Source organism: Somniosus microcephalus, chromosome 13, assembly GCF_052327205.1.
Source record: "Somniosus microcephalus isolate GS21.2 chromosome 13, FLI_Smic_1.0, whole genome shotgun sequence".
Lineage (NCBI taxonomy): Eukaryota > Metazoa > Chordata > Chondrichthyes > Squaliformes > Somniosidae > Somniosus > Somniosus microcephalus.
The window spans coordinates 5,443,880-5,686,420 of NC_140999.1; the positions used below are offsets into that span (position 1 = coordinate 5,443,880).

The window sequence follows — 242,541 nt, forward strand, 5'->3', positions numbered from 1 at the left end:
GGGTCCTCTTTTTATTTGAACCCAAAAAAAAACCAATTCAACTGTAAATAAACAAAAGTTCAACTAAATCTTAATAAATCAAATTAAAATTTGGTGTTCCGAATTGATGATGCACTCCAGTCCCCGCGGCGCCCAACGGTCGCGGAAATACTCAAGCGCCCAATGGCAGAGGGGTAAGTGGCTGATCCCATTGTTTCTTTCAGGCTGTTGTCAAAATGTCCTCAAAAAACGCCCCAAATGTGGCTGGTTTACATCATTTAAGGGTGGACAGCTTTAAGTTCCTCGGAGTCCACATCACGGAAGACCTCTCCTGGTCCCTCAATACCTCCTCTCTGGTGAAGAAGGCCCAGCAGCACCTATATTTCCTAAGGAGACTAAAGGGATGTAACCTGTCACCCCTGATCCTCTCTAACTTTTACCGCTGCACAATAGAGAGCATCCTGACAAACTGTATCACGGTATGGTATGGCAGCTGTAGCTACTATGACCGGAAAGCCCTGCAGCGGGTAGTCAAAACTGCCCAACGCATTACCGGCACCCGGCTACCGACCATAGAGAACATATACCAGAAACGCTGTTTACGGAGGTCACGGACCATCATCAAAGACCCTACCCACCCCAGCCACAGTTTGTTCGCCCCCCTACCATCTGGAAGACGCTACAGATGCATTCACACCCGAACGACCAGATTTAGGAACACCTTCTTTCCCAGGGCTGTCATCCTACTAAACTCTACAAATAAACTCTAAAGCCTGCACATCTGCCAATGCACTTTATTATGGTTATGTTTATGTAATGTATTACAAGCCAAATGAATGTTGAATGTTAAATGTCTTAATCAAAATGTACACTCTCGGGAGCCGCAAGCCTACATTTCGTTGTACTGCACTTGTGCACTAACAATGACAATAAAGTTGATTATTATATTAATATTATTATTTTAAAAAAATTTTAATCTTATTTTGTTTTTGCCATTGTAATTTCTCATTCTTCTTCTGTGTCAGCCCTGGCTGATTGAGTCAAAAGATTGTGGGATCCAGTCCCACTCCAGAGACTTGAGCACATAATCCAGGCCCTCCCTCCCAGTGCCACCCTCAAAGCCGCCTTGAAAAAGTGTAACATCCCCACCGACACCTGGGAATCCCTGGCCCAAGACCACACAAAGTGGAGGAGAAGCATCTGGGAAGGCGCCGAACACCTTGAGCCTCTTCGCCGGGAGCAAGCGGAAGCCAAGCGCAAACAGCGGAAGGAGCGCATGTCAACCCAAACACCCCACCCACCCGCCCCTTCAACCACCGTCTGCCCCACCTGTGACAGAGACTGTAGGTCCTGCATTGGACTCATCAGTCACCTGAGAACTCATTTTTAATGTGGAAGCAAGTCATCCTCGGTTCTGAAGGACTGCCTAAGAAGAAGACTGAGGGAGTGCTGCACTGTCAGAGGTGCCGTCTTTCGGAGAAGATGTTAAAACGAGGCCTGTCTGCCCCTCTCAGGTGGATGTAAAAGATCCCATGGTCACTATTTCAAAGAAGAGCAGGGGAGTTCTCCCCAGTATCCTGGGCCAATTTTTATCCCTCAATCAACATCACTAAAACAGATTATCTGGTCATTATCACATTGCTGTTTGTGGGAGCTTTTTTAAAATTCATTTATGGGATCTGGGTGTCGCTGGCAAGGCCAGCATTTATTGCCCATCCCTAGTTGCCCTTGAGAAGGTGATGGTGGTGAGCCGCCTTCTTGAACCGCTGCAGTCCGTGTGGTGAAGGTTCTCCCACAGTGCTGTTGGGGAGGGAGTTCCAGGATTTTCAACCAGCAACGATAAAGGATCGGCGATATATTTCTAAGTCAGGATGGTGTGTGGCTTGGAGGTGGTGGGGTTCCCATGCGCCTGCTGCCCTTGTCCTTCTAGGTGGAAGAGGTCGTGGGTTTGGGAGGTGCTGCCGAAGAAGTCTTGGCGAGTTGCTGCAGTGCATCTTGTAGATGGTCCACACTGCAGCCACGGTGCGCCGGTGGTGGAGGGAGTGAATGTTTAAGGTGGTGGATGGGGTGCCAAACAAGCGGGCTGCTTTGTCCTGGATGGTGTCGAGCTTCTTGAGTGTTGTTGGAGCTGCACTCATCCAGGCAAGTGGAGAGTATTCTATCACACTCCTTACTTGTGCCTTGTAGATGGTGGAAAGGCTTTGGTGAGCCAGGAGGTGAGACACTCGCCACAGAATACCCAGCCTCTGACCTGCTCTTGATGCCATTCTTGGGCACACGAATCTCCATCAAAGACGGACACCTCAGCACTTCACTCTACCGCAAGCCCACGGACAACCTCACGATGCTCCACTTCTCCAGCTTCTACCCTAACCATGTTAAAGAAGCTGTGGTGTATGTAACCTGTTCCACCTTAAGAGAACTTAAGCCTGTTCCACCTTAAGAGATGTACTACTTTCTCTGGCTGCTGTATACGTAATACCGGTGGTGACCACCGGTATATAAGTACAGTGTAGTGATATTGTATTTAGTATAGTCCTGACCTCCAACTAGTAAAGACCTGTTGAACTTTATTCTTGTAGTCTGTGTCAGTAATTAATCTTAATACAACTGGAACACACAGACTTAACAGAAGCCATCCCCTATGGACAAGCCCTGCGAATACACAGGTTCTGCTCAGATGAGGAGGAACGCGATGGACACCTACAGACGCTGAAAGACGCCCTCGTAAGAACGGGATATGACGCTCGACTCGTCGATCGACAGTTCCGACGGGCCACAGCGAAAAATCGCATAGACCTCCTCAGAAGACAAACACGGGACACAACCAACAGAGTACCCTTCATCGTCCAGTACTTACCCGGAGCGGAGAAACTACGCCATGTTCTTCGCAGCCTTCAACATGTCATCGATGACGACGAACACCTCGCTAAGGCCATCCCCACGCCACCACTACTTGCCTTCAAACAGCCGCCTAACCTCAAACAGACCATCGTTCGCAGCAAATTACCCAGCTTTCAGGAAAACAGCGACCACGACACCACACAACCCTGCCACGGCAACCTCTGCAAGACATGCCAGATCATCAACACAGATACCATCATCACACGTGAGGACACCACCCACCAGGCACATGGTACATACTCATGTGACTCGGCCAACGTTGTCTACCTCATACGTTGCAGGAAAGGATGCCCCGGAGCATGGTACATCGGCGAGACCATGCAGACACTGCGACAACGGATGAACGGACACCGCGCAACAATCGCCAGGCAGGAGTGTTCCCTCCCAGTCGGGGAACACTTCAGCAGTCAAGGACATTCAGCCTCCGATCTTTGGGTAAGCATTCTCCAAGATGGCCTTCGAGACACACGACAACGCAAAATCGTCGAGCAGAAACTGATAGCTAAGTTCCGCACTCATGAGGATGGCCTCAACCGGGATCTTGGGTTCATGTCACGCTACATGTAACCCCACCTGACGTAGAGTCATCCATACTCGAGTCGTCGTTGGCTTGTTCTCTCTGCACAGATGCAGCCGGACCTGCTGTGATTTCCAGCAAAAAAATCCTTTTTTTTTATTGTTCTTTGTTTGTTTTTTGTTTTTCATACAGATCCCAGCATCTGCAACATTTGACCCCTGGTGACCCCACCTCATTGTTCTTTGATGTAATGTTTTCCTGACTGATCTGTTTGGACACCATCCACACCTTTGATTGCTGTGATTATCTCTCTGCCGAGGTGGGATATAGGGCAGTTAGAAAGATTACCTGTAATCATCTGGCAGTGTTCTCTGACTATATATGCTGTGCCTATATGCATCTCTTCACTTCACCTGTGATGCGCTATCAATTACTCATAAAAGACTGAGAGTTAAGAGAGTAACTAAAGGCTTTTATTAACAAAAGAATGAAGGTCTGCCTCGAGTGGTCGACCGGTCCAGAATACAAAGGGGGCTGGGGAGCAGTCACCTTTATACTAGGACTTGTGGGAGGAGTCAGCCGAGGCATGTCCAGGCATGTACACACTGGAATACAAACAGTGGTTTACCACATTCACCCCTTGTTTAAAATTGAGTCCGGCGGGGTGAAGTGTATTAAAAGTTAGTGTATTGGAGTCTCTCCGGAGGTCTTGTCTGCCGCTGTGATCGGCGTGGCGACGGCAGGGGTAGTGGAGCTTCCGGCGTCGAGTCCCGCGTAGGCTGTGGCACAGGCGTGTCGTCCTCGTAGGTGTCGAGCGGGTCGCTGGGCCCAGGCCTGCCGTCTGCTGGGGCTGGATATCGGATCGTTGGGGGGGAGTGGTAGTGAGTAGTGGGTTACTGCGGCCCCCGAGGGTGCAAGGTCTCTTATGGAGACTGTGTCCTCCCGCCCGTCCGGGTATGCAATGTAAGCATACTGGGGGTTGGCGTGGAGGAGGTCGACCCTCTCGACCAGGGGGTCCGTTTTATGGGTCCTCACATGCCTTCTCAGTAGGACCGGCCCTGGGGACGTCAGCCATGGCGGTAGCGATGTCCCCGATGTGGACTTCCTTGGGAAGACAAACATTTTCTCATGAGGGGTGGCGTTAGTGGCAGTGCAGAGCAGTGACCGAATAGAGTGGAGTGCATCGGGGAGCACATCCTGCCAGCGGGAGGTTGGAAGGCCCCTAGACTTTAAGGCTAGCAGGGCGGCCTTCCAAACTGTCGCATTTTCTCTTTCCACCTGTCCGTTCCCCCGGGGGTTGTAACTGGTGGTCCTGCTTGTGGCAATACCCCTAGTTAGCAGGTACTGACGGAGTTCGTCGCTCATAAACGATGAGCCCCGGTCGCTATGGATATAGCTGGGGAAACCGAACAGGGTGAAGAGGTCGTTCAGACATTTAATGACCGTGGCACTGGTCATGTCCGGGCAGGGGATGGCGAACGGGAAACGGGAGTACTCATCAATAATATTGAGGAAGTACACATTGCGGTCGGAGGAGGAGAGAGGCCCTTTAAAATCAACGCTCAGGCGCTCGAAGGGGCGAGTGGCTTTTATCAGGTGGGCCCTGTCTGGTCTATAAAAGTGCGGTTTGCACTCAGCGCAGACTTGGCAGTTCCTGGTCACGGTCCTGACCTCCTCAATAGAGTAAGGCAGGTTGCGGGCCTTGATGAAGTGGAAGAACCTGGTGACCCCCGGGTGGCAGAGGTCATTGTGGAGGGCCCGCAGTCTATCGATCTGCGCGCTGGCGCAGGTGCCACGCGATAGCGCATCCGGGGGTTCATTGAGCTTCCCGGGCCGGTACAAGATCTCGTAATTGTAGATGGAAAGTTCGATTCTCCACCTCAAGATCTTGTCATTTTTGATTTTGCCCCTCTGCTTGTTGTTAAACATGAAAGCAACTGAATGTTGGTCAGTGAGCAGGGTAAATCGTTTTCCGGCCAGGCAGTGCCTCCAATGACGCACAGCCTCCACAATCGCCTGGGCCTCCTTCTCAACAGCGGAGTGTCTGGTCTCCGGGCCTTGGAGGGTTCGTGAAAAGAAGGCCACGGGTCTCCCCGCCTGATTGAGGGTAGCGGCCAGGGCAAAGTCGGACGCGTCGCTTTCCACCTGGAAGGGGATGGATTCGTCCACTGCGTGCATGGTGGCTTTGGCAATGTCTTCCTTGATACGGTGGAAGGCTAAGCGGGCCTCTGCCGTCAAGGGAAAAGAGGTGGACTTGATCAGCGGATGGGCCTTGTCCGCATAGTAGGGGACCCACTGGGCATAATAGGAGAAAAACCCTAGGCACCTCTTCAGGGTCTTGAGGCAGTGGGGCAGTGGGAGTTCCATAAGGTGACGCATCCGGTCGGGGTCGGGGCCGATGACTCCGTGTTCCACAACACAGCCAAGGATGGCGAGGCAGTTTGTGCGGAATATGCACTTCTCCTTGTTATATGTCAGGTTCAGGAGTTGGGCGGTGCGGAGGAATTTTTCGAGGTTTGCGTCATGGTCCTGCAAGTCACGGCCGCAGATGGTCACATTGTCCAGATATGGGAAAGTGGCCTGCAACGCATTTTGATCTACCATCCGGTCCATCTCCCTTTGGAAGACGGAGACCCCGTTGGTGACGCCAAAGGGAACCCTAAGGAAGTGATAGAGGCGGCCGTTTGCCTCAAAGGCAGTATACTGGCGGTCCTCAGGGCGGATGGGGAGCTGGTGGTACGCTGATTTCAGGTCAATGGTCGAGAAGACGCGGTACTGCGCGATCTGGTTGACCATATCAGCTATGCGGGGGAGTGGGTAGGCGTCCAGCAGGGTGTAGCGATTTATTGTCTGGCTGTAGTCGATGACCAGGCGCTGCTTCTCGCCGGTCTTAACGACCACAACCTGGGCTCGCCAGGGGCTGGTGCTGCCCTCAATAATCCCTTCCTTCAGGAGCCGCTCCACTTCGGTTTTAATGAAAACCCTGTCCCCGGCACTGTATCGCCTGCTCTTTGTGGCGATGGGCTTACAGTCGGGGGTGAGGTTAGCAAACAGTGGCGGGGGGGTGACTCTGAGTGTGGAGAGGTTGCACCTGGTGCGCGGCGGGCAATTTGGGAGCTGCTGGCTGCGGACTGTGAGTGGGGGTAGGGGTCCACCGTACGCCATCGTAACACTTTTAAGGTGGCACTGAAAATCTAACCCCAGCAGGACGGCAGCGCAGAGGTCGGGCAGGACCAGAAGTTTAAAATGATCGTACACGGTCCCGTCTACTACGAGTGTCACTACGCAGTAGCCGCCGATGTCCGCCGACTGGGACTCGGAGGCCATAGAAATCCGCTGGTGCGCAGGCAGGACTGGGAGAGAGCAACGCCGCACCGCGTCGGGGTGGATGAAGCTCTCCGTGCTCCCAGAGTCAAAAAGGCAGATTGTATCGTGGCCATTTACCTTAATGTCCATTGTGGAGCTGGCCAGCTGGTGCGGTCTCGCTTGGTCCAGTGTAACGGATGCCAGCGTAGGGGTCGGTGTGTCGCTGCGGGTATCAGATGAGGCGGTGTTGGGGGCCTGCTGCGTTCCGGCTGTCGTCCAAGATGGCGGCGTCCATGATCCCCATGTGGCTGGAGGCGTCCAAAATGGTTGCTGTACCGGTGGTTCGCACATGGCCGGGGAGGCCCAAGATGGTGGCCCGCATGGCCCACACGCGGCGCTGCTGGGGTTCGGGGTGGCTTTGGCCCTGCAGACGTTAGCGTAGTGTCCCTTCTTCCCGCAGCCCGAGCAGATCGCGTTTTTCGCCGGGCAGCGCGCTCTGGGGTGTTTTGCCTGGCCACAGAAGTAGCATTTCTGGCCTTGGGGCACTGCTGTCTGGCCTTGGGACACTGCTGCGGTAGTTGGGCCGTTGCTGGGGTGTGGCTGGGGTGGCACGACGCTATGAGGCGGTCCTACCGTGTCCCAGGCTGTCATTCCCCGCGGCATCCACGGTGCAGAGGAGTAGGCATCCATGCCCCGGTAGGCTGCATCCAGTGATAGTGCGAGTTCAGAGGCCTTGTTGAGGTCGAGGTCACTCTGCTCCAACAGTCGCTGTCGGGTGTAATTGGATCTGTGGCCCACTACAAAAGCGTCCCGGATAAGTTCCTCTGTGTACACGGCGGCCTTTACATCCTTACAACCACAGGCCCGGCCAAGTACAGACAGTGCCTGAAGGTATTCCACGGTCGATTCCCCAGGTTGTTGTTTACGACTCCCCAGAAGGTGCCTGGCGTACACTTCGTTCACTGGGCGCGTGTACTGGTCCTTGAGGAGCTTGATAGCGTCCGCGTACGAGGTCGCGTCTTGGATGACCGAGTACACTCGGTGGTTCACTTTGGAGGTCAGGACATCCAGTTTGTCCTCGTCCGATTTGATTGCTGCGGAGGCGGTCAGGAATTTTTCGAAACACTTAAGCCAGTGAGTAAACTTGGTGGATGAGTCCGCCTCCCGATGATCTAAGTCCAGGCATGCTGGTGTGAGGATCTTCTCCATTATAAAAATTTGTTAATAAAATTGATGCGCTATCAATTACTCATAAAAGACTGAGAGTTAAGAGAGTAACTAAAGGCTTTTATTAACAAAAGAATGAAGGTCTGCCTCGAGTGGTCGACCGGTCCAGAATACAAAGGGGGCTGGGGAGCAGTCACCTTTATACTAGGACTTGTGGGAGGAGTCAGCCGAGGCATGTCCAGGCATGTACACAGTGGAATACAAACAGTGGTTTACCACAACCTGACGAAGGAGCAGCGCTCCGAAAGCTTGTGATTTCAAATAAAGCTGTTGGACTATAACCTGGTGTTGTGTGACTTCTCACATTTGTCCACCCCAGTCCAACTCCGGCATCTCCGCACTGAAGGGATTCGCAAAATTTCATATGTTCCCCCCCCCGAAGATTAATTGGAGTTATTAAAGAAACCTTGGAGTGACTGTGTTTTAAAAATCCAGGGCCTCTCAAAATGGCAGCGGTCAGACACATAGCCAAAGGGCCTGAGGCATCCATATGGATTTTCTGATAGCTTCACAGACTGCATGTTTAATTTGAACAATGCAGTGAGGCAAGCTCAGTTGTATTCACGCCCTGAGGCAGGTTAGCAATTGTTTGCCGACACAATCTAAGTTCGGGCGGAGATAGTCCCAGTTGCTTGAGGAACATTCAGAACAATTGAGGAACATTCAGAACAATTAAGGACATTCAGAAAACAATGGAAAGGCAGTTGTGGTACTGATCGGTGCCATCAACGTAAATGGGCCAAAATCAAGTTCCTCTTGTCTTACGTTTTTGAGCCCAAATCGGACAATGGAACGGACTGATGAGGCGCGATAATGACCCATTGCCGAGAGGATATAACTGGGGCGGCCCAGCACCTCGCTCTCTCTCTCTTCGCCTCGGCCCAGTGTCCTGTTTGTCTGCTAGCAACCAAGAAGGAAAACCATCTAGAAAGCATCGCAAGCACATTTCGACGGCAGCAGCGGGGCACAAGGGCCAGGCCTTTTCATCTGTTTCACCGGTGAGCATTATCTTTCTGGCCGTCACAAGGCAACCTAGCTAGGTGTAAGGGTGGGAGTTAAAGGGGTATTACAAAATTGTGATTTTAGAATTTTTCCCTCGTTGTGTCCGTTTCTTCTCCCGTTAAGTGTAAAACTGTATTGCATCCATAGCGATTTCTTTTATCTTCTGTATAATACTGTTTTTCTTGTAGTGTTAGCTTTTCTAATTAATAAACATTGGTTTTCCTTGCACCAATCCACTGGTCTGTTCGTTTGTCCTTGTTACCACTTGATAAGTCCTGAGCTCAGAATCAGGAAGGGGAAAGCGATTCGCAACCGCACAGCGGGCAGGGCAGCTCAGAAAAACATAACTGGCTGACCTACAATAAGCCCCTGGAACAAAACCCCCTACAGCACCTTGTTGCCAAAGTATTTATGTGGCTGGTCCAGTTAAATTACTGGTCAATGCTGACCCCTAGGATGTTGATGGTGGGGGATTCGGCGATGGTAATGCCGTTGAATGTCAAAGGGAGGTGGTTAGACTCTCGCTTGTTGGAGATAGTCATTGTCTGGCACGTCTGTGGCGCGAATGTTACCTGCCACCTATCAGCCCAAGCCTGAACGTCGTCCAGGTCCTGTTGCATGTGGGCATGGACTGCTTCATTATCTGAACACTGTGCAGTCATCAGCGAACTTCCCCATTTCTGACCTTATCCATTTGGTGGCAAAAACAGGAAGGCAGATTATTATCTGAACGGCAATAGATTGGGAGAAGTGGAAGTGCAACGGGACCTGGGTGTCCTTGTGCACTAGTTGCTGAAGGTAAGCATGCAGGTGCAGCAGGCGGTTAAGAAGGCAAATGGTATGTTGGCTGATGTAATAAAAAGACTCACACATCAAGGAACTTTAAAGTAAGCTTTAAGCAACTTATAATTAAACTATATACAAGAGCGGTCTTCACCATGCCTCTAGGTGAAGCCCTTTTACAATACTGAGCAGTTCAGTATTTATACTAGTCCAAACACAGGAAGTGACGTATGCACAGGAAGTGATGTATGCACAGAGTTCACAGTTCACAGTTCACAGGAAGTGATGTGCACATAACTTCCCGGAAGTTATTATTATCACATTCTTCCCTCCTGCGAGATTAGAAGGCTGTGGTCTGCCTTTTGTTCCGCAGCCGCCGAACGAGGAAGAGTCGCACCCGTTTGGGTTCCCGTCGTAGAGGGTCGCTGGTCCGCTTACATGCTGTTGGCCATTGGTCAGAGTCTGTGTGGCCTGGATTACCCTGTGAAGGGTCGGGGAGATCATGGCTTCATGTACGAGTCCCAATAGGTGCAGAGTCGGTCTGTCTCTGTTCAGAGGGAGGTGCAGAGCTGGTCTGTGGCGGATCAGTACTTTGGTGCGCGGTACTGGGAGGGTCGCAACTTTGAGTACGGGGTACTACCGGTACCAAGCTAGTTGGTGTCAGATCAGGATCCTGGAGAGGGGTACCTGGTAGGTTCCAAGAGGCTCCTGGTAAAATACCATCACTCGATGCCCCACGAGGTCCTGGTGGGCAGGGAGCCAGATCCCGTAATGATACGGTAGATTCTCGGCCGTCGGGATATCGTATGTATGCATAGGTGGGGTTGGCATTGGTTAGTTCGACCTCGTCTACGAGAGGGTCATTTTTAGACGTCCGAACGTATCTTCGGAGTAGTACAGGTCCAGGAGTAGTTAGCCATGACAGGAGGGATGTCCCATAAGATGAGCGACGCTGGAACCCAAAGAACCGCTCATGAGGTGTAGTATTTGTGGCTGTAGAAAGAAGGGACCGTATAGAGTGCAATGCATCCGGAAGCACTGTTTCCCATTGCTGGTTTGGTAGGCCCCGAGATCTTACAGCAAGATGTACGGAATTCCAGATGATACCGTTATACCTCTCTACCTGCCCATTTCCGATGGGATGATATGGCGTCGTTTTGCTTGTAGCAATTCCCCGTTCTGAGAGGTAGTCCTTGAGTTCCCTTGACATAAAGGATGGACCCCGATCCGAGTGAATGTAAGCCGGCATGCCACAGAGAGAAAATACCTGCTCAAGGCAGCAGATTACTGTGGACGCCAGCATATTGGAGCAGGGGAAGGCAAACGGAAAATGTGAATATTCATCAATCATGGTGAGCAAATATGTGTTCCGAGTTGAAGAGGGCACTGGGCCCTTAAAATCGATGCTAAGTCGTTGCATCGGTTGGGTTGCGTGTATGAGCATACCATCTGAGGGGCGGAAGAACTGAGGTTTTAATTCTGCACAAAGCCGGCATTCTGAGCACATTTTCTTTACATCTCCAGTAGAAAAAGGGAGATTCCATGATCGTACAAAATGTAGCATGCGTGTAACACCAGGATGACACAATCCATTATGGACATCTATGAGAGTAGAGGACGACATAGTGGAGCAGATTGCTCGTGTGAGGGTATCCGGGGCCACATTCTCCTTGCCAGGTCGATAGTGAATGGTGTAACCAAAAGAGGCCAGTTCCATCCTCCAAAGCTGTATTTTATTATTCTTAATTTTGGTTCGTTTTTGATTATCGAGCATGAAGGCGACTGATCGCTGGTCCGTGATTAATGTAAAGTGCTGGCGAGCTAGGAAATGGTTCCACTTCTGTACCGCCTCTATGATGGCTGTGGCTTCCTTCTCAACCGGAGGATAATGTAGCTCGGCACCTTGTAAGGTCCTGGACATAAATGCTACAGGACGACCTTCCTGATTTAGAGTAGCCGAGATAGCCACCTCCGAGGCATCACATTCGACTATGAAAGGGAGAGTCTCATCGATGGAGTGAAGAGCCGCTTTCTCCAACTGTTTTTTGAGAAGGTTAAAGGCTGCAACAGCCGCTGTTTCCAATGAAAATGATCTAGCATGCAGCAAGGGTTGGATTTTGTCTGAAAAATGAGGAATCCATTTAGCGTAGTATGCAAACAGACCGAGAGCCCGACGTAAAGAAGCCGGATTCTTAGGTGACGGGAGCTCTTGGAGCGGGCGAAGTCTTTCTGGGTCTGGCTTAATGATACCATTGCCTACGCAGTAGCCAAGGATGTTGATGGTCGGTTGCGACTCAACAGATTTAGATTCATTCAAAGTTAAGTTACGGTGATGGAGAGCATCCTGAAATTTTTGGAGGTTGGCGTCGTGTTCCTGTTGATTGTGACCTGCAATAGTAATGTTATCAAGATAGGGAAAAGTGTCCCTTAAGTTTTCCTGCTTAACCAGGCCATCCATTGCCCGTTGGAAGACAGCCACTCCATTAGTAACCCCGAATGGAAGGCGACGAAATTGGTACAGCCGTCCATTAGCCTCAAAGGCCGTGTACTGCTTATCTGAGACCTTCAAGGGTACCTGATGATAGGCACTTTTCAAATCGTAAGTTGAGAACACTTTGTATTCGGCCAGTTTATTAACCATATCATCAATGCGTGGCAATGGGTAGGCGTCCAAGTCAGTATATTGATTGATGGTTTGTGAATAATCAATGCATAGTCGTTGTTTGTGAGGTTTTAGAGGGTTCTTGACGATGACGATTTGAGCCCGCCAGGGCGACGAATGTGGTTCGATGATATCCTCTGCTAAAAGTCGAGAGATTTCAGCCTCAATAAAAGATTGGTCTTCCTGACTAAAGCGCCGTGATTTCGTTATTATTGGTTTGCATCGAGGAGGAATACTGGCAAATAATGAGGGTTCATCAAGTGAAGCTGCTGATAATGCACAAAACGGTAATTTAGACAGTATATTAGAAATAGTAAGTCCAGGTTTGGATCCGCCGAACTCAATGGTGAGTTTCTTATGCTGCTTTTGAAAATCCAGCCCTAAGATGAGATCACTACATAAGTCCTTGAGCACCGAAAGTCGGGTGGAGGGATACATACGACCATTAAGTGTCATATCAATAATACAAAAGCCGGAGATTCTGGTATTAAGTGATGACTGAGCCATCGCAATTGCCTGGTCCGATGGGATGATATGTAGTTTCAATTTCGCAACAATCTGTTCTCTAATGAAACTATCAGTACTTCCTGAGTCAATTAAGGCATCTAAGGTATGCCCATTAATTGAAACTTTTGTAGCTGCATGAAACAGGTTCTGTGGGCAAGCAGCTGTAATTGATGTGGTTGCACAGAGAGTGGCTGAAACTCTAGGTGTGCTTCTTCGGGAGAGAGCTCGAGAGGAAGCTTGATAGGTCCTAGCTGGAGCATCTTGATAGGCCCTAATTGGGGCAGTTCGGTAGGCCTTAGCTGGATAGGCCCTCGTAGAGGCTCTTGATTGGCAAACTTTTGCAAAGTGTCCCTTTTTATCGCAATGACTGCAGATCGCATTGCGAGCAGGGCAGAATTTCCTAGGGTGAAAAGAATCTCCACAAAAGAAGCATTCCTTCCTAGATTGCCAAGAGGCTGCTAAAGTGGGGTCATCCTCCTCTTCTTCATCAGAATTATCATCAGGATTAGATTCCTCCATGATAGAGTTCACCTGAGGCCACTTGAATCGTCTGGTTGCAGTTACAGCAGCAGATCGAGATCTGGGCAGCTGATAGAGGTCTGCATTTTTCTTTGCCAAATCCAGAGAACAAGCCAGGTCAAAAGCCTTTTGTAGCTCAAGTGTTTTACTTTCTAGCAGACGCTGGCGTATAAATGGAGAGGCAATCCCGCAGATGAAAGCATCACGAATCATTTCTTCGCGGTACAGCTCAGCCGAGGCTGCCTGAAAGTTACAATCTACGCTGAGCCTGCGAAGTTCCTGGAGGAATTCGTTAATCGATTCCCCTGGCCCTTGTCGGGCTGTGGCCAGTAGATGTCTAGCATAGACCTCATTTGCGGTCTTGGCATATAGTTTTTTAAGTGCCCGGATCACCTCATCGTAATTATCCCATTCATCAACATATTCAAACACTGTTGGGGTCACATAGTTGATAAGTATCCTCAGTTTAGTAGAAGCATCCGCTTTACATTCATCAAGAAAATTCTCAAAAGTACGGTACCAATGCTTCCATACCCTGCCAGCTGCTGGTGCGTTTCGGTCCAAGTCCAGACGAGTAGGTTTAAGGATGTTTTCCATGATGGGTGGTTCCCTGGATCCTTAACTCCGAGTTTGTCCGAAGGTCTAGTATTTGTGAGTGTAAATCGTAAGTTGCTTAAATTGATGTAATAAAAAGACTCACACATCAAGGAACTTTAAAGTAAGCTTTAAGCAACTTATAATTAAACTATATACAAGAGCGGTCTTCACCATGCCTCTAGGTGAAGCCCTTTTACAATACTGAGCAGTTCAGTATTTATACTAGTCCAAACACAGGAAGTGACGTATGCACAGGAAGTGATGTATGCACAGAGTTCACAGTTCACAGGAAGTGATGTGCACATAACTTCACGGAAGTTATTATTATTATCACATTGGCCTTCGTAGCGAGAGGGTTTGAGTACAGGAACAAGGATGTCTTGCTGCAGTTGTACAGGGCCTTGGTGAGACCACACCTTGAGTGTTGTGTGCAGTTTTGGTCGCCTTATCTGAGGAAGGATGTTCTTGCCATGGAGGGAGTGCAGTGAAGATTCACCAGACTGATACCTGGGATGGCAGGAATGACGTATGAGGAGAGATTGGGTCGATTGGGCTTATACTCGCTGGAGTTTAGAAGAATGAGAGGGGATCTCATTGAAACTTATAAAATTCTAACAGGACTAGACAGACTAGATGCAGGAAGGATGTTCCCGATGGCAGGGGAGTCCAGAACCAGGGGTCACAGTCTAAAGATAAGGGGTAAGCCAATTAGGACGGAGATGAGGAGGAATTTCTTCACCCAGAGAGTGGTGAACCTGTGGAATTCTGTACCACAGAAGGCAGTTGAAGCCAATTCATTAAATATATTCAAGAAGGAGTTAGATATATTTCTTAAGGCTAAAGGGATCAAGGGATATGGGGAGAAGGCAGGGACAGGGTACTGAGTTTGGATGATCAGCCATGATCTCATTGAATGGTGGAGCAGGCTCGAGGGGCCGAATGGCCTACTTCTGCTCCTATCTTCTATGTTTCTATGTCTATGTTGGAGGGATGGTCATTGATGAAGCAGCTGAAGATGGTTGGGCCTAGGACACTGCCCTGAGGAACTCCTGCAGTGATGTCCTGTGGCTGTGATGATTGACCTTCAATTTAAGGTAGTCATGGAAAAGGACAAGGATGGACCGGAAATAAAGGTTCTAAATTGGGGGAAGGCCGATTTTAATATGATAAGGCAGGATCTGGCCAATGTGGACTGGGATCAGCTACTTGAAGGAAAATCCACATCGGAGCAATGGGAGTCTTTCAGAAAGGAAATTGAGAGAGTACAATGGCAACATGTTCCCGTAAAGGTCAAGGGTGGGACCAACAAGCCCAGGGAACCTTGGATGTCAAGGGATATACGAGAATGGATTAGGAAAAAAGGGGGGGCTTTTGGCAGATACAAAGGACTAAAGACAGAGGAAGCCCTAGAGGAGTATAAAAAGTGCAGGGGGATACTTAAAAAAGAAATTAGGAGAGCGAGGAGGGGCCATGAAATAACACTGGCGAGCAAAATAAAGGAAAATCCTAAGGTGTTTTATAAGTATATTAAGGGCAAGAGGATAACTAGGGAAAGAGTAGGGCCCATTAGGGACCAAAGTGGCAAACTGTGTGTAGAGCCAGAGGATGTAGGTGGGGTTTTAAATGAATTTTTTGCATCTGTGTTCACTATGGAGAAGGACGATGTGGACATAGAAATCGGGCAGGGGGACTGTGATATACCTGAACATATTAGCATCGAGAGGGAGGAGGTACTAGCGGTTTTAGCAGGCTTAAAAGCGGATAAATCCCCAGGCCTGGACGAGATGTATCCCAGGCTACTATGTGAGGCAAAGGAGGAAATTGCAGGGGCTCTGACACAAATTTTCAGAACCTCTCTGGCCACAGGGGATGTGCCAGAGGACTGGAGAACAGCTAACGTAGTACCATTATTCAAGAAGGGTAGTAGGGATAAACCAGGGAATTACAGGCCAGTGAGCCTAACATCAGTGGTAGGGAAATTATTGGAAAAAATTCTGAGGGACAGAATTGGTCTCCACTTGGAGAGGCAGGGATTAATTAGGGATAGCCAGCATGGCTTTGTCAAGGGAAGATCATGTGTGACCAATTTGATTGAATTTTTCGAGGAGGTGACTAGGTGTGTGGCTGAGGGTAGTGCAGTGGATGTGGTTTACATGGATTTCAGTAAGGCTTTTGGTAAAGTCCCGCATAGGAGACTGGTCAGGAAGGTAAGAGCCCATGGGATCCAGGGTGCCTTGGCACATTGGATCCAAAACTGGCTTAGTGGCAGAAGGCAGAGGGTGATGGTGGAAGGTTGTTTTTGTGACTGGAAGCCTGTGTCCAGTGGGGTACCACAGGGATCGGTGCTGGGTCCATTGCTGTTTGTGGTCTACATTAATGATTTGGATGTGAATGTAAAAGGTATGATCAGTAAGTTCGCAGATGACATGAAAATTGGTGGGGTGGTAAATAGCGAGGCGGGAAGCCTCAGGCTACAGGACGATATAGATGGGTTGGTCAGATGGGCGGAACAGTGGCAAATGGAATTTAACCCTGAAAACTGTGAGGTGATGCACTTTGGATGGACTAACAAGGCAAGGGAATACACAATGAATGGTAAGACCCTAGGAAAGACAGAGGATCAGAGGGACCTTGGTGTGCATGTACATAGATCCCTGAAGGCAGCAGAACAGGTGGATAAGGTGGTTAAAAAGGCATATGGGATACTTGCCTTCATTAGCCGAGGCATAGAATATAAGAGCAGGGAGGTTATGATGGAGCTGTACAAAACGCTGGTAAGGCCACAGCTGGAGTACTGTGTGCAGTTCTGGTCGCCACACTATAGGAAGGATGTGATTGCTTTGGAGAGGGTGCAGAGGAGATTTACCAGGATGTTACCTGGGCTGGAGCGCTTCAGCTATGAAGAGAGACTGGACAGGCTGGGGTTGTTTTCCTTGGAGCAGAGAAGGCTGAGGGGGGACCTGATTGAGGTATACAAAATTATGAGGGGCATAGAGAGGGTGGATAGAATGGAACTTTTCCCCTTAGTAGAGGGGTCAGTAGCAAGGGGGCATAGATTCAAGGTAAGGGGCTTTGAGGAAAAACTTTTTCACCCAGAGGGTGGTTGGAATCTGGAACTCACTGCCTGAAAGGGTGGTAGAGGCAGGAACCCTCACAACATTCAAGAAGCATTTGGATGAGCACTTGAAATGCCATAGCATACAAGGCTACGGACCAAATGCTGGAAAATGGGATTAGATTAGACAGGGCTTGATGGCCGGAGCGGACACGATGGGCTGAAGGGCCTCTTTCTGTGCTGTAGGCCTAGAAATTGGGTATAGCCCCGCTTGAGGCGTTAGAACTGGCGATGTGCAATGTTTATAGCCAGACGAAACTTATCGCCGCCTGGCGCGATATTGGGTTGCATCGCCCCCAAAGGGGATTGAGGCGCTAAATCAGCCGTTGCACGGTGCTCTTAAGGCGCAAAAGGTCAGGCGCTACTCAATATCAACGCGGACGGGCGCAGCGCAGGTGAACTCAATTACGGGAAAGCACGAGACCTACAGGCGCCGGCCGGCTCTTAAAGGGGTGGGTCAGTCAGACTGAGCTTAAACACCCAACGCCCTGTAGGCCTCAGATTCGGCGCTCGCCCTTGTCTGGCGTTAGAAACTTGTGCATTATGGAGAAGGTTAGGCAGAGAGCAGAGCGCTTCAGCACTGAGGCTCTGGACCACTTGGTGGCTGCAGTTGAACACTTTCGAGAGGTCCTGTATCCGGATAATGGCAAGAGGCCAAATCAGAAGGCTTATCGACGATCTTGGAGGGAGGTTGCTGTGAGGGTGAATTCCAGCAGCATGGCGACCAGGACCCCTGTTCAGCGCAGGAAGAAATTCAACGACCTCACACGGATCGTTAGGGTGAGTGATGGTTTACCAAACTTGTGCTTCCCTCCATCTGCAGCTGACTTCGGGCACCCTTCTGCAATGATGCGCCAATGGCCATCTGTCAGTATGCACCCATGGCCCTTTCTGGGCATACACATGGACAGATGTCTCAAGGCCTCATGTAAGGGCTCTTGCACCATGGGGGGCATGCGATGAGGTCTCAAGGCCTCATGCAAGGGCTCTTGCACCATGGGGGGCATGCGATGAGGTCTCAAGGCCTCATGTAATAGAACCTCCCCTTCTTTCCCCTGCAGTCCAAGATGGCACAGATTAGAAAGGAGCAGCGTCGAACCGGTGGCGGACCTGCACAAGTGGTCACTCTCACGGACCTGGAGGAGAGAGTGCACCAGATACTTGGAGGACGTCTGCCTGGTCCAGTGACCACTGCATCTGCCGACCCCATTACCGACAGCGAGGGTAAGACTCTCACCTTTTCCACCTGTTGCCTTCCACTTGGTCCCCCCGCCAGCATGCATCCTCAGTGTGCAGCCATGTCAGAGCCTTGCCGCAATCTGGCACGCCTTTCAGCAAACCTGTCCTTTTGCTAAAGCCGCTCTTCCACCTCCCACTTTCAGATAAAGCAGCACCAACTCGGGCTCAACGCGCTGAAGCTGCCAGTGCCAGTGCCACCGGAGGCGAGAACCAGGAGGAATCCGGACCAGCCGTTGCAGAATCCGGGGAGCGGAGACATCTGCAGACTGGGGATAGTAGTCCCCTGGAGGGGAGGGGGGTGGCTCTGAGGATGAACCAGTTGCCGGACCAAGCGCCATGGAGCAACGCAGGGGGGATAGGCAAGTTCGGCCACCGTCTCCCCGCAGGGCAAGGCAAGTCGTCATGACCGCTGCACAGAGTGCAGATGAGGTCCGTCGCCCTCCAAACAAGCTCCCATTCCAATGCCAGTTGATCAAAAGGCTTTTAGGTGTAGTGGTGCATGTGCTTCGGACAGGGTTGAAGGTACCAAGTACTGTAAAGCTCAAATCCCAGAACTCCGCTCCACATTAGCTCGCCAACTCTCTCTAGCAGTGAGCGCAATGAGCAGGCCAAGTGGCAGAAGATTCTGCAGTAGAGCTGTCCCCTTTAAATAGCGCCCCCCTACTCCGAGAAGGGCCTGTTAGCCCTCCCTCGAACTGTCATTAATAGCGCTGGACGCTAAGGCTCCGGGCGCCACCCAATATGCGCTCAGGCGCTCCTAAAAGGCGTTGCACACTGAAATGACGTCATGAGCTGCTTGCGCTCGCGGACGCGCGCAAACACTTAGCGCAGGCGCTAAATGTATAGTCAATATCTGAGTTGGCACTATCTTCATAGCGTCCGCCCCAACATAGTGCTTCGCCCCAATTCTAGGTCTTAGGTGCTCAGCGCCGGCGCTACCAACCCAATTTCTAGGCCTATGACTCTATGGGCTAAAAATTGGGTGGCTAGCGCCACCTTTTAGCACCTTCCGCCATATTAAGTGGGGGCGCTAATGGTGGCCTTAGCCTGTTGCGCTACGCCTCCACCGATGACATCATCGGTGTGCGCAGCGCCCCATTAGCGCCCCGACCGCAAAATTTGTTTGCGAACGCTGCTGTAGCGCCATTCGCAAACAGCGCCAGGTTCCCGGGGCCTTGCTGCGCCGGCAGAGGCGCAAGTTAAGGTGGAGGTGCGGGGCGGCTGCTTTTTTCGGCGGCCGCCTGCCAGCACCTCCGTCCCCGGCCTCCTGGTCCCCCCCCCCGCGGCAATGCCGGCTGTTTCCCGAGAGCCCGGCACTTCTCCTTGGTGCTGGGCTCTTTTGCCGGCACTCGCGATCGGGGCTCGCGCTGTTGCAGGCCCCTCCCCCTTATCAGTGGGAGGAAGGCCTGCAGTACTGCAGCGTGCCGTGCTGCAGCGTCTGGCGCTGCGGCACGTTGCGCTGCGAAATTCACTTTCAGCGCCCTAAGAGGGACGCGGAGCACCTCGAGCCACGCCCCGTGTCCCTCTTGGGGCGCTGAGGCTGAATTTGAGGCGATCGCTAATGTGGCGATCGCAGCGCAAATTCCAGCGCCCAGGCGAACTTTGCGCCGCTTGGACGCCTCAGGCCAATTTCTAGGCCTATGACCCTATGACCACAACCATCTTCCTTTGTGCTAGGTATGACTCCAGCCAATGGAGAGTTTTCCCCCCGATTCCCATTGACTTCAGTTTTACTAGGGCTCCTTGATGCCACACTCGGTCAAATGTTGCCTGGATGTCAAGGGCAGCCACTCTCACCTCACCTCTGGAATTCAGCTCCTTTGTCCATGTTTGGACCAAGGCTGTAATGAAATCGGGAGCTGAGTGGTCTTGGCGGGACCCAAACTGGGCATCGGTGAGCAGGTTATTGGTGAGTAAGTGCCGCTTGACAGCACTGTCGATGACACCTTCCATCACTTTGCTGATGATTGAGAGTAGACTGATGGGGTGGTAATTGGCCGGATTGGATTTGTCCTGCTTTTTGTGGACAGGACATTCCTGGGCAGTTTTCCACATTGTCGGATAGTTGCCAGTGTTGTAGCTGTACTGGAACAGCTTGGCTAGAGGCGCGGCTAGTTTTGGAGCACAAGTCTTCAGCACGATAGCCGGGATGTTGTCGGGGCCCATAGCCTTTGCTGTGTGCAAATTGGCTGCCGTGTTTCCTACATTACAACAGTGACTACACTTCAAAAAGTACTTCATTGGCTGTAAAATGCTTTGGGACATCCTGAGATCGTGAAAGGCGCTATAGAAATGCAAGATCTTTCTTTCTAACAGGAACTGCCTATGTAAATTAATCATACCTGTTGAGCCATTACAGTGCCACCAATGGCAGGAGGACGTAATTACAGCATGACATGTTTACATAGGGCAGTTTCTCTTCTAAACATGGTCCTATGAATTTACAATGAAAATACAAAAATAATGACAGAATGGATGACTTTTAAATGGGAACTGAGGTATGTCTGTGTAGCATGGTCGTCGACCTGAAATGTTTCTCTCTCTTTCTCTCTCCACAGGTGCTGGCTAACCGGCTGAGTGTTTCCAGCCTTTTCTGTTTTTATTTCAGATTTCAAACATCCGCAATATTTTGCTATTGAATCTGTCCTTAGCGATTTTTGATTGATGGGGTGAATGTTGGCTAGCACTCACCTGCTCTTCCTCGAAATAGTGCCGTGGGATCTTTTATGTCCACCTTAGAGGACTGATTGGAGAGCTCTTTCAAAGAGCTGGCACAGGCCTGATGGGCCGAATGGCTTCTTTCTGTGCTGTGTGATTCTATGATGACCTCGCCACTTTTGCCACTGATCAAGCGCATCGTGAGAAGACAGTACAATTCTACCGCTCTGGGTGCGGCACAACCTGGAGGTCATTGATTGCACGAATTTGCACTCGGACTCCTGCGCCTTTAGCGGAGCCTTGTATGAACCAAGAGAACCATAGAAACATAGAAAAATAGGAGCAGGAGTCGGCCATTCGGCCCTTCGAGCCTGCTCCGCCATTCAATATGATCATGGCTGATCCTCTATCTCAATATTTCCGCTCTCTCCCCATACCCCTTGATGCCTTTTGTGTCTAGAAATCTATCTATCTCCTTCTTAAATATATTCAGTGACTTGGCCTCCACAGCCTTATGTAGTAGAGAATTCCACAGGTTCACTACCCTCTGAGTGAAGAAATTTCTCCTCATCTCAGTCCTAAATGTCCTACCCCGTATCCTGAGACTGTGACCCTTCATTCTAGACCCCCCCCCCCAGCCAGGGGAAACATCCTCCCTGCATCCAGTCTGTCTAGCCCTGTCAGAATTTTATACGTTTCAATGAGATCCCCTCTCATTCCTCTAAACTCTAGTGAATACAGGCCTAGTCGACCCAATCTCTCCTCATACGACAGTCCTGCCATCCCAGGAATCAGTCTGGTGAACCTTCACTGCACTCCCTCTATGGCAAGTATATCCTTTCTTAGATAAGGAGACCAAAACTGCACACAGTACTCCAGGTGTGGTCTCACCAAGGCCCTGTACAACTGTAGTAAGACATCCTTGCTCCTGTACTCAAATCCTCTTGCAATGAAGGCCAACATACCATTTGCCTTCCTAACTGCTTGCTGCACCTGCATGTTTGCCTTCAGTGACTGGTGTACAAGGACACCCAGGTCCCTTTGTACATCAGCATTTCCCAATCTATCACCATTTAAATAATACTCTGCCTTTCTGTTTTTCCTACTGAAGTGGATAACTTCACATTTATCCACGTTAAACTGCATCTGCCATGTATTTGCCCACTCACTCAACTTGTGAGAGATTTTATTCTCTCCGTCTTCAACCGGTATCCGATCACCGGCACCGGCTCACAGAGGTGAATGTCTGCTCCCCCAGGAGCTTTCACAACGCCTCCATTTAAGGCAACTCTCTAAGCCAGTCTTATTTGAAGGGGACTGAAGAATGGAAGACCAAAGCTACCCTCTGCTGGATGCCATGTGACGCCCGTGCACCAGCCACGGCCAGAATCGAAGGGCAGCTACAAGAAGTCTCGTGCTACCACCAGGAATGATTATTGAGCACGCCATTAAAGAGATAGAAGCAGACTGTTTTCTAGTAGTGGAGGGGTCAAGAACAAGGGGGTCTTGATACAAGGTTAAATGTTAGAGATTTAGGACAAAGGGCAGGAGAAACCTCTTCACAGAGAGAGAGAGAGAGAGCGAGAGAGAGAGTGGTGAGGCTGTCCAGGATTCAATTCCAGGTTTAGTAGTTGAAGCAGAAACGACGTCAAGATTAGATTGGAAAGGCGGATGAAGGTAAAAGGGGGTTGAAGGGACATGGGAACGGGGTGGGTAAATGTTAGATATTGCGCATGCGCGGAACTGTGAATGGGCCACGCAACCATTTAAAGGGGAATATTGCCCAAAGGGCTGTGGATGCTCAGTCGCTGAGTATATCCAAGGCTGAGATCGATAGATTTTTGGACACTAAAAGATACAGGGATTGGGTGGGAAAGTGGAGTTGAGGTCGATAGACCAGCCGTGATCTTATTGAATGGCGGAGCAAGCTCGAGGGGCCCGAATGGCCGACTCCCGCTCCTATTCCTTAACTTCTTATGACCAAAACTGCAGCAACGTTTCCGGATGAAAGCAGGGTGATTTCCCCAGTAGCAGGCAGTGAGTGGAGGATAGCTACATAATGCAAATTCTGTGCGCTAAAGTCAATCCCAGTCACTCACCGCGGTGGGGTCTCCAGGCATGATTGACGGGGGAATTGCCCCAATCATCTCCATTCTGGCCGGGAATAGCGATACTCAGCACTGTGATGAAGCCCAGTGCTGTTTATTAACCTGTTGTGGAGTATTTTACACCAACACTCGACACAAGGTTTTAGATCGATAGTCAAGTTGTCTTTATTACACCGGTGGGGAGACAGTCTGCTCTGTCTTTAGCCAGACTTCTCCAAATTGTTACAGCAAACACTACATTTTTATACATTCAAATAAGCACGGTGGCCTCATGCACAATTCATTCCTGCAACCAGATTGGACCTTGGCCCGCATGCACCTTCACAGATTGGTTACAAATCTCAATATAAACATGTGTAAGCTGCCTCCTCAATCAATCACTCAAACTGCTGAATGCTAATTAAAGATACCTTGGAATGTGACCTCGGTAATAAAGTTCTTACGGGCAGTTGAAATGCTGGACATCCTGGGCTGGATTTTCATTGAGGAGGCGGGACTACAACTTTCGGGGTTGTAGCCCCGCCTCCATCGAGTTCTAGCCAACCCACGCGATTTTCACTTGATTGACCTTGTTGAGCCCGCCCAGCAGGCTCAGCAGGCCAATTAAGGGCCACCTGGCAACAGGTGACGTCACAGACTGACATTTCATCTGTCAAGACCTTTTGACAGATGAAATATCAGCGTTTCACAGCGGTTTGAAGCTGTCAAACACTGACAATCTGTACTCTAAGTTAATTCCTTCCTCTCAGGCTGATTTAGAGATCTCCCCGGAACAGAAAGCTGAATGCTGCAATTTTTAACAGCTCGCGGCCATTCTGCTTTCTGTGCCGGTGAGATGAGGGACTCCCGACACCTGAAGGAAGGAAGGCTGTAAAGGTAAGTAAAGGTTAGTAGAACTTCTTTAAACACTTTACACACACCAAACACACTTACCTCTGCACTCATGCACCCATCACTCACCTGAACACCGGACATCTCGACCCCTCCAAGCCCTTCATCCCGACGGTCCGCCTCCTCTAACTTGCCGTGGTTTGGAGCCGTCGGGAATCCCACACATCCACCTTCAAAATAGGGATTAGGCTAAAAACTGCCTGTTAACTAGCTGTCAACAGGCAGTTAATTGGCACTAGTACGATGCAAGCGCAGGAGATGTAACACCTGCCCCTATACCTCCCCCCTTCCCACTGTCCAGGGCCCCAAACACCCCTTCCAGGTGAAACAGCGATTCACTTGTACTTCTTGCAATCTAGTATACTGTATTCACTGCTCACGATGCGGTCTCCTCTACATTGGGGAGACCAAACGCAGATTGGGTGACCGCTTTGCGGAACACCTCCATTCAGTCCGTAAGGGTGACCTCGAGCTTCCGGTCGCCTGTCATTTTAATTCTCCGCTCCATTCCCACTCGGACCTCACCGTCCTCGGCCTCTTGCATTGTTCCACGAAAGCTCAACGTAAACTCGAGGAACAGCACCTCATCTTCCGATTAGGCACTCTGCAGCCTTCCGGACTCAATATCGAGTTCAATAATTTCAGATCATAACCTCGGCCTCTATCACTTTTTTCCTTTTAATTTTTTCCATCCCTTTGTTTTGGGTCCTCCTTTCCCACCACCACCCCCCCCCACCCCCTCCTTTCCTTTTGTTTCTCTCTCTCACCTGGCAGCTGTCCTTATCCTGCCAGTACACTTCACACCTAATCTCAGCTGCCTTTTGTCTCCACGGGTCCATTACCATCTCATCTGGCTTCTAATAAAGAAGGGTTCGACCCGAAACGTCAACTCAAATTTCTCTCCACGGATGTTGCCTGACCTGCTGAGTTTTTCCAGCATTTTCTGTTGTTATTTCGGATTTCCAACATCCGCAGTATTTTGCTATCGTACCTTTTATTGTCTCCTTTTCTTCTTTTGTTCGATCGCAGCTTTGCCTTCGATCTTTTTATTTTCTTTCCAGTTTTGAAGAAGGGTTTCAACCCGAAACATCAACTCAAATTTCTCTCCACGGATGTTGCCTGACCTGCTGAGTTTTTCCAGCATTCTCTGTTGTTATTTTAGTTAATTGGCACTAATCCCCTTCCCGCCTCGGGGAGGCGCATCCCTGTGCAGGGCGGGTACCTGCCCCCTTTGAAACTGGCATGGAGGCGGGTTGGGTGCGGGATGGGTTCGTGCCCCCCGATTTCGGGCTTTTAACCCCCCACACGCCTCCAATCCCGCCTCCACGGCCCAATGAAAATCCTGCCCTGTGTCTCCATTTAATTGTTTTATTTCTTCTTCAAAGGTCAGCTATCTTTGACCGCATCTTTATAGACGTGGCCCTTCATGTTAGCCCCTGTCTTTCTTACACTATTCAGTGAAACTGCCAGCGATGTCATTTTAACTCTTTCCCCACTACAAACCCATTGTGTAATGTGGAATGTTGGCAGCTTGAGTTGGCCCCGAGCTGCCACTTTGTGCTTGTTTCTTTGTTTCAGGCGTGAGACACCTCGCCGATTATTCTTTCCAAATGGATTCCCGTGTGGGAAGAGGAAGTGAGCGGGCTGGCGGCCAGCATTCATGGATAGCCTGCTGGGACTCTGCTATCCTGAGGCCTTCGCCTGGTAGGCGTTGTGAGGCCTCAGTATATGAGCCAGCCATAAGAACAAAAGAACATAAGAAATAGGAGCAGGAGTCAGCCATTCGGCCCTTCGAGCCTGCTCCACCATTCAATGAGATCATGGCTGATCTTCTGCCTCAACTCCACTCACCGGCTCTATCGCCATATCCCTTGATGCCTTTACTAGTCAGAAATCTATCGACTTCTGTTTTGAATATACCCAATGACTGAGCTTCCACAGCCCTCTGGGGTAGAGAATTCCAAAGATTCACCACCCTCTGTGTGAAGAAATTTCTTCTCATCTCAGTCCTGAATGGCCGACCCTTTATCCTGAGTCTGTGGCCCCTGGTTCTAGACTCCCCAGCTAAGGGAAACATTCTCCCAGCATCCATCCTATCAAGCCCTGTCATAATTTTGTATGTTTCGATGAGATCCCCTCTCATTCTTCTGAATTCAAGAAAATACAGGCTACAATTGCCATGGTCGGTGGGAGCTCCGAGCTGCTTCCTGTCAGCTCTAGTGTCACTTAGAATTACACCGAGTCTACAGCACAGGAACAGGCCATTCGGCCCGACTGCTCCGTGTCGGTGTTTCTGCTCCACTCGAGCCTCCTCCCACCCCTCTTCATCTCACCCCATCAGCATAGCCTTCTATTCCTTTCCCCCTCATGTGTGTATCTAGTTTCCCCTTAAATGCATCTACACTATTCGTCTCAACCACTCCCTGTGGTAGCGAGTTCCACATTCTCACCACTCTCTGCGTACAGAGATTTCTCCTTATTTGATTCATTAGGTGGCACAGTATGTAGTGTGGACGGGAACAGAAAGTTGCAAAGGGACATTGATCGATTCAGTGAGTGGGCGAAACTGTGGCAGATGGAGTTCAATGTGGGGAAGAGTGAGGTCACCCACTGTGGACCCAAGAAAGATCGATCAGAGTATTTTCTAAACGGTGAGAAGCTGGGAACTGGAGCAGCCGAGAGAGTTAGGGGTCCATGTACAGAAATCACTAAAAGCTGGTGGACAGGTGCAAAAAAATAATTAAAAAGGCTAGTGGAATGTTGGCCATTACCTCGAGGGGTCTGCAATACGAAGGGGAGGAAATTTCGCTGCAGTTCTTTAAAGCTCTGGTCAGGCCCCATCGAGAACTCTGGGTTCAGTTCTGAGCACCGCACCTCGGGAGGATATATTGGCCTCGGAGGGGGGGCAGCGCAGATTCACCAGAATGATACCGGGGCTAAAAGGGTTAAATTCCGAGGCCAGGTTGCACAGACTGGGCTTGTATTCCCTGGAGTTTAGAAGATTAAGGGGTGATCTGATCGAGGTGTTTAAGATGATTAAAGGAGTTGATCGGGTGGATAGAGAGAAACTATTTCCTCTGGTGGGGGGAGTCCAGAACAAGGGGGCAGAACCTTAAAATTAGAGCCAGGCCGTTCAGGGGTGATGTCAGGAAGCACTTCTTCACACAAAGGGGGGTGGAAATCTGGAACTACCCCCCCCCGCCAAAAAGCTGTTGAGGCTGGGGGTCAATTGAAAATTTCAAAACTGAGATTGCTAGATTTTTGTTGGGCGAGGGTATTAAGGGTTGCGGAACCAAGGCGGGTGGATGGAGTTAAGATACAGATCACATTGAATGGTGGAACAGGCTCGAGGGGCTGAATGACCTCCTCCTGGTCTTATGTTCCTAATGCTGCACCCCTGGTTTTCCCTCTCGCTACCCCAGATGTTGCGCCATCCCGCTGGAAGCGTGGGACTATGGAGTCACGCCTGAAAGGTTCCTTCAGACCCATGTTGCTGCCCTTCCAGCAGATTTGCTGTGCTTGTCCCTTGTGCAGCTACTGTACTGGCCACACAAGACCGTCAGAGAACCCTGGACGGTTTCCACCTCAACACAAATTGGCCAAAGTCTAATCGAACGATGTTGGTGCCAACTCAGGTCAAATTCGCGGAATTTTACATTACAAAAGGAGCCATTCAGCTCATCCTGCCTCTGCCAGCTCCCTGAAAGAGTTATTCACTTACTCCTAATCCCCACCACCAGCCCCCATACCCATTCGGCCCATCTGGTCTGTGCAGGATCACTGACTAAGCTATTCCTTTAGTCCCATTCCCCTGCCCTTTCCCCATTTCCTTTTAGATGTTTCTTTTTCATGTAAATATCCATTTCCCTTTTTAAAGTGATTATTCAGATGACGCTACAGTTTCTGTAAAGGATTTTCTCAAACCAGGCCCAATTCATCGCTTGCAGGGTCAGACAGTGAAGCTCCTAAGTACACCACCTGGTGTCTCACTGAACTGCACAGACACAGACCTTCAATCTGCAGTCTCTGCTGATCTCCACCAGATTCGAGCTCTTTAGATCTACAAGCATTCCCGCGACAGAGAAAGGGAAATCAGCCAGACTGCACATTCCTGATAATTTCCATAAACTCCCGCTAGCAAGTGTGTGGCGGGAACGTCCGATGAGGACAGGATCAAGCTCGCCGCGGTGCCCTCCATAACAGCCTGTGCATCCTCACAAGGCACACACACAAAGAATGGGCACTTGGAACCCGTACCCCAGTGAGAGTCAGTGTGTGTGGAACCCGTACCCCAGTGAGAGTCAGTGTCTGTGGAACCCGTACCCCAGTGAGAGTCAGTGTGTGTGGAACCTGTACCCCACTGAGAGTCAGTGTCTGTGGAGCCCGTACCCCAGTGAGAGTCAGTGTCTGTGGAACCCGTACCCCAGTGAGAGTCAGTGTGTGTGGAACCTGTACCCCAGTGAGAGTCAGTGTGTGTGGAACCTGTACCCCAGTGAGAGTCAGTGTCTATGGAGCCCGTACCCCAGTGAGAGTCAGTGTCTGTGGGACACGTACCCAAGTGAGAGTCAGTGTCTGTGGAACCCGTACCCCAGTGAGAGTCAGTGTCTGTGGAACCCGTACCCCAGTGAGAGTCAGTGTGTGTGGAACCCGTACCCCAGTGAGAGTCAGTGTGTGTGGAACCCGTACCCCAGTGAGAGTCAGTGTGTGTGGAACCCGTACCCCAGTGAGAGTCAGTGTCTGTGGAACCTGTACCCAAGTGAGAGTCAGTGTCTGTGGAACACGTACCACAGTGAGAGTCAGTGTGTGTGGAACCCATACCCCAGTGAGAGTCAGTGTGTGTGGAACCCGTACCCCAGTGAGAGTCAGTGTGTGTGGAACCCGTACCCCAGTGAGAGTCAGTGCCTGTGGAACCCGTACCCCAGTGAGAGTCAGTGTCTGTGGAACCCGTACCCCAGTGAGAGTCAGTGTGTGTGGAACCCGTACCCCAGTGAGAGTCAGTGCCTGTGGAACCCGTACCCCACTGAGAGTCAGTGCCTGTGGAACCCGTAACCCAGTGAGAGTCAGTGTCTGTGGAACCTGTACCCCAGTGAGAGTCAGTGTCTGTGGAACCCGTACCCCAGTGAGAGTCAGTGTCTCTGGAAACCGTACCCCAGTGAGAGTCAGTGTGTGTGGAACCCGTACCCCAGTGAGAGTCAGTGTGTGTGGAACCCGTACCCCAGTGAGAGTCAGTGTGTGTGAAACCCGTACCCCAGTGAGAGTCAGTGTGTGTGGAACCCGTACCCCAGTGAGAGTCAGTGTGTGTGGAACCCGTACCCCAGTGAGAGTCAGTGTGTGTGGAACCCGTACCCCAGTGAGAGTCAGTGTGTGTGGAACCCGTACCCCAATGAGAGTCAGTGTCTGTGGAACCCGTACCCCAGTGAGAGTCAGTGCCTGTGGAACCCGTACCCCACTGAGAGTCAGTGCCTGTGGAACCCGTAACCCAGTGAGAGTCAGTGTCTGTGGAACCTGTACCCCAGTGAGAGTCAGTGTCTGTGGAACCCGTACCCCAGTGAGAGTCAGTGTCTCTGGAAACCGTACCCCAGTGAGAGTCAGTGTGTGTGGAACCCGTACCCCAGTGAGAGTCAGTGTGTGTGGAACCCGTACCCCAGTGAGAGTCAGTGTGTGTGAAACCCGTACCCCAGTGAGAGTCAGTGTGTGTGGAACCCGTACCCCAGTGAGAGTCAGTGTGTGTGGAACCCGTACCCCAGTGAGAGTCAGTGTGTGTGGAACCCGTACCCCAATGAGAGTCAGTGTCTGTGGAACCCGTACCCCAGTGAGAGTCAGTGTCTGTGGAACCCGTACCCCAGTGAGAGTCAGTGTGTGTGGAACCCGTACCCCAGTGAGAGTCAGTGTCTGTGGAATCCGTACCCCAGTGAGAGTCAGTGTGTGTGGAACCCGTACCCCAGTGAGAGTCAGTGTCTGTGGAACCCGTACCCCAGTGAGAGTCAGTGTCTGTGGAACCCGTACCCCAGTGAGAGTCAGTGTGTGTGGAACCTGTACCCCACTGAGAGTCAGTGTCTGTGGAGCCCGTACCCCAGTGAGAGTCAGTGTCTGTGGAACCCGTACCCCAGTGAGAGTCAGTGTGTGTGGAACCCGTACCCCAGTGAGAGTCAGTGTGTGTGGAACCTGTACCCCAGTGAGAGTCAGTGTCTGTGGAGCCCGTACCCCAGTGAGAGTCAGTGTCTGTGGGACACGTACCCAAGTGAGAGTCAGTGTGTGTGGAACCCGTACCCCAGTGAGAGTCAGTGTCTGTGGAACCCGTACCCCAGTGAGAGTCAGTGTCTGTGGAACCCGTACCCCAGTGAGAGTCAGTGTGTGTGGAACCCGTACCCCAGTGAGAGTCAGTGTGTGTGGAACCCGTACCCCACTGAGAGTCAGTGTCTGTGGAACCCGTACCCCAGTGAGAGTCAGTGTCTGTGGAACCCGTACCCCAGTGAGAGACAATGTCTGTGGAACCTGTACCCCATGAGAGTCAGTGTGTGTGGAACCCGTACCCCAGTGAGAGTCAGTGTCTGTGGAACCCGTACCCCAGTGAGTGTCAGTGTCTGTGGAACCCGTACCCCAGTGAGAGTCAGTGCCTGTGGAACCTGTACCCCAGTGAGAGTCAGTGTCCGTGGAACCCGTACTGTTAGGTCTGTGTGTTCTAGTTGTAATTACTAACACAGACTACAAGATTAAAGTTCAACAGGTCTTTACTGGTTGGAGGTCAGGACTATATTAAATACAATATTACTACACAGTGCTTATATACCGGTGGTCACCACCGGTATTACGTATACAGCAGCCAGAGAAAGTAGTACATCTCTTAAGGTGGAACAGGCTTAAGTTCTCTTAAGGTGGAACAGGTTACATACACCACACGTACCCCAGTGAGAGTCAGTGTCTGTGGAACCTGTACCCCAGTGAGAGTCAGTGTCTGTGGAACCTGTACCCCAGTGAGAGTCAGTGTCTGTGGAACCTGTACCCCAGTGAGAGTCAGTGTGTGTGGAACCTGTACCGCAGTGAGAGTCAGTATCTGTGGAACCCGTACCCGAGTGAGAGTCAGTGTCTGTGGAACCCGTACCCCAGTGAGAGTCAGTGTCTGTGGAACCCGTACCCGAGTGAGAGTCAGTGCCTGTGGAACCCGTACCCCATGAGAGTCAGTGTCTGTGGAACCCGTACCCCAGTGAGAATCAGTGTGTGTGTAACCTGTACCCCAGTGAGAGTCAGTATCTGTGGAACCCGTACCTCAGTGAGAGTCAGTGTGTGTGGAACCCGTACCCCAGTGAGAGTCAGTGTCTGTGGAACACGTACCCCAGTGAGAGTCAGTGTGTGGAACCCGTACCCCAGTGAGAGTCAGTGTCTGTGGAACACGTACCCCAGTGAGAGTCAGTGTGTGTGGAACACGTATCCCAGTGAGAGTCAGTGTGTGTGGAACCCGTACCCCAGTGAGAGTCAGTGTGTGTGGAACCCGTACCCCACTGAGAGTCAGTGTCTGTGGAACCCGTACCCCAGTGAGAGTCAGTGTCAGTGGAACCCGTACCCAAGTGAGAGACAGTGTCTGTGGAACCTGTACCCCATGAGAGTCAGTGTCTGTGGAACCCGTACCCCAGTGAGAGTCAGTGTCTGTGGAACCCATACCCCAGTGAGTGTCAGTGTCTGTGGAACCCGTACCCCAGTGAGAGTCAGTGCCTGTGGAACCTGTACCCCAGTGAGAGTCAATGTCCGTGGAACCCGTACCCCAGTGAGAGTCAGTGTCTGTGGAACCTGTACCCCAGTGAGAGTCAGTGTCTGTGGAACCTGTACCCAAGTGAGAGTCTGTGTCTGTGGAACCTGTACCCCAGTGAGAGTCAGTGTCCGTGGAACACGTATCCCAGTGAGAGTCAGTGTGTGTGGAACTCGTACCCCAGTGAGAGTCAGTGTGTGTGGAACCCGTACCCCACTGAGAGTCAGTGTCTGTGGAACCCGTACCCCAGTGAGAGTCAGTGTGTGTGGAACCCGTACCCCAGTGAATGTCAGTGTCTGTGTGTGGTAAACCACTTTTATCGTTACACTATAGTTATCACTGTTGTATTGTTATCACCGTTATCACTGTTGTATCACGATACGAGGTCGCCTCTTGTCGCGCTGTTATACCTGGGCTGACCACCTCCGACTCCGCCCATGGCTCCACCTACCTGCCCAGGTATAAAGGTAGTCGACTGGCTGGTATTCCTCCTTGTTGGACCCGATCACCCACGAGGGTGGGCTCTGTTATTTAGTCAATAAAAACCTTTAGTTACGTTCCTAACTCGTCGCTTTTTATTGGACGAATTGATAGGTATATCAATTTTATTGACTAAATTTTAAAGATGTCTACTACTGGCCAGCCAGAAGCCCTCCCAGAAGCACAGCCACACCAGCCGGCTTGGCTGCAAGCCCTCAAACCACCGTACCTGGATCTAAACCCACAGGCAGCAAACGCAGCCCTCAACTTCAAACACTGGCTGGACTGCTTCGAATCCTACCTGGAAGAATCCGGCGCCCCGCAGAGATCCAAACTAAGACTTCTGAACGCCCAAGCGAGCCCGAGAGTATACGCACTCATACAGGACACGACTACGTACGAGGCCGCTATCAACCTACTGAAACAGCAGTACCGCAGCCCGGTAAATTACATGTACACCAGGCACCTCCTAAGATCCCGCCCGCAACAGCCAGGAGAGTCTGTAGCTGAATTTTTACGGGCGCTAAGAGCACTCGGCAGGAACTGTGACTTTAAAGCGGTGACGGCTGTTGAAAATACGGAAGATAATATCCGCGATGCCTTTGTGAAAGGCCTACGGTCCGACTACTCACGGCAAAGACTGCTTGAAGCTAAAGACCTCGACCTGGACAAAGCTGAAGCCCTCGCTCTCTCCCTGGAGGTGGCCCATCAGGACCAGGAGGCGTTTTCCAGGTACTGCTCGCGACCCTGGGACTCGGGCCCGACCCCTACCGCAATACCCTTCGCAGCGCCGCCCCCGGGACCTACCTCAGCGTCGGCGTCCCGGACCCGACCGGGCCCGCCACCCCCGGTACCGGCTCCGACATCGGGCACCCGCGATCGGGCCGCCGGCTGCTTCTTTTGCGGCCAGGAGAAGCACCCGAGGTCGCGCTGCCCAGCCAGGAACTCTACCTGCACAACCTGCAGGAAGAAAGGCCATTTCTCTAAGGCCTGCAGGAGCGGATCTTCAGAGGCCAGCAGTGCCTCATGCGAACTGTGGGGGCGGCCATCTTCTTTCACGGCAACTGAGGCCAGTATCCCCACACGTGAGTCATGGGGGCGGCCATCTTTGATCAAGGCAACCGACCCCAATAGTGCCTCATGTGAGTTATGGGGGCAGCCATCTTCTCCGCCATTTTGTCCTACCTCGTGGGAGACGCCATTTTACCCACCACGCCCGACTGCCACCGGGCCCCCGGACCCGACGACCGCCTCGCCCGCAGACGACAACGACTCGCTTACCTACACGCTAGCCTCCGTCACTCTGGATCAAGCCCGCCCACACCACCTGTCCAAGTCGATGATGGACATCAAAGTAAACGGCCACGCCACGACCTGCCTGTTCGACAGCGGAAGCACGGAGAGCTTCATCCACCCAGACACGGTGAGCCACTACTCCCTCCCTGTCCTGCCAACGCGCAACCGAATCTCGATGGCATCGAGGTCCCACGCCACGGACATTAGCGGCTACTGTGCTGTGACCTTGTCGGTTAAGGGTACAGAGTATAAAAACTTTAAACTCCTCGTCCTCCCCCAGCTCTGCGCTGCCGTCCTACTAGGGCTGGACTTCCAATCCCACCTCCAAAGTGTAACCCTAGCATACGGTGGACCCCTCCCCCCACTCACAGTCGACAACCAGCGAAGGTTAAACCGCCCACCGCGTAACACCTGCAGCCTATCCACCCTCAAGGTGCCGCCACCTTCCCTGTTCGCTAACCTCACCCCCGACTGCAAACCCGTCGCTACCAAGAGCAGGCGGTACAGCGCTGGGGACAGAGCTTTCATTAGCTCTGAGGTGCAGCGTCTCCTGAAGGAGGGCATCATCGAGGGGAGCAACAGCCCCTGGCGTGCCCAGGTCGTGGTCGTTAAGACCGGCGATAAAAATCGCCTGGTCATCGACTACAGCCAGACCATAAACAGATACACCCAGCTGGACGCATACCCCCTTCCCCGCATATCTGACATGGTCAATCAGATTGCACAATACCGCGTATTCTCGACCATCGACCTTAAGTCGGCCTACCACCAACTCCCTATCCACCCCGAGGACCGCCAGTACACCGCCTTCGAGGCGAATGGGCGCCTATACCACTTCCTTAGGGTCCCCTTCGGTGTCACCAACGAGGTCTCGGTCTTCCAAAGGGAGATGGACCGGATGGTTGACCAGAACGGACTGCAGGCCACATTCCCCTACCTAGATAACGTCACCATCTGCGGCCGCGACCGGCAGGACCACGACGTGAATCTGGAGAAATTCCTCCGTACAGCCCAACGGCTGAACCTCACCTACAATAAGGAGAAATGTGTGTTTAACACCTCGCGCCTTGCCATCCTTGGCTGTGTAGTAGAGAACGGACTCATCGGCCCCGACCCCGAAAGAATGCGCCCCCTCATGGAGCTACCCCTCCCCCACTGCCCTAAGGCACTTAAGAGAACCCTGGGGCTCTTCGCCTACTATGCCCAATGGGTGCCCAATTATGCGGACAAAGCCAGACCCCTCATGAAGTCCACATCCTTCCCCCTTACGGAGGAAGCGTGCGCAGCCTTCTCCCTCATTAAGGGAGACATTGCCAAGGCCACTATGCACGCAGTGGATGAGTCCATCCCCTTCCAAGTCGAGAGCGATGCATCCGACTTCGCCCTAGCCGCCACCCTTAACCAGGAGGGGAGACCGGTGGCCTTCTTCTCAAGGACCCTACAGGGCCCTGAGATCCGACACTCGTCGGTCGAGAAGGAGGCCCAGGCGATTGTGGAGGCGGTACGACGCTGGAGGCACTACCTGGCAGGCAAACGATTTACCCTCCTTACCGACCAACGTTCGGTCGCTTTTATGTTTAATAACAAGCTGAGGGGCAAAATCAAGAATGACAAGATCTTGAGGTGGAGAATCGAGCTCTCCACCTACGATTATGATATCTTGTACCGGCCAGGTAAGCTGAACGAACCCCCCGATGCTCTGTCACGAATTACATGCGCCAGCGCGCAAAGTGATAGACTTCAGACCCTCCACAACGACCTCTGCCACCCCGGGGTCACCAGACTTTACCACTTCATTAAGGCCCGCAACCTGCCCTACTCCATCGAGGAGGTCAGGACCATAACCAGGAACTGCCAGACCTGCGCCGAGTGCAAACCGCACTTCTTTAGGCCGGACAGAGCAAGCCTGATCAAGGCCACCCGCCCCTTCGAGCGCCTGAGCATCGACTTTAAGGGGCCCCTCCCGTCCTCTGACCGTAATGTGTACTTCCTCAACATTGTTGATGAGTACTCCCGTTTCCCCTTTGCCTTCCCCTGCCCAGACATGACCAGTACCACGGTCATTAAATGCCTGAACGACCTCTTCGCCTTGTTCGGGTTCCCAAACTATATACATAGTGACCGGGGCTCCTCTTTCATGAGCGAGGAACTCCGTCAGTTCCTACTAGCGAGAGGTATTGCAGCAAGTAGGACCACCAGCTACAACCCCCAAGGGAACGGCCAGGTGGAAAGAGAGAACGCGACGGTATGGAAGGCCGTCCTCTTAGCCTTAAAGTCTAAGGGCCTCCCAACCTCCCGCTGGCAGGAAGTCCTCCCGACAGCGCTGCACTCCATCCGGTCACTACTTTGCACTGCCGTTAACGCCACCCCCCATGAACGAATGTTTGTTTTCCCCAGGAAGTCGACTACGGGAACCACTCTACCAACCTGGCTGACCTCTCCGGGGCCCGTCTTGCTGCGAAAGCACGTGAGGGCCCATAAAACAGACCCCCTGGTCGAAAGGGTGAACCTCCTGCACGCCAACCCCCAGTACGCCTACGTGGCTTACCCAGACGGGCGGGAGGACACTGTCTCCTTACGAGACCTCGCACCCTCGGGCACTCCGGAGACACCACCTTTACCCCCCCCCCACCACCCCCCCAATTCCAGCCCAGGTAGACGGCATGCCGGAACCCCACGAGCCTTCGCCGACCACGCAGACACCAGCACTAACACCGGATAATGCAGCACCGCCGCTGCGACGATCGGAGAGGCTTACGAGGCCTCCGGACAGACTGACATACCAGAACTGGTAGTACACTTCACCCCGCCGGACTCAAATCTAAACAAGGGGTGAATGTGGTAAACCACTTTTATCGTTACACTATAGTTATCACTGTTGTATTGTTATCACCGTTATCACTGTTGTATCACGATACGAGGTCGCCTCTTGTCGCGCTGTTATACCTGGGCTGACCACCTCCGACTCCGCCCATGGCTCCACCTACCTGCCCAGGTATAAAGGTAGTCGACTGGCTGGTATTCCTCCTTGTTGGACCCGATCACCCACGAGGGTGGGCTCTGTTATTTAGTCAATAAAAACCTTTAGTTACGTTCCTAACTCGTCGCTTTTTATTGGACGAATTGATAGGTATATCACTGTGGAACCCGTACCCCAGTGAGAGTCAGTATCTGTGGAACCCGTACCCTAGTGAGAGTCAGTGTCTGTGGAACCCGTACCCCAGTGAGAGTCAGTGTCTGTGGAACCCGTACCCGAGTGAGAGTCAGTGCCTGTGGAACCCGTACCCCATGAGAGTCAGTGTCTGTGGAACCCGTACCCCAGTGAGAATCAGTGTGTGTGCAACCTGTACCCCAGTGAGAGTCAGTATCTGTGGAACCCGTACCTCAGTGAGAATCTCTATCTGTCGAACCCGTACCCCAGTGAGAGTCAGTTTCTGTGGAACTGTGCCCCAGTGAGAGTCAGTGTCTGTGGAACCCGTACCCCAGTGACAGTCAGTGTGTGGAACCCGTACCCCAGTGAGAGTCAGTGTGTGTGGAACCTGTACCCCAGTGAGAGTCAGTGTGTGTGGAACCCGTACCCCAGTGAGAGTCAGTGTCTGTGGAACTGTGCCCCAGTGAGAGTCAGTGTCCGTGGAACCCGTACCCCAGTGACAGTCAGTGTGTGGAACCCGTACCCCAGTGAGAGTCAGTGTCTGTGGAACACTACCCCAGTGAGAGTCAGTGTATGGAACCCGTACCCCAGTGAGAGTCAGTGTCTGTGGAACACGTACCCCAGTGAGAGTCAGTGTGTGTGGAACACGTATCCCAGTGAGAGTCAGTGTGTGTGGAACCCGTACCCCAGTGAGAGTCAGTGTGTGTGGAACCCGTACCACAGTGAGAGTCAGTGTGTGTGGAACCTGTACCCCAGTGAGAGTCAGTGTGTGTGGAACCCGTACCCCACTGAGAGTCAGTGTCTGTGGAACCCGTACCCCAGTGAGAGTCAGTGTGTGTGGAACCTGTACCCCAGTGAGAGTCAGTGTCTGTGGAAGCCGTACCCCAGTGAGAGTCAGTGTCTGTGGAACCCGTACCCGAGTGAGAGTCAGTGCCTGTGGAACCCGTACCCCATGAGAGTCACTGTCTGTAGAACCCGTACCCCAGTGAGAATCAGTGTGTGTGGAACCTGTACCCCAGTGAGAGTCAGTATCTGTGGAACCCGCACCTCAGTGAGAGTCAGTATCTGTGGAACCCGTACCCCAGTGAGAGTCAGTGTCTGTGGAACTGTGCCCCAGTGAGAGTCAGTGTCTGTGGAACCCGTACCCCAGTGAGAGTCAGTGTGTGGAACCCGTACCCCAGTGAGAGTCAGTGTCTGTGGAACACGTACCCCAGTGAGAGTCAGTGTCTGTGGAACACGTATCCCAGTGAGAGTCAGTGTGTGTGGAACCCGTACCCCAGTGAGAGTCAGTGTGTGTGGAACCCATACCCCAGTGAGAGTCAGTGTGTGTGGAGCCAGTATCCCAGTGAGAGTCAGTGTGTGTGGAACCCGTACCCCAGTGAGAGTCAGTGTCTGTGGAACCCGTACCCCAGTGAGAGTCGGTGTCTGTGGAACCTGTACCCCAGTGAGAGTCAGTATCTGTGGAACCCGCACCTCAGTGAGAGTCAGTATCTGTGGAACCCGTACCCCAGTGAGAGTCAGTGTCTGTGGAACTGTGCCCCAGTGAGAGTCAGTGTCTGTGGAACCCGTACCCCAGTGAGAGTCAGTGTGTGGAACCCGTACCCCAGTGAGAGTCAGTGTCTGTGGAACACGTACCCCAGTGAGAGTCAGTGTCTGTGGAACCCATACCCCAGTGAGAGTCAGTGTGTGTGGAGCCAGTATCCCAGTGAGAGTCAGTGTCTGTGGAACCCGTACCCCAGTGAGAGTCATTGTGTGTGGAACCCGTACCCCAGTGAGAGTCAGTGTGTGTGGAACCCATACCCCAGTGAGAGTCAGTGTGTGTGGAGCCAGTATCCCAGTGAGAGTCAGTGTGTGTGGAACCCATATACCAGGAGTGGGGGGTGCAGGGGTGGGAACTGGAGGAGAAAGTTCTTTAAAAAGATGAAAAGTTAATTTGACATTTCATTAGCACCCTGGTAATTAATTTGCTCTGTAAATCCACTGGTTGATTAACAGCTCTAATCACCCCCTGCCAACCAAGACATGGCTGCCAATGACAGCCATTAATATTCCTGGCATTGGACTCATCTGTGTAATTGAGATTAAAAGGGCAAACTCTGAATAATAGAGGAGTTAATTAACTTCACGTAAAGAAACCTGTGATAACGGCCGTCTGCCTCAACCCATATAGTTTCTCATGAGTCCTGGAGCTGCCAATCCCGACAAGAACAACTCACAAATCGCCAATTCCCCAAAACAGCTCAATATTCCTTCTGCTCACTGGGAACATCTTGTGCCTGGTATATCACAGAAATAACTTCTCAATCTTAAGAACAGCTTTAAAAAAAGACACCAATATTTTCAAAAGCAAGGAAGTTTATACCTCAGCTATAAAGACAGACTTGCATTTCTGTAGCGCCTTTCACAACCACCGGATGTCCCAAAGCGCTTTACAGTCAATGAAGTACTATTTTGAAGTGTAGTCACTGTTGTAACACGGCAGCCAATTTGGGCACAGCAAGCTCCCACAAACAGCAACGTGATAATGACCGGATAATCTGTTTCCTTTAGTGATACTGGTAGAGGGACAAATATTGGCCCCAGGACACCGGGAAGAATTCCCCTGCTCTTCTTCGAAATAGTGGCCATAGGATTTTTTAACATCCACCCGAGGGGGCAGACAGGGCCTCAGTTTAACGTCTCATCCGAAAGACGGCACCTCTGACAGTGCAGCACTCCCTCAGCACTGCACTGGGAGTGTCGGCCTAGCTTTTTGTGCTCAAGTCTCTGGAGTGGGACTTGAACCCACGACCTTCTGACTCAGAGGCGAGAGAGAGAGAGAGCGTCCCACGGAGCCACAATGGTTGGAATATTGTGTTTAAATCTGGGCACCACACTTTAGGAAGGACGTCAAGGCCTTGGAGAGGGTGCGGAGGAGATTTACTAGAATGGTACCAGGGATGAGGGACTTCAGTTATGTGGAGAGAGACTGGAGAAGCTGGACTTGTTCTCCTTGGAGCAGAAAAGGTTAAGCTGGGATTTAATCGAGGTGTTCAAAATTATGTGGGGTTTTGATAGAGTAAGTAAGCAGAAACTGTTTCCACTGGCAGGAGGGTCGGTAACCAGAGGTCACAGATTGAAGATAATTGGCAAAAAAAATCCGGAATGAAGATATTGAAGATGAACTGCAAAGAGGAAGAACCCTGGCGTCAGAACCAATTCCAAAAAACTTGGACTGACCTTTCTGAGAAACCTCATTTACAGGATGAAGCTGACAGAAATAGATAGCGCAGAACAATTGGAGAACTGGGCCAGCTTGGTTGTAGTCCAGTTATCCTGTCACCGCGAAAGCTTTAATCAGTTAATGCCAAGTCTTCAAGTCGAATTAACGGTGGATTCTGTGCTTAATTTAGCTAGTTTTTTGGGGCCAAAGCAAAGGAACTTCAGTTTTTACATTTCCAAGACCCCTCCTTGTTTTTTGCCAAAGGCTTCTCACCGACTGTCTGGCTGGTCGATAACACGCATGCCCCAGCTTCCCCCCGCAGTGGCTCAGCTGGTGAAGGCGATGAGTGGCTGACCACGAGGATCCCCCCTTCGACCCATACGCTCTCACCTCTGAGTCAGAAGGCTGTGACGTAAGAAAACTACTAGGCACTTGGTCTAAGCGTTAAACAAAGCTTTAATCAACTGTTTTACAACATGGAGGTCTAGTTGTGTCCTTCACTAGTTCCTGTTAAGAATGTCCTGCGCAAGCTGGGCCCGTGCCCGAGTATTTATACTCTCCCTGGACAGCGCCGCCTGCAGGCCGCTCAGTATTATTTCATAAGTCTTTCTTTCATGAATGACTGATTCATGTCAGGCTGGCCCTCAGGAACCTCAGGACGTCCAGGGTTGTCTATCCATTCCCCTTACATGGTGACACTGTTACACAGTGCGCCTTTTACATTAGACAGGACGCACCTGGGCAGTTTTCCACATTGTCGGATAGATGCCAGTGTTGTAGCTGTATTGGAACAGCTTGGCTAGAGGCACGGCTAGTTCTGGAGCACAAGTCTTCAGCACAATAGCCGGGATATTATCGGGGCCCACAACCTTTGCTGTATCCAGTGCGCTCAGCCGTTTCTTGATATCACGTGGAGTGAATCGAATTGGCTGAAGACTGGTTTCTGTGGTGGTGGGGACCTCAGGAGGAGGCCGATACGGATCATCCACCCGGCACTTCTGGCTGAAGATGGTTGCAAACGCTTCAGCCTTGTCTTTTGCACTCACGTGCTGGGCTCCACCATCATTGAGGATGGGGACATTCTTGGAGCCTCCTCCTCCTGTTAGTTGTTTAATGGTCCACCACCATTCACGACTGGACATGGTAGGACTGCAGAGCTTTGAGCTGATCCGTTGATTGTGGGATCGCTTAGCCCTGTCTATAGCATGCTGCTTCCGCTGTTTAGCATGCCTGAAGTCCTGTGTTGCAGCTTCCCCAGGTTGGCACCTCATTTTTAGGTACGCCTGGTGCTGCTCCTGGCATGCTCTCCTACACTCCTTATTGAACCAGGGGTTGGTCCCCTGGCTTGATGGTAATGGTAGAGTGAGGGATATGCCGGGCCATGAGGTTACAGATTGTGGTGGAATACAATTCTGCTGCTGCTGATGGCCCACAGCGCCTCATGGATGCCCAGTTTTGAGCTGCTAGATCTATGCTGAATCTATCCCATTTAGCACGGTGGTAGTGCCACACAACATATGATGGAGGGTGTCCTCAGTGTGAAGACAGGACTTCGTCTCCACAATGACTGTGCGGTGGTCACTGCTACCAACACTGTCTCGGACAGATGCATCTGTGACAGGTAGATTGGTGAGGACGAGGTCAAGTAGGTTCTTCCCTCGTGTTGGTTCTCTCACCACCTGTCGCAGGCCCAGACTGTCAGTTATGTCCTTCAGGACTCGGCCAGCTCGGTCAGTCGTGGTGCTACCGAGTCACTCTTGGTGATGGACATTGAAGTCCCCCACCCAGAGTACATTCTGTGCCCTTGCTACTCTCAGTGCTTCCAAGTGGTGTTCAACAAGGAGGACTGATTCATCAGCTGAGGGAGGGCGGTAGGTGGTAATCAGCAGGAGGTTTCTTTGCCCATGCTTGACCTGAACATTGATCTTCAATTCCAAGAGACTCCAGGCCAATCCTGGAGGATTTGTGCCAATTATCAGCTAAGTTTTTCCCTGTTCTCGCCGTGCTGCCAATGTTATCCCGTAATTAGCCACCAGAGGGTGCACACATTCACAATTCACAATTCAAATCGCTTTATTGGCATGATAAGTTACATCTTATGTTGCCAAAGCATCAAAATACATTTATGGTTTAGCACATAAACGCAGTTCTATTCATACAGTGTATAAACAGGTATATCCCTGAGTGTATAAATATACATTCGCATTGTTTATATATATTCTTTTCTTAGTCTGACTTCCCCAACTGACCCAACAGTTTTCAATGTGGTGGAACTCCCTGTAAATACTGACAAACTCCCGGGGACCCCCTGTAAATACTGACACACTCCCAGGGACCCCCTGTAAATACTGACACACTCCCAGGGACCTCCTGTAAATACTGACACACTCCCAGGGACCCCCTGTAAATACTGACAAACTCCCGGGGACCCCCCTGTAAATACTGACACACTCCCGGGGACCCCCTGTAAATACTGACACACTCCCAGGGACCCCCTGTAAATACTGACACACTCCCAGGGACCCCCCCTGTAAATACTGACACACTCCCGGGGACCCCCCCTGTAAATACTGACACACTCCCAGGGACCCCCTGTAAATACTGACACACTCCCGGGGACCCCCCCTGTAAATACTGACACACTCCCGGGGACCCCCCTGTAAATACTGACACACTCCCGGGGACCCCCTGTAAATACTGACACACTCCCGGGGACCCCCTGTAAATACTGACACACTCCCAGGGACCCCCTGTAAATACTGACACACTCCCAGGGACCCCCTGTAAATACCGACACACTCCCGGGGACCCCCCCTGTAAATACTGACAAACTCCCGGGGACCCCCTGTAAATACTGACACACTCCCGGGGACCCCCCCTGTAAATACTGACAAACTCCCGGGGACCCCCTGTAAATACTGACACACTCCCAAGGACCCCCCTATAAATACTGACACACTCCCGGGGACCCCCTGTAAATACTGACACACTCCCGGGGACCCCCTGTAAATACTGACACACTCCCGGTGTCCCCCTGTAAATACTGACACACTCCCAGGGACGCCCTGTAAATACTGACACACTCCCAAGGACCCCCTGTAAATACTGACACACTCCCGGGGTCCCCCTGTAAATATTGACACACTCCCAGGGACCCCCTGTAAATACTGACACACTCCCGGGGACCCCCTGTAAAAACTGACACACTCCCGGGGACTCCCTGTAAATACTGACACACTCCCGGGGACCCCTTGTAAATATTGACACACTCCCAGGGACCCCCTGTAAATACTGACACACTCCCAGGAACCCCCTGTCAATACTGACACACTCCCAGGGACACCCCTGTAAATACTGACACACTCCCGGGGTCCCCCTGTAAATACTGACACACTCCCAGGGACCCCCCTGTAAATATTGACACACTCCCAGGGACGCCCTGAAAATACTGACACACTCCCAAGGACACCCTGTAAATACTGACACACTCCCGGGGTCCCCCTGTAAATATTGACACACTCCCGGGGACCCCCTATAAATACTGACACACTCCCGGGGACCCCCTATAAATACTGACACACTCCCAGGGACCCCCTGTAAATATTGACACACTCCCGGGGACCCCCTGTAAATACTGACACACTCCCGGGGAACCCCTGTAAATATTGGCACACTCCCGGGGACCCCCTGTAAATACTGACACACTCCCAGGGACCCCCTGTAAATATTGACACACACCCGGGAAGCCCCTGTAAATACTGACACACTCCCAGGGACCCCCTGTAAACACTGACACAATCCTGGGGACCCCCTGTAAATACTGACACACTCCCGGGGACCCCTTGTAAATATTGACACACTCCCAGGGACCCCCTGTAAATACTGACACACTCCCAGGGACCCCCTGTAAATACTGACACACTCCTGGGGACCCCCTGTAAGTACTGACACACTCCCAGGAACCCCCTGTCAATACTGACACACTCCCAGGGACACCCCTGTAAATACTGACACACTCCAGGGGACTCCCTGTAAATACTGACACACTCCCAGGGACCCCCTGTAAATACTGACACACTCCAGGGGACTCCCTGTAAATACTGACACACTCCCAGGGACACCCCTGTAAATACTGACACACTCCAGGGGACTCCCTGTAAATACTGACACACTCCCAGGGACCCCCTGTAAATACTGACATAGAAACATAGAAACATAGAAGATAGGAGCAGGAGTAGGCCATTCGGCCCTCGAGCCTGCTCTGCCATTCAATGAGATCATGGCTGATCATCCAAGTTCAGTACCCTGTCCCTGCCTTCTCCCCATATCCCTTGATCCCTTTAGCCTTAAGAAATATATCCAACTCTTTCTTGAATATATTTAATGAACTGGCCTCCACCGCCCTCTGTGGCAGAGAATTCCACTGGTTCACCACTCTCTGGGTGAAGAAATTCCCCCTCATTTCAGTCCTAAATGGCTTACCCCTTATCCTTAGACTATGACCCCTGGTTCTGGACTCCCCGGCCATCAGAAACATCCTTCCTGCATCTAGTCTGTCCAGGCCTGACAGAACTTTATAGGTTTCGATGAGATCCCCTCTCAATCTTCTACACTCCAGTGAGTATAAGCCCAATCGACACAATCTCTCCTCATACGTCATTCCTGCCATCCCAGGTATCAGCCTGGTGAATCTTCGCTGCTCTCCTTCCATGGCAAGAACGTCCTTCCTCAGGTAAGGCGACCAAAACTGCACACAGTACTCAAGGTGCGGTCTCACTAAGACCCTGTACAACTGTAGCAAGACATCCTTGTTCCTGTACTCGAACCCTCTTGCTACGAAGGCCAACATACCATTTGCCTTCTTAACCGCCTGCTGCACCTGCATGCTTACCTTCAGCGACTGGTGCACAAGAACACCCAGGTCTCTTTGCACCTCCCCTTCTTCCAATCTATTGCCATTCAAATAATAACCTGCCTTCCTGTTTTTGCCACCAAAGTGGATAACCTCACATTTATCCACATTATAGTGCATTTGCCATTTTTCTGCCCAATCTCCTAGGGACTCCCTGTAAATACTGACACACTCCCGGGGACTCCCTGTAAATATTGACACACTTCCGGGGACCCCCTGTAAATACTGACACACTCCCGGGACTCCCTGTAAATATTGACACACTTCCGGGGACTCTCTGTAAATACTGACACACTCCCGGGGACCCCCTGTAAATACTGACACACTCCCGGGGACCCCCTGTAAATACTGACTCACTCCCGGGGACCCCCTGTAAATACTGACACACTCCCGGGGACCCCTGTAAATACGGACACACTGCCGGGGACCACCTGTAAACACTTACTCACTCCCGGGGACCCCCTGTAAACACTGACACACTCCCGGGGACCCCCTGTAAATACTGACACACTCCCGGGGAACACCCTGTAAATACTGACACACTCCCGACGAATCCCTGTAACTACTGACACATTTCCAGGGACCCCCTGTAAATACTGACATACTCCCGGGGACTCCCTGTAAATACTGACACACTCCTGGGGACCACCTGTAAACACTGACACACTCCCGAGCACTCCCAGTAAATAATAATTCTAATAGGTCTAAGAGCGTTAAAAAACAAGCCTGAAGGCTTTGTGTCTTAATGCGAGGAGCATTCGTAATAAGGTGGATGAATTGGCTGCGCAAATAGAGGTAAACGAATATGATTTGGTTGGGATTACGGAAACGTGGCTCAAGGATGGCCAAGGCTGGGAACTCAACATCCAGGGGTATTCGATATTCAGGAAAGATGGCAAAAAGGAAAGGGAGGTGGGGTAGCATTACTGGTTAAAGAAGGGTAAAGAAGGATAATGGCCCAGAACTTGGTGTCGGGGGCTTGCCGCGCGTGCAAGCCCCCGATGTGCACTTACCCGGCGCGCCGACATCTGAAACCTGGCCCGCAGTGGATTTCCTGTCAGTGGCCTGGTTCTGATGTCGGCGCGCTGTGCTAACCTGACTCAGCGGCGTAGTTAGTGTGATGTGCCGGCTGGGATCAGGTGAGCACTGTTCAGTCAATCAGGGGAGGGGAAACTTCATTCATAAGTTTGAGAGTAAGAACTGTCAAACTCATGAGAAGTACTGCACCCCAAAACACTACTTAAACTTTAAATAAAATTTTGAAAAACATCCCAATCCTTAAATTAAGTATAAATAAGTTTAAAAAAATAATTTAAACAATAATTTTTTTTTGGAAAAAAATAAATTTTTATTAAAAAGGGTCTAAAACTAAACTTACCTTATTGTAGACTCTTTAAAATAATAAACCTGTGGGGAAAAAAAATCTAAATTGCACTAAAACACCACTTACCTGTAAAAATAAATACTTACGTGTGCTTTTTACAAGCGTAAAGACCGGAGGCCTTTACACATGCGCAAATCCCCCAAAACAGAGGAAATCCAAGACGCACGCGCTGCCCCCTACAGCGCACGCGCTAGCCTCTTCACCTCTTGGGATAGAGGAGAGGAAATGCCGGTTTTCAGTGCCCCTTCCGTACTCACGCGTTTGGGGAGGAATTACTGCCCCATTAGCTCTGATGATGTGGAATCTGTATGGGTAGAATTGAAGAATACCAAGGGGCAGAAAACGTTAGTGGGAGTGGTATATAGACCTCCAAACAGTAAGGCGGAGGTTGGGGATGGCATTAAAAGGGAATTTAAAGAAGCATGCAATAAGGGCACAGCAGTCATCATGGGTGACTTTAATCTACATATAGATTGGGCTAACCAAATTAGTAACAATACTGTGGAGGAGGAATTCCTGGAGTGTTTACGGGATGGTTTCCTGGACCAATATGTTAAGGAACCAACCAGAGATCAGGCCATCTTAGACTGGGTATTATGTAATGAGAAAGGATTAATTAGCAATCTTGTTGTACGAGGCCCCTTGGGTTGGAGCGATCATAATATGATCGAATTCTTCATTAAGATGGAGAATGAAGTAGCTGACTCAGAGACTAGGGTCCTAAATTTAAATAAAGGAAACTACGATGGTCTGAGGCGCGAGTTGGGTAGGATTGATTGGGGAATGTCACTCAAAGGGTTGACGGTGGATAGGCAATGACAAACATTCAAAGATCGCATGGATGAACTACAGAATTTGTTCATCCCAGTTTGGCATAAAAATAAAACAAAAAAGGTGACTCAACCGTGGCTAACAAAGGAAATTAGGGATAGCATAAGATAGCAAGGAGAGGACATATAAATCGGCCAGAAAAAGCAATAATCCTGAGGATTGGGAGCAGTTTAGGATTCAACAAAGGAGGACAAAGGGATTAATTAAGAAGGGGAAAATAGAATATGAGAGTAAGCTTGCAGGGAACATAAAAACTGACTGTAAAAGCTTTTATAGATATGTGAAGAGAAAAAGATTGGTGAAATCAAGCATAGGTCCCTTGCAGTCAGAATTAGGGGAATTTATAATGGGGAACAAAGAAATGGCTGACCAACTAAATGCATATTTTGGTTCTGTCTTCACAAAGGAGGACACAAATAACCTCCCAGAGATGCCGAGGAACATAGGTTCTGATGAAAGGGAGGAACTGAAAGAAATCAGTATTTGTAGGGAAATGGTGTTAGGGAAATTGATGGGACTGAAGGCCGATAAATCCCCAGGGCCTGATAATCTACATCCTAGGGTACTTAAGGAAGTGGCCCTAGAAATAGTAGATGCATTGCTGATCATCTTCCAACATTCGATGGAATCTGGAATGGTACCCATGGATTGGAGGGTAGCTAATGTTACCCCACTATTCAAAAAAGGTGGTAGAGAGAAAACGGGGAATTACAGACCGGTAAGCCTGACATCGGTAGTGGGGAAAATGCTAGAGTCCATTACAAAAGATGTAATAGCAGAGCACCTGGAAAACAGTGACAGGATCGGACAAAGTCAACATGGATTCACAAAAGGTAAATCGTGCTTGACTAATCTACTGGAAGTTTTTGAGGATGTAACTGGTAAAATAGATAAGGGAGAACCAGTGGATGTGGTGTATCTGGACTTTCAGAAGGCCTTCGATAAGGTCCCGCATAAGAGATTAGCGTGTAAAGTTAAGGCACATGGGATTGGGGGCAAGGTATTGACTTGGATAGAGAACTGGTTGGCAGACAGAAAGCAAAGAGTTGGAATAAATGGGCCTTTTTCCAAATGGCAGGCAGTGACTAGTGGGGTACCGCAAGGATCGGTCCTTGGATCCCAGCTATTCACAATATATATAAATGATCTGGACAGGGGAACTAGATGTAATATCTCCAGATTTGCAGATGACACAAAGCTGGGTGGGCGTGTGTGCTGTAAGGAGGATGTCGAGAAACTCCAGTATGATTTGGACATGTTGGGTGATTGGGCAGAAACATGGCAGATGCAATATAATGTGGATAAATGTGAGGTTATCCACTTTGGTGGCAAAAACAGGAAGGCAGATTATTATCTAAATGGCAATAGATTGGGAGAAGGGGAAGTGCAACGAGACCTGGGTGTCCTTGTGCACCAGTCGCTGAAGGTAAGCATGCAAGTGCAGCAGGCGGTTAAGAAGGCAAATGGTATGTTGACCTTCGTAACGAGAGGGTTTGAGTACAGGAACAAGGATGTCTTGCTGCAGTTGTACAGGGCCTTGGTGAGACCACATCTTGAGTATTGTGTGCAGTTTTGGTCGCCTTATCTGAGGAAGGATGTTCTTGCCATGGAAGGAGTTCAGCGAAGATTCACCAGGCTGATACCTGGGATGGCAGGAATGACGTATGAGGAGAGATTGGGTCGATTGGGCTTGTATTCGCTGGAGATTAGAAGAATAAGAGGTGATCTCATTGAAACTTATAAAATTCTGACAGGACTGGACAGACTAGATGCAGGAAGGATGTTCCCAATGGTCGGGGAGTCCAGAACCAGGGGACACAGTCTAAGGATAAAGGGTAAGCCATTTAGGACAGAGATGAGGAGGAATTTCTTCACCCAGAGAGTGGTGAACCTGTGGAACTCTCTACCACAGAAGGTGGTGGAGGCCAGTTCATTAAATATATTCAAGAAGGAGTTGGATATATTTCTTAAGGCTAAAGGGATCAAGGGGTATGGGGAGAAGGCAGTGACCGGGTACTGAACTTGGGTGATCAGCCATGATCGCATTGAATGGCAGAGCAGGCTTGAGGGGCCGAATGGCCTACTCCTGCTCCTATCTTCTATGTTTCTATATTTCTATGACCCCGTGTAAACATTGACACACTCCCGGGGAACACCCTGTAAATACTGACATACTCCCGGGACTCCCTGTAAATACTGACAGATTCCCGAGAACCCCCTGTAAATACTGACACACTCCCGGGGACCACCTGTAAATACTGACATCTTCCCGGGGACTCCCTGTAAACACTGACACACTCCCGGGGACTCCGTGTAAATACTGACACACTCCCGGGGACCCCCTGTAAACACTGACACACTCCCGGGGACCCCCTGTAAATACTGACACACTCCCGGGGACCACCTGTAAATACTGACATACTCCCGGGGTCTCCCTGTAAATACTGACACATTCCCAGGGAACACCTCGTAAATACTGACACACTCCCGGGGACCACCTGTAAATACTGACATCCTCCCGGGGACTCCCTGTAAATACTGACACACTCCCAGGGAACACCCTGTAGATACTGACATCGTCCCGGCGACTCCCTGTAAATACTGAAACACTCCCGGGACTCCCTATAAATACTGACACACTTCCGGGGACTCCCTCTAAATATTGACACACTTCCAGGGACTCCCTGTAAATACTGACACACTCCCGGGGACCTCCTGTAAATAGTGACACACTCCCGGGGAATCCCTGTAAGTGCTGACACACTCCCAGGGACCCATTGTAAATACTGACACACTCCCGGGGCCCCCCCTGTAAATACTGACACACTCCCGGGGACCTCCTGTAAATAGTGACACACTCCCGGGGTCTCCCTGTAAATACTGACACACTCCCGGGGCCCCACTGTAAATACTGACACACTCCCGGGGACCCCCTGTAAATACTGACACACTCCCGGGGCCCCCTGTAAATACTGACACACTCCCGAGGACTCCCTGTAAATACTGACACACTCCCGGGACCCCCCCTGTAAATACTGACCCACTCCCGGGGACTCCCTGTAAATACTGACCCACTCCCGGGGTCTCCCTGTAAATACTGACACACTCCCGGGGCCCCCCTGTAAATACTGACACACTCCCAGTGACTCCCTGTAAATACTGACACACTCCCGGGGACCCCCTGTAAATACTGACACACTCCCGGGGCCCCCCTGTAAATACTGACACACTCCCGGGGACCCCCTGTAAATACTGACACACTCCCGGGGCCCCCTGTAAATACTGACACACTCCCGGGGACTCCCTGTAAATACTGACACACTCCCGGGACCCCCCCTGTAAATACTGACCCACTCCCGGGGACTCCCTGTAAATACTGACCCACTCCCGGGGTCTCCCTGTAAATCCTGACACACTCCCAGTGACTCCCTGTAAATACTGACACACTCCCGGGGACCCCCTGTAAATACTGACACGCTCCCGGGGACCCCCTGTAAATACTGACACTCTCCGGGGGACCCCCTGTAAATACTGACACACTCCCGAGCACCCCCTGTAAATACTGACACACTCCCGAGCACCCCCTGTAAATACTGACACACTCCCGAGGACCCCCTGTAAATGCTGACACACTCCCGGAGACCTCCTGTAAATACTGACACACTCCCGGGGACGCCCTGTAAATACTGACACACTCCCAGGGACTCCCTGTAAATACTGACACACTCCTGGTGACGCCCTGTAAATACTGACAAACTCCCAGGGAACACCTTGTAAATACTGACACACTCCCGGGGACCCCCGGTAAATACTGATAACATTCCCGGGGACCCCCTGTAAATACTGACGTAATCCCGGGGATTCCCTGTAAATACTGACACACACCCGGGGACCCCCTGTAAATACAGGTAGACTATCCTTTATCCGAAAACCTTGGGACCAGCCGAGTTTCGGTTTTCGGAGAATTTCGGATTTCGGAAGGTGGGTCGGCGGGGGTCCGCGGGGGGGTCGGCGGGGGTCGGGGCTGGCGGGGGTCGGCGGTTGTCGGGGCCGGCGGGGTCCGCGGGGGGGTCGGCGGTTCGCAGGGTCCGCGGGGGGGTCGGCGGGGGTCGGGGCCGGCGGGGTCCGCGGGGGGGTCGGCGGGGGGGGTCGGCGGTTGTCGGGGGCGGCGGGGTCCGCGGGGGGGTCGGCGGGGGGGGGTCGGCGGTTGTCGGGGCCGGCGGGGTCCGCGGGGGGGTCGGCGGGGGGTCGTGCGCACGACTTACGCTGACGCTCAGCGTAAGTCGGTCGGGGTCGGCGGGGGTCGGGCCGGCGGGGGGGTCGGCGGGGGTCCGCGGGGGGTCGTGCGCACGACTTACCCTTTATCCGAACTTCCGAAACCGGAACCCTCTAAAAACCGAAGGTTATTTCGTTCAGCGTAAGTCGTACGCACGACTTACGCTGAACGAAAAAACCTTCGGTTTTTAGAGGGTTTCGGTTTTCGGAAGTCCGGATAAAGGGTAGTCTACCTGTACTGAAATCCTTCCGGGGACTCCCTGTAAATACTGACACACTCCCGGGAACCCCCTGTAAATACTGACACACTCCCGGGGACCCCCTGTAAATACTGACACACTCCCCGGGACCCCCTGTAAATACTGACACACTCCCAGGGACCCCCTGTAAATACAGACACACTCCCGGGGACTCCCTGTAAATACTGACACACTCCCGGGGACCCCCTGTAAATACTGGCACACTCCCGGGGACCACCTGTAAATACTGACATCCTCCCGGGGACTCCCTGTAAACACTGACATACTCCCGGGGACTCCCTGTAAATACTGACACACTCCCAGGGAACACCTTGTAAATACTGACACACTCCCGGGGACCCCCTGTAAATACTGACACACTCCCGGGGACCACCTGTAAATACTGACATCCTCCCGGGGACTCCCTGTAAATACTGACACACTCCCGTGGAGTCCCTGTAAATACAGACACACTCCCAGGGAACACCCTGTACATACTGACATTGTCCCGGCGACTCCCTGTAAATACTGAAACACTCTCGGGACTCCCTATAAATACTGACACACTTCCGGGGACTCCCTGTAAATACTGACACACTCCCGGGGACCCCCTGTAAATACTGACACACTCCCGGGGCCCCCCCTGTAAATACTGACACACTCCCAGGGACCCCCTGTAAATACTGACACACTCCCGGGGCCCCCCTGTAAATACTGACACACTCCCGGGGACCCCCTGTAAATACTGACACACTCCCGAGGACCCCGTGTAAATACGGACACACTCCCGGAGACCTCCTGTAAATACTGACACCCTCCCGGGGACGCCCTGTAAATACTGACACACTCCCAGGGAACACCTTGTAAATACTGACACACTCCCGGGGACCCCCTGTAAATACTGACACACTCCCGGGGACCACCTGTAAATACTGACATCCTCCCGGGGACTCCCTGTAAATACTGACACACTCCCGTGGAGTCCCTGTAAATACAGACACACTCCCAGGGAACACCCTGTAGATACTGACATCGTCCCGGCGACTCCCTGTAAATACTGAAACACTCTCGGGACTCCCTATAAATACTGACACACTTCCTGGGACTCCCTCTAAATATTGACACACTTCCAGGGACTCCCTGTAAATACTGACACACTCCCGGGGACCTCCTGTAAATAGTGACACACTCCCGGGGACTCCCTGTAAGTACTGACACACTCCCGGGGACCCACTGTAAATACTGACACACTCCCGGGGCCCCCCCTGTAAATACTGACACACTCCCAGTGACTCCCTGTAAATAGTGACACACTCCCGGGGACTCCCTGTAAATACTGACACACTCCCGGGGCCCCCCTGTAAATACTGACACACTCCCGGGGACCCCCTGTAAACACTGACACACTCCCGGGGTCCCCCTGTAAATACTGACACACTCCCGAGGACCCCCTGTAAATACTGACACACTCCCGAGGACCCCCTGTAAATACTGACACACTCCCGGAGACCTCCTGTAAATACTGACACACTCCCGGGGACGCCCTGTAAATACTGACACACTCCCAGGGACTCCCTGTAAATACTGACACACTCCTGGGGACTCCCTGTAAATACTGACACACTCCCGGGGACGCCCTGTAAATACTGACACACTCCCAGGGACTCCCTGTAAATACTGACACACTCCCAGGGAACACCTTGTAAATGCTGACACACTCCCGGGGACCCCCGGTAAATACTGATAACATTCCCGGGGACCCCCTGTAAATACTGACATAATCCCGGGGATTCCCTGTAAATACTGACTCACTCCCGGGGACCACCTGTAAATATTGACACACACCCGGGGACCCCCTGTAAATACAGGTAGACTATCCTTTATCCGAAAACCTCGGGACCAGCCGAGTTTCGGTTTTCGGAGAATTTCGGATTTCGGAAGGTGGGTCGGCGGGGGTCCGCGGGGGGGTCGGCGGGGGTCGGGGCCGGCGGGGGTCCGCGTGGGGGTCGGCGGTTGTCGGGGCCGGCGGGGTCCGCGGGGGGGTCGGCGGGGGGGGTCGGCGGTTGTCGGGGCCGGCGGGGTCCGCGGGGGGGTCGGCGGGGGGTCGTGCGCACGACTTACGCTGACGCTCAGCGTAAGTCGGTCGGGGTCGGCGGAGGTCGGGGCCGGCGGGGGGGTCGGCGGGGGTCGGCGGGGGGTCGTGCGCACGACTTACCCTTTATCCGAACTTCCGAAACCAGAACCCTCTAAAAACCGAAGGTTTTTTCGTTCAGCGTAAGTCGTACGTACGACTTACGCTGAACGAAAAAACCTTCGGTTTTTAGAGGGTTTCGGTTTTCGGAAGTCCGGATAAAGGGTAGTCTACCTGTACTGAAATCCTTCCGGGGACTCCCTGTAAATACTGACACACTCCCGGGAACCCCCTGTAAATACTGACACACTCCCGGGGACCCCCTGTAAATACTGACACACTCCCGGGGACCCCTTGTAAATACTGACACACTCCCAGGGACCCCCTGTAAATACAGACACACTCCCTGGGACCACCTGTAAATACTGACACACTCCCTGGGACCACCTGTAAATACTGACACACTCCCGGGGACCACCTGTAAATACTGACACACTCCCGGGGACCCCCTGTAAATACTGACACGCTCCTGGGGACAACCTGTATATACTGACACACTCCCCGGGACCCCCTGAAAAGACTGACACACTCCTGGGGACCACCTGTATATACGGAAACACTCCCCGGGACCCCCTGTAAATACTGACACACTCCCTGGGACCACCTGTAAATACTGACACACTCCCTGGGACCACCTGTAAATACTGACACACTCCCTGGGACCACCTGTAAATACTGACACACTCCCGGGGACCCCCTGTAAATACTGACACGCTCCTGGGGACAACCTGTATATACGGAAACACTCCCCGGGACCCCCTGAAAAGACTGACACATTCCTGGGGACCACCTGTATATACGGAAACTCTCCCCGGGACCCCCTGTAAATACTGACACACTCCCTGGGACCCCCTGTAAATAGCAGCACACTCCCGGGGACCCCATGTAAATACTGACAAACCCCTGGGGGTCCACCTCAAATACTGACAAACTCCCGGGGAACCCCCTGTAAATACTGACACACTCCCGGGGACCCCCTGTAAATACTGACACATTCCCGGGGACCCCCTGTAAATACTGACACACTCCTGGGGACCCCCTGTAAATACTGACACACTCCCGGGGATTCGCTGTAAATACAGACACACTCCTAGGGACCCCCTGTAAATAATGACACACTCCCGGGGACCCCCTGTAAATACTGACACACTCCCGGGGACCCCTGTAAATACTGACACATTCCCGGGGACCCCCTGTAAATACTGACATTCCCCCGGGGACCCCCTGTAAATACTGACACACTCCCGGGGACCCCCTGTAAATACTGACACACTCCCGGGGACTCCCTGTAAATACTGACACACTCCCCGGGGACCCCCTGTAAATACTGACAAACTCCCGGGGACCCCTGTAAATACTGACACACTCCCGGGGACTCCCTGTAAATACTGACACACTCCCCGGGGACCCCCTGTAAATACTGACACACTCCCGGGGACCCCTGTAAAAACTGACACACTCCCGGGGACCCCCTGTAAGTACTGACACACTCCCGGGGACCCCCTGTAAATACTGATACACTCCCGGGGCCCCCTGTAAATGCTAACACACTCCCGGGGACCCCCTGTAAATACTAACACACTGCCAGGGACACTCGGTAAATACTGACACACTCCCGGGGACCCCCTGTAAATACAGACACACTCCTGGGGACCCCCTGTAAATGCTGACACACTCCTGGGGACAGCCTGTAAATATAGACACACTCCTGGGGACCCTCTGAAAATACAGACACACTCCCGGGAACCCCCTGTAAATACTAACACACTGCCAGGGACACTCGGTAAATACTGACACACTCCCGGGGACCCCCTGTAGATACTGACACACTCCCGGGGACCCCCTGTAAATACAGACACTCCTGGGGACCCTCTGAAAATACAGACACACTCCCGGGGACCCCCTGTAAATACTGACACACCCCCGGGGACTCCCTGTAAATACTGACATATTCCCTGGTGACCCCCTGTAAATACTGACACACTCCCGGGGACTCCCTGTAAATAATGACACACTCCCGGGGACCACCTATAAATACTGACACACTCCCAGGGACTCCCTGTAAATAATGACACACTCCCAGGGACCCCTATAAATACTGACACACTCCCGGGGAATCCCTGTAAATACTGGCACACTCCCGGGGACTCCCTGTAAATACTGACACACTCCCGGGGACTCCCTGTAAATAGTGGCACACTCCCGGGGACTGCCTGTAAATATTGACACACTCCAGGGGACCCCCTATAAATAATGACACACTCCTGGGGACCCCTATAAATACTGACACATTCCCGGGAACCCCTCTAAATACTGACACACTCCCAGGGGCCCCCTGTAAATACTGACACACTCCCGGGGACCCCTATAAATACTGACACATTCCCGGGAACCCCTGTAAATACTGACACACTCCCGGGGACCCCTGTAAATACTGACACACTCCCGGGGACCCCCTATAAATACTGACACATTCCCGGGAACCCCTGTAAATACTGACACACTCCCGGGGACCCCTGTAAATACTGACACACTCCCGGGAACCCTTGGAAATACTGACACACTCCCGGGGACTCCCTGTAAATACTGACACACTCCCCGGGGACCCCCTGTAAATACTGACACACTCCCGGGGACCCCTGTAAATACTGACACACTCCCGGGAACCCTTGTAAATACTGACACACTCCCGGGGACTCCCTGTAAATACTGACACACTCCCTGGGGACCCCCTGTAAATACTGACACACTCCCGGGGACCCCTGTAAAAACTGACAAACTCCCGGAGACCCCTGTAAGTACTGACACACTCCCAGGGACCCCCTATAAATACTGACACACTCCCGGGGACCCCCTGTAAATACTAACACACTGCCAGGGACACTCGGTAAATACTGACACACTCCCGGGGACCCCCTGTAAATACAGACACACTCCTGGGGACCCCCTGTAAATGCTGACACACTCCTGGGGACAGCCTGTAAATATAGACACACTCCTGCGGACCCTCTGAAAATACAGACACAGTCCCGGGAACCCCCTGTAAATACTAACACACTGCCAGGGACACTCGGTAAATACTGACACACTCCTGGGGACCCCATGTAAATACAGACACTCCTGGGGACCCTCTGAAAATACAGACACACTCCCGGTGACCCCCTGTAAATACTGACACACTCCCGGGGACCCCCTGTAGATACTGACACACTCCCGGGGACCTCCTGTAAATACAGACACTCCTGGGGACCCCCTGTAAATACTGACACACTCCCGGGGACCCCCTGTAAATACTGACACACTCCCAGGGACGCCCTGTAAATACTGACACGCTCCCAGGGACTCCCTGTAAATACTGACACACTCCCAGGGACTCCCTGTAAATACTGACACGCTCCCAGGGACTCCCTGTAAATACTGACACACTCCCGGGTACCCCCTATAAATACTGACACACTCCCAGGGACTCCCTGTAAATAATGACACACTCCCGGGGACCCCTATAAATACTGACACACTCCTGGGGACCCCTATAAATACTGACACACTCCCGGGGACTCCCTGTAAATACTGACACACTCCCGGGGACTCCCTGTAAATACTGACACACTCCCGGGGACTCCCTGTAAATACTGACACACTCCCGGGGACTGCCTGTAAATACTGACACACTCCGGGGGATCCCATGTAAATAATGACACACTCCCGGGGGACCCCTATAAATACTGACACATTCCCGGGAACCGCTGTAAATACTGACACACTCCCGGGGACCCCCTGTAAATACTGACACACTCCCGGGGACCCCCTGTGGCAAGGTGCCACACAAAAGATTATTGCTTAAGATAAAAAAATCACGGGATTGGGGGTAATATTCTGGCATGGATAGAGGATTGGCTATCTAACAGAAGGCAGAGAGTTGGGATAAATGGTTCATTCTCAGACTGGCAATCAGTAACTAGTGGTGTTCCGCAGGGGTCAGTGCTGGGTCCCCAACTCTTTACAATCTATATTAACGATTTGGAGGAGGGGACCGAGTGTCACATATCAAAGTTTGCAGATGATACTAAGATGGGAGGGAAAGTAGTGAGTGAGGAGGACATAAAAAACCTGCAAGGGGACATCGACAGGCTAAGTAAGTGGGCAGAGATTTGGCAGATGGAATACAATACTGGAAAGTGTGAGGTTATGCACTTTGGCAGGAAAAATCGTAGAACAAGTTATTATCTTAATGGCAAGAAACTGGAAAGTACTGAAGTACAAAGGGATCTGGGGGTCCTGGTGCACGAAACTCAAAAGGTTAGTATGCAGGTGCAGCAAGTGATTAAGAAGGCCAATGGAATGTTGGCTTTCATTGCTAGGGGGATAGAATATAAAAATAGGGAGGTATTGCTTCAGTTGTACAAGGTATTGGTGAGACCGCACCTGGAATATTGCGTACAGTTTTGGTGTCCATACTTAAGAAAGGACATACTTAGTGTTGTAGGAGTTACGGGGATCAGGTGGGATATGTATCGGTGCAGGCTCGATGGGCCGAAATGGCCTCTATCTGCACTGTGGGGTTTCTGTGATTCTGTGATTCTGTGCGGGGATGGACATATGAGGAGAGGTTGAGTAGATTGGGACTCTACTCATTGGAGTTCAGAAGAATGAGAGGCGATCTTATTGAAACATATAAGATTGTGAAGCGGTTGGATCGGGTGGATGCGGGGAAGATGTTCCCGATGATGGGTGAAACTAGAACTAGGGGGCATAGTCTTAGAATAAGGGGCTGCTCTTTCAAAACTGAGATGAGGAGGAACTACTTCACTCAGAGGGTGGTAGGTCCATGGAATATGCTGCCCCAAAAAGCTGTAGAAGCTACATCATTACATAAATTTAAAACAGAAATAGACAGTTTCCGAGAAGTAAAGGGAATTAAGGGTTACGGGGAGCGGGCAGGAATTTGGACATGAGTCTAGGTCCGGATCGGTCATGGCCCTGTGGGTAGCGGAGCGGGCCCAGGGGCCGTGTAGCCTGATCCTGCTCCTATTTCGTGTGTCTAATTCTGTTAGATTCAGGAGATGGTTCTGTGATAGTGGATTGGCGGTTAGGATCAGATCAGCCATGATCTTATTGAATGGCGGAGCAGGCTCGAGGGGCCGATTGGCCTACTCCTGCTCCTATTTCTTATGTTCTTATGTTCTTATGTTCTTATAATGACACCCTCCCCGGGGACCCCCTGTAAATACTGACACACTCCCAGGGGCCCCCTGTAAATACTGACACACTCCCAGGGGCCCCCTGTAAATACTGACACACTCCCAGGGGCCCCCTGTAAATACTGACAGACTCCCGGGGACCCCTATAAATACTGACACATTCCCGGGAACCCCTGTAAATACTGACACACTCCCGAGGACCCCTGTAAATACTGACACACTCCCGGGGACCCCCTGTAAATACTGACACCCTCCCCGGGGACCCCCTGTAAATACTGACACCCTCCCCGGGGACCCCCTGTAAATACTGACACACTCCCGGGGACCCCTGTAAATACTGACACACTCCCGGGGACCCCCTGTAAATACTGACACCCTCCCAGGGGCCCCCTGTAAATACTGACACACTCCCGGGGACCCCTATAAATACTGACACATTCCCGGGAACCCCTGTAAATACTGACACACTCCCGGGGACCCCTGTAAATACTGACACACTCCCGGGGACCCCCTGTAAATACTGACACCCTCCCCGGGGACCCCCTGTAAATACTGACACCCTCCCCGGGGACCCCCTGTAAATACTGACACACTCCCGGGGACCCCTGTAAATACTGACACACTCCCGGGGACCCCCTGTAAATACTGACACACTCCCCGGGGACCCCCTGTAAATACTGACACACTCCCAGGGACCCCCTGTAAATACTGACACCCTCCCCGGGGACCCCCTGTAAATACTGACACACTCCCGGGGACCCCCTGTAAATACTGACACACACCCGGGGACTCCCTGTAAATACTGACACACTCCCGGGGACCCCCTGTAAATACTGACACACTCCCGGGGACCCCCTGTAAATACTGAGACACTCCCGGGGACCCCCTGTAAATACTGACACTCTCCGGGGGACCCCCTGTAAATACTGACACACTCCCGGGGACCCCCTGTAAATACTGACACACTCCCGGGGACCCCCTGTAAATACTGACACACGCCCGGGGACCCCCTGTAAATACTGACACACTCCCGGGGACCCCCTGTAAATACTGAGACACGCCGTGGCTCAAGTTGAACTCTAGTCTCTGTGTCAGAATGTCATAGATTGAAGCCCCCTGAAGGAGTTTATTAATGCATGGACCGATGGAACCTGTGCCCAGGTACCCCAGCCAGGGGATACTTTCATATTTTGATATGCTTTGTTTTACTATTAATTCAGTGTGTAAACTTTCTTTGAGCCGAGTTCTTCATGCAGTTTCCTACAGCCTTATGTTTTAATGAATCGAGGGGTGGGGGAGCGGGGTTGTGCAGGATGTGCGGAGGGGCCCAATGTTCTTGATGCCCAGGGTCCCAAGAACTCTTAACCTGGCTCTGGCCCCACTCCAGAGACTTGAGCCCATAATCTCGATTGATGCTCCAGTGCCAGCACTGAGGGAGTGCTGCACTGTCGGAGGCGCCGTCTTTCAGATGAGACGTTAAACCGAGGCCCCATCTGTCCTCTCAGATGGACGTAAAAGATCCCACAGCCAATATTGGAAAAAGAGCAGGGGGGAATTCTCCCCGGTGTCCTGGCCCAACATTCATCCCTCGACCAACATGACTAAAAAAAAACTGATTATCGGGTCATTATCTTATTGGTGCTTGCGGGGTCTTGCTGTGCGCAAATTGTCTGCCCTGCATTGTAACAGTGTCCGCCAGTACGCTTGAGGCCTACCGCGAGCGGTGGTCACCGGAGGGACTGGAGTGCATTGTCCACCCGGGAATAAAATCCGCATTTAGTTTGATCAGTTTATGTCAGTTAATTTGTCAGCCAGTAGTAGCACTCTCGCCTCTGAGTCAGAGGATTGTGGGTTCAAGTCCCACTCCAGAGACTTGAGCACAAAAATCCAGGCTGACACTCCCAGTGCAGTATTGAGGGAGTGCCGCACTGTCGGAGGTGCCGTCTTTTAGATGAGACGTTAAACCGAGGCCCCGTCTGCCCTCTCAGGTGGACATAAAAGATCTCACGGTCACTATTCTGAAGAAGAGCAGGAGAGTTCTCCCCAGTGTCCTGGGCCCAATATTTATCCCTCAATCAACATCACTAAAAACAGATTATCTGGTGATTATCACATTGCTGTTTGTGGGAGCTTGTTGTGCGCAAATTGGCTGCCGCGTTTCCTACATTACAACAGTGACTGCACAACAACAACAGCAGCTTGTATTTATATAGCACCTTTAACGTCGTAAAACATCCCAAGGCGCTGCACATTTTAAGACAAAAAATTTGACACTCCGAAAGAAAGTACTTCATTGGCTGTAAAGCGCTTTGGGACATCTGGTGGTTGTGAAAGGCACTGCAGAAATGCAAGTCTTTCTTTTATATTTTGATTTTAATTATAATTTGGGGTTTATTGTTTGCGCCCCTTTGAAAGAAAGGGGGGGGCTTTTTTGGGGGTTAATTTGACCGCCGATGCACGGCCCAAGTCCCCTTTAATTGGCAGCATGAGCCCAGTGAGCAATGTCTCTGCGGAGCTTGGAAACAATTCGTGCGTTCCCGGGACTCCCGCCACAGAATGGATACACGGGGGGGCGTGGCTACCTGACGTAACACGCACGGCGTCAAACCCTCCCCTCAGCACCCGGGCCGACGTAAAGGCACGTACGGGCGTGCCTGACGGAATGACGCAAAGGTGGGTCTGTTCAGCTGGAGAGTGAGTGAGACAGAGGAAGAGCAAAAGAGAAAGAGAAAGAGGAGAGAAGGAAAGAGAGGAGAGGAGAGAAGAGAAGAAAAGAAGGAGGAGAGAAAATTAAAGAGAAGAGGCTGCTCTCAGTTGGGGGAGATGCAGAGGAGCAGCAGCAAGACTGTGGTGGTCACAGGTAAGTGGGACATTGTAGCTGCTGCGCGTTGTTACTGTAACTTCTCATAGGATACAGTGGGATCTCCCACTGCCCGGGGCAGCCCCATCCACTGGGCAACCACTTCACTGAGAGAGGGTGGGCAGGGAATGCCATAACTTTCCTCACTCACCTCTCTCTCTCTCTCTCTCTCACTCACACACTCCTTTGTGTATTTGCTGTGTCACAAGTCTGTGCATTGTCTGTTATTTTTTTGTAAACTTAAGTATTTTTAAACTTAAGAATTTTCTTAAACTTTTAAGAATTTTTTTTGCTTAATCCTTAATTTTTTTTACAATATTGCTGTCTTGAGTTTTAGTTAAGTACGACTTCAGTATTGTTGCAATATAAAGTAAGTTTGAGAAAATACTGTAAGTTACAAAATAAATATGGAGTAATTTTTTTATAAGCATTAGCCAAGTGATGCATTGTTCTAAGTGGTCATTGCTGTTCATCTTAGATTTCTGCAAGCAGGGAGAGTTGCACGAAGCTGAAAGGGACCCAGATAGTGTCGGTCAGTATGTGAGGCAAGCCAGAGACGGGACTAGCCACTGTTGTGTATTTTTGTGTGGCTGTGTTGGGCACAGTAGGGGAGCCATTGTGCAAAGTCTGCGGTGCTGCATGTGATACAGAGCCTGGACTCGACAAAGAAAGGGACAAGGGAGGTGGTCAGACAGGGGCAGAGACTGGGAGCCAGACAGTAAAATTAGGGAGAGGAGACCAAGCATGAAGGGCTTGGGATTGTTGAGCGTCTGCAGAAGGCAGACTCTTGGGAGTGTTGTGACGACTTGCCTGACTGGCAACAGTTGGGGCACACAGCACATTTAACTAGATGGAGTAAGTTAAAATGGGGCTGGGGGGAGGGAGGGAAGGAATCACACAGACTTTGAGACAAAGCAGAGATTAGAGTTTTGTATTAACTTTAAACTTGGGGATCACGTTCTTTACAAGTGGCTTCAAGTAAAAAAAAAAGTTATCTTTGCATACTGGCGGGCATTTCCAAGTTCAGTACATTCACCCAAACTGAGAACTTTGAGGCCGTGTGAAGTTTGGAGTCTATACTGGTTTTCAACCCTTTGTTTTACACAGTTCTGTACCATTTTAGGGAGAGTAATGGGGTAGACAGCGGGAAGGGGGAAAACCAAGTGACTTGAGAGTGAAGGGGAGATGCGATCACAATATATTCACAATGTGAGCTCCATTATTGGCACTGCCACCATCTCAATGACCTGTCAGAATTTTTGTCAGGCTGTTTGTTAGGTGGCATTGCCTTTGTTGCATAGCCTGTGAACAGTAATAAGAACTTGCATTTATATAGCGCCTTTCATGACCTCGGCACCCCAAAGCGCTTTACAGCCAATCACTGTTGTAATGTAGGAAACGCGGCAGCCAATTTGCGCACAGCAAGCTCCCACAGGCAGCAGTGTGATAATGACTGGATCATCTGTTTTAGTGATGTTGGTTGAGGGATAAATATTGGCCCCAGGACACCGGGGAGAACTCACCTGCTCTTTGAAATTGTGCCACGAGATCTTTTACGTCCACCTGAGGGAGCAGTCGAGGCCTCAATTTAACATCTCACCCGAAAGACGGCACCTCCGACAGTACAGCACTCCCTCAGCGCTGCACTGGGAGTGTCAGCCTCCAGTGTCAAGTCTCTGGAGTGGGGATTTGAACCCACAACCTTCTGACGCAGAGGCGAGAGCGCTACCCACTGAGCCCCGGCCGACACTTCCCTCCTTCCATCTGATATAAATCGAATTCACAGCCTGAGAAAGTGAGCACACTGCACGCTGGCCATTGACCGCACACAATCAATGCCAAGGGTCAGATCCCTGTGGCTCAGTTAGTTCAATCACTGCCCTGTGTAATACCAAGTCAAACAGATCAGAAAGTGCCTGCTACACGCAGAGCCTGTGCTGAGTGAGCTGGTCTTGGCTGTGATGGTCAGTGGGTGATATAATTAGGCTCAGAATCCATGAACTAGGGAGAGGTAAATCAGCCAGGGTAGCTGCTTCTGATCGCTATCCAGCTCCCGGAGTATCTGCCTGTGTGGATGTCGAGTGGGGCCGGGGATCTGCTCAACTGTTGATGCCTTCCCACTCGCGTAGCCTTCTGGCGCTCAGCGTCATTGGAACAGGAGGAGGCCATTCAACCTCTCGAGCCTGTTCCGCCATTCAGTCAGATCGTGGCTGACCGCTGACCTGTGACCTATCTCCATCTACCTGCCTTGGTTCCGTAACCCTTATTGGCCTGTGTGACGACTCTCGCCTGAAGACTGGAGTGTGCCTGCGGAGCTGGACTCCAGCATGTGCTGGCACTTTGAGGAGAAGAGAGCGCGACGGAGGAAAAGCACCCGACTGCCCCAATATGATCCGAGTGGACAGTGTCACTCGGACACACCCAAGGATTGCTGGTGTGGGGAGTCGGAGCAATGTAACCCCCCCCCCCCCCCCCCCACGGCTTTAGTTAGTAAACTCTTGAGGTGCAACACAAAACTTGCATTTATATAGCGCCTTTAACATAGTAAAAGGGTCCTGAGGCGCCTCACAGGACGGTTATCAAACACGCACGGGAACCCCACCACCTCCAAGTTCCCCTCCAAGTCACACACCATCCTGACTTGGAAATATCTCGGCTGTTCCTTCATCGTCGCTGGGTCAAAATCCTGGAACTCCCTCCCTAACAGCACTGTGGGAGTACCTTCACCACACGGACTGCAGTGGTTCAAGAAGGCGGCTCACCACCACCTTCTCAAGGGCAACTAAGGAATGGGCAATAAATGCTGGCCTTGCCAGCGACACCCACATCTGGACTGCAGGCTCCCTGTGAGTAAGGCCGCGGAGAATCCGCTACGGCAGAGGTGAGAAGAAAAAATCTGGCAATGTCGAAAGTCTGAAATAAATGCTGGAAATACCCAGCGAGCCTGACAGCGTCCTGGGGGTGGACGCTTTGGGTTGAGAATCTTCAGCAGCTCTCTGCGTTGTTCCTGAAATGTTGAGCAGTCTTTCCCGATGCCGAGTAACCCGTGCCTCGCGAGCATTTTCTCTCCGAATGCGCGCAACCTGATCTTTTGGTTTGGTTATTCAGAGACGTCGGCTATCGAATGAAACCCCTTGACATCAAACTGTCGTGGCTCTGCTACTAGACCAGCAACCCAGAGGTTGTCTACTTGCACCTCCTGGAACATCGCCTGTCTCCGTCCCGCCTCAGGTCGTCTGTTACTCATCCATGCCTTTGTTATCTCCAGACTCGACTATTCCCACACTCTCCGGGCCGGCCTCACTCCTTCCACCCTCCGTAAACTTCAGCTCATCCAAAACTCTGCTGCCCCGTGTCCTAACTCGCACCGAGTCCCGTTCACCCATCACCCCCTGTGCTCACTGCCCCGTGTCCTAACTCACACCCAGTCCCGTTCACCCATCACCCCCTGTGCTCACTGCCCCGTGTCCTAACTCACACCCAGTCCCGTTCACCCATCACCCCTGTGCTCACTGCCCCGTGTCCTAACTCGCACCGAGTCCCGTTCACCCATCACCCCCTGTGCTCACTGACCGACATTGGCTCCCGGTCCGGCAACGCCTCGATTTAAAAAAAAAATTAAAAAAATAATAATAATAAATAAAAAAATAAAAATAAATTCTCATCCTTGTTTTCAAACCCCTCCACGGCCTCGCCCCTCCCTATCTCTGTAACCTTCTCCAGCCCTATAACCCTCCAAGATCTCTGCGCTCCTCCAATTCTAGCCTCTTGCACATCCCCCGATTTCCATCGCTCCACCATTGGTGGCCGTGCCTTCAGCTGCCTGGGCCCCGAGCTCTGGAATTCCCTCCCTAAACCTCTCTGCCTCTCTCTCCTCCTTTTAAGTCGCTCCTTAAAACCTCCCTCTCTGACCAAGCTTTTGGTCACCTGTCCTAATATCTCCTTATGTGGTTCGGTGTTAAATTTTCTTTGCTAACGCTCCTGTGAAGCAACTTGGGACGTGTTAACTACGCTGTATAAATACAAGTTGTTGTGGTGGGTTTAAATCCCACCGAGGTAAATTTTGAGAATTAATACAGTAAATTCGGAAATTGATGCCAACAGCAGAGGAAGAAAAAGTGACCATGAAAAATCTGCTGGATTGGCGTAAAATCCCAACTAAGAACATAGGAAGCAGGAGCAGGAGTCGGCCATGCGGCCCCTCGAGCCTGTCCGCCACGCGGCCCCTCGAGCCTGTCCGCCACGCGGCCCCTTGAGCCTGCTCCGCCATTCAATAAGATCATGGCTGATCATCAACCTCAACTCCACTTTCCTGCCCGATCCCCATATCCCTCGATTCCCCTAGAGTCCAAAAATCTATCGATCTCTGTCTTGAATATACTCAACGACTGAGCCTCCACAGCCCTCTGGGGCAGAGGATTCCAAAGATTCACCACCCTCTGAGTGAAGAAATTCCTCCTCATCTCAGTCTTAAATGGCCGACCTCTTATCCTGAGACTCTGCCCCCTAGTTCTAGACACTCCAGCCAGGGGAAACAGCCTCTCAGCATCTACCCTGTCAATCCCCTTCAGAATCTTGTATGTTTCAATCAGATCATCTCTCATTCTTCTAAACTCCAGAGAGTATCGGCCCATTCCACACAATCTCTCCTCATAGGACAGCCCTCTCATCCCAGGAATCAATCTAGTGAACCTTCGTTGCACCGCCTCCAAGGCAAGTATATCCTTCCTTAGATAAGGAGACCAAAACTGTGCACAGTACTCCAGGTGTGGTCTCACCAAGGCCCTGTACAATTGTTCATGAATATCCTTTTGGGAAGGGAATCTGCCACCCTCTATACATGCGACTCCAGTCCTTTGAACTGGCCGAGCAAGCCGCTCATTTGTAGAGCCAACTACTTCTAGAAGGCCCACCACCATCTTGGGGTAACTGGAGATGGGCTGAGAAGGTGGCTTTGTCGGCATAGCCCACACCCTGAGAAAGAAAGTGTGACTTGGTTGTATAAATGTCCTCGGGAATTATCTCGAGCAAGGTTTCTAGGAACAGGAGGAGGCCATTCAGCCCCTCGAGCCTGTTCCGCCATTCAGTGTGATCACGGCTGATCTGTATCTCAGCTCCATCCACCCGCCTTGCTTCCGTAACCCTCCAAGTCGCACACCATCCTGACTTGGAAATATATCGGCCGTTCCTTCCTCGTCGCTGGGTCAAAATCCTGGAACTCCCTCCCTAACAGCACTGTGGGAGCACCTTCACCACACGGACTGCAGCGGTTCAAGAAGGCGGCTCACCACCACCTTCTCAAGGGGCAATTAGGGATGGGCAATAAATGCCGGCCTTGTCAGCGATGCCCACATCCCAGGAATGAATACATTTTTTTTAAAAACCTTAATACTCTTGCCTAATAAAAATCTATCAATCTCAGTTTTGAAATTTTCAATTGACCCCCGGCCTCAACAGCTTTTGGGGGAGAGAGTTCCAGATTTCCACCACCCTTTGTGCGAAGAAGTGCTTCCTGACATCACCCCTAATCTTCTAAACTCGAGGGAATACAAGCCCAGTCTGTGTAACCTGTCCTCGTAATTTAACCCTTTTAGCCCCGGTATCATTCTGGTGAATCTGCGCTGCTCCCCCTCCGAGGTCAATATATCCTTCCCGAGGGGCGGGGCCCAGAACTGAACACAGTGGGGGGAAAATTCAGTTGCTTTGTGCCTCTCGTTAGCGCCTTAAGAGCGCGCTAATGGGGCGCAAAGCAACTAACGCCCGTACGTGGCGATGTTTGCGCCGCTTGCAAAATTAACGACATTTTGCGGTGGCGCTAAGCGCTACCGCCACGATCTCCTGCGCCGGCAGATTGTGATGTCAGTCGAATGCGTAGCGCCCTGGACCAGATATTGAGTGGCGCCCCCTGCCTTACCGCCTGCCGCTAGCAACGACAGGTTGAGGGGAGCATTTTGCAGTCAGGAAGGGACTGGGGGAGCGCTATTTAAAGGCGACCACTTCCTGCCTTTTTTTGTTGGTGACATTTTTGCACCACGCATTCTGAGAGAGAGAGAGAAACTTCTGGAGAGATTCAACGCTGTGTGAAGGAGTTTTGGGTACTGAGCAGCACTTTGCAGGTTCATTTTGATTTGCCCTTGTATCGATTTAGAAGAGACTGTGGGGGCTGCACTCTGAGCTCTTTCCTTGGGTCTCTCCATTGTTCTTTCCAGCAGATTTGATGTACAGGTCTTTCCGGGCCAAGATTCAAGGCTGCAATGAGCAGGATGTGGATGGAGAGCAAGATCGACCCTCCCCTTTAAGATAAAAACAGAAAATGCTGGAGACACTCAGCAGGTCAGGGCAGCATCTGTGAAGAGAGAAACAGAGTTAACGTTTCAGGTCGATGACCTTTCGTCAGAACTCCCCTTTAAGAACTGGCGGGCGCCAGTGTGTCTGTGTTCCATTGCTGACTGACATCACATGAGCTTCGCCAGCGCTCTGAGGTAGCGCCTCGCTCCTCGGCGTTAGCGCCTTAAGACAGGTGTGCAGCGCCTGATTTAGCGCTCCAATCACCTCCAGGGGCGATAAAAGCCAAGTTTTCTGTCGGAGGCGATAATTAGCGCCAGGCGCTAAACTTTGCGCACGGCCGCTAATGGCGCCCCAAACGGGGCGATACTGAATTTTTCCCCCAGTTACTCCAGATGGGGTCTGACCAGAGCTCTCTACAGCTGTAACATAACTTCCCCCCCCTTTGCATTCTTTGCCGTCACCTTAAGTGGGCAGTTCTGTGATGTCAGTGGAGGTTTGCAGTTGCCAGAAATTGGGTGGAACTACACAAAACTTCTCCTCGGCCGGGGGGAGCGGAAGGGGGAAAAACTCGCCAACCGAGACCTGTTTTAACCCTAGGTCAGAGGTCAAAGGGCATTGATCTCTTCTCTGCCTCCCCCTCCCTCTTCCCCAATACTAGCCACATCAGCACTGCACTGCGAGCCCATATTGTTTCCTATGTACATGTTTAATTCTCCAGGCTATAGTTTGTTGACATTGGGTGGTGCTGTAGGTGAGCATGCTCTTGCCCAAGTACTGCGGTTTTCTTCCTACAATGAGTGGTTTAAGTAATTCTTGATGGACCGTTGATGGGGCGGGTGGCAGAGCAGGGTGGGGGGGAGGCTGTTGTGGGTAGCGGTCTCTCACGGTTCTGTTCTGGGACCACTTCTGTTCACTGTGTACATCAATGATTTGGATCTAGAACCAGAGGGAGGGATGTCCAAATTTGCAAACAATACTGGAATGAGAGTTAGAGTAAATAATTCCTGAGGGATAACGGAAGCTGAGAGGAGATATTGGAAGGAAGGAATGAAAGAAAGACTTTCATTTCTATAGCGCCTTTCATGACCTCAGGACGTCCCAAAGCACTTTACACTTCAAAAAGTACTTCATTGGCTGTAGTCACTGTTGTAATGTGGGCAACACGGCAACCAATTTGCGCACAGCAAGCTCCCACAAACAGCAATGTGATAATGATCAGATCACCTGTTTTTAGTGAAGTTGATTGAGGAATAAATATTGACTAGGACACCGGGGAGAACTCCCCTGCTCTTCTTCAAAATAGAACGTGGAATAGGAGGAAAAAAGTGGCAGATGGAATTCAATGACTTATTTATTTATATATATATTTTTACAATAAATCTTTTAATTCTACTTTGAGAAAAACTGGAGGATGTCGAAGAGGAGAGCGGTTTGGATTTTGTTTTTTAAAAGCAGCACCTCAAGTGGATAAGGCTAATTAAAAAAAAAGTGGAATACGGGTTTTATGACGCGAGTTAGAGAGTCTCGAGCACAGAAACAGGCCATTCGGCCCGACTGGTCCGTGCCGGCGTTTCTGCTCCACACCAGTCTCCTCCCACCCCTCTTCATCTCACCCCATCAACATATCCTTCTATTCCTTTCTCCCTCGTGTGTTTATCCAGCTTCCCCTTAAATGAATCTCTGCTATTCGCCTCAACCACTCCCTGTGGCAGCGAGTTCCACATTCTCACCACTCTCGAAGTTTCTCTTGAATTCCCCTACAATACTCCTGAATTTCTCTCCCTCTATCTACCCTATCAAACCCTTTCGTAATCTTAAAGACCTCGATCAGGTCACCCCTCAGCCTTCTCTTTTCTAGAGAAAAGAGCCCCGGCCTTTCCTGATAAGTATATCATCTCTGTCCTGGTATCCTCCTTGGGTATAGAATATAAAAATGGCAATGTAATAGTGAATCAATATAAAACGTTAGAAAGACCACAACTGGAGAACTGTGTACAGTTTTGGGCTTCACGTTCTAGGCTGGATGTTAAGACAGTAGAGAGGGCACACGCTGATTCACCGTGACACTGCCCAGTATGTAGAAATACAAATATGAAGAAAGACTTGAAAAACTGGGGCTGTTTTCTTTAGAACAGAGGAGATTATAGGCTCATTTGATAGAGGTGTTTAAAATTGGGAAGGGGTAGGACAGAGTAGATGGCAACAAACTGTCTCCAGTGATTGAGGGTCTAGAACGAGGGGGACGTAGATTCAAGATTAAATAAGAGATATAGGATAGTGAGCAAGGGACCCTTTTTAACAATGTTGTGAGGCTGTGGGATGCACTACTGGAGTTAATGAATGAGGCGGAGATCATGTCCAGATTTAAGAATAGGTTAGATAGCTGGTTGAAGTAAAGGGGGATAAGGACAGGCCAGGCACATGGGATCGGGATTCGGATGAGTGCTTATGTAGGGAATAAATGGCCAAATGGACTGATTGGGCCAACTGGCCTGTTTCAGCGCAGCTGTTTCTATGTAATTGTGTCTTTGATATTTGGCTCTTCAAATATTCGATGAATGCTCAACCTCTTTGCATCGAATTCCTTTGCCTGCTCTTTCAAAACAAATGAATGAACGGACTTGCATTTCTCTAGCCCCTTTCACAATCTCGGGACATCCCAAAGCACTTCACAGCCAATGAAGTACTTCTTGAAGTGTAGTTACTGTTGTTAATGTAGGGAAACGTGTCAATCAATTTGCGCACGGCAAGCTTCCACAAACAGCAATGAGACAAATAACCAGATAATGATGCTGATTGAGAGAGAAATATTGGCCCCAGGGCTTGAGAACTCCCTCCCCCCCCCACCACCCCGGCTCTTCTTTGAAATAGTGGCCGTGGGATCTTTTAGTTCCACTTGAGAGGGCACACTCTCTGTTTTAACGTCTCATCCCGAAAGACGGCACCTCCGGCAGTGCAGTGCTCCCTTGGGTATCGGCACTGGGGAGTGTCGGCCTGGATTATGCGTTCCAGTCTCTGGAATGGGGCTTGAACCCACGACCTTTCGAGCCAGGGCTGACCTCTAAAGCGGGTTGGCACTTCACTCAGAATAGCGAGCACTGAATTTTCAAACGAGTGTGTTGTGCTTGTCGCTAATCTTTTGAAGAGCCTGATTCTAGGGCGGCAGGTTTTTTTGTACTTAGTTTTGTAATGTTGAAATGTTTTGGTGGTTTCAGGGTTTGGTCCCTTTGGGGAGCACATTATCAACGCAAGCTGGGTCGCTGTGCAGGTAAGATGACTTTCTTGATTTTCGGTCGTATTAAATATAAACAGGAATGGTAGTGTAGCGGTTAGGTTACTGGGCGAGTAATCCGGAGACCTGGATTTATAATCTAGAGCGTGTTGATTCAAATCCCACCATGGCAGTTTGAGAATTTGAATTCTGTGTGTTTATAAAATCTGGAAATAAGTGATCGGTGGGAGTGACTGTGAAGCTGTCAGACTGTCGGAAAAGCTCAGCTAGTTGGCTGGAAACCTGCCGTCCCTACCCGGCCTGACCAACATGTGACTCCAGGGGGTTGACGCTAAACTGCCCCAGCAAGCCGCTCGGTTGTATCTACGAGGGTCCGGTTGGTGTCGGTCGGAAAGACGACGACAGGGAAATTCCTTGCTTCTCTTCGAATAGTGGCCGTGGGATCTTCAACATTCAGCAGAGCCACACAGGAGGCTTTGCTTTAAATTCCCATCCTAAGGACGGCCTCTCGGCCAGCGCTGAGTGGGGCTTGAACCAACGACCTCTTACCCAGATCTATGAGCGCTGACAAATAGCGGACGCGGAATCCACACGTATTAGACAGCGATTACATAGTAACAGGAGCAGTTCATTCAGCCCCTCGAGCATGTTGCGCCGTTCAGTTACATAATGGCCGATCTGTATCTTGACTCCATTTACCTGCCTTGCTTCCATATCCTCTGTTGCCCTTGCCCAACAAAAATCTATCAATGTATGTGTTGAAATTTCCAATTGATTTCCCACCCACCCACCCCCCCCCCCCCCAGTTCAGCCCCCACCCTTGGCTCCCTCACACATTCCCTGATGAACCCCATAATTAGAAGGAGCTCCTGAATTAACGCCCTTCTCTGAGGGAGCGCCGCACTGTCGGAGGGGCAGTACTGAGGGAGCGCCGCACTGTCGGAGGGGCAGTACTGAGGGAGCGCCGCACTGTCGGAGGGGCAGTACTGAGGGAGCGCCGCACTGTCGGAGGGGCAATACTGAGGGAGCGCTGCACTGTCGGAGGGGCAGTACTGAGGGAGCGCCGCACTGTCGGAGGGGCAGTACTGAGGGAGTGCCGCACTGTCGGAGGGGCAGTACTGAGGGAGTGCTGCACTGTCGGAGGGGCAGTACTGAGGGAGCGCCGCACTGTCGGAGGGGCAGTACTGAGGGAGTGCCGCACTGTCGGAGGGGCAGTACTGAGGGAGTGCCGCACTGTCGGAGGGGTAGTACTGAGGGAGCGCTGCACTGTCGGAGGTGCCGTCTTTCGGAGGATACGTTAAACCGAGGCCCCGTCTGCTCTCTCGGATGGACGTAAAAGATCCTGTGGTATTATTTTGAAGAAGAGCAGGGCAGTTATCCCCGATAAAGGAGTCGAGGGTTATGGGGAGCGGGTGGGAAGTGGAGTTGAGGCCAAGATCAGGTCTGCCATGATCTTATTGAATGGTGGAGCAGGCTCGAGAGGCCAAATGACCAACTCCTGCTCCTACGTCTTATGTGTCCTGGGGCCAATATTCCTCAACCAACATCACTAAAACAGACTATCTGGTCATTATCACACTGCAGTTTGTGGGATCTTGCTGGGCTCAATTTGCTGCCAGGTGAGTGAGGGGGATGAGCGCGGTGGGCGGTGATGAAAGAGCCCCAGGCTGTTCAACCTTTCCTGATGGTTATAACCTCTCAGTTCTGGTGTGGTGTGATCTTTTCAGCATGCGGCTGCTGTTTAGCGATCGGGACCGATGGGCATTTTTTCCCCCCACCTGATTAACCTGGGGGGGGGGGGGCACTGAGGGCAAAAGTTGGGCAGAGTTCAAGGATGCAGCAAACGGCTACTGTGACCTTAAAGTAGGGACGAACCTGGGGCTTCTGGGCTTTATGGCTCACTGCCACGTTGGTCAGGATCTATATTAGTCAGGGGCCGTGGGGAGCTGAACTGTACCCTTGTCCTGGAACTGAACTGTTAACTCTCGTGCGGCCCTGGTTTTATGGCAATATTTGAATGTGCTACTTTGACATTCCATGATTAATCGGGGATAGTTCCTCCCACGCGAATGCAGGAGATTTTTAGAGATCGAAGTTTTATTACAGCAATAACAAATAACTTGCATTTATATAGCACCTTTAACATAGTAAAACGTCCCAAGGCGCTTCACAGGAGCGATTATCAAACAAAATTTGACAGCGAACCACGTAAGGAGATATTGGGACACCACGTAAGGAGATATTGGGACAGGTGACCAAAAGGTTGGTTTTAAGGAGCCTCTTAAAGAAGGAGAGAGGGAGAGGCAGAGGGAATTCCAGAGCTTGGGGCCCACATTCCTACATTACAACAGTGACTACGGTTCAAAAGTACTTCATTGGCTGTAAAGCGCTTTGGGACATCCTGAGGTCGTGAAAGGCGCTATAGAAATGCAAGGTTTTTTTTTTCTTTTACTCCTCGTTCTAAGTTTTGCACGATTGACGGCAAAATCCTTGTGGCTCCATTTAGAGCGACAGCCCTGCCTGAATTCACTGATGTATCTCTGTGTTGTTTTTGCTGTTAACTAAATCACAACACGTACACGGATCCGACGAGAACTTTGTTTCAATGCTGACGACCCCGATTCTGGGACACCCACTGTTGCTAAGCAAAAAAAAAAAAATTACCCTGTGCAAGCCGATTAGGTTCCTATCGGAGCCGACGAGACCACGGCACAGTCTGTTTGCTTGTTGTAATGCAGTGCATTTTTAAAAAAAAGAAATCTCTCCTTGCCAGCAGCTTTCTCCGATTTAGGCACAGCTGGGGCAAGATGGTTTCTAAAAGTATTTGAGTAAAATTCTGCAAACTCCTTTTTGAAACACGGCAGCAGTTAAGTGGCGGCGATGATGATCCTGATTTACAGACTAGGTGGAGAGAGATGCTTTTAAGATTACGATGCAATGCACATCTTTCACAAAGCCATGGTCTTTGTTCACTTCCAGGTTGCAATATAGCTTTATAAACAAGCTTGATATTGATTTTAATTTTGTGATCTTTTCCTCACTTTCCACCCCCCCCCCCCTTCAACCAACTATCCTCAACCCCAAACACACACACACACACACACACACACACACACACACACTCGGGGGCTTTGTGCTGTTAGCACAGTTCCAGACAGCAGGCAGTGGGAATAAGCTGACACAAAGGCAAGGACCAGACGTCTGTTTCCCAGGGCAACGGGATCTGCATTTTAATCAGCGAAGCATCAATCAGAAAGTTGCAATGTTTAACGGCGGTCATTCGGTCGGTTCTGGGACGGCTGCATTTCTTTTTTGATCTATACTTCATCCGTTTCTTGACTGACGGATTGCACCAGACAAACTTTTTTTTTACTTGTTCCAAATCTGCTGCTGCGTCAGAAGCTAAATTGGATCATATAAAAAAATATATACATATAATTTGTTAAACTTTTTGGAGGATGTAAATCTCCCGGACAGTTCCACTGCTGAAATATTTAAAGGAGTAGAATTGCCACTCGTTCGGGTTGCCAACCTTCCAGGTTTGCCCTGGAACCTCCAGGAATTCGAAGAGTCATCTCCTGGACACGGCTGCCTGCAATCGGGAAGAAAAATCATGGGGCGTTAAAAGTTTTTTTCCCTCTCTTTCAACACTTTTTTATTAGTTATAAAAATATTGGAAATGGGGGGTAAAGGATGTTTGACTGGGTGGGATGGTTGGAGGCAAGCGGTCATGTGAGAAAACCTCCAGGAGTACGTCCAGCCAGAGTTGGCAACCCAACTGTCGTGTATTGATTGCCATTTAACACCAGTCAATACGGTAATATAATGTGCATTGCATTATGGGAATTACCCGGGAAAGCTGCAGTCGGCCATTTTACCAATAAAGTAAAGATCACAGTTAGAAGCCTGTCTGCCTGACTGATTTAATTCGACGTATCTACATGCTTGATTGAACGTATTAAAGCGTAGATACAACATTGGCGACGAGGATAACGAAAAGAATCATTTTAGATAAGTAGTTGCCCAAATTTTAGTTAGCTAGGATGGAGAAGACCGGCATTCAAAATTTTGCATGCTTCGCCGAGCCAGCCACGTTGGGTCCAAGATGGACGAGGTGGTTAACGTCTTTTGAGCTTTATGCCGATGGCAAAGGACTCATTATTGACGATACCTCTACAGCTGCCACGAAGCAGAGGAGAAGAGCTCTACTTCTACACCTAGCAGGACCAGATGCCCAGGATATCTTTTCGACTCTACCGGACACAGGAGAGCCAGCAGACTACACAGCGGCGGTTAGTGCTTTGAATCACTACTTTGTGCCCCAGGTCAACGCAGCATTTGCTAGACAGACTTTTCATAAGTTGTCCCAGAAGACAGGTGAGACTGTGCAACAATTTGCTACTCGCTTGCGGCAGGCTGCTAAAGACTGTGCTTTTGGGGGGGATGCAGATAATCAAATAAGAGACGCTATCCTGAGTAGGTGCACGTCAGCCTATTTGCGGAGGAAATTGCTAGAGGAAGGGTATGGTCTAACGCTCGCCCGCACGTTACAACTGGCCTCACAATGTGAAAACGTCGGAGCAGATGTCGGCCATGTCATGTACAGAGCAGGCGGAGACAGATACTGTTCGTTGTGTTACACAGAAAAGAGGGTATTATGTGAAAAGCTCAACAGTGAAACCAAAAGGAAATGGCGATAGGAACAAAAGGAAATGTTACAGATGTGGACACACAGACCACATGGGCAGAGATCCGAAATGCCCAGCACGCGGACAAACGTGTCATAAGTGCAAGGGAAAGGATCATTTCTCCAAAGTATGCATCACAAAGGGTACAAAGAAACACAGTGCGAACAATGTAGAGGAACAAAATGACTTTGCATTTGCTGTTACTGGAAATAACGTGACAGAGAGACTTACCTTTTGTGTGGGGGGAGTAAACCTGAGTGTTAATTGATTTGGGTGCAACTAATAATGTGATAGATGAGAATACATGGGAAGGATTAACACATTAAGTGTCAGTCACATGTCCCTAAGACAGAGAGCAAGTTATTCTCTTATGCTTCTAGCCGACCACTGTCAGTTAAAGGTGTATTCACATGTGGGATTACAATAGGTAAGAGAACTGAGCAGGCGGAGTTCATTGTGGTTAAAGGCCATGGAGAACCGTTGCTAGGAAGGGAGACAGCCATGAAACTGGGAGTTTTAAAAATAGGCGCAGATGTCTCAGCTGTGGTAGATGTAAGACAGCTACTAGAATAGCGGTATCCAAAGGTGTTCCAGGGAGTAGGAAGGCTGAACACAAAACAGATCAGTTTGTATATCGACCCACAAGTGAAGCCTGTGGCCCAGCCACTCAGGCGTATACCATTCAACTTAAGGGGGGCAGTAGAGGCCAAAATAAAACAATTGAGGGACATGGACATTATCGAACCTGTAACTGGTCCCACCCCATGGGTAAATCCTGTGGTTATTGTACCAAAAGCGGATAAGGATGTAAGGTTATGCCTAGCCATGAGACGAGCAAACCAGGCAATAGTGAGGGAACGATATCCAATCCCCACCGTTGATGAGATACTCCAAGGTATGAACGGCTCGACGGTGTTTAGTAAGCTAGACCTGAAATGGGGTTATCACCAGCTGGAACTGACCCCTGAGTCATGAGAAATCACAACGTTTGCAGTACATAACGGAGTATACAGGTACAAGAGGCTGATATTCGGTGTATCTTCAGCTAGTGAGCAATATCAGCACGAGATGGCTAATGCCTTAGCTGGAATAGAAGGTGTTGAAAACATCTCAGACGACATTATCGTGCATGCACATGACCAGGAAACGCACGACAGACCCCATGCACGCTGTCATGACCAGACTAATGGAAAGTGGACTGACATCGGACCAACAGCAGAGAGAGTGCGAGTGGTGGCAGAAGCTCGGGAACCAGAGAATGCTACAGAGGTGAGGAGTTTCTTGGGACTCGTTGGGTACAGTAGCAGATTCATCCCGCAGTTTGCAACGCTATCAGAGCCACTGCGACGCCTGACGAGAAAAGACACACCATTTAAATTTGGATCACAACAGAGACAACAGAGACAGTCATTCAGTGCACTCAAGGAAGAGTTGGCCAGAGCCGGCACTTTAGCATATTTTGATAAGGACGCACCAACCAAGGTGATAGCAGATGCCAGTCCTGTAGGTTTAGGTGCAGTACTAGTTCAGGACCAACAGGGACAAGAGGTGCCAATATGCTATGTAAGTCGTAGTTTAACAGACTGTGAGAGGAAATACTCTCAAACAGAGAGAGAGGCCTTGGCTCTTGTATGGGCTTGTGAGAGGCTGCATCCATATGTGTATGGCCGAAAATTAAATTTGGTAACTGACCATAAGCCATTACAAGTGATATACGGCCCACACTCTAAACCCTGTGCCCGTATAGGGAGATGGGTACTTAGATTACAGCCGTACGATTTTAAGGTGATACACATTCCAGGCAAGCAAAACATTGCAGACCCACTGTCACGATTGCTGGGGGAGACAGCAAAACAGGAGAGATATTCTCACGGCTCAGATGAATATGGGAGATTTGTAGCTGTGAGTGCGACACCAAAAGCACTCACTACTAGAGAGGTGGAGGAAGCCTCTGCTACCGACCCAGAGCTGATTGAGGTACGGAAGGCAATCACAAACGGACATTTTGAGAACTGTAAAGCTTATGCAGCAATTGCAAACGAGCTGTGTGTAGTGGGGTACCCACAGTGTTACACGCACGAGCCCTGGTGTTACATAGAAACATAGAAGATAGGAGCAGGAGTAGGCCATTTGGCCCCTCGAGCCTGCTTCGCCATTCAATGAGACCACGGCTGATCATCCAAATTCAGTACCCTGTCCCTGCTTTCTCCCCATATCCCTTGATCCCTTTAGTCTTAAGAAATATATCCAACTCCTTCTTGAATATATTTAATGAATTGGCCTCCACTGCCTTCTGTGGTAGAGAATTCCACAGGTTCACCACTCTCTGGGTGAAGAAATTCCTCCTCATCTCAGTCCTAAATGGCTTACCCCTTATCCTTAGACTATGACCCCTAGTTCCTGACTCCCCGGCCATCGGGAACATCCTTCCTGCATCTAGTCTGTCCAGGCCTGACAGAATTGTATAGGTTTCGATGAGATCCCCTCTCAGTCTTCTAAACTCCAGTGAGCACAAGCCCAATCGACCCAATCTCTCCTCGTACGTCATTCCTGCCATCCCAGGTATTAGCCTGGTGAATCTTCGCTGCACTCCTTCCATGGCAAGAACGTCCTTCCTCAGATAAGGTGACCAAAACTGCACACAATACTCAAGATGCGGTCTCACCAAGGCCCTGTACAACTGCAGCAAGACATCCTTTGTTCCTGTACTCGAACCCTCTTGCTACGAAGGCCAACATACCATTTCCCTTCTTAACCGCCTGCTGCACCTGCATGCTTACCTTCAGCGACTGGTGCACAAGAACACCCAGGTCTCTTTGCACTTCCCCTTCTCCCAATCTATTGCCATTCAAATAGTAATCTGCCTTCCTGTTTTTGCCACCAAAGTGGATAACCTCACATTTATCCACATTATAGTGCATTTGCCATGTTTCTGCCCAATCACCTAACCTGTCCAAATCGTACTGGAGTTTCACAACATCCTCCTCACAGCATACCCTCCCACCCAGCTTTGTGTCGTCTGCAAATTTGGAGATACTACATCAATTCCCTCGTCCAGATCATTAATATATATTGTGAACAGCTGGGGTCCTAGGACCGATCCTTGCGGTACCCCACTCGGAAAATGACCCGTTTATTCCAACTCTTTGCTTTCTATCTGCCAACCAGTTCTCTATCCAAGTCAATACCTTGCCCCCAATCCCATGTGCTTTAATTTTACAAGTTAATCTCTTATGCTGGGACCTTATCGAAAGCCTTCTGAAAGTCCAAATACACCACATCCACTGGTTCTCCCTTATCTATTTTACCAGTTAGCACATGAAGGACACTTGGGAATAGTTGGAACAAAGCAACATCTCAGAACCAAGGTTTGGTGGCCTGGCATGGACAAGGCAGCTGAAAAACACTGTAAAGCGTGCCACGGCTGTCAGATAGTAGCCAGACCCGACCCACCTGAACCGTTGAGACCAACACCATTACCGGAGGGCCCCTGGCAGGATGAAGCTATAGACTTACTGGGACCCTTGCCATCCAACCACTCCATTCTTGTGGTAGTTGATTATTATAGTCGCTACTATGAATACGACATCATGACCTCCACAACAACAGAGAAGGTTATTGATAGTTTAGAGTCAATCTTCAGCCGCCATGGTTTGCCAATCACCTGCAAATCTGATAATGGTCCCCAATTCAGATCTGAATTATTCAAAGAATACTGTGCAAACAACGGGATCAAACACCTGAAAACGACAGCAAAATGGGCTCAGGCTAACGGAGAAGTCGAGTGCCAGAATGCATCGCTGATGAAGAGAATCAAAATTGCTCAGTCAGAAGGACTGGATTGGAAACGTGAACTTAGAAAATATGTGACTGTGTACAGGAGCATTGACCATGCCACGACAGGAAAGAGCCCGGCAGAGCTGCTCTTTAAACGGAAAATGAGAGGAAAGCTGCCAGACATCACACAGTCGTGCGTAGACATGGAAGTACGTGACCGGGACGCAGAACAAAAAGGCAAGTTCAAACTGTACGCAGATGAACAGCGGAGAACACAATACTCAGAGGTGGAAGTTGGCGGCATGGTGCTGGTACGGCAGGACAAAGTGGACAAGTTCACCACTCCTTTTTAATGCCACACCGCACAAAGTTTTGAGTAAAACAGGGAGTCGAGTAGTAGTGGAATCTCCAGAAGGAGCACGCTACTCGAGAAACGCTACGTTTGTGAAGAAATACAGAACCAATGGACCAAAGGAGACACTCCATGAGCAGGAGGAAACACAAGTGACCGAGGACAGTATAGTAGACCCTGACACACATACCACTGTGACACAGGCAATACCCACTGACACCAACATGTCAGACATACCCAATAAAGCCAGACCTCAAAGGGTTAAAAGAAAACCCCAAAGACTGTCTGATTATGTCACAACACAAACTGTGCGAGAACTGCATGTGTGATGTTAAATGTTTAAACCTGGGAATTATTTAGTTGTGTGGTAAGACACCAGTTTGTAAAAAGTTATAAATCAAATAAGTTATGCAGTGTTATTGTAAGCAACTGTTTGTAAACTGCAAGTTTGTTTCCAAGGAAAAGGGGGATGTCGTGTATTGATTGCGAGTTTGACACCAGTCAATACGGTAATGTAATGTGCATTGCATTATGGGAATTACCCGGGAAAGCAGCAGTCGGCCATTTTACCAATAAAGTAAAGATCGCAGTTAGAAGCCTGTCTGCCTGACTCTGATTTAATTCGACGTAGCTACATGCTTGATTGAATGCATTAAAGCATAGATACAACACCAACATCCCTTTTTTGTTTGCTTTGTGTCTAATTGCGTGTCTCTTTTTCTTTCACATGCTAGTCTTGCATTAGAGGATTGTAGCTGGCCGAAAAGTAAGCAGTTAGGCTTCTGTTGGCTGCACTGGGCAAAGTATAAATGACCCAATTCTCCAGAAAATCAGTGACATTGTAGTTCCACGAGGTTGCCTCTTTCAGGGGAGCAGGCCTTGCCCGTTGGCCCAGGGGCCAGGGGAGCTGCCACGTGTGAGCCGTGGCTCAGTGGGTACCAGTCTCTCTCGCCTCTGAGTCAGAAGGTCGTGGGTTCAAGTCCCACTCCAGAGACTTGAGCACAAAATCCAGGCTGACACTCCCAGTGCAGTACAGAGGGAGCGCCGCACTGTCGGAGGTGCCGTCTTTCGGATGAGATGTTAAACCGAGGCCCCGTCTGCTCTCTCGGGTGGACCTATAAGATCCCAGGGCACTATTTCAAAGAAGAGCAGGGGGAGTTCTCCCCAGTGTCCTGGGGCCAATATTTATCCCTCAACCAACATCACTAAAAAACAGATGATCTGGTCAGTATCACATTGCTGTTTGTGGGAGCTTGCTGTGCGCAAATTGGCTGCCGCGTTTCCCACATTACAACAGTGACTACACTTCAAAAGTATTTAATTGGCTGTAAAGCGCTTTGGGACGTCCTGAGGTTGTGAAATGCGAGTCTTTTCTCATTAGGTGAGTCAAACATACTTGAGGCATCGCAAGTCACTTTTGGTTGGGCGCACAGCAGAGGCTGAGCTCTCTGCCGATTTTAATTGCGTCACTAAATGATTAACTCACCATTCACCTCGTTGCAGTTTTTGGGATCCTGTGCGTAGAATGGCAATAGTTTTCCTGTGTAGCGTGTCACTGGACTCATCTCTGACCCTCCCCCTGACTTGCTGCAGTTTCAAGCCATTTGTTCTTGCATGCCGCGGTATTTCGGGATGAATTCACACCACAAGCGTTGGCATCTTCAGGAGCGGAATTTCCCTGGCTATGCCAAGCCATGGATGCAGAGGTTACTAAGCAGTCGCTATGTGAGCACGCACTGTACAACAATACAGTTACCAGGGGGAAATGAAGCAGCTTGTATATAAAAAAAGAACTTGCATTTTTACAGCGCCTTTCATGAACTCGGGACGCCCCAAAGCGCTGTACCGCCGATTGAAGGGCTTTTGAAGTGTAGTCACAGTTGTAATGTAGGAAACGCGGCAGCCAGTTGTGCACAGCAAGATCCCACAAACAGCAATGTGATAATGGCCAGATCATCTGTTTTAGAGATGTTGGTTGAGGGATAAATATTGGCCCCAGGACACTGGGGAGAACTCCCCTGCTCTTCTTCAAAACCATGCCGTGGGATCTTTTGCATCCACCTGAGGAGGGCAGACGGGGCCTCAGTTTAACGCCTCATCCGAAAGACGGCACCTCCGACAGTGCAGCACTCCCTCAGCACTTGTTGGTGTTAGACGAAGAGGGGTGGGCGGAGGCTCGTGTGGAGCGTAAACACCGGCATGGAGCAGTCGGGCCGAATGGCCTGTTTCTGTGCTCGAGACTAATGATTAGCATTCACCAAGGCGGACGGAGCCTCGGTTTAACACCTGGGTGCGGCAGTGTAGCTGTTCTGTTACTGGACTAGTGAACCAGAACCCTGGACCAACGATGCACAGAATGTGAGTTCCAACCCCAGCAGGGCCGTTTGAGTGTTTTTTTTAAAAAAAAACGAATCTGGAAATAACAAAACTGGTCTCAGTAAAAGTGACCATGAAGCTGTTGGATTGTCGTAAAAACCCAACTGGTTCACTGATGTCCTTTTTTTTCAGGGACGGAAACCTGCCGTCCTTACCCGGTCTGGCCTATATATAGTTTTTTTTAATTCACTCTCTGGATGTGGGCAAGGCCGGCATTTATTGTCCGTCCCTAATTGCCCTGGAGAAGGTGGTGGTGAGCGGCCTTCTTGAACCGCTGCAGTCCGTGTGGTGAAGCTGCTCCCTAATATGTGACTCCAGTCCTACACCAATGCGGTTGACTCGTTGCATGCCACTCAGTCGTATCAAACTCGGGGCAACTAGGGATGGGCAGAACAATTGCCGGCATTGCCAGCGATTCCTACATTGAGGGGGGGGGGGAGAGAAAAAAAATCCCAGCACCTCTGGCAATGTAGCACTGCACTGGAGTGCCAGTCAACGCAAATCTGTGATCCGAATGTTTCTTGTGAAATGTTTTTCATGAGTAGATCCCAGTTGAACAGCAACGTTGCAAGATATAAACCTGTTTTGCAATACTTGCAACTACTTGCTTCAGATGTCAAACTGTTCAGACTTGAAGCTACTTGCCCTGCAATTAGTCAAACTAGTGTTAAACTGTGTGTAGAGGCCCACCAGTAACAATCAAACTGACGTAACACCTATGCTGCAAGCAGTTAGAAAGAAAGAAGTTGCGTTTATCGACCTCAGGATCTCCCAAAGCGCTTTACAGTCAATGAAGTACTTTTTTTGAAGTGTAGTCACTGTTGGAATGTAGGGGAAACGGCAGCCAATCTGCACACAGCAAGATCCCACAAACAGCAATGTGATAATGATCAGATAATCTGTTTTTAGAGATGTTGATTGAGGGGTCAATATTGACCAGGACACCGGGGAGAACTCCCCCTGCTCTTCTTCAACATAGTTGCCATGGGATCTTTTACGTCTACCTATGAGAGAGCAGAGGGGCCTCGGTTTAATGTCTCATCCGAAAGACGGCACCTCCGACAGTGTAGCACTCCCTCAGCACTGCACTGGGAGTGTCAGTCTAGATTTTTGTGCTCAAGTCTCTAGAGTGGGACTTGAACCTTCTGACTCAGCACGTAATCTTTCCCTGCTGCTCCCCAGTCAATACCATTCGAGAAGGTCACGGGATTACTCCATTACAGTGACGCCCATAATAGGCTTTTGCCTATATAGCAGACTGCTCCTAACCCTATAGGTGTGTACAACAGGCTTCTGTTCTTAACCATTGAAAGTGTTAATGGTAATCCCGAGCAGTGGGCGAGGGCAGGGGAATGTAGGCTCCAAGTTTGTAATAAAAACCATGGTTTCACTCTGACAGTGAAAGAGTCGGGAGTGTTGACTCTGTTATTGACATTGTTTTGCAATATCCTTAACTGACTCACGTGTGCTAGTATTTCCCTCTGCCCTTTTCAAAATCTAAATCTAGCTTGTGATCAGAGTCCAGCAGCATTTCTAATTGCGTGCGTGCGTTGGTCCTGTGTGTACATGAGGAGCCTTGGCATTCTCAACACGTACAGCGCAAGAGGTCTGTCACTAACACTGGGGTACAGGTCTGTCACCAATACTGGGGTACAGGTCTGTCACTAACACTGGGGTACAGGTCTGTCACTAACACTGGGGTACAGTAGTAGTGGGTACAGGTAGGGTTGCAAAATTCTGGGAATTTTTAAAAGAGGAAACTTTCCATGGGAATTTTCGGGAATTTAGAGTTTTTTTGCACACTGATGGTTTTTGTCTCTGACCCTTATATTATCTTTGTCGTCAAAATAGACATACTGTTCCATACAAATAAAAACAGGCTTTCAAAACTTTATTTAGGTTATAATTTTGAACTTTATTGAACCCCCACAAAAAAGACCCATCTAAAATAAAATAAAAAGAGCGTCAGCTTATTTAGCCTGTAATTTGTCCTTATTTTGTCCCTTTGAGTCTTCTACTCATGAGTCTCCTGAGTCCTCTACTCCTCATTGCTCCTCCTGATTCTCTGACTCTGGCTCTGACGTGTCCATTTCCTCCTCTGTGTCAGTGTCTAGCTGTGTGGTGGACACTTCTGTATCTGGCTCAATAAGTTGTAGGTTCGCCCGGATAGCCACCAGTTTCTCCACTCTCTTGTTAGTCAGCCTGTTGCGCACCTTTGTATGCGTATTCCCAAAAAGTGACCAGTTTCGTTCAGAGGCCGCTGATGAAGGTGGGATTTGGAGTATCACCGATGCAATAGGTGACAGGGCCTCAGATGCACAAAGTCCCTTCCACCAGGTATGTGCACTGATATGCTTGCATGATTCCCATATCCCATCCCCATTCCAAAGACCTTGCTTGGTAGAGAACTTTGCCAGACTTCCCAGAACTTTGCCCACATCCAGATTGAGATGGTGTGAGAGGGTAGAAATCACACTGTAAGCGCTGTTGATCTGTTCTCCAGAAAGTATTGGTCTCCCAACATGCTTTGGGTCCAGCATGTATGCTGCAGCATGAATCGGCTTGACACAAAATTCTTGACGCGTCTGTATGAATTGAACAATTGCCTTCTCCTCTGCTTTGAGCAGCAGGGACGTGGGTAGGGCAATGCTGATTTGTTCTTTTAAATCAGTAAAAAGCCTGAGAACATCTGACAAGACAGCGTCATCTCCTTCAATCTGAGCAATTGCAGATGCTACTGGTGAGAGTAGTTTAAGGCTGCTAACCACTCTCTCCCAAAACACATCATCCAGCAGTATTTTCTTGATGGTGGTTTCCATATCCCCAGACTGGGATATTGCCATTTCTTGCAGCGACTCCTTACCCTCCAGAAGGCTGTTGTACATTATGACAACACCACCCCATCTAGTGTTGTTGGGCAGCTTCAGTGTGGTGTTCTTGTTCTTTGTCATTTGCTTGGAGTTGTAGGTTGCTGCAACTACCTGTTTTCCCCTGACATACTTAACAACTTGCTTGGCTCTCTTGTACAGTGCTTCCATGGTTCTCAAACCCATGATGTCCTTGAGGAGCAGGTTAAGCCTGCTGCGCACCCAATAGACGTAATATGAGGGTAGGCCTCCTCCACTTGAGCCCAAGCAGCCTTCATATTCGCAGCATTGTCAGTAACTACTGCAAAGACCTTTTGTGATCCAAGATCGTTGATGACCGCTTTCAGCTCATCAGCAATGTATGTGCCTGTGTGTCTGTTGTCCTTCGTGTCTGTGCTCTTGAAGAACACTGGGAGAGGAGTGGAGACGATGTAGTTTATGATGCCCTCCCCTCGTACATTTGACCACCCATCTGAGATAACTGCACCACAGTCTGCCATTGCTATCGTTTCTTTGAGCTTTCCTTGGACTCTGTTATACTCAGCCTCCAGCAAATAAGTAGACAAAGCATGTCTGGTGGGAGGACAGTATGCAGGGCGAATAACATTGAAAAATCTCTTCCAGTACACACTGGCTGTGAGCATGAGGGGTGAGCCTGTTGCATATACAGCTCGAGCAAGGCACTCATCTGCATTCTTCTGGCTATGGTTATCCATTGTATCAAAGAACCTTCCAAGTGGGCCAGGAGTTGCTGATGATAAGGAGCCTGATGCTGAATGAGAACCATCATACATAGATACATAGATACATAGAAGATAGGAGCAGGAGTAGGCCATTCGGCCCTTCGTGCCTGCTCCGCCATTTAATGAGATCATGGCTGATCCTTTAATTCAGTATCCCGTCCCCGCCTTCTCTCCGTAACCCTTAACCCCTTTTGCCCGTAGAAATATATCTAATTCCCTCTTAAATATATTTAATGAGCTGGCATACACTGCCCTCTGTGGCAATGAGTTCCACAGGTTCACCACTCTCTGAGTGAAGAAATTCCCCCTCATCTCTGTCCTAAATGGTTTAGCCCTTATCCTTAAATTATGTCCTCTAGTTCTGTTCTCACCCGCCAAGGGAAACATTCCTTCTGCATCCAGTCTGTCTAGACCTGTCAGAATTTTATACACTTCTATGAGGTCCCCTCTCAATCTTCTAAACTCCAGTGTGTACATCCCTAAACTACATAGTCTCTCCTCATAGGTCATTCCCGCCATTCCTGGTATCAGCCTGGTGAATCGCCGCTGCACCCCCTCCATGGCAAGAACATCCTTCCTCAGATGAGGCGACCAAAACTGTACACAGTACTCGAGGTGTGGTCTCACCAGTGCCCTGTACAGCTGCAGCAAGGTATCCCTGTTCCTGTATTCTAACCCTTTTGCTATGAAGGCCAGCATACCGTTTGCCTTCTTGACCGCCTGTTGCACCTGCATGCTCGCCTTCAGTGACTGGTGTACAAGAACACCCAGGTCTCTCTGTACTTCCCCCTCTCCCAATCTATTGCCATTTAAATAATAATTTGCCCTCCCGTTCCTGCACCCAAGGTGGATAACTTCGCACTTGTCCACATTATAGTGCATCTGCCATTTATCCGCCCAATCGCCCAGTCTGTCCAAATCGCTCTGGAGCTTCCTGGTCTCTTCCTCTGAGCCCACCCCCCCTCCTAGTTTAGTGTCGTCTGCAAATTTGGAAATGCTGCATCCGACTCCCTGATCCAGGTCATTAATGTAAATTGTGAACAGCTGGGGGCCCAGGACAGATCCCTGTGGTACCCCACTTGTTACTGCCTGTCATCTTCTTGAATGGAAGCAGAGGAACTCTGGGCTGACTGCTGTGAGCTTTGAGTGAAGTTGTTGCATTTGGATAAATGCTGCTGCATCTTTGTGGCATTCTTTACATATGGCTTTCTACAGTGTTTGCACATGTACACAGTCTTTCCATCTTTAATGCCTGGGGTAAAATGCTTCCACACACCCGACGGTAAACGGGGCATTCTATGCAGAGAAATAAAGGGCATTCATCTCTGTGTCGAACTACGGTCGATCAGCATGATTGCAACAGGGTGAGTACATTTTTGCTGATGCTCCATGTGATGGAAGCATGACCTGTACACACACGACGCTACATCACCAATAGTGTATTATTTTGTATATTTTAAATTGAAGGACAAGTTCAACAAGTAACTGGTTTATTTGGTATAAAGTCTGATTTACTTACTGCATCATCACAACATCAGCAGAAAACAAAATGACTTCCCTCAGGACCCCTAACCTGGATCTTAAAAAAACTATAGCAGTCTTACAGATGCCTGCAGGCCAATCACAATTCGATATGCAAATATTACAAATAGAGGGAGCTAATCGCTCATCCACTCATCCAACCAATGAGGACACATTTGTTCACAGTCACACACAAAACTTGTAATTATTAAAACAAGCCAAGTAAGAAGATAAACATATATTGATTAAGAAATTCCTTAATAATTAAGATTCCATCTCTGTTAGTAATTTTAAGAGAGGACCTGTGGGGGAAAAAAAAGAAAGAAATACAAAAAAAACAATATTATGCTAGCATGTGCTTTTTTGGGCAAAATTCCCAAGCTAAACTTCCCATGGAAAATTTCCGGAAATTTATCGGAAACTTTCCACCCCTTTGCAACCCTAGGTACAGGTCTGCCACTGTATAACACTGTGGTACAGATCTGTCACTGTATAACACTGCGGTACAGTACTGGTGGGTACAGGTCTGTCACTGTATAACACTGGGGTACAGTACTGGTGGGTACAGGTCTGTCACTAACACTGGGGTACAGTACTGGTGGGTACAGGTCTGTCGCTGTATAATGGGTACAGTACTGGTGGGTACAGGTCTGTCACTGTATAACACTGGGGTACAGTACTGGTGGGTACAGGTCTGCCGCTGTATAACACTGGGGTACAGTACTGGCGGGTACAGGTCTGTCACTGTATAACGCTGGGGTACAGTACTGGTGGGTACAGGTCTGCCGCTGTATAACACGGGTACAGTACTGGTGGGTACAGGTCTGTCACTAACACTGGGGTACAGTACTGGTGGGTACAGGTCTGTCACTGTATAACACGGGTACAGTACTGATGGGTACAGGTCTGTCACTGTATAACACTGGGGTACAGGAGTGGTGGGTACAGGTCTCTCACTGGGTAACACTGGGGTACAGTACTGGTGGGTACAGGTCTGTCGCTGTATAACACTGGGGTACAGTACTGGTGGGTACAGGTCTGTCGCTGTATAACACTGGGGTACAGTACTGGTGGGTACAGGTCTGTCGCTGTATAACACTGGGGTACAGTACTGGTGGGTACAGGTCTGTCACTAACACTGGGGTACAGTACTGGTGGGTACAGATCTGTCACTGTATAACACTGGGGTACAGTACTGGTGGGTACAGGTCTGTCACTGTATAACACTGGGGTACAGTACTGGTGGGTACAGGTCTGTCACTGTATAACACTGGGGTACAGTACTGGTGGGTACAGGTCTGTCACTAACACTGGGGTACAGTACTGGTGGGTACAGGTCTGTCCCTGTATAACACTGGGGTACAATACTGGCGGGTACAGGTCTGTCACTATAACGCTGGGGTACAGTACTGGTGGGTACAGGTCTGCCGCTGTATAACGGGTACAGTACTGGTGGGTACAGGTCTGCCACTAACACTGGGGTACAGTACTGGTGGGTACAGGTCTGTCACTGTATAACACGGGTACAGTACTGGTGGGTACAGGTCTGTCACTGTATAACACGGGTACAGTACTAGTGGGTACAGGTCTGTCACTGTATAACACGGGTACAGGAGTGGTGGGTACAGGTCTGTCACTGTGTAACACTGGGGTACAGTACTGGTGGGTACAGGTCTGTCACTATAACACGGGTACAGGAGTGGTGGGTACAGGTCTCACTGGATAACACTGGGGTACAGTACTGGTGGGTACAGGTCTGTCACTGTATAACACGGGTACAATAGTGCTGGGTACAGGTCTGTCGCTGTATAACACTGGGGTACAGTACTGGTGGGTACAGGTCTGTCACTAACACTGGGGTACAGTACTGGTGGGTACAGGTCTGTCACTGTATATCACTGGGGTACAGTACTGGTGGGTACAGGTCTGTCACTGTATAACACTGGGGTACAGTACTGGTGGGTACAGGTCTGTCACTGTATATCACTGGGGTACAGTACTGGTGGGTACAGGTCTATCACTATAACACTAGGGTACAGTACTGGTGGGTACAGGTCTGTCACTGTATAACATTGGGGTACAGTACTGGTGGGTACAGGTCTGTCACTGTATAACACTGGTGTACAGTACTGGTGGGTACAGGTCTCACTGCATAACACTGGGGTACAGTACTGGTGGGTACAGGTCTGTCACTGTATAACACGGGTACAGTACTGGTGGGTACAGGTCTGTCACTGTATAACGCTGGGGTACAGTACTGGTGGGTACAGGTCTGTCACTGTATAACACTGGGGTACAGTACTGGTGGGTACAGGTCTGTCCCTGTATAACGGGTACAGTACTGGTGGGTACAGGTGTGTCACTGTATAACACGGGTACAGTACTGGTGGGTACAGGTCTGTCACTGTATAACACTGGGGTACAGTGTTGTGATCCAGTCTATGGGAACAGTTTGAGGAGATCGATTAGAAACATTACATATGAAGTGTATATGATACGCACAAGGTTTTTTTTCTCCGTTTATTGATACCAGCTCGCCAAATAATTCGAGAGACAGCACAATAATATGGTGAATGTTGCAGCTTGTCTGACTCTCTATCACGTCACACGACTTGAGTAAGTAACACAAGCTGGCAGGCAGGTGCAGTCTGGAGCTAGCATCCTTAGTGTGAGAACGTTCAGCTGAGGCCTCACCTCCCTGTTTGTGATTCAGATAGAGGTTGAAGTTCCCAGTGCCCTGACCAACATTCCTCCCTTGACCAACATTCCTCCCTTAACCAACACCACCACTTTAATAAAAAACCCAGTTAGCCTGCCATTCACCTGGTTAGACACAACAACGATCTCTCAAACTCCTAGCGGCTGCTGCACCTGCTTATGGAACAGTTACCACATTTGAGAAATTAATTGTGCGTGAAGATCTTTGGGATGTTTTGCATGTGCTAAATAAATGCACATTTAATCATAGGATCACACAGCACAGAAGGAGGCCATTTGGCCCATCGTGCCTGTGAAAGAGCTCTCCAATTAGTCCCTCTCCCCTGCTCTTTCCCCAGAGCCCTGCAAATTTTTCCTGTTCAAGTATTTCTCCAATTCCCTTTTGAAAGTTACTATTGAATCTGCTTCCACCGCCCTTCCAGGCAGTTCGTTCCAGATCACAACAACTCGCTGCGTTTTATATATTTAAAAAAATTCTCATCTCATCTCCCTCTTGGTTCTTTTACTGATTTTTACCTAAAATCTTCTGGTTACTGACTGGAAACCGTTTCTCCGTATCTACTCTATCGAAACCCCCAAAGCTCCTTGAATGGAGTACCTTTTGATAGAATACGCAACAGAATGATCACATTTCAATCTTCAAACCTGTGAAAAGTTTCCCTGGCCCGTGGGCTCCTGCAAGGCATCCCCCAGTCCCTTTTTTGAAAATCAGTTTCCGTGTTTGGTGATTAACTGACAACGGTTCCAGGAGAGTTACAAAAGACAGATTTTCATTGACGTCATTGCTTTCACTACATCTCGGATGTTTCAAAGTGCTTCAGACGCCGTGGCAAATGAGCTTCAATATGGATAAGTGTGAGGTGGTACATTTTGGTAGGAAGGATAAGGAGGCCACACACTCCTTGGAAAATAAGAGTCTAAATGGGGTAGAGGAGCAAAGGGATCAGATACGCAAATCACTAAAAGTAGCGACGCAGGTTAATAAGATCTTTTTTTTTAACAAACCAAGCACTGGGGTTCATTTCTAGAGGGACAGAATTGAAAAGCAGAGAAGTTCTGTTAAACTTGTATCGAACCTTGGTTAGACCGCACTTGGAGCACTGTGAACAGCTCTGGTCTCCAGATACCTTGGTTAGACCAGACTCGGAGCACTGTGCACAGTTCTAGACTCCAGATACCTTGGTTAGACCAGACTTGGAGCACTGTGCACAGCTCTGGTCTCCAGATACCTTGGTTAGACCAGACTCGGAGCACTGTGAACAGCTCTGGTCTCCAGATACCTTGGTTAGACCAGACTCGGAGCACTGTGAACAGCTCTGGTCTCCAGATACCTTGGTTAGACCAGACTCGGAGCACTGTGCACAGTTCTAGACTCCAGATACCTTGGTTAGACCACACTTGGAGCACTGTGAACAGCTCTGGTCTCCAGATTATAAAAGGCACTGGAGAGGATGCAGAAAAGATTTACAAGGATAATATCAGAACTGAGAGGATTATAACTATCTGGGACTCTTTTCTCTAGAAAAGAGAAGGCTGAGGGGTGACCTGATCGAGGCCTTTAGGTTTATGAAGGGATTCGATAGGGTAGATGTAGAGAAGATGTTTCCACTTGGAGGGGAGACTAGAACTCGGGGCCATCAATATAAGATCGTCACTAATAAATCCAACAGGGAATTTAGGAGAAACTTCTTTCACAGAATCACAGAAACCCCACAGTGCAGATAGAGGCCATTTCGGCCCATCGAGCCTGCACCGACACATATCCCACCCTATCCCCGTAACCCCATGTATTTAATCCCCCTAACACTAAGGGTCAATTTATCATAGCCAATCAACCTAACCCGCACATCTTTGGACTGTGGGAGGAAACCCACGCAAACACGGGGAGAATGTGCAAACTCCACACAGAGAGAGTTCCACATTCTCACCACTTTCCCCAGAGAGTGGTGAGAATGTGGAACTCGCTCCCACAGGGAGTGGTTGAGGCGAATAGCACAGATGTATTTAAGGGGAAGCTGGATAAGCACAAGAGGGAGAAAGGAATAGAAGGATATGCTGATGGGGTGAGATGAGGTAGGGCGGGAGGAGGCTCGTGTGGAGCATAAACACCAGCACGGAGCAGTCGGGCCGAATGGCCTGTTTCTGTGCTGTAATACCATTAATTACCCTTTTGAAGTGACTTGTTATGTAGGAAATGCCACATTTTACTGAGACCTCGGCAACCACGACAAGATGAGCGACCAGTTAGTCTGTTTTTTCCGCAGTGTTAGTTGAGGGGTGAGTGTCGGCCAGGACACCGGGAGAACTCCCCTGCTCCCCGTATAATGTTTAGCATTCACCGCAAAAGGCGGACGGAGCCTCGGTTCAACACCCGGGTGCGGCAGTGTAGCGGTTCTGTTACTGGACCAACGATGCACAGAATGTGAGTTCCAATCCCAGCGGGGCCGTTTGAGTGAAAAAAACTAAACTGGAAATAACAAAACTGGTCTCATTAAAAGTGACCATGAAGCTGTTGAATTGTCATAAAAACCCAACTGGTTTACCAATGTCCTTTTTTTTCAGGGAAGGAAACCTGCCGTCCTTACCCAGTCTGGCCTATTTTTTTTTAATTCACTCACTGGATATGGGCAAGGCCGGCATTTATTGCCCTGGAGAAGGTGGTGGTGAGCGGCCTTCTTGAATTGCTGCAGTCCGTGTGGTGAAGCTGCTCCCTATATATGTGACTCCAGTCCCACACCAATGCAGTTGACACGTTGCATGCCACTCAGTCGTATCAAACTCGGGGCAACTAGGGATGGGCAAAACAATTGCCAGCGATTCCTACATTGTGAGAACGAATTTATTTAAATGAAAATCCCAGCGCCTCTGGCAATGTAGCACTTCACTAGAGTGCCAGTCAACGCAAATCTGTGATCTGGATGTTTCTTGTGAAATGTTTTTCATGAGTAGATCCCAGTTGAATAGCAGCTTTGCAAAATATAAACCTGTTTTGCAATCATTGCAACTGCTTCCTTCAGACTTGAAGCTACTTGCCCGGGACAACATTCAGGCTTGGACTGATCTCAGAGACGCCGTAATTGTGACCATCCTCAAGAAAGGTGACCAGTCCAATTGCGGTAATTACAGAGGAGTTTCCCTGCTATCTGCCACAGGGAAAGTCATCGCAAGAATCCTCCTCAATCGCCTTCTCCCAGTGGCCGAAGAGCTCCTCCCAGAGTCGCAATGCGGATTCCGCCCACGAAGGGGCACAATGGACATAATCTTCACCGCACGTCAATTACAAGAGAAATGCAGGGAACAGCACCAACCACTGTACATGGCCTTCTTTGATCTCACAAAGGCCTTCGACACTGTCGACCATGAGGGATTATGGAGTGTCCTCCTCAAATTCAGCTGCCCTCAAAAGTTTGTCACTATCCTCCACCTGCTTCACGACGACATGCAAGCCATGGTCCTGACCAACTGTTCCACCACAGACCCAATTCACGTACGAACCGGGGTCAAGCAAGGTTGTGTCATTGCACCAACGCTCTTCTCGATCTTCCTTGCTGCAATGCTCCATCTCACCCTCAGTAATCTCCCCACTGGAGTGGAGCTAATTTACAGAACAAACGGGAAACTGTTCAACCTCCGTCGTCTCCAGTCCAGATCCAAGGTCGTCCCATCCTCTGTCGTTGAATTACAGTATGCAGACGACGCTTGCGTCTGCGCGCACTCGGAGGTCGAACTCCAAACCATCGTCAACACCTTCACCGAAGCGTACGAGAGCATGGGCCTTACACTAAACATCCATAAGACAAAGGTCCTCAACCAACCTGCCCCCGCCACACAGTGCTGCCCCCCGATTATCAAAATCCACGACAAGGCCTTGGACAACGTGGACCACTTTTCATACCTCGGGAGCCTACTGTCAACAAGGGCAGACATCGACGATGAAGTCCAACACCGCCTTCAGTGTGCCAGTGCAGCCTTCGGTCGCCTGAGGAAGAGAGTGTTTGAAGACCAGGACCTCAAACCCGGCTCTAAACTCATGGTCTACAGGGCAGCAGTGATACCCGCCCTGCTGTATGCCTCAGAGACATGGACCATGTACAGCAGGCACCTCAAAGCACTGGAGAGGTACCACCAACGCTGCCTCCGCAAGATCCTGCAAATCGATTGGCAGGATATGCGCACCAATGTCAGTGTTCTTGCTCAGGCTAACATCCCCAGCATCGAAGCTTTGACCACGCTCAATCAGCTCCGATGGATGGGTCCCATTGTCCGCATGCCCGATACGAGACTCCCAAAACAAGCGTTCTACTTGGAACTCCGGCACGGCAAGAGAGCTCCGTCACCTGCGAACTCATTTTTAATGTGGAAGCAAGTCATCCTCGGTTCCGAGGGACTGCCTAAGAAGATAAGTGGCAGGTAACATTCGCGCCACACAAGTGCCAGGCAATGACCATCTCCAACAAGCAAGAGTCTAACCACCTTCCCTTGACATTCAACAGTATTACCATCACCGAATCCCCCACCATCAACATCCTGGGGTCACCATTGACCAGAAACTTAACTGGACCAGCCGCATAAATACTATGGCTACAAGAGCAGGTCAGAGGCTGGGTATTCTGCGGCGAATGTCTCGCCTCCTGACTCCCCAAAAACTTTCCACCATCTACAAGGCACAAGTAAGGAGTGTGATGGAATACTCTCCACTTGCCTGGATGAGTGCAGCTCCAACAAAACTCAAGAACCTCGACACCATCCAGGACAAAGCACCCCATCGACCACCTTAAACATTCACTCCCTCCACCACCGGCGTACCGTGGCTGCACTGTGTACCATCTACAAGATGCACTGCAGCAACTCATCAAGGCTTCTTCGACAGCACCTCCCAAACCCACGACCTCTACCACCTAGAAGGACAAGGGCAGCAGGCGGACGGGAACACCACCACCTCCAAGTTCCCCTCCAAGTCACACACCATCCTGACTTAGATGTATATCGCCGATCCTTCATCGTCGCTGGGTCAAAATCCTGGAACTCTCTCCCTAACAGCACTGTGGGAGTACCTTCACCACACGGACTGCAGCGGTTCAAGAAGGCTGCACATCACCACCTTCTCAAGGGCAATTAGGGATGGGCAATAAATGCTGGCCTTGCCAGCGACGCCCACATCCCATGCACGAATATAAAAACAAATAGTCAAACTAGTATTAAACTGTGTGTAGAGACACACCAATAACAATCAAACTGACACAAAACACATATGCTGCATGCAGTTAGAAAGAAAGAACTTGCATTTCTATAGCGCCTGAAGCATTTTCCAGTCCAGTAATGCCGCGATTTCAAAATTTTCATCCTTGTTTTCAAATCCCTCCATGGCCTCGCCTCTCCCTATCTCTCTAACCTCCTCCAGCCCTACAATCCTCCGAGATCTCTGCGCTACTCCAATTCTGGCCTCTTGAGCATCCCCTGATTCCCATTGCTCCACCATTGGCGGCCGCGCCTTCAGCTGCCTGGGCCCCGAGCTCTGGAATTCCCTCCTTAAACCTCTCCTCCTTTTAAGATGCTCCTTAAAACCTACCGCTTTGAGCAAGCTTTTGGTCACCTGTCCAAATATCTCCTTATGTGGCTCGGTGTCAGATTTTGTTTGTTAATCGGTCCTGTGAAGCGCCTTGGGACGTTTTACTACATTAAAGGTGCTATATAAATGCAGGTGGTTGTTTCATTTAAAATAGTTCTTGGGATTAACATCTTGTATTCCATTTAATATCCTATAACTCCACATGGTCCTCTCCCACCTCCTTGTAAGGATGAAGAGACCAGGTTTCCCCTCCAGTTCTCTGAGGCTGTCCCCTCGTGGCCCTGACAAAGGTTGGAAGGTTCCCTTGTGGCTTGGTGAGCAGAACTGAATGGAGTACACAAGGTGCAGTGTCGGAGCCCTGTACATAGCCTCGGCATGACCCCCCGGGAATTAAACTTGGCAATCCGTGATTCAGAACCAGCAATTTTTTTATTGTTTCGTCTAGATTTTTTTCTTATATATAATTTTAAAAAAAAAATATGGTCCGAAAAATGCACATTTACCGATTGCAGTTACTCTCAAAATACATCCGAGTTTAGCGTCCCAGGTTCGCACTGTTGCATTCTGCTATGTTTGTGGTTTCAGGGGCTTTCTAGTTTGTAGAATCCTGTCCTGCCACTTTTCATTGTCCTGTGCAGTGCGGAGGGGGTGGGTTGGTTGGTTGGTGTGTTTTATTTTTAAATCTGCTGTATGTTTTGACTCGTTCTACCTCCTAAACCTACGATGGTTTAATTCGGGCTTCGATCCTTGGCCACGGTCACATCAGTTTTGTTTTATTTTTTTTTAAACTTGCGATCGAAGGGCTAGGGTTTTATTCCAGTGTGGTGTTTTGTGCTTGTGCTTTGTGTCGCTTTTAATTTATTGATGGCCTTGTCCCAGTGCTCTTGTGAAATAATTGGTCGGCGGAGTCCAGGGCGCGCACAAGACTCGCAGTCTAACTGGGCCAGGGGGTTGTGGGGTGGGGGGTGGTGGTTGCTGTTGAGTACAGCTGCGAGTTTGTTTAGTGTTGGTGGAGGAGGGCGAGAGATTGGGAAAGGATCCCAGTGCTCTGGTATGACAGAAAATGGCACAATTCATGTCGATCATGGCTGGCCAGACTGACTGACTGCCGATTATTGAGGAGCAACAAAGGCTTCCATTGTCGAGTGATGGTGAGCCGCACCATTCTCCCTGTGTCGCGACTTTTTATAGAGGCTGGGTTTAAGGGGGTTTGAGCACACAGGCTGTTCTGTCTAAGGGTTGTCGTGCAGACGGCCCTTTTCTCTGCCTGTTTGAGGAGGGATGATGGTGTACACACGTACCATTTTAAGTCAGCCTGTAGGTAGCGGTGGCTGCGAGCTTTTAAAGTTCAGTTCGGCAAGCTCCCAAACCCATCACTCTACTCTAGTCCTAATGCTCGGGTACTGATGGGACTAAACTGCACGAAGTCTTTGATTTAAAAAGTTTACAAAGGTACAAATCAACAGTGTGTGACCACTTCATTCCGGTGTTATTTTTAAATCGGTAGTTTTTTTTAAAAATAGTCAAATATTTTATTTCTGTTTAATCAATCTTTGTCATACAATTTGTTACAAATATAGTCAACATTTTGTTTGTTTTTGAGTTGCCGAGTGTGGCACAAAGTGTGATCTGGAACCAGTTGGGTTGAATGGGCTGTTAATTCGATTCAACAACTTTATACTGTATAACGCCTTTAATGTAGTAAAACATCCCAAGGTGCTGTACAGGAGTATTTTAAGACACAAAAATTTGACACCGATCCACATAAGGATAAATTAGGGCAGGTGACCAAAAGCTTGGTCAAAGAGGTAGGTTTTAAGGAGCGTCTTAAAGGAGGAGAGAGAGGTCGGAAGCTCATTTCAGGGTCAAATATGACACCAAGGTTGCGAACAGTGTGGTTCAGCCTCAGACAGATGTTAGGGAGAGGGATGGAGTCAGTGGCTCGGGAACGGAGTTTGTGGCGGGGACCGAAAACAATGGCTTCGGTTTGCCCAATATTTAATTGGAGAAAATGTTTGCTCATCCAGAACTGTATGTCGGACAAGCAGTCTGACAACTTAGACACCGTGGATGGGTCGAGAGAAGAAGTAGTGAGGTAGAGCTGGGTGTCGTCAGCGCACATGTGGAAACTGATGCTGTGTTTTCGGACTTTACATTTCAGCACTTTACATAGGATATACAGCACAGAAACAGGCCATTCGGCCCAACCAGTCCATGCCGGCGTTTCTGCTCCACACGAGCCTCCTCCCGTCTTTCCTCATCTAAATCTATCAGCATAACCCTCTATTCCCTTCTCCCTCATATGCTTATCTAGCCTCCCCTTAAATGTATCTCTGCTATTCGCCTCAACCACTCCCTGTGGTAGCGAGTTCCACATTCTCACCACTCTTTGGGTAAAGAAGTTTCTTCTGAATTCCCTATTGGATTTCTTGGTGACTATCTTATATTGATGGCCTCTAGTTATACTCTTCCCCACAGGTGGGAACATTCTCTCTGTATCCGCTCTATCAAAACCTTTCATAATTTTAAAGACCTCTATTAGGTCACCCCTCGGCCTTTTTTCAAGAGAAAAGAGACCCAGCCTGTTCATCTTTTCCTGATATGTATAACCTCACATTTCTGGTATCATCCTTGTAAATCTTCTCTGCACCCTCTCCAGTGCCTCTATATCCTTTTTATAATATGGCGACCAGAACTGTACGCAGTACTCAGAGTGTGGTCTAACCAAGGTTCGATACAGGTTTAGCATAACTTCCCTACTTTTCAATTCTATCCCATTAGAAATAAACCCTAGTGCTTGGTTTGCTTTTTTATGGCCTTGCTAACCTGTGTCGCAACTTTTAGTGATTTGTGTATTTGTACTCGGAGATCCCTTTGTTCCTCTACCCCACCTAGACTCGCACCCTCCAAGTGATAAGTGACCTCCCTATTCTTCCTACCAAAATGTAATCCCTCACATTTATCTGTGTTGAACTTCATTTGCCAATTATATGCCTATTCTGCAAGTTTATTAATGTCCTAATTTACAACCTTCTGGACTCAACATCGAGTTCAACAATTTCCGATCATAACCACTGCTCGCTTTTTTTCCCCCTGACAGCAGGTAATGATTCTGCTATTGCCAATTCAAACCGAGCAAACCAGTGAGTAGGAAATATAAAGGCAAAACGGGACTGAGTTTCCTGGACTTTGCGGGATGGATTGTGGGATCTTGTTGTGCCAGGTGTAACCCACTGTCCCATCAGTGCTCGAGGTGCTCTTGTCACACTGCGTGATTTCAAGGCCAAATGGTTTCTGCTGAACTCCCGTCATCTGCTGTCATTGACCTTCTTGCTGTTTTTCAGGAGTTGCAGAAGCTGGGGCTGGGCAACGAGGTGGATCTGTATGTGTACGAGATTCCAGTGGAGTATGAGAAGGTCCTGGATTTGATCCCTTCTCTGTGGAAACGTCATCATCCTCAGGTTAGGCACATTCTTCCTCCTGGATAATGTAACTGTCTTTGAATTATTTTATGGGCTGCATATAGTGGCCCCACAAGTCTTGGCCACAATGCAGATGATTGGGTAATTCCCCCGTTAATCACTGCTGTAAGTGACTGGGATTGATTTTACGGAAATAACTTGTGTTCTGTAACTACCCTCCACTCACTGCATTTTGCTGGAGAAATAATCCTGCTTTTATCGGGAGACTTTGCTGTAGTTTGGGTCATGAGTTCTGTTTGCTGTAAAATAGACTCTGTTTGCTGTCAGTCCTGGCATAAATCCTGCCCCGCTTTAAACTCATTGGCTCACGTTGTGGTGTCAATACTCACTCCGTTATTTTATTAACCCGACTCGCCGTGTCAAATTTGTTTTTGAATTTCTCGGGTGGAGGCTTAACTGGGAGTGGGGAGGCGTGGGAGGTGTCGTTGTTGGGGGGTGGGGGGGAGGTGTCATTGTGGGGAGGGGGGGGAAGGTGTCATTGTGGGGAGGGGTGGGAGGGAAGGAGGTGTCGGTGGGGGGAGAGGTGGGGGAGGGAGGTGTCCGTGTGGGGGAGGGAGGTGTCGGTGGGGGGAGGGGTGGGAATAGGGGGCTGGAGTGAGAGCAGGACATTTTATGCCAACATTCTAATTGGTCTGTGGAGTCACATGTTTAGCACAGACTGATGTTTCCATCTGATTGGCCCGTGGCATCACGTGATGGGAAATTTAGACGCTCGCTACAAGCAAGAGCATTCAACACTCTCTCTATCTCGGCCACCACAATTGTTCCCCTCTAAGTCCTCCATCCCAGACATCTTGCATTCTCTGAGGTGTTGCAACAAGAATATTGTAATAATTAATTCAGCTATTCAACAACAACAACTTATATTTATATAGCACCTTTAACGTAGTGAAACATCCCAAGGCGCTGCACAGGTGTATTTTAAGATGAAAAAGTTTACGTAGGGTGGAATGTGGGAGGCCAGCCAGGAGTGCGTTGGAATAGTCAAGTCTAGAGGTAACAAAGGCCTGGATGAGGGTTTCAGCAGCGGATGAGCGGAGGCGGGGCGGAGACGGGCGATGTTACAGAGGTGGAAGTAGGAAGTCTTGCTGCGGATATGTGATCGGAAGCTCATTTCAGGGTCAAATATGACACCAAGGTTGCGAACAGTGTGGTTCAGCCTCAGGGAGATGTTCAGCATAAATATACAAACAAATTGATTTTCAACAGTTGCTTGTCATGTCCCACAGATCTGATTGGTCCATGTGGCCATTAATAATTGTCACTTGCTGTTAATCAGGGACCAGTTTTCCACCGTTCCCTATACACTCTCACTTTGTAGCAGCTTCCAAGTCCGTATCTTCAGATCCAGTCTCCTTGCTGCGGAGTCCCAATCCCGGGTGTTGACCCGCTGAGCTTCCACATAGCCCTGGTTCCCATTACCTCAACTACTACAATATAGCACCTTTTTAATGTAGTAAAACGTCTCAAGCGCTTAACAGGAGTGTTCTAAAACAAAATTTGACACCAAGCCATATAAGGAGATATTGGGACAGGGAGCTTGGTCAAAGAGGTAGGTTTTAAGGAGCATCTTAAAGGAGGAAAGAGAGGTTTAGGGAGGGAATCCCAGAGCTTCGGGCCTAGGCAGCTGAAGGTACGGCCGCCAATGGTGGAGCGATTAAAATCGGGGATGCTCAAGAGGCCAGAACTGGAGGAGCGCAGAGATCTCGGAGGGTTGTAGGGCTGGAGGGGATTACAGAGATTAACCTCCCGCCCAGACCTTGTCCCTCGCACTGTCCTTGTACAAAGGCAACAAAGTGATATGGGTCCAACTTCCCGTTCCAAGGAGAAATAAGACTTCTTGTGGCTGGGGGTGGGTGGTTTGCGGAGTCCAGCTCTGCTTTCTGGCCTTCCTCACAAGTGAGGAGCAAAGGTGAGTGCGAGACAAGGAGACAAAGGGGAAGAGACAGAGCGCGAGAGAGGGAAATGAGTGCGAAAGGAATAGAGGAACTAAGCGGAGGATGAACAAAGACACTTGGTGAGCGAGAGATAAGGGGAGATACTTAACAAAGAGAGGAAGCGCAGGTAAAGGCTGCACAGGCAGGCAGGAAGGGAATGGGTGACCGCCAGGCAGAGTGGTAGGCGCAGGCAGGTAGTGCCATCCCCCTCTCAAACAGATATACCAATTTGGATATTGTTGAGGGAGATGGCTTATCGGGGGAAGGCAGCAGCAGCCAACTTCCTGGCACCGTGGGTGGTTCTGCTGCACAGGACGGGAGGAAAAAGAGGGGGAGAGCTATAGTAATATTGGATTCTATTGTAAGGGGAATAGATAGGTGTTTTTGCGGCCGCAAATGAGACTCCAGGATGGTGTGTTGCCTCCCTGGTGCAAGGGTCAAGGATGTTTCGAAGCGACTGCAGGGCATTCTGGAGGGGGAGGGTGAACAGCCAGTTGTCGTGGTGAATATAGGTACCAACGATATACGTAAAAACCGGGATGAGGTCCTAAAAGCTGAATATAGGGAGTTAGGAGGTAAATTAAAAAAATAAGACCTCAAAGGTAGTAATCTCAGGATTGCTACCAGTGCCACATGCTAGTCAGAATAGAAATAGAAGGATATTTCAGATGAATACGTGGCTAGAGGAATGGTGCAAGGGGGAGGGATTCAAATTCCTGGGACATTGGAACCGGTTCTCGGGGAGGTGGGTCCAGTAAAAACTGGACGGTTTGCACCTGGGTAGGACCGGGACCGATGTCCTAGGGGGAGTGTTTGCTAGTGCTATTGGGGAGGGTTTAAACTAAAATGGCAGGGGGTTGGGAACCTGTGCAGGGAGACAGAGGAAAGGGAAGCAAGGATAGAAGCAAAAGACAGGAAGGAGAAAAGCAAAAGTGGCAGTCAGAGAAATCAAGGGTTTAAATCAAACATGGCCACGACAAATAATAATTCTAAAAGGCCTAAGAGTGTTAAAAAAACAAGCCTGAAGGCTTTGTGTCTTAATGGGAGGTGCATTCGTAATAAGGTGGATGAATTAGCTGCGCAAATAGATGTAAATGGATATGATATAATTGGGATTACGGAGACATGGCTCCAGGGTGACCAAGGCTGGGAATTCAACATCCAGGGGTATTCAATATTCAGGAAAGACAGGCAAAAAGGAAAAGGAGGTGGGGTAGCATTGCTGGTTAAAGAGGAGATTAACACAATAGTAAGGAAGGATATTAGCTCTGATGATGTGGAATCTGTATGGGTAGAGCTGAGAAATACCAAGGGGCAGAAAATGTTAGTGGGAGTTGTATACAGACCCCCAAACAGTAATGCTGAGATTGGGGATGGCATTAAACGGGAAATTAGAGACGCGTGCAATAACAGCACAGCCGTTATCATGGGTGACTTTAATCTACATATAGATTGGGCTAACCAAATTAGTAACAATACTGTGGAGGAGGAATTCCTGGAGTGTATACGGGATGGTTTCCTGGACCAATATGTCGAGGAACCAACTAGAGAGCAGGCCATCTTAGACTGGGTATTATGTAATGAGAAAGGATTAATTAGCAATCTTGTTGTGTGAGGCCCCTTGGGGCGGAGCGATCATAACATGATAGAATTCTTCATTAAGTTGGAGAGTGAAGTAGTTGACTCGGAGACTAGGGTCCTGAATTTAAATAAAGGAAACTACGATGGTATGAGGCGCGAGTTGGCCAAGATGGATTGGGGAACGTTACTTAAAGGGTTGACGGTGGATAGGCAATGGCAAACATTTAAAGATCGCATGGATGAACTACGGAATTTGTTCATCCCTGATTGACATAAAAATAAAACAAAAAAGGTGACTCAACCGTTGCTAACAAGGGAAATTAGGGATAGCATAAGATCCAAGGAGAGGACATATAAATTGGCCAGAAAAAGCAGCAAACCTGAGGATTGGGAGCAGTTTAGGATTCAGCAAAGAAGGACAAAGGGATTAATTAAGAGGGGGAAAATAGAGTATGAGAGTAAGCTTGCAGGTAACATAAAAACTGACTGTAAAAGCTTCTATAGAAAAGTGAAGAGAAAAAGATTGGTGAAGTCAAACGTAGGTCCCTTGCAGTCAGAATCAGGGGAATTTATAAGGGGGAACAACGAAATGGCAGACCAATTAAATACATACTTTGGTTCTATCTTCACAAAGGAGGACACAAATAATCTCCCAGAGATGTCGGGGAACATAGGGTCTAATGAGAGGGAGGAACTGAATGAAATCAGTATTTGTAGGGAAATGGTATTTGGGAAATTGATGGGATTGAAGGCCGATAAATCCCCAGGGCCTGATAATCTACATCCTATGGTACTTAAGGAAGTGGCCCTAGAAATAGTAGATGCATTGCTGGTCATCCAAAATTCTATAGACTCTGGAACAGTTCCCATGGATTGGAGGATAGCTAATGTAACCCCACTATTCAAAAAAGGTGGTAGAGAGAAAACGGGGAATTATAGACCGGTAAGCCTGACATCAGTAGTGGGGAAAATTATAAAAGATGTAACAGCAGAGCACTTGGAAAACAGTGACAGGATCGGACAAAGTCAACATGGATTTACAAAAGGTAAATCGTGCTTGACTAATCTACTGGAATTTTTTGAGGATGTAACTGGTAGAATAGATAAGGGAGAACCAGTGGATGTGGTGTATTTGGACTTTCAGAAGGTTTTCGATAAGGTCCCGCATAAGAGATTAGCGTGTAAAATTAAGGCACATGAGATTGGGGTAAGGTACTGACTTGGATAGAGAACTGGTTGGCAGATAGAAAGCAAAGAGTTGGAGTAAACGGATCTTTTTCCGAGTGGCAGGCAGTGACTAGTGGGGTACCGCAGGGATCGGTGCTAGGACCCCAGCTATTCACTATATATTAATGATCTAGACGAGGGAACTAAATGTAATATCTCCAAGTTTGCAGACGACACAAAGCTGGGTGGGCGTGTGTGCTGTGAGGAGGATGCCGAGAAACTCCAGTATGATTTGGACAGGTTGGGTGATTGGGCAGATGCAGTATAATGTGGATAAATGCGAGGTTATCCACTTTGGTGACAAAAACAGGAAGGCAGATTATTGTCTGAACAGCAATAGATTGGGAGAAGGGGAAGTGCAACGAGACCTGGGTGTCCTTGTGCACCAGTCGTTGAAGGTAAGCATGCAGGTGCAGCAGGCGGTTAAGAGGGCAAATGGTATGTTGGCCTTCAAAGTGAGAGGATTCGAGTACAGGAGCAAGGATGTCTTGCTGCAGTTGTACAGGGCCTTGGTGAGACCACACCTTGAGTATTGTGTGCAGTTTTGGTCGCCTTATCTGAGGAAGGATGTTCTTGCCATGGAGGGAGTGCAGCGAAGATTCACCAGACTGAAACCTGGAATGGCAGGAATGACGTATGAAAAGAGATTGGGTCGATTGGGCTTATATTCGCTGGAGTTTAGAAGAATGAGAGGGGATCTCATTGAAACTTATAGAATTCTAACAGGACTAGACAGACTAGATGCAGGAAGGATGTTTCCGATGGTCAGGGAGTCCAGAACCAGGGGTCACAGTCTAAGGATAAGGGGTAAGCCATTTAGGACTGAGATGAGGAGGAATTTCTTCACCCAGAGAGTGGTGAACCTGTGGAATTCTCTACCACAAAAGGCAGTTGAGGCCAATTCATTAAATATATTCAAGAAGGAGTTAGATATATTTCTTAAGGCTAAAGGGATCAAGGGATATGGGGAGAAGGCAGGGACAGGGTACTGAGCTTGGATGATCAGCCATGATCTCATTGAATGGTGGAACAGGCTCGAGGGGCCGAATAGCCTACTCCTGCTCCTATCTTCTATGTTTCTATGTTTTACTTTATCTTTGTCTGTCAGCGATGTCCTAGAAAGTCAACTGGTAAAAGATTAACATCTGTGGCAAGGGGAGGGGTTTAATGAGTGAGAGCCCCAGGTGGGCAGAGGAAACGCTTCAAGGACACCCTCAAAGCCTCCTTGAAAAAGTGTAACATCCCCACCGACACCTGGGAATCCCTGGCCCAAGACCGCACAAAGTGGAGGAGAAGCATCCGGGAAGGCTCCGAACACCTCGAGTCTCTTCGCCGGGAGCAAGCGGAAGCCAAGCGCAAGGAGCGCACGTCAACCCAAGCACCCCACCCACCCGCCCCTTCAACCACCGTCTGCCCCACCTGTGACAGAGACTGTAGGTCCCGCATTGGACTCATCAGTCACCTGAGAACTCATTTTTAATGTGGAAGCAAGTCATCCTCGGTTCCGAGGGACTGCCTAAGAAGAAGAATGAGGGAGCTGCAGAATGCGGGGAGTGATAACTGAAGATCAGATTAGATACAGAGTAACGCTTCCTCTACACTGTCCCGTCAAACACTCCCAGGGCAGGTACAGCACGGGTTAGATACAGAGTAAAGCTCCCTCTACACTGCCCCATCAAACACTCCCAGGGCAGGTACAGCAGAGGTTAGATACAGAGTAAAGCTCCCTCTACACTGCCCCATCAAACACTCCCAGGGCAGGTACAGCACGGGTTAGATACAGAGTAAAGCTCCCTCTACACTGTCCCATCAAACACTCCCAGGGCAGGTACAGCACGGGTTAGATCCAGAATAAAGCTCCCTCTACACTGTCCCATCAAACACTCCCAGGGCAGGTACAGCACGGGTTAGATACAGAGTAAAGCTCCCTCTACACTGTCCCATCAAACACTCCCAGGGCAGGTACAGCACGGGGTTAGATACAGAGTAAAGCTCCCTCTACACTGTCCCATCAAACACTCCCAGGGCAGGTACAGCACGGGTTAGATACAGAGTAAAGCTCCCTCTACACTGTCCCATCAAACATTCCCAGGGCAGGTACAGCACGGGTTAGATACAGAATCCAGTCTTGCAAATATTCCATGTTTCTCTGCCCGGAGGGACAGAAACCATTTGATCAGGAACCGAGAATTTAGATTTATTTTTTGTTTTATATGAAGCAAAGTGTTCACCAATTCTACCTGCCTGTCTCTCTTCCTGAAGTCTATCACTCTCCTCTTCACCGTTCAGTATACGTCTCCAGGTTTTGTGTCATCTGCAAATTTTGAAATGTGCCCGGTACTCCCACATCCAAGTCATTAATATATATCAAGACAAGAAAAGCAGTGGTTTTAGAACCGCCCCCTGAGGAACACCACTGTATACCTTCCTCCACTCCGCAAAACAACCGTTCACCACTACTCTCTGTTTCCTGTCACTTAGCCAATTTCGTATCCATGCTGCCACTGTCCCTTTTATTCCATGGACTTCAACCTTGCTGGCAAGCCTATTATGTGGCACTTTATCAGACGCCTTTTGGAAGTCCATGTACACCACGTCAACCACATTGCCCTCATCAACCCTCTCTGTTACTTCATCAAAAAACTCGATACAGAAGTGTAGGGAGAGGGTGTGGGAGGGGAAGGGTAGGGTGGGTGAGTGGGGGTTTGAACGACAGGGTGGTGGAAGGGAGAGGGTGGGGGAGGGAGGGGGTGTGGGGGGGTGAAGGTTGGGGAGGGGGTGGGGGGTTGAAGGGTGAGGGGCTGAAGGGGAGGGCTGAGTGGGGTGAAGGGAGGGGGTGTGTGGGGGAGGTGAAGGGAAGGGCTGAGGGGTTGTGGGGAGAGGGTGTGGGGGGATGAAGGGAGGGGCTGAGGGGGGTGAAGGGAGGGGAGGGTGTAGGGGGCTAGGTGGGGGAGGGGGGAGGGGGCCTGAAGAGAGGGCGCACCGTTCCCTATAAGCTGCATGGTTGCGCAGCTCTCTCCCGGTTCCGCCCAGCTAGTGATCGGCTTTTCCGATGTTCAAGTTCACACACGCGCGCAAAACTGTGAATGGGCCTCGCACCCAAAAACAAATTATGGGGAGCATTGGAGGGGGCTGGGGAAAAGATGGGGGAATGATAGAGGGGTGGGGGGAGGGGTTCTGTCATGTGTGCCAGGCTTCATGGACCAGCAGGTCTTTTCCTGCCCATTAATTTCTTGCATGCGTTTGTTAATATTCTTCTTGCAGTTGTTCGTCCATGTCGGTGTTTCGGCCATTGCGACCACTGTGACACTGGAGACATGTGGGCACAACCAGGGCTATCATGTGCTGGATAATCTAGGCTACTGCCCAGACACCCACTGCTGCATCCAGGGAGGAGCCGGCTGCCTCCTGTCCATCATCGACATGGATGTCGTATGTAACAAAATCGCGGACCCTCAGCTGGGTGTGGCCACTTCGGTTTCGAAGGACGCAGGAAGGTAGGGGAGCCCCATCGTGGCAGTGGCCCCGGGTTTGTTGGAGCAGGAGACCTCGCCCCCCCCCCCCCTTCAGCTCCAAAATCTTTCGCGCGGCTGAATTGCTGGAAGTGCGAGCTGATAAGCGGGGCATTCGGGACCTTGGCGAGCGACGGGACTGGCGGTCTATCTCCTGAACCAATTGGTTTTAAGGTTGGAGATAGAAACAGAGGAACGACGGAGAGGGAAATGGGGTGAATTAGAGTCAAATCAGGGAGAGAAAGAGAAATAGAGAGGGTAAGAAAATTGGATCAAAACAGAGAGGAAAAAAAGAGGCAGAAAGGAAAAGTAGGAGGGAAAAAAATCTCTCCCAGCGTTTAGGGTTTGATGGGCGGCACAGACACCAGGTGTGCTCCCAGTGTACAGCAATGCGCGTCAGAGGAAAGAAATAGTTAAAGTGGTTCTTCCATCCTTTGAACAGCAGTAACTTGCATTTATGGCATGCCTTTAATGGAAAAAGCGTCCCAGCAGATTGGCGCAAGGGCAAACGGACACCGAGACCAGAAGAGGTTAGAAAGGATGAGTCAAGGCCTTGCTGAAGAGATGGGCTTTCGGAAAGTTCAGTTTAACAGCAAGAACTTGTATTTATATAGCGCCTTTAACACAGTAAAACGTCCCAAGGTGCTTCACAGGAGTATTATAAAACAACATTGGACACCGAGCCCCATAAGGAGGTGACCAAAAGCTTGGTCAAAGAGGTAGGTTTTAAGCAGCGTCTTAAAGGAGGAGAGAGAGGTAGAGGGGCGGAGAGGTTTAGGGAGGGAATTCCAGAGCTCAGGGTCCAGGCAACTGAAGGCACGGCCGCCAATGGTGGAGCGATGAAAGCCGGGGATGCACAAGAGGCCAGAATTGGAGGAGCGCGGAGATCTCGGAGGGTTGTGAGGCTGGAGGAGGTTACAGAGATAGGAAGGGGCCATGGAGGGAAAACAAGGATGAGAATTTTAAAATTGAGGCGTTGCCAGACCGGGTGCCGATATAGGTCAGCGAGCACAGGGGGTGATGGGTGAACGGGACTGGGTGCGAGTTAGGACACGGGGCAGTGAGCACAGGGGGTGATGGGTGAACGGGACTGGGTGTGAGTTAGGACACGGGGCAGTGAGCACGGGGTGATGGGTGAACGGGACTGGGTGTGAGTTAGGACACGGGGCAGTGAGCACAGAGGGTGATGGGTGAACGGGACTGGGTGTGAGTTAGGACACGGGGCAGTGAGCACAGGGGGTGATGGGTGAACGGGACTGGGTGTGAGTTAGGACACGGGGCAGTGAGCACAGGGGGTGATGGGTGAACGGGACTGGGTGTGAGTTAGGACACGGGGCAGTGAGCACGGGGTGATGGGTGAACGGGACTGGGTGTGAGTTAGGACACGGGGCAGTGAGCACAGGGGGTGATGGGTGAATGGGACAGGGTGTGAGTTAGGATACGGGGCAGTGAGCACAGGGGGTGATGGGTGAACGGGACTCGGTGTGAGTTAGGACACGGGGCAGTGAGCACAGGGGGTGATGGGTGAACGGGACTGGGTGTGAGTTAGGACACGGGGCAGTGAGCACAGGGGGTGATGGGTGAACGGGACTCGGTGCGAGTTAGGACACGTGGCAGTGAGCACAGGGGGTGATGGGTGAACGGGACTGGGTGTGAGTTAGGACACGGGGCAGTGAGCACAGGGGGTGATGGGTGAACGGGACTGGGTGTGAGTTAGGACACGGGGCAGTGAGCACGGGGTGATGGGTGAACGGGACTGGGTGTGAGTTAGGACATGGGGCAGTGAGCACAGGGGGTGATGGGTGAACGGGACTGGGTGCGAGTTAGGACACGGGGCAGTGAGCACAGGGGGTGATGGGTAAACGGGACTGGGTGTGAGTTAGGACACGGGGCAGTGAGCACAGGGCGATGGGTGAACGGGACTGGGTGTGAGTTAGGACACGGGGCAGTGAGCACAGGGGGTGATGGGTGAACGGGACTCGGTGCGAGTTAGGACACGGGGCAGACGAGTGTTGGATGAGCTGAAGTTTACGGAGGGAGGGAGATGGGAGGCCGGCCCGGAGAGTGTAGGAATAGTCGAGTGTGGAGGAAATAAAGGCAGGGATGAGGGTTTCAGCAGCGGATGAGCTGAGGCAGGGACGGAGACGGGCGATAGCGCTGCGTGGGTTGGAGAGATATAGAGATGGAATTCAGAGAGCAGGGCCCAAGCAGCTGAAGACCTCAGTCACCAACAGTGGGATGAAGGGAGGGAGGGACAAACTGTCAGAGTCTATGGGACAGAAGTGTTCTAAGGACATAAGAAACTGGAGCAGGAGTCGGCCAGTCGGCCCCTCGAGCCTGCCCCGCCATTCAATAAGATCATGGCTGATCCAATCTTTTCCTCAACTCCACTTTCCCGCTCTCTCCCCGTACCCCTCGACTCCCTGTAGTTCAAAGGTCTGTCAATCTCCACCTTGAATATATTCACTGACTCCGCCTCCACAGCTCTCTGGGGTAGAGAATTCCACAGATTCACGACCCTCTGAGAGAAGAAATTCCTCCTCATCCCCGTCTTAAATGGGCGACCCCTTCTTCTGAGACTGTCCCCTAGTTCTAGATACCCCTACTAGGCAACCTAGTGAACCTTCTCTGCACTGCCTCCAATGCAAGTATATCCTTCCTTAAATATGGAGACCAAAACTGTACGCAGTACTCCAGGTGCGGTCTCACCAGCGCCCTGTAAAGTTGCATCAAAACTTCCCTACTTTTATACTCCATCCCCCTTGCAATAAAGGCCAACATTCCAATAGCCTTCCTAGTTACTTGCTGTACCTGCATACTAACTTTTTGTGTTTCATGTACTAGGACCCCCAAGTCCCTCTGTACCGCAGCATTTTGTTGTCTCACTCCATTTAAATAATCATTTGCTTTTTCTTCTTCCTTCCAAATATTATGGGGTACAGGAAACTTTGTTATATCCGGCACCGACGGGACCGAGCTGTTACATAAGAACATAAGAAATAGGAGCAGGAGCAGGCCAATCGGCCCCTCGAGCCTGCTCCGCCATTCAATAAGATCATGGCTGATCTGATCCTAACCGCCAATCCACTATCACAGTTGCCGATCTATCAACTGCCGGACATACAAAGTTAATGTTGAAGCATACGGAGGTTTTCATCTCCGTATCTGACAACAAACACTGTTGCTTAGCAACAGCTTGTAAACAGTCGGCCCGTACCTTGGAAGCGTCTCTGTAGCTTAGCAACAGCTTCAGAGAGACTTTCCAGAGCCTGACTGTTGAAAACAAAGCCACGAGAAGAAAAAAAAACCTAACAAAACGGCTCCTGATTTCTGCCGGTAGATCGAGGTTTCCGGACATACAACCTCCGGATAAACCAAAGTTTCCTGTATTTGACATTTCGGAAGGATAGGCAGAAAGGAAAAGGAGGTGGGGTAGCTCTGTTAATAAAGGATGAGATCACTGCAGTGGTGAGGAATGATCTTGGCTCGGAAGATCAAGATGTCGAATCAGTTTGGGTGGAGATAGGAAATAATAATGGTAAGAAGTCACTGGTGGGAGTAGTATATAGGCCCCCTAACAGTAGCTACACTGTAGGACAGAGTATAAATCAAGAAATAATGGGGGCTTGTAAGAAAGGTACTGCAATAATCATGGGCGATTTTAATCATCATGTAGATTGGACAAATCAAATTGGCAAGGGTAGCCTTGAGGACGAGTTCATGGAGTGTATTCGGGATGGTTTCTTAGAGCAAAGGTGGATAACCTCACATTTTCCCACATTATACTCCATCTGCCAAATCTTTGCCCACTCACTGAACCTATCTATATCCCTTTGCAGACTCTGTGTCCTCCTCACTACTTTCTAACCCACCAATCTTTGTATCATCAGCAAACTTGGCTATAGTACACCTCGGTCCCTTCATCCAAGTCATTAATATAGATTGTAAATAGTTGAGGCCCCAGCACTGATCCCTGTGGCACCCCACTAGTTACAGTTTGCCAACCGGAAAATGACCCATTTATCTCGACTCTCGGTTTTCTGTTAGTTAGCCAATCCTCTATCCATGCTAATATATTACCCCCAACCCCATGAGCTCTTATCTTGTGCAGTAACCTTTTATGTGGCACCTTATCGAATGCCTTCTGGAAATCCAAATACACCACATCCACCGGTTCCCCTTTATCCACCCTGTTTGTTACATCCTCAAAGAACTCCAGCAAATTTGTCAAAACACGATTTCCCTTTCATAAAACCATGCTGACTCTGCTTGTCTGTCTTATGATTTTCTAAATGTCCTGCTATTGCCTCCTTAACAATGGATTCCAGCATTTTCCCAATGACCGATGTTGGGCTAACTGGCCGATAGTTTCCTGCTCCTGGGGTGTGGTGGGGGGTGCACTTTAGAGCTGGTGGAGGTTGCAGAGGAAGGTTGGGTGAGTTTGTGGAGGGAATTTGAAGCCGAGGACGGGAATTTTAAAATGAGTTCATTGTCCGCTGTGGCTCAGTTGGTAGCATCCTCGCCTCGGAGTCAAAATGACAAGAGGGACGATGCACAGACTGACGTAAGAAACTCGCAACGCACTTGGTTTGAGTATAAAGCAAGGCTTTAATCAACTTGTTTCAGAACATGGAGGTCTAGTTGTCCTTCACTAGTTCCTGTCTTACAAAATGTCCCTGGGCAAGCTGGGCCCACGCCCGAGTATTTATACTCCTTGGACGGCGCCACCAGCTGGCCATCCAGCGTTATTTCATGAGTCGTTTCTTCATGATGATGAGATTTATTACACAGACTGTTCAAGTTATCTACTTTATCCAGAGGCTGATGTACGTGTGGAGCAGACTGGACAGGGAGCGAATGGAGGTGGATAGTCTGGGGCGGGGAACTAGGAGAATCAGATAGGTATTTGATGGATTGGGGTTATGGAACTGGCCAGATGGATTGCAGAGAGCTTTCAGCTCCTGAGCTTCTTTATTTTCTAGAATTGCAGGAGCTGATTGAAAGCTGTTGAAGATTTGGGGTTTTGAGGAGGTCTTTGAGAGAGTGAGATGACATGGGGGGGTGGTGGAGTTTAGGGAGAGAGTTTCAGAGCGCAGGGACATGGTGCCTGAAAGTTGTGTCGGTGATGGTGGTGCCGAGTAGCACGCGCACAGGACCAGAATCTGAAGAGTAGAGCGTGTATTGTGGGACATGGGTACATGGTGGGACGTCATGCTGGAGAAGGTCACAGGACTAGGGTGTAACGGGACCCTGGAAGGAATTGGAGAAGAGAATAGCTAAATATTAAGTTGAGAGACACCTAAGAATCTTGATGGACTCTACACTTAATGTGGAAAATGGAGTTGCGGCGCAGATCAGCTATGATCTCACGGAATGGCGGAGTAGGCCCAAGGGGCTGAATGGCTGCCTCCTCGTCCTATGTTTCTGGCATGTCCAACCAATGCAGAGCAGCAATCAAAGCCGATAGCATGTTGAACTACACTAGCCAAAACAGTAGAATACAAATTGGAGAAAGTCGTGATGGAACTGCAGGGCTTTGAGCACTGAAAGAAAAAAAGACGTGCATTTATATAGCGCCTTTCATGACCACCGGACGTCCCAAAGCTCGTCACAGCCAATGAAGTACTTTTTGAAGTGTAGTCGCTGTTGTAATGTAGGAAACGCGGCAACCAATTTGCGCACAGCAAGCTCCCACGAACAGCAATGTGATAATGACCAGATAATCTGTTTTGGTGATGTTGGTTGAGTGATAAATATTGGCCCAGGACACCGGGTAGACCTCTCCTGCTCTTCTTCGAAGTAGTGCCATGGGATCTTTTACGTCTACCTGAGAGTGCAGACGGGGCCTCGGTTTAATGTCTCTTCGGAAAGACAGCAGCTCCTCAGTACTGCGCTGGGAGTGTCAGCCTAGATTTTTGTGCTGAAGTCTCTGGAGTGGGACTTGAACCCACAACCTTCTGACCCAGAGGCGAGAGTGCTACCCACTGAGCCATGGCAGAGTTGCTTCTGTAAGGAATTCTTTGAGGATTATATTTCTCTCTATCTCCTACTTTAGAGCCCAATCTCTCAACCTGTCCAAATCCTTCTTTGACCATCTGCTTGCTCCCTACTATTTACGACCCCCCCCCCCCCAGTTTGGTATCATCAGCAAACTTGGTGATCTTGGGAAGCTGGTTTTTGTTTGGGGCAGGAGGGAAGAGTTTGAAGAGGTGTGCATTCCTGCTCCTGACCACGGTCCAGTGCCCCCTGCTGGAAGTACTTGTGTGCGGCTAACGGGTGAGAACAGGGTTGGGCTGCTACAACAAGTGAGATGTCGCTCACGGTCTCGTCCGGGGGACGGCACCTCTGACAGTGCAGCACTCCCTCAGTACTGTACTGGAGTGTCAGCCTGGATATTGTGCACAAGTCTCTGGAGTGGGACTTGAACCGACAACCTTCTGACTCAGGCGAGGGTGCTACCCAGTGAGCACTGGCTGACACTAGGTATTCTACCAGCTCCCCGATACTAATGTCCTGTAACCTTGGCTAAAATGGCACAATTTAATGTTGGTGACACTTAACTCACTGCCTCAAATTGTTCCTCACTGCGACTGACAGACCTGCAACTACCACGTGAGGGAGAAAGGATTAGAAGTTTACGGTGATAGGGTGAGATGAAGAGCGTTGGGAGGAGGCTCATGTGGAACATAAACACTGGCACGGAGCTGTTTCGGTGCTGTACATCCTATCTCTCTATGTACAGGAAACTCTCGTTTAAATGGCACCTAAATATCCGGAATTCTTTATTAACCAGCATAATTCTCACTCCGAAAACAACACCTCAATCACCGACAATGTTGCCGAGTCCGAGTCTCCCGCGGTGGCCGAGTTAGTCAGTGGGGGTAGTTCTCCAAACTGCCAGTACTCGGCTTCTTGGCGCTGTCGGAAGTCCGAGCACCTCAATAACAGGAGTCTGACTCTCCCGCGCTGCCGGTAGTCTCTTCCCATCCGCCATTTTTCTGTTTACTGTATAGGTTTTGTTTTACCGTTAAGTAAGTAAAGAGTTATGGATTACCCTCAACTGGCAGTACTGTACTTAATCAAGCATCTTCCACCATCCATTTAACACAACATTCTGTAGGTGAGTACCCAATTACTGTATACTGCACATTTCTTGATTTTTTAATTTTTTTTTGTTAAAAATAGCCTCGGTGGATAACCCTCTCCGTCATCTGGAATTTTTAATCAACCAGCAACATCCCGGTCCCGTCGGTGCTGGATACCAAAGAGTTTCTTGTAAATTGCAAGTAGAACCAAGAGGACCTGGGTTCAAACTAGTTAAATGCAGATTTAGGAGGTTTTCTTTGCATCCACAAGATGGAAGGGTCTCCCGTCTAGCGTATTGAAGGTGTAAGCCCTGAAATCATTTTTGAATCAATTGGATGCTGGAATGGTTAGAGGGACTCAAGTCTCAAAGACTGGCCTTCATCAGCCATAATCATCTTGTGACCTTGAGTGAGGAATTAAAGTTGCTTCCTTTGAATGGTCATTGGAGCTTCACAGCAATGTTTGTTGCGAGGGAGGCACCCCTCAACCAAAGCCAGAAAGTTTAAATAAAAACAGAAACCGCTGGAAATACTCAGCAGGTCAGGCAGTTTCTGTGGAGAGAGAAACAGAGTTAACGTTTCCGGTCGATGACCCTTTCATCAGAACTGGAAAAAGTTGGAGATGGAACAGGTTTTTAAGCAAGTAAGGGGGGAGGGGAGGAAAGAACAAAAGGGAAGGTCTGTGATAGGCTGGAAGGCCGGAGAGATTAAATGACAAAAGGGATGATGGTGTGAGGCGAAAGGAGATGGTAATGGGACAAGTTAAGAAACAAAAGACGGGTCTAGATGAGGTGTAAATGGCAATGACAGAATGATTGACAGCTGCCATGAGAGAAAGAAAAAAAATGATCGGGGCCGAGGTTATGGTCTGAAATTGTTGAACTCGATGTTGAGTCCAGAAGGCTGTAAAGACGAGGTGCTGTGGTTTGTAAAAAGTATCCGAGAGTCCATGGGGAGATTTAATCGAGGTGTTCAAAATCATGAATAGTTTTGATAGATTAAATAAGGAGAAACTGTTTCCAGTGGCAGGAGGTTCGGTAACCAGAGGACACGGATTGAAGATAATTGGCAAAAGAACCAGAGAGGAGATGAGAATGTTTTTACGCAGCGAGTTGTTGTGATCTGGAACGTGCTGCCTGAAAGGGCGGTGGAAGCAGATTCAACAGTAACTTTCAAAAGGGAAGTGGATAAATACTGAAAAAATTGCAAGGCTCTGGGGAAAGAGCTGGAGGGAGTGGGACTAATTGGAGAGCTTGTTCAAAGAGCCAGCACAGGCACACCAGTAGATGTGGTGTATTTGGATTTCCAGAAGGCATTCGATAAGGCGCCACATAAAAGGTTACTGCACAAGATAAGAGCTCACGGGGTTGGGGGTAATATATTAGCATGGATAGAGGATTGACTAACTAACAGAAAACAGAGAGTCGGGATAAATGGGTCATTTTCAGGTTGGCAACCTGTAATTAGTGGGTGCCACAGGGATCAGTGCTGGGGCCTCAACTATTTACAATCTATATTAATGACTTGGATGAAGGGACCGAGTGCACTGTAGCCAAATTTGCTGATGATACAAAGATAGGTGGGAAAGCAAGTTGTGAGGAAACATAGAAGATAGGAGCAGGAGTCGGCCATTCGGCCCCTCGAGCCTGCTCCGCCATTCAATGCGATCATGGCTGATCATCCAAATTCAGTACCCGGTCCCTGCTTTCTCCCCATACCCCTTGATCCCTTTAGCCTTAAGAAATATATCCAACTCCTTCTTGAATATATTTAATGTATTGACCTCTACTGCCTCCTGTGGTAGAGAATTTTATAAGTTTCAATGAGATCCCCTTTCATTCTTCTAAACTCCAGCGAGTACAAGCCAATCGACCCAATCTCTCCTCATACGTCATTCCTGCCATCCCAGGTATCAGCCTGGTGAATCTTCGCTGAACTCCTTCGATGGCAAGAACATCCTTCCTCAGATAAGGCGACCAAAACTGCACACAATACTCAAGATGTGGTCTCACCAAGGCCCTGTATAACTGCGGCAAGACATCCTTGTTCCTGTACTCAAACCCTCTCGCTACGAAGGCCAACATGCCATTTGCCTTCTTAACCGCCTGCTGCACCTGCATGCTTACCTTCAGCGACTGGTGCACAAGGACACCCAGGTCTCGTTGCACTTCCCCTTCACCCAATCTATTGCCATTCAGATAATAATCTGCCTTCCTGTTTTTGCCACCTCACATTTATCCACGTTATATTGCATCTGCCCATGCTTTTGCCCAATCACCCAACCTGTCCAAATCATCCTGGAGTTTCTCGGCATCCTCCTCACAGCACACACGCCCACTCAGCTTTGTGTCGTCTGCAAATTTGGAGGTATTACATCTAGTTCCCTTGTCTAGATCATTAATATATATTGTGAATAGCTGGGATCCAAGGACCGATCCCTGCGGTACCCCAGTAGACACTGCCTGCCACTCGGAAAAAGACCCGTTTATTCCAACTCTTTGCTTTCTGTCTGCCAACCAGTTCTCTATCCAAGTCAATACCTTGCCCCCAATCCCATGTGCCTTAACTTTACACGCTAATCTCTTATGCGGGACCTTATCGAAAGCCTTCTGAAAGTCCAAATACACCACATCCACTGGTTCTCCCTTATCTATTCTACCAGTTACATCCTCAAAAAATTCCAGTAGATTAGTCAAGCACGATTTACCTTTTGTAAATCCATGTTGACTTTGTCTGATCCCGTCACTGTTTTCCAAGTGCTCTGCTATTACATCTTTTATAATGGACTCTAGCATTTTCCCCACTACCGATGACACACAGAATCTACAAAGGAATATAGACAGGCTAAGTGAGTTGGCAAGCATTTGGCAGATGGAGTATAATGTGGGAAAGTGTGAGGTTATCCACTTTGGTAAGAAAAATAAAACAAATTATTATTAAAATGGCGAGAGATTACAAAATGCTGCAGTACAGAGGGACCTGGGGGTCCTTGTGCATGAAACACAAAAAGTTAGCATGCAGGTACAGCAAGTAATCAGGAAGGCAAATGGAATGTTGGCCTTTATCGCAAGGGGGTTGGAGTATAAAAGCAAGGAAGTCCTGCTACAACTGTACAGGGCGCTGGTGAGACCACACCGGGAGTACTGCGTACAGTTTTGGTCTCCTTATTTAAGGAAGGATATACTTGCATTGGAGGCAGCTCAGAGAAGGTTCACGAGGTTGATTCCTGAGATGAAGGGGTTGACTTGTGAAGAAAGGTTGAGCAGGTTGGGCCTATACTCATTGGAGTTTAGAAGAATGAGAGGGGATCTTATTGAAACATATAAGATTCTGAGGGGACTCGACAGGGTGGACGCAGAGAAGATGTTTCCCCTCATGGGGGAATCTAGAACTAGGGGGCATAGTTTCAGAATAAGGAGTCACCCATTTAAAACTGAGATGAGGAGGAATTTCTTCTCTGAGGGTTGTAAATCTGTGGCAGTCTCTGCCCCAGAGAGCCATGGAGGCTGGGTCATTAAATACAGTTAAGGTGGAGATAGACAGATTTTTGAACAATGAATGATGGGTTATGGAGATCGGACGGGAAAGTGGAGTTGAGGTCGATGATCAGCCATGATCTCATTGAATGGCGGAGCAGGCTCGAGGGGCCGAATGGCCGACTCCTGCTCCTATTTCTTATGTTCTTATGATGGGCCGAATGGCCTCCTCCTGTGCTGTGTGATTCTATGATTTGATTATAAATGTTGTCTCTCTCTCTCTCTCTCCAGATACCTCTGTGATTTTACCTACTATACATCTCTGCAGCACAGCCAAGGCAGATCAGCCTTCATTCATGTCCCTCCTTTGGAGAAGCCATACACGGCCGAGCAGCTGGGACGGGCTCTCCAAGCCATTATCGGGGAGATGCTGGATATGCTGGAACGCCCCAATGCCAAGATGAAGTGCCAGATGGAGCACTGAGCTCTCTGGAGTCGGCGACGGGGGGAGAGAAAACCAGACATCAAAAAAATAATAATTTTTCTCTTTCTAAGCTGTTGTGGGGCTCAACCTTTTTCATAACTGCAGTTGTAAAATTCACCTGTTCAGGAGTGGGAAGGGGGCGATTGGGTGGGAGCGGAGCCTGTATCTCGGCAACTGGATTGTATTGTCTTTGGGAAAGGGGGGAAAGCACGATCCATTTTTAAAGCTCAAATCCTCAGCTTGCTGAGACGGTGCTAACTCCAGAGGGCTGGCGTAATGAGTGCACATATACACTGTGATACATTTAGTTCTGTGTTGAACTTTTTTTTACATGTTTTAAAATGAGTGTTTTCTGGTTAAGCAGTTTTTAATCTGAGCCTGGAGCAGGGGCTGTATTTGTGATCTTTTCCGTTTCTTTGGTAATTCTGTCACTTTTTGTGTGTCTGTCTTGGTGTGTGTTTTGTTCACTCTGTTTCTGCCTTGCTTGCTCTCCCCGTGTGTGTATCTCTGTGTCTGTGGTGTGCATCTCTCTCTCACTTGCACACGCGATCGCTCGCTCTTGTGCTCTCTATTTCACACGTGCTTTCTCTCTCCCACTGTCACACGCATGCTTTCTCTCCCTCTGCGCTTTCTCTCCCTTTCTCTTCCTCTGCGCTTTCTCTCCCTTTCTCTTCCTCGCCCTCGCTCTCTCTCTCCATCCGCTCTCTCTCTCTCTCTCTCTCTCCATCTGCTCGCTCTCTCTCTCTCCTCTGCTTTCTCTCTCTCCCCCTCTGCTCTCTTTCTCTCCCTCCTGCGCGCGCTCTCTCTCTCTCTCTCCCTCTGCGCTCTTTCTCTCCCTCCGCGCTCTCTCTCTTTCTCTCCCTCTGCGCTCTCTCTCTTTCTCTCCCTCCTCTGCTTTCTCTCTCTCCCCCTCTGCTCTCTTTCTCTCCCTCCTGCGTGCGCTCTCTCTCTCTCTCTCCCTCTGCGCTCTCTCTCTTTCCCTCCGCGCGCTCGCTCTCTTTCTCTCCCTCTGCGCTCTCTCTCTCCCTCCGCGCTCTCTCTCTCTCTCTCCCTCTGCGCTCTCTCTCTTTCTCTCCCTCCGCGCTCTCTCTCTCTCCCTCTGCGCTCTCTCTCTCTCCCTCTGCGCTCTCTCTCTTTCCCTCCGCGCTCTCTCTCTCTCTCCCTCTGCGCTCTCTCTCTCTCTTTCTCTCCCTCCGCGCTCTCTCTCTTTCTCTCCCTCCGCGCTCTCTCTCTTTCTCTCCCTCCACGCTCTCTCGCTCTTTCTTTCTCAAATGTTCTGTTTCAGAAAGATAATGTTTAGTTATGTGTAGTGAGCCAAGACAGATGGTCACAGAAACTCGACTTCGAACACTCTGCTGAACTTTACCCGGAGTCTCAAAGGCCACAGCCCCTGAGGCCAGATGCACTGAGGCACTTGGATATTCGAACTACTGAAAGAGAAAACGTGCTCGCAGCCTGTGTATGCAATGTTTGCTTTGTACTTAGTCAGTCTTGACTAGATTTTGTATTTCTTTAAGGTTTGGGCTAAACTAATCATAGCTTAGATGAGGCTAACTAGGTTTAAATAATCCAAGAAAAATGAGTTATAGGTTAATTTAGCTATTTTGAAGCTGGTTTAAGACCTTTGCTATTTTTGTGGTTATGGGTTTCAACAACAACAACAACAACTTGCATTTATACAGCGCCGTTCACGATCACCAGACGTCCCAAAGCGCTTTACAGCCAATGAAGTACTTCTTGAAGTGTAGTCACTGTTGTAATGTAGGAAACGCGGCAGCCAATTTGAGCACAGCAAGCTCCCACAAACAGCAATGTGATAATGACCAGATAATCTGTTTTAATGATTGTTGATTGAGGGATAAATATTGGCCCCAGGACACCAGGAAGAACTCCCCCTGCTCTTCTTCGAAATAGTGCCATGGGATCTTTTACGTCCACCTGAGGGGGTCAGACGGGGCCTCGGTTTAATGTCTCATCCGAAAGACGGCACCTCCGACAGTGCAGCACTCCCTCAGCACTGCGCTGGAGTCGAGTCCGAGGATGACGTCCAGCTCATAACAAACTCTAGCTAACTTCCCTCAACCACTCATCACCACCCACGATTGTATCTGGGGTCTCCCCTTGTGGCTACATTGGTGGAGGGTTATTGTTGGGGTTCAATGCTGTTCTGCCCCCTCTCTTGGTTTCCCACTATATTGGCGGCTGGGCTGTTCCTCCGATGAGCCCAAGGGTCACTTGGCAATTCGCCATCTGCGACGTGATTGAGCGCGGGATCTCCCCGTCCGAGACATTACACTGCGGACCCCATATCCCCCAGGGAGCTGCCGCCTTTCGACGAGCTGCGCCTTGTGGCCCCTGAGATGCTGCTCCATTGCAGCGGGCTCCACTGCAGCGAGTCCATGCACCTAGACGTGTTCTGCTGTGCCAGATGTTTTGGGGGAGAGAGAAGCTGGGTGGGCCATTCCTTCAGGTAACCGCCTCGCTTTCTTGGGTTCTCCCTTGCTCTCATTGGAACTTATCCCCGTCTAGAAAGGGAAGGCAATTTGGCACCAGGACCAGCCATCAACCAACCCTTCCTCTGATTTCTCCTCACTATCTCCCCTGCAGCTCTCTATTAGGGAAAGCACCTGGTCTCTTTGACCGCCCCCCGTCTGTGTCCCACACCAGCCGGAACTCGGTGCAGAGTTGTGGCTGAAAGCCGGCTCGTGCCTCGGTTGGTGCGTTCCCGTGACGCTGGCCCAATATTTGTTTAAATTGCGTTGCTTTGCTCCACACTGGAGACTTCTCCGCAGAGGCAGATGTTCTCAAGCCGGCTGGTGGCGGGAGGAAGCTGTTTGCTTGTAATGGAGCAAAATAATATATTCAAGGCTGGGATCGATAGATTTTTGGACTCTAGCGGAATCGAGAGATATGGGGATCGGGCGAGAAAGTGGAGTGGAGGTCGAAGATCAGCCATGATCTTATTGAATGGCAGAGCAGGCTCGAGGGGCTGAATGGCCTCCTCCTGCTCCGAATTCTTGCGTTCTTTCTAGTGAAACTTCTCAAAAAAAGGGAATGTAGAGCATCGTGGTTTGAGTGCTGCAGAACGCCGTTCTTGTCACTTCCTCTGAGGCGCTTGCTTGAAGGGTCAAGGCCCAGTGTCCAGGGCAGTGTTGAGCCTCAAAAGGCGAGATGAGGTCAATCGAGTGGAAATTGTTAGATGACGCCAAGCTCGGGTTGTATGGCAGGTGAGGGGTTCCACAGTGATGAGGTGCTGGGGCAGAACACTAGAGCAGGAGAGGGGACAAGGAGTTGGGCCCCAACACAATATGCACGCATGGAGGAGTGAGTGTGCACAGGACAGATGAGGTATTTGGCGCTTATAGGACAAGAAGGTTCATAGTGGCACTGCTCATAGTGACATTAATAAAATAGACAAAGTTGGTGAGAGAGAGAGAGTTTATAGTTTAGAACTGAGGCAAAGATCAGCTATCAGGTGAGGTATTCCTTGTGTCCTGTCCGCGGTACTTGAATCTCTAGATGCGAGAGGGGCATTCAGGCCTTGGGGATGGCGGAGGCAGGTGACTTAGATGTTAGAGACCTGGGCATTGCTGTGAGAAAGGAGAGAGTCCATCTGTTGGGTGAGATCTGGGCGTGTTGGTTAGCCTCCGTGTTGGCATTCAGCTAGCGTACAGCTTGGTATCTGAATGTGTGTCTCTCGGGGAGGCAGCAGTAAGTTGGCGAAGGCGTGGAGCAGGTACGGTAAGTAGACCTTGGAGTAAATTGGTTCTTCTGTTTGAAATATGGTTGACACTTTTTTCCCCCGTTTTTAAGACCCCAACATGATCTAAACAGATTCAATGAATCTTTCCAAAGTTTGAATCTTGACCTGACCGTGCTTGTTGAGATGGGGCTAAGCTTGCACCTATCCTGTGCTCTGTACCATGCGTAGAGAACAATGGAAGCGGTCACTCCCCTCAGCAACATCGCCTCTCAACTTGATGACAATAAAAAATTTACCAATAAACTAGACAACGGGGGACATTTTCTGCCTCAAATAAGTAGCTCGGTAACACCTCTACAACTTATTCGTGAATTGAACAGGATAGTGGGCTTCAGATTCTCATAGAATCAAAGAATAGTACAGCACGGAAGGAGGCCGTTGGGCTCTTTCGAAGATCAATCCAGTCAGTCCCGCTCTTTCCCCATATCCCTGCAATTTTGTCTCCTTCCAGTATTTATCCAATTCCTTTTTGAAGGCGACTGTTGAATCTGTTTTCACCGCCCTATCAGGCAGTGCATTCCAAATCCCAACCACTCGCTGCGTAAAAAAGTTTTTCCTCGTGTCCTTTTCCTGCTGGACCTGCATTCAAATCCAGCTCCAAAAACCAATACGGAGAAAGTCGCTCTCGGCTGCACGCAAGGGTCCTGTATCTGTGGCAGCCTTAACCCAGTATCTGTGGTGGTTGGACCTTAATATGGCAATCCCTGGCCTCTCAGTTGGTGCAGGAACTAGAAATGTCACACGGGTACAGTACAGGGCACTGCTGGGGGGGGTGCAAGAGAAATTGATGGGACAGTGTAGAGGGAGCTTTACTCTGTATCTAACCCGTGCTGTACCTGCCCTGGGAATGTTTGATGGGACAGTGTAGAGGGAGCGTTACTTTGTATCTAACCCGTGCTGTACCTGCCCTGGGAATGTTTGATGGGACAGTGTAGAGGGAGCGTTACTCTGTATCTAACCCATGCTGTAACTGCCCTGGGAGTGTTTGGTGGGACACTGTAGAGGGAGCTTTACTCTGTATCTAACCCGTGCTGTACCTGCCCTGGGAGCGTTTGATGGACAGTGTAGAGGGAGCTTTACTCTGTATCTAACCCGTGCTGTACCTGCCCTGGGAGTGTTTGATGGGACAGTGTAGAGGGAGCTTTACTCTGTATCTAACCCGTGCTGTACCTGCCCTGGGAGTGTTTGATGGGACAGTGTAGAGGGAGCTTTACTCTGTATCTAACCCGTGCTGTACCTGCCCTGGGAGTGTTTGATGGGACAGTGTAGAGGGAGCTTTACTCTGTATCTAACCTGTGCTGTACCTGCCCTGGGAGTGTTTGATGGGACAGTGTAGAGGGAGCTTTTCTCTGTATCTAACCCGTGCTGTACCTGCCCTGAGAGTGTTTGATGGGACAGTGTAGAGGGAGCTTTACTCTGCATCTAACCCGTGCTGTACCTGCCCTGGGAGTGTTTGATGGGACAGTGTAGAGGGAGCTTTACTCTGTATCTAACCCGTGCTGTTCCTGCCCTGGGAGTGTTTGATGGGACAGTGTAGAGGGAGCTTTACTCTGTATCTAACCCGTGCTGTACCTGCCCTGGGAGTGTTTGATGGGACAGTGTAGAGGGAGCTTTACTCTGTATCTAACCCGTGCTGTACCTGCCCTGGGAATGTTTGATGGGACAGTGTAGAGGGAGCTTTACTCTCTATCTAACCCCGTGCTGTACCTGCCCTGGGAGTGTTTGATGAGACAGTGTAGAGGGAGCTTTACTCTGTATCTAACCCGTGCTGTACCTGCCCTGGGAGTGTTTGATGGGACAGTGTAGAGGGAGCTTTACTCTGTATCTAACCCGTGCTGTACCTGCCCTGGGAGTGTTTGATGGGACAGTGTAGAGGGAGCTTTACTCTGTATCTAACCCGTGCTGTACCTGCCCTGGGAGTGTTTGATGGGACAGTGTAGACGGAGCTTTACTCTGTATCTAACCCGTGCTGTACCTGCCCTGGGAGTGTTTGATGGGACAGTGTAGAGGGAGCTTTACTCTGTATCTAACCTGTGCTGTACCTGCCCTGGGAGTGTTTGATGGGACAGTGTAGAGGGAGCTTTACTCTGTATCTAACCCGTGCTGTACCTGCCCTGGGAGTGTTTGATGGGACAGTGTAGAGGGAGCTTTACTCTGTATCTAACCCGTGCTGTACCTGCCCTGGGAGTGTTTGATGAGACAGTGTAGAGGGAGCTTTACTCTGTATCTAACCCGTGCTGTACCTGCCCTGGGAGTGTTTGATGAGACAGTGTAGAGGGAGCTTTCTTCTGTACTATCGCTCGGGTTAGCTACAAAGTGCTGGATGTCCATATTGGAAAAGTGTGTTGTCCAACATTACCATCACTCGCATAGGCAAACCCAAAAAATGAATGTGGGGAGTGAACAATGGGCACAATATCACCCAACTGGACGGGAAGGGGAAAGGATCTGATTATATACCAATTGCAGAAACTGCAACGGCAGAACCTCAGTGTTTAGTTGTCAATGCCGGACTCTTGAGTTTACAGTCTGAAATCACTCCTACGTATGATATATTTTTAATAACGTACACTCTGCCAGTTTGATTTTGTGCCGGTGCCCTAATGGGTACCTAGAGTTAACGAGTGATGAGGGTGCCCAGACTGAAGATGATTGCGACGTAAACTTGTGGTGGTTTCCAAGCGGTAACAGAGTGATTAAGACGGGATGGTGGTGGGATTAACGGGAAATCCTTTGGTTGTTTCATGGGTGGGGCGCTCGGGAGAGATACAGTGGGCAGAGAACGACAAGGAGACCTGAGCGGCTTTTAAAATTATTTGAGGGTTCTGAGATGGAGTAAGTTTGAGGGGAGAATATTTCCTGTGGTTGTGGAAGCAGTGATGAGGGGGGTCATCAACTTAAAATCGTGACAAAGAGTGAGTGGCCAGGTATGGGGGGAGGGGGGGAGAGAGAATGCTTTGCCACAGGGAATGGTTGAGGCAGGGACTATTGCATCTTTTATAGAAAAGTGGGTAAATATTTATAGCGGAGCAAAAGACACGAGAGCAGGTCATTGGGATTAGTTTTGGATTGTTGTAGCCAAGAGCCAGCATAGACGCAGTGGGCCGAATGGGCCTCACCTGGGCTCTGTGGGACATGCAGCGGGGTCTGATGTGCATTTGTGAAGATTTCCTCTGGCGAAATCGTCAACTGTTCCGTTGCAGCTTGCAGAGATTTCGCTAATTAGTTTGGCACAGCAGCACTCCCGAGTTCTGGGTTTAAGCCCCCCGCCCCCAGGACTTGAGCTCATGGTCGAAAGTGGCCCTTTCTGAATGCTGCACCCGGGGCGTGCTGCATTGGTGGAGGCGCCATCCACCGGGGCAAGAACACCCGTCGTAACCGTGCTTGGAGAGGCTTTCCTCGGAGAAATACGGTGCTGTGCGTTTTCTTTATCCTTCAGGAACAGCGAACGGTGGTAAATCGCCACCAGCTTTTAGGATGTGGCCACGCGTAGCGGACAGAGGAATTCCCACCGTACAGTCAGTACTTATCGCACAATAGCACCGTTAGTCTGTGTGCTAACAGAGCAGATCCTAATCTGATCAGGAAACTGTCTCGCATGAGATTCCGAATCCCCAACTTGAAACTTCTGTGGTTCCGAACAATATTAATAATAAGTATTTCTTCTGAAAAATGTTGGGGATTATCATTTGTTAACCCTGTGAAATGGCTTAGGTTCTGTGTACTGTAATAAAAATATGTTGGGAGGGGGAGAACATTTTTTACAAGTAGTTTTGAGGAAAACATTTATAAAAAAAATACTAATCTAGTTTGAGAGGAAAAATGTGAAGATTCTGATCAGAAAATAAAAATGCATTTTTGAATATCAAACAGTTCTGAGTGTTTTAATTAGTTAGTGAACCTCTCCTGGCATTGCTCACTGTGCGTTGGATGGTATGCTGTTTCATAACGGGTGTTTTCATACCGTGTAATGCACAACGTATTATTCTGCTGTTACGGTGCTGCTGTGTTTAGCTTTGCCTGTCCTATTGAGAGACTAAAGTCTAATTGCTGTGAATTAGCCGTGGCTCAGTGGGCAGCACTCTCGCCTCTGAGTCAGAAGGTTGTGAGTTCAAGTCCCACTCCAGAGACTTGAGCACAAAATCCACTCTCGCACTCCCAGTGCAGTACTGAGGGAGTGCCGCACTGTCAGTGGTGCCATCTTTCGGCTGAGCCATTGAACCGAGGCCCCGTCTGCTCTCTCAGGTGGATGTGAAAGATACCATCCACTGGCTTAAACATCCACCACCAGCGCACCGTGGCTGCAGTGTGTACCATCTACAGGATGCACTGCAGCAACTCGCCAAGGCTTCTTCAGCAGCACCTCCCAAACCCGCGACCTCCCCCACCTAGAAGGACAAGGGCAGCAGGCGCATGGGAACACCACCACCTCCAAGTTCCCCTCCAAGTCACATCTCATCCTGAATTGGAAGTAAATCACCGATCCTTCATCATCACTGGGTCCAAATCCTGGAACTCCCTCCCTAACAGCACTGTGGGAGCACCTTCACCACACGGACTGCAGCGGTTCAAGAAGGCAGCTCACCGCCACCTTCTCAAGGGGCAACTAGGGATGGGCAATAAATGCTGGCCTTGCCAGCGACGCCCACATCCCGAGATTGAATTTGAAAAAATCTCTCCCTCAATGGTTTGGTGCTCATTTCCTATCTTTTCCCCCTTCTAGGACGTTCCTTGTGACATTTTTGTTGATAAAGATTGTATTGAAATGCAACGTTATTTGTGTTAAAATGTGGCTTGAGATTCCTTATTTCTTAACTCCACCCAGACCCACTCCAAGCGCTGCTCGAAATAAAATCTTTCTGTCCTCCAGCCCTACAACCCCCCCGAGATCTCTGCGCTCCTCCAATTCTGGCCTCTCATCCCCGATTATAATCGCTCCACCATTGGCGGCCGTGCCTTCAGCTGCCTGGGCCCTAAGCTCTGGAATTCCCTCCCTAAACCTCTCCTCCTTTAAGATGCTCCTTAAAACCTCCCTCTTTGAGCAAGCTTATGGTCGCCTGTCCTAATATCTCCTTATGTGGCTCAGTGTCACTCTTTGTGTGATAATCGCTCCTGTGAAGCACCTTGGCATGTTTTACTATGTTAAAAGTGCTGTATAAATGCAAGTTGTTGCTGTTTGACTACTTCACTTCAGTGATGAATCGACAGCAGTGAGTGTTATTGTCTTCGGTCCCCACCACCAACTCCGTTCCCCGGCCACCGACTCCCACCCTCTCCCTGGCAACTGGCCGAGGCTGAACCCGACCGTTCACAACCTTGGTGTTGTGTTTGACCACGAGATGACCTACCGCACCATCACCAAGACCGCCTACTTCCACCTCCGGAACATCGCTCGACTCCACCCCACGCAGCTTAAAGGGAACATCGGAGGCTCGGAGTCTAATTTTGTTTGATAATTGCTCCTGTGAAGTGCCTTGGGACGTTAAAGGCGCTATATAAATGCAAGTTGTTGTAGTCAACATCAAAAATAAAGGCAGAAAATGCTGGAGACACACAGCGCAGTATCTGGTGGAGACAAGGCGAGTCAGTGCTTCAAGTGAAGGCTCCTAGTGCCACCTGGTGTCTGTTCCAGAGCAGTTTCCCTCACAAACACAGAAATCCCCACAGTGCAGATAGAGGCCATTTCGGCCCATCGAGCCTGCACCGACACATATCCCACCCTATCCCTGTAACCCCACGTATTTAATCCCCTAACACTAAGGGTAAATTTATCATAGCCAAATCAACCTAACCCGCACATCTTTGGACTGTGGGAGGAAACCGGAGCACCCGGAGGAAACCCACGCAGACACAGGGAGAATGTGCAAACTCCACACAGACAGTCGCCCAAGGCCAGATTTGAACCCGGGTCCCTGGCGCTGTGAGGCAACAGTGCTAACCACTATGCCACCATGCCTCTACTGCATTTCCAAACTCTTCCTCCTTCAAAGTTAGCTCAACACTTCCAGGTGAAACCACTCCGATATCTGAAAGCCCTCAAGAGTCTCCATCGGTCACACTCTCCAGCAGGGGATTGCCTATCGGTGTCAGTGCACCTGGGATGGAGCAGTGAAGAATTAAATAGGCTAGGGCTCTGGCTCCGGCTCACTGTCCTGTGACTCCCGCTGGAAAATGCTCCGTAACATCACCCGTCTCTGCCCTTGCCTCAGCTCATCCACTGCTGAAACCCTCATCCGTACCTCTAGACTCGACTATTCTAACGCACTCCTGGCCGGCCTCCCACATTCCACCCTACATAAACTTGAGGTGATCCAAAACTCGGCTGCCCATGTCCTAACTCGCACCAAGTCCCGTTTGCCCATCACCCGTGTACTCGCTGACTTACACTGGCTCCCGGTTAAGCAACGCTTCGATTTCAAAATTCTCATCCTTTTTTTCAAATCCCTCCATGGCCTCGCCCCTCAGAATCACAGAATCACAGAAACCCCACAGTGCAGATAGAGGCCATTTCGGCCCATCGAGCCTGCACCGACACATATCCCACCCGATCCCCGTAACCCCTACACCAACACATATCCCACCCTATCCCCGTAGCCCCTCCCTAGCTCTGTAACCTCCTCCAGCCCCACTGTGTCAGCTAGGTAGCACACTCGCCTCTGAGTCAGAAGGCTGTGGGTTCAAGTCCCACTCCAGGGATTTGACCACATAAAGCTAGGCCGACACTCCCAGTGCAGTGCTGAGGGAGTGCTGTACTGTGAGAGGTACCGTCTTTCAGATGAGAGACTGAACTGAGGCCCCGTCTGTTTTCAGGTGGATGGAAAAGACCCCCTGGCCACTATTTCGAAGAAGAACAAGGGAGTTCTCCCTGGTGTCCTGGGCCAATATTTATCCCTCAATCAACATCACTAAAATACAGATGATCTGGTCATTATCACATTGCTGTTTATGGGAGCTTGCTGTGCGCAAACTGGCTGCCACGTTTCCCACATTACAACAGTGACTACACTTCAAAAAGTACTTCATTGGCTGTAAAGCGCTTTGAGACGTCTGGTGATCGTGAAAGGCATTATAGAAATGCAAGTGTTTCTTTTTCTTTCACAACCCTCCGTGCTCTCTGCACTTCTCCAATTCTGGTGCTGGGGACAGAACTCTTGTCCATTTCTCTCGCCCAGTGGCAGCACCAAGTACTCCCAGATCTGATACAGCACTGTAGAAGCAGCCTAGCTGCTGCCGAACTAGCCCCTCCCTATCTCTGTAACCTCCTCCAGCCCTACAACTCTCTCAGATCTCTGCGCTCCTCCAATTCTGGCCTCTTGCACATCCCCTGATTTTAATCGCTCCACCATTGGCGGCCGTGCCTTCAGCTGCCTGGGCCCCGAGCTCTGGAATTCCCTCCCTAAACCTCTCTACCGCTCTGTTTCCTTTAAGACGCTCCTTAAAACCTACCTCTGTGACCAATGGTCACCTGCCCTAAATTCCTATGTGGCTCGGTGTCAAATTTTTTGTCATATAACACTCCTGTGAAGCAGCTTGGGACATTTTACTACGTTAAAGGCGCTATATAAATACAGGTTGCTGTTATTGAGGAAGTGGGTGGAAATGCGGCAAAAACCAGTGTTTGTGAGGGAAGCTGCTGTGCAACCAGACACCAGGTGGCGCTAGGAGCCTTCACGAGAAGCACTGACTTGCCTTGTCTCTCCCAGTGTGTGTGTCCAGCATTTTCTGCCTTTATTTCTGATGTCCAGCACTCTGTTGTCTCTTTTCATCACTGACTATGAAGTCGGCAAACAACAACAGCAACAACCTGTATTTATGTAGCGCCTCTAACTTAGTAAAATGTCCCAAGGCGCGTCACATAGAAACATAGAAGATAGGAGCAGGAGTAGGCCATTCGGCCCCTCGAGCCTGTTCCGCCATTCAATGAGATCATGGCTGATCATCCAAATTCAGTACCCTGTCGCTGCTTTCTCCCCATATCCCTTGATCCCTTTAGCCTTAAGAAATATATCCAACTCCTTCTTGAATATATTTAATGAATTGGCCTCTACTGCCTTCTGTGGTAGAGAATTCCACAGGTTCACCACTCTCTGGGTGAAGAAATTCCTCCTCATCTCTGTCCTAAATGGCTTACCCCTTATCCTTAGACTGTGACCCCTGGTTCTGGACTCCCCGACCATCGGGAACATCCTTCCTGCATCCAGTCTGTCCAGTCCTGTTAGAAGTTTCAATGAGATCCCCTCTCATTCTTCTAAACTCCAGCGAGTATAAGCCCAATCGACCCAATCTCTCCTCATACGTCATTCCCGCCATCCCAGGTATCAGCCTGGTGAATCTTCACTGCACTCCTTCCATGGCAAGAACATCCTTCCTCAGATAAGGCAACCAAAACTGCACACAATACTCAAGATGTGGTCTCACCAAGGCCCTGTACAACTGCAGCAAGACATCCTTGTTCCTGTACTCAAACCCTCTTGCTACGAAGGCCAACATACCATTTGCCTTCTTAACCGCCTGCTGCACCTGCAAGCTTACCTTCAGCGACTGGTGCACAAGGACACCCAGGTCTCGTTGCACTTCCCCTTCTCCCAATCTATTGCCATTCAGATAATAATCTGCCTTCGTGTTTTTGACACCAAAGTGGATAACCTCGCATTTATCCACATTATACTGCATCTGCCATGCTTCTGCCCAATTACCCAACCTGTCCAAATCATACTGGAGTTTCTCGGCATCCTCCTCACAGCACACACGCCCACCCAGCTTTGTGTCGTCTGCAAACTTGGAGATATTACATCTAGTTCCCTCGTCCAGATCATTAATATATATTGTGAATAGCTGGGCTCCAAGGACCGATCCCTGTGGTACCCCTCTAGCCACTGCCTGCCACTCGGAAAAAGAGCTGTTTATTCCAACTCTTTGCTTTCTGTCTGCCAACCAGTTCTCTATCCAAGTCAGCACCTTGCCCCCAATCCCATGTGCCTTAACTTTACACGCTAATCTCTTATGCGGGACCTTATCGAAAGCCTTCTGAAAGTCCAAATACACCACATCCACTGGTTCTCCCTTATCTATTTTACCACAGGAGCGTTGTGACACAAAAATTCGACATCGAGCCACATAAGGAGATATTAGGGCAAGTGACCAAAGAGGCAGGTTTTAAGGAGCGACTTAAAGGAGGAGAGAGAGGCAGAGAGGTTTAGGGAGGGAATTCCAGAGCCTAGGCAGCTGAAGGCACGGCCGCCAATGGTGCGCAAGAGGCCAGAATTGGCAGAGATCTCGGAGGGTTGTGGGGCTGGAGGAGATTACAGAGATAGGGAGGGGGCGAGGGCCATGGAGGGATTTGAACACAAGGATGAGAATTTTGAAATCGAGGCGTTGCCAGACCGGGAGCCAATGTCGGTCAGCGAGCACAGGTGGTGATGGGCGAATAGTCATCCTGTTAACAAGTTTTCTGTCTGCCAGAAACACACCGATGGCTCCTGTAACTAGTCTGCCCTTTCCTCGTGTACTCTGCAGCTTGTGAGACAGCGGGAGACTGGGGAGGAGGTCAGAGCGAAGAAAGGAAGGAAGGGTAGGGGGGGGTGAAGTGAGTAAAGAACTGTGAGCAACAGTTCCCATCTAAGCAAAGAAATGAATGTCATTTGTGTTCTGACGGTGACACTTGGGTTTTGGGGTTTGCAGCTGTTGCTCTCGCTCGCCAGATGTGTTGGAGAATCGTCGAGGGCAGAGGTCAGAAAAACCACTGGCTTTGCTTCCTCAAAGGAGCTCTCGAGATGTCTTCAGCCAAGAGGCGGCAAGCGGCCGACGGTGTCCGCCTGATTCCGAGGTCCCCACCATCACCGACGCAATTCGGGTCACGGCCCCGGCACCGGACACAGCGAAGGATACCGGTCCTGCCAACATAGCGGACAAGGGTCGCCAACTCTGATTGGACGTATTCCTGGAGGTTTCATCACATGACCTCCAACGGGCCCGCCATTGGTTGCCCGACACCACATTACAGGAAGGATGTGATCGCACTCGAGAGGGTGCAGAGGAGATTTACCAGGATGTTGCCAGGACTGGGGAATTTTAGCTATGAGGAAAGATTGGATAGGCTGGGGTTGTTTTCTTTGGAACAGAGGAGGCTGAGGGGAGACCTTATTGTGGTGTATAAAATTATGAGGGGCCCAGATAGAGTGGATGGGAAGGACCTATTTCCCCCAGCAGAGAGGTCAATAACCAGGGGACACAGATTTAAAGTAATTGGTAGAAGGATTAGAGAGGAGTTGAGGAGAACTTTTTTCACCCAGAGGGTGGTGGGGGTCTGGAACTCACTGCCTGAAAGGGTGGTAGAGGCAGAAACCCTCATCGCATTTAAAAAGTACTTGGATATGCGCTTGAAGTGCCGTAACCTACAGGGCTACGGACCAAGTGCTGGAAAGTGGGATTGGGCTGGAGAGCTCTTTGTCGGCCGGCACAGACACGATGGGCCGAATGGCCTCCTTCTGTGCCGTAAATTTTGACGATTCTTTGACACGTCCACCCTCACGGAGCCCCGCCTTCCCACATTAATCAAAAAACGAACAGACTCTCCGTTACCTGATTGGATTATTCTTTACTGTTAGTCAAACCCTTCCCCCCCCCACCACCCCCCCACGTCTGATATTTTTTATAACTAATGAATTAAAATGTTCAAAGTGAACAAAACACAATTTTTTTTAATGCTCCCTGTGACTTTTCTCCCGGGTGTTGCTGGCGGCCAGTGTCCCGGAGATTAATCTTTAATTCCTGGAGACTCCAGGGCAATCCTGGAGTGTTGGCCACCCCCCTAGCAGTGAATGAAGCCCTGTTGCACCGGAGCTCGATGCTTCCTGAGCCAAGCTGACCCAGGGCAGCTACGACACTGGCATCGACCCCGGCAACGCAGAAGCTCGTCCAGGTACGTCCCATCTGCGGAAAAACAGGATGGATTTAATTCTGCTCCCATTCGCAGTAAAGTGATGGACGAATTCATCATCAGTAGCAGCAAGTGCCCCCTATGAAGAAGGGCAGGGGGAGTTCTCCCCGGTGTCCTGGGGCCAATATTTATCCCTCAAACAACATCATTAAAAACAGATGATCTGGTCATTATCACATTGCTGTTTGTGGGAGCTTGCTGTGCACAAATTGGCTGCTGCGTTTCCCACATTACAACAGTGACTACACTTCAAAAGCACTTCATTGGCTGTGAAGCACTTTGGGATGTCCTGAGGTCATGAAAGGTGCTATAGAAATGCAAGTCTTTCTTTCTTTATTCACCAATAACCTGTTCACCGATGCTCAGGCTGGGTTCTGCCAGAACCACTCATCTCCAGATCTCATCACAGTTTGATCCAGGCATGGAAGGAAGAAGTGAGTGTGAGAGGAGAGCTGAGAGAGAGAGAGAGAGATCAAGGCAGCCTTCGACTGAGTGTGGTGCCCATGAGCCCAAGCAACAGTTTTAGTGATGTTGGTAGAGGGATAAATATTGGTCGCAGGACACCGGGGAGAACTCCCCTCTGCTCGTCTTCAAATAGTGGCCGTGGGATCTTTTATATCCACCTGAGAGGACAGACAGGGCCTCGGTTTAACGTCTCATCCCAAAAGACGGCACCTCCGACAGTGCAGCACTCCCTCAGCACTGGCACTAGGAGTGTCAGACTGGATTATGGGCTCAAGTCTCTGGAGTGGGACTTGAACCCACAACCTTCTGACTCAGAGAGCAAGAGTGCTGCCCACTGAGCCTGGGGCCTGAGAGAGTCCAAGCGAAAATAAAGGGATTTGGAAGTAACGGGCTAGGAATGGACAATAAATGCTGCCTTCTCAATGCTCATATACGAACACACGGACAGGTAAAGACTCTCTGGTCCATCTAGCCTGTCCCACACAACTGCGATTCCTCATGTATCACAATATATACACTCCCAATTACTTTAAATCTCTGCCCCCTGGTTATTGACCTCTCTGCTAGGGGAAATAGGTCCTTCCTATCCACTCTATCTAGGCCTCTCATAATTTTATACCCCTGAACCCATGTGATCTCCTGGGAGAGGCAACAAAAACAGATAAAAAAAACTCAGGCAAATTTGGGGAGAAAAGAATCTGGGGAAATTCCTCTCCGACCCATCTCGGCGATGGAAGCTAGTCCAGGAGCTCACACTCGCCCTGAATGCCCTGCAGTGCCGACCTTCTGTAAGAGGTGATCTCCGCCCCAGCCAGAAACAGGTCCAGCTCTCGCTCAAAGGAATTCAGCGAATCAGCCTCCACCGCACCAGACGGCAGCCTGTTCCAGAGGTCCTCTGTTCTCTGGGAAAGAACCACCTCCTGACCTCGAACCTAGATCTAGCCTTGTCCAACTTATAATTGGGACCCAAGAACAAAGGCATAAAAATAATGTAAGGAAACAGGGAAGCCAGTAACAGCAGCGGATCTGTGTTATTATTTTATTCCAACATATAAAACATACAAATTGCTTCACATTATTGATTCGCAGCTTACTTACGATTACATTTTCTGGCTTTGTCTTAAAAATAAGGTATTTCTACAAACAGTGTGTTTTCATAGTAAAATCTCGGATAACATTCAGACGTTGAAATTGCTCTTTCAGAAGAGGATTGCCGCTCCATGTTGGGTTGCCAACTCCAGGTGGACGTATTCCTGGAGGCTTCATCACATGACCTCCCACCTCCCAACCGCCCCACCCGGTCAAGCAGCCTATTTCCCCCCCACCCCCCAGATCTCCAATATTTTTTATAAAACACTATTTTTTTTTAATGCCCCTGTGATTTTTCTCCTGGGTTTTGCTCGCTGCCATGTCTGGCAGATTAATCTTCAAATCTTGGGGAATGCAGGGCAACCCTGGAGGGTTGGCAACCCCTAGCTCCTTGGCACTGGGCGGCAGGCTTCGGTAGTTGGCACTGTCTGACTAGGCCCGATCGTAACCAACAGCAATGACAAGTTCCCAGACTTACACCGCTACTCAGGGGAGGTGGGATACCCTGCCCCTCCTCCCCCCCCCACCCCAACAGTCCAGGGCCGACTAAACATTCCAAGTTATCAGTAGTATATCTGGAAATTTCTAAAATGTAAAGTAGTTTGAATCTAAAGGAGCTACAAGCTTTAATTTGGGCCTAACTAAGGCTTAAACCTAAAGGGGGAAAAATTCGGTATCGCCCCGTTTGGGGCGCCATTATCGGCAGCGCGCAATGTTTAGCGCCTGGCGCTAATTATCGCCTCCGACGGCAAACTTGACTTCTATCGCCCCTGGAGGTGATTGGAGCGCTAAATCAGGCGCTACACACCTGTCTTAAGGCACTAACGCCGAGTAGCGAGGCGCTACCTCAGAGCGCTGGCGAAGCTCAGGTGATGTCAGTCAGCAATGGAACACAGACACACTGGCGCCGGCCAGTTCTTAAAGGGGAGGGTCAATCTTGTTCTCCATCCACATCCTGCTCATTGCAGCCTTGAATCTCGGCCTGGAGAGACCTGTGCATCAAATCTGCTGGAAAGAACAATGGAGAGGCCCAGGGAAAGAGCTCAGAGTGCAGCCCCCACAGTCTCTTCTAAATTGATGCAAGGAAGGTCAAATCAAAATGAACCTGCAAAGTGCTGCTCAGTACCCAAAACTCCTTCACACAGCGATGAATCTCTCCAGAAGTCTCTCTCTCTCTCAGAATGCGTGGTGCAAAAATGTCACCAACAAAAAAAGGCAGGATGCGGTCGCCTTTAAAGAGCGCTCCCCCAGTCCCTTCCTGACTGCAAAACGCTCCCCTCAACCTGTCGTTGCTAGTGGCAGGCGGTAAGGCAGGGGGCGCCACTCAATATCCGGTCCGGGGCGCTACCGGGGCATTGCGCACTCGACTGACGTCATGATCTGCCGGCGCAGGAGATCGTGGCGGTAGTGTTTAGCGCCGCCACAAAATGTCTAGTTAATATTGCCGTGCCCGGACACTAGTTGCTTTGTGCCCCATTAGTGCTAACGGGAGGTGCAAAGCAACCGAATTTTTCCCCCAAAGGGTTCGTTACTACATTTGTCTTCTCAAGCCCGCTATTATTGACAGCGTCTTTGAGGGCATTGGCTGTCGAAACTCACAAGACGCAAGCGCACTTTTGAAAAGCGCTGTTGTCGATGCCAACACACAGTCTCCGGAACCTGTTGCAGCAAGGTGACAATTTCTGACTGAAAAAAAGTGCGGACTGCGGCCTCTCTCCACCCTCCATGACGCTGCTGCCCAAGACTCGCTGCTAATGCAATTAAATTTGACCGCTGTCTACCGTGGCTGGGAGTTTTCAGCAAAGCAAAAACTTAGATAAGAGTTGTTAAGTGAGAAAGACTAGAAAAGCTGGGCGGAGTGCTTTGTGTTAGGGTGCCAGTGTTTACTGAGGGGTGGAGTAAAGCGTGCCATCCTGAATTGAGGGGGGGGAGAAGGGATAAACAGTGCCAGGTTGAATTGAGTCGGGAGTGCCAGTATAAATGGAGGGGTTGGATGAGAATTGTTTCACTAGAACACTATAAAGTTTACTCGTTACTTCCTCTAACTCATATTCTACAACTTTGGCCCTTGTTGCTCAACACCCTGTTGGCTTTGTTGATTACTCCTCTGCATTGGTTGGACATGTTTAGCCTTGAATCTATTAAGACTCTTCTGTTTCAGCTTCACCCTTCGCTATTCCAGCACCATTCATGCGTGGCATTGGGGATGGGCGCGTGGTCTGAAATGCGCATGTGCGTTTTTGAAAAGCGCCGTTGTCAATCCCAGCACCATCTCTGGGACCATTGTATATACTGGATGGAATTCTATGACATGGCTCCTCCAGAACTGTGTGCAGGAAATTGCTAAACTAATGATTTGGCCAACAAAAAGGTATAGTGTGAGGGACCAGGGTATAGTGTGAGGAACCAGGGTATAGTGTGAGGGACCAGGGTATAGTGTGAGGGACCAGGGTATAGTGTGAGGGACCAGGGTATAGTGTGAGGGACCAGGGTATAGTGTGAGGGACCAGGGTATAGTGTGAGGGACCAGGGTATAGTGTGAGGGACCAGGGTTTAGTGTGAGGGACCAGGGTATAGTGTGAGGGACCAGGGTATAGTGTGAGGGACCAGGGTATAGTGTGAGGGACCAGGGTATAGTGTGAGGGACCAGGGTATAGTGTGAGGGACCAGGGTATAGTGTGAGGGACCAGGGTATAGTGTGAGGGACCAGGGTATAGCGTGAGGGACCATGGTATAGCGTGAGGGACCAGGGTATAGCGTGAGGGACCAGGGTATAGTGTGAGGGACCAGGGTATAGTGTGAGGGACCAGGGTATAGTGTGAGGGACCAGGGTATAGTGTGAGGGACCAGGGTATAGTGTGAGGGACCAGGGTATAGTGTGAGGGACCAGGGTATAGTGTGAGCGACCAGGGTATAGTGTGAGGGTCCAGGGTATAGTGTGAGGGACCAGGGTATAGTGTGAGGGACCAGGGTATAGTGTGAGGGACCAGGGTATAGTGTGAGCAACCAGGGTATAGTGTGAGGGTCCAGGGTATAGTGTGAGGGACCAGGGTATAGTGTGAGGGACCAGGGTATAGTGTGAGCGACCAGGGTATAGTGTGAGCGACCAGGGAATAGTGTGAGGGACCAGGGTATAGTGTGAGCGACCAGGGTATAGTGTGAGGGTCCAGGGTATAGTGTGAGGGACCAGGGTATAGTGTGAGGGACCAGGGTATAGTGTGAGGGACCAGGGTATAGTGTGAGGGACCAGGGTATAGTGTGAGCAACCAGGGTATAGTGTGAGGGTCCAGGGTATAGTGTGAGCGACCAGGGTATAGTGTGAGGGACCAGGGTATAGTGTGAGGGACCAGGGAATAGTGTGAGGGACCAGGGTATAGTGTGAGGGACCAGAGTATAGTGTGAGGGACCAGGGGATAGTGTGAGCGATCAGGGTTTTATATTCTGAGCCTTACTCTGCCTTATGGAGCTGATAATTCGCCTTGGGTGACAGTGCAATAGCGAATCAAAATCTTTTTTTAAATGTGATTTTTATTGTAAAAAACTGGTAATGGAGCAAAGTCATTGTTCGTTGTTGAAATCCAGTCTGTGTGCCGATCCTAAAAAAATAAAACAAAGAGCTTTTAAATCACAGAATCTCACAGCACAGGAGGAGGCCATTCGGCCCATCGTGCCTGTGCCGGCTCTTTCAAAGAGCTCTCCAATTAGCCCCATTCCTCCGGCTCTTTCCCCCTAGCCCTGCAATTTTCTTTTCTCCTTCAAGTATCTATCCAATTCCCCTTTGAAAGTTACCAGTGAATCTGCTTCCACTGTCCTTTCAGGCAGCGCATTCCATAGTGACAGAATATGCAGGACTTTTGAAAGCAAAATATGTATACTGAATAAATTGCACAGCGTCTGCACATGACCGGGATCCAAGATTGTGAACTGGGGAAGGCCAATTATCCACCAGTTTTTGACCACTTGAGGGATCTTCACCAGACATCCACTGTACCAGGGATGGGACAATTATCTGGGCTGGAGGGCCACTTAACAAGTCTTGGTGAGCTGTTGAGGACCGCACGCCAATGTTCCCCCGAAGGCGCCCGGCCGCGGACCAATCGCGAGGTCCCGTCCTGGCCGCTCACCAGCTCCTGCCGCTGGAAGAGATACTGCGCACGAAAAAAAAAGTCAGAGGGAACGTTGCCGCACACATGAACCACAGCTACCATGAAAATTTGTTCTGGTATTTGTTGCATAAAGAACTCTGACTTGAATCAGTCATTCATGAAAGAAAGACTTATGAAATAATACAGAGCGGCCTGCGGGTGGCGCTGTCCAGGGAGAGTATAAATACTCGGGCAGGGGCCCAGCTTGCGCAGGACATTCTTAACAGGAACTAGTGAAGGACACAACTAGACCTCCATGTTGTAAAACAGTTGATTAAAGCTTTGTTTAACGCTTAGACCAAGTGTCTAGTAGTTTTCTTATGTCAAACCCTTCATGTCATTTCCACATTTAATAAAAATAACAACACTTATTAACAGGCCAACGAACATGATGCAGGTTCACGAGTCACATTGAAAAGTGCTCAGTCTGTTTATTCCAAAAGGTCTCAATTCGTTCTTACAGTGGAAAATGAGAGATCGACTCTGCTTCCACAGGCAATTATAACCATGGTGTAAGGCACAATTGAGGATAAAATCATTGATACAGCCTTTAAAAATTGCCCATGAAAGTGCTACTTTGCAGCTTTTGAAACCTCGCTGAGAAATAATCAGGTGACTCAGAAAATAATTTAATCCACAAATTGCGCCCCAGGTCAGCCATCAAATTGGGCTTGTTCATTGTCAACGTGCGATCGCTCCTGAGAAAAGCCAAGGCGCCGATAGAGTTTGCGGACTTTCACTTGAGAAATGGCCACAAGTGGAATGACTTGGCGAGCCTGGTACCGCCTCCCAGGCTGAATTTTGCCCACCACTGCACTGCACCCACCTGACCTTCCGCGGCCACGTACGCGCCCGGGTGGCCCTGGAGATGGAGCACATGGTGTTCGCCGGCACACTCGAGGCCTTCCGCGACCGGCGGGCGCCGCAGGAACTGGAGTGCATCATCACCCCCGGCAACCAAATTTCAATTTACAGGAGCTTCTTTTTTATCCGGCACCGACGGGACCGGCGTGGTGTTGGTTGATCAAAAAGTCACGGTGGCATAGTGGTTAGCACTGTTGCCTCACAGCGCCAGGGACCCGGGTTCGAATCCGGCCTCGGGTGACTGTCTGTGTGGAGTTTGCACATTCTCCCCGTGTTTGCATGCGTTTTCTCCGGGTGCTCCAGTTTCCTCCCACAGTCCAAAGATGTGCGGGTTAGGATGATTGGCTATGATAAATTGACCCTTAGTGTTAGGGGGATTAAATACGTGGGGTTACGGGGATAGGGTGGGATATGTGTTGGTGTAGGGGTTACCGGGATCGGGTGGGATATGTGTCGGTGCAGGCTCGATGGGCCGAAATGGCCTCTATCTGCACTGTGGGGTTTCTGTGATTCTGTGATCTGGATTACAGAGCGGTATAGTAAAAGGTACGAGAGCTCCGTACACAGCAACAGGTGCAGGAGCCCCGGTTACACGGCACTTGTGCAGGAGCCCCGGTTACACGGCCACAGATCCAGGAACCCCGGTTACACGGCCACAGATCCAGGAACCCCGGTTACACGGCCACAGATCCAGGAACCCCGGTTACACGGCCACAGATCCAGGAACCCCGGTTACACAGCCACTAATATATAGTAAAACTTACCTGAACCTACTGCTGAATTTTGTCGGTTAAGAGAGATTTCCGGATAGTTAGGTGTCGGTTAAAAGGGAGTTTCCTGTAATTTGTTAAGTTTCATTTAATGTTTTATTAGTTACGGTATTTTTGTTATGGGTTGCTCAAAAAAAGAGTACACCCACCTGATGTACCGAGGGTGCAACCAATGGGCGGGGCTCACTCCCCAGTGTTTCAATGGGAAGATGTATTACGCAGTGTGGTCAGAATGATACTAGGGCTACAGAATGATACCGGGGCTAAAAGGGTTAAATTCCGAGGACAGGTTACACAGACTGGGCTTGTATTCCCTCGAGTTTAGAAGATTAAGGGGTGATCTAATCGAGGTGTTTAAGGTGACTAAAGGATTCGATCGGGTCGAGAGAGAGAAACTATTTCCTCTGGTGGGGGGAGTCCAGAACAAGGGGCAGAACCTTAAAATTAGAGCCAGGCCGTTCAGGGGTGATGTCAGGAAGCACTTCTTCACACAAAGGGTGGTGGAAATCTGGAACGCTCTCCCCCCAAAAGCTGTTGAGGCTGGGGGTCAATTGAAAATTTCAAAACGGAGATTGATAGATTTTTGTTGGGTAAAAGTGTTAAGGGATTCAGAACCAAGGCGGGTAGATGGAGTTAAGATACAGATCAGCCATGATCTAATTGCATGGCGGAACAGGTCTAGAGGCTGAATGGCCTCCCCCTGTTCCGATGCAACAGGCTCGAGAGGCTGAATGACCTTCTCCTGTTCTGATATTCCTATGGTACTGAGCCACACAGATCAGGAAGGTCCTAGGTTTGATCCCTGCTCTACATTGCATTAACTGATCAGGATGTGGGCATCGCTAGCTAAGAAAATTATTTATTGTCCATTCCTAGTTGCCCTTGAGAAGGTGGTGAGCCATCTTCTTGAACCGCTGCAGTCCGTGTGGTGAAGGTGCTCCCACAGTGCTGTTAGGGAGGGTTCCAGGATTTTGACCCAGCAACGATGAAGGATCGGCGATATACTTCTAAGTCAGGATGGTGTGTGACTCGGAGGGGAACTTGGAGGTGGTGGTGTCCCCATGTGTCTGCTGCCCTTGTCCTTCTAGGTGGTCGAAGTTGCAGGTTTGGGAGGTGCAGCTGAAGAAGCTTTGGCGAGTTGCTGCAGTGCATCTTGTAGATGGTATACACTGCATCCACGGTACGCCGGTGGTGGAGGGAGTGAATGTTTAAGGTGGTGGATGGGGTGTCAATCAAGCGGGGTGCTTTGTCCTGGATGGTGTCGAGCTTCTTGAGTGTTGTTGAAGCTGCGCTCATCCAGGCAAGTGGAGAGTATTCCATCACACTCCTGACTTGTGCCTTGTAGATGGTGGAAAGGCTTTGGGGAGAGGAGGTGAGACACTCACCACAGAATACCCAGCCTCTGACCTACGATGGTGGATCTGTATTTAAAGTGGCCAGATTCTTTAAGGCTACAAAGACTAACATCGTCTGAGAAGCAGAGTCTAATTGCTGTTAATCCTGAGATCAATTCGAATGATTGCAGTAAATCCTGAGGTCAACCAGAGTCTAATTGCTGTAAATCCTGAGGTCAATCAGAGTCTAATTGCTGTAAATCCTGAGGTCAATCAGAGTTCAATTGCTGTTTGGGGAGGGAAGTTTGCAGATCAGCAGGAGCTCTTAAATTTCAGGCTCCAGGTCAGGTAAAGAGTAGCAAGAAATGACTCTTTCTTATGGTTTTGACTCTAATACGATACTTGAAGTTTAATGGAGGATCAAAATGTTCGATAGTTATTCTTAGAAAGATAAATGAATGACTATAGTGACACTTACCTCTAACCGTACAGTAAACTTTGACACAATAGAGCAAGAACAATCCAGAAGATGTAGGGCCCGTGCATTGTACTCGCGTGGCCATGCAGTTGTGCTTGACATCTTTCTCTGTAAAAAAAGTAAATAAATAAAATTACTTTAGAAAAGTTTGGCGAGATGTGCAGAGTGTGAGTTTAAGAAGAAGACACAAAGGGGAAAAGGAAGAACAACAGCAAGTCTCGAGTGAGAATAGGAGAAATCGTTTCCCATAGATCGGCGGACATGCCACTAGAAGTAGCTGGGATTATGTAATTAAGTTGATCGGAAGGAGTTGGCTATATACCCAATTAAGAACAGGGTTGTACATATAGTGACATATAGGACCACTGGGGTTTACCTGGCCAGTGTCTGGGAAATCTATCTCATGATATCTCTGGCTAATTGTTCCCCAGGCCATAGAATCTTACAGCACAGAAGGAGGCCATTCGGCCCATCGTGCCTGTGCCAGCTCTTTGAAAGAGCTCTCCAATTAGTCCCACTCCCCCCTGCTCTTTCCCCACAGCCCTGCAAATTTTCCTTTTCAAGTATTTATCCAATTCCCTTTTGAAAGTTACTATTGAATCTGCTTCCACCGCCCTTTCAGGAGGTGCTTTCCAACTCTCTCTCTCTCTTAAATTGGCATTCAGACCATACTACCTTCCTGGACAGTCCATTCTGCACATTCATCAAACTCTCTGTAAACGAGTTAAATCAGAATTATCTTTTCACCCTCCCTCTTCTACATTTAAGACTATGCCCTCTTGTAGGATCGGTGACATTGTTAAATATATTGCTCTTTATGTTGTCTATAACCTTGAATCCATGCCTTTGTTACCTCTAGACTCGACGATTCCAACACTCTCCGGGCCGGCCTCCCACATTCCACCCTCCGTAAACTTCAACTCATCCGAAGCTCTGCTGCCCCGTGTCCTAACTCGCACCGAGTCCCGTTCGCCCATCGCCCCCTGTGCTCGCTGACCTACATTGGCTGCCGGTCCGGCAACGCCTCGATTTTAAAATTCTCATCTTTGTTTTCAAATCCCTCCATGGCCTCGGCCCCTCCCTATCTCTGTAACCTCCTCCAGCCCCACAACCCCCCGAGATCTCTGCGCTCCTCCAATTCTGGCCTCTTGCGCATCCCCCGATTTTAATCGCTCCACCATTGGTGGCCGTGCCTTCAGCTGCCGAGGTCCCAAGCTCTGGAATTCCCTCCCTAAACCTCTCCGCCTCTCTCTCCTTCTTTAACACGCTCCTTAAAACCTGCCTCTTTGACCAAGCCTTTGGTCACCTGTCCTAATATCTCCTTATGTGGCTCGGTGTCAAATTTTATTTAATAACACTCTGTGAAGCACCTTGGGACGTTTTACTATGTTAAGGGCGCTATATAAATGCAAGTTGTTGTTGTTGTCACTCACCTGCCCTGCTGACACTGGCGCAACCTGTTCTCCTCCCTCTGCAGCTTATCGTTGGTTGCGGCCACGTTCCTTTCACATTCGGTGAATTGCTCTTGCCATTTCTGCACTGCAGCTAATCAGCACAAACATCTCCGTTAAAATGACGATAAGAAAGACAAGTAAAGAAATTGGCCGACTTTCACCTCTGGGACACGGGATCACATCCAAACTAGACAATGGGATGAAAATCTTCTCCCTGTTGGCTCTATGGGGGCTATGTGAAATGGGGTTGCCTGTTTCATCTCAGTTTTTGGTAGCTGTGGTCACGGAAGATACAACAGGCCTTAAATTGGCAAACTCTTTCAGCGACTTTATGAGGAAAGATCTCATGCAAATATCAATGTCAGACTGGTGCAGCCGGGGGCACTTTTTAGGTTGGGGTTGAAGCATGTTTGATGGGACAGTGTAGAGGGAGCTTTACTCTGTATCTAACCCGTGCTGTACCTGCCCTGGGAGTGTTTGATGGGACAGTGTAGAGGGAGCTTTACTCTGTATCTAACCCGTGCTGTACCTGCCCTGGGAGTGTTTGATGGGGCAGTGTAGAGGGAGCTTTACTCTGTATCTAACCCGTGCTGTACCTGCCCTGGGAGTGTTTGATGGGGCAGTGTAGAGAGAGCTTTACTCTGTATCTAACCCGTGCTGTACCCGCCCTGGGAGTGTTTGATGGGACAGTGTAGAGGGAGCTTTACTCTGTATCTAACCCGTGCTGTACCTGCCCTGGGAGTGTTTGATGGGACAGTGTAGAGGGAGCTTTACTCTGTATCTAACCCATGCTGCACCTGCCCTGGGAGTGTTTGATGGGACAGTGTAGAGGGAGCTTTACTCTGTATCTAACCCGTGCTGTACCCGCCCTGGGAGTGATTGATGGGACAGTGTAGAGGGAGCTTTACTCTGTATCTAACCCATGCTGTACCTGCCCTGGGAGTGTTTGATGGGACAGTGTAGAGGGAGCTTTACTCTGTATCTAACCCATGCTGTACCTGCCCTGGGAGTGTTTGATGGGACAGTGTAGAGGGAGCTTTATTCTGTATCTAACCCGTGCTGTACCTGCCCTGGGAGTGTTTGATGGGACAGTGTAGAGGGAGCTTTACTCTGTATCTAACCCGTGCTGTACCTGCCCTGGGAGTGTTTGATGGGACAGTGTAGAGGGAGCTTTACTCTGTATCTAACCCGTGCTGTACCTGCCCTGGGAGTGTTTGATGGGACAGTGTAGAGGGAGCTTTACTCTGTATCTAACCCGTGCTGTACCTGCCCTGGGAGTGTTTGATGGGACAGTGTAGAGGGAGCTTTACTCTGCATCTAACCCGTGCTGTACCTGCCCTGGGAGTGTTTGATGGGACAGTGTAGAGGGAGCTTTACTCTGTATCTAACCCGTGCTATACCTGCCCTGGGAGTGTTTGGTGTTGTGACCGAGTGCCTGATATAAGCAGTATCCTATTTTCTGGCTCTCACATACTTAAATCAATGCTCAAATCTTGTTGCTGTAGCTCATAAGTGTAAAGATGAACCAAACCGAGGAGCATTCCAAGTCCAAGTCCAATTCTTGCGCAAGCCAAGAGGTTGAAGTAGAAACTACAGAGATGTTGGTGCGTGGTGCTAAGGAATGATGGTAGCCAAGACAACAATGAATCGTTAGGGAGAATTCTGTTTATTATCGGATGTGACAAAGGAGGTCCCTGGAAACCGATCAGGAGAGGGCACGCTGGCTGAACTGTCAAGTTTTCTGTTTAGAAACTCGGGAAATTATAAGAGGCAAGGTTTTTACGATTGTCCTGGTGGAACTCCCGAGACTCAGAGACACTTTCTCAGTGAGAAAATTCCTCAAATTAAAGAAGGAACTTTCAAAATTTCTCCGAACCGAAATAAAAAGAACTTGCATTTATACAGCACCTTTCACGATCGCCGGACATCCCAAAGTGCTTTACAGCCAATGAAGTACTTTTTGAAGTGTGCTCGCTGTTGTAATGTAGGAAACGCAGCAGCCAATTTGTGCACAGCAAGCTCCCACAAACAGCAAGGTGATAATGACCAGATCACCTGTATCAGTGATGTTGGTTGAGGGATAAATATTGGCCCAGGACACCGGGGAGAACTCCCCCTGCTCTTCTTCCAACAGTGTCCGTGCGATCTTTTACATCCAACTGAAAGGGCAGATGGGACGTCAGTTTAACGTCTCATCTGAAAGACGGCACCCCCGACAGTGCAGCGCTCCCTCAGCACTGCACTGGGATGTGTCGGCCTGGATTATCTGGGGTGTCTCTGGAGTATGGCCTTGAACCCACGACCTTCTGACTCGGAGGTGTGGGTGCTGCCCACTGAGCCACGGCTGACATGGCTACTCACGGGCACCCCGCGGGGGGTCAATGACTAGTAATCGGATGTGAACCTGGGATGAACTTTGAGCCGCTGGTGGGGAGGCAGGGGGTAAGCTCGTGTTCCAACAGGTGACACCACGATTCCTCGGCACTTGTGTCCAGGAGATTGCTTCTCCTGATCGGTTTCCCGCGAACATCCCCGGACAGGAGCGATTGCGGAATAATGAACAGCACTAACCTTCCAGTTGCTGTTGTTTATTGGCCAGGTTGGCGTTGAGGAGATCGAGCTCTTTCACTTTCTGCTCCAATGCCACAATATTCTCACTTTGGCGAGCCTGAAAAAAACATATTTATCTCAGGTTTTTTGTGAATTTTTGTGCTTATCAAGGTGAGGGATGTTAGGGGTGAGAGATAGAACACTTTCTCAATTTGGGCACTCAGTATTAGCACCAAAGCACTTAGGTACCGCACGGGTTAGATACAGAATAAAGCTCCCTCTACACTGTCCCATCAAACACTCCCAGGGCAGGTACAGCACGGGTTAGATACAGAGTAAAGCTCCCTCTATACTGTCCCATCAAACACTCCCAGGGCAGGTACAGCACGGGTTAGACACAGAATAAAGCTCCCTCTACACTGTCCGATCAAACACTCCCAGGGCAGGTACAGCACGGGTTAGATACAGAGTAAAGCTCCCTCTACACTGTCCCATCAAACACTCCCAGGGCAGGTACAGCACAGGTTAGATACAGAGTAAAGCTCCCTCTACACTGTCCCATCAAACACTCCCAGGGCAGGTACAGCACGGGTTAGATACAGAGTAAAGCTCCCTCTACACTGTCCCATCAAACACTCCCAGGGCAGGCACAGCACGGGTTAGATAGAGTAACGCTCCCTCTACACTGTCCCATCAAACACTGCCAGGACAGGTACAGCACGGGTTAGATACAGAGTAAAGCTCCCACTAAACTGTCCCATCAAACACTCCCAGGGCAGGCACAGCACGGGTTAGATACAGAGTAAAGCTCCCTCTACACTGTCCCATCAAACACTCCCAGGGCAGGTACAGCACAGGTTAGATACAGAGTAAAGCTCCCTCTACACTGTCCCATCAAACACTCCCAGGGCAGGTACAGCACGGGTTAGATACAGAGTAAAGCTCCCTCTACACTGTCCCATCAAACACTCCCAGGGCAGGTACAGCACGGGTTAGACACAGAGTAAAGCTCCCTCTACACTGTCCCATCAAACACTCCCAGGGCAGGTACAGCACGGGTTAGATACAGAGTAAAGCTCCCTCTACACTGTCCCATCAAACACTCCCAGGGCAGGTACAGCACAGGTTAGATACAGAGTAAAGCTCCCTCTACACTGTCCCATCAAACACTCCCAGGGCAGGTACAGCACGGGTTAGATACAGAGTAAAGCTCCCTCTACACTGTCCCATCAAACACTGCCAGGGCAGGTACAGCACGGGTTAGATACAGAGTAAAGCTCCCACTAAACTGTCCCATCAAACACTCCCAGGGCAGGCACAGCACGGGTTAGATACAGAGTAAAGCTCCCTCTACACTGTCCCATCAAACACTGCCAGGACAGGTACAGCACGGGTTAGATACAGAGTAAAGCTCCCACTAAACTGTCCCATCAAACACTCCCAGGGCAGGCACAGCACGGGTTAGATACAGAGTAAAGCTCCCTCTACACTGTCCCATCAAACACTCCCAGGGCAGGCACAGCATGGGTTAGATACAGAGTAAAGCTCCCTCTACACTGTCCCATCAAACACTCCCAGGGCAGGCACAGCACGGGTTATATACAGAGTAAAGCTCCCTCTACACTGTCCCATGAAACACTCCCAGGGCAGGTACAGCACGGGTTAGATACAGAGTAAAGCTCCCTCTACACTGTCCCATCAAACACTCCCAGGGCAGGTACAGCACGGGGTAGATACAGAGTAAAGCTCCCTCTACACTGTCCCATCAAACACTCCCAGGGCAGGTACAGCACGGGTTAGATACAGAGTAAAGCTCCCTCTACACTGTCCCATCAAACACTCCCAGGGCAGGTACAGCACGGGTTAGATACAGAGTAAAGCTCCCTTTACACTGTCCCATCAAACACTCCCAGGGCAGGTACAGCACGGGTTAGAGACAGAATCCAGTTTTGTAAATAATCCATGTTTCCCTTGCCGGAGGGACAGAAAACGGTTTAATCGGGGCCCGAGAATTTAGATTTATTTTTTGTTTTATATGCTGCAAAGCGCAAAATGAAAGTAGCAGTGTGGTTAAAATATTTCACCCTAAACGGAACCTGGCTGCTGCTGTCTGCCTACCAGTGCGACACGTCATTCTGCGGTTGTGTGGCTTTTTGTTTTTAAAGTTTGTAACGTGAGCTTGTGTTAATGAACTGCTGCCATGATACTGAACTAATATAAAAGAATAAGATTGTACACGGGTGTGAGATGGAGAGGAGGCGGCAATTCAGTATAATTTATAGCCTTTCCCTTCAGATGAGACATTAAACTGAGGCCCCGTCTGCTCTCTCAGGTGGACGTAAAAGATCCCGTGACACTCTTTCGAAGAAGAGTAGGGGAGTTCTCCCCGGTGTCCTGGGGCCAATATTTATCCCTCAACCAACATAACAAAAAAAATTATCTGGTCATTATCACATTGCTGTTTGTGGGAGCTTGCTGTGTGCAAATTGGCTCCCGAGTTTCCTACATTACAACAATGACTACACTTCAAAAAGTACTTCATTGGCTGTAAAGCGCTTTGAGACGTGAAAGGCGCTATAGAAATGCAAGTCTTTCTTCTTCCTCACTGGGGATGCATAGAATTACCTTTTGAGTGTACAGCTCAGAAACAGGCCATTCGGCCCAACTGGTCTGTGCCGGTGTTTCTGCTCCACACGAGCCTCCTCCCACCCCTCTTCATCTCACCCCATCAGTGTATCCTTCTATTTCTTTCTTCCTCATGTGTTTATCTAACTTCCCCTTAAATGTATTAATACTATTCACCTCAACCACTTCCTGTGGTAGCGAATTCCACATTCTCACCACTCTCTGGGGAAAGAAGTTTCTCCTGAATTCTCAATTGGATTTATTAGTGATTACCTTATATTGATGGCCCCTAGTTCTGGTCGCCCCCACAAGTGGAAATGTCTTCTCTACGTCTACCCTATCGGACCCCTTCATGATCTTAAAGACCTCTATCAGGTCACCCCTCAGCCTTCTGTTTTAGAGAAAGGAGCCCAGCCCACATGTTCCCAACCCACTGGGATTGGCCTGGACTCTCCAGGAATTCAAGATTAATCTCTGGGACAGGGCCGCCAGCAAAACCCTAGAAGGTAAATCATAGGCCATTAAAAAAAAACGGTGTTTTAAAACTTGAGCCCTTGTGTTTATTCGTTAGAAAAATATTGGAAATTGGGATAAAAAAAGGCTGTTTGACAGAGTCAAGAATCACCCAATCGGGTAATGAAGAGCCTGTTTGTTTTCCGATTGGCCGTGGGGAAGGCGGGGCTCCGCGAGGATGGGCGTGTCAGGCGACCAATAGCGGGAGAGTGGGGCGGTGGGAGGTCATGTGATGAAACCTGCAGGAATACGCCCAACCAGAGTTGGCGACCCGCGTCCTCATGCAGCTTTTTAAAGGCACCAACCAACGTGGCGCTGAGCTACACAGATCATGAAATTCCCAGGCTTGATCGCCCCACCGCGCCCCCCCTTCCCCCGCCCCAGTCAGTGCTGAGTTGACAGCTGAGACACTGTTATTAGCCTGAGTTAACCCTGTGCTGCGGAGGGCAATACAAAATAAAATCAACCTGGGGTTCCCTGCTCCTGATCTTTACCCAGGGACCTCTGCTGAAAAGAGCATGCGGATGTGTGTTGGACCGGATTGGCGCTCGGTTGCGAGGGCATCCATGGTCGAATGGCCCACCGACATTTGCTGTATAGGCTTGCCCATGGAGAATGGCCACTTGTGATCGCGAGTTACTGAAGGGGGCGGCTGGCAGCCATGGAGAGTGTAGCGCAGCAAGGAGCCAGCTCCCTACAGAGAGGTCAGGGGGGTGGGGGGAGGAATGGCGGGGCAATGAGGTGGGGAGGGGGGCATGTAGGTTTAGTTCTACCTGCCTCCCCTTTGCTTCATTGTTATCCCGAAGCTCTGTGTACGATTGGGTGGTTTGTATTAACTATGTGGCCTGAAGGAGAGTAAATGTGACCACGTGCTCGGAGGTAAAATTTCCCCCTAACACCGGGGCTTAAAGGGTTAAATTAAAAGGACAACTTGCACAAACTTATGTTCTATTCCCATGTGTTTATAAGGTTGAGGGGTGATCGACTCAAGGCACTTAAAATGATTAAGCAATTTGATTGGTGCAGTACCCACAACACTCAAGAAGCTCGACACCATCCAGGACAAAGCAGCCCGCTTGATCGGCACCCCATCCACCACCTTAAACATTCACTCCCTCCACCACCGGCGCACCGTGGCTGCAGTGTGTACCATCTACAAGATGCACTGCAGCAACTCGCCAAGGCTTCTTCGGAAGCACCTCCCAAACCCGCGACCTCTTCCACCTCGAAGGACAAGGGCAGCAGGCGCATGGGAACACCACCACCTCCAAGTTCCCCTCCAAGTCACACACCATCCTGACTTGCACATATCTCGGCCGATCCTTCATTGTCGCTGGGTCAAAATCCTGGAACTCCCTCCCTAACAGCACTGTGGGAGCACCTTCACCACACGGACTGCAGCGGTTCAAGAAGGCGGCTCACCACCACCTTCTCAAGGGCAATTAGGGATGGGCAATAAATGCCGGCCTTGCCAGCGACGCCCACAATCCCGAGAATGAATTTTTTTAAAAAGATAGAGAAAAACTATTTCCTCTGGTGGAGGGAGTCCAGAACAAGGGGGCAGAACCTTAAAATTAGAGCCAGGCCATTCAGGGGTGATGTCAGGAAGCACTTCTTCACACAAAGGGTGGTGGAAATCTGGAACTCTCCCCCCCAAAAAGGCTGTGGATGCTGAAGGTCAATTGGAGCTTTCAAGACTGAGATCGGTAGATTTTTGTTGGTTGAGGGTATTAAGGGATTATGGAGCAAAGGCGGGGGTGGATGGAGTTGAGGTGCAGATCAGCCATGAACTCATTGAATGGTGGGACAGGCTCGAGGGGCTGAACGGCCTCCTCCTGTCCTGCGAGATCGTCCCAATCTCCCGCCGGAACTTTGGTCGCTTGTGCCATCTCTCCGGGCTTTACACCGATCTTCCACCGAAGTTACGACTGGGAATTGAGAGAACCGCCTCCCGTGGAAATTTCACCCCTAGGTGTCAGCACGCAGATACCACCCGGGAGACTGAACAACACTGGGGTCGGCGTTACTTCCTGTGTGGCTTTCATTTTTCTTGGGTGTTAAAACCTCTTATAAATATTCATTTTGAGTTATTTCCATATCTTTTCTGTGGCTCAGTGGGTAGCACTCTCGTCTCTGAGTCAGAAGGTTGTGGGTTCAAGGCCCACTCTAGAGGCTTGAGCAGGCAATCTAAGCTGACACTCCCAGTGCAGTGCTGAGGGAGTGCTGCACTGTCGGAGGTGCTGTCTGTCAAATGAGATGTTAAACCGGGGCCCCATCTGCTCTCTCAGGTGGATGTAAAAGATCTCACGGCCACTATTTAGGAGAGTTCTCCCCGGTGTCCCAGCCAATATTTATCCCTCAATCAACATCACAAAAAAAAGATTATTTGGTCATTATCATTTTGCTGTTTGTGGGAGCTTGCTGTGCGCAAATTGGCTGCCGTGTTTCCCACATTACAACAGTGACTCCACTTCAAAAAGTACTTCATTGGCTGTGAAGCACTTTGGGACGTCCTGAGGTGGTGACAGGCGCTGGAGAAATGCAAGTTCTTTGTTTATATTTTTGGTTTGGGGAAGTTTTGAAAGTTCCTTCTTTAATTTGGGGAACCATCCAGCTGAGGAAATGGCTCTGAGTCTCGGGATTTCCACCAGGGCGTCATTAAAAACCTCGCTGAGTTTCTGAGCAGACCAGCCAGTGTTCCGTCTCCCGATCGGTTCCCAGCGAGCGACCCCCTGATAGAAGCCCCCACATTGGGGGGGGGAGGGGCGGTCAGCGGGTGAGGATGGAATGTGATGGGCTTGGATCGGAATCTCCCTCCAATTACTGGGGCTGACATTGAGGGCCCCCCCCCCCCGCCGGGCTCTCGTGCTAGTGGCGGTAGCGGTCTGAAAATGGCGTTGGGCAGCTTACCGCCATGTTTACGTTGGTGCTCTGGCTGCTGCCATCTTGGGTGGGGTCCTGAGATGAGGGCCCGACTGTTCCAAGCGGGAGGCTGTTTGTAAACGTGCCAATTGGTGGGGGGCAAGAGACATACATTGGACCCCGATTGGGTTTTTGAAGTGCCAAGAGGGACGTGGGAGTCCTTGTACACGAATCACAGGAAGTTAACGTGCAGGTACAGCCAGCAATTAGGAAGGCAAATGGTATGTTGGCCTTTATTGCAAGGGGGTTGGAGTATAAGAGTGAGGAATTATTGCTGCAGTTGTACAGGGCTGTGGTGAGACCACACCTGGAGTACTGGGCACAGTTTTGGTCTCCTTATCTGAGGAAGGGTATACTTGCCTTGGAGGCAGTGCAACGAAGGTTCACTAGATTGATTCCTGGGGTGAGAGGGTTGTCCTATGAGGAGAGATTGTGTAGAATGGGCCGATACTCTCTGGAGTTTAGAAGAATGAGAGGTGATCTCATTGAAACATACAAGATTCTGAGGGGGATTGACAGGGTAGATGCTGAGAGGCTGTTTCCCCCTGGCTGGAGAGTCTAGAACTAGGGGGCACAGTCTCAGGATAACGGGTTGGCCAGTTAGGACTGAGATGAGGAGGAATTTCCTTTGTTCACTGTTCGGTGTCCCACATGGAACCACCGGATGACCATCAGGAGTGGGATCTGTTGGACTGCTTTCACATTTGATGTAGTTTGGTCACCTTCAGTAACAGAGTGTGTGCTTGCACCTACAGTTGTAACAATGCAAGAGCCGGTCTTTGCTGAGACGCCACACTCACAGTTCAAGTATGAGTGCCACGATACAGGGATTGGCTCACACGCATATACCATTTTTACCTTCGATCATTACATTCCATGTATATTATCAATAAATCGCAGTGAAGCAAAGAGACAGCAGAACATGGACTCTGCAAGGTTTACTTCGCCCACTGCAAATCCTCTCCAATTATCCTATTATCCTGGTTACGTTGCATTAATTAACTCATTCCCATTCTCCAGGGGCACAGGTGATCAAACAGACAATCTTGAATGCTTACTTTAGATAGTGCACCATCCTCTTTGCCTGCACAGATGCTCGTACCTTGCAGAGCAGCGCTTACAAACCCCACCTTTGCACTCATCTCCGGAGGTTAACCCATCGCACCCTGGTCCCGCAGGCAGCACCGGACATTCAGGTACTCGGGTGGTGTGGGCTCTCCTTCCCACAGGAACTAAGGCTGATTTTTTTTTTAACCCACTCCCTAACTTCTGGAGCATGGAATTCAATTACAGTATCATGTTGCCCCTGTCTTAACCGAGGCTGAGATGAGATAAGTCAGCACAGAGCGGGGAATGAACTTGGGACTTTCCAGTGTTATGTTGCTTAGAATGGCACCATGTCAATGAAGCAGTCCACACGGTGATTTATGTATTTTTTTTTTCTATTCATTCTCAGGATACGGACATTACTGGCATGACTGGCATTTATTGCCCATCCCTAGTTGCCCTCGAGAAGGTGGCGGTGAGCCGCCTTCTTGAACCGCTGCAGTCCGTGTGATGAAGGTACTCCCACAGTGCTGTTAGGGAGGGAGTTCCAGGACTTTGACCCAGCGACAATGAAGTAACGGCCGATATATGTCCAAGTCAGGATGGTGTGTGACTTGGAGGGGAACTTGAAGGTGGTGGTGTTCCCATGCACCTGCTGGCCTTGTCCTTCTAGGTGGTAGAGGTCCCGGGTTTGGGAGGTGCTGTCGAAGAAGCCTTGGCGAGTTGCTGCAGTACATCTTGTAGATGGTACACACTGCAGCCACGGTGCGCCGGTGGTGGAGGGAGTGAATGTTTAAGGGGTTGGATGGGGTGCCAATCAAGTGGGCTGCTTTGTCCTGGATGGTGTCAAGCTTCTTGAGTATTGTTGGAGCTGCACTCGTCCAGGCAAGTGGAGAGTATTCCATCACACTCCTGACTTGTGCCTTGTAGATGGTGGAAAGTTTTTGGGGAGTCAGGAGGTGAGACACTCGCCGCAGAATACCCAGCCTCTGACCTGCTCTTGTAGGCACAGTGTTTATGTGGCTGGTCGTTAGGTTTCTGGTCAATGGTGACCCCCCCAGGATGTTGATGGTGCCTTGCACAAGTTGTACATCTTTTGCACAACTGAGTGTCTTGCTGGGCCACTTCAGAGGGGCAACTAAGAGTCAGCCACGTTGGTGTGGGACTGGAGTCACATGATAAACCCAGACTGGGTAAGGACAGTCTTTCCCTAAAGGGACATTAGTGAACCAGTTGGGTTTTTAACGACAATCTGACAGCTTCATGGTCACTTTTTACTGATAACAAGCTTTTTACTTCCAGCTTTTAAAAAAAAACTGAATTTGAATTCTCAAACGGCCGTTTTGAACTCGCGTTCTCTGGATTACAGGTCCGGAGTAACATAACCATGACACTACTGTACCCATGTTACGTACTTCCAGACAAAATTAAAAAGATTTGATATATTACGAAGCCTCCGAGTTTTACTAAAAAAATGGCAACACTTTATTTTTTAATAACAAGTATCATCGCTAAAAGGTTTCCTAATCCCCAAACGTGACAAAGCTTGCTTTGGCTACATTTACTGTCGATACTGCCCGAGCTCTCGATGGTTTTACTACTCACCAATCGATCCTGCCAGTCCTTTAATGAGGATTGTGTCTCCGCTAGTATCTGCATGTTCTTATCCAGCAGAGAGGTGTTGTTTTGAAGTTTCTGTCTACACTCGGTCAGCTTACGGACGGGGTCTGTGTTCATCACAATGAACGCCGCACACACAGCCACCACTGCAATCATGAACAGTGGCAAAACCATCCATTTTAAAGTGTAACAGCATTTTTTAGGGAAAGCCGTCTTGCTGTCACACTTCATCTTCAAAGACTGGCACTGTCTGATGCAGGCAAGGCGAAACACTACAGCCGACTCAGCACTAGCAGGCCAGCAGCAGCTGTGTCGCAATATTTCTACTCAACAGAAAATTGCTTCACTTTATCATCAGATATGTTTAAATTCCCTGCCGCTGGCCCGCCTCCCACCCCCCCCCATTTACTGGAAATCACATGATTCAAATCATTTCAAGTATTGGCAACAGGCCAGCTGTTCCTGAGTTTCAATCCTTAGCTTAGTTTCACTTCATGTTATTTTAGGAAAGTCACTTGTGGATAAATCCATCGAACTTCCTCATCTTCTCAATATCCTTCTCATCGCATTCTCCCCATATCCCTCAACCCCACCGACCCACCTTCTCCCCATATCCCCAACTCCACCAACCCGCTTAATCCCCATATCCCCAACCCCACCTACCCACCTTTTCCCCATATCCCCCAACCCCACCTACCCACCTTCTCCCCATATCCCTCAACCCCACCTACCCACATTCTTCCCATATCCCCAAACCCACCGACCCACCTTCTCCCCATATCCCCCAACCCCACCTACCCACCTTCTCCCCATATCCACCAACCCCACCTTCTCCCCATATCCCTCAACCCCACCTACCCACCTTCTCCCCATATCCCTCAACCCCACCTACCCACCTTCTCCCCATATCCCCCAACCCCACCTACCCACCTTTTCCCCATATCCCCCAACCCCACCTACCCACCTTCTCCCCATATCCCTCAACCCCACCTACCCACATTCTTCCCATATCCCCAAACCCACCGACCCACCTTCTCCCCATATCCCCCAACCCCACCTACCCACCTTCTCCCCATATCCACCAACCCCACCTTCTCCCCATATCCCTCAACCCCACCTACCCACCTTCTCCCCATATCCCCCAACCCCACCTACCCACCTTCTCCCCATAGCCCCCAACCCCACTCCTCCCCATATCCCCAACCCTACTGACCCAACTCCTCCCCATATCCCCAACCCTACTGACCCAACTCCTCCCCATATCCCCAACCCCACTGACCCAACTCCTCCCCAACCGACCTGCCTAATCCCCCTATCCCCAAACCCCACCTTCTCCCCATATCCCCCAACCCCACTGACCCACCTTCTCACCACACCCCTCAGTCCCACCTGCTGAATGACCTCCTCCTGTTCCTATGTTCCTGAGTGCAGGAGATGCAACACCTGCCCTTTCACCTCCAACCTCCCCATCGTCTAGGGTCCCAAACACTCCTTTCAGGGGAAACAGAGATTTACTTGTCGTACTTCTCCCAATTTAATATACTGTAATCGCTGCTTACGATGCGGTCTCCTCTACATTGGGGAGACCAAACGCAGATTGGGTGACAGCTTTGCGGAACTCCTCCATTCAGTCAGCAAGCGTGACCCCAAGTTTCCCACTGCTTGCCATTTTAATTCTCCGCCCCACTCCCACTCTGACCTCTCCCTCCTACACTGCTCCAACGAAGCTCAATGCAAGCTCGAGGAACAGCACCTCATCTTTCGGTTCGGCACTTCACAACCTTCCGGCCTCAACATTTGAGTTCAAAAACTTCAGATCATAACCACCGCTCCCATTTTCTTAGACAGCAGGTGCTGGTAATGATTCTGTTGTCGCCATTTACACCTCCTCTGGACACACCTTTTGTTTCTTCACTTGTCCCATTACCACCCCATTTCGCCTCGCACCATTTTCCCTTTTCTCGTTTAATCTCTCCTGCAATCCACTCTATCACAGACCTTCCTTTTGTTTTTTTTCCTTCCCTTACCCCAGTTTTCCCAGGCTCTGTGCCTACTTGTAAACTGTTAAACCTCTAACATTTTCCAGTTCTGACGAAAGGTCACCGACCTGAAACGTTGACCCTGTTTCTCTCTCCTCTGATGCTGCCGGACCTGCTGAGTCTTTCCAGCATTTTCTCTTTTCACTTCCCTCTTTCGGTTACTTGTTCCCGCATTAAACCCCCGATTCTGACCATACCCACCCGGCGAGATCAGGACCTGTTGGAGGTGGATGTTCGATTCACTCCCCACCCAATTCTACGCTCGATTGACTTCAATAGAGCTGAGAATCGGGCGGGGCATAAATTGGGCTCCTGACCCAATTGTGCCCCGGTTTTAATTATTTGTGTTGATTCACGTTGAACGACATCTGCCATCTGCTGGCCCACTTCCGATAAGTTTTCTGAGACTATCTACACTGTCCTCTTATTTTCCCATTGAAACAGAACCTGAGTGTGAAAGATTATCGAAAGCTCAATTTCCCCACCTCCGATGGTTCATTTGTAAAATGCACGGCTCAGAGTGATGCTGGGTCGTGCAGAGTAGGACGGCCCCGGGCTCAATCCACGGGCTGTGCCGAGGTAGCTGATCTCAGCCACCACAGCAGTGAGGGTCCTACATAGAGACCCCAGGACGAAGGAGGGGGCTAAATCAGCCGGATTTCCCACTGTGGCCTGCTGATCGAGAACCCCCCTTAGCAGATCCTGCACAAGTGAAGGTTCAGTGAGGGCACGACTTAGATTTGAGTGATACCCCCTGCCCCTACCGAGGGTGGAAGACCCTCCTGACACTCACTGTCTAGAGTCACACATGAGGAATGGCTACCTAGGCAAGGTCCTCGAGGCTGGAATCTAATCGAGGGGTTCATATATAGAATAACAGATACCCGGGAGTGTTACAGGCTGGAATCTAATCGAGGGGTTCGGGGGGTTTATATATAGAATAACAGATACCCGGGAGTGTGTTACAGGCTGGAATCTAATCGAGGGGTTTGGAGGGTTTATGTATAGAATAACAGATACCTGGGAGTGAGTTACAAGCTGGAATCTAATTGAGGGATTCGGGGTGGTTTATATATAGAATAACGGATACCCGGGAGTGAGTTACACGCTGGAATCTAATCGAGGAGTTCGGGCGGTTTATATATAGAATAACAGATACCCGGGAGTGAGTTACAGGCTGGAATCTAATCGAGGGGTTTGGGGGGTTTATATATAGAATAACAGATACCCGGGAGTGTGTTACAGGCTGGAATCTAATCGAGGGGTTCGGGGGGTTTATATACAGAATAGCAGATACCTGGGAGTGAGTTACAGACTGGAATCTAATCGAGGGGTTCGGGGGTTTTATATACAAAATAGCAGATACCCGGGAGTGAGTTACAGGCTGGAATCTAATCGAGGGGTTCGGGTGGTTTATATATAGAGTAACAGATACCCGGGAGTGAGTTACAGACTGGAATCTAATCGAGGGGTTCGGGGGGTTTATATACAGAATAGCAGATACCTGGGAGTGAGTTACAGGCTGGAATCTAATCGAGGGGTTCGGGTGGTTTATATATAGAATAACAGATACCCGGGAGTGAGTTACAGGCTGGAATCTAATCGAGGGGTTTGGGGTGGTTTATATATAGAATAGCAGATACCCGGGAGTGAGTTACAGGCTGGAATCTAATCGAGGGGTTCGGGGGGTTTATATATAGAATAACAGATACCCGGGAATGAGTTACAGGCTGGAATCTAATCGAGGGGTTCAGGGTGGTTTATATATAGAATAACAGATACCCGGGAGTGAGTTACAGGCTGGAATCTAATCGAGGGGTTCGGGTGGTTTATATATAGAATAACAGATACCCGGGAGTGAGTTACAGGCTGGAATCTAATCGAGGGGTTCGGGTGGTTTATATATAGAATAACAGATACCCGGGAATGAGTTACAGGCTGGATTCTAATCGAGGGTTTCCGATGATCTATGCATGAGGTTTAATTCGCTCCCTCGCTCACTGAATGTGTGAATCAGAAAGTTGGGCATGTACTGTGCATTGTTTCCCAAAAGCTTAAAAATGAATGGTCAGAAAATTGTAGACCTGGGTTTCTGTCACTTGCTGCCGGTAGTGAGTCAGTAGCGTGAAGCTGGAATGTTCCCCCCTGTAGTGACAGACGTCAATGTCTGTGTCACGTGCTCTGCTCCAATCAGGATGGGGTTCGGAATGACTGCAATTTCTTCTGGAGGTCAGTGGAAGCAACAAAATCTCTCCACTTCATACGAGAGTTGTTTTTTTTACCGTTATATGGTATTGCAAATATGTACAGAAGTGGTTTATTAAAAATACAGACACAAATTAACTTGGTGTTCTGTTAGTTAGTCTCTGAATAAGTATAAACTGCCATAGAATTAAACAGCACAGGAGGAGGCCATTCGGCCCATCGTGCCTGTGCCGGCTTTGGAACTGTGGAACTAGACTGTGGGAGGAGATTAAACGGGTGGGTAGAGTCCATGATAGGGTAGAGTGTCCATGGGCCGTGGGAGGAGTGGGACTGATGTAGAGTGGCCTTTTCACATTCTGTGTCTCGTACGTCCATGTTTACTCCAGGGCAAGCTTCACTATCACTGTTACTTAAACCAGCTAGGTTGGAAACCGCACCGTGCTACAGATCTGTGTCCACCAGCCCCAACACCACTTCTTCGAAAGAAAGCCTTCAGTCTGTTAATATGAAGACACTGCGGGACACGACGGGGAGAGTGACAACCTGCTGGCAACCAAGTGAATCTGGGCTTTGGTGAGAGGCCACCACAGCGATTCCATCTCTCGACAATCTTTCAGCTGTAAAGGACAAGGATCTTGCTTTCCATTTGCATCACAGAGAAGCTCGTTTGCATTATTTTTCCTTTGAGGATGGCTATTCAGAGACTAGAAGAGAATGTTGCTCCCTACAATCACAGTCAGCCTCATTCCCTTCGCACAGGAGCATTTGCTTCATCTCTACGTGTTGAGGGCTTCTCGTCATCATGCCAGGTCTTTGGAGGAGTCCTGTACAACACAAGGGAAAGGTTTGAGAATGTTTATTTTCCTTTCCCCAAGTTCATCCACCCCCCACCCCAACACCCCGTCCCGTTCTCCCCCCACAGCCTGGCCCCCCCACCCACCCCCCTTTCCTCATGTCATGTTGGGTACCAATCCACAGATTCTTCTGTTTTGGTTCAACTTACCATTAACTGCATTGATAGCACGACCCAAAACCCAGGCAATAACCGTAAACACAAAGCAAAAAGGTCAACAGACTGTCATTCTTATGTTTGTTGCGTGGCGTACATTCGTCTCTGTCAGAAGATAAAGTCAGAATTAATTTCCAATATTAAGAATGATTGGAATGTAAAGCACAAAATGAGAAAAGGTCATTAGACCATCAGCCCATGGACACTCTACCCTGTCATGGACTCCACCCACCCATTTAATCTCCTCCCACAGCCCATGTACACTCTCCCCTATCATGGACTCTACCCACCCATTTAATCTCCTCCCACAGCCCATGTACACTCTCCCCTATCATGGACTCTACCCACCCATTTAATCTCCTCCCACAGCCCCTGTACACTCTCCGCTATCGTGGACTCTACCCACCCATTTAATCTCCTCCCACAGCCTCTGGACACTCTCCCATATCATGGACTCTACCCACCCATTTAATCTCCTCCCACGGCCCATGGACACTCTCCCCTATCATGGACTCTACCCACCCATTTAATCTCCTCCCACAGCCCATGTACACTCTCCCCTATCATGGACTCTACCCACCCATTTAATCTCCTCCCACGGCCCATGTACACTCTCCCCTATCATGGACTCTACCCACCCATTTAATCTCCTCCCACAGCCCCTGTACACTCTCCGCTATCATGGACTCTACCCACCCATTTAATCTCCTCCCACAGCCTCTGGACACTCTTCCCCTATCATGGACTCTACCCACCCATTTAATCTCCTCCCACAGCCTCTGGACACTCTCCCATATCATGGACTCTACCCACCCATTTAATCTCCTCCCACAGCCCCTGTACACTCTCCGCTATCATGGACTCTACCCACCCATTTAATCTCCTCCCACAGCCTCTGGACACTCTTCCCCTATCAAGGACTCCACCCACCCATTTACTCTCCTCCCACAGCCCCTGTACACTCTCCGCTATCATGGACTCTACCCACCCATTTAATCTCCTCCCACAGCCCATGGGCACTCTCCCCTATCAAGGACTCTACCCACCCATTTAATCTCCTCCCACAGCCCATGTACACACTACCCTATCATGGACTCTACCCACCCATTTAATCTCCTCCCACAGCCCATGGACACTCTCCCCTATCATGGACTCTACCCACCCATTTAATCTCCTCCCACAGCCCATGTACACTCTCCCCTATCATGGACTCTACCCACCCATTTAATCTCCTCCCACAGCCCATGTACACTCTCCCCTATCATGGACTCTACCCACCCATTTAATCTCCTCCCACAGCCCATGTACACTCTCCCCTATCATGGACTCTACCCACCCATTTAATCTCCTCCCACAGGCCATGTACACTCTCCCCCATCATGGACTCTACCCACCCATTTAATCTCCTCCCACAGCCCATGTACACACTACCCTATCATGGACTCTACCCACCCATTTAATCTCCTCCCACAGCCCATGTACACTCTCCCCTATCATGGACTCTACCCACCCATTTAATCTCCTCCCACAGCCCATGGACACTCTCCCCTACCATGGGCTCTACCCACCCATTTAATCTCCTCCCACAGCCCATGTACACTCTCCCTGATCATGGACTCTACCCACCCATTTAATCTCCTCCCACAGCCCATGTACACTCTACCCTATCACGGACTCTACCCACCCATTTAATCTCCTCCCACAGCCCATGTACACTCTACCCTATCACGGACTCAACCCACCCATTGAATCTCCTCCCACAGCCTCTGGACACTCTCCCCTATCATGGACTCTACCCACCCATTGACCTTCCTGAGGGAATGTTCTGTTGAAACACTCCCTCTTCGCCAAAGAGAATTGAGGAAATCTCCAGAATATTCGGCCATCCTCACATCTCCACTATTCAACCCTATTGCGATGCCCTCCCCCCATTCCTTTAGCTGTCAGTGGGTAGCACTCTCTCTCACCTCTGAGTCAGAAGGTTGTGGGTTCAAGTCCCACTCCAGAGACTTGAGCACAAAAATCTAGGCTGAGACTCCAGTGCAGTGCTGAGGGAGTGCCGCACTGTCGGAGGTGCCGTCTTTTGGATGAGAGGTTAAACCGAGGCCCCGTCTGCTCTCTCAGGTGGACGTAAACAATCCCGCGGCACTATTTCGAAGAAGAACAGGGGGAGTTCTCCCCGGTGTCCTGGGGCCAATATTTATCCCTCAACCAACATCACTAAAACAGATTATCTGCTCATTATCACAATGCTGTTTGTGGGAGCTTGCTGTGCGCAAATTGGCTGCCGTGTTTCCAAATTACAACAGTGACTACACTTCAAAAGTACTTCATTGGCTGCAAAGCGCTTTGGGACGTCCCAAGATTGTAAAAGGAGCTATATTAATGTAAGTCTTTCTTTCTTTCCACCTCATCCTCGCTCATAGAATCACACAGCACAGAAGCAGCCCATTCGGCCCATCGTGTCTGTGCCGGCTCTTTGAACGAGCTCGCCAATTAGTCCCACTCCCCCCTGCTCTTTCCCCACAGCCCTGCAAAATTGTCCTTTTCAAATATATATCCAAATCTCCTCCAGTTTCCTGCTGCTGTGTGCCTATCTCTGGACCTTGAGCAATCTCCAGTGCTTCTCAATGTAAAATTTTATTTAAGAGACACACGGGCGCTTACAGTTGCCGATACAGGCTTGAGGTTTGGTGATTCAACTTATGAACTTCCCTCTGTTTCTCTTCCAGTCTGTCAGCCAGCCCACTGAGTTTCTGCTCCTGGTTCTGTTGCTCCCGTTTCAGGTGGGAAAAATCCGCTTTGCAACGTTTCAGATCACCTAATAAAGTAAGAGTAAAAAAACCTGTTGAAATCGCAAAGTGAGCGGGAGTCCCAGTGAGTTACAACAGCCTTTAACTTGCTCCCTGGGCCTTTTCAGTATTTCATGCTGTGTTTGACCCAGAATAATTTTTTTTAAAAATCCTCCCCCTTATTCATTTTTCTAATGCTCTCCTCTACCTCTACTGAATGCAATGGCTCTTGATGGGATTCAGGTCCACTTGGATCAGCGACCAACCCAGAAGTGGCCCATTCTTGGAGCCTGAGTCCAGTTAGTGAGCGTCATCGGGCTATTCTGGCGTGGGGGGCATCACTGCCGAGGCCTGACGTCCTCATGTTTCCAGCAGGGATCACTGGGAATGGGAATCCCAGTGATTCCGGTTTGCCGATTTTCCTCTGTCCAATTTGGCCGGACTTATTCCACGAGAAGAGGAATCTCTGGAGTTGGCGGTCGATGAATCCTTTCCTTGCTGTGCTTCTTAACTTCTTTGCAAAAATAAAGAGCAGCGACGCTTCTGATGGATCTCGGAGGGTTTAATCCGCGAGTCTGTGCCTCCATGGCCTCGACACTCACTCTCTCCGTAACCTCCTCCAGCCCTACAACCCTCCGAGCTCATCCAAACCTCTGTTGCCCGCATCCTAACTCGCACCAATCACCCATCGCCCCTGACCTACACTGGCTCCCGGTCCAGCAACACCTCGATTTTAAAATTCTCATCCTTGTTTTCAAATCCCTCCATGACCTTGCCCCTCCCTATCTCTGTAACCTCCTCCAGCCCCACAACCTCCCCCACCGCCCACCCCCCCCACCCCCCCGAGATATCTGCGCTCCTCCAATTCTGGCCTCTTGCACATCCTCGATTTTAATCCAATTGGCGGCCGTGCACCTAAGCTCTGGAATTCCCTCCCTAAACCTCTCCGCCTCTCTCTGCTCCTTTAAGACCTCCTTAAAACCGACCTCTTTCACCTGTCCTAATATCCTTATGTGGCTCGGTGTCAAATTGTGTCTGATAATCGTTCCTGTGAAGCACCTTGGGACGTTTTACTACGTTAAAGGCGCTAGATAAATGCAAGTTATTGTTGTACTGACCTTGCAGGTTAGTGTTTTCATTCTTCAGGTCCTTGTTCTGTTTCCGTAGGTCTGCGATGGTTTTCTCCTGAACTGCGATCTGCTTTTGCAGGGACGTCTGTTTAAAAAGGTGCAAAAAAAGACAACCAAAAAAAGAGACATGGGTAAAATATTTGTCAGGTCCCTTTGGGAAAGCTGGGTGACGCAGTGGGATGGCAGACAGGAGAAAGGACTGAGGTCACTCTATGAGGGAGGGAGGGAGAAAGAGAGAATGAAAGGAGGAAAAGAAAGAAAGGAGGAAAGAAAGAAGGAAAGAACGAACGAACTACCGACGTCCCAAAAAAAACACTTATCCCTTTGATCTGGGAATCTCCAGCCTGTGGCAGTGGTTAATTAGAACTCAGCAGTACTAAATTGGGGCATAGGAACAGGAGGAGGCCATTCAGCACCCCCCTCCGCCCTCCCCCGAGCCTGTTCCGCCATTCAATTAGGTCATTCCTCATCTGTATTCCCCCCCCTCCCCGTGGTACTTAATCAGTCCCTCGAAATGGCGGGGTGCGATGCAAAACGTGAACTTGTCCTTGTTGGGATGAGGGAATTTGGTACAAAGTACACGGTGTGACTAATACTGCGTGGCCTGCTCACAGGCATCTTTTATTTAAAGTCGCAGCGAAGAAACAAACATCTTTACCATCACCAGGAACACGGTGAGAATACTGGGAAAGTCTCCACTACACATTCACTTACTAACTGACCCGAAATATAATCAATTCATACCATCATTAATTGTAGATTAAAGATTTCATGATGTAATGGTTGCACTTATGATCCTACTTGTAAACCTGTTGTGATATGCCATGGGCGGCCCTGGTTTCGGAGGTGAGATGGAAGAAAACTAAAGACTCATGGGTCCTTCTTGATCAAAATTTAAAAAGACCATTTCAGCATTTTCTCATAAAAGAATAGCTGCCTGCAAACCAACGAGGCCAGCTTGGCAAAATTCCAGAGACCCTGATATGGACAACTGCGAAGTCATAGTGAATCATAACTGTTCTTTTCCCAGGCGAGATAAATGATGGACAAGGACACCATGTCTTGTTTGAATTAGGCCCTGTTAGGGAGTGAAACACAGATGGTGTCAGGAGAAGGAGGGGGTCGTGAGGGTGATGGCCTGACAGGGGCGGGCGGGACCAGTGAGCACGTGGCATCCCTATAACTGGGTAGTGAAATTCAGGTGCAAGTCTGTGATTGGGTTAACTGGTCCCCATAGACATTGCTGTGAAGAAGGGATATAAGAGGGGGTTCGCCCTCTTAGACACAAGGGTTGTGGGGGTATTCGGCAGAGAAGCTTGGGACTATCCACAGACGGGCCAGGAGGGACGGACTGGTGGAGGGGCGGACTGGTGGAGGGGCGGACTGGTGGAGGGGCGGACTGGTGGAGGGGCGGACTGGTGGAGGGGCGGACTGGTGGAGGGACCACATGCGCGACACCGACCGTACGCAGAGTCTAAGGGGCTAACGGGCTGGCGGGGGTTCGCCTGTGGAGATCGTAACCTTTCTACCCAGGGCACAACAGGTAATATAACACTTGAATGCGCCTTGTTAACCACTGCTCAGATACTAGTGATGTATCGAGTCTCGCTTACACTGAATAAAGTATAATCGCTGTCACCAATAAGGGTTAAACCGAATCTTTCGGAACTTAAGGGTGAAAGGGTTAATTGGCACAGACCCAGGAACTCAACAGCGCCTACTTCCACCTCTGTAACATCGCCCGTCTCCGCCCCTGCCTCAGCTCATCCGCTGCTGAAACCCTCATCCATGCCTTTGTTACCTCCAGACTCGACTATTCCAGTTCTCTCCGGGCCGGCCTCCCATTTTCCACCCTCCGTAAACTTCAGCTCATCCAAAACTCAGCTGCCCCGTGTCCTAACTCGCACCGAGTCCCGTTCACCCATCACCCCCTGTGCTCACTGCCCCGTGTCCTAACTCACACCCAGTCCCGTTCACCCATCACCTCCTGTGCTCACTGCCCCGTGTCCTAACTCGCACCAAGTCCCGTTCACCCATCACCCCCTGTGCTCACTGCCCCGTGTCCTAACTCACACCCAGTCCCGTTCGCCCATCACCCCCTGTACTCGCTGACCTACATTGGCCCCCGGTCCGGCAACACCTCGATTTCAAAATTCTCATCCTTGTTTTCAAATCCCTCCGTGGCCCTCACCCCTCCCTATTTCTGTAACCTCCTCCAGCCCCACAACCCCCCAAGATCTCTCTGCTCCTTCAATTCTGGCCTCCCACACATCCCCGATTTCCATCACTCCACCATTGGCGGCCGTGCCTTCAGCTGCCTGGGCCCTAAGCTCTGGAATTCCCTCTCTAAACCTCTCCGCCTCTCTCTGCTCCTTTAAGATGCTCCTTAAAACCGACCTCTTTGACCCAGCTTTTGGTCACCTGTCCTAATATCTCATGATGTGGCTCGGAGTCAATATTGTGTTTGATAATCGCTCCTGTGAAGCACCTTGGGATGTTTTACTACGTTAAAGGCGCTATATAAATGCAAGTTGTTGTGTTTTGCAGGCACTGACGGGCACAGTCCCACTGTGCAGGCAAGAGAAATGATTGAATCTGCAACTTGTCACCAGGGTAGCTAAAGGTCCCTCAAAAAAGTGTCTGTTTACAGCTCACTGATCAATTTCAATTTCAATTTTATTGGTCACATAACTAAATACAAGTGTAATCTAGTCAGTGAAATGCTTTTTTCTTGACGAGCCGACAGCACCAAGCAGCAAGAACACTGAGCTGCCTGGTACGCACGGAGCTCGCAAGGACGGCAGCCATCTTCATCGGCGCCATCACAAAAAAACACATACCGACATATACACGCAGACATACTTTAAATATAAATAAAGCAGACATAAAATAAATAAAAGACATAAAAAGACAGCACATAAAATGAACAAGCAATAATGTAAAAAAAGTAATTTCTACAGTAATTACATTGATATTTCTACCCAGGCTTCTAGAATAATCTCTGGTTACAGGGTGGCCGCACTGGGAGAGCATCGTGAGGAACTCGCAACTTATAATTAAATAAATTTATTGATTATTTATCGATAAATAAATTGATCGGTGGGGGTTGGGGGGACTGTCTAGGTTATAAATGCCATTCGACAGCAACATGTACACAGCCCATACAGCAACAACAACAACTCGTATTTATATAGCGCCTTTAACGTAGTAAAACGTCCCAAGGTGCTGCACAGGAACGATTATCAAACAAGATTTGACACCGAGCCACATAAGGAAAGAGAAACATAAGTGAAGTTGAGGTCGAAGATCAGCCATGATCTTACTGACTCGAGGGGCCGAATGGCCGACTCCTGCTCTTATTTCTTATGTTCTTCTTCGTCAAAGAGGTAGGTTTGAAGGAAAGTCTTAAAGGAGGACAGAGAGTTGGAGAGGTTTAGGGAGGGAATTCCAGGGCTTAGGACCTGGTCAACTGAAGGCACGGCCACCAATGGTGGAGTGATGAAAATCGGGGAATGCGCAAGAGGCCGGATTTGGAGGAACGAAAATAATCGCACAGAGGAGAAAGACAACTAGGAAGAATCCAGAAAGTTGACTGGCTGGAAGTGTAATCGAGAAAAGATTAATAAAGATGGGGAGGGTAATTACAAAGCAAAGTGGTTTAGGGAAACCTGCAGGAGTGTGTGTGTGTGTCTGGATACCAGGCCTGGCTGTGATGCACACTGTGGTGGAAGAGCCTGCCGAAGCACTGTCTAGGATCACATGTGATGTAAGGTTGCTATGGAGAAGTGCGGGAGAGAGGCTGGGTGGGTGCAGTTGTTTCATTTTAGTGATAATCACTGACAGTAAATTCTCCCGGAGAACAGAGCCCTTTGAGTGAAGAAAGACTGTGTGGTAAACCACTGTTATACCTGTCTGTATGTGTATGTGTATTCCACTAGGTACAGGTCTGGACATGCCTAGGCTGACTCCTCCCACTATTCCAGGTATATAAGTGACTACCTCCCAGTCCCTTAGTATTCTGGATGGGTCGACCACTCGAGACTAGACCTTCATTCTTTAGTTAATAAAAGCCTGGTTGTTACTCGCTTAACCTCAGTCTTTTGAGTAATTGATGGTGCATCAATTTTATTAACTAAATTTTTTATAATGGAGAAGATCCTCACACCAGCATGCCTGGACCTGGACAGTCGGGAAGCGGACGCTTCCACCAAGTTTGCTCACTGGCTCATGTGCTTCGAGGCATTCCTGACTGCCTCCACTGCGGTCGCAACGGATGCGGACAAACTGTCTGTCCTGATCTCCAAGGTGAACCACCGAGTGTACTCAGTCATCCGGGACGCGACCTCGTACACAGCCGCCCTCCAGCTCCTCAAGACCCAGTACACGCGCCCTGTGAATGAAGTTTACGCCAGGCACCTCCTGGGGAGTCGCAAGCAACAACCTGGGGAATCGACTGAGGAATACCTCTAAGCACTGTCCGTGCTTGGCCGGGCCTGTGGGTGTAAGGCGGTAACGCCCACTAAGTACACGGAGGAACTGATCCGGGATGCCTTCGTAGTGGGCCACAGGTCCAACTACACCCGACAGCGACTGCTGGAGCAGAGTGACCTCACCCTCGACAAAGCCTCCGAAATCGCACTAACGCTGGACGCAGCCTACCGGGGCATGGATGCCTACTCCTCTGCACCGTGGACGCCGCGGGGAACGACAACCTGGGACACGGTAGGACAGCCCCATAGCACCGTGCCACCCCAGCCACAGCCCAACAACGGCCCAACCACCGCAGCAGTGTCCCAAAGCCAGACAGCAGTATCCCAAGGCCAGATATGCTACTTCTGTGGCCAGGCCAAACACCCCAGAGCGCGCTGCCCGGCGAAGAATGCGACCTGCGGGAAAAAGGGACACTACGCTAGCGTCTGCAAGGCCAAAGCCACCCCGAACGCCAGCAGCGCCGCGTGTGGGCCGTGCGAGCCGCCATCTTGGGCCCCCAACAGCGCCGCGTGTGGGCCGTGCGGGCCGCCATCTTGGGCCTCCCCAGCCATGTGCGAACCACCGCAGCAGCAGCCATCTTGGACGACTCCAGCCACATGGGAATCATGGACGCCGCCATCTTGGACACCAGCCGGGACGCAGCAGGCCGCCAACCCCCCCCCCCCCCCATCTGATACCCGCAGCGACACACCGACCCCTACGCTGGCCTCTGTTACGCTGGACCAAACGAGACCGCACCAACTAGCTCGGTCCAAAATGGACGTTAAGGTAAACGGCCATGCAATAAACTGCCCTTTTGACTCCGGGAGCACAGAGAGCTTCATCCACCCCGACACGGTGCGGCGTTGCTCTCTCCCAGTCCTGCCTGCGCACCAGCGGATTTCTATGGCCGCCGAGTCCCAGTCAGCGGACATTGGCGGCTACTGCGTGGTGACACTAGTAGTAGACGGGACTGTGTTCAATAATTTTAAACTGCTGGTCCTGCCCCAACTTTGCGCTGCCGTTCTACTGGGGTTGGATTTCCAGTGCCACCTCAAAAGTGTTACGATGGCGTACGGTGGCCCCCTCCCCCCACTCACAGTCCGCAGCCAGCAGCCTCCAAATTGCCCGCCGCGCACCAGATGCAACCTCTCCACACTCAGAGTCCCACCCCCTCCACTGTTTGCTAACCTCACCCCCGACTGTAAGCCCATCGCCACAAAGAGCAGGCGATACAGTGCTGGGGACAGGGTTTTCATCAAAACCGAAGTGGAGCAGCTCCTGAAGGAGGGGATTATTGAGGGCAGCTCCAGCCCCTGGCGAGCCCAGGTTGTGGTCGTTAAGACCGGCGAGAAACAACGCCTGGCCATCGATTACAACCAAACAATAAACCGCTACACCCTGCTGGACGCCTACCCACTCCCCCGCATAGCTGACATGGTCAACCAGATCGCGCAGTACCGCGTCTTTTCGACCACTGACCTGAAATCAGCGTACCACCAGCTCCCCATCCGCCCTGAAGACCGCCAGTATACTGCTTTTGAGGCAAACGGCTGCCTCTATCACTTCCTTAGGGTTCCCTTTGGCGTTACCAACGGGGTCTCTGTCTTCCAAAGGGAGATGGACCGGATGGTCGATCAAAACGCGCTGCAGGCCACTTTTCCTTACCTAGACAATGTGACCATCTGCGGCCATGACTTGCAGGACCATGACGCAAACCTCGAGAAATTCCTCCGCACCGCCCAACTCCTGAACCTGACATATAACAAGGAGAAGTGCATATTCCGCACAGACCGCCTCGCCATCCTTGGCTGTGTTGTGGAACACGGGGTCATCGGTCCCGACCCGGACCGGATGCGTCCCCTTATGGAACTCCCACTGCCCCACTGCCTAAAAGCTCTGAAGAAGTGCCTAGGGTTTTTTTCCTACTACGCCCAGTGGGTCCCCTACTATGCAGACAAAGCCCGTCCGCTGATCAAATCCACCTCTTTTCCCCTGATGGCAGAGGCCCGCTCGGCCTTCCACCGTATCAAGGAGGACATTGCCAAAGCCACCATGCACGCAGTGGACGAATCCATCCCCTTCCAGGTGGAAAGCGATGCGTCCGACTTCGCTCTGGCCGCCACCCTTAATCAGGCGGGGAGACCTGTGGCATTCTTCTCACGAACCCTCCAGGGCCCGGAGACCAGACACTCCGCGGTCGAGAAGGAGGCCCAGGCTATTGTGGAGGCTGTGCGTCATTGGAGGCACTACCTGGCCGGAAAACGATTTACCCTGCTCACTGACCAGCGTTCAGTTGCTTTTATGTTCAACAACAAGCAGAGGGGCAAAATCAAAAATGACAAGATCTTGAGGTGGAGAATCGAACTTTCCACCTACAATTACGAGATCTTGTACCGGCCTGGGAAGCTCAATGAACCCCCAGATGCCCTATCGCGTGGCACCTGCGCCAGCGCGCAGATCGATAGGCTGAGGGCCCTCCACAATGACCTCTGCCACCCGGGGGTCACCAGGTTCTTCCACGTCATCAAGGCCCGCAACCTGCCTTACTCTATTGAGGAGGTCAGGACCATGACCAAGAACTGCCAAGTCTGCGCTGAGTGCAAACCGCACTTTTATAGACCAGACAGAGCCCACCTGATAAAAGCCACTCGCCCTTTCGAACGCCTGAGCGTCGATTTTAAAGGGCCTCTCCCCTCCTCCGACCGCAATGTGTACTTCCTCAACATCATTGACGAGTACTCCCGTTTCCCGTTCGCTATCCCCTGCCCGGACATGACCAGTGCCACGGTCATTAAATGTCTGAACAGCCTCTTCACCCTGTTCGGTTTCCCCAGCTATATCCATAGCGACCGGGGCTCATCGTTTATGAGCGACGAACTCCGCCAGTACCTGCTCGCTAGGGGTATAGCCACAAGCAGGACCACCAGTTACAACCCCCGGGGGAACGGACAGGTGGAAAGAGAGAATGCAACAGTTTGGAAGGCCGCCCTACTAGCCTTAAAGTCTAGGGGCCTTCCGACCTCCCGCTGGCAGGAGGTGCTCCCCGATGCGCTCCACTCGATTCGGTCACTGCTCTGCACTGCCACCAATGCCACCCCTCACGAGAAAATGTTTGTCTTCCCAAGGAAGTCCACATCGGGGACAGCGTTACCACCATGGCTGACGTCCCCAGGGCCGGTACTACTGAGAAGACACGTGAGGACCAATAAAATGGACCCCCTGGTCGAGAGGGTCGACCTCCTCCACGCCAACCCCCAGTACGCTTACATTGCGTACCCGGACGGGCGGGAGGACACAGTCTCCAGACGAGACCTCGCACCCTCGGGGACCGCTGTAACCCACTACCCATTACCACCCCCCCCCCACGACACCCTCGGGGACCGCTGTAAACCACTACCCATTACCACCCCCCCCCACGACCCGATATCCAACCCCAGCAGCCGGCTCGCCTTGGACCGTCACCCACGAGGACTACACTCCAGTGCCCCAGCCTACACGGGACGCGACGCCGGAAGCTCCACCACCCCGGCCGTCGCCACGTCGATCACAGCGGCAGACAAGACCTCCGGAGAGACTCCAATACACGAACTTTTAAATACACTTCACCCCGCCGGACTCATTTTTAAACAAGGGGTGAATGTGGTAAACCACTGTTATACCTGTCTGTATGTGTATGTGTATTCCACTAGGTACAGGTCTGGACATGCCTCGGCTGACTCCTCCCACTATTCCAGGTATATAAGTGACTACCTCCCAGTCCCTTAGTATTCTGGACGGGTCGACCACTCGAGACTAGACCTTCATTCTTTAGTTAATAAAAGCCTGGTTGTTACTCGCTTAACCTCAGTCTTTGGAGTAATTGATGGCGCATCAGACTGGCATTCCAATAGCCACCTCAGGAGGTCCCAAAGCACTTTACTGCCCCTCCGACTGTGCAGCACTCCCTCAGTGCTGCCCCTCCGACAGTGCAGCACTCCCTCAGTACTGCCCCTCCGACAGTGCAGCAGTCCCTCAATACTGCCCCTCCGACAGTGCGGCACTCCCTCAGTACTGCCCCTCCGACAGTGCGGCACTCCCTCAGTACTGCCCCTCTGACAGTGCGGCGCTCCCTCAGTACAGCCCCTCCGACAGTGCGGCACTCCCTCAGTACTGCCCCTCTGACAGTGCGGCGCTCCCTCAGTACTGCCCCTCCGACAGTGCAGCGCTCCCTCAGTACTGCCCCTCCGACAGTGCAAAACTCCCTCAGTACTGCCCCTCCGACAGTGCGGCACTCCCTCAGTACTGCCCCTCCGACAGTGCGGCGCTCCCTCAGTACTGCCCCTCCGACAGTGCGGCGCTCCCTCAGTACTGCCCCTCCGACAGTGCAAAACTCCCTCAGTACTGCCCCTCCGACAGTGCGGCACTCCCTCAGTACTGCCCCTCCGACAGTGCGGCACTCCCTCAGTACTGCCCCTCCGACAGTGCGGCACTCCCTCAGTACTGCCCCTCTGACAGTGCGGCGCTCCCTCAGTACTGCCCCTCCAACAGTGCGGCGCTCCCTCAGTACAGCCCCTCCGACAGTGCGGCACTCCCTCAGTACTGCCCCTCTGACAGTGCGGCGCTCCCTCAGTACTGCCCCTCCGACAGTGCAGCGCTCCCTCAGTACTGCCCCTCCGACAGTGCAAAACTCCCTCAGTACTGCCCCTCCGACAGTGCGGCGCTCCCTCAGTACTGCCCCTCCGACAGTGCGGCACTCCCTCAGTACTGCCCCTCCGACAGTGCGGCGCTCCCTCAGTACTGCCCCTCCGACAGTGCGGCACTCCCTCAGTACTGCCCCTCCGACAGTGCGGCACTCCCTCAGTACAGCCCCTCCGACAGTGCGGCACTCCCTCAGTACTGCCTCTCCGACTCACCGTGTCCTCCTTCAGGCTGAGGTTGACTTGCGAGAGCTGGGACTCCAGACCCTCGGCTTTCGCCTCCGACTGCTGCAGAAGTTTCTGCAGACGTACCTTCTCTGCCCGGAGCTGTGTGAGCTCCCTGCCCAGCCGGGCAATCTCCGCGGTAGCCGGCGCTGTGCGGTGCTCCTCCTGCGGAACGGGAACCATCATCTGGCCTCAGGTTAACAATAACATCAGACAGATCAGGATAACAACAGAGACTGGGTTTCTCATGACCCAGGCACCGAAAGATCTTTGCATTCTGCCCTAGTCCCAGGATCTGAAACCGTTATGTTCGTGTTCAGACAGCAGGGAGCCAGATAGTGGCGAATGTGCAATTTATTTTGTGGAATGCGACACAGTCACATTTGTGTTTTGCAACATCATTGGTGAAACTTCACAACGACAACAACTAGTTCTTGGAAACCACATGCTTCTCCGAGCTGCACTGATAGGTTCCACCAGGCTCAATTAAAGGGGAATTGTCAGAAAAACAGTTTCAGGTCCTGGGTGAGACTCCACAGTCCTGGGAGTTCAGCAATGTTCGCCTTAAGCTGCGCGACTGCGCAGCGCTCCAGGGATCCAGCGCAGTGCTCCAGGGGTCTCGGGCAGCTGGTGAGCAAGCTTTAAATTGGAATAAAAAACACGCGCCTGCACGGACTTTTGAATGGGCCGGGCAGCCCGTTAAAGGGCCCCAAAAAGAAATTACGGGGAACGTTGAGGGGTCCGGTATCTCTCCAGCTCAAGGCGAGGATGAAAGGTGCACTTGAGAAAAATACTGCGGCTGTTGAAATCCAGAACTGACGAAAGGTCATTGACCTGAAACGTTAACTGGGCTTCGCATGTCACAGATGCTGCCTGACCTGCTGAGAGTTTCCCAGTATTTTCTCCTTTTATTTATGAAAGAAAGACTTGGATTTATACAGCACATCGTCTAAAAATGTAAAAGTGCTTCACCCAGTGAGAGACTTGTTGGCCTGTAGGGTCTGTGTTATGTCGGCATGTTGGGCAACTGATCCGAGTCAATAACATCTCCCACAGCAAGCAATTAAAACAGGATTTAGATAACACCTCGAACAGAAGGGATATTAAAGGGTGCGAGGAGTGAGGGGGAGAGTGGGGTTAGACTGGGTGGGATATTAAAGGGTGCGGGGAGTGAGGGGGAGAGTGGGGTTAGACTGGGTGGGATATTAAAGGGTGCGGGGAGTGAGGGGGAGAGTGGGATTAGACTGGGTGGGATATTAAAGGGTGCGGGGAGTGAGATTAGACTGGGTGGGATATTAAAGGGTGCGGGGAGTGAGGGGGAGAGTGGGATTAGACTGGGTGGGATATTAAAGGGTGCGGGGAGTGAGGGGGATTGTGGGATTAAACTGGGTGGGATATTAAAGGGTGCGGGGAGTGAGGGGGAGAGTGGGATTAGATCGGATGGGATATTAAAGGGGGCGAGGAGTGAGCGGGAGAGTGGGATTAGACTGGGTGGGATATTAAAGGGTGCGGGGAGTGAGGGGGAGAGTGGGGTTAGACTGGGTGGGATATTAAAGGGTGCGGGGAGTGAGGGGGAGAGTGGGATTAGACTGTGTGGGATCAGTCTGTGCGAGGACAGGATCAGGCTCAACTGCGATGCTGCCCACAGTTGAATAGCCACTGATGGAAGGATCGTCTTTTTGGGAGAGGGACTGGGAGGGTTGCAAGCCGGAATCACATCCAAAATTCTCATCCTTGTTTTCAAATCCCTCCATGGCCTCACTCCCTCCCTATCTCTGTCTCCTCCTCCAGCTCCACAGCCCTCCGAGATCTCAGTACTCCTCCCATTCTGGCCTCTCACGCAGCCCCGATTTCCTGTCTTAAAGAAGGAGAGAGAGTTGGAGAGGCGGAGAGGTTTAGGGAGGGAATTCCAGAGCTTAGGACCTGGACAACTGAAGGTACGGCCGCCAATGGTGGAGCGACGAAAATCGGGGAATGCACAAGAGGCTGGATTTGGAGGAACGATAATAATCGCACAGAGGAGAGAGACAACTAGGAAGAATCCAGAGAGCTGACTGGCTGGAAGTGTAGTCGAGAAAAGATTAATAAAGATGGGGAGGGTAATTACAAAGCAAAGTGGTTTAGGGAAACCTGCAGGAGTGCGTGTGTGTGTCTGGATACCAGGCCTGGCTGTGATGCACACTGTGGTGGAAGAGCCTGCCGAAGCACTGTCTAGGATCACATGTGATGTAAGGTTGCTATGGAGAAGTGCGGGAGAGAGGCTGGGGTGCAGTTGTTTCATTTTAGTGATAATCACCGACAGTAAATTCTCCCAGAGAACAGAGCCCTTTGAGTGAAGAAGGACTGGCATTCCAATAGCCACCTCAGGAGGTCCCAAAGCACTTTACTGCCCCTCCGACAGTGCAGCACTCCCTCAGTACTGCCCCTCCGACAGTGCAGCACTCCCTCAGTACTGCCCCTCCGACAGTGCAGTGCTCCCTCAGTACTGCCCCTCCGACAGCGCGGCGCTCCCTCAGTACTGCCCCTCCGACAGCGCGGCGCTCCCTCAGTACCGCCCCTCCGACAGCGCGGCGCTCCCTCAGTACCGCCCCTCCGACAGCGCGGCGCTCCCTCAGTACCGCCCCTCCGACAGCGCGGCGCTCCCTCAGTACCGCCCCTCCGACAGCGCGGCGCTCCCTCAGTACCGCCCCTCCGACAGCGCGGCGCTCCCTCAGTACCGCCCCTCCGACAGCGCGGCGCTCCCTCAGTACCGCCCCTCTGACAGCGCGGCGCTCCCTCAGTACCGCCCCTCCGACAGCGCGGCGCTCCCTCAGTACCGCCCCTCCGACAGCGCGGCGCTCCCTCAGTACCGCCCCTCCGACAGCGCGGCGCTCCCTCAGTACCGCCCCTCCGACAGCGCGGCGCTCCCTCAGTACCGCCTCTCTGACAGCGCGGCGCTCCCTCAGTACCGCCCCTCCGACAGCGCGGCGCTCCCTCAGTACCGCCCCTCCGACAGCGCGGCGCTCCCTCAGTACCGCCCCTCCGACAGCGCGGCGCTCCCTCAGTACCGCCCCTCCGACAGCGCGGCGCTCCCTCAGTACCGCCCCTCCGACAGCGCGGCGCTCCCTCAGTACCGCCCCTCCGACAGCGCGGCGCTCCCTCAGTACCGCCCCTCCGACAGTGCGGCGCTCCCTCAGTACCGCCCCTCCGACAGCGCGGCGCTCCCTCAGTACCGCCCCTCCGACAGCGCGGCGCTCCCTCAGTACCGCCCCTCCGACAGCGCGGCGCTCCCTCAGTACCGCCCCTCCGACAGCGCGGCGCTCCCTCAGTACCGCCCCTCCGACAGCGCGGCGCTCCCTCAGTACTGCCCCTCCGACAGTGCGGCGCTCCCTCAGTACTGCCCCTCCGACTCACCATGTCCTCCTTCAGGCTGAGCTTGACCTGCGAGAGCTGGGACTCCAGACCCTCGGCTTTCGCCTCCGACTGCTGCAGACGTTTCTGCAGACGTACCTTCTCTGCCCGGAGCTGTGTGAGCTCCCTGCCCAGCCGCGCAGTCTCCGCGACAGCCGCCGCTGTGCGGTGCTCCTCCTGCGGATCGGGAACCATCATATGGCCCCAGATTAACAATAACATCAGACAGATCAGGATAACAACAGAGACTGGGTTTCTCATGACCCAGACACCTAAAGTACTTTGCATTCTGCCCGAGTCCCAGGATCTGAAACCGTTATGTTCGTGTTCAGACAGCAGGGAGCCAGATAGTGGCGAAGGTGCAATTTATTTTGTGGAATGCGACACAGTCACATTTGTGTTTTTCAACATCATCGGCGAAACTTCACAACGACAACAACTAGTTCTTGGAAACCACATGCTTCTCCGAGCTGCACTGATAGGTTCCACCAGGCTCACTTGGGGATTGGACTGGGTGCGATATTAAAGGGTGCGGGGAGTGAGGGGGAGAGTGGGATTAGACTGGGTGCGATATTAAAGGGTGCGGGGAAGAGTGGGATTAGACTGGGTGGGATATTAAAGGGTGCGGGGAGTGAGGGGGAGAGTGGGATTAGACTGGGTGGGATATTAAAGGGTGCGGGGAGTGAGGGGGATTAGACTGGGTGGGATATTAAAGGGTACGGGGAGTGAGGGAGAGTGGGATTACACTGGGTGGGTTATTAAAGGGTGTGGGGAGTGAGGGAGAGTGGGATTAGACTGGGTGGGTTATTAAAGGGTGTGGGGAGTGAGGGGGAGAGTGGGATTAGACTGGGTGGTATATTAAAGGGTGCGGGGAGTGATGGGGAGAGTGGGATTAGACTGGGTGGGATATTAAAGGGTGCGGGGAGTGAGGGGGAGAGTGGGATTAGACTGGGTGGGATATTAAAGGGTGCGGGGAGTGAGTGGGATTAGACTGGGTGGGATATTAAAGGGTACAGGGAGTGAGGGGGAGAGTGGGATTACACTGGGTGGGCTATTAAAGGGTGCGGGGAGTGAGGGGGAGAGTGGGATTAGACTGGGTGGGATATTAAAGGGTACGGGGAGTGAGGGGGAGAGTGGGATTAGACTGGGTGGGATATTAAAGGGTGCGGGGAGTGAGGGGGAGAGTGGGATTAGACTGGGTGGTATATTAAAGGGTGCGGGGAGTGAGGGGGAGAGCGGGATTAGACTGGGTGGGATATTAAAGGGTGCGGGGAGTGAGGGGGAGAGCGGGATTAGACTGGGTGGGATATTAAAGGGTGCGGGGAGTGAGGGGGAGAGCGGGATTAGACTGGGTGGGATATTAAAGGGTGCGGGGAGTGAGTGGGAGAGTGGGATTAGACTGGGTGGGATATTAAAGGGTACGGGGAGCGAGGGGGAGAGTGGGATTAGACTGGGTGGGATATTAAAGGGTACGGGGAGCGAGGGGGAGAGTGGGATTAGACTGGGTGGGATATTAAAGGGTACGGGGAGCGAGGGGGAGAGTGGGATTAGACTGGGTGGGATATTAAAGGGTACGGGGAGTGAGGGGGAGAGGGGGATTAGACTGGGTGCGATATTAAAGGGTGTGGGGAGTGAGGGGGAGAGTGGGATTAGACTGGGTGGGACATTAAAGGGTGCGGGGAGTGAGGGGGAGAGTGGGATTAGACTAGGTGGGATCTTAAAGGGTGCGGGGAGTGAGGGGGAGAGTGGGGTTAGACTGGGTGGGATATTAAAGGGTGCGGGGAGTGAGGGTGAGAGTGGGATTAGACTGGGTGGGATATTAAAGGGTGCGGGGAGTGAGGGGGAGAGCGGGATTAGACTGGGTGGGATATTAAAGGGTGCGGGGAGTGAGTGGGAGAGTGGGATTAGACTGGGTGGGATATTAAAGGGTACGGGGAGCGAGGGGGAGAGTGGGATTAGACTGGGTGGGATATTAAAGGGTACGGGGAGTGAGGGGGAGAGCGGGATTAGACTGGGTGGGATATTAAAGGGTGCGGGGAGTGAGGGGGAGAGCGGGATTAGACTGGGTGGGATATTAAAGGGTGCGGGGAGTGAGGGGGAGAGCGGGATTAGACTGGGTGGGATATTAAAGGGTGCGGGGAGTGAGGGGGAGAGTGGGATTAGACTGGGTGGGATATTAAAGGGTACGGGGAGCGAGGGGGAGAGTGGGATTAGACTGGGTGGGATATTAAAGGGTACGGGGAGCGAGGGGGAGAGTGGGATTAGACTGGGTGGGATATTAAAGGGTACGGGGAGTGAGGGGGAGAGGGGGATTAGACTGGGTGCGATATTAAAGGGTGTGGGGAGTGAGGGGGAGAGTGGGATTAGACTGGGTGGGACATTAAAGGGTGCGGGGAGTGAGGGGGAGAGTGGGATTAGACTAGGTGGGATCTTAAAGGGTGCGGGGAGTGAGGGGGAGAGTGGGGTTAGACTGGGTGGGATATTAAAGGGTGCGGGGAGTGAGGGTGAGAGTGGGATTAGACTGGGTGGGATATTAAAGGGTGCGGGGAGTGAGGGGGAGAGTGGGATTAGACTGGGTGGGATATTAAAGGGTATGGGGAGTGAGGTGGAGAGTGGGGTTAGACTGGGTGGGATATTAAAGAGTATGGGGAGTGAGGGGGAGAGTCGGGTTAGACTGGGTGGGATATTAAAGGGTGCGGGGAGTGAGGGGGAGAGTGGGATTAGACTGGGTGGGATATTAAAGGGTGCGGGGAGTGAGGGGGAGAGTGGGATTAGACTGGGTGGGATATTAAAGGGTGCGGGGAGTGAGCGGGAAAGTGGGATTAGACTGGGTGGGATATTAAAGGGTGCGGGGAGTGAGGGGGAGAGTGGGATTAGACTGGGTGGGATATTAAAGGGTGCGGGGAGTGAGGGGGAGAGTGGGATTAGACTGGGTGGGATATTAAAGGGTGCGGGGAGTGAGGGGGAGAGTGAGATTAGACTGGGTGGGATATTAAAGGGTGCGGGGAGTGAGTGGGATTAGACTGGGTGGGATATTAAAGGGTACGGGGAGTGAGGGAGAGTGGGATTAGACTGGGTGGGATATTAAAGGGTGCGGGGAGTGAGGGGTAGAGTGGGATTAGACTGGGTGGGATATTAAAGGGTGCGGGGAGTGAGGGGTAGAGTGGGATTAGACTGGGTGGTATATTAAAGGGTGCGGGGAGTGAGGGGGAGAGCGGGATTAGACTGGGTGGGATATTAAAGGGTGCGGGGAGTGAGGGGGAGAGCGGGATTAGACTGGGTGGGATATTAAAGGGTGCGGGGAGTGGGATTAGACTGGGTGGTATATTAAAGGGTGCGGGGAGTGAGGGGGAGAGCGGGATTAGACTGGGTGGGATATTAAAGGGTGCGGGGAGTGAGGGGGAGAGCGGGATTAGACTGGGTGGGATATTAAAGGGTGCGGGGAGTGAGGGGGAGAGCGGGATTAGACTGGGTGGGATATTAAAGGGTGCGGGGAGTGAGTGGGAGAGTGGGATTAGACTGGGTGGGATATTAAAGGGTACGGGGAGCGAGGGGGAGAGTGGGATTAGACTGGGTGGGATATTAAAGGGTACGGGGAGTGAGGGGGAGAGCGGGATTAGACTGGGTGGGATATTAAAGGGTGCGGGGAGTGAGGGGGAGAGCGGGATTAGACTGGGTGGGATATTAAAGGGTGCGGGGAGTGAGGGGGAGAGCGGGATTAGACTGGGTGGGATATTAAAGGGTGCGGGGAGTGAGGGGGAGAGTGGGATTAGACTGGGTGGGATATTAAAGGGTACGGGGAGCGAGGGGGAGAGTGGGATTAGACTGGGTGGGATATTAAAGGGTACGGGGAGCGAGGGGGACAGTGGGATTAGACTGGGTGGGATATTAAAGGGTACGGGGAGTGAGGGGGAGAGGGGGATTAGACTGGGTGCGATATTAAAGGGTGTGGGCAGTGAGGGGGAGAGTGGGATTAGACTGGGTGGGACATTAAAGGGTGCGGGGAGTGAGGGGGAGAGTGGGATTAGACTAGGTGGGATCTTAAAGGGTGCGGGGAGTGAGGGGGAGAGTGGGGTTAGACTGGGTGGGATATTAAAGGGTGCGGGGAGTGAGGGTGAGAGTGGGATTAGACTGGGTGGGATATTAAAGGGTGCGGGGAGTGAGGGGGAGAGTGGGATTAGACTGGGTGGGATATTAAAGGGTATGGGGAGTGAGGTGGAGAGTGGGGTTAGATTGGGTGGGATATTAAAGAGTATGGGGAGTGAGGGGGAGAGTCGGGTTAGACTGGGTGGGATATTAAAGGGTGCGGGGAGTGAGGGGGAGAGTGGGATTAGACTGGGTGGGATATTAAAGGGTGCGGGGAGTGAGGGGGAGAGTGGGATTAGACTGGGTGGGATATTAAAGGGTGCGGGGAGTGAGGGGGAGAGTGGGATTAGACTGGGTGGGATATTAAAGGGTGCGGGGAGTGAGGGGGAGAGTGGGATTAGACTGGGTGGGATATTAAAGGGTGCGGGGAGTGAGGGGGAGAGTGGGATTAGACTGGGTGGGATATTAAAGGGTGCGGGGAGTGAGGGGGAGAGTGGGATTAGACTGGGTGGGATATTAAAGGGTGCGGGGAGTGAGGGGGAGAGTGAGATTAGACTGGGTGGGATATTAAAGGGTGCGGGGAGTGAGTGGGATTAGACTGGGTGGGATATTAAAGGGTACGGGGAGTGAGGGAGAGTGGGATTAGACTGGGTGGGTTATTAAAGGGTGCGGGGAGTGAGGGGGAGAGTGGGATTAGACTGGGTGGTATATTAAAGGGTGCGGGGAGTGATGGGGAGAGTGGGATTAGACTGGGTGGGATATTAAAGGGTGCGGGGAGTGAGGGGGAGAGTGGGATTAGACTGGGTGGGTTATTAAAGGGTGCGGGGAGAGTGGGATTAGACTGGGTGGGATATTAAAGGGTGCGGGGAGTGAGGGGGAGAGGGGGATTAGACTGGGTGGGTGGGATATTAAAGGGTGCGGGGAGTGAGTGGGATTAGACTGGGTGGGATATTAAAGGGTACAGGGAGTCAGGGGGAGAGTGGGATTACACTGGGTGGGCTATTAAAGGGTGCGGGGAGTGAGGGGGAGAGTGGGATTAGACTGGGTGGGATATTAAAGGGTACGGGGAGTGAGGGGAGAGTGGGATTAGACTGGGTGGGATTATTAAAGGGTGCGGGGAGTGAGGGGGAGAGTGGGATTAGACTGGGTGGTATATTAAAGGGTGCGGGGAGTGAGGGGGAGAGCGGGATTAGACTGGGTGGGATATTAAAGGGTGCGGGGAGTGAGGGGGAGAGCGGGATTAGACTGGGTGGGATATTAAAGGGTGCGGGGAGTGAGGGGGAGAGCGGGATTAGACTGGGTGGGATATTAAAGGGTGCGGGGAGTGAGGGGGAGAGCGGGATTAGACTGGGTGGGATATTAAAGGGTGCGGGGAGTGAGGGGGAGAGCGGGATTAGACTGGGTGGGATATTAAAGGGTGCGGGGAGTGAGGGGGAGAGCGGGATTAGACTGGGTGGGATATTAAAGGGTGCGGGGAGGGAGCGGGAGAGTGGGATTAGACTGGGTGGGATATTAAAGGGTACGGGGAGCGAGGGGGAGAGTGGGATTAGACTGGGTGGGATATTAAAGGGTACGGGGAGCGAGGGGGAGAGTGGGATTAGACTGGGTGGGATATTAAAGGGTACGGGGAGTGAGGGGGAGAGGGGGATTAGACTGGGTGCGATATTAAAGGGTGTGGGGAGTGAGGGGGAGAGTGGGATTAGACTGGGTGGGACATTAAAGGGTGCGGGGAGTGAGGGGGAGAGTGGGATTAGACTAGGTGGGATCTTAAAGGGTGCGGGGAGTGAGGGGGAGAGTGGGGTTAGACTGGGTGGGATATTAAAGGGTGCGGGGAGTGAGGGTGAGAGTGGGATTAGACTGGGTGGGATATTAAAGGGTGCGGGGAGTGAGGGGGAGAGTGGGATTAGACTGGGTGGGATATTAAAGGGTATGGGGAGTGAGGTGGAGAGTCGGGTTAGACTGGGTGGGATATTAAAGGGTGCGGGGAGTGAGGGGGAGAGTGGGATTAGACTGGGTGGGATATTAAAGGGTGCGGGGAGTGAGGGGGAGAGTGGGATTAGACTGGGTGGGATATTAAAGGGTGCGGGGAGTGAGCGGGAGAGTGGGATTAGACTGGGTGGGATATTAAAGGGTGTGGGGAGTGAGGGGGGAGAGTGGGATTAGACTGGGTGGGATATTAAAGGGTACAGGGAGTGAGGGAGAGTGGGATTAGACTTGGTGGGATATTAAAGTGTATGGGGAGCGGGGGAGTGAGTGGGATTAGACTGGGTGGGATATTAAAGGGTGCGGGGAGTGAGGGGGAGAGTGGGATTAGACTGGGTGGGATATTAAAGGGTGCGGGGAGTGAGGGGGAGAGTGGATTAGACTGGGTGGGATATTAAAGGGTTCGGGGAGTGAGCGGGAGTGTGGGATTAGACTGGGTGGGATATTAAAGGGTGTGGGGAGTGAGGGGGAGAGTGGATTAGACTGGGTGGGATATTAAAGGGTGCGGGGAGTGAGGGGGAGAGTGGGATTAGACTGGGTGGGATATTAAAGGGTGCCGGGAGTGAGGGGGAGAGTGGGATTAGACTAGGTGGGATATTAAAGGATGCGGGGAGAGAGGGGGAGAGTGGGATTAGACTGGGTGGGATATTAAAGGGTGAGGGGGAGTGTGGATTAGACTGGGTGGGATATTAAAGGGTGTGGGGAGTGAGGGGGAGTGTGGGATTAGACTGGGTGGGATATTAAAAGGTGCGGGGAGTGAGGGGGAGAGTGGGATTAGACTGGGGTGGGATATTAAAGGGTACGGGGAGCGAGGGGGAGAGTGGGATTAGACTGGGTGGGATATTAAAGGGTACGGGGAGTGAGGGGGAGAGGGGGATTAGACTGGGTGCGATATTAAAGGGTGTGGGGAGTGAGGGGGAGAGTGGGATTAGACTGGGTGGGACATTAAAGCGTGCGGCGAGTGAGGGGGAGAGTGGGATTAGACTAGGTGGGATCTTAAAGGGTGCGGGGAGTGAGGGGGAGAGTGGGGTTAGACTGGGTGGGATATTAAAGGGTGCGGGGAGTGAGGGTGAGAGTGGGATTAGACTGGGTGGGATATTAAAGGGTGCGGGGAGTGAGGGGGAGAGTGGGATTAGACTGGGTGGGATATTAAAGGGTGCGGGGAGTGAGGGGGAGAGTCGGATTAGACTGGGTGGGATATTAAAGGGTGAGGGGGAGAGTGGGATTAGGACTGGGTGGGATATTAAATGGTGCGGGGAGTGAGGGGGAGAGTGGGATTAGACTGGGTGGGATATTAAAGGGTTCGGGGAGTGAGCGGGAGTGTGGGATTAGACTGGGTGGGATATTAAAGGGTGTGGGGAGTGAGGGGGAGAGTGGGATTAGACTGGGTGGGATATTAAAGGGTGCGGGGAGTAAGGGGGAGAGTGGGATTAGACTGGGTGGGATATTAAAGGGTGCCGGGAGTGAGGGGGAGAGTGGGATTAGACTAGGTGGGATATTAAAGGATGCGGGGAGTGAGGGGGAGAGTGGGATTAGACTGGGTGGGATATTAAAGGATGCGGGGAGTGAGGGGGAGAGTGGGATTAGACTGGGTGGGATATTAAAGGGTATGGGGAGTGAGGGGGAGAGTGGGATTAGACTGGGTGGGATATTAAAGGGTGCGGGAGTGAGGGGGAGAGTGGGATTAGACTGGGTGGGATATTAAAGGGTGTGGGGAGTGAGGGGGAGAGTGGGGTTAGACTTGGTGGGATATTAAACGGTGAGGGGGAGAGTGGGATTAGACTGGGTGGGATATTAAAGGGTGTGGGGAGTGAGGGGGAGAGTGGGGTTAGACTGGGTGGGATATTAAAGGGTACGGGGAGTGAGGGGGAGAGTGGGATTAGACTGGGTGGGATATTGTAGTGTATGGGGAGTGAGGGGGAGAGTGGGATTAGACTGGGTGGGATATTAAAGGGTGTGGGGAGTGAGGGGGAGAGTGGGATTAGACTGGGTGGGATATTGTAGTGTATGGGGAGTGAGGGGGAGAGTGGGATTAGACTGGGTGGGATATTAAAGGGTGTGGGGAGTGAGGGGGAGAGTGGGATAAGACTGGGTGGGATATTGTAGTGCATGGAGAGTGAGGGAGAGTGGGGTTAGACTGGGTGGGATATTAAAGGGTGTGGGGAGTGAGGGGGAGAGTGGGATTAGACTGGGTGGGATATTAAAGGGTGCGGGGAGTGAGGGGGAGAGTGGGATTAGACTGGGTGGGGATATTAAAGGGTACGGGGAGTGAGGGGGAGAGTGGGATTAGACTGGGTGGGATATTAAAGGGTGCTGGGAGTGAGGGGGAGAGTGGGATTAGACTGGGTGGGATATTGTAGTGTATGGGGAGTGAGGGAGAGTGGGATTAGACTGGGTGGGATATTGTAGTGCATGGAGAGTGAGGGAGAGTGGGGTTAGACTGGGTGGGATATTAAAGGGTACGGGGAGTGAGGGAGAGTGGGATTAGACTGGGTGGGATATTAAAGGGTGTGGGGAGTGAGGGGGAGAGTGGGATTAGACTGGGTGGGATATTAAAGGGTACGGGGAGTGAGGGGGAGAGTGGGATTAGACTGGGTGGGATATTGTAGTGTATGGGGAGTGAGGGGGAGAGTGGGATTAGACTGGGTGGGATATTAAAGGGTGTGGGGAGTGAGGGGGAGAGTGGGATTAGACTGGGTGGGATATTGTAGTGTATGGGGAGTGAGGGAGAGTGGGATTAGACTGGGTGGGATATTGTAGTGCATGGAGAGTGAGGGAGAGTGGGGTTAGACTGGGTGGGATATTAAAGGGTGTGGGGAGTGAGGGGGAGAGTGGGATTAGACTGGGTGGGATATTAAAGGGTACGGGGAGTGAGGGGGAGAGTGGGATTAGACTGGGTGGGATATTAAAGGGTGCGGGGAGTGAGGGGGAGAGTGGGATTAGACTGGGTGGTATATTAAAGGGTGCGGGGAGTGAGGGGGAGAGCGGGATTAGACTGGGTGGGATATTAAAGGGTGCGGGGAGTGAGGGGGAGAGCGGGATTAGACTGGGTGGGATATTAAAGGGTGCGGGGAGTGAGGGGGAGAGCGGGATTAGACTGGGTGGGATATTTAAAGGGTGCGGGGAGTGAGGGGGGAGAGCGGGATTAGACTGGGTGGGATATTAAAGGGTGCGGGGAGTGAGGGGGAGAGCGGGATTAGACTGGGTGGGATATTAAAGGGTGCGGGGAGTGAGGGGGAGAGTGGGATTAGACTGGGTGGGATATTAAAGGGTACGGGGAGCGAGGGGGAGAGTGGGATTAGACTGGGTGGGATATTAAAGGGTACGGGGAGCGAGGGGGAGAGTGGGATTAGACTGGGTGGGATATTAAAGGGTACGGGGAGTGAGGGGGAGAGGGGGATTAGACTGGGTGCGATATTAAAGGGTGAGGGGAGTGAGGGGGAGAGTGGGATTAGACTGGGTGGGACATTAAAGGGTGCGGGGAGTGAGGGGGAGAGTGGGATTAGACTAGGTGGGATCTTAAAGGGTGCGGGGAGTGAGGGGGAGAGTGGGGTTAGCCTGGGTGGGATATTAAAGGGTGCGGGGAGTGAGGGTGAGAGTGGGATTAGACTGGGTGGGATATTAAAGGGTGCGGGGAGTGAGGGGGAGAGTGGGATTAGACTGGGTGGGATATTAAAGGGTATGGGGGAGTGAGGTGGAGAGTCGGGTTAGACTGGGTGGGATATTAAAGGGTGCGGGGAGTGAGGGGGAGAGTGGGATTAGACTGGGTGGGATATTAAAGGGTGCGGGGAGTGAAGGGGAGAGTGGGATTAGACTGGGTGGGATATTAAAGGGTTCGGGGAGTGAGCGGGAGTGTGGGATTAGACTGGGGTGGGATATTAAAGGGTGTGGGGAGTGAGGGGGAGAGTGGGATTAGACTGGGTGGGATATTAAAGGGTGCGGGGAGTGAGGGGGAGAGTGGGATTAGACTGGGTGGGATATTAAAGGGTGCCGGGAGTGAGGGGGAGAGTGGGATTAGACTAGGTGGGATATTAAAGGATGCGGGGAGAGAGGGGGAGAGTGGGATTAGACTGGTGGGATATTAAAGGGTGAGGGGGAGTGTGGGATTAGACTGGGTGGGATATTAAAGGGTGTGGGGAGTGAGGGGGAGAGTGGGATTAGACTGGGTGGGATATTAAAGGGTACGGGGAGCGAGGGGGAGAGTGGGATTAGACTGGGTGGGATATTAAAGGGTACGGGGAGTGAGGGGGAGAGGGGGATTAGACTGGGTGCGATATTAAAGGGTGTGGGGAGTGAGGGGGAGAGTGGGATTAGACTGGGTGGGACATTAAAGCGTGCGGCGAGTGAGGGGGAGAGTGGGATTAGACTAGGTGGGATCTTAAAGGGTGCGGGGAGTGAGGGGGAGAGTGGGGTTAGACTGGGTGGGATATTAAAGGGTGCGGGGAGTGAGGGTGAGAGTGGGATTAGACTGGGTGGGATATTAAAGGGTGCGGGGAGTGAGGGGGAGAGTGGGATTAGACTGGGTGGGATATTAAAGGGTGCGGGGAGTGAGGGGGAGAGTGGGATTAGACTGGGTGGGATATTAAAGGGTGAGGGGGAGAGTGGGATTAGACTGGGTGGGATATTAAAGGGTGCGGGGAGTGAGGGGGAGAGTGGGATTAGACTGGGTGGGATATTAAAGGGTTCGGGGAGTGAGCGGGAGTGTGGGATTAGACTGGGTGGGATATTAAAGGGTGTGGGGAGTGAGGGGGAGAGTGGGATTAGACTGGGTGGGATATTAAAGGGTGCGGGGAGTAAGGGGGAGAGTGGGATTAGACTGGGTGGGATATTAAAGGGTGCCGGGAGTGAGGGGGAGAGTGGGATTAGACTAGGTGGGATATTAAAGGATGCGGGGAGTGAGGGGGAGAGTGGGATTAGACTGGGTGGGATATTAAAGGATGCGGGGAGTGAGGGGGAGAGTGGGATTAGACTGGGTGGGATATTAAAGGATATGGGGAGTGAGGGGGAGAGTGGGATTAGACTGGGTGGGATATTAAAGGGTGCGGGGAGTGAGGGGGAGAGTGGGATTAGACTGGGTGGGATATTAAAGGGTGCGGGGAGTGAGGGGGAGAGTGGGATTAGACTGGGTGGGATATTAAAGGGTGCGGGGAGTGAGGGGGAGAGTGAGATTAGACTGGGTGGGATATTAAAGGGTGCGGGGAGTGAGTGGGATTAGACTGGGTGGGATATTAAAGGGTACGGGGAGTGAGGGAGAGTGGGATTAGACTGGGTGGGTTATTAAAGGGTGCGGGGAGTGAGGGGGAGAGTGGGATTAGACTGGGTGGTATATTAAAGGGTGCGGGGAGTGATGGGGAGAGTGGGATTAGACTGGGTGGGATATTAAAGGGTGCGGGGAGTGAGGGGAGAGTGGGATTAGACTGGGTGGGTTATTAAAGGGTGCGGGGAGAGTGGGATTAGACTGGGTGGGATATTAAAGGGTGCGGGGAGTGAGGGGGAGAGGGGGATTAGACTGGGTGGGATATTAAAGGGTGCGGGGAGTGAGTGGGATTAGACTGGGTGGGATATTAAAGGGTACAGGGAGTCAGGGGGAGAGTGGGATTACACTGGGTGGGCTATTAAAGGGTGCGGGGAGTGAGGGGGAGAGTGGGATTAGACTGGGTGGGATATTAAAGGGTACGGGGAGTGAGGGGGAGAGTGGGATTAGACTGGGTGGGATATTAAAGGGTGCGGGGAGTGAGGGGGAGAGTGGGATTAGACTGGGTGGTATATTAAAGGGTGCGGGGAGTGAGGGGGAGAGCGGGATTAGACTGGGTGGGATATTAAAGGGTGCGGGGAGTGAGGGGGGAGAGCGGGATTAGACTGGGTGGGATATTAAAGGGTGCGGGGAGTGAGGGGGAGAGCGGGATTAGACTGGGTGGGATATTAAAGGGTGCGGGGAGTGAGGGGGAGAGCGGGATTAGACTGGGTGGGATATTAAAGGGTGCGGGGAGTGACGGGGAGAGCGGGATTAGACTGGGTGTGATATTAAAGGGTGCGGGGAGTGAGGGGGAGAGCGGGATTAGACTGGGTGGGATATTAAAGGGTGCGGGGAGGGAGGGGGAGAGTGGGATTAGACTGGGTGGGATATTAAAGGGTACGGGGAGCGAGGGGGAGAGTGGGATTAGACTGGGTGGGATATTAAAGGGTACGGGGAGCGAGGGGGAGAGTGGGATTAGACTGGGTGGGATATTAAAGGGTACGGGGAGTGAGGGGGAGAGGGGGATTAGACTGGGTGCGATATTAAAGGGTGTGGGGAGTGAGGGGGAGAGTGGGATTAGAGTGGGTGGGACATTAAAGGGTGCGGGGAGTGAGGGGGAGAGTGGGATTAGACTAGGTGGGATCTTAAAGGGTGCGGGGAGTGAGGGGGAGAGTGGGGTTAGACTGGGTGGGATATTAAAGGGTGCGGGGAGTGAGGGTGAGAGTGGGATTAGACTGGGTGGGATATTAAAGGGTGCGGGGAGTGAGGGGGAGAGTGGGATTAGACTGGGTGGGATATCAAAGGGTATGGGGAGTGAGGTGGAGAGTCGGGTTAGACTGGGTGGGATATTAAAGGGTGCGGGGAGTGAGGGGGAGAGTGGGATTAGACTGGGTGGGATATTAAAGGGTGCGGGGAGTGAGGGGGAGAGTGGGATTAGACTGGGTGGGATATTAAAGGGTGCGGGGAGTGAGCGGGAGAGTGGGATTAGACTGGGTGGGATATTAAAGGGTGTGGGGAGTGAGGGGGAGAGTGGGATTAGACTGGGTGGGATATTAAAGGGTACAGGGAGTGAGGGAGAGTGGGATTAGACTTGGTGGGATATTAAAGTGTATGGGGAGCGGGGAGTGAGTGGGATTAGACTGGGTGGGATATTAAAGGGTGCGGGGAGTGAGGGGGAGAGTGGGATTAGACTGGGTGGGATATTAAAGGGTGCGGAGAGTGAGGGGGAGAGTGGGATTAGACTGGGTGGGATATTAAAGGGTTCGGGGAGTGAGCGGGAGTGTGGGATTAGACTGGGTGGGATATTAAAGGGTGTGGGGAGTGAGGGGGAGAGTGGGATTAGACTGGGTGGGATATTAAAGGGTGCGGGGAGTGAGGGGGAGAGTGGGATTAGACTGGGTGGGATATTAAAGGGTGCCGGGAGTGAGGGGGAGAGTGGGATTAGACTAGGTGGGATATTAAAGGATGCGGGGAGAGAGGGGGAGAGTGGGATTAGACTGGGTGGGATATTAAAGGGTGAGGGGGAGTGTGGGATTAGACTGGGTGGGATATTAAAGGGTGTGGGGAGTGAGGGGGAGAGTGGGATTAGACTGGGTGGGATATTAAAAGGTGCGGGGAGTGAGGGGGAGAGTGGGATTAGACTGGGTGGGATATTGTAGTGTATGGGGAGTGAGGGGGAGAGTGGGATTAGACTGGGTGGGATATTAAAGGGTGTGGGGAGTGAGGGGGAGAGTGGGATTAGACTGGGTGGGATATTGTAGTGTATGGGGAGTGAGGGGGAGAGTGGGATTAGACTGGGTGGGATATTAAAGGGTGTGGGGAGTGAGGGGGAGAGTGGGATAAGACTGGGTGGGATATTGTAGTGCATGGAGAGTGAGGGAGAGTGGGGTTAGACTGGGTGGGATATTAAAGGGTGTGGGGAGTGAGGGGGAGAGTGGGATTAGACTGGGTGGGATATTAAAGGGTGCGGGGAGTGAGGGGGAGAGTGGGATTAGACTGGGTGGGATATTAAAGGGTACGGGGAGTGAGGGGGAGAGTGGGATTAGACTGGGTGGGATATTAAAGGGTGCTGGGAGTGAGGGGGAGAGTGGGATTAGACTGGGTGGGATATTGTAGTGTATGGGGAGTGAGGGAGAGTGGGATTAGACTGGGTGGGATATTGTAGTGCATGGAGAGTGAGGGAGAGTGGGGTTAGACTGGGTGGGATATTAAAGGGTACGGGGAGTGAGGGAGAGTGGGATTAGACTGGGTGGGATATTAAAGGGTGTGGGGAGTGAGGGGGAGAGTGGGATTAGACTGGGTGGGATATTAAAGGGTACGGGGAGTGAGGGGGAGAGTGGGATTAGACTGGGTGGGATATTGTAGTGTATGGGGAGTGAGGGGGAGAGTGGGATTAGACTGGGTGGGATATTAAAGGGTGTGGGGAGTGAGGGGGAGAGTGGGATTAGACTGGGTGGGATATTGTAGTGTATGGGGAGTGAGGGAGAGTGGGATTAGACTGGGTGGGATATTGTAGTGCATGGAGAGTGAGGGAGAGTGGGGTTAGACTGGGTGGGATATTAAAGGGTGTGGGGAGTGAGGGGGAGAGTGGGATTAGACTGGGTGGGATATTAAAGGGTACGGGGAGTGAGGGGGAGAGTGGGATTAGACTGGGTGGGATATTAAAGGGTGCGGGGAGTGAGGGGGAGAGTGGGATTAGACTGGGTGGTATATTAAAGGGTGCGGGGAGTGAGGGGGAGAGCGGGATTAGACTGGGTGGGATATTAAAGGGTGCGGGGAGTGAGGGGGAGAGCGGGATTAGACTGGGTGGGATATTAAAGGGTGCGGGGAGTGAGGGGGAGAGCGGGATTAGACTGGGTGGGATATTAAAGGGTGCGGGGAGTGAGGGGGAGAGCGGGATTAGACTGGGTGGGATATTAAAGGGTGCGGGGAGTGAGGGGGAGAGCGGGATTAGACTGGGTGGGATATTAAAGGGTGCGGGGAGTGAGGGGGAGAGTGGGATTAGACTGGGTGGGATATTAAAGGGTACGGGGAGCGAGGGGGAGAGTGGGATTAGACTGGGTGGGATATTAAAGGGTACGGGGAGCGAGGGGGAGAGTGGGATTAGACTGGGTGGGATATTAAAGGGTACGGGGAGTGAGGGGGAGAGGGGGATTAGACTGGGTGCGATATTAAAGGGTGAGGGGAGTGAGGGGGAGAGTGGGATTAGACTGGGTGGGACATTAAAGGGTGCGGGGAGTGAGGGGGAGAGTGGGATTAGACTAGGTGGGATCTTAAAGGGTGCGGGGAGTGAGGGGGAGAGTGGGGTTAGCCTGGGTGGGATATTAAAGGGTGCGGGGAGTGAGGGTGAGAGTGGGATTAGACTGGGTGGGATATTAAAGGGTGCGGGGAGTGAGGGGGAGAGTGGGATTAGACTGGGTGGGATATTAAAGGGTATGGGGAGTGAGGTGGAGAGTCGGGTTAGACTGGGTGGGATATTAAAGGGTGCGGGGAGTGAGGGGGAGAGTGGGATTAGACTGGGTGGGATATTAAAGGGTGCGGGGAGTGAAGGGGAGAGTGGGATTAGACTGGGTGGGATATTAAAGGGTTCGGGGAGTGAGCGGGAGTGTGGGATTAGACTGGGTGGGATATTAAAGGGTGTGGGGAGTGAGGGGGAGAGTGGGATTAGACTGGGTGGGATATTAAAGGGTGCGGGGAGTGAGGGGGAGAGTGGGATTAGACTGGGTGGGATATTAAAGGGTGCCGGGAGTGAGGGGGAGAGTGGGATTAGACTAGGTGGGATATTAAAGGATGCGGGGAGAGAGGGGGAGAGTGGGATTAGACTGGTGGGATATTAAAGGGTGAGGGGGAGTGTGGGATTAGACTGGGTGGGATATTAAAGGGTGTGGGGAGTGAGGGGGAGAGTGGGATTAGACTGGGTGGGATATTAAAGGGTACGGGGAGCGAGGGGGAGAGTGGGATTAGACTGGGTGGGATATTAAAGGGTACGGGGAGTGAGGGGGAGAGGGGGATTAGACTGGGTGCGATATTAAAGGGTGTGGGGAGTGAGGGGGAGAGTGGGATTAGACTGGGTGGGACATTAAAGCGTGCGGCGAGTGAGGGGGAGAGTGGGATTAGACTAGGTGGGATCTTAAAGGGTGCGGGGAGTGAGGGGGAGAGTGGGGTTAGACTGGGTGGGATATTAAAGGGTGCGGGGAGTGAGGGTGAGAGTGGGATTAGACTGGGTGGGATATTAAAGGGTGCGGGGAGTGAGGGGGAGAGTGGGATTAGACTGGGTGGGATATTAAAGGGTGCGGGGAGTGAGGGGGAGAGTGGGATTAGACTGGGTGGGATATTAAAGGGTGAGGGGGAGAGTGGGATTAGACTGGGTGGGATATTAAAGGGTGCGGGGAGTGAGGGGGAGAGTGGGATTAGACTGGGTGGGATATTAAAGGGTTCGGGGAGTGAGCGGGAGTGTGGGATTAGACTGGGTGGGATATTAAAGGGTGTGGGGAGTGAGGGGGAGAGTGGGATTAGACTGGGTGGGATATTAAAGGGTGCGGGGAGTAAGGGGGAGAGTGGGATTAGACTGGGTGGGATATTAAAGGGTGCCGGGAGTGAGGGGGAGAGTGGGATTAGACTAGGTGGGATATTAAAGGATGCGGGGAGTGAGGGGGAGAGTGGGATTAGACTGGGTGGGATATTAAAGGATGCGGGGAGTGAGGGGGAGAGTGGGATTAGACTGGGTGGGATATTAAAGGATATGGGGAGTGAGGGGGAGAGTGGGATTAGACTGGGTGGGATATTAAAGGGTGCGGGGAGTGAGGGGGAGAGTGGGATTAGACTGGGTGGGATATTAAAGGGTGCGGGGAGTGAGGGGGAGAGTGGGATTAGACTGGGTGGGATATTAAAGGGTGCGGGGAGTGAGGGGGAGAGTGAGATTAGACTGGGTGGGATATTAAAGGGTGCGGGGAGTGAGTGGGATTAGACTGGGTGGGATATTAAAGGGTACGGGGAGTGAGGGAGAGTGGGATTAGACTGGGTGGGTTATTAAAGGGTGCGGGGAGTGAGGGGGAGAGTGGGATTAGACTGGGTGGTATATTAAAGGGTGCGGGGAGTGATGGGGAGAGTGGGATTAGACTGGGTGGGATATTAAAGGGTGCGGGGAGTGAGGGGGAGAGTGGGATTAGACTGGGTGGGTTATTAAAGGGTGCGGGGAGAGTGGGATTAGACTGGGTGGGATATTAAAGGGTGCGGGGAGTGAGGGGGAGAGGGGGATTAGACTGGGTGGGATATTAAAGGGTGCGGGGAGTGAGTGGGATTAGACTGGGTGGGATATTAAAGGGTACAGGGAGTCAGGGGGAGAGTGGGATTACACTGGGTGGGCTATTAAAGGGTGCGGGGAGTGAGGGGGAGAGTGGGATTAGACTGGGTGGGATATTAAAGGGTACGGGGAGTGAGGGGGAGAGTGGGATTAGACTGGGTGGGATATTAAAGGGTGCGGGGAGTGAGGGGGAGAGTGGGATTAGACTGGGTGGTATATTAAAGGGTGCGGGGAGTGAGGGGGAGAGCGGGATTAGACTGGGTGGGATATTAAAGGGTGCGGGGAGTGAGGGGGAGAGCGGGATTAGACTGGGTGGGATATTAAAGGGTGCGGGGAGTGAGGGGGAGAGCGGGATTAGACTGGGTGGGATATTAAAGGGTGCGGGGAGTGAGGGGGAGAGCGGGATTAGACTGGGTGGGATATTAAAGGGTGCGGGGAGTGACGGGGAGAGCGGGATTAGACTGGGTGTGATATTAAAGGGTGCGGGGAGTGAGGGGGAGAGCGGGATTAGACTGGGTGGGATATTAAAGGGTGCGGGGAGGGAGGGGGAGAGTGGGATTAGACTGGGTGGGATATTAAAGGGTACGGGGAGCGAGGGGGAGAGTGGGATTAGACTGGGTGGGATATTAAAGGGTACGGGGAGCGAGGGGGAGAGTGGGATTAGACTGGGTGGGATATTAAAGGGTACGGGGAGTGAGGGGGAGAGGGGGATTAGACTGGGTGCGATATTAAAGGGTGTGGGGAGTGAGGGGGAGAGTGGGATTAGAGTGGGTGGGACATTAAAGGGTGCGGGGAGTGAGGGGGAGAGTGGGATTAGACTAGGTGGGATCTTAAAGGGTGCGGGGAGTGAGGGGGAGAGTGGGGTTAGACTGGGTGGGATATTAAAGGGTGCGGGGAGTGAGGGTGAGAGTGGGATTAGACTGGGTGGGATATTAAAGGGTGCGGGGAGTGAGGGGGAGAGTGGGATTAGACTGGGTGGGATATCAAAGGGTATGGGGAGTGAGGTGGAGAGTCGGGTTAGACTGGGTGGGATATTAAAGGGTGCGGGGAGTGAGGGGGAGAGTGGGATTAGACTGGGTGGGATATTAAAGGGTGCGGGGAGTGAGGGGGAGAGTGGGATTAGACTGGGTGGGATATTAAAGGGTGCGGGGAGTGAGCGGGAGAGTGGGATTAGACTGGGTGGGATATTAAAGGGTGTGGGGAGTGAGGGGGAGAGTGGGATTAGACTGGGTGGGATATTAAAGGGTACAGGGAGTGAGGGAGAGTGGGATTAGACTTGGTGGGATATTAAAGTGTATGGGGAGCGGGGAGTGAGTGGGATTAGACTGGGTGGGATATTAAAGGGTGCGGGGAGTGAGGGGGAGAGTGGGATTAGACTGGGTGGGATATTAAAGGGTGCGGGGAGTGAGGGGGAGAGTGGGATTAGACTGGGTGGGATATTAAAGGGTTCGGGGAGTGAGCGGGAGTGTGGGATTAGACTGGGTGGGATATTAAAGGGTGTGGGGAGTGAGGGGGAGAGTGGGATTAGACTGGGTGGGATATTAAAGGGTGCGGGGAGTGAGGGGGAGAGTGGGATTAGACTGGGTGGGATATTAAAGGGTGCCGGGAGTGAGGGGGAGAGTGGGATTAGACTAGGTGGGATATTAAAGGATGCGGGGAGAGAGGGGGAGAGTGGGATTAGACTGGGTGGGATATTAAAGGGTGAGGGGGAGTGTGGGATTAGACTGGGTGGGATATTAAAGGGTGTGGGGAGTGAGGGGGAGAGTGGGATTAGACTGGGTGGGATATTAAAAGGTGCGGGGAGTGAGGGGGAGAGTGGGATTAGACTGGGTGGGATATTAAAGGGTACGGGGAGCGAGGGGGAGAGTGGGATTAGACTGGGTGGGATATTAAAGGGTACGGGGAGTGAGGGGGAGAGGGGGATTAGACTGGGTGCGATATTAAAGGGTGTGGGGAGTGAGGGGGAGAGTGGGATTAGACTGGGTGGGACATTAAAGCGTGCGGCGAGTGAGGGGGAGAGTGGGATTAGACTAGGTGGGATCTTAAAGGGTGCGGGGAGTGAGGGGGAGAGTGGGGTTAGACTGGGTGGGATATTAAAGGGTGCGGGGAGTGAGGGTGAGAGTGGGATTAGACTGGGTGGGATATTAAAGGGTGCGGGGAGTGAGGGGGAGAGTGGGATTAGACTGGGTGGGATATTAAAGGGTGCGGGGAGTGAGGGGGAGAGTGGGATTAGACTGGGTGGGATATTAAAGGGTGAGGGGGAGAGTGGGATTAGACTGGGTGGGATATTAAAGGGTGCGGGGAGTGAGGGGGAGAGTGGGATTAGACTGGGTGGGATATTAAAGGGTTCGGGGAGTGAGCGGGAGTGTGGGATTAGACTGGGTGGGATATTAAAGGGTGTGGGGAGTGAGGGGGAGAGTGGGATTAGACTGGGTGGGATATTAAAGGGTGCGGGGAGTAAGGGGGAGAGTGGGATTAGACTGGGTGGGATATTAAAGGGTGCCGGGAGTGAGGGGGAGAGTGGGATTAGACTAGGTGGGATATTAAAGGATGCGGGGAGTGAGGGGGAGAGTGGGATTAGACTGGGTGGGATATTAAAGGATGCGGGGAGTGAGGGGGAGAGTGGGATTAGACTGGGTGGGATATTAAAGGGTATGGGGAGTGAGGGGGAGAGTGGGATTAGACTGGGTGGGATATTAAAGGGTGCGGGGAGTGAGGGGGAGAGTGGGATTAGACTGGGTGGGATATTAAAGGGTGTGGGGAGTGAGGGGGAGAGTGGGGTTAGACTTGGTGGGATATTAAACGGTGCGGGGAGTGAGGGGGAGAGTGGGATTAGACTGGGTGGGATATTAAAGGGTGTGGGGAGTGAGGGGGAGAGTGGGGTTAGACTGGGTGGGATATTGTAGTGTATGGGGAGTGAGGGAGAGTGGGATTAGACTGGGTGGGATATTAAAGGGTGTGGGGAGTGAGGGGGAGAGTGGGATTAGACTGGGTGGGATATTAAAGGGTACGGGGAGTGAGGGGGAGAGTGGGATTAGACTGGGTGGGATATTGTAGTGTATGGGGAGTGAGGGGGAGAGTGGGATTAGACTGGGTGGGATATTAAAGGGTGTGGGGAGTGAGGGGGAGAGTGGGATTAGACTGGGTGGGATATTGTAGTGTATGGGGAGTGAGGGAGAGTGGGATTAGACTGGGTGGGATATTGTAGTGCATGGAGAGTGAGGGAGAGTGGGGTTAGACTGGGTGGGATATTAAAGGGTGTGGGGAGTGAGGGGGAGAGTGGGATTAGACTGGGTGGGATATTAAAGGGTACGGGGAGTGAGGGGGAGAGTGGGATTAGACTGGGTGGGATATTAAAGGGTGCGGGGAGTGAGGGGGAGAGTGGGATTAGACTGGGTGGTATATTAAAGGGTGCGGGGAGTGAGGGGGAGAGCGGGATTAGACTGTGTGGGATATTAAAGGGTGCGGGGAGTGAGGGGGAGAGCGGGATTAGACTGGGTGGGATATTAAAGTGTGCGGGGAGTGAGGGGGAGAGCGGGATTAGACTGGGTGGGATATTAAAGGGTGCGGGGAGTGAGGGGGAGAGCGGGATTAGACTGGGTGGGATATTAAAGGGTGCGGGGAGTGAGGGGGAGAGCGGGATTAGACTGGGTGGGATATTAAAGGGTGCGGGGAGTGAGGGGGAGAGTGGGATTAGACTGGGTGGGATATTAAAGGGTACGGGGAGCGAGGGGGAGAGTGGGATTAGACTGGGTGGGATATTAAAGGGTACGGGGAGCGAGGGGGAGAGTGGGATTAGACTGGGTGGGATATTAAAGGGTACGGGGAGTGAGGGGGAGAGGGGGATTAGACTGGGTGCGATATTAAAGGGTGAGGGGAGTGAGGGGGAGAGTGGGATTAGACTGGGTGGGACATTAAAGGGTGCGGGGAGTGAGGGGGAGAGTGGGATTAGACTAGGTGGGATCTTAAAGGGTGCGGGGAGTGAGGGGGAGAGTGGGGTTAGACTGGGTGGGATATTAAAGGGTGCGGGGAGTGAGGGTGAGAGTGGGATTAGACTGGGTGGGATATTAAAGGGTGCGGGGAGTGAGGGGGAGAGTGGGATTAGACTGGGTGGGATATTAAAGGGTATGGGGAGTGAGGTGGAGAGTCGGGTTAGACTGGGTGGGATATTAAAGGGTGCGGGGAGTGAGGGGGAGAGTGGGATTAGACTGGGTGGGATATTAAAGGGTGCGGGGAGTGAGGGGGAGAGTGGGATTAGACTGGGTGGGATATTAAAGGGTGCGGGGAGTGAGCGGGAGAGTGGGATTAGACTGGGTGGGATATTAAAGGGTGTGGGGAGTGAGGGGGAGAGTGGGATTAGACTGGGTGGGATATTAAAGGGTACAGGGAGTGAGGGAGAGTGGGATTAGACTTGGTGGGATATTAAAGTGTATGGGGAGCGGGGAGTGAGTGGGATTAGACTGGGTGGGATATTAAAGGGTGCGGGGAGTGAGGGGGAGAGTGGGATTAGACTGGGTGGGATATTAAAGGGTGCGGGGAGTGAGGGGGAGAGTGGGATTAGACTGGGTGGGATATTAAAGGGTTCGGGGAGTGAGCGGGAGTGTGGGATTAGACTGGGTGGGATATTAAAGGGTGTGGGGAGTGAGGGGGAGAGTGGGATTAGACTGGGTGGGATATTAAAGGGTGCGGGGAGTGAGGGGGAGAGTGGGATTAGACTGGGTGGGATATTAAAGGGTGCCGGGAGTGAGGGGGAGAGTGGGATTAGACTAGGTGGGATATTAAAGGATGCGGGGAGAGAGGGGGAGAGTGGGATTAGACTGGGTGGGATATTAAAGGGTGAGGGGGAGTGTGGGATTAGACTGGGTGGGATATTAAAGGGTGTGGGGAGTGAGGGGGAGAGTGGGATTAGGCTGGGTGGGATATTAAAAGGTGCGGGGAGTGAGGGGGAGAGTGGGATTAGACTGGGTGGGATATTAAAGGGTACGGGGAGCGAGGGGGAGAGTGGGATTAGACTGGGTGGGATATTAAAGGGTACGGGGAGTGAGGGGGAGAGGGGGATTAGACTGGGTGCGATATTAAAGGGTGTGGGGAGTGAGGGGGAGAGTGGGATTAGACTGGGTGGGACATTAAAGCGTGCGGCGAGTGAGGGGGAGAGTGGGATTAGACTAGGTGGGATCTTAAAGGGTGCGGGGAGTGAGGGGGAGAGTGGGGTTAGACTGGGTGGGATATTAAAGGGTGCGGGGAGTGAGGGTGAGAGTGGGATTAGACTGGGTGGGATATTAAAGGGTGCGGGGAGTGAGGGGGAGAGTGGGATTAGACTGGGTGGGATATTAAAGGGTGCGGGGAGTGAGGGGGAGAGTGGGATTAGACTGGGTGGGATATTAAAGGGTGAGGGGGAGAGTGGGATTAGACTGGGTGGGATATTAAAGGGTGCGGGGAGTGAGGGGGAGAGTGGGATTAGACTGGGTGGGATATTAAAGGGTTCGGGGAGTGAGCGGGAGTGTGGGATTAGACTGGGTGGGATATTAAAGGGTGTGGGGAGTGAGGGGGAGAGTGGGATTAGACTGGGTGGGATATTAAAGGGTGCGGGGAGTAAGGGGGAGAGTGGGATTAGACTGGGTGGGATATTAAAGGGTGCCGGGAGTGAGGGGGAGAGTGGGATTAGACTAGGTGGGATATTAAAGGATGCGGGGAGTGAGGGGGAGAGTGGGATTAGACTGGGTGGGATATTAAAGGGTATGGGGAGTGAGGGGGAGAGTGGGATTAGACTGGGTGGGATATTAAAGGGTGAGGGGGAGAGTGGGGTTAGACTTGGTGGGATATTAAACGGTGCGGGGAGTGAGGGGGAGAGTGGGATTAGACGGTGGGATATTAAAGGGTGTGGGGAGTGAGGGGGAGAGTGGGATTAGACTGGGTGGGATATTGTAGTGTATGGGGAGTGAGGGGGAGAGTGGGGTTAGACTGGGTGGGATATTGTAGTGTATGGGGAGTGAGGGGGAGAGTGGGGTTAGACTGGGTGGGATATTGTAGTGTATGGGGAGTGAGGGGGAGAGTGGGATTAGACTTGGTGGGATATTAAACGGTGCGGGGAGTGAGGGGGAGAGTGGGATTAGACTGGGTGGGATATTAAAGGGTGTGGGGAGTGAGGGGGAGAGTGGGATTAGACTGGGTGGGATATTAAAGGATGCGGGGAGTGAGGGGGAGAGTGGGGTTAGACTGGGTGGGATATTAAAGGGTGTGGGGAGTGAGGGGGAGAGTGGGATTAGACTGGGTGGGATATTAAAGGATGCGGGGAGTGAGGGGGAGAGTGGGATTAGACTGGGTGGGATATTGTAGTGTATGGGGAGTGAGGGAGAGTGGGATTAGACTGGGTGGGATATTAAAGGGTGTGGGGAGTGAGGGGGAGAGTGGGATTAGACTGGGTGGGATATTAAAGGGTACGGGGAGTGAGGGGGAGAGTGGGATTAGACTGGGTGGGATCAGTCTGTGCGAGGACAGGATCAGGCTTCCCACAGTTGAATAGCCACTGATGGAAGGATCGTCTATTTGGGCGAGGGATGGGAAGGGTGGCCAGCCGGAATCTGTTGTGTCAGTACCACGCACAGAAAATAATTAAACGGAAGAGATACTTCGCTCAGTGTCCCTTATCATTTGCTGGGTCTAAAACCAGGGACAGGGTGGGGCAGAGCGGGACAGGGTGGGGGCAGAGCGGGACAGGGCGGGGTAGAGCGGGACAGGTGGGGGAGAGCGGGACAGGTGGGGCAGAGCGGGACAGTGCGGGGCAGAGCGGGACAGGGTGGGGTAGAGCGGGACAGTGCGGGGCAGGGTGGGGTAGAGCGGGACATGAGACCGTGGTTGGATTTCCAATGTGCGATTTTTCATGCTGATGAAAGTTGATCAGAAACTTTAAACAACCCTCGCCCCCGGCCCCCCTCTGCCCACAGGGAGGAAGAGAGGAAAAAGGGTTTTGTTTCCAAAGTTTCATTGTAGAAATCTCTCAACAAAAGCCGAGTGTCTGCTCCAAGCACCAGGAGCGAGCCGCCCCTCATTCACTGGAGCGGGGAGGGGAGTTGGAATTTGCAGCTTTCTGGGCTCCAAGATTCAGTTTCAGTTTCAGTTTCCAATTCTCCACAAGTTCAGTTCAACAGTTTCATTTCTTAGTCCTGTCGACACAATGAGAGAACAGGTCACGGCCCCGGCGTAAAGCCAGCTGGTTAAAATCTATAAATGCGGTGCGGCGGGGAGCGGTGAAAACAAAATCTAATTCAGCCTCGAAGAGGCTGTGACCAGAACGGTAGGTTCGGGGGGGAAACACGTCCCTGAATGTGGAATAACAACAGAAAACGCTGGAAAAAGTCAGCAGGCTGGGGCAGCATCCGTGGAGAGAGAAACAGAGTTAACGGGCAGGATTTTCATTGGGCGGTGGTGGCGGGGTTGGAGGCGTGTGAGGGGTTAAAATCCCAAAATCGGGGGTCCCGAACCCATCCCGCCCCCAACCCGCCTCCATGCCAGTTTCAAAGGAGGCGGGTACCCGACCCGCACTGGGACCCACCTCCCCGAGGCGGGAAGGGGATTAGTGCCAATTACCTGCCTGTTAACAGGCAGTTTTTAGCCTAATCCCTATTTTTAATGTTGAAGTGTGGGATTCCCGACGGCTCCAAACCACGCCAAGTTAGCGAGGCGGGCCGTCGGGATGAAGGGCTTGGACGGTTCGAGATGTCAGGTGTTCAGGTGAGTGATGGGTGCATGAGTCCAAAGGTAAGTGTGTTTGATGTGTCTAAAATGTGTAAAGAAGTTCTACTAACCTTTACTTACCTTTACAGCCTTCCTTCCTTCAGGTCTCGGGAGTCCCTCATCTCACCGGCACAGAAAGCAGAATGGCCACAATCTGTCAAAAATTGCAGCATTCAGCTTTCTGTTCCAGGGAGATCTCTAAATCATCCTGAGAGGAAGGAATTAACTTAGAGTACAGATTGTCAGTGTTTGACAGCTTCAAACAGCTGTGAAACTCTGATATTTCATCTGTCAAAAGGTCTTGACAGATGAAATGTCAATCTGTGACGTCACCTGGGCGGGCTCGACAAGGTGAATCAAGTCAAAATCGCGTGGGTTGGCTAGAACTCGATGGAGGCGGGACTACAACCCTGAAAGTTGTAGTCCCGCCTCCTACCTGACTCCTCAATGAAAATCCAGCCCAACGTTTCAGGTCGAAGACCCCTTCGTCAGAACTGGAAAAAAGCAAGAAATGGAAAGCAGGTTTAGGGGCTGAATGTGGAGCCAGGAGGAGCTGGAATGTCACTCTGTTAAATCTGTGTCTGTGTTTTCTAGCTTGTATTCACTTGAATTTAGCAGATTGAGGGGGTAACGTGATCGAGGTGTTTAAAGCGTTAAAAGGAATTTGATAGGGGAGAGAGAAACTATTTCCTCGGGGGGGGTGGGGGGGGAGTCCAGAACAAGGGGCCATGACCAATGTTCCCTTTAAGCCTCGCGGCCGAGCTGCGCCGTTAAGGTCCCGCGCAACCGGTGAGCCGACTTTTAAACAGACAAACCGCACAGGCGCGGAATTTTGAACAGCCCTCGCAGCCCGTTAAAGGGACCGCGCGGGCCAAAAAACAAATCAGTGGGCACATTGGCCATAACCTTAGAATTACAGCGAGGCCAGCCAGGAGGGAAATCAGGAAGCACTTCTCCACACTAAGGGTGGTGAAAAGCCGCTCTCAGCACTCCAGACACCAGCAGGAATCGTGAGGCAGGAACTTCATGGGAGGCAAGTCTTCGGGTTAATTTTTCACCCAATTAGCTGCCAGCCTCAGTCAGAAAAGTCACTGACACAATTTTAATCAGCTTCTCTCGCACCAAGACCCATTTCTCCATCGCCCCCCCACCCCGTGCTCGCTAACCTACCCCAGTCCGGCAACGCCTCGATTTAAAAATTCTCATCCATTACTGTTGATTGCACAGTGTTCAGTTCCGTTCGCAGATAATAAAGCAGTCCGTGCCTGCGTGCAGCAAGACCAGGACTACATCCAGGCTTGGGCTGATAGCATTGGCTCCCAGTTGAGCAACGCCTTGATTTCAAAATTCTCATCCTTGTTTTCAAATCCCTTCATGGCCTCCTCGCCCCCTCCCTATCTCTGTAACCTTCTATAGCCCCACAACCCTCCAAGATCTCTGCGCTCCTCCAATTCTGGCCTCTTGCGCATCCCCCGATTATAATCGCTCCACCATTGGCGGCCGTGCCTTCAGCTGCCTGGGCCCCGAGCTCTGGAACTCCCTCCCTAAACCTTTCCGCCTCTCTCCTCCTTTAAGAGGCTCTTTAAAACCTCTTTCACCAAGCTTTTGGTCACCTGTCCTGATATCTCCTTATGTGGCTTGGTGTTAAATTCTGTTTGATAATCGCTCCTGTGAAGCACCTTGGGACGTTTTACTACGTTAAAGGTGCTATATAAATGCAGGTTGTTGTTGGCACATCAGAAAGACTTGAAACATTTTTAGCACATGACCCCCATCTAGTGGCCATTTCCAGTACAGCGACTTTATCGTAGAATCAAAGAAATTTACAGCACAGAAGGAGGCCTTTCGGCCCATCTTGTCTGTGCCGGCCAACAAAGAGCTCTCCAGCCTAATCCCACTGTCCAGCTCTTGGTCCGTAGCCCTGTAGGTTACGGCACTTCAAGTGCATATCCAAGTACTTTTTAAATGTGATGAGGGTTTCTGCCTCTCCCACCCTTTCAGGCAGTGAGTTCCAGATCCCCACCACCCTCTGGGTGAAAAAAGTTCTCCTCAACTCCTCTCTAATCCTTCTACCAATTACTTTAAATCTGTGCCCCCTGGTTATTGACCTCTCTGCTAAGGGAAATAGGTCCTTCCTATCCACTCTATCTAGGCCCCTCATATCTTTATACACCTCAATTAAATCTCCCCTCAGCCTCCTCTGTTCTAAAAAATGTGAGAAGTTACACAACACCAGGTTATAGTCCAAGGCCTAGAAATTCACTTTGGGGCGGCCAGCTCGCTCGCGCCCAAAAGTTAGCGCTGGGCGGGGAGCCATTAGCGATCGTCAGATATTCAGTGTTTGCACCCCAATTCGGAACCGGGCGCTATACCAGGGTGTGCCCGCCTCCGCTTGGGGCGCTGACACTGAATTTCAGCGCTCTTGGCGCCGCTGCGCCAGCCGCTGCGGAGCGGCAGGCTGCGGTACTGCAGGCCTCCTCCTCTTAAGGGGGAGCTGCCTGCAACGGGGAGATCGCCGCTGGAGAGTGCCGGCAAATGAGCCCGGCACCACGGAGAAGTGCCGGGTTCGCGGAAAGCAGCCGGCAATGCTGCGGGGGGGGGGGGGGGGCGGTGGAGGAGGCCGGGGAAGGAGGTGCGGGCAGGCGGCCGCCGAAAAAGCGGCCGGCCGCACCTTTCCCCTTTAAAGCGCCCCACTAAGGCTACAGCACGGCCCCGTTTTCTGGTCGCTGTTTGCGGCCGCTTCGGAGGAGGCGGCCGCTACTAAATATGGGGATCGGGCCGGTTTCGGGGCGGAACCGGGGCACTGCGCACACCGATGACGTCATCGGTGCCGGCGCAGTGCTAACGGCTACCGCCGCCAATACCGCTGCGCTGAATATCAGCGCAAACTCATTTTTGGCGCAGAAGCCCTCTTTAGGCGGTAACTGGCCACAAAGCTGGCAGCGCCTTAATGAATTTCTAGGCCCAACAGCTTTATTTGAAATCACAAGCTTTCGGAGCACAGCTCCTTCATCAGGTGAAGTGGAGAGATGCATAAAAACTGTTTCAAATAAAGCTGTTGGACTATAACCTGGTGTTGTGTGATTTCTTACATTTGTTCACCCCAGTCCAACACCGGCATCTCCACACCATGGCTACTATCGACACCACAAACTGCCGGCTCAAAGTGGAGAGGATCTCCAAGAAGATCGCGCATATTGACACAGACATCAAGTTTCTACAGAGATGCAAGAAAGCAGAAAGTTTTTATGCATCTCTCCACTTCACCTGACGAAGGAGCAACGCTCCGAAAGCTTGTGATTTCAAATAAAGCTGTTGGACTATAACCTGGTGTTGTGTGATTCCTTACATTTGTCCACCCCAGTCCAACACCGGCATCTCCACACCATGTTCTAAAAAAAAAAACAACCCCAGCCTAGCCAGTCTTTCCTCATAGCTAAAATTCCCCAGCCTAGGCAACATCCTCGTAAATCTCCTCTGTACCCTCTCCTTCCTGTAATGTGCTGACAGAGCGGAGCTATAGTAGGGGGTGATGCACAGCCAAATATAGAGGGAAAAACAAGTCAGCCTGGAAGGCAGAGCAAATATGTAACGGCACAAGGGAGTATGGCAAGGCTGGATGGCATTTATTTTAATGCAAGGAGTCTTGCGAGTAAGGCAGATGAATTGAAGGTGTTGATGAACACATGGGAGTACGATATTGTTGCTATCACAGAGACATGGTTGAGGGAGGGGCAGGACTGGCAGCTCAATATTCCGGGGCATAGAATCTTCAGGCGAGACAGAGGGGGGTGTAAAAGAGGAGGGGGTGTCGCAATATTAATCAAGGAATCAATTACTGCTGTAAGGAGGGATGATATCTTAGCAGGTTCCTCTAATGAGGCCATATGGGTAGAACTTAAAAACAAAAAGGGGGCAAGCACTTTGCTGGGAGTGTACTATAGGCCCCCAAACAGTCAGGGGGAGATAGAGGATCAGATATGTAGGCAAATCTCAGAGAAGTGTAGAAATAATAGGGTAATAACAGTAAGGGATTTCAACTTCCCCAATATTAACTGGGATAGTCAGAGTGTGAAAGGCTTAGAGGGTGCGGAATTCTTAAAGTGCATCCGGGAGAGCTTTTTGAGCCAGCATGTAGAAAGCCCTACAAGAGAGGGGGTGGTACTGGACCTAATTCTAGGGAATGTAGCCGGGCAAGTGGTAGAAGTGTCAGTAGGAGAGCATTTTGGTGACAGTGACCATAATTCGGTGAGATTTAAGGTAGTCATGGAAAAAGACAAAGATGGACCGGAAATAAAGGTTCTAAATTGGGGGAAGGCCGATTTTAATATGATAAGGCAGGATCTGGCCAAAGTGGACTGGGATCAGCTATTTGTAGGAAAATCCACATCAGAGCAGTGGGAGTCTTTCAGAAAGGAAATAGAGAGAGTACAACGCCAACATGTTCCCGTAAAGGTCAAGGGTGGGACCAACAAGCCCAGGGAACCCTGGATATCAAGGGATATACAAAAATGGATTAGGAAAAAAAGGGAGGCTTTTGGCAGATACAAGGGACTAAAAACAGTGGAAGCCCTAGAGGAGTATAGAAAGTGCAGGGGGGTACTTAAAAAAGAAATTAGGAGAGCGAAGAGGGGGCATGAAAAAGCACTGGCGGGCAAAATAAAGGAAAATCCCAAGGTGTTTTATAAGTATATTAAGGGCAAGAGGATAACTAGGGAAAGGATAGGGCCCATTAGGGACCAAAGTGGCAATCTGTGTGTAGAGCCGGAAGATGTGGGTGAGGTTTTAAATGAATATTTTGCATCTGTATTCACTATGGAGAAGGACGATGTAGGCATAGAAATCAGGCAGGGGGATTGTGATATACTTGAACAAATTAATATTGAGAGGGAGGAGGTACTGGCGGTTTTAGCGGGCTTAAAAGTACGTAAGTCCTCAGGCCCAGATGAGATGTATCCCAGGCTGCTGTGTGAGGTAAGGGAGGAGATTGCAGGGGCTCTGACACAAATTTTCAGAACCTCTCTGGCCACAGGGGAGGTGCCAGAGGACTGGAGAACAGCTAATGTAGTACCATTTTTCAAGAAGGGTAGTAGGGATAAACCAGGGAATTACAGGCCAGTGAGCCTAACATCAGTGGTAGGGAAATTATTGGAAAAAGTTCTGAGGGACAGAATTAGTCTCCACTTGGAGAGGCAAGGATTAATCAAGGATAGCCAGCATGGCTTTGTCAGGGGGAGATCATGTCTAACCAATTTGATTGAATTTTGAGAGGGGGTGACTAGGTGTGTGGATGAGGATAGTGCAGTTGATGTAGTCTACATGGACTTCAGTAAGGCTTTTGTCAAAGTCCCACATGGGAGACTGGTCAAGAAGGTATGAGCCCATGGGATCCAGGGCAATTTGGCACATTGGATCCAAAATTGGCTTAGTGGCAGGAGGCAGAGGGTGATGGTCGAATGTTGTTTTTGTGACTGGAAGCCTGTGTCCAGTGGTGTACTGCAGGGATCGGTGCTGGGTCCCTTGCTGTTTGTAGTGTACATTAATGATTTAGATATGAATGTAGGAGGTATGATCAGTAAGTTCGCAGATGACACGAAAATTGGTGGAGTGGTAAATAGCGAGGAGGGAAGCCTCAGGCTACAGGATGATATAGACAGGATGGTCAGATGGGCAGAACAGTGGCAAATGGAATTTAACCCTGAAAAGTGTAAGGTGATGCATTTTGGGAGGACTAACAAGGCAAGGAAATACACAATGAATGGTCGGACCCTAGGAAGGACAGAGGATCAGAGGGACCTTGGTGTGCATGTACATAGATCCCTGAAGGCAGCAGGTCGATAAGGTGGATAAAAAGGCATATGGGATACTTGCCTTCATTAGCCGAGGCATAGAATATAAGAGCAGGGAGGTTATGATGGAGCTGTACAAAATGCTAGTTAGGCCACAGCTGGAATACTGTGTGCAGTTCTGGTCGCCACACTATAGGAAGGATGTGATTGCATTGGAGAGGGTGCAGAGGAGATTCACCAGGATGTTACCTGGGCTGGAACGCTTCAGCTATGAAGAGAGACTGGACAGGCTGGGGTTGTTTTCCTTAGAGCAGAGAAGGCTGAGGGGGGACCTGGTTGAGGTGTACAAGATTATGAGGGGCATAGATAGGGTAGCTAGAAAGGAACTTTTCCCCCTAGTAGAGGGGTCAATAACCAGGGGGCATAGTTTCAAGGTAAGGGGCAGGAGGTTTAGAGGGGATTTGAGGAAAAACTTTTTCACCCAGAGGGTGGTTGGAATCTGGAACTCACTGCCTGAAAGGGTGGTAGAGGCAGGAATCCTCACAACATTCAAGAGGCATTTAGATGAGCACTTGAAATGCCATAGCATACAAGGCTACGGACCAAGTGCTGGAAAATGAGATTAGAATGGACAGGGCTTGATGGCCGGCGCGGACACGATGGGCCGAAGGGCCTCTTTCTGTGCTGTATAACTCTATGACTCTATGAGAACTGCACGCAGTACTGTAGATGAGGCCTAACTAGTGTTTTATACAGTTGACGCATAACCCCCCTGTTCTTATATTCTATGCCTCGGCTAATAAAGGAAAGTATCCCGAATGCCTTCTTAACCACCTTATCGACCTGTCTAGTTGCTCATTAGATTAAGACAATGTTGTCCAATAGAAATTGCTGAGCAGACACAGGAGAGGAGGTTACGGTGACACTGTCTGAGCCACATGCACTAATTTTAGTGGACAGCACCGTACACACAATCCAGGTAAATATAATTCACTTCTACATGCATTTAGGGGGAAGCTTGATAAACACATGAAGGAGAAAGGAATAGTAAGTTACTCTGACAGGGTGAGATGAAGAGGGGTGGGAGGAGGATCGTGTGGAGCATAAACACCGGCACGGACCAGTTGGGCCGAATGGCCTGTTTCTGTGCTGTAAATAATGTGTATTTTTACTTAACAAATATCTATCACATTCAGTGAACAAGGAAGGAAAGAGCAGGTCAGAGGCTGGGTATTCTGTGACGAGTGTCTCACCTCCTGACTCCCCAAAGCCTTTCCACCATCTACACGGCACAAGTCAGGAGTGTGATGGAATACTCTCCACTTGCCTGGATGAGTGCAGCTCCAACAACACTCGGGAAGCTCGACACCATCCAGGACAAAGCAGCCCGCTTGATTGACACCCCATCCACCACCTTAAACCTTCACTCCCCCCACCACCGGCGCACCGTGGCTGCAGTGTGTACCATCTACAAGATGCACTGCAGCAACTCGCCAAGGCTTCTTCGGCAGCACCCCCGAAACCCACAACCTCTTCCACCTAGAAGGACAAGGGCAGCAGGCGCATTGGAACACCACCACCTCCAAGTTCCCCTCCAAGTCACACACCATCCTGACTTTTTAAAACATTTTTGATTTTTTTATTCGTTCATGGGATGTGGGCGTCGCTGGCAAGGCCAGCATTTATTGCCCATCCCTAGTTGCCCTCGAGAAGGTAGATACATAGAGATAGGAACAGGAGTAGGCCATTCGGCCCTTCGAGCCTGCTCCGCCATTCAATGAGATCATGGCTGATCTTCGTCTGAGATCATAGCTGATCTTACCAGTTCAGTACCCCGTCCCCGCCTTTTCTCCGTAACCCTTAATCCCCTTAGCCTTCAGAAATATATCCAATTCTCTCTTGAAAATATTTATTGAATTAGCCTTCACAGCCCTCTGTGGCAGGGAATTCCACAGGCTCACCACTCTTTGAGTGAAGAAATTCTTCCTCATCTCTGTTTTAAATGATTTGCCCGCTATTTTTAGACTGTGGCCCCTGGTTCTGTGCTCCCCGGCCATTGGAAACATTCTCTCTGAATTCAGCCTGTCCAGGCCTGCCATAATTTTATATGTTTCGATGAGATCCCCTCTCAATCTTCTAAACTCCAGTGAGTACAAGCCCAAACTATTTAATCTCTCTTCGTAGGTCATTCCCGCCATTCCAGGTATCAGCCTGGTGAATCGCCGTTGCACTCTTTCCATGGCAAGAACATCCTTCCGCAGATGGGGCGACCAAAACTGTACACAATACTCCAGATGCGGTCTCACCAGCACCTTGTACAGCTGTAGTAAGGTATCCCTATTCCTATACTCGAACCCCCTTGATATGAAGGCCAACATACCATTTGCCTTCTTAATCGCCTGTTGCACCTGCATGCTCTCCTTCAGTGACTGGTGCACAAGAACACCCAGGTCCCTCTGCACTTCCCCATCTCCCAATCTATTGCCATTTAGATAATAATCTACCCTCCTGTTTTTACCCCCAAAGTGGATAACCTCGCATTTATCCACATTATAGTGCATCTGCCACGTATCCGCCCATTCCCCCAACCTGTCCAAATCACACTGTAGCCTCCTGACATCCTCATCAGAGCCCACCCCTCCTCCTAGTTTAGTGTCGTCAGCGAATTTGGAAATATTGCATCCAATTCCCTGATCCAGATCATTTATATATATTGTGAACAGCTGGGGTCCCAGGACAGATCCTTGCGGCACCCCGCTGGTCACTGCCTGCCACTCCGAAAACGAGCCGTTTATTCCAACTCTCTGTTTTCTATCCGCCAGCCAGTTCTCTATCCACGTTAATACTTTGCCCCCAATCCCATGAGCCTTAATTTTGCATGATAATCTTTTGTGTGGAACCTTATCGAAGGCTTTCTGGAAGTCAAGGTACACCACATCCACTGGCTCTCCCCCATCTATTCTACCAGTTACCTCCTCAAAAAATTCCAGCAGATTAGTCAAACACGATTTACCCTTTGTAAATCCATGTTGACTCTGTCCGATCCTTTCCCCATTTGTCAAGTGCTCCGCTATTTTATCCTTAATAATGGACTCTAGCATTTTGCCCACAACCGATGTAAGGCTTACTGGTCTATAATTCCCTGCTTTCTCTCTACCCCCCTTTTTAAATATTGGGGTAACATTAGCTAGCCTCCAATCCACGGGTACTGTTCCCGAGTCAATGGAGTTCCGGAAGATGATCCTTAGAGCATCTGCTATCTCCAGGGCCACCTCCTTAAGTACCCTAGGATGTAGTTTATCAGGCCCTGGGGATTTGTCGGCCTTCAGTCCCCTCAACTTACCCAACACCATATCCCTAGAGATACTAATTTCTGTCAGCTCCTCCCTCTCATTAGTCCCTATGTTTGCCGATATTCCTGGGAGGTTATTTGTGTCCTCCTTTGTGAATACAGAACCAAAGTATGAGTTTAATTGGTCTGCCATTTCCTTATTCTCCATTATATATTCTCCCGAATCGGACTGCAAGGGACCGACTTGGGATTTTACCAGTCTTTTCCTCCTGATATACCGATAAAAGCTTTTGCAGTCTGTCTTTATGTTTGCTGCAAGTTTACTTTCGTATTCTATTTTCCCCTTCCTGATTAATCCCTTTGTCCTCTTTTGCTGTATCCTGTACTGCCCCCAATCTTCCGGTCTGGTGCTTTTTTTTGCCAGTTGATATGCCCTTTTTTTTGATTTTATGCTGTCCCTAATTTCCCTCGTTATCCACGGTTGAGTCACCTTTTTAGGTTTATTTTTATGCCAAACCGGTATAAACATGTTCTGGAATTCTTCCATTCTATCTTTGAATGCTTGCCATTGTCTATCCACTGTCAATCCCCCCAGAAACACCACCCAATCAATCTTACCCAATTCCCGTCTCATACCCTCGTAATTCCCTTTATTTAAGTTCTGGACCTTAGTCTCTGATTCAATTTCCTCACTCTCCATCTCGACTGAGAGCTCGATCATATTATGATCGCTCTGACCCAAGGGGCCTCGTACAAGAAGATTGCTGATAAGTCCCTTCTCATTGCACAATACCCAGTCTAAAATGGCCTGATCTCGAGTCGGCTCCTCGACATATTGGTCCAGATAACCGTCCCGAAAACATTCCAGGAATTCCTCCTCCTCAGAATTTTTACTAATTTGGGTAGTCCAATCAATATGTAAATTAAAGTCACCCATGATGACAGCTGTGCTCTTATCGCACGCTTCTCTAATTTCCCTTTTTATGCCTTCCCTCACCTCCATATTACTATTTGGAGGCCTATATATCACACCCACTAACGTTTTCCTCCCCTTGCTATTTCTCATTTCTACCCATACAGATTCCGTTTCATCCGAGTTAATATCCTTCCTTTCCATTGCATTAATCCCCTCCTTTACCAGCAATGCTACCCCACCTCCCCTACCTTTTTGCCGATCCTTCCTAAATATTGTATATCCCTGGATGTTAAGTTCCCAGCCTTGCCCACCCTGCAGCCACGTTTCTGTAATCCCAATCAAATCATACTTGTTTACCTCTATTTCCACAACTAATTCATCCACCTTGTTCCTAATGCTTCTAGCATTAAGATACAAAGCCTTCAGGCTTGCTTTTTTCACACTCTCATTATGAATTAGTTTGGCCCTTTGTGTTTCTCTCCTTTGCTTATTGCTTCTCACCTTTCTACCATCTATTTCTGACTTCATATGACTTCCCTCTTTTCCACTACCTAGGTTCCCATCCCCCTGCCAAATTAGTTTAAATCCTCCCGAACCGCCCTAGAAAATATTACCCCGAGGACATCGGCTCCCTCACAGTTCAGGTGTAGACCGTCCCCTTGGTACAGGTCACTCCTCCCCAAGAACTGGTTCCAATGCCTCAGGAATTTAAATCCCTCTCCCTTGCACCACTGCTCAAGCCACGTATTTAGCTTATCTATCTTACTCTCTCTAAACTTATTAGCTCGTGGCACTGGTAGCAATCCAGAGATTACTACCTTTGAGGTCCTACTTTTCAATTTAGCTCCTAACTCCCTAAATTCAGCTTGTAGGACCTCCTCCCTCTTTTTACCTACATCGTTGGTACCTACATGTGCCACGACAACTGGCTGATCCCCCTCCCCCTTCAGAATGCTCTGCACCCGCTCCGAGACATCCTTGACCCTTGCACCAGGGAGGCAACATACCATCTTGGAGTCTCGGTCTCGGCCACAGAAACTCCTATCTATCCCCCTTACAATTGAATCCCCTATCACTATAGCCCTATCCCTCTTTTTTCCGCCCTTCTGTGCAGCAGAGCCAGTCATGGTGCCCTGAACCTGGCTGCTGGTGCCTTCCCCTGATAAGTCATCTCCCCCAACAGTACCCAAAACGGTAAACCTGTTTTGGAGGGAGATGACCGCAGGCGACTCCTGCACTACCTTCCTGCCTTTACCCTGCCTTTTGGTCACCCATTTACTGTCTGAGCTAGCCTTTACCTGCGGTGTGACCAACTCACTGAATGTGCTATCCACAAGATCCTCAGCATCGCGTATGCTCCAGAGTGAGTCCATTCGCAGCTCCAGCGCCGCCATGCGGTCCGCTAGGAGCTGCAGCTGGACACACTTCCTGCACACATAGTTGTCAGGGACAGTGTCCCTGATTTCCCACATGGCACAGGAGGAGCATGGCACGGGTCCGAGCTGCCCTTCCATGACTTAACCCTTGCAATACCCTTTTATTTACTACGATTTAGCTTAATTATTGAATTCTACTTAGAATAAGTTTGTGAAAGTACTCACCAACCAGTCACCTACCTGTTTTCTGGTGTTGTATTTTCACTGCCGCCTCCTGTCCTGGAACCTTTTCCACCTAGGTTAGGCTCCTGAAATAAAATAAATTGAACCTACCTTTTCAACTTCCCCTAACCCCTAAAAGGTGGTGGTGAGCCGCCTTCTTGAACCGCTGCAGTCCGTGTGGTGAAGGTGCTCCCACAGTGCTGTTAGGGAGGGAGTTCCAGGATTTTGACCCAGCGACGATGAAGGATCGGCCGATATATTTCTAAGTCAGGCACTCATCCAGGCAAGTGGAGAGTATTCCATCACACTCCTGACTTGTGCCTTGTAGATGGTGGAAAGGCTTTGGGGAGTCAGGAGGTGAGACACTCGCCGCAGAATTCCCAGCCTCTGGCCTGCTCTTGTAGCCACAGTATTTATGTGGCTAGTCCAGTTAAGTTTCTGGTCAATGGTGACACCCAGGATGTTGATGGTGGGGGATTCGGCGATGGTAATGCCGTTGAATGTCAAGGGGAGGTGGTTAGATTCTCGCTTGTTGGGGATAGTCATTGCCTGGCACTTCTGTGGCGCAAATGTTACCTGCCACTTATCAGCCCAAGTCTGAACGTCGTCCAGGTCTTGTTGCATGCGGGCATGGGCTGCTTCATTATCTGAGGAGTTGTGAATGGCGCTGAACACTGTGCAGTCATCAGCGAACATCCCTGTTGTGTATGTACCTTTAAGGGGAGAACTACTTTTACAGCTCCTGTATACTGTAGTACCGGCAGTGACCACACCTGTATATAAACCCTGAGTAGGGATCTGTACTGTTAGTTTTCGAGCAACCGTCATCCAGTAAACACCTGTTCATTGTTCCTCTGCAGTCTCTGTCTATTTACTAACGGACACCATACCTCAAGATTCACAGATTTAACAGTAGCGACGACGAGTGGATTCAAACCTACCTGCAACTCTGTAGAAGAAGGCCGATTCCAGGAATACGGGCGTTGGCCACCCGGAGAAGACTTCAACATCGCAGAGGAGGCTGTGGAGAGCTGGGCTTGGGAAAAAGGCCGAACAGCGTCGACGGGGTAAGAGAAGCGCACAGCGCACGGCCGGGGTTGAGGACTGAGCGGCCGGGGAAAAAAAAAAGAAGAAAAAGGGAGAAAAGAAGAAAGAGAGAGGGTGGAGCACACAGCGCACAGCCGGTGTTCAGGCCCGAACGGCGTTGGAGAGAGAGGCGCACGGGAGGGGCGAGCAGAGCGCGCAGCCGGTGTTCAGAGGCTGAGCCCCAGCAGAGAAGACCGGTGTTCAGGCCCGAACGGCATCGGAGAGAGAGACGCACGGGAGGGGCGAGCAGAGCGCGCAGCCGGTGTTCAGAGGCTGAGCCCCAGCGGAGAAGAAGTGCGCAGAGCGCGCAGCCGCTATTCAGAGGCTGAGCCGCAGCGGAGAAGAAGGGAGAGCGCGGGAGACGCCATTTTTCTTTTGGAGCCGCAGCGGAGAAGGGGAAGCGCGGGAGACGCCATTTTGAGCTGGCGGAGAAGAAGGGAGAGCGCGGGAGACGCCATTTTTCTTTGCCAGTCTAACCACACCCAGGGATGCCGAAGAATGGCAGTGTCACAGCGTTCGACAATGAAGTCGAAGATTGGGCGACATATGTAGAACACATAGAAGTGCACTGCATGGCGAAGGAAGTGCCTGATGTCAGGAAAGCACTGGTATTGTTGAATTCCATGGGTGCAAAAACGTATGGGTTACTGCGAAACCTAGTAACCCCAGAGAAGCCAGTGGAAAAGGATTTTGAAAGCATGGTGGCAATCCTACAGGACCACTTAGACCCCACACCGCTCCTGATAGCAGAAAGATTTAAGTTTCACAAAAGGAATCAGCATAAAGATGAAAGTAATGCTGAGTATCTAACGGAACTGCGCAAGCTATCAAAACACTGCCAGTTTGGAACGGAACTAGCAGATAAGTTAAGGGACCAGTTTGTGTGTGGGCTTCAAAGTGAAGGAACCCAGAAACGGCTTCTATCAGAAAAGGATCTTACGTTGGACAAGGCTTTCAGCATGGCAGTATCACACGAAGCAGCCACACGGGGTGCTGCAGTGAAACAACGGAGACCGCAAGAATATGGCACAAATGAAATGTCATACGGAACAGTAAAGTGCTATCGCTGCGGCAGAACAACACATGACCATAAGGATTGTTGGTTCAAGGACCAAGTGTGCAGACAGTGTGGCAAAGTAGGACACAGAGCAGGAGTCTGCAGGTTGGGAAAGAAAACCAGCAGCAAGAAATCTCCACAGGAGAAGTACAAAAAGGTACATAAGGTGACGAAGAGTAGTTCAGACGAACAGGAAAGTGATACAGACTCCGGAAGCAAGGAGCTGGGTTCTCTGGAACTACATAATGTAACCAAAATGGAGGATCACCAAACTATCTGGGTCACGCTCAAGATAGATGGAGTCCAAGTGAAAATGGAATTGGACACAGGATCGGCCCTAACAGTCATAAACCGAAGGGACTACAAGCGGCTATTCTCACATATACCCTTGAGAGATACAGAGATTGTCTTGAAGGCGTACACGGGGAAAAAAGTCTAACCCAAAGGAAAAATCAGGGTGAACGTGATATACAACGGCAAGGAAACACCAAAAATGGACATATATGTATTGCCAGATGGAGGACCACCACTACTAGGACGTGAATGGGTCCGGAAGATACCATTAGATTGGCATTCCATACACGCACTGACGGTAGATGCCAAAAAGGATGACGACGTCACACCTGGACGACTGTCAAAAATGCTAACTGATGCACAAGAAGTGTGCCAGGAGGGACTCGGAACACAAAAAGGCATAACAGCGACAATCAAAATGGAGGAAAATGCGAGCCCAAAGTTTTTGAAGGCCAGACCGGTGCCTTATGTGATCCGCTCAGCCGTCGAAGCAGAGCTGGAAGGTTTGGAACGTTCTGGAGTACTGTCCAAAGTGGACTGGAGCGAGTGGGCTACACCCATCGTTCCTGTAATGAAGAGGTCGTTCCTCGGGCTGGTGAACTACTACCATAAGTTCTTGCCGAATTTGTCTACAGTACTACACCCACTGAACACCCTACTGCAAACGGGGGTACCATGGAAGTGGAATGACGAAGGTAAACGAGCTTTCCAGAAGTGCAAAGAATTGATCACATCAAAAGAGGTGTTGGCTCATTTCAATCCAGCACTACCAATTCGGTTGGCGTGTGATGCATCACCCTATGGTATTGGAGCGGTGCTGTCGCACAAATTCCCGGAGAGGCCAGTAGCCTTTGCGTCTCGGTCACTAACCTCAGTCGAGCGTAGCTACGCCCAGATTGACAAGGAGGCCCTCAGCCTAGTGTGGGGAGTGAAAAAGTTCAACCACTATCTACACGGGCAGAAGTTCACCTTGCTGACTGACCACCAACCACTTGTCTCCATTTTTAATCCAAAGAAGGGCGTTCCGGTGATGACTGCGCAACGGCTACAAAGGGAGGAAGCACCAGCAGTGGACCCTGTTGAAATATTTTATTCGACTATAATTGAATGCTTGCCAGTAACTAACGCGGATATAGAGAAGGAGACCCGAAATGACCCGACACTGTCTCGGGTATATGATTTGACGGTGAAGGGATGGCCAACACATGGCGACTCACTGTTGCCAGCATTCTCATCCAGAAGAGAACAGCTGTCAGTATGCCAGGAGACCTTGATGTGTGGATCCCGAGTGGTAATTCCACCCAAGTTAAGGGAGAGAGTGCTCAATGAGCTTCACGAAGGCCATCTGGGAGGGGTGAAAATGAAAAGCCTTGCTAGGGCTTATGTGTGGTGGCCGGGGATCGATCAGCAAATCGAGGACCTGACAAAGAGCTGCTCAGGATGCCAGAAGGTCCAAAATGCACCACCACATGCCCCTCTACACCCATGGGAGTGGCCCTCCTCTCCATGGCAACCAGGAACGATATGCACACGGCAGGGGCCACTAATGTACACAGTGGATGTTTGGGGAGAACATTGTGAGGCGCCATGTCGACCAGATCCTAGAGCCACAGGAACGAGTCAACCCCACGTCTCGCGTACCTGGTGATGAACCAACCGACGACAGAGGGCCAGAATCGCCTCCGCACCAAGAGCAAGACACTCAGGAAAGGCGCTATCCAGAAAGGATCAGGAAGCCGCCCCAAAGACTGAATTTATAAATGGACTATTTTCAGTTAATGTTGCATGTTAAAATTGTTAATTGTAATTAGTTGATATTTAATTGTTAAATGAATGCTATGATACTGTTAATCTAAAAGGGGAGGAATTGTTGTGTATGTACCTTTAAGGGTGTAGTGTATGTACCTTGAAGAAGGAACTATATTCTGCAGCCCCTGTATACTGCAGTACCAGTAGTGACCACCCCTGTATATAAGCCTGTGTAGTAACTTTGTATAGTAGTTCCAGTTTTGTCTCCATTCAGTAAACACCTGTTATAACCAACTTCTGCAGTCCGTGTCTCAATTACACACGGACATTACAAAGGGGAGAACTACTTTTACAGCTCCTGTATACTGTAGTACCGGCAGTGACCACACCTGTATATAAACCCTGAGTAGGGATCTGTACTGTTAGTTTTCGAGCAACCCTCATCCAGTAAACACCTGTTGATTGTTCCTCTGCAGTCTCTGTCTATTTACTAACGGACACCATACCTCAAGATTCACAGATTTAACAATCCCCATTTCTGACTTGGAAATATATCGGCCGCTCCTTCATCGTCGCTGGGCTGTAAGCATCGGTGTAGGCCCCAAGGATTTTTTTTGCATCGGACATTTTGTATGATTGTTACTGCGGATCGACCAGCAGCCTGTTTGGCCCAGTTGTAAGGGCGTGGTGCAGTTGGACCGAGAAGCACAGACACAGCTGTGAGTTTCAATTTAACTATGGAGAAGACATTTACTTTGGACAATGAGCGTCTCGATAGGTGATGAGGCTTTGTGCTTTAATGGGTTTCGATGGATCTTCAATTGGATAAGACAACGATGCCAGTTTCGCTGGAACAATGGACTTCCTGGCCTCAGTGATAAACACTTTAACCGCGGGCAAAACTCATCAGCAGTAAGACTAAATCACATCAAATATGTACCACAGGGAGGGGGAGACACGATAAGGAATTGTCTTCCATCCCCCAGCCCTGTACATGTCCTGTGGTTTGGATTACTGGGGGTGGATTGGAATCCTTCTTCTTCTTCTTAGGCAGTCCCTCGGAACCGAGGATGACTCGCTTCCACATTAAAAATGAGTTCTCAGGTGACTGATGAGTCCAATGCGGGACCTACAGTCTCTGTCACAGGTGGGGCAGACGGTGGTTGAAGGGGCGGGTGGGTGAGGTGCTTGGGTTGACGTGCGCTCCTTCCGCTGTTTGTGCTTGGCTTCTGCTTGCTCCCGGTGAAGAGACTCGAGGTGTTCGGTGCCTTCCCGGATGTTGCTCTTCCACTTTGTGCGGTCTTGGGCCAGGGATTCCCAGGTGTCAGTGGGGATGTTGCACTTTTTCAAGGAGGCTTTGAGGGTGTCCTTGAAGCATTTCCTCTGCCCACCTGGGGCTCTCCTGCTGTGCCGGAGCTCCAAGTAGAGCGCTTGTTTTGGGAGTCTCGTATTGGGCATGCGGACGATGTGACCCGTCCATCGGAGCTGATTGAGCGTGGTCAAAGCTTCGATGCTGGGGATGTTGGCCTGAGCGAGAACACTGACGTTGGTGCGCCTATCCTGCCAATGGATTTGCAGGATCTTGCGGAGGCAGCGTTGGTGGTGCCTCTCCAGTGCTTTGAGGTGCCTGCTGTACATGGTCCATGTCTCTGAGGCATACAGCAGGGCGGGTATCACTTCTGCTCTGTAGACCATGAGCTTAGTGCCGGGTTTGAGGTCCTGGTCTTCAAACACTCTCTTCCTCAGGCGACCGAAGGCTGCACTGGCACACTGAAGGCAATGTTGGACTTCGTCGTCGACGTCTGCCCTTGTTGATAGTAGGCTCCCGAGGTATGGAAAGTGGTCCACGTAGTCCAAGGCCCTGTCATGGATTTTGATAGTTGGGGGGCAGTACTGTGTGGCGGGGGCAGGTTGGTGGAGGACCTTTGTCTTACGGATGTTTAGTGTAAGGCCCATTCGCCTCCAGTCCAGATCCAAGGTCATCCCATCCTCTGTCGTCGAATTACAGTATGCAGACGACGCTTGCGTCTGCGCTCACTCGGAGGTCGAACTCCCAAACCATCGTCAACACCTTCACCGAAGCGTACGAGATTGGAATACAAGTGTTGGGGTAAGGCCCAGACTCGAAAAGGCAGGAACCAGACAAAGGAGGGTGATTTAAAAGCCATCACTGCAATACAGACCTTAATGAACTTTTAGGGTATAAGAGAAGGCAGCTTTGGCCATTCTCGCTCTCTCTTGCCTTCGCGTGCCCTCATCTCTGAACCAAGAACCGAGCACTCCGTCCGAGACGGTGAGAAGACACCACCACGAGCGACAAGAGCCTCGCCTTGCTCTTCGACTGTAGGAACGAACCTCGGAACTGGGACTTGGATATTGCAATGGTGATACAGAACCAGGAGACACGTTCTACACAGGGAAGCAGCGAGCAAGAAAACGGACAATGGGGGTGAGCATTGTCCAAGCCCACGCATCCTTAAGACCACCGGTACTGTGTGAGGGGGTGTTGTGTGTCCCAACCAATCCAGAGGGGCTTAGTGGGGAGGTTGCATGTGTATTATATAGTGTATGTTCTGGGGTTTGTGGGACAAGTCCATGTTATACTCTGTATATCAACACAGTGTGATTTTAGGCGTCTTAATGCGAGACGGGCCTGTTCGACGGGCCAAGTTGTATTGTTGTGTAGGAATGGTCAAATTGCTATCCAGAGATTGAGTTCGACGCAGGCAATCAATCAAAAAGGTTTTTAATGTCAAACTAATGAGTTTAAACAGATTGATGCAAGAGAACTATGAATACAGGTCTTAACAGGTCGGAGGCTTCACGAGGACTGCCTGGGCGGTTCCGTGGATGGCGTCATGACGTCATCACGTTCTTCCCGCGTTTAGGGTGATCACGTGATTGGCGGCATGACGTCATCGCGTTTGCCCGCGCTCTTAAAGGGCCCGCGCCCTGTACATGCAAACAGCATATACAATGGTACAGATTTAGTCTGTAGCTAACACATCGTTAAAAGGAATTATGTACACTTGTTCAGAGTCTCTCAGTGGCTCCGCCACAGTTGTACTGTTTGTTTTTCGTCATCAGGCATTTTACATACTGGAGGTCGGGTGTGTGTGTTAACCTTATTAAACACCGTACGGTTGAGTCAGAAAAGCTTGTCTGTGTTCCAATCCTGTTCACCGTAATTCCTGTTGTTGAGAACTAAGTAGGAGGGGTGATTTGAACCAACAGGGCAAACCACCTACAGGGTCAAAATCCTGGAACTCTCTCCCTAACAGCACTGTGGGAGCACCTTCACCACACGGATTGCAGCGGTACAAGAAGAGGGCTCACCACCACCTTCTCGAGGGCAGTTCGGGATAGGCAATAAATGCCGGCCTTGCCAGCGACGACCACATCCCCGAGAATGAATTACAAAAAGTACACATGATCAAAAAAACCACTTGCACACTCGGCTTTTAGTTTCACCATTTCACCAGCAAATGCAGGAAAGTTATAAAGTTCACACACACACGCTGGGCGAACATGAGCGTTGAGATCACGGGCTCAGTGACGGTGACTGTCGCTCATTGTTACTGGTCAGAAATGCAATTAGCCTTGTCTGGATCCCCCAATCCTCCACATGTGGCTCGTGGCTGGCCTATTGGACAGCTCTGCGTTAGAGCTAATTCCAAGCTTCCAGCGAGTAAACCTCGGCCAAAGGGGCCACAGATAGGACCAGGAGGAGGCCATTCAGCCCCTCGTGTCTGCTCCGCCATTCTATCAGTTCATGTACCTCAACCCTATCCACCTGCCTTGGTTCCCTAACCCTCGATACCCTTACCCAACAAAAATTTCCAATTGTCCCCCAGCCTCAACAGCTTTTGGGGGTGAGAGTTCCCGATTTCCACCACCCTTTGTGTGAAGAAGTGCTTCCTGACATCACCCCTGAACGGCCTGGCTCTAATTTTAAGGTCAAGCCCCCTTGTTCTGGACTCCCCCCACCAGAGGAAATAGTTTCTCTCTCTCGACCCGATCAACTCCTTTAATCATCTTAAACACCTCGATTAGATCACCTCTTAATCTTCTAAACTCCAGGGAATACAAGTCTAGTCTCTGCAACCTGGTCACAGAGGTAGGTTTTAAGGAGCATCTTAAAGAAGGAGAGAGGTAGAGAGGCGGAGAGGTTTAGGGAGGGAATTCCAGAGCTCGGGGCCCAGGCAGCTGAAGGCACGGCCGCCAATGGTGGAGCGATGAAAGTCGGGGGATGCGCAAGAGGCCAGAACTGGAGGAGCGCAGAGATCTCGGAGGGTTCTAGGGCTGGAGGAGGTTACAGAGTTAGGGAGGGGGGGGTCAAGCATTAAGGCAAAGTCAAAGTAGCAGTGCGTAAGCACCAAGAGGTATGGTTGGAGAGAGATTACTCCGGTGGATGGGGCACAGGGAGCTCTGTAAGAGAGGACAAGGAGCTTGAAAACAATAGGCTGGGGGACAGGGAGCACCTGTAAGGACAAGGGGATAATGTGAGGCAACAACAACAACTACTTGCATTTATATAGCGCCATTAACACAGTAAAACATCCCAAGGCACTTCACAGGAGCGATTATCAAACATAGATTGACACCGAGGCACATAAGGAGATATTAGGACAGGTGAAGAGGTCGGTTTTAAGGAGCGTCTTAAAGGAGGAGAGAGAGGCGGAGAGGTTTAGGGAGGGAATTCCAGAGCTCGGGGCCCAGGCAGCTGAAGGCACGGCCGCCAATGGTGGAGCGATGGAAATCGGGGGATGCTCAAGAGGGCAGAATTGGAGGAGCGCAGAGATCTTGGAGGGTTGTGGGGCTGGAGGAGATTACAGAGATAGGGAGGGGGCGAGGGCCATGGAGGGATTTGCAAACAAGGATGAGAATTTTAAAATCGAGGCGTTGGTCAAGCGGGAGCCAATGTTATCAGTCAAAGCCGGGATGTTGTCCTGGTCTTGCTGCATGCGGACACGGACGGCTTCGTTATCTGAGGAGTCGCGGATGGGAGGGAACACTGTGCAATCATCAGTGGGACATCCCCACTCCTGACCGTCTGCTGTTCGCCTTGCTGCTGATGCAGGGCAGGGGCACTAGGTGGCAGTGGAGACTGCAGATTATGGAACCTGTCACGTCGGCCTCACTGGCTGCGTAAGCTGCTTGGAGTTTCAGGCTGTATCTAAAAGTGTATTTTATAATCTTTACTCCTTCGCTGCTTTACTGTTACTCTGAGTGAAGCGCCTAATCCTGGTGTGCGCACTCCGCTGGGTGATATCACCCCCAGGTGGTACGGTGCAGGGCTGTCGCTAGGAATTCAGCAAAGTCTCAGAGGCAATGTGGCCTTTCATTTTTTGGGGGGTCTACGCGGCCCATTCAAAATACGGCGCATGCGCGGTTTTTCCTATTTAAAAGCCGGTGAGCCAGCAGCGCCGCACGGCCCCGCTGCTTAAAGGGAACATTGGTCAGAGGTGCTGTGTGAAGCTTTCATACTGTGAAAAACATCCAGCACAGCAAGTCTCAATTGTGACTTTCCAAACTAACGCTGTGTCTGCAGAGCACATTTTCAGCCTTTCAATACTGGGGTACAGTACTGGTGGGTACAGGTCTGTCACTGTATAACACTGGGGTACAGTACTGGTGGGTACAGGTCTGTCACTGTATAACACTGGGGTACAGTACTGGTGGGTACAGGTCTGTCACTGTATAACACTGGGGTACAGTACTGGTGGGTACAGGTCTGTCACTGTATAACACTGGGGTACAGTACTGGTGGGTACAGGTCTGTCACTGTATAACACTGGGGTACAGTACTGGTGGGCACAGGTCTGTCACTGTATAACACTGGGGTACAGTACTGGTGGGTACAGGTCTGTCACTGTATAACACTGGGGTACAGTACTGGTGGGTACAGGTCTGTCACTGTATAACACTGGAGTACAGTACTGGTGGGTACAGGTCTGTCACTGTATAACACTGGGGTACAGTACTGGTGGGTACAGGTCTGTCGCTGTATAACACTGGGGTACAGTACTGGTGGGTACAGGTCTGTCACTGTATAACACTGGGGTACAGTACTGGTGGGTACAGGTCTGTCGCTGTAAAACACTGGGGTACAGTACTGGTGGGTACAGGTCTGTCGCTGTATAACACTGGGGTACAGTACTGGTGGGTACAGGTCTGTCGCTGTATAACACTGGGGTACAGTACTGGTGGGTACAGGTCTGTCGCTGTATAACACTGGGGTACAGTACTGGTGGGTACAGGTCTGTCACTGTATATCACTGGGGTACAGTACTGGTGGGTACAGGTCTGTCACTGTATAACACTGGGGTACAGTACTGGTGGGTACAGATCTGTCACTGTATAACACTGGGGTACAGTACTGGTGGGTACAGGTCTGTCACTGTATAACACTGGGGTACAGTACTGGTGGGTACAGGTCTGTCACTGTATAACACTGGGGTACAGTACTGGTGGGTACAGGTCTGTCGCTGTAAAACACTGGGGTACAGTACTGGTGGGTACAGGTCTGTCACTGTATAACACTGGGGTACAGTACTGGTGGGTACAGGTCTGTCACTGTATAACACTGGGGTACAGTACTGGTGGGTACAGGTCTGTCGCTGTAAAACACGGGTACAGTACTGGTGGGTACAGGTCTGTCGCTGTATAACACTGGGGTACAGTACTGGTGGGTACAGGTCTGTCGCTGTATAACACTGGGGTACAGTACTGGTGGGTACAGGTCTGTCGCTGTATAACACTGGGGTACAGTACTGGTGGGTACAGGTCTGTCGCTGTATAACACTGGGGTACAGTACTGGTGGGTACAGGTCTGTCGCTGTATAACACTGGAGTACAGTACTGGTGGGTACAGGTCGGTCACTGTATAACACTGGGGTACAGTACTGGTGGGTACAGGTCTGTCACTGTATAACACTGGGGTACAGTACTGGTGGGTACAGGTCTGTCACTGTGTAACACTGGGGTACAGTACTGGTGGGTACAGGTCTGTCGCTGTATAACACTGGGGTACAGTACTGGTGGGTACAGGTCTGTCGCTGTATAACACTGGCGTACAGTACTGGTGGGTACAGGTCTGTCGCTGTATAACACTGGGGTACAGTACTGGTGGGTACAGGTCTGTCGCTGTATAACACTGGCGTACAGTACTGGTGGGTACAGGTCTGTCGCTGTATAACACTGGGGTACAGTACTGGTGGGTACAGGTCTGTCGCTGTATAACACTGGGGTACAGTACTGGTGGGTACAGGTCTGTCGCTGTATAACACTGGGGTACAGTACTGGTGGGTACAGGTCTGTCACTGTATAACACTGGGGTACAGTACTGGTGGGTACAGGTCTGTCACTGTATAACACTGGGGTACAGTACTGGTGGGTACAGGTCTGTCACTGTATAACACTGGGGTACAGTACTGGTGGGTACAGGTCTGTCACTGTATAACACTGGGGTACAGTACTGGTGGGTACAGGTCTGTCACTGTATAACACTGGGGTACAGCACTGGTGGGTACAGGTCTGTCACTGTATAACACTGGGGTACAGCACTGGTGGGTACAGGTCTGTCACTGTATAACACTGGGGTACAGCACTGGTGGGTACAGGTCTGTCACTGTATAACACTGGGGTACAGCACTGGTGGGTACAGGTCTGTCACTGTATAACACTGGGGTACAGTACTGGTGGGTACAGGTCTGTCACTGTATAACACTGGGGTACAGGACTGGTGGGTACAGGTCTGTCACTGTATAACACTGGGGTACAGTACTGGTGGGTACAGGTCTGTCACTGTATAACACTGGGGTACAGTATTGGTGGGTACAGGTCTGTCACTGTATAACACTAGGGTACAGTACTGGTGGGTACAGGTCTGTCACTGTATAACACTGGGGTACAGTACTGGTGGGTACAGGTCTGTCACTGTATAACACTGGGGTACAGTACTGGTGGGTACAGGTCTGTCACTGTATAACACTGGGGTACAGTACTGGTGGGTACAGGTCTGTCACTGTATAACACTGGGGTACAGTACTGGTGGGTACAGGTCTGTCACTGTATAACACTAGGGTACAGTACTGGTGGGTACAGGTCTGTCACTGTATAACACTGGGGTACAGTACTGGTGGGTACAGGTCTGTCACTGTATAACACTGGGGTACAGCACTGGTGGGTACAGGTCTGTCACTGTATAACACTGGGGTACAGCACTGGTGGGTACAGGTCTGTCACTGTATAACACTGGGGTACAGTACTGGTGGGTACAGGTCTGTCGCTGTATAACACTGGGGTACAGTACTGGTGGGTACAGGTCTGTCACTGTATAACACTGGGGTACAGCACTGGTGGGTACAGGTCTGTCACTGTATAACACTGGGGTACAGCACTGGTGGGTACAGTTCTGTCGCTGTATAACACTGGGGTACAGTACTGGTGGGTACAGGTCTGTCACTGTATAACACTGGGGTACAGGACTGGTGGGTACAGGTCTGTCACTGTATAACACTGGGGTACAGTACTGGTGGGTACAGGTCTGTCACTGTATAACACTGGGGTACAGGACTGGTGGGTACAGGTCTGTCACTGTATAACGCTGGGGTACAGTACTGGTGGGTACAGGTCTGTCACTGTATAACACTGGGGTACAGTACTGGTGGGTACAGGTCTGTCACTGTATAACACTGGGGTACAGTACTGGTGGGTACAGGTCTGTCACTGTATAACACTGGGGTACAGTACTGGTGGGTACAGGTCTGTCGCTGTATAACACTGGGGTACAGCACTGGTGGGTACAGGTTTGTCACTGTATAACACTGGGGTACAGCACTGGTGGGTACAGGTCTGTCACTGTATAACACTGGGGTACAGTACTGGTGGGTACAGGTCTGTCACTGTATAACACTGGGGTACAGCACTGGTGGGTACAGGTCTGTCACTGTATAACACTGGGGTACAGCACTGGTGGGTACAGGTTTGTCACTGTATAACACTGGGGTACAGTACTGGTGGGTACAGGTCTGTCACTGTATAACACTGGGGTACAGCACTGGTGGGTACAGGTCTGTCACTGTATATCACTGGGGTACAGTACTGGTGGGTACAGGTCTGTCACTGTATAACACTGGGGTACAGCACTGGTGGGTACAGGTTTGTCACTGTATAACACTGGGGTACAGTACTGGTGGGTACAGGTCTGTCACTGTATAACACTGGGGTACAGCACTGGTGGGTACAGGTCTGTCACTGTATAACACTGGGGTACAGTACTGGTGGGTACAGGTCTGTCACTGTATAACACTGGGGTACAGTACTGGTGGGTACAGGTCTGTCCTGCTCTGGAGTGTCCACATACAGCCTGCAGTGCTCAGGATGGCGATGGCCAGAGCTCGGTGCTAAGTGGAATCCTACAGGGACCCGTTGGGCAGAAAATGCTTATTGGTAACTGGGGTGAAGCTTCCGAATCAAAAAGTAGTTCAAGATTGAAAAAATAAATTCCCTTTATTTCATTTCCAGCTCATTCTATTGACCTGTCCCTCCGTCTCAGAATGTTTAAGATGATTAAAGGAGTTGATCGGGTCGAGAGATAGAAAGTATTTCCTCTGGTGGGGGGAGTCCAGAACAAGGGGGCAGAACCTTAAAATTAGAGCCAGGTCGTTCAGGGGTGATGTCAGGAAGCACTTCTTCACAGAATGGGTCGTGGAAATCTGGAACTGCCTCCCCCAGAAAGGCTGGGGGTCAATTAGAAATTTCAAAACTGAGCTTGATAGATTTTTGTTGGGCGGGGGTGTTAAGGGTTACGGAACCAAGGCGGGGAGATGGAGTTAAGATACAGATCAGCCATGATCGAACTGAATGGTGGAACAGGATAGAGGGGCTGAATGGCCTCCTGTTTCTATGTTCCTTATTGACCAATGTCTTCTGTGGGGTAACAGTCCACTCGATACTTTGAGAAAGAAAGACTTGCATTTCTATAGCACCTTTCACAACCTCAGGACGTCGCAAAGCGCTTTACAGCCAATGAAGTACTTTCTGAAGTGTAGTCACTGTTGTAATGTAGGAAACGCGGCAGCCAATTTGCGCAGAGCAAGCTCCCACAAACAGCAATGTGATGAATGACCAGATAATGTTTTTGATTGAGAGATAAATATTGGCCCCAGGACACCCGGGGAGAACTCTCCTGCTCTTCTTCAAAATAGTGGCCGTGGGATTTTTTACGTCCATCTGAGAGAGCAGACGGGGCCTCGGTTTAACGTCTCATCCGAAAGACGGCACCTCCGACAGTGCAGCACTCCCTCAGTACTGCACCTCCGACAGTGCAGCGCTCCCTCAGTACTGCCCCTCCGACAGTGCAGCGCTCCCTCAGTACTGCCCCTCCGACAGTGCAGCGCTCCCTCAGTACTGCCCCTCTGACAGTGCGGCGCTCCCTCAGTACTGCCCCTCCGACAGTGCGGTGCTCCCTCAGTACTGCCCCTCTGACAGTGCGGCGCTCCCTCAGTACTGCCCCTCCGACAGTGCGGCGCTCCCTCAGTACTGCCCCTCTGACAGTGCAGCGCTCCCTCAGTACTGCCCCTCCGACAGTGCAGCGCTCCCTCAGTACTGCCCCTCCGACAGTGCGGCGCTCCCTCAGTACTGCCCCTCCGACAGTGCGGTGCTCCCTCAGTACTGCCCTTCCGACAGTGCGGTGCTCCCTCAGTACTGCCCTTCCGACAGTGCGGCACTCCCTCACTACTGCCCCTCCGACAGTGCGGCGCTCCCTCAGTACTGCCCTTCCGACAGTGCAGCGCTCCCTCAGTACTGCCCTTCCGACAGTGCGGCGCTCCCTCAGTACTGCCCCTCCGACAGTGCAGCGCTCCCTCAGTACTGCCCCTCCGACAGTGCAGCGCTCCCTCAGTACTGCCCCTCCGACAGTGCGGCGCTCCCTCAGTACTGCCCCTCCGACAGTGCGGCGCTCTCTCAGTACTGCCCCTCCGACAGTGCAGCGCTCCCTCAGTACTGCCCCTCTGACAGTGCAGCGCTCCCTCAGTACTGCCCCTCCGACAGTGCGGCGCTCCCTCAGTGCTGCCCCTCTGACAGTACTGTGCTCCCTCAGTACTGCACTTCCGACAGTGCAGCACTCCCTCAATACTGCCCCTCCGACAGTGCGGTGCTCCCTCAGTACTGCCCCTCCGACAGTGCAGCGCTCCCTCAGTACTGCCCCTCCGACAGTGCGGCGCTCCCTCAGTACTGCCCCTCCGACAGTGCCGCGCTCCCTCAGTGCTGCCCTTCCGACAGTGCAGCACTCCCTCAGTACTGCCCCTCCGACAGTGCGGCGCTCCCTCAGTACTGCCCCTCCGACAGTGCGGCGCTCCCTCAGTACTGCCCCTCCGACAGTGCGGCGCTCCCTCAGTACTGCCCCTCCGACAGTGCAGTGCTCCCTCAGTACTGCCCCTCCGACAGTGCAGCAGTCCTTCAGTACTGCCCCTCCGACAGTGCAGCTCTCCCTCAGTACTGCCCCTCCGACAGTGCGGTGCTCCCTCAGTACTGCACTGGGAGTATCAGCCTGGGTTATAGGTTAAAGTCTCTGGAGTGGGAAGAACGGTATATCAACAACTACACTCCAGGAGCCTCCTGATATGCCATCAATGACTCAAAGACAAGGATTCAACTGAAGGCTTTTAATCACTAAGAACATAGCAGCATAGCAGGTCTTCCCACATCGGGTTCGTCTGGTAGTAAATGACTCATACAGCTCCTGAGACCTTTATATGGCAAAAGACAGGGGCGTCGCCAATACACACAATAGGAACAAAAGGGGGTGGTTCACAATACAAGCAGGTAAAATACAAGCAGGTAAAATACAAGCAGGTGAAACACATGGGTTGATGAAGGTATATTTCATCACATTCACCCCTTCTACAGATTTAGTCTGTCCGGGGGTGTGATAGTCCTTCCTGAACGTCACAACAGTACCTCGGGTTCCGACCGGGAGTCCGTGGTGCCCTCCTGGGCATACCCATGTGCTGGGGGTGTTGCAGGTACTTCTGGGGGTGGTGAGGATACCTCTGGGGATGGTGGAGGTTCTTCTGGGGGTGGTGGTGATGGGTTGTCGTTGTCGCTTCCTGCCGAGGCAAGGTCCTTTATGGACACGGTGTCTTCACGCCCGTCGGCGTGCTTGACGTACGCGTACTGTGGGTTTGCGTGGAGTAGGTGTACTGCCTCCACGAGGGGATCCATTTTGTGGCCCCTCACATGCTTCCGTAACAGGGCTGTCCCTGGGGTGGAGAGCCACGAGGGTAGGGATACTCCTGAGGTTGATTTGCGGGGAAAAACAAACATCTTCTCGTGCGGAGTGGCGTTAGTAGCAGTACACAGTAGCGACCTTATCGAGTGGAGTACGTCTGGGAGGACCTCCTGCCAGCGGGAGGTGGGGAGGCCTTTAGACCTTAGTGCTAAGGTGACCGCCTTCCACACTGTCGCGTTTTCCCTCTCCACTTGCCCATTACCCCGGGGGTTATAACTAGTGGTCCGACTCGTGGCTATCCCCTTCGACAGCAGGTATTGGCGCAGTTCATCACTCATGAACGACGCCCCCCTGTCAGTGTGGATGTAGTTAGGCATGCCGAACGTGCAAAACAGGTTGCCGAGGCACTTGATGACCGTGGCACTGGTCATATCTGGGCAGGGGTAGGCGAATGGGAAGCGGGAGTACTCGTCCACAATGTTGAGAAAGTACACATTGCGGTCGGTGGAGGGGAGTGGTCCCTTGAAATCTAAGCTCAGGCGCTCGAATGGCCGTGTAGCTTTGATCAGGTGGGCTCGGTCGGGTCTGAAAAAACGGGGCTTGCATTCCGCACAGGTGCGGCAGTCCCTGGTCATAGACCGGACCTCCTGGATGGAATAGGGCAGGTTACGGGATTTTATAAAGTGGAATAGCCGGGTGACCCCCGGGTGGCAGAGGCCATTGTGGAGGCCCTGTAGCCTGTCCCCCTGGATGCTGGCGCACATCCCTCGTGATAGGGCGTCAGGGGATTCGTTGAGGGCCCCCGGCCTATATATTATGTCGTACTCAAACGTGGAGAGTTCGATCCGCCACCTGAGAATTTTGTCGTTCTTGATCTTCCCCCTCTGTTTGTTGTTAAACATGAAGGCTACCGACCGCTGGTCGGTAAGCAGGGTGAAGCGTTTGCCGGCTAGGTAGTGCCTCCAGTGCCGCACTGCCTCCACTATGGCCTGGGCCTCCTTCTCTACCGAGGAGTGCCTGATCTCGGGCCCTTGGAGGGTTCTTGAGAAAAAGGCTACGGGCCGCCCATCCTGGTTGAGGGTGGCTGCTAAAGCGAAGTCGGACGCATCGCTTTCGACCTGGAAAGGGATGTTTTCATCCACTGCCCGCAGCGCGGCCTTCTCAATGTCGTGTTTAATGCTGTTGAAGGCGGCGTGGGCCTCGGCCGTGAGCGGGAAGGACGTTGATTTCAGGAGGGGACGGGCCTTGTCGGAATAATTGGGGACCCATTGGGCGTAATAGGAGAAGAACCCCAGGCACCTTTTCAGGGCCTTGGGAGTGTTTGGTAGGGGTAGCTCCCGTAGGGGGCGCAATCGGTCGGGGTCCGGACCGATTTCCCCGTTTTCCACCACGCAGCCCAGGATGCAGAGGCGCGTGGTGCTAAAGACACACTTATCCTCGTTGTAGGTGAGATTGAGTCTGAGGGCGGTTTTCAGAAATCTCGCGAGGTTCGAGTCGTGGTCTTGCTGGTCGTGGCCGCAGATGGTGATGTTGTCTAGGTATGGGTAGGTGGCTGTTAACTGGTTCTCATCGACCATGCGGTCCATCTCCCGCTGGAAGACCGAGACCCCGTTCGTTACCCCAAAGGGGACTCTGAGGAAGTGGTAGAGACGTCCGTTCGCCTCGAAGGCGGTGTATGGACGGTCCTCCGGCCTAATGGGGAGCTGGTGGTATGCCGATTTTAGGTCGATGGTGGAAAACACCCGGTATTGCGCGATTTGGTTAACCATATCCGCTATGCGGGGCAGGGGGTAGGCGTCTAGCTGGGTGTATAGATTAACCGTCTGGCTATAATCTATCACCATCCGCTTCTTTTCGCTACCCTTAACTACTACTACCTGGGCGCGCCACGGGCTGGTACTGCATTCGATGATACCCTCCCGCTTGAGTCTTTCTACTTCCGACGCAATGAACCGTCTATCCTCCCAGCTGTACCGCCTACTCTTGGTCGCTATGGGTCGACAGTTGGGTGCGAGGTTGGCGAACAGAGAGGGCGGCTTGACCTTCAGGATAGCCAGACCGCACACTGTGAGGGGCGGCTGGGACCCACCGTAGGTAAGCGTGATACTTTGGTGGTGGCACTGGAAGTCCAGACCCAAGATCACGCTCACACAGAGATCTGGCATTATCAATAGTTTAAAATCTCTGTAATCATTGCCTTTTACCGACAACATAACCGCGCAGAAACCTGTAATTTTTGAGGTATGAGTCTTATCGGCCATGGCGATTTTGCCCTGTGTGGGGACTATCGTTAGAGAAAGTCGTTTTACCAGGCTAGGATGAATAAAGCTTTCGGTGCTCCCGCAGTCAATCAAGCATTTAACCTTGTTCCCATTTACCTCTATGTCCATCATCGACTTAGACAACGGATGTGGCCTGGATTGATCCACTGTGATCGAGGCCACCAGTGGGTCCTGGAGGTCTGTGTAGTCGGGGCAAGATGGTGGACTCCATGAGGGTGGACAAGATGGCTTCCAAGATGGCCGCTCCCACAGCGCGCACGCGGCGGTGGTGGAGTTGGAGGCGGGGTTCCCTCTGCAGACTTTGCTGAAATGTCCTTTCTTCCCGCATTTAAAACAGGTGGTGCCCTTCGCTGGGCACAGATGCCTGGAGTGTTTGTCCTGGCCGCAGAAGTAGCATTTCGGGCCCCGATGCATCGCAGCAGTAGTGGGGCTCCTGGTGGGAGCTGGGGCTTCGATGGTGCTGGGCTGGCCTGGGACCTGGGAGGTGAAGATGGCTTCCAAGATGGCGGCCCCCACGGCGCGCACGAGGCGGAGTGGGCCGCGTGGCCTGAGGAACAGGATTCAGAGTTCTTCTGGGCCATATCCAGCGATCGCGCTATATCTATAGCCTGCTTTAAGTCCAGTCCCTCCTTCTCAAACAGTTTCTGCCGAATATAATTTGAACTGAGGCCCGCAATAAGGGAGTCTCGAATCAGCTCCTCCGTGTACACGATGGCAGACACGGCCTTACAGTTACAGTCTCTGCCCAGTACTTTTAGGTTTAGTATAAAGTCCTCTAGTGACTCACCATGCCGCTGCGTGCGAGTAGTCAGAAGATGCCTGGCGTACACCACGTTTATTGGCCGCGCGTAGTGGGCCTTCAGGATGGTGCAGGCCTCCTCGTAGCTGGTGGCATCTTGGATGAGAGGGGAGACCCGATGGCTCACCCAATTTCGCAGGATTCCCAGTTTCATGTCTCCGGTAGCGGTTTCGGCTGCGGCTATGGTAGTGGATGAGTTTGCAATGAAAAATTCGAAGCATTGGAACCAGTGTCCGATCTGTGTGGCGGCGTCTGAGGCATGGGGGTCCAGATCCAAGCGCTCTGGTTTCAAGAGTCGATCCATCTTGGTGTTTTAGTGATTAAAATTGATATGCCACCAATGACTCAAAGACAAGGATTCAACTGAAGGCTTTTAATCACTAAGAACATAGCAGCATAGCAGGTCTTCCCACATTGGGTTCGTCTGGTAGTAAATGACTCATACAGCTCCTGAGACCTTTATATGGCAAAAGACAGGGGCGTCGCCAATACACACAATAGGAACAAAAGGGGGCGGTTCACAATACAAGCAGGTAAAATACAAGCAAGGTAAAATACAAGCAGGTAAAACACATGGGTTGATGAAGGCATATTTCATCACACCTCCTTTTATATTGGGCTGGATTTTGCGACCCCTCCAGGTGTGTACGAGGTGTGTATGTGCTAAAACCCGGCACTTGCGATCTGTGAAGGCTAAAGTGATCAAGGGATATGGGGAGAAAGCAGGGACAGGGTACTGAATTTGAATGATCAGCCATGATCTCATTAAATAGCGGAACAGGCTCGAGGGGCCGAATGGCCTACTCCTGCTGCTATCTTCTATGTTTCTATGTGAAGAATCCCCATGACAGATCCTCCGCCTGCCCAGGAGAAGGGTCTCCGCGGGGCGAGAGTTCTGCTTTCTGTACAACCTCCACCCACTGAAAACCTTTAAAAATCTTCCGTGTGAGTAAGGCCTGCTTTTACCAGCATAAGAGTTCAAAACAATTTTTTTTTCACTCAATTATAATTTTAAAATACTTTTAAAAAGAGGTAAGTTTATTTTTAGCCCTGTCAAAAACTTTAATTATTTTTTCAAAAATTTAAATTTTTGTTTAAAATATTTAATGTAATTTTAACTAATTTTAAATATGTGATGATTTAAAAAATTTTAATTAATGTTTAACTGTGTTTTTAAATGTGATCCCCATTCATACTTCTGACAGATTCCCTTCTTTGGTTCCCCGTGGCCTACGTGATCCCAGGGACGTTTGCGGATCGCCTGCGGTCCCGGGATACCTGGGCCTCTGCCCGCGGACTCGGAGAGGCCCAGGAGCGGAAGTCCCAGGACCTACGGAGCCAGCGGGTAAGCATGTAGAATTTTGCCGATCAGAGGCATCCGCCCGCATGAAGCCTCCGATCGGGAATTCAGGCCTAATGTCTTGTTATATCTCGGAGAATGGCCCAGGGAGTCTGAAATAAAAGCAGCCATTACATTACCACACCGAGTTTAGTGTTTATTGAACAAAACAGGAGCGTGGGTCAGAGGTCGGGCGACACACTGTAACTGCCAAGTCACCAGTCACTCACACTAAGCAGTCAGTCATTAACCAGTCAGTCATTAACCAGTCAGTCATGAACCAGTCAGTCATGAACCAGACAGTCATTAACCAGTCAGTCATGAACCAGACAGTCATTAACCACTCAGACATGAACCAGTCAGACATTAACCAGTCAGACATTAACCAGTCAGTCATGAACCAGTCAGTCATGAACCAGTCAGTCATTAACCAGTCAGTCATTAACCAGTCAGACATGAACCAGTCAGACATGAACCAGTCAGTCATTAACCAGTCAGTCATTAACCAGTCAGACATGAACCAGTCAGTCATGAACCAGTCAGACATGAACCAGTCAGTCATTAACCAGTCAGTCATTAACCAGTCAGACATGAACCAGTCAGTCATGAACCAGTCAGACATGAACCAGTCAGTCATTAACCAGTCAGTCATGAACCAGTCAGTCATGAACCAGACAGTCATTAACCACTCAGACATGAACCAGTCAGTCATTAACCAGTCAGTCATGAACCAGTCAGACATTAACCAGTCAGTCATGAACCAGTCAGTCATTAACCAGTCAGACATGAACCAGTCAGTCATTAACCAGTTAGTCATTGACCAGTCAGTCATGAACCAGTCAGTCATTAACCAGTCAGACATTAACCAGTCAGACATGAACCAGTCAGTCATTAACCAGTCAGACATGAACCAGTCAGTCATTAACCAGTTAGTCATTGACCAGTCAGTCATGAACCAGTCAGACATTAACCAGTCAGTCATTAACCACTCAGACATGAACCAGTCAGTCATTAACCAGTCAGACATGAACCAGTCAGTCATTAACCAGTCAGTCATTAACCAGTCAGACATTAACCACTCAGACATTAACCACTCAGACATGAACCAGTCAGACATGAACCAGTCAGTCATTAACCACTCAGACATGAACCAGTCAGACATGAACCAGTCAGTCATTAACCAGTCAGACATGAACCAGTCAGTCATTAACCAGTCAGACATGAACCAGTCAGTCATTAACCAGTCAGACATGAACCAGTCAGACATTAACCAGTTAGTCATTGACCAGTCAGTCATGAACCAGTCAGACATGAACCAGTCAGTCATTAACCAGTCAGACATGAACCAGTCAGACATTAACCAGTTAGTCATTGACCAGTCAGTCATGAACCAGTCAGACATTAACCAGTCAGTCTTTCACACTAACCATTGAGTCATTAACCAATCAATCATTAACCAGACAGTCGTTCACATTAACCAGTCAGTCATTAAGCTGAGCTTTGGCCGAGCGAGACAGGCGTGTTTAGACTCTCTGTTTCTAACCCTGGCACTTTGCTCTCTCCGTTACTCAGTCTCTCAACCGCCCTGCAAATTTTTACAACCAGCATTTACACTCACAGCTCAAAGCAAGTGTTATTTTCCTCTCTGCCAATGCGCCAGGAAGCTGGGCACCGTACAGGATGTCCCATTTCATTCTTCACATTTTTTAAAGCATGTTGTGTTTGTCAGTCAGTGTGGCGGATTGTTTAATCTGCAGCTGTTTTCCCCATTCCTTTCAGCGACTCGAGTCTCTAACGAGTTTGGATCCTCTCCAGGTCCTTCTCATTTGTGAGGCTGCTTCATATCCAGACTGAAAGTTAAAAGCATGAAAGAACTTGCATTTCTATAGCGCCTTTCACAACCACCGGACGTCCCAAAGCGCTTTACAGCCAATGAAGTACTTTTTTTGAAGTGTAGTCACTGTTGTAATGCAGGAAACGCGGCAGCCAATTTGCGCACAGCAAGATCCCACAAACAGCAAATGAGATAAATGACTGGACAATCGATTTAGTTGAGGGATAAATATTGATCCCAGGACACCGGGGAGAACTCCCCCTGCTCTTCTTTGAAATAGTGGCCATGGGATCTTTTATGTCCCCCTGAGCGAGCAGACGGGGGCCTCGGTTTAACGTCTCATCCGAAAGACGGCACCTCCGACACTGCAGCACTCCCTCAGCACTGCACTGGGAGTGTCAGCTTGGATTATGGGCTCAAGTATCTGGAACAACTGAACACAAACCAGGGATTGCGCCAGGAATCTTCCTGGTCCAATGGTTGGGCACCACATCAGACAGAGCGATCAGTGGGGCATCAGGAGACTTCTCCACCCAACAGCTTCGGCGTCTGCTGTGGCTCAGTGGGTACCTCTCTCACCATTGAGTCAGAAGGTTGGGGGTGCATAGTCCCACTCCAGAGAATTGAGCACAAAAATCCAGGCTGACACTCCAGTGCAGTACTGAGAGAGTGCCGCACTGTCAGAGGTGCCATCTTTCAGATGAGATGTTAAACTGAGGCCCCGTCTGCTCCCTCTGGTGGACGGAAAAGATCCCACGGCCATTATTTCGAAGAAGAGCAAGGGGAGTTCTCCTCAATGTCTTGGGATCAATATTTATCCCTCAACTAAATCGATTGTCCAGTCATTATCACATTGCTGTTTGTGGGATCTTGCTGTGCGCAAATTGGCTGCCGCGTTTCCCACATTACAACGGTGACTACACTTCAAAAAAGTACTTCATTGGCTGGAAAGCACTTTGGGACGTCCTGAGATTGTGAACTCACAAATAACTAATGCAGCTGCCATAGAACCATACCCAACCCCTTCACGGAGAGAAAATTGGTAAAAACGAGGCTGCCCTTTGCCCTCAGGGACATGGGGCTAAATGTTTCCTTTGGCACAATGTTGCCAGCGCAGGGTGTTGGAGCGAATGCCCATGCCAACGTGCCAGTGATTGTAAGTGCGCTGCAGTTGTGGGGTGTGGAGACAGGCCAGCCTGCTCACGGCCAGTGCATCTCGTTCTCCCCTCTGTTGGTTCAAGTGTGAACCTAGGCAGAGACGGCTGGCAGACTATTCGACTACAGGGCTACTTGAAGTCTGCACACACACACGTGCACACACACACACGTGCACACACACACACGTACACACACACACGTGCACACACACACACGTGCACACACACACACACACACGTGCACACACACATGCACACACACGTGCACACACACACACACACACACGTGCACACACACACGTGCACACACACGTGCACACACACACACACGTACACACACACGTACCAATGTTCCCGGTAATTTTATTTGGTGGCTGCGCAGGCCATTCTAAACACCACGCATGCTGGCTGTGCGGGATCCCTGGAGCGCTTACACACGCGTACACGCACTTTCCCGCCGTGGTCACTGAATAGTGATCAGAAGCAGGAAGTGTGGCGGAGTTTTTACTAGCCTCCTCTCCCCCCTGCCCGCCTCCCTAACTCTGGGACGATGAAGCCAAACGTACCCCTCCCTCACGGCCAACCGCCGATGTTAGTTAATTCAGCACAGAATCGGGGTCGAGCCTGCGCACACTCCCTGAGAACAGTCACACATTACCCCCCAGGCCAGGAGGGTTCGACGCAGGGAGCTTCCTGTATGGGAGGGCAATAGGAAAGTGATGGGGGTGATTGAAGAGTCTGGGAATTAGTCAACAGAAGGAAAGGTGTTTCTGTGGAAGGTGCTGGATACACGGTGCACACAGTGACCTCATCAATGCAATGGATGCGAATTAATCTTTTGTCCTTTTGGGAACCTGTGTGCTGGCCATTCTTGGCTAGTGGCAAACCAACCATATTCCTCAAGCTTTTATTACTCAACTAAGGGACCCGGGACTAGCGCTTACTGCAGCTGCGACGCTGAGTGATAAAGCTCACGGAAAGTCAGGTTTTGAGTCTTTTGTTTGACTGGATTTGTGTCTTTTAGAAAGTTTCTGAGACTTTCATTGTGCGAAAATTGACATTGTGTGCAGTCTGAGAGACAGAAAGAGGTATAATTCTATTTACGTAGAAACATAGAAGATAGGAGCAGGAGTAGGCCATTCGGCCCCTCGAGCCTGCTCCGCCATTTAATGAGATCATGGCTGATCATCCAAATTCAGTACCCTGTCCCTGCCTTCTCCCCATATCCCTTGATCCCTTTAGCCTTAAGAAATATATCCAACTCCTTCTTGAATATATTTAATGAATTGGCCTCAACTCCCTTCTGTGGTAGAGAACTCCACAGGTTCACCACTCTCTGGGTGAAGAACTTCCTCCTCATCTCAGTCCTAAATGGCTTACCCCTTATCCTTAGACTGTGACCCCTGGTTCTGGACTCCCCGCCATCGGGAACATCCTTCCTGCACCTAGTCTGTCCAGTCCTGTTAGAATTTTATGGGGGAAAAGTTCAGTTGTTGGCGCCACCTGTTAGCGCCTTAAGAGGGCGCTAAGTGGGGCGCAAACCAACTAGTGCCCGGGCGCGGTACTGCCCACGCCTCCCGCAAAATTCAGTGGGAGGTTAGTGGTGGTGCTAACCAGTAGCGCCCTGCGGCGCTGCGCCGCTGGCGATGACGTGATTGGTGTGCGCAGCGACCCGCTGACGCCCCGGCCGCGATCTTCGGGAGCGCCCCCTGATTTACCGCCGGACGCTATGTCCGACAGGGTCAGGGGGGCCTACCTGCGGCCGGGGAGGCGCATATTAAAGGCGAGGTGCGGGGCGGCCATTTTGGTTGCTGGTCGCCTGCCAGCACCTGCCTGCGCTCCCGTCCCTGGCCTCCTGAACCGCCCCCCCCCCCCCCCGCGGAGTGCCGGCTGCGCTCCAAGAGCCCGGCACTTCTCTTGAGTGCCGGGCTCTTTTGCCTGCACTCCCGATCCCCGGGGGCCCAGCTGGGCCCCAGGTCGCGCTGCACAAGGCCCCTCCCCTTTAAGAAGGGGAGGAAGGCCTGCAAAACCGCGGTGCGACGTGCCGCAACGTGTGGCGCTGCGGCACGTAGCGCCACGATATTCACTCGCAGCGCCCCAAGAGGGAGGCGGGGCGCCTCCAGTAGCGCCCCGCTTCCCTCTTGGGGCGCAATCACTGAATTTCCGCCGTGGGGGCGCTAATTTTTCTGGGGCACTACTTTTAGCGCCCCGGCGAAGTTAGCGCCTCAATTGGGGCGCTACTCAATTTTTAGCCCTATAAGTTTCAATGAGATCCCCTCTCATTCTTCTAAACTCTTGCGAATATAAGCTTAATCGACACAATCTCTCTTCATACGTCATTCCTGCCATCCCAGGTATCAGTCTGGTGAATCTTCGCTGCACTCCCTCCATGGCAAGAACATCCTTCCTCAGATAAGGCGACCAAAACTGCACACAATACTCAAGGTGTGGTCTCACCAAGGCCCTGTACAACTGCAGCAAGACATCCTTGCTCCTGTACTCGAATCCTCTCGCTACGAAGGCCAACATACTATTTGCCTTCTTAACCGCCTGCTGCACCTGCATGCTTACCTTCAGCGACTGGTGCACAAGGACACCCAGGTCTCGTTGCACTTCCCCTTTTCCCAATCTATTGCCGTTCAGATAATGATCTGCCTTCCTGTTTTTGCCACTAAATTGGATAACTTTGCATTTATCCACATTATACCGCATCTGCCATGCATCTGCCCAATCACCTTACCTGTCCAAATCATACTGGAGTTTCTCTGCATCCTCCTCACAGCACACACGCCCACCCAGCTTTGTGTCATCTGCAAACTTGGAGGTGTTACATCTAGTTCCCTCGTCTAGATCATTAATTAACTGGCCCAGAACTTCGGGTCTCCACGGGTGAGTACGCACGGGGTACTCACCCATAGGCCCAATGGAAGTGCTGATTTCCTGCATGCACTGCACATGCGTGGGAAACCGGCACTTCTGTTCCCCTGAAAGGAGGGGTTAAGAGGTCGTACACGTGCGCAGGAGAGGCAGCGCGTGCGCATCGAACTTGCGTTTTTTTTGCTGGTTTTCCCGGGACGGTAAGTCTCCAGGAGTTACACATATAAAAAGCAGACATAAGGCCTGCGTTTTACAAGGTAAGTGGTGAATTAATTAAAATTAAAACATTTTTTCCACAGGTTTATTATTTTTAAATACTTTAAAGCAAGGTAAGTTTATTTTTAGCCCCGTTAGAAAATAAAATTATTTTTTTCAAAAATTTAAATTATTGTTTAAAATAGTTATTTCATGTAATTTATAGTTTATTTAAAAAATGTGATTTAAAAAAAAATTTATTTGAAGATTTAGTGATGTTTTGGGGTCCGTAGTATTTATAAGTTTTGACAGCTCTTCCTGTCAAACTTATGAATGGAGCATTCCCTGCTCCGATTGGCTCCCCATTGCTCACGTGATCCCAGGGGACGCATCGAACTAACTGCGCCCCTGGGATACGCAAGCACTGCGCGCCGGCAGCTGGAGCAGGCCCAGGATCGGAATCTCACGGGGGGCCCACAGCTCAACGGCCGGCGCGGTAGGTAAGTGCAGGTCAGGGGCTTGCACCCGCGGGAAGCCCCCGACCCGAATTTCTGGGCCATTGTGAATAGCTGGGGTCCTAGCACTGATCCCTGCGGTACCCCACTAGTCACTGCCTACCACTCGGAAAAAGATTTGTTTATTCCAACTCTTTGCTTCCTGTCTGCCAACCAGTTCTCTATCCAAATCAGTACCTTACCATCAGTCCCATGTGCTTTAACTTTGCACGCTAATCTTTTATGCGGGACCTTATCGAAAGCCTCCTGAAAGTCCAAATACACCACATCCACTGGTTCTCCCTTATCTATTCTACCAGTTACATCCTCAAAAAATTCCAGTAGATTAGTCAAGCATGATTTACCTTTTGTAAATCCATGTTGACTTTGTCCGATCCTGTCACTGTTTTCACAGAGTTACATCGAGTTTCACAGCACAGAAACAGGCCATTCGGCCCGACTGCTCCGTGCCTCTGTTTATGCTCCACACGAGCCTCCTCCCACCTCTACTTCATCTCACCCCATCTACATATTCTACTCCTTTCTCCCTCGTGTGTTTATCCAGCTTCCCCTAAAATGCATCTCTGCTATTCGCCTCAACCACTCCCTGTGGTAGCGAGTTCCACATTCTCACCACTCTTTGGGTAAAGAAGTTTCTCCTGAATCCAGGACAAAGCAGCCCGCTTGATTGGCACCCCATCCACCACCTTAAACATTCACTCCCTCCACCACCGGCGCACCGTGGCTGCAGTGTGTACCATCTACAAGATGCACTGCAGCAACTCACCAAGGCTTCTTCGGCAGCACCTCCCAAACCCGCGACCTCTTCCACCTCGAAGGACAAGGGCAGCAGGCGCATGGGAACACCACCACCTCCAAGTTCCCCTCCAAGTCACACACCATCCTGACTTGGAAATATATCGGCTGATCCTTCATCGTCGCTGGGTCCAAATCCTGGAACTCCCTCCCTAACAGCGCCGTGGGAGTACCTTCACCACACGGACTGCAGCGGCTCAAGAAGGCGGCTCACCGCCACCTTCTCAAGGGCAATTAGGGATGGGCAATAAACGCCGGCCTTGCCAGTGACGCTCACATCCCATACACAAACAAATAAAAATTGCCTATTAGGTGTTTACACACACCTTGGTTGAAATGACGCTTAAACACTATCACCAAGGTAACGACGCCCCTTTAAGTGATAAGTATGTGTGGGAAAAAAAAACGTGCAACTGAATTCGATTAGCGGTGGCGGTGACAGAGTGTGTGGTGAGGGGTGTCCACAGTCTGCTTCCTGCCGCTCTGTGAAACACCAGCATTTTTTTTACTGGCCTCGACACCATCTGGTGTTCATTTTGTTTATACACGCACACGCACACACACTCTCACACACACACTCACTCACACACACACACACACACACACTCACACTCACACACACACTCACACACACACTCACACACACACTCTCACACACACACTCACTCACACACACAC

General features: G+C 50.8%; 2 protein-coding genes across 3 annotated transcripts; one reads left to right on the forward strand and one right to left on the reverse strand.

The window, feature by feature from the left end:
* Positions 1 to 61,578: 61,578 nt before the first annotated feature.
* Positions 61,579 to 126,328, forward strand: pgpep1 (pyroglutamyl-peptidase I). 2 transcript variants are annotated; one of them, XM_086004397.1, is made up of 5 exons: positions 61,579 to 61,780; positions 71,284 to 71,336; positions 99,256 to 99,372; positions 107,403 to 107,635; positions 118,503 to 126,328. In XM_086004397.1, exons 1-5 carry the CDS (start codon positions 61,744 to 61,746, stop codon positions 118,693 to 118,695), a joined length of 633 nt encoding a protein of 210 aa, XP_085860523.1. In that variant the 5' UTR covers positions 61,579 to 61,743; the 3' UTR covers positions 118,696 to 126,328. The 2 variants fall into 2 exon arrangements, with proteins under 2 accessions (XP_085860523.1, XP_085860524.1); XM_086004398.1 differs by lacking the exons at positions 61,579 to 61,780; positions 71,284 to 71,336 and adding an exon at positions 96,913 to 97,062.
* A 12,089-nt stretch (positions 126,329 to 138,417) lies between these two features.
* LOC147108003 (uncharacterized) lies at positions 138,418 to 177,651 on the reverse strand. The gene is made up of 11 exons (XM_086005981.1): positions 177,216 to 177,651; positions 173,814 to 173,987; positions 164,437 to 164,533; positions 163,194 to 163,347; positions 160,526 to 160,631; positions 159,314 to 159,365; positions 155,259 to 155,596; positions 146,568 to 146,664; positions 143,976 to 144,087; positions 142,543 to 142,650; positions 138,418 to 138,547 (listed from the first exon to the last, which is right to left on the reverse strand). The coding sequence occupies exons 1-10, from the start codon at positions 177,498 to 177,500 to the stop codon at positions 142,545 to 142,547; spliced, it is 1,521 nt and encodes a 506-aa protein (XP_085862107.1). The 5' UTR covers positions 177,501 to 177,651; the 3' UTR covers positions 138,418 to 138,547; positions 142,543 to 142,544.
* Positions 177,652 to 242,541: the final 64,890 nt, after the last annotated feature.

Bases quoted from the DNA above. Each gene is read 5' to 3' on its own strand.
- pgpep1 (XM_086004397.1), top strand. From the start codon at position 61,744: ATGCAGAGGAGCAGCAGCAAGACTGTGGTGGTCACAG. The intron at 71,337-99,255 runs GTAAGATGACTT...GCTGTTTTTCAG, and splicing joins CAAGCTGGGTCGCTGTGCAG to GAGTTGCAGAAGCTGGGGCT. The intron at 107,636-118,502 runs GTAGGGGAGCCC...CTCTCTCTCCAG, and splicing joins GTTTCGAAGGACGCAGGAAG to ATACCTCTGTGATTTTACCT.
- LOC147108003 (XM_086005981.1), bottom strand. From the start codon at position 177,500: ATGCAAAGTACTTTAGGTGTCTGGGTCATGAGAAACCCAGTCTCTGTT. The intron at 164,534-173,813 runs GTGAGTCGGAGA...CTTTTTAAACAG, and splicing joins TCAGCCTGAAGGAGGACACG to ACGTCCCTGCAAAAGCAGAT. The intron at 160,632-163,193 runs GTAAGCGCCCGT...ATCTTCTGACAG, and splicing joins TCAAGCCTGTATCGGCAACT to AGACGAATGTACGCCACGCA.